At 37.2% G+C, this 267,259-nt stretch overlaps 5 protein-coding genes and 1 long non-coding RNA gene across 15 annotated transcripts; 3 read left to right on the top strand and 3 right to left on the bottom strand.

The window, feature by feature from the left end:
- Window positions 1-20,847: 20,847 nt before the first annotated feature.
- Window positions 20,848-43,997, top strand: LOC121389029. Of its 3 annotated transcripts, none has more exons than XM_041520626.1 (14): window positions 20,848-20,990; window positions 28,765-28,930; window positions 30,088-30,313; window positions 31,206-31,304; window positions 32,437-32,677; window positions 33,439-33,568; window positions 34,552-34,731; window positions 35,376-35,444; window positions 35,875-36,049; window positions 36,941-37,020; window positions 37,502-37,682; window positions 39,247-39,350; window positions 41,461-41,567; window positions 43,103-43,997. In XM_041520626.1, exons 3-14 carry the CDS (start codon window positions 30,110-30,112, stop codon window positions 43,165-43,167), a joined length of 1,635 nt encoding a protein of 544 aa, XP_041376560.1. In that variant the 5' UTR covers window positions 20,848-20,990; window positions 28,765-28,930; window positions 30,088-30,109; the 3' UTR covers window positions 43,168-43,997. The 3 variants fall into 3 exon arrangements, with proteins under 3 accessions (XP_041376560.1, XP_041376561.1, XP_041376559.1); XM_041520627.1 differs by lacking the exon at window positions 20,848-20,990 and adding an exon at window positions 28,609-28,643; XM_041520625.1 differs by lacking the exon at window positions 20,848-20,990 and having other exon boundaries at window positions 28,611-28,930.
- A 4,440-nt stretch (window positions 43,998-48,437) lies between these two features.
- LOC121388886 (guanine nucleotide exchange factor MSS4-like) lies at window positions 48,438-51,431 on the bottom strand. Its single transcript, XM_041520414.1, has 2 exons — window positions 51,214-51,431; window positions 48,438-49,154 (listed from the first exon to the last, which is right to left on the bottom strand). The coding sequence occupies exons 1-2, from the start codon at window positions 51,367-51,369 to the stop codon at window positions 48,915-48,917; spliced, it is 396 nt and encodes a 131-aa protein (XP_041376348.1). The 5' UTR covers window positions 51,370-51,431; the 3' UTR covers window positions 48,438-48,914.
- Window positions 51,432-51,503: 72 nt separating this feature from the next.
- LOC121388186 (PSME3-interacting protein-like) lies at window positions 51,504-64,403 on the top strand. Of its 4 annotated transcripts, none has more exons than XM_041519454.1 (7): window positions 51,504-51,530; window positions 52,560-52,729; window positions 55,406-55,498; window positions 57,030-57,151; window positions 59,335-59,471; window positions 60,544-60,587; window positions 64,157-64,403. In XM_041519454.1, exons 2-7 carry the CDS (start codon window positions 52,600-52,602, stop codon window positions 64,375-64,377), a joined length of 747 nt encoding a protein of 248 aa, XP_041375388.1. In that variant the 5' UTR covers window positions 51,504-51,530; window positions 52,560-52,599; the 3' UTR covers window positions 64,378-64,403. The 4 variants fall into 4 exon arrangements, with proteins under 4 accessions (XP_041375388.1, XP_041375387.1, XP_041375386.1 ...); XM_041519453.1 differs by having other exon boundaries at window positions 51,508-51,616; XM_041519452.1 differs by lacking the exon at window positions 51,504-51,530 and adding an exon at window positions 51,560-51,693.
- A 1,194-nt stretch (window positions 64,404-65,597) lies between these two features.
- Window positions 65,598-66,804, bottom strand: LOC121388187. The gene is made up of 2 exons (XR_005959945.1): window positions 66,091-66,804; window positions 65,598-65,993 (listed from the first exon to the last, which is right to left on the bottom strand). It is a non-coding gene; the product is annotated as an uncharacterized LOC121388187 (long non-coding RNA).
- Window positions 66,805-100,208: 33,404 nt separating this feature from the next.
- On the top strand, window positions 100,209-111,200 carry LOC121387976 (tRNA-specific adenosine deaminase 1-like). Of its 2 annotated transcripts, none has more exons than XM_041519162.1 (10): window positions 100,209-100,231; window positions 101,132-101,286; window positions 102,374-102,451; window positions 102,815-102,869; window positions 103,273-103,409; window positions 104,263-105,103; window positions 107,950-108,134; window positions 109,389-109,485; window positions 109,839-109,925; window positions 110,877-111,200. In XM_041519162.1, the coding sequence occupies exons 2-10, from the start codon at window positions 101,136-101,138 to the stop codon at window positions 111,022-111,024; spliced, it is 1,779 nt and encodes a 592-aa protein (XP_041375096.1). In that variant the 5' UTR covers window positions 100,209-100,231; window positions 101,132-101,135; the 3' UTR covers window positions 111,025-111,200. The 2 variants fall into 2 exon arrangements, with proteins under 2 accessions (XP_041375096.1, XP_041375095.1); XM_041519161.1 differs by having other exon boundaries at window positions 100,214-100,224.
- A 747-nt stretch (window positions 111,201-111,947) lies between these two features.
- LOC121388545 (FH1/FH2 domain-containing protein 3-like) lies at window positions 111,948-252,590 on the bottom strand. 4 transcript variants are annotated; one of them, XM_041519924.1, is made up of 29 exons: window positions 252,177-252,590; window positions 239,546-239,599; window positions 235,471-235,524; window positions 202,731-205,724; window positions 184,704-184,828; window positions 174,333-174,391; window positions 161,780-161,847; window positions 159,685-159,790; window positions 157,522-157,616; window positions 155,613-155,724; window positions 154,289-154,383; window positions 153,483-153,626; window positions 152,917-152,978; window positions 147,948-148,100; window positions 146,950-147,038; window positions 145,057-145,281; window positions 141,346-142,382; window positions 140,179-140,184; window positions 136,778-136,933; window positions 135,543-135,725; window positions 134,505-134,624; window positions 133,756-133,917; window positions 132,822-132,940; window positions 130,954-131,028; window positions 126,964-127,156; window positions 126,223-126,346; window positions 124,218-124,379; window positions 122,027-122,049; window positions 111,948-119,192 (listed from the first exon to the last, which is right to left on the bottom strand). In XM_041519924.1, exons 2-28 carry the CDS (start codon window positions 239,546-239,548, stop codon window positions 122,027-122,029), a joined length of 6,744 nt encoding a protein of 2,247 aa, XP_041375858.1. In that variant the 5' UTR covers window positions 239,549-239,599; window positions 252,177-252,590; the 3' UTR covers window positions 111,948-119,192. The 4 variants fall into 4 exon arrangements, with proteins under 4 accessions (XP_041375858.1, XP_041375856.1, XP_041375857.1 ...); XM_041519922.1 differs by lacking the exon at window positions 122,027-122,049; XM_041519923.1 differs by lacking the exons at window positions 122,027-122,049; window positions 140,179-140,184.
- Between the last annotated feature and the right edge of the window lie 14,669 nt (window positions 252,591-267,259).

Below are 267,259 nucleotides of genomic sequence, written 5' to 3'. Positions count from 1 at the left end.
AAGACTGAAAATACTTCAAGACCGACCGCTCATCTGAAGGTGTATAAGACTGAAAATACTTCAAGACAACACCACACAGCCGACCCATGTCTACACCGACCGCTCATGTGAAGGTATATAAGACTGAAAATACTTCAAGACAACACCACACAGCCGACCCATGTCTACACCGACCGCTCATGTGAAGGTATATAAGACTGAAAATACTTCAAGACCGACCGCTCATCTGAAGGTGTATAAGACTGAAAATACTTCAAGACAACACCACACAGCCGACCCATGTCTACACCGACCGCTCATGTGAAGGTATATAAGACTGAAAATACTTCAAGACAACACCACACAGCCGACCCATGTCTCATCTGAAGGTGTATAAGACTGAAAATACTTCAAGACAACACCACACAGCCGACCCATGTCTACACCGACCGCTCATTTGAAGGTGTATAACACTGAAAATACTTCAAGACAACACCACACAGCCGACCCATGTCTACACTGACCCATGTCTACACCGACCGCTCATCTGAAGGTGTATAACACTGAAAATACTTCAAGACAACACCACACAGCCGACCCATGTCTACACCGACCGCTCATTTGAAGGTGTATAACACTGAAAATACTTCAAGACAACATACTTCACACAGCCGACCCATGTCTACACCGACCGCTCATGTGAAGGTATATAAGACTGAAAATACTTCAAGACCGACCGCTCATCTGAAGGTGTATAACACTGAAAATACTTCAAGACAACACCACACAGCCGACCCATGTCTACACCGACCGCTCATTTGAAGGTGTATAACACTGAAAATACTTCAAGACAACACCACACAGCCGACCCATGTCTACACCGACCGCTCATTTGAAGGTGTATAACCGCTCATGTGAAGGTACTTAAACTGAAAATACTTCAAGACAACACCACACAGCCGACCCATGTCTACACCGACCGCTCATCTGAAGGTGTATAACACTGAAAATACTTCAAGACAACACCACACAGCCGACCCATGTCTACACCGACCGCTCATTTGAAGGTGTATAACACTGAAAATACTTCAAGACAACACCACACAGCCGACCCATGTCTACACTGACCCATGTCTACACCGACCGCTCATCTGAAGGTGTATAACACTGAAAATACTTCAAGACAACACCACACAGCCGACCCATGTCTACACCGACCGCTCATGTGAAGGTGTATAACACTGAAAATACTTCAAGACAACACCACACAGCCGACCCATGTCTACACCGACCGCTCATCTGAAGGTGTATAACACTGAAAATACTTCAAGACAACACCACACAGCCGACCCATGTCTACATCGACCGCTCATCTGAAGGTGTATAAGACTGAAAATACTTCAAGACAACACCACACAGCCGACCCATGTCTACACCGACCGCTCATCTGAAGGTGTATAACTTCAAGACAACACCACACAGCCGACCCATGTCTACACCGACCGCTCATCTGAAGGTGTATAACACTGAAAATACTTCAAGACAACACCACACAGCCGACCCATGTCTATACCGACCGCTCATCTGAAGGTGTATAACACTGAAAATACTTCAAGACAACACCACACAGCCGACCCATGTCTACACTGACCCATGTCTACACCGACCGCTCATCTGAAGGTGTATAACACTGAAAATACTTCAAGACAACACCACACAGCCGACCCATGTCTACACCGACCGCTCATCTGAAGGTGTATAAGACTGAAAATACTTCAAGACAACACCACACAGCCGACCCATGTCTAAGACCGACCGCTCATCAGTGAGATATGCTCACAAGACAAATACTCACAAGACAGTGGACATATACTCACAAGACTGGACACCTCACAAGACAACTCCAAGACAGTGGACATATACTCACAAGACAAATACTCACACCGACCGCTCATCTGAAGGTGTATAACTCACTGAAAATACTTCAAGACAACACCACACAGCCGACCCATGTCTTTTTTTGTGGTGTAGAATGTTTATAACAATGCACAAATTAAAAACAAATGTGTTCATAAACTAATAATACCATTGATGACCTTTGTAGTTTAGCACACTTCATGTTACACTTATTTCACACGCTTGTAAGCTAGACCTGCAAGCGTCAACGGCGACGATGTCTTCCCTCTGACCCAGCATCACTCCTAGAACCCATCGTCACCGAGGAGGGGGCAGTCACGGGAGGAGCAATGCCAAGACCCTTCTCCGTTCATGACACGGGTCTAGGGGAACGTCAACGTGTGTTTATCCAGGAGAGGAGCAGCTCAGTGTTATAGGCTAGTGCATGTCTGCCGTTTCTTCGTTCATGACACGGGTCTAGGGGAACGTCAACGTGTGTTTATCCAGGAGAGGAGCAGCTCGGTGTTATAGGCTAGTGCATGTGTGCCGTTTCTTCGTTCATGACACGGGTCTAGGGGAACGTCAACGTGTGTTTATCCAGGAGAGGAGCAGCTCAGTGTTATAGGCTAGATGTGTGCCGTTTCTTCGTTCATGACACGGGTCTAGGGGAACGTCAACGTGTGTTTATCCAGGAGAGCAGCAGCTCAGTGTTATAGGCTAGTGCATGTGTGCCGTTTCTTCGTTCATGACACGGGTCTAGGGGAACGTCAACGTGTGTTTATCCAGGAGAGCAGCAGCTCAGTGTTATAGGCTAGTGCATGTGTGCCGTTTCTTCGTTCATGACACGGGTCTAGGGGAACGTCAACGTGTGTTTATCCAGGAGAGGAGCAGCTCAGTGTTATAGGCTAGTGCATGTGTGCCGTTTCTTCGTTCATGACACGGGTCTAGGGGAACGTCAACGTGTGTTTATCCAGGAGAGGAGCAGCTCAGTGTTATAGGCTAGTGCATGTGTGCCGTTTCTTCGTTCATGACACGGGTCTAGGGGAACGTCAACGTGTGTTTATCCAGGAGAGGAGCAGCTCAGTGTTATAGGCTAGTGCATGTGTGCCGTTTCTTCGTTCATGACACGGGTCTAGGGGAACGTCAACGTGTGTTTATCCAGGAGAGGAGCAGCTCAGTGTTATAGGCTAGTGCATGTGTGCCGTTTCTTCATTCATGACACGGGTCTAGGGGAACGTCAACGTGTGTTTATCCAGGAGAGGAGCAGCTCAGTGTTATAGGCTAGTGCATGTGTGCCGTTTCTTCATTCATGACACGGGTCTAGGGGAACGTCAACGTGTGTTTATCCAGGAGAGGAGCAGCTCAGTGTTATAGGCTAGTGCATGTGTGCCGTTTCTTCGTTCATGACACGGGTCTAGGGGAACGTCAACGTGTGTTTATCCAGGAGAGGAGCAGCTCAGTGTTATAGGCTAGATGTGTGCCGTTTCTTCGTTCATGACACAGGTCTAGGGGAACGTCAACGTGTGTTTATCCAGGAGAGGAGCAGCTCAGTGTTATAGGCTAGTGCATGTGTGCCGTTTCTTCGTTCATGACACGGGTCTAGGGGAACGTCAACGTGTGTTTATCCAGGAGAGGAGCAGCTCAGTGTTATAGGCTAGTGCATGTGTGCCGTTTCTTCATTCATGACACGGGTCTAGGGGAACGTCAACGTGTGTTTATCCAGGAGAGGAGCAGCTCAGTGTTATAGGCTAGATGTGTGCCGTTTCTTCGTTCATGACACGGGTCTAGGGGAACGTCAACGTGTGTTTATCCAGGAGAGGAGCAGCTCAGTGTTATAGGCTAGTGCATGTGTGCCGTTTCTTCGTTCATGACACGGGTCTAGGGGAACGTCAACGTGTGTTTATCCAGGAGAGGAGCAGCTCAGTGTTATAGGCTAGTGCATGTGTGCCGTTTCTTCGTTCATGACACGGGTCTAGGGGAACGTCAACGTGTGTTTATCCAGGAGAGGAGCAGCTCAGTGTTATAGGCTAGTGCATGTGTGCCGTTTCTTCGTTCATGACACGGGTCTAGGGGAACGTCAACGTGTGTTTATCCAGGAGAGGAGCAGCTCAGTGTTATAGGCTAGTGCATGTGTGCCGTTTCTTCGTTCATGACACGGGTCTAGGGGAACGTCAACGTGTGTTTATCCAGGAGAGGAGCAGCTCGGTGTTATTGGCTAGTGCATGTGTGCCGTTTCTTCATTCATGACACGGGTCTAGGGGAACGTCAACGTGTGTTTATCCAGGAGAGGAGCAGCTCAGTGTTATAGGCTAGTGCATGTGTGCCGTTTCTTCGTTCATGACACGGGTCTAGGGGAACGTCAACGTGTGTTTATCCAGGAGAGGAGCAGCTCAGTGTTATAGGCTAGTGCATGTGTGCCGTTTCTTCATTCATGACACGGGTCTAGGGGAACGTCAACGTGTGTTTATCCAGGAGAGGAGCAGCTCAGTGTTATAGGCTAGTGCATGTGTGCCGTTTCTTCATTCATGACACGGGTCTAGGGGAACGTCAACGTGTGTTTATCCAGGAGAGGAGCAGCTCAGTGTTATAGGCTAGTGCATGTGTGCCGTTTCTTCGTTCATGACACGGGTCTAGGGGAATGTCAACGTGTGTTTATCCAGGAGAGGAGCAGCTCAGTGTTATAGGCTAGTGCATGTGTGCCGTTTCTTCGTTCATGACACGGGTCTAGGGGAACGTCAACGTGTGTTTATCCAGGAGAGGAGCAGCTCAGTGTTATAGGCTAGTGCATGTGTGCCGTTTCTTCGTTCATGACACGGGTCTAGGGGAACGTCAACGTGTGTTTATCCAGGAGAGGAGCAGCTCAGTGTTATAGGCTAGTGCATGTGTGCCGTTTCTTCGTTCATGACACGGGTCTAGGGGAACGTCAACGTGTGTTTATCCAGGAGAGGAGCAGCTCAGTGTTATAGGCTAGATGTGTGCTGTTTCTGATGTGATATCTTTCACTCCATAAATAAAGATTGTGAAAGAAATTATGAGCATTGGTCTTCTTTTCTTTTTTCTTTAGTGTTGTGAGGTTTTGTCTTGTGAGTGTGTGTCTGCGCACCAGTGGACGACTAATTTCCTGCAGGATTATTTTTAACATGAAAGTTGTAAATAAATTTCAAAGCAGATGCTAACGTCCTGCTCACATTTAAACTATTTAAAATAATAAAATTGGTGAATCCACTTCCTTCTCACGTTTTTTTTGTTTTTTGTTGTTTGTTTTTTTGGTTGACACAATGCAAATCCCTAAAAGCATACAATCATAGGCTTCTTTTCTTTTCTTTTTCTTTCTTTTTTTATGTGTGTGTGTGTGGGGGGGGGGGGGCATAATTTTTGCCCGAATTAAACGAAAATACTCGAGTATGGATAACGACGTTTACTCATACTCATATTTGCATTACTAGCAAACGGCAATGTAGGGTTTCAAACGAATCACTACGCATTTTTAGACGAATTACACCTCTAATATTGTGGGTAATAATGATGTAAATACACGGTGAAACGGTTTCAGGACAGCTCATTCTGTTTTAACGTCTCCATCGTTTTTGCCTCAATCTGAAATTTTCTCCAGCACTGGGGGAGGAGGTGGAGTGGGGGAGTTGACACCCCTGACCCCCCTCTCATTTTCGTACGCTTATGCATAAAATCATCCAAAGAAAACTTAAAGTTAGTTAAAGCAGTTGAACAGTAATTCGTTTTTGCCTTAATGCGAAAATTTTCTCCGGCACCTGGGGGGGGGGGGGGGGGGGAGAGAGTCGGGGGTAAGATAGTTGACACCCCTGATCTCTCTCTCCCCCCCCCCCCCCCATTTTCGTACGCTTATGCATAAAATCACCCAAAGAAAACTTGAACTTAGTTAAAGCAGTTGAACAGGAATTTATAGATATTTCCCTACGCATTCATGTCGTAGGGCTGGGCGGGTGGTAGCCCAGTGGTAAAGTGCTCGCCTGATGCGTGGTCGGTCTGGGATCGATCCCCGTCTGTGGGCCCACTGGGCTAGTTCTCGCTTCAGCCAGTGCACCACGACTGGTATATCAAAGGCTGTGGTATGTGCTATCCTGTCTGTGGGATGGTGCATATAAAAGATCCCTTGCTGCTAATCAAAAAGAGTAGTCCATGAAGTGACACCACTAGAGCACATTGATTTATTAATCATCGGCTATTGGATGTCAAACATTTGGTAATTTTGACATATAGTCTTAAGACAGGAAACCCGCTACATGTTTTCATTAGTAGCAAGGGATCTTCTATATGCACCATCCCACAGACAGGATAGCATATACCACGGAAGAATGTTTATAAACATGCACAAATTAGGGGGGGGGGGTGTTCTGCTATGCCATCACCACCACATCCAAGAACCCAAGCGATATCACGACCTAAAGTCTGAACCAAAATTGTTAAAAACTACGATAAATTGATCTCCTACCATTATTTTTCGTTAGATTTTACCCACATTTTGTCCAGACAGAAATTTTGACAAAAAAACATTACAATGACACAGGCTCGTCCATTCCATGCAGTGTCACAGTGCCCTGAAATCAACTGTCCTGCGACATGAAGGAAGGAAGGAAATGTTTCATTTATCGACGCACTCAACACATTTTATTTACGGTTATATGCCGTCAGACATATGGTTACGGATCACACAAATATTGAGAGAGGAAACCCGCTGTTGCCACTTCGTGGGCTACTCTTTTCGATTAACAGCAAGGGATCTTTTATATGCACCATCTCACAGACAGGATAGTACATACCACGGCCTTTGTTACACCAGTTGTAGTGCACTGGCTGGAACGAGAAATAGCCCAATGGGTCCACCGACGGGGATCGATCCTAGACCGACCGCGCATCAAGCGAACGCTTTACCACTGGGTTAGAAAAAAAGGAGACATTTCTTATGAATATTAGCAAATATATTAAAATTATTTTGTCTTAAAGGGACATTCCTGAGTTTGCTGCATTGTAAGATGTTTCCGACTAATAAAATATTTCTACGATTAAACTTGCATATTAAATACATTTTCTCGTTTAGAATATCAGTGTCTGTATATTCAATGTGTTTCTGGTCGTCTTAATATTTGTAAGAAGCCAAAACTGGATTTTGTCTTCAAATAATTTCGTACGTACAAAAAAAACAATATTTTAGGAAATAAGATGGAATTTAACCTAGTACAAATATTAGAAATCAGAAACAGCCACTAGTATTTTATGCATAAAAATATATTTAATTACAATCGTTAAAATGTATCTGTTAGTCGATAACATCTTAAAAAGTGCAGCAAAATCAGGAATGTCCCTTTAAGTCCTGTCTTGACCCGTAAGGATTCAAGTCTTGGCTTCGCATTTGAAACTTTTTGGTTTCATAACCAGCAAGAAGAAAATAATATTTTTCAAGCCACGTGTCAATCAATTTTTAAACTTCTCGTATCACAAATCGTTAAAAAAAAAAATGTTAATAATAAAAAAAATTAAACAGTATAAATAAATTCTATATGAGTCATAAATTAATCTGATAATATGCTACAGTTAATTTGGTGCAAATATGCAAATGACATAAACTGTTGTGTGAACCTCCAAAAGGCTGTGAAATACAGACCGTTGTGACGTAACACGACGGCACATGTCTCGCTGGCGCAACAGGTTGCATCCAACTCAAGGTGCACGAGCAAAGGCGCGCTGTTTATCCGACAACCGTGCTACCTTTTCATTTTAAAGAAATAGCGACCGCCAACAGAATTAGTCGATCAGTGTTTACACCTCGCCAACATATGCTGCGTGAAAATCTCAAAGGATTCCTCAATTTGTCGATAAATCACAGGAAGCTCGTTGTGTGTGTGCATAATAACGCGAAATATGGCCCATATCGTTTATTTAAAGCAATAACGAACAAATAAATCCGAGTTGAATGGGCGTATTCGGATTCGGTTTCGTGAAAAGACAACCGCCAACCGGTTGATTGGTTTTTATGCGGTGATTTATTTGTAGTTTTGTAAAAGAAAAACAAATATATAGGCGTAATTATTTACCAGTTCTTCATGGTATTTTTATAAGGGTAGTCATTAAAAAGGTAAACAGACACGCATTCTATACTGGGGTAAATATATCAGCATTTGTGACTTTATAAGTAAAATAGAAAATAATTGGTGAATTAAAAACACTGAAATGCATATTTGAATAACGTTTTATGATATTTTAAGTTTTTAAGTTTTTATGTTGCCAGATTGTTTTCTATTTTTTTTATTTTTTGAAAATTGTACATGAGTGTTGTATCTGACATTTAAACGTTTAAATTATATATGAGTAGGTTTTTTAGTAAATAGTTAATGCAGGCCATATTTCTATATTAAATTTTTAGATTGTTTTTAGTGGCAGTTTTGTAGAAAATATTACATGAGAACTATTGTTGAAATTTCAACTTTCACTGTGTTAAATGATGTCTCCAGTAATTTGCTACAAAAACGAATTCACATCGTTGTTGGTGTTGTTGTTGTTTGTTTTTGTTTTGTTTTGTTTGTTGTTGTAGTTTTGTTTTTGCTTGTTTTGTTTTTGTTTGTTGTTGGGGTTTTTTGTAGGTTTTTGTTTTGTTTTGTTTTGTTTTGTTTGCTTTGTGGGATTTTTGTCTTTTGGGTGGGTGAGTTGTTTTTGGTTATATTCGGTCCACGTTGGCGGCAAGTTACGTCTCAATCCCCCATCCACTCACCTCACCCCATTTAACACATGTGTTTCTCTCTACATGTATAATAGAATGACGCATCAGCTGCTACAGACGTTATGGTGATCAGAGACATTGGATATTTAAAGACACAGACATAAAAATGTTGTTAGTTGGGAAAGTCGGGATAGATTTAATAGCTTAACAGTTTTGCAGAAAGTGACACAAAAGTATTTTTCTATATTTAGTATCTTGTAGCCCTCTTGAAAACTTTTAACGTAAAATGTATATTGGAAACATTCACAAGAAAATATTTAAAGGTGCAAAAGGATGTACTTTCTGACACCAGATATTTCAAATTAGTTTTTTTTCTTTCTCTCTCTCTCTCTCTCTCTCTCTCTCTCTCTCTCTCTCTCTCTCTCTCTCTCTCTCTCTCTCTCTCTCTCTCTCTCTCTCTCTCTCTCTCTCTTTGTGTGTGTGAAATAAATGAAATACTTCAGCTAATTTTTAAAAATACAGCAAAATACATCACCACAGTTAAAATATGCATGCATGTGCTGTACAAGTTGTTAAAAATCTGCAAAGTCGACTTTTGATTTTGAGTCAAGTGGTAACTCGATTTTCTTTCGCGAACTCGTTTGATGCTGCGCATAGCGCCTGTTTCAATTTATCATCCGTTTGGCAAGCCAGATTATTTACACGTTACTGTTTCGATAGACATCTAGATGGCGCGAAATTACAGCCACACACGTACACTTGCGCGGTTAATAGTCGGGTAATTATCCGATACCGGAGTCGTCTTCCCTTTCTAACAAAACACCCCCAGGCCAGAGAGACGAGAACAAGTTTGCGGATTAGTTACCAGCGAACAGCGCGTGCGGCCAGCTCGCGCGGTGTCCAAACTTTTATTGGTTGATCTCGACGTGTTACTGTTGATGTATGAGTAACTCATGTCACAACTGGATTTTTCTTTAATTTTTCTTTTAACGTGCATTAACAGGCGCTTAGGTCGGGGGTTCGGGGGGGGGAGGGGGGAGGGAGGTTGAATAAACCCATCTCCCCCCACTGAGACTAAAACATTTTTTTTTTTTTTTTTTTTTTTTTTACAGTAAAATATTAGGCTATTCATTTAGGAGCCCCGGGGAAATGTAGACAAAATGGTCCGCTTGGTTTATATTGGAACTCCCAAACGCCCCCACCCCACGTCTTGAACACGCTACGCCCCTAATTAAAATACCAGGAATTATGGAAACTGGGTGAGGTACAGAGGGACTTTTAGGTTCTTAAATATTTTTTCAAATAAATATATATAGAGAAGATATTTCATGTTTTTTGTCAAATATGATTTATATCTCATTGGGTGAAGTTTGCAATCATATTTTACGAGTCGCGCTTGCGCGATGAGTGTGATACGATTGCATACTTCACGAGATGAGATATAAATCATATTTGACAAAAAACATGACATTTTCTATTTATTATATAATTTTTTGCAATTTACTTTTATTTTTAAAATGCCAGCAGCAAAATAGTACCGTCTCTCTTACAGTGAAAATAACACTTTCTGCAGTGACGATAACACATTTTAGAGTGAAATAGTGAAATGTTCACACTAAAATGTGTTATTGTCACTGAGTGACTGAAAACACTTTTATTTCACTGATATTTTAAGATATTTCACTAAATGTTATATAATAAAAAGAGATATGGACGTCACCAGGTGATTTTGAAGGTGTTCTCTTTTTATTAGATGGTTTAGTAAAGACTAACAAACATTATTTAAATGCCATTGGTTATTCCATAAATAATCACCAATAGTCGGTATTAATAAATCAATGTGTTCTGGCCATTTTTAGAAGTGGAAATTTGGGGTTAGTAAAAACTGGTAAATAGTTCATTGTATAGTAATTAATACCGTAACTTACCTATTTGAAATGCATTGTTAACCTAAAACGTTCGACAAGAATGAAATGCCTTTCGACCTTATTTATTATATACCATTATTTGGTACCAGGTAGCCGCTGATTAAAATAATGTGCTGATATATCGTTTATTTCAATCTATCCAATCCCAACTTCTAACAAAAAGCGCTGCGTGAGACCTATGTAAAGGTTTATGGTCTCACTAATGTGTCATGTATGTAATTATTAATCCTATTAGTAGTACTATTTCGGGAGCATGTGCAGCTTTATAAAAAGTCTATAATTGTTGTTGTTTTGTTTAGTTTTAGTTGTTGTTGTGGGGTTTTTTTTGGGGGGTAGGTTTTTTTATATCTGAGTTGTTGGTGTTAGTTTTGTTTTGCTTTGTTTGTTTGCGTTTGGGTTTGTTTGGGGGGGGATTTGTGGGTTGTTTGTTGTTGTTGTTGTTGCTTTGTTTTGTTTCCTTTTTGTATCTCTTTTTTTTTATTACTCATTGGCATATACGTAGGGTGGGGTGGGGGGGGGGGCAAGAGACCATACCCACCCACAATTTTCACAATTTATCGTACTAGATGGTATCCCCCACTCTACCTCCAGAATTATATATGAAGACTCGCGTACAAAATTCTACATCTTTGTATTAACCCCTGTACTATCATCCACCATCAGCCACACTTTACCACCCTCTGGTTCTCTAGTCGACCTCTGGAACCCATTCACTGGCGCTCGACAACACAAAGAATCATTATTTTATGATTTGCACAGTGGGGATTTGGTTAGTTAATGTGTATGCAGATTGTAAGACGAACGGTGCATCATTGTCCCAGATAGAATCTTAGAGTTACCCGCCTTGATCCATCACGAGCCATTATGCAAATGAGCTTACATAATTTATGGTCTTTAAACAGTGATACGTTACACTGCCACGGCGAGTGATAACATCTACAGTCCATTGCCGGCTTTAGGGGATCTGTGAATAAAGTGTAAATGTTCTCGAGGTTATTCGCTTCAAAAAAAAAGGAAAAAAGAATGTCTGCTTTGGAATAACATGCCTTTCTTTAAAAGTACACACACACACAAATATATATATATATATATATATATATATATATATATATATATATATATATATATATATATATATATATATACAGAGGCGTCGGAACTGGGCCGGCAGGGGCGGCGAACGCCGCCCCAATATTTGCCCCCCCCCCCCCCCCCCCCCCCAAAAACCTATAATTTTTGTTGGTGTGCAATGTAGTGATTACCGTGGTAATAAAACTTTAATTCGATCATGTAATTTCAGATGTAAAATATTGACTTTACCCGGCGCGAGAACAGTGCCATTTCTGGTGCGACATTTGGTGTGTCGAAAAATAAGCACGGCGGTAACGTTTAACCAGTCAACAACAACAAACATCGGGGAAATTCTCCGAATTTTCCTATGAAACATGTCACTGCCAAATCAACTTCGCGACTTTAATTTTCCTAAGGCTCTCATTTAGTAACTTGTATTGATGTGTAGTAGGACAATTATAATTTAAAAGCTAAACTGAGTTATGTCACTTAGCCCACGTTTTCATCATTTTATGAGGTGATTCAATACCCTGGCTTCATATAATAGCAACAACTGACTGTGCTCTGTTGTTTGTTTATTCTTTTGTAATACATACTAAAACAGTTTACACACATGTAAAATGGTATTTGCATTTTGCACACTTCCAAATATGTCAAAGAAATTGGTACCGATGGTGAGACCTCATACAAATCAGACAAACTTTTTCATTGTCATAAAATTATCAGTGAATTACCTACCAAAGTTGTCTCTTAAATGCAGCAGAAGGCATTAAATGGCATCTAGAATTCAAAAACAAATTGGGGGTGGAGGGCATGCCCCCGGATCCCCCTAGCACTCCCTCGATTTGCTCGGGTCGACATTCGCCTCCCTAATATTAATTTGCTTGTAAACTACGGCCACCACTACCATCATTAACACTACCACCACCACAACTATCATCATCATCATCACTATCGCAATCATCATCATCATCATCATCATCATAATTACTAGCAGCAGCAGCAACACCACAACTACTACCACACCACCACCACCATCACCACCACCACCACCACCACCATCATCATCATCGTGTCTGATAATCTATTTCAAAATGAACTATATGTACGTAATGTGTGATAGGCACTTGCAGCCATGACGAGGGTTTTTTTAATTATCGCTAGATCAATGCTCGCGTGCTTTATATTCATTTGTATTACAAACATTAGGACAGGTTTATGTAATTCTGGACAATTATCAAAGGCTACCGAAGTACAGACATCGAGTTACGCCGATGACTTGCAACAGGTGTTCTCAAAAACCAAACTAATGGCTTATGTAAAATGCATATTAATTACAATGATCACTAGCATAATTCAATAACACCTGCGCACTTGTTTGACTTTGTGTTCGCCTATTTCGAAAACAAACACAACATTGATTTTGTAATAAGTCTACTGCTTCATGCCAACAAGTCTTTTTATTGACGGGATAATTACATAATGAACTGTAAGGGTGCGTTTTTAAAATGCCGTTCGTCGTGTTATTCGTGATCAGTGCCAAACATTGTAATTCACTGATCTAAAGAACTTGTTAAAAGTTCCCTGTAATAAATTATGATGGTAAAGAATGAAAAATGGAAAGATTTGTCATTAAATACGTGGATTTTGTTTTCATTCGTTTTAATAAATAAGTTAAAAATAAATAAATAAATAAATAATAAATAAATGAACGAACGAACGAACGAACGAACGAACGAACGAACAAAACAAACAAACAAACAAACAAACAAACAAACAAATAAGTCAGTCAGTCAGTCAGTAAGTCAGTAAGTAAGTAAATAAATAAATAAATAAATAAATAAATAAATAAGTAAATACGTAAGTAAGTAAGTAAGTAAATAATTAAATGAAATTAATGTTTGGGAAGTAGGTAGACTTGTAGAATAACCATTCATGTACCAATGAAACTACTAAGCTGTGGGTGATCAGCGACATACATCTCTGATAATATTAAAGATGAGTTTTGTTATTTAGGTGTTCCTTTTAGATATAACAATAAATTTAGCTTTTTACTAAAACATTTAGCAGACCAATGTCGTAAAGCTTTTTTTAACCAGTATTCTAAATGTAAACCTTTGAGTGTAAACTGTAAAACAATGTTAGATGTTTTTGATAGTAGTAGTTTATGCTATTCATGTGAAGTGTGGGGATTTTGTAAAGGTAATGAGATGAAGAAATTATATTTGGACTTTTGTAAACGGCTATTATGTGTAAAGAAATCAACTTGTAATGTGATGGTTTATTTTGAATTGGGAAGAATTCCCATGGAATATATTCGCCTGTTTCGCATGATCAAATATTGGTTTAGATTGCTTTCGACAAGAAACAGTATTTTTAAAGAAGCATACACTGTACTATTCAACCTTGCAGAATCCAATGTTTTTAACGTTAATTGGGTATGTTTTAAAAAAAAATAAGCTTATGTCATTAGGTTCTGGTAATTTATGGGTAAGCCAACCATTTGTAAATGACAAATATTTTTTATCATTAATTAAAATTCGTGTTTTTGATCATGTTAAACAGTCTTTATTTAGTAAGATACATAATTCCCCTAAGTGTATTCTATATAAACATCTTGTAGATCGAGTGTGTGTTTACAATACTATTTGCAAAAATATATCCCGAAGCACAATAGCATTTTATTAACTAAGCATAGATTGTCTGCCCATCCTTTAGCGATAGAAACCGGAAGGTATAGAAATAGGTCAGATAGAATATGTAATTATTGTAATCTAAACAAAATTGAAGATGAATATCATATGCTACTAGAATGTCCCAAATATGACGGTCTTAGAAGAAGGATGGAAATGTTTTATTTAACGACGCACTCAACACATTTTATTTACGGTTATATGGTGTCGGACATATGGTTAAAGACCACACAGATAGAGAGAGGGGAAACCCGCTGTCGCCACTTCATGGGCTACTCTTTTCGATTAGCAGCAAGGGATCTTTTATATGCACTATCCCACAGACAGGATAACACATACCACGGCCTTTGATATACCTGTCGTGGTGCACTGGCTGGAGCGAGAAATAGCCCAATGGACACACTGACGGGGATCGATCCCAAACCGACCGCGCATCAAGCGAACGCTTTACCACTGGGCTACGTCCCGCACCGTCTTGGAATTTTTTTTATCAAATCTTTTTATTGGAAGAAACCTTCAACTCATAAAGTTGTACTATTATTAAGTATTAATAATATTAAAGTTTTAAACCAGCTTGCTACCTCTCTGAATGCAACAGCCTTTTTATTTATATTTGTGTGTGTATACTGGTGAGCTGTAAAGCTCAAAGTTAATAAAGAACTGATAATAGGTATTTCTGTTAGACCTGTTCAACGTTTTACAGTACTGAATTCAGGAAGACACGCACTTTGATTTCGACGTTATCATTTATCAGCTATGACCGGCCTCGGTGGCGTCGTGGCAGGCCATCGGTCTACAGGCTGGTAGGTACTGGGTTCGGATCCCAGTCGAGGCATGGGATTTTTAATCCAGATACCGACTCCAAACCCTGAGTGAGTGCTCCGCAAGGCTCAATGGGTAGGTGTAAACCACTTGCACCGACCAGTGATCCATAACTGGTTCAACAAAGGCCATGGTTTGTGCTATCCTGCCTGTGGGAAGCGCAAATAAAAGATCCCTTGCTGCTAATCGGAAGAGTAGCCCATGTAGTGGCGACAGCGGGTTTCCTCTCAAAATCTGTGTGGTCCTTAACCATATGTCTGACGCCATATAACCGTAAATAAAATGTGTTGAGTGCGTCGTTAAATAAAACATTTCTTTCTTTCTTTATCAGCTATGATGTAATAAAATTAAAATAAAAGTTACAGTTCAAAAATACTAAATAAAACGTAGAACCCATATTTTTATTTAGTTTGTAATGTAAATCTTTAAGAAAACAAACGTTCAGAACAAAGAGCGTCTTCAAGAGGTCGAACGTTCGCGAGCAATTTGGCTGGTACCATCGTCTTCTACTATATCACATTCATCTAATGTTAGGCGACCGCGATTACTCGTCCTCCAGTGCCAGTGTTATTGTTGTACAAATATGATGACACCCTTGTATCAGACGGTAACGTCGATTATGTATTAAAATGCAACAAGGTTGAACTTTCTCACGTTACAATAAATCACGGTATCGGATCTCAAATTTAAGCTGTAACGACAATGATAATAGAAACGTCGATTCAGTAAGAGTGTTTTAGTGGTTATTGCAGGGCCGTACCCTGATCAAAATCCGGGGTGGGTGGGTGGGGGCACTACGTTTTATAAACAAATGAAACACTATACAAATTAAACTCTGAGATGTGTATAATATTTTCTGGAGTAAAAAAAAAAACAAGAAAAAAGTGAGATTCTCGGGGAGAGGCAACTGCCCCCCCCCCCCCCCCCCCCCGAGGGTACGGCTCTGTTATTGTGTCAGTATTAAAAATGGGTCATATCATGTTCTTTACGCAGGTGGTGCAGCATATACAAGATCGCTGTTTGATCATCTATTCGTTCGTTCGTTCGCTCATTCCCCTGCGCGTGCTGTAACCTTACCGTGGTGTAGGGGTGTAACATTCTCTTTGAGAATGGCCAATACAGCACAAATTGAAATTTTGAGTAAAAGTCAGTATCTATCTGTGATATTTGTATTTTTGCATAGTTCTTTACACTGTTTTTATTTAAATCTTGAATTTTTATATTGAAGTTCATCACCTTATTTGTTTGCACTACCAGTCTGACACCCAATAGCCGATGTATTTTTCGTGCTGGGGTGTCGTTAAACATTCATTCGTTCATTCATTCATTCGTTCGCTCATTCATGCATTCTGTCAGGTATGTGTGCATCCGTCTGTTTGTGTGTGCATGCGTGTGATATTCGGGTTTTGTTTTCTTCTGTCTGCAGTGTTTTGGTAAACATGTCACTTGTAAATGGGAGAGATCTTACGTATTATACTGAACAAAAAATCAAACGTCAATATTACTTTTAGTTTTATTTTATTTTATTTTAAATTATTCAGATATTAAAATATTCGTGTTTCAGGAGCAGTATAAAACAGGAGGTAAAAGTTAATCTAATAGTCCCTGACCTTAGTTAGGCAGTGTAAACATTTTAATGTCAGTTGGGTTTATTTTCCACTGGTGAATTAAATATTAGACTTACTCACAATTTCTAGTTTAAAGGGACATACCCTAGTTTTTAAACACTAAGGCATATTTTTTACTATTAGAGCCGTTTTTTTGATAAATGAAATCATACTTTACTTACATTTTATTGTTTAGATTATCCATTTCCGTCCATTCGAAGTGTTTTTAATATCACAAAATGCATTTCTCATATTTTTAGTCTATTTTTAGAGGGTGTTTCACCATTTCAGTGAATGAATGAATGAATGAATGAATGAATGAATGAATGTTTAACGACACACCATTTCAAAGTCACAGACCAATGTTTCACTCAATTGTAACTTTATCCAAATGTGTTACAGGTTTGTAGATTAACTAAACTTAGTGTTGATTTTCACGGGTTGAAAATAGGGCCTGTTCCTTTAAATCAACACTTTGATCAAATCCATCATACACTGGACAACAAAAGAAACGCAAATATTAATTTAGGGGTTTTTTTCTCCATTTATTTAATATTATCCAGTCTGAATTCAAATCAGAATAAAGTGAAATCAGTTTATTCATAAATACATGAACAGTATAAATGAGTTGTCTATTAATATACAAACAAAATATAACAATGACAATATTCATAGTTTGTTAAAGTATAATTATGTATTATTTAAATATAATTTATTGAAGTAGGCCTATAAGTGTGTATGCGCGCGCGTGTGTGTGTGTAATATTCAGACATTAGTTTTCGCATTTTTTAAAGCTTCAAAATCCAGTATTTAATGTATTAATATAGGTTCCTTTTTTAAAGTTTCACCCCTCCCTAAAATGATTTTACATCCGCCGTTGGATATCGAATGTTTAAAAAATAATTCCCAGGCAACATGCTGTTCTGTTCAAACTTCAGATTGTAAATATTTAAATTTATTATTATAGTCGATAATATATGTTGGCAAACTTGTGCAAATTAAAAATTTTTTAAAGCAATAAAATTTCAAATCAAATCTTGAAGGATACATATGAAAGACCGAAACGCCGGAATATTGATCTCTTAAAATACTACTGCGGCACGTGCTCGTGGGTCTTTACAAATCGCTTCCAACAATGATCAAGAATTTTATATGCATTGGGCAGCAAACAGATGGCGAAAATTTAATCCTGCAGATTATTCATATAATAAAGGAATTATACATGTCACCAGACATGCTGCTTTCTTATTGAGTTTTCTCGACACGTGTATATCAAACGGTGCCTCTTGCAGCGACCAGCTTCGTCTGTTTACGACCGTACCCCACATGTTGCTGTGACACCTTCGATTCGAGGAATAACAAACACAACGAGTGGATGCGTAACGGGAATCCGGCACATAGTGCACTTTAAGCGGTACTACTAAAACAGGTATTTTCGCAGCTATTTACGATCCCTCCGGTGAGTTATGTCCCTTCACAGCTAGTGATCGACAACAGGTTTATCAAATGTTGCGGTTTATGATGGCGCTAGCGAACTCCACCAATACAATGCATTTACCATAGCAAAATCGCAAGCAAATCATTTAATTTACTAGTATAAAAAAAAAAAAAAAAAAAAAAAAAAAAATATATATATATATATATATATATATATATATATATATATACTTGTAAACTACAGCCACCACTACCATCATCATCACTACCATCACAACTATCATCATCATCATCACTACCGCAATATATATATATATATATTTTCGATTTTTTTAGAGAGCGGTCAATGGAATTGGGAGCGCGTTCAGTTGAGGCGAACAATTCGTAACGTTATGCCAGACCTGTAGTTGACAAGTTTGCTGTCGTGTGCAACTCATCTGTCTCTGACGGCCTTTTCTAGCTTCCGGCGGTCAACTTGCGAAATTGTGTGGATAATCTGATTTTATAAAACTTTAGAGGGGCTGGATTTAGTTCAGTCGGTTAAATGTTCCCTTGAGGTGTTTGCGTCGCAGCATCTAATCACCTCGGTGGATCCCTTCAACTGACTGGGGGTTTTCTCGTTCCAACCACAACTGGTCAACGGCCGTGGTATGTGCTTTCTTGTCTGTGGGAAAATGCATGTAAAAGATCCCTTGCTGCATTAGGAAAAAATGTAGCGGGTTTTCTCTGATGACTAGGTACCGGCCTCAGTGGCGTCGTTGTTAGGCCATCGGTCTACAGGCTGGTAGGTACTGGGTTCGGATCCCAGTCGAGGCATGGGATTTTTAATCCAGATACAGACTCTAAACCCTGAGTGAGTGCTCCGCAAGGCTCTAGTGTAAATCACTTGCACCGACCAGTGATCCATAACTTGTTCAACAAAGGCCATAGTTTGTGCTATCCTGCCTGCGGGAAGCGCAAATAAAAGATCCCTTGCTGCCTGTCGTAAAAGAGTAGCCTATGTGGCGACAGCGGGTTTCCTCTTAAAAACAGTGTCAGAATGACCGTATGTTTGACGTCCAATAGCCGATGATAAGATAAAAAGTCAATGTGCTCTAGTGGCGTCCTTAAATTAAACAAACTTTTGCTGATGACTAGGCCTACGTGTCAGAATTACAAAATGTTTGACATCCAATAGCCGATGATTAATTAATCAATATGCTAGTGGTGTCGTTAAACAAAAGAAACTTTAACTTTAATTACTTAATTTGATAAGACAGGAACCTAGTTATACTGAACGCAACCCTTTTTACAACGGCGAACACGTACTTTATACTTTTGACATTCCCGAGTCATTAAATATGCAAGTGGTATTGATCAACGTGCAGCTATTTGTGAGAGGTAAATGTGAAAATAGCGAACTGTGGTACTGTAACCTTGAGATAGCACATTGTAAAGCCACACTACAAATAACCAGTCCGTCTCAACGACAAATCCGTATTCCGATATCAAAATCGAATCTCTGCAAAAGACAGAGCCGAAAGGAAGTTAGGCAAAGTCGTGTTTGCTTCCATGACCCACGACCAGGTGCTGGTCCTTAGGAGGACTGCCATAGGAGATCCGTAACAGAATGTTTCATACTATACCTCTTGCACCACCCCTAGGAAACGTTTGTTGAAGTTTGTTTTGTTTAACGACACCAATAGAGCACATTGATTTATTAATCATCGGCTATTGGATGTCAAACATTTTAGTAATTTCGACATATAGTCTTGGAGAGAAAACCCGCTACATTTTTCCATTAGTAGCAAGGGATCTTTTATATGCACCATCCTACAGATATGATAGCACATACCACGGCCTTTGATATACCAGTCGTGGTGCATTGGCTGCAACGAGAAAAGCCCAATGGGCCCATAGACGGGGATCGATCCCAAACTGACCGCACATCAAGCGAGCACTTTACCAATGGGCTACATCCAATCTGATTAAAATCAGCTCCGCTATAGTACAGGCCAGTGGATCTGATTTTAATGAGATTGGGCTACGTCCCGCCCAGGAACGAGAAATAGCCCAATGGGCCCACCGACAGGCATCAATTCCAGACAGACCGTGCGTCAGGCGAGCGCTTTACCACTGGGGGACGTCCCGCCAGGAACGAGAAATAGCCCAATGGGCCCACCGACAGGCATCAATTCCAGACAGACCGTGCGTCAGGCGAGCGCTTTACCACTGGGGGACGTCCCGCCAGGAACGAGAAATAGCCCAATGGGCCCACCGACAGGCATCAATTCCAGACAGACCGTGCGTCAGGCGAGCGCTTTACCACTGGGGGACGTCCCGCCAGGAACGAGAAATAGCCCAATGGGCCCACCGACAGGCATCAATTCCAGACAGACCGTGCGTCAGGCGAGCGCTTTACCACTGGGGGACGTCCCGCCAGGAACGAGAAATAGCCCAATGGGCCCACCGACAGGCATCAATTCCAGACAGACCGTGCATCAGGCGAGCGCTTTACCACTGGGGGACGTCCCGCCAGGAACGAGAAATAGCCCAATGGGCCCACCGACAGGCATCAATTCCAGACAGACCGTGCATCAGGCGAGCGCTTTACCACTGGCGACGTCCCGCCCAGGAACGAGAAATAGCCCAATGGGCCCACCGACAGGCATCAATTCCAGACAGACCGTGCATCAGGCGAGCGCTTTACCACTGGCGACGTCCCGCCAGGAACGAGAAATAGCCCAATGGGCCCACCGACAGGCATCGATCCCAGACAGACCGTGCGTCAGGCGAGCGCTTTACCACTGGGGGACGTCCCGCCCCCGCCCGTAAGATGACTACCACGACCAGGACTAGCTTAGACATCAGGGGTTCGCGACAGGTGAGCATATCCTGCCCCACCGGTCTCACCCGTCATGAGCACAACCTACAGGGAATAATCAACACTGGTTATACTAATATTGTGGTGTGTACTACCCTGCAAATACAGACATCAACCAATACGCTAAACTTGATTGGGTTCTTTTATTTTCTTTCTGTTTTTAAACTCGGGTAATTCCAGACTTACCATCGAGAGAGGTTGCTAATTTTGTCAAGCGCTACCTTTGCATACGTGACATGTCTAAAATATTTTGTCTATAAAAGTTTTTTTGTTTTTTTTAAAATATTTATTGCCCCAGATATTTATATATTGCTAATGTCAGGGTTGGGGCACTGAAATCTATCTTACAATAGATACATAAATATAAAGTGCATTCAATCAAATTACTAGTTAATTGAAACAGTCAAATTTGGAGCACAAAATTAATGACAGAATAAATATATAACAAAAGAGAATTTAAACAGCTAGATAGAGAGAAAATAAGAAAAGAAAAATCCATGTTTCCAAATATAGAAAACAAACGTTATTGGCTTTTAGGTCACAAACAAAAACAGTATGTGTCTTATATTGGAGTTATTTTTAACTATTAAAGCCGCACACCCTAGATCCATCCAGCGAAAATAAATTATAATTTGGTTAATCTACCTGTAACACACTTAGATCACGTTTTTATCAAATGGAGTGAAAAAGCAGGTTTTATATCGATAAATACCATGTCCCAATAATTTTGAAAGTTTGTATTCTGATGTCACCGGTAGATGTCGCTCGAAGCACAACAATGCCTACGTCACGACAAATTTCACAGACTTGGGGTGCGTTCTTTTCACCTCTCCTGGACATGTTCCAACTGTTCTGTCCTGGTTGTATCCCCTCTCCAGATATCGTAGGACTTAGCAAAATTATTGGTTTTAAGGGTTTGTAACGTTTTGTATTGAGATACTTACTTGTCTGAACTTTATTGTTACTGAAAATGTTCACGAACTGTGAAGACAAATCTCACAAATGAACAACAACAAATCGGATGTTGATTGCGCGAACCGTGCATGTGACGGAATATGCTCTTAAATTTGTTTCGCCTGTGGCGATTTTAATTGTGTTAGAGGGCCGTGTGCAGTTCATTGCACGTAGCCCAGGTGGGCAACTTGTTACGTAATACTTCGCGCGATCGGGCATTCCAATATGCACTTAGTCCAGCTGTGGAGGCCATGTGGCGAGTAGTTACGTAATACCTCTGCGAGTGCGGTTTCGACGACCGTGATTTGGCGACGATGGCGTCAGTAAGTCTGACGATCAGAGAGAAATAATACCGCTTGGTCGCGGTGGAAATATCAGATGATAGGGGGAGGTACCGCCTTGTACCCCCAGGCGAATTCTGATTTTAATAATAAATAGCTAGTTTTTAGAGATATGGAGGAGAACCAGAAAAGGAAGGCTTCTCGGGAACGTTGTCCGTTTGGACTGGTAAATATTTTATTTCTGCTCTGTGTATAACCTTGATGTGATTGATGTGACTTTTAATATTTTAATACTGTATTATACCAATATTCTTTAGACAGTGTCTTCGGTCATCTGACGAAGTAAATCGTAGTCTTACTGTTCTATATTTTATACGAGTAGTTGGTAATATAAAGCTTAGCCAGTCATCCTAGAAGACCTAGGTAAACTGTAGGTTATTGTTTTTATTGTGATAGGTACCAGTATTAATTCTGTGTTACAAGGTTACTGAATGAGTAGTTAGGGTTAATTAAAAATTAACCAGTTAGGAATAGAGCTGTAATTCCTTTATTAATTAAGTTCCCCAAGAAGCGTTTCTCAATTATCACACGTTACTGAACGAGTAGTAAGGGTTAATTAAAAATTAACCAGTTAGGAATAGAGTGGTAATTCCTTTATTAATTAACTTATCCTGGAAGCGTCTCAATTATCACACGTGTGGGTGTTGTGTCACGGTGAAGTGATTCGCATATTGTGTAACTAGACACCTAGAGATTAACTAATTAAGTGATCAGTTCTGGGTTGTTATTATTGTTGTTATTAATTAACTACTACGGCTGTACATTTGTCAGCGTAGGTTAATACAGATTCCAAAGTGTATTGTGTTTTTGTTGTGTTTCTAGTGAACTAACGTGCTATAATAATATATACTTTATATAAGATCGTATCTCTGATCATACCTAGAGACGAGCCATACTAGGGTTTAACAGCCTGTTACAGAGAGATCTAATAGATATACAGTTAGGAGAGATATTTTGATAATCGTGTTTTATTCAGTTACGGGAATTATAGAATCCCCGTGACAGTGCACGAGAAAACAAACCGAACCAAAATGATAACGGTCACGTGGTATACCAACGTCTGTGACATTGAAATGGAAATATCCCGTCTAAAAATAGATTAGACCTTGTCTGCTCAACGGTTTTTTTCTCAAACGTGCGTCCGTTTTTCAGAAATACGAAAAATGCATTTTGTGGTATTACAAACACCAGGATTACCAGGATTACCAAAAAACACTTCAGGTGAATGGAAATGTATATTCTAAATAATAAACGGTAAGTAAATTGCAATTTTATTTGTGAAAAAAATGGGTTTAATAGCGAAAAACAACGCCGTAATGGTTAACAACTAGCCGTAACTAGGGTGTGTCCCTTTAAGGCTAAGTTTAATTTTCTAGACATCTTTGCCAAGGTGCCAAGTTTTCATCAAACTCTTTATGTGAACAGTTTTTATAGAGTATGTATTTCTCTATTTGTAGTTTATCTGTAATTACATTTTTAATTCCAGTTATATGAAGTATATTATTTTGAAGTTTTGTTCTACATAATATGATAATACATAATGATTTACATTGACAATAAGCCAATTCACAAATTAATGATTTGTATGTATGCTGCCGAATAAAACCATACTTTTATCAAGCTGAATATGTTTGTCTTTTTGCTGTAACCATTGTTCTATAGTTTTCCAATGTTCACTGACGTTAGGGCAATCATAAAACAAGTGTTGCAATGTTTCTGGTTGCGGATTACAAAAGTTACAAGTACTGGAAGCAATATACTTTATTTTATATAAAAACTAATTTGTTGGTATAATCCTATGTAAAAATTGGTACTGAAACCATAGTAGAGTTGGGTCTTTCAAAATCATGAATGGCAGACTATAATACTTTGCCCATTTTGAAGTAGGAAAACAGCATCCTTCACGAGAATATTTTAATTGTGATGGAGGAACTACAGTAGCATTATTCAGTACTTTTTCTCTACTTCCCGATTTGTTTTTCTCAAGAAGCTTTATTTTCGAAGCAAATACGGGATGTTTAGGCACTTCGTATGTTTGTTTATTTAAATTTGTTTTATTTCGTATAAATAATTTCATTGCACATATTAAAGACGCATATTCTAAAAAATTGATAGTATATTATATTTTGTATTAAAAGTGTTATAATCCATAAACTGCCCTGGGCTATCTCGTAAATCATATAAAAATATAACGCCTTTTTCAATGAAATTCTTATATAGTATAGTTTTTCTGTCTTTTAGTATATTACTATTATTCCAAATAGTCTATGAAAGGTTAGTGGTAGAGCACTTAGTTGAGATATGATGGGTTGGACCGTGGACCTATCGGATTCCCTACCTCCTCTATTGGCGGATCCAGGAGGGGGGGGGGGGGGGGGGGGGGGGGGGGGGGGGGGGGTCCCGTGACTTTCCATCCAGCCCGTTTAGAGTGCCTTCTTTAATGACTTTTTGTTTGTTTTTTAAATTCATAATATACAACACTAAATTGCCCTCAAAGCACGTCTCTGGGCATCTTTATGTACACTAAATTGCCCTCAAAGCACGTCTCTGGGCATCTTTATGTACACTAAATTACCTTGAAAGCACGTCTCTGAGCATCTTTATGTACACTAAATTGCCCTCAAAGCACGTCTCTGGGCATCTTTATGTACACTAAATTGCCCTCAAAGCACGTCTCTGGGCATCTTTATGTGCACTAAATTACCTTGAAAGCACGTCTCTGGGCATCTTTATGTACACTAAATTGCCCTGAAGGCACGTCTTTGGGCATCTTTTTTTTCAAAACATTTATGGGAGGATGCCATCAAACTCCCCCCCCCCCCCCCCCGCTAAAAAAAAAAAGAAGAAGAAAAAAAGATCTCGCTCCTTTTTGAGAGCTTGGATTATTTGTCGTAGACAAACTCAAGTTACCCTTTTTATAATTTTGTAACTCTCCACACTCCTTTTACAAAATCCTCGATCTGCCCCTGCTCTTCCCATTCTAACGAGTGTCCAGGATAGTTATTACAAATACCGTGGTATGTGATGTTCTGTCTATGGAAATATAAGAGGATATACCTTGCAGCTATTTCGCAAGAGAAGTCTATGTGGCGGCAGCGAGATTTCTTTCTCATGCTGAAGATCAAGAATGGAAATAACCAGAATGATTTTTGGCTAGACAATCAGCAACCGTAGTTTAAAACAAGAGTTGGTATCTTTAAAACAAATAGACTTTCCTTTTCTCTTTTTTTCTTCTAACTTTTGCGTCTGCGTCAGCCTTTTGAGTAGGTAGGATATATAAACACACACAGAAATTACCTCATGATTCACCCTTGAAATACATGTATTGTGAACAATCATCCTGGCATCATTTTAATGCAGATTTCTTGCGCCCAACCCACGTAGCCCAGTGGTAAAACGCTAGCTTGATGTGCGGTCGGTTTGGGATCGATCCTCGTCAGTGGGCCCATTGGACTATTTGCTCCACGACTGATACATCAAAGGTCGTGGTATATCCTATCCTGTCTATGGGATGGTGCATATAAAAGATCCCATGCTGCTAATCGAAAAGAGTAGCCCATGAAGTGGTGACATCGGTTTTCCTCCCTCAATATCTGTGTGGTCCTTAACCATATGTCCCAACGCCATATAACCGTAAATAAAATGTGTTGAGTGCGTCGTTAAATAAACCGTTTCCTTCCTTCCCTCAATAGCTGTGTGGTCCTTAATCATATGTCCGACGCTACATATAACCGTAAATAAAATGTGTTGAGTGCGTCGTTAAATAAAACATTTCCTTTCTGTCTTCAATCTTGCGCCCAAGGGCCCAGTGAGCAGTGTGATACCTCAGTCTTACTAGAATTTTTATTCTACTAGTGCTGTCCGCATCAACAGTATATTAGCTGACGCATTATTACTGCTATCATGCCATTTCCTAATAAGTATGATCAGTTAACACGAACCTCAGCATACCTTTATTGTACATTTGGGAAGTACGATAGATAATGAAATTATTCATGAGAATACAATTTTGTGTAAAGACGTTATAGGCCTAAATGAAGGAGGAGAAAAAGAAATGAGTAACATACTGCGCTTATTTATTTATTTATTTATTTATTTATTTATTATAATATTTAATATTTATTTATTTATTATATTTTGTTTTGTTGTTGTTGCATAAATGCTATATGCATTCTTTATGTCTGTTAATATCATTTGTTATTCCATAGATAAACTGGATGCTACATGTTTTAAGGGTAGCTTGTTTGGATTGGTTGTCACATTTTATCAAGTTACCACTATTTGTTGCGCCAATGGCGCATTCTGTGGGTTGTGCTAGTTTTTCCGTCAGATGCAATAATTAATTTCTATGAGAATGCCTGACATCAGGGGTTACGGAAAGGCATACACTGCTGGATTTCAATCATGTCAGGGTTAGTGTCTCTTACATAGATCATAAACATGATATTAACCCCCTAACGATGGATCAAATCCTGAAATTTGGGCAAAAACGATAGAGATATTCGGGCAAACTGTGCTAAACTCAGGCCTTTTTTAATGAGGCCTTTTTACCATGTATTTCCATCATTCTGGTCGTAAAATTAGTTGTAATTTATGTTAAAAAAAAAGTGTAGTGATTCATTTGTAACCCTATATAAACTTGTTTAGCAGCAATGCTAATACAGGAGAAAAACGTTGTTATCCACATTCGGGCAGCCTGCTTGTTCCCCTCCAAAACCAGCCTGCCCCCTACAAAATGGGAGCCAATACGCCTATGTATTAACCAATACATTATGCAAGTATATTTGTTTCGACATGGCAAGATGACTGGAACGGTGCGATTGCGAACAAGCTTCAGTGTGTCCTAGGAGAATGAAATGCTCTTGTGTCGTGCTGGTATCATACATTCTTGACGCATTCATTTATTCTGAACAATGATCATCCACCCCAGTGTGAGCAACTGTCGGGGTACACTGACGGTTCACCTCATTTTAGTGGAGTGCAGTCATCTTAAACTGGCGAGAAAAATACCATAGTACATATATTTGAAAAACGAAATGTGATGGAATCATTTCAATTCATTCCTTAAAGGAGGGGACAATTAAGGCATTTGGCCTGATATGCATATTCAACGATATATAATGCACATTATTGCTTAATATCAACAAGTATAATCGTATAGTTACAGTAATTAATAAAACGGTTAAATGTGACGGCTATTATATATAACGGGCGCAGCCATTTTGTACCATCCCAGTGAATACGCCCTCTGGCGAGCTGGTTGTTACGTAATACCTAACGTGTCACGTCAGGAATTAGTCTTCGAAATGAAGAAACAAAACATACCTGATTATTGCAAATGCATCGCAATGTTCTGTAATAATATCCATCCCAGTAAGCCAGGAACAATTATATATTATATTTCAATACAAAAAATAAACCACCATTGTCAAAGTGTTGAAATAACTGCATTGTGTTTTGTACATAAATTAATCCATGTACTGAAATAATAATCGGAGTGGGGTTTTTTTGGTTAATTGGTATTTTCTTTCCGTGACCTGTACCTGTGGTTCCTGACTGGCAGGTGTATATTTAGACGGTATTGTGTGATAACCGCACGAATATCCCTCAAATCGTAATGGACTTATCAGCCTTCCTGCTTTATTACTGTAAGGCATTCTGTAAAACCCTTTAAGTAGACTTTCCCATCTAAAATCACAAAACTGACCAATTACGTCGTCCCAAAGAAAAGAAAAGTATCACTTGGGTATCGTGAGTGGTCGTTTTTGCTGGAACGTACCCTACCAATAGGCCTAATAGCATGCATCTTTCCAACACATAAGGCTCTTGTTTGAGTTGACCCTACCTTTTAACTTATTTTGAACTTTTTACAAGATGTTGACTTTTATTCGAAATTTTAATATACTTACCTGTCATATATTTATATATACTCGAAATTTGAATATACTTATCTGTGATATATTTATATATACTCGAAATTTGAATATACTTATCTGTGATATATTTATATAAAGGCCTACTCGAAATTTTAATATACTTGTAGGCCTACTTGTTACATTGTTTTAATTTAATACTGGATTGTGTTTTATATATATATATTGATGATGATCATTCTTTCATTCATATGTTTAACATTGTTTGGTACCCGATATCATAAATATTGTTGTGCTGGTGTGTTGTTAAACATTCATTCATAATTATTTGGTCGATTATGGATTTTCCGGTACGATTCGGAGGCTTAGCCGAGCGGTTCCGAACATAAGTGTAGTCTTTTGAAGTTATTTTTAGCATTGCGCACAAGACGTCATTGTACTAAAAATAACTGCGGAAGTAAACAAACATCTGCCTCATTTTTCTGGTTTTTCACCGATTATTTTCTTTATATAGCAACACCGCCTTCTTTAGTTATTGTTAATTTGTGTTTTATGTTCTTGTTAATTCAAACTCACATTTTTTTCTGTTTCTTTGATTATTTTTAGATCTATACACCGCTCGGGTTGCATCCAGAAAACAAAAGTGGGCGGGGTTCTTGGAAACATGTCTGAACAAGTTGTTAATTTCGATAATCTACCATATATAAAGCAGCGGACATGACATGAATTCAGACAGACCAAGTCTTTGATCTACCCCGAACAGTGTGGCCAAGTAAGAGTGCTTCTTAATCTTAACACTGACTACTTGTAATTTATTTTTGTCAGATAGGCCTATGTCGATATCAAAGTACTACATGCAATACTAACACGAAAAAAACTATTAGTTGGTTCCTCATAATGTGAATGTTCTACTCCCATTTCAAATATTATTTTTTCAGACATAGTCACATACGGGTGGGTTTTTGTTATTTTTGCAGAACGTGATAAAACTCCTGAAATAAAAAGCTAAAACACACAGCATGAAAGCATGACGGGTGTGATCTAGATGGTAATCTGAGGCACAATTATCATCCTTGAAGGGGTTCCAACCCTCCACAGTGCAGTACCTACCCCAAAATTAGTGGGGTAGGTAATTCAATTAATGTATTATGTCAAGTTATATCGTAGAGAGGCGTTTACATAGGCCTAGAGCCTGTTTGCTGATCCATTTCATTTATTTCAAATGAATAAATATTGTTTTAAAAAAAAAGTAAAAACAAATTAGTGGGATGGTGGTACACAACGATTATTGGAACAGTAACAGCAAGTGTGTGTGTTCAGGAAAATATGCAGGGGGAGGGGGTGACTCAAGACTGTGTCGAGTAAAGTTTTTAGTAAGTTCTGGTCATGCTAACCCCGGAAAATGTATTTTAAAAAAGAAAATTTGTTTTGAGCAGGGGGTTTTGACACCCACCCCTTAACACCCTCTCTGCATGAACACCTACTCCAGGTAGACAAAACTTACACTTTTAAAACTTAATTTTCAGAACACCTTTTCGTAAAAAAAAAAAGCAGGCATGCAATTAAGACACCTCTTCCCCCCCCCCCCCCCCTCCCCCACATTAGGTATGGCCCTTCTTCCTTTTATTCACCTAATTTCTGTGATTACCAGTAACTGTTTATTTTCTACATATTAATACATATTTTAACTTCTGTGTGTTCACTGTCACCTGCTTTGGTTTTGCAAAACATTACATTGAAACACACACACACACACACACACACACACACACACACACACACACACACTCTCTCTCTCTCTCTCTCTCTCTCTCTCTCTCTCTCTCTCTCTCTCTCTCTCTCTTTCTCTCTCTCTCTCTCTCACTCACACACAATTAATTTAAGATGTTTAACATTTTAATTTTAATTCCATTTTTTTCTTTCTTGTAGTTTACTGTAACACAAACTTGCGATGTCTGCAGATTCTACAAAAAAGCCCAAATGCAAATACTGGGACAAGTGTTTTCGCAATAACCCCGCCCACAGAAAACAGTTTCTTCACCCGGAAGATGACACGGTTAAGGCTAAGGCCAGTAGCGATGAGGAGGAGGAGGAGGAGGAGTATGTCAAACCGACAGTGATGATGGGAGAATCGAGAGGGAAACTGTCAAAACAGGTAAATATACAGCTAGTTAGTATGATTTGTCTCCCCTTGACTGCTAAAACCATTTTGGGATATGGACCGGCCTTGGTGGTGTCGTGGTCTAAAACCATTTTGGGATATGGACCGGCCTCGGTGATGTGGTTAGGCCATCAGATGGTAGGTATAGGGTTCACTGGTACCGGCTCCCACCCAGAGCAATTTTTAACAACTCAATGGGTAGGTGCAAGACTACTATTCCCTCTTCTTTCTCACTAACCACTAACAACTAACCCACTGTCCTGGACAGACAGCCCAGATAGTTGAGGTGTGTGCCTAGGACAGCATGTTTGAACCTTAATTGGATATAAGCACGGAAATAATTTAAAAGAAAGAAAGAAAGGGATGGAGTTTTTTCGAGGAGTGTTCTGGGGTATTTTTTCCTTGCAATAATTATTTAATATCTGTCTCTAGAGCTAAACCACTTTTTTCATGGATCATTTGTGCTGAAGTTGGAAAATTTGTGATTCATTTTGTTTTTTAAAATTAATTAAGAGACAAGTGTATATTTCAAAATATACAATAATGTTAGGGTTTTTTTTTGGGGGGGGGGGGTTGGGGGGGAGGTGGTTGTTGTTGTTGTTTTGTTTAATTAACAACCTGGTATATTTTAAAATATAAAATTATTAAATATCTAACATATGTTAATTGTTTCACTGTATGAAAAATATATATGAAAATAATTTATCTCAATCTATAAATTATTCACCTTGATCTGTAATCCTGTTAGTGTTCTTTTCACTTTACACATTGACTTATTAACCCAAATTTTTCATAAATTATTTGAACTTTTTATTGTGACTGTGACCAAAATGGTGATACTTTATAATTTATAATTACAACATTGTGTATCTTAATGTCGTACCAGGCCAGTGATGAAGCCATGGACACTAGCAGTCCGACAAAAGCTGCGAAGAAAAACGCTGCCAAGAGAATGGCCCACGCAATGAGTCAGAGTGATGATGAGGTAATACACAGTGTAAATAAGTTAAAGTTTTTGTTTAATGACACCACTAGAGCACATTGATTAATTAATCATCAGCTATTAGATGTCAAACATTTGGTAATTTTGACATATAATCTTAGAGAAAAAACCTGGTATGTTTTTCCATAAGTAGCAAGGGATCTTTTATATGCACCATCCCACCATCCCACAGACAGGATAGCACATACCATAGCCTTTGATATACCAGTCGTGGTGCACTGGCTGGAATGAGAAATAACCTAATGGGCCCACCGATGGGAATCGATCCCAGACTGACTGCACATCAGATGAGCACTTTTATCACTGGGCTACGTGTCGCCCCTGAAAGAAACTAAAAAGCAAACACTGTAGGAATAGCCTGATGCACGATCGATCTATTTCTTGTTCCTGCCAGTGCTTCAAAACTGGTGCAACAAAGGTCGCTGTCAGTGTTCGAGATTAAAAAATTTGGGCAGTATCCCAGTTGGATAATAACATTTAAAAATGTGGCATCCTACCTGAGAATTTAGTATCCCACTTTAATGAAATTCATAAATAACATCATAACAAACTTGGACGACACTGTTTTCATTCCCAGTCTATTACAACGCCACTATTGCTTCAGTGTAGCATTATACTGGGTATAAGTTGGCGGAGATCTTGTTATGGCATAGCATTAGACTGTGTACGAACTCGAAAATACTGTTACTTAACTTCACCAGTAAATGACGACTTTCATTGTTTAGCGAAAAATAAAAACACAGGATTAAAAAAAAAAACATTATATGGTATCCCGGTGGGATACTGGGTTCTTCAAGTCTGGTATCCAAAATTAAATTCTGGTATCCCCGGGATATCGGGATACTGTTAATCTCGAACACTGGGTATGTGCTATCCTGTCTGTGGGATGGTGCATATAAAAGATCCCTTGCTGCTAATGAAAAAGAGTAGCCATGAAGTGGTGACAGCGGGTTTCCTCTCTCAATATCTGTGTCATCCGTAACCATATGTTCGATGCCATATAACCGTAAATAAAATGTGTTGAGTGCGTCGTTAAATAAAACATTTCCTTTCTTCCTTCCTTCCTTCCTTCCAGTAGGAATCAGTTCATTGAATTCTCATTCTCACCTTACAGGATGAAACCGACTCCTCACCAACCAAGAAGATTAAACCTGACCCGAAAGCTACTTCCACACCAGAGAAGAAACCTGCTAAAAACGATACGGATAAAACGACAGACAAATCGACAGATGATTCTAAAGGTGAAGGTAGCCGACCGAGGCGGATTAAATGCAAGTACTGGGACAAGTGTTTCCGTAAAGAAAAACAGCACATCAAAGAATTCTGTCACCCCGATGATTCGGACGCAGATGAAGGTAAGATATTTCATCACAACAGGGATCATTTGTATATATTTTTATTTTATATACTTTTCTTACACACCCGTTGGTGAGAACACCATGCATTATTTTCGGTTATATGGCGTCAGACATATGGTTAAGGACCACACAGATATTGAAGGAGGAAACCCGCTGTCGCCACTTTATGGTTACTCTTTTCGATTGGCAGCAAGGGATTTTTTATAAGCACCATCCCAGAAAGCATAGCACATACCACGGCCTTTGATGTACGGTACCAGTCGTGGTGCACTGGCTGGAGTGAGAAATAGCCCAATGTTGTTATTTTTGGTTACACATGGTTGTTAACATATGATTTTTGTTTGTCCTGCTTTATATGAATATAGATTTTAAAAAAATGGCTTGTGCCCCTCCTCCGCCCCCCCCCTCCCCCCAAACGAAAGCTTTGGTACCCTCAATATTAGAGATCGAGTCCCTCCATTCCAGATATTGTTCCTACAAATCTGAGCTGGACAGTGGGAAAATATAACTGCTTTCCTCCAAATGTTTGACATCCAATAGCCGATGATTAATAAATCAATGTGCTTTAGTGGTGTTGTTAAACAAAACAAACTTTAAAAAACGTTTTGCTCTAGTGATGTCATTAAACAAAATGAATTTTAAAGTCTATAAATTATGTCAGAAGTACTAAATGTTTGACATGCAACAGCTGACGAATGATTAATCAGTGTGCTCTAGTGGTGTCGTTAAATGACACAAACTTTAAACTGTGTTCCCAGCTGAAGATGCGGACTCACTGAAAACGAGGTCTCAGAGTAAGAAGCCGCTGAATGAGATGAAACCGGGAGACACAGTGAAGTTCGACGGGGGAGTAACCATCAAGAGAGAAGACGACAGTTATACTTGCTCGTAAGCTTTATTGTTATATCTGAAAAAAGTCTTTTTAATTCTGTTATATCTCAAATTTCAAATATACACGTTTTTATGGGTTTTCGGGGTGGGTTTTTTCTTAATGAAACATTTTACATTACAGTGGATTGTTGCCTTTGCTTATATAATTTTTATTATTAATAATATTATTTAATAATTTAATTTAACTGTAACATTATAACACTTTAACTTAAACTTAAGTTAAACTTTGTTTAATTTTTTATTATTATTATTTAAAAAATAAATAAAACTTATTTTATTTTTTAGTTATTTCTTTTTAAATTTATTTCTTTTCTTTTTTTCATGATCTAAGTGAATTTCATTTTTTTCAAATATATTTTCCAGGGGAGCATGACCAGAACCCCACTATAAACATCACTCACCAGTCTACCCTCACCGGCCATTTACCTTTCGACCGACCGTTCAAAATTGCGCCAAATTCCCTCGATCAAAATTTCGCACCCTTTTCTCTTTGGCATTTAACTACTCCATTAAAATTCCATAGCACCACCACCACCACCACCCGCCTGCTACCGATTTGATCGGGCTGCTGGTGCTCCCTTGCATCTGCCAGTGCAGGCGGTCCCTCCTCTCCCCTCCCCCCACCTTTCCTATCATGGACGGAGGAGCCGGCCAAGGCCGGCTCTTGTGCCCACGACAGGCATGCGCTACAACAGATTGTTCTGAATGTGCACGTAAAACCCTATGACATGACATACCCTCACCCAATCCTGAATGAACATGCACCTTTCTTATTATCCCCTACAACAATCTTACATATTCCCCAACCGCCCCAACCCATATCTTTGTTTATGAGCATAGGATAATTCTGTCTGGTTGATATACACTCACTATAAAGTTTGTATATATGTTATTTTTTAAAATGTCAGTTGCCGAGATCCTAGACTGGTGTCGTCTTCTAAATTATTATAGTTGACTAGAATGTGTTGTGTCTGTTGCAGGTGTAAAGGCTGGCATGCACAGAGAAACCCGTACAACAAACGGACATGTAAACACCTCAAGGATTATCTCGGGTCCGAGTTTGAGCGGTATCGGTGCGAACTCGACGAACCGAAACCCAACAGGTCTTTCAAATCTCACATCGCTGTCAGCTTACTGCTGGCTCACAAGTACGACGAGAAGTAAGTTTCTCAATGAGTAAAATATTTAAAAGTTTGTTTTGGTTAACGACACCACTAGAGCACATTGATTTATTAATCTCTTAAAGGGACATACCCTAGTTTTTAAACACTTAGAGCCATTTTTGATAACTGAAATCATACTTTACTTAAGATTTTTTATTGTTTAGATTATCCATTTCCATACATTCAAAGTATTTTGGTCATCCTGGTGTTTTTAATATCACAAAATGCATTTCTCATATTTTAAAAAACGCACGTGTGTCTGAGAAGTAACAGCTATTGAGTCGAGTTTTAGTCTATTTTTAGAGGGTATTTCACCATTTTAAAGTCATAGACACTTGTTTCACTCAGTTGTAACTTTATCCAAATGTGTTACAGGTTTGTAATGTTAACTTTCATAGGCTGAAACTAGTGTTTGTCCCTTTAATTGGCTGCTTAACACAGCTTTACATGTATACTTATTAGTATAAGAAAATAAGAGGTCACTGTTGTGATACATTTTTTTTTTTTAATTAACCTTTCCTTTTCTTTCCTTTTGCTAGTTTTTTTTTAATTACTCAAAATCATATCATTCTCCAAATGACAAATAACTGAAAACATATTACTTGAAGAAAGTAAGAGATTATTTTCTTTTTCTTCTACAGAGCTAATGACCCAACAGGCTGGTGGATTAGTGAAAAGTTGGATGGAGTGCGAGCGTTTTGGAATGGAAGGTTAGTTTGTTATTCTCTTGTGTCGGTGAATTCAGTGTCATAATCCACAACATGATTAATAACGGTCATAGCTATAACTTTCCTTTCGAGTAAGTTGGACAAAGATGTAAAATTTTGGAGAAAATAATCTGAATATTTTATAGTTAACCAATGATTACATTTTTAATCTCTTATTTTTTGTACTGTGACATCAACATTTAATGTATACATGCTATGAACTATAATAATCAAGATTTTAATATGTTGTTGACACAGTTTAGTGCTAAAGAAACCCATTATTTATTTGAGTTGATTTAATTTGCAAACTCTATAATTACCCATTCCAATGAGATCAACTTCAAGTTAATAAGGCACACAATTTGTACTACATTCAGTGATGTTGATTAAATTGACAAACTAGATTTTAACTGTTGATCTTTGTTATTCATAGATGTTTCTACTCTCGGCTTGGCAATGCTTTCATCGCGCCCGAATGGTTTACGAAAGACCTCCCAACAGATATGCACCTCGATGGAGAACTCTTTGGTGGAAGAGGACAGTTTCAGTCAACTGTGAGCATCGTGAAGACACCAGAGGATGAACGATGGAAGAAAATTAAATACGAGGTGTGTTGAAAATGTTACATTATTCCCAGTGGTAAAGCCCTCGCCTGATTCCTGTTGATAGGCCAACTGGGCTATTTCTCACTGACTAGTATATCAAAGGCTGTGGTATGTACTATCCTGTTTATGGATTGTGCATATAAAAGATCACTTGCTACTAACTGAAAAATATAGCTGGTTTCCTTTCTAAGACTATAGTCATAGTCAAAATTACCCAATATTTGACATCCAATATCTGATGATTAATAAATGAATGTGCTCTAGTGGAGTCGTTAAACAAAACAAACTTTTAACTAATATTTTAAAGTAACAGACCCTAGTTTTGATCCATAAAAATCGACACTAAGTTTGGGTAATATACAAACCTGCAACACATTTGGATAATGTTACATTGAGTGAAACAAGACTATGTGACGTTGAAACGGGGAATGCGAAATATCCTTAAAATATAGACTAGAGCTTGTCTCTATAACCACTACTTCTCAGAGGTACGTGCATTTCTGAAAATATGAAAAATCCATTCCATGGTATTGGAAAAATCAGGACGACCAAAAAGACTTTGGATGTATGGAACTGGATAATCTAAACGATAAAATTGAAGTAATATAATTTTTTTAGAAATATGTTCATTTGAGATGTAATAAAAGTCTTAAGTAACCTAAAGCAAAGTGACATATATGTTTATGAAAGTATAAATGTAATAAAAATAAGTAAGCCATTTGTGATTAAGTGTGTTGTTAAATAAAACACTTCTTTTTTTCTTTTTCCATTTGTGATTAACGTTAGTTTTGTTTCTTTTCTGGAGTTAACAGATGTGTGACAGAAGTAATGTAAAACCAGTAGGCCAGAATTGATCCCCTATAGTTCAGGAATCTCTCATCTTCTTTTCTTCAGGTCTTCGACAGCCCAAGTCTGGAAAAAGAACCATTTGAAAAGCGATACGAACAACTGAAGGATTATTCCGATAAACACAAGTAAGAAAGCTTTTTTTTATACAAAGTGTCTTTCATAGCCAGGGGTGGGATCTGACCCAGTCCATAGAGCGCTCACCTGATGTGCTGGTATCGCAGGATCAAACCCTCTCAGTGGATTTATTATCCGACTGGGTTTTTTTTCCATCCCAACCAGTGCCCCGCAACTGGTATATTAAAGGCTGTGATATGCGCTGTCCTGATTGTGGGGAAATGCATATAAAGGATTCCTTGCTGCTAATAGAAATTATAATCAAATGTTTGACATCAAATAGCCAATATGTCATTATCAATTTGCCAAAAAGCTAATTAAAAAAATTGTGTTGTTTGTAAGTGTATAGCTGTTTTTAAAATATCTCTGTTTAACTAAATGTCACTTGAATTTAGCTACAAAATTTCTGATCAAATTTGCCAAATTGCTGTTAATTTTTGGCATCCAGCTTGAACACTATATATTGACATTTTTCTGGGGGGTTTTCTATAGGCCAAAGTTTGCACATCTGTGTGAGCAAACCAAGTGCACCGGGAAAGCTCAACTTGATGCCGAGCTGAAGAAAATGATCAAGCTTGGCGGAGAGGGCTTGATGATCCGTCAACCCAAGTCGAAGTATGAGAGAACCAGATCTCGCACACTGCTCAAGATAAAGAAGTTTTATGATGCTGAGGTAAGAAATGCTGAGAAAATATTTATGTGTTAAATTGTTTTTGTCTCACTTTTACAAAGTAAAAAGGTTCACAAGACGTATATATTACTTAGTGGTATTGCCTCAGTGGAGGCCCCTGGTAGTATTGCCTCGGTGGAGGCCCCTGGTAGTATTGCCTCGGTGGAGGCCCCTGGTAGTATTGCCTCGGTGGAGGCCCCTGGTAGTATTGTCTCGCTGGAGGCCCCTGGTAGTATTGTCTCGCTGGAGGCCCCTGGTAGTATTGCCTCGGTGGAGGCCCCTGGTAGTGTTGCCTCGGTGGAGGTCCCTGGTAGTGTTGCCTCGGTGGAGGCCCCTGGTAGTATTGCCTCGGTGGAGGCAACTGCACATCAATTTTTGTGATCAGCTCAGTATTAAAGTTTTGGCATTTATCTCCATACAGGGGAAGGATTTAGCTCAGTTGGTCGAGTGTTCGCGTTGCAGGATCGAACCACCTTGGTGCACCCATTCAGCTTATTGGGGTTTTTCTCGTTCCAACCAGTGCACCACAACTGGACAAAGGCCGTGGTATGTGCTTTCCTGTCTGTGGGAAAGTGCATATAAAAGATCGCTTTCTGCATTAGGAAACAAATTAGCAGGTTTCCTCTGATGATTACGAGTCAGAATTACCAAATGTTTGACATCCAATAGCAGATGATTAATTAATCAATGTGCTCCAGTAGTGTCATTAAACGAAACAAACTCTTTTCGTTTTTTAGCTCCATTTCTCACAAACTACAAGTCCTACATCAAAGAAACTTGGTTTTTAAGGTAGACGACAGTCACTTTTTGCACCCTTGTTTCGTACACAATAAATAAAACATATCTTATTGTAATTTCACTTGAAATCCATATTTCACAAAAGGTACAATTTGTTAATCACAAGATTTTCTTCAAACACATTCAGGTGCATTAGTAATGTTCGAACAAAAATATTTCAATAGCAATTTTGCATTGGACTTTGCAGCGTTCTGAAAACGGAAACGTCATGTACTTGGTTTATGGTTATTGTAAGGAGATGCAAAGTGACTTCATTGGAAATTAGCTATATTATTATAATGTTTCGTCACATTAAAATAAAAACTGGTCTACAAACCTTGACCCCTGTCGAAATTTTATAACAAGCGGACAACGCTGTTTACAAGTCGGTATGTTTTTATTTTTCATAATTCTGCACAAAATATTAAGTTTTAAAAGATGAAAGAAATAAAAAGTACCTTTTGTCAAATATATCATATCAAAATATTACCATTGGATATGTTACTTACATTTATTGTACATAAAGCTAAAACAAGGGTCCGAAAAGTGACTGTCGTTGACCTTAGTTACATCTACAAATGTTCATCCAAAAGCATGATGAACCAAAAAAATTATTTATTAAAATAATTTATTAAAATGAAATTTTAATTGAATTCTTTTTCTTTTTTTTACATGCATGGAGATGAAGATCTAAGGATGCAACTATCAGTGATGCTGAATAAGATTATGATAGTTGATGTATACATCTAATTCTGCAGAATTCTTCTTTACCAGTGTTTTTCTATTTCAGGCCAGGGTCATAGGTCATGAGAAAGGCAAGGGTAAAAACCAGTTCTGTACAGGGGCTCTCAGGTGCAAGATGGCAAATGGAATGGAGTTTAAAGTCGGTTCAGGGTAAATATAATTTATAAAAAAATTCATTTGGAAGAAATATTGTGACAAGTATCAAACTGCTGACATTTTGAAAGTATAGACCTAATTGCAAATTTAGAATATTATTCCTTGATTAATGGTTTATCACCTCAAACAAAGATATATTTGTGCAACCGAATCCCACGCTAGGGAGTTGATCACCCAAACTAGGGAGTTGATCACCCAAACTAGGGAGTTGATCAGTTTACGGGTCAGACAGAATGTTTTACGGCAGATCCTTCAAATACATTGTATTCTTAATGGGACATTCCAGAGTTTGCTGCAATTTTTAAGATGTTATCAACTAACAGAGACTTTTTAACGATTCTAATTACCTATCAAATATATTTTTCTGCATAAAATATTAGTGGCTGTATATTAAACGTGTTTCTGATCGTTCTAATATTTGTACTAGGTTAAATTTCATTTCATTTCCTAGAAGATTTTTTTTTTTTCATACTAACAAAATTATTTGAAAACAAAATCTAGTTTGGGCTTCTTACAAATATTAAGACGACCAGAAACACATTGAATATACAGACACTGATATTCTAAACAAGAAAATATATTTAATATGTAAGTTTAATGGTAGAAATATTTGATCTTACAATGCAGCAAAACACAGGCATGTCCCTTTAAAGGCAGGGTATTCAAGAAGTGGGTTCATTACTTGCTACTATGTGATTGGTTTCTCGAACGTTTGTTTTGTTAGTACATATAATATACAAACAGCAACAATGGCAATAATTAAGAAAGTGGCCACAGCAAAAAGAATGCCATTAAAAAATTGTCTCTACAGCAGTTTTGCAGTTAAAGGGACATTCCTGAGTTTCCGACTAATAAAATATTTCTATGATTAAACTTATATATTAAATATAGTTTCTTGCTTAGAATATCAGTGTCTGTATATTGAATGCGTTTCTGATCGTCTTAATATTTGTAAGAAATCCAAGCTGGATTTTGTCTTCAAATAATTTCATACGTACGAAAAAATATATTTTAGGAAATAAAATGAAATTTAACCTAGTACAAATATTGGAACGATCAGAAACACGTTTAATATACAGCCACTAATATTTTATGCAGAAAAAATATATATTTGATATGTACATGTAATTACAGTCGTTAAAAAGTCTTTATTAGTCGATAACATCTTAAAAATTGCAGCAAACTCAGGAATGTCCCTTTAACATGCAAGAGAGAAGTTTACTTTGTCTGTATTGCAAAACGTTTAACAGATAATTAAAAAAAGTGACATTAATGAATAATTAATTAAGAAAAGTGACATAAATGAATAATAAAAAGCGACATAAAAAATTGAAAGTTCCACAAAAAACTAAATGTTGTGTACACTTGAAACTACCAAGGCAGTATCCACAGCATTGCCGCCTGATTGCTCCACTTTATTGCCAGGGTTAATATAGTGCTGTGTACACTTGAAACTACCACAGCATTGCCGACTGATTGCTCCACTTTATTGCCAGGGTTAATATAGTGTTGTGGACACTTGAAACTACCATGGCAGTATCCACAGCATTGCCGCCTGATTGCTCCACTTTATTGCCAGGGTTAATATAGTGCTGTGTACACTTGAAACTACCACAGCATTGCCGACTGATTGCTCCACTTTATTGCCAGGGTTAATATAGTGTTGTGGACACTTGAAACTACCATGGCAGTATCCACAGCATTGCCGCCTGATTGCTCCACTTTATTGCCAGGGTTAATATAGTGCACATGGAAATCAGGGTAATTAAAAATAAAAAATAAAAATTTGATCAGGACAGTGGGTTAGTTGTTAGTTGGTTAGTGGTTAGTGAGAGAGAACAGGGTGTAGTGGCCGTACACCTACCCATTGAGCCCTTAAGAACTTGCTCTGGGTTGGAGCCGGTACCAGGCTGCAAACGCTGTACTACCAGCCTGTAGTCCGATGGTTTAACCACTGCACCACCTCATAAGTGTAATTCCACCCCAATCTCCCACTAAATGTTTAACAAGTCAATTCGCATACATGTACACCAATGACTACAAAAGAGATGAACCAGTTATCTTTGTAAACCTGTAAAAATATGACAACTGATTACAATTGCAGACTGACTGATGCCAACAGACGGAAACCCCCGAAGATCGGATCAATCATAACCTACAAATTTCAAGAGTATACCAATGGAGGGCATCCTAGATTTCCAACATTTCTTGGTAAGTTCTTACATATATGCATTTCACATTTTAGCATTTACTATATTACTGGTATGTAATTTATAAAATATCTTCATAAGCTCTACATGCAGAAATGAATCCTCTGGATGAAAAGCTTGACACAAAACCCTCTTTATCATGAACATGCAAAGGTTTTCAGATTTTTTGTCCAGTGTAGCTTTCGTTTCTTTAAATGTAACTTTAAAATATATAGAAATGTAAGACAAATAGATTATATTATACATATAGAACAATAATTTGTAAACTTTTCAAGCAAGGAAGCAGGACATAGCCCATTGGTAAAGCACTCGCTTGGTTCGCAGTCAGTCTGGGATTGATCCCTGTCAGTGGGTCCATTGGGCTATTTCTCATTCCAGCCAATGCACCATGACTGGCATATCAAAGGCCATGGTATGTACTACCCTGTCTGTGGGATGGTGCATATAAAATATCCCTTGCTGCTAATCGGAAAGAGTAGCCCATGAAGTGGTGACAGCGGGTTTCCTCCTTCAGTATCTGTGTGGTCCTTAACCATATAAGCGTAAATAAATGTGTTGAGTGTGTCGTTAAATAAAACATTTCCTTCCTTCCTTTTAAAGCTTGCACTGCTCATGGGTTGGTGAAAGGGGACAGGATTTACCTCATTTGGTAGAGTTTTTGCATGAGGTGCTTGGGTCGAAGGATCGAAATCCCTCAGTGGACCAATTCTCCAACTGGGTTTTTCCCCATCCCAACCAGTGCCTCACAAATGATATGGTATGTGCTGTCCTGTCTGTGGGAGAGTGCATTAAAACCTTGCCTCTAATGGGGAAAATGAGACAAGTTTCCTCAGGAGACTACTGTATGTCAGAATTACCAAACGTTTGACATTCAAAAGCTGATGGTTAATAAATAATGTGGTCTAACGGTGTCATAAAACAACACATAACTTAGAATGAAAGATAAGTTGGTGTAGTTAGTCTTATAACTGAGATATGCACCCAGTGGACTAGCATTGGGATATGAACCCAGCACCTACTTGGGCCTCCACGAGTCCAAAATATTGGACTCTAGTACTCGAGGGTCAAACTCGACCCAGATCGGAGTACCCACCACTTACACTGGATGATAATAAGACTAAGGAATAAAGTAAAATAGCATCTTAATTCCATTGCTGAACATGGATGCCCAATCATGCCATTGTATGTATTGCATTCAACACATTCAACTTTTTTTTCCCTCTGTGTCTCATAGCCCTATAATGTAATTGGTGGGAAGCATAATATGGAGCACTACACAAGTACCTACAAGTGCTCATTAAACCCAATCGCTTAACCATTGCACCTGAATTTCTGTGGCTTCAGGTGAGGTCAGGTCATAGGGCTTAACATGCACATTCAGAGCAAGCTGTTGTAGCGCACGCCTGTCATGGGCACAGGTGTCAACTTACGCCGGCTCCTTCGTCCAGGACATTTTATGCAGACATTTATTGAATTAATTCCTTAAAAAAAAATAATCATCCCATTAATTAAAATAATTACTGGTTTATTTTCCAGGTATCAGAATAGATATGGATGAACCAAAAGATGCAGATGTACCGAAAAAACCATCCGACGACTAGATTTATATAGTCTAAATTGTGAGACCACCATCAGGAACATTTTCAGACTACAACATTCCAAACATGGGTGTAGCATGGTTATTTCAGGGAGGTGTAGAGAGAGGACAAACGTTCATAATGAAGCATTTCAGTGGATGAAGTTTCACTATGCAAATTTACTTAATATTTTCTGTACAAATTATCCAAAAATATGCACAATTGTCAGTATGTTTTGGCAGCTAATAGGCGAGGGCTGTTATGCACCTTAAAAACCAAAAACCTTACCTCATCTCATCTCATATGTTTTCATTTTAAGGATACTGCTTTTTAATAATTATTTATTATTATTATTATTTATTAATCAAGAATCACCATATTTAAACATTTAGAGTCGAATTTACGAAGCCTGTTTTTCTAAAATAGACTGTGTAAATTCAGCCATTAATGTTCGTTTTGTTTTTTCTGCTGCTGTTGTGTTTTTTGTTGGGGCGGATGGGGGTAATATATATTTTTTTTTTTAAAGAGTTTTTTTTTGATATATTAGGGTTTTCGGATAGGGTGAGCTCTAGTCCAGCTGTAGAAATGTGTTTTCTGTAACCTAACCTACTAAAACGATTGTCATAACTCATGTATTTCCTGTTCATACTTCTTTTTTCTTTTTCTTTTAAATAAATTGAATTAAAGTGTAAATGCCTAGTAACCAATTTATGCTTTATGTGCAATTTAAGTTACAGAAAACAAATATTTGACTAAAACCAACTGTCATAACAGTGATATAGTGAAGATAAATATAACGTTTGTTTTTGTTATAGTATTTATTCATTCATAGTGCTGAAAGTTTTATTGTTATATTTACAACCTTGATTAATTTTATTTTGGTTATTGACTATTGTTTACTATTTAAAACAATTATTTGTTTACTGTATTTATTAAATGTTGTTTTATCTAATTATCTAAATTATTTAATATATACTTTGTTACAAATTAATTGTTGTTATAATATTATAATAATATGTGATTTTTAAAGGATAAACACAATAAAACTGTGCGAATGTTTTTGGCCCAGTACAACAATAGGTAGATTTTATTTTTAAATAATTGTTCATTGGTATAAAATAATCATCAATTGTCTTTACAGTTTTGCATTTAGCTGTGTGATTCATTTTAAGAATATATAATTTTACATTTGTAATTTGTTGTTGTTAAATGGGAAGGGTGATATAGGGGATGTTCATTTGCTTCTACATTGTGATAGTCATTGTTAAACCTTGTCATAATTTACCATAAATGTGATTCTTTTTATAACTCTGTGATACACATTTTAAACTGTTATCATTTATATTAATTTTATACAACATGTACATTTTAATGTATATTTTTTTAGTATTCTGTATATACAATTGAATCCCGTTGGCTTGAACTCCGTCAGTGCTCGAGAAAGTGTTCGACCCATCGGGTAGGTCAACCGAACCATTCGGTCAACATCGGATATTTCCGTAACATCAGTTAGAAAGTTGAATTAGATACATATTATTGTGGTAACTGCAAACTTAAAAATGTCATCAAGGTGTTATATAGCAAAATATCAGAGTGAAAAGATTTATTACAAATTACTCAGATTGTGTGATGCAGAAGCCCTTGTCGGTATTAATTAAATTTGTGGTTGCTGAAGTGATGACAGCTGAGTAACTCTCCCATTGTTTCATTTAAAACTTGTCTGGTAGACCTGTTCAGACTAACGCTTCATGCCAAGGCCATTTTGTGCACTAATTGTTTGATTGGTATCATGGTTCATTGAACAGGTACCGTAACACTAGCTGTACTTGAAAGATCATTATGGATAGCCGCTTAACACACAACATGACAGGTATGGTAAAGAAAGGTTTGCATGGCTATTGTTGTGATTCTCCGATTCATCTATAGCTCGTTCCTAGAGGGACCGATAATTTAGTTAAGAGCGAAGGCTTATAGTCGACCCTGGACGTGTTCAACCCATCATCAGTTAATATAAGGGTTTACCGGGAAAAAAACTTGGGACTTCATTTTTGGTTTGAGCATTGCGGTGTGATCGACCCTTCTGAGGTCGAGCCAACGAGATTCTACTGTACATCTAATATATTATTTAATACACCATGTGAATATTCCTCTGTATGTGTGCGTGCATGTGAACTGGTAGTTAGTATGTAAAATGTTGAAATATCCCATGTACATGTAGTTTGGCTAGTACAGTGAAACAGAAAAAAATACATTTGTTATTTTTATTTCTGTATTCAAGCTCATCAACATGGCTGTGAAGTGTACAGAACCAGTCTATGTAGAGTAACTGCACATTATACTGTATTTACACCACATAGATGAAGAACACAATAAAACTAACCACAGAAATAAAGTGTTTGGTCTTCTTTTTCAGAAACATCATAAAATTCTATTTAAACTTTAAGTTTGTTTTGTTCCTAGTGTGTTTCTACATAATAATTGTGGTCTGTTTTAGAAATCATCAAAAAGGTTTGGCAATTTGTTTTCTAATCCCCCATAAAATAAATCATTCCATATTATTTCACAGGGGCGGATTATGGGGGGGGGGGTTCCCAGTTGCACGGAAACCCTCCCCCCGGCTAAAAACAAATCGACCCCACCAGTAGATCTAAACTGATGTCCACATAAAATTTATAATTTCAAATTATAAACATTTACATATTGTTTCGGACCCCCCCCCCCCCCCTTACCTAAAGCATAATCTGCCCGTTTCATGGGAGAATGTAGGGTTTCATGAGGAGTGAGCTGACCATATGCTAACTGTAATATTGGCACTACACATGAAGAAGGAAAAATCTTTGTTGAATGCAGTAGGATGTAGTACACTGCCTAAGTGGGGGATGGGGGGGGGGGGGGCTGGTGCAATATGACCCCCATGAGAATTTGTTTCAGCACTATCCATATGTTATCACTTAGAATACATAGGGATGTAACAAGGCCACTTCTGTTCGATTTTATTTCTGAACCATATTTGATGCTGTACAAAGATTTATTTCAGTTTGTGCGTGTAAATATCTTATAAAGGATGAGTCATCGTAAAATATTAAACATGTCGAATAGCATACAAGGGATGAATCGTCGTTTTGTACAGCTTCATATATGTTTAATGTCACTTTGTCTTAACAATTAACTGCTTCAGCTAACAACATTAATGGATTGCCAGAGGCGGATCTATGGGGACCCAGGGACCCGCCCCCCCCCCCTCCTAAATTTTGCGATAGTTATAATTTTATTATATATTAATTTTAATTTTTTTACGATCCCCCTCCAAACCTCCCCTAAAGTTCCCTTGGCATTCCACTTCATGTCACAGGGGCCCCCACTAAATGGATTTTCTGGATCCACCACTGATTGCTGCTGATGTTAAAATTGTATGCACTGTTTCAGACAGAAACAATATACAAATATACTGATATCCCCACAGATCTTCCATACATTGTTTAATAAGGAAGGAAGGAAATGTTTTATTTAACGACGCACTCAACACATTTTATTTAAGGTTATATGGCGTCAGGCATATGATTAAGGACCAAACAGATATTGAGAAAGGAAACCTGCTGTCGCCACTTCATGGGCTACTCTTTTCGATTAGCAGAAAGGAATCTTTTGGTTACTAGTCATTTCGTACCATCCATTTGTACCGTAGTTTATGGCCATTTCGTACCATAGTCATTTCGTACCATAGTGTTTTGGTCATTTCGTACCACAGTCATTTCGTACCATAGCCATTTCGTACCATAGTGTTTTGGTCATTTCGTACCACAGTCATTTTGTACCATAGTGTTTTGGTCATTTCGTACCACAGTCATTTTGTACAATAGCCATTTCGTACCATAGTGGTTTCGTACTCTGTATCTTATTTTTGTCATGGTATGCCACTTCTTATTTTTATTGTTGATGAATAAACGTTGACGTGTAAATATACCTTGTAAAGTGAGCAAAGGTTTAAATGAACATATGTATTATGCCACTGATGATCATCTCATATGATACGAGACTCCCCCCTACCCCCACCCCATCTTATATAGGCTTACGTCCTTAGCCCACTGTTGACAGATTCTCTGCCTATGCTTGCCGTATTGCTGTTGGATAAACAATCGTTATAATCAACAGTCATCTCAGTATCGATGTAGAATATCACTGTGTGGTCTAGTCTATGATTAAGTATAACAAAATATACACGATCTTGAAATCATTATAACTTTATTTCACATTTCATAACAAAACACAGCACTATACTCAAGCTACAGTTAAAACACTTTTGAAATCACTAGCGTTGCGGTGTCAGTTATCAGTGACATGCACCAATCTGGAACAGATTTTCAACAGGTGGCCGACGCTGATTTTCCCGTCACTATAAAGTGCCCAATTTTCGAAGAGCACCTTTTGTGTGACTCTGGCACCCTTCCTCTTTGTGGGTAATTAAGGTTTTTCTGAGATCAGCTTGTCTTAGAAGATCTGTATATGTTATTCTAACACAAAGTGCTAGTTGGTAATTAATATAATGATGGACGGAAACGTTTGAAGATAAAAGTAATATATCATCTTTTTCTTGTTATTTGTTTGTTTGTTTCTTTCTTAAGGGTGGGGATTCAATATAGCTGCATTAGCCTAATGTTTATTTTTTAAATCAGTAATTCAACATTTTACTATCAGTCAATTAAGCTGCACAATAAATGACAGGTACAAAATGACCAAACAGACATGGTATGAAATAACCATGGTATGAAATGACTATGGTACGAATTAACACAATAACTATGGTACGAAATGACCAGGGTATGAAATGACTTGGGTACGAAATGACTATGGTACGAAATGACTATGGTACGAATTGACTGGTTACCAATCTTTTATATGCACCATTCAACAGACAGGATAGTACATACCACGGCCTTTGTAGCACCAGTTTTGGACTGGCTGGAACAAGAAATAGCCCAATGGGTCCACCGACGGGGATCAATTCTAGACCAATCACGCAACAACCGAACGCTTTACCACTGGGCTATGTCCCTCTCCGGTTTAATAAGGAATAATCAAGCAATTAAGATTTTCCCCTATTTTAAACTAGTGGTCGAGATGTGGCCCGGTTGTAAAGCGCTTGCTTGATGTGCAGTTGGTCTGGGATCGATCACCATCAGTAGCTATTTCTCTCTCCAGCCAGTGCTCCATGACTAGTATATCAAAGGATGTGGTATCTGCTATCCTGTCTGTGGAATGGTGCATTAAAAAAAAGAGATCTTCCTACTAATGGAAAAATGTTGCAGGTTTTCTCTCAAAAGACTACATGTCACAATTACCAAATGTTTGACATCCCAATTAGCCGATGATCAATGAATCAATGTGCTCTAGTGGTGTTGTTAAATAAAACAAACTTGATGATTATGCTACCCCTCCCCCTCATTGAATGTGATTTAATGCAATTGGCCCCTTCTGCTACTGGTATGTTCTGCTACTTGTGCTACTTACATAGTTGGGTTTTGTTGATATGTGTATGTGTGCGTGAATGTGTGTGTGCGTGTATGCATTCATGTGTGTGTGTGTATACGTTCATGCATGTGTATGCACGTGTGTGTAAGTTTTAATATAAAATCTTACTAAACACAATTTTGGATCCCTTAAAAACTATAAAATGCTTTGTATTTCCATCCCTCTGTTATTTTACTTCATTTCAAACTAAAAGTCTGCTACCAATATTCCATTATTCGCCTACACGTACATCATATATAAAATCACTGATGTTTAACTCGGTCCAGGGCTATATAGAATCTCTTTTTGTTGGTGGAGTCATGCCAGCCGATTGGTCCAATTTCGCAGTCAGCACATATTAAGTACTTGATTGTTCCCACACTGTTCGTGAAGCCGACATTGTCGAACGTGAACATGTCTTCCACCATCCAATAGTCTCTCAGAGTCTCGCCCTCGTCTGGTTCACTTTCCACTCTCTTCTTGAACATGTGCGGCAAAACAAACTGAAATGTAGGAAAAATGTGTATGCATGAACTAAGCAGGTTGTACTTATTATTAGTACCAAAAAACAAAAAAGTGATGATTAGGATGGTCTCACATTATAGTTTGAGACATTACCAGGCATTATCTGATCAAGTCACCGAGTTATTAGCAGTATTGAGAAGACAAAGTCACAATAATATTCTGGATCTAATCAGATTTCAAAAAACGAAATCACACAAGTTCACCAGTCAAGACCCCGACTTGTTTAGTGTCATAGCTCACTTGGCACCTTGTCGCCATATGTCGGACAGTGTTTTTTTTACTTTAGCATCAGAGTCACTGTATCCTTGAGTAATCGTGAACTGGCCTATTGACAGGAAATGATTTCTGTGCATGCATACTGTAATGTACAATTGATTTGATGAAATAATGTTAAAAATTATCAAAATCAACCAACAAATGTTAATACTCATGCCAGTTTCTGTTGTGAAGAGATTAAATACATGTCTAATGTTGACATTCTTCAGATACACCCTTAAATTAGGCTATTGTTTTTTAAAGTGACGCATGTCGCACCGTGTGCTGTGACCAGTCAAGCATTGTTAATCCCCTGACACATTTTTCAGTAATGCTACCGGTACATTATATATTTCTGTCTAAAAGTTACATGTAGTGTCTTGCTTAAGTTTTCAAATCTTATCTGGAAAAAATATTATATGGCACATTTCTCAGAAGACTATGAACATCACAATTAAAAGTAAGTTATTAAAAGACTCTACTGATGTTAAACTAAGCAGGAAAGACTGCACATGAGCTACACAGGCAAAGGGCAAGATGACCCATCATTGTTGCAAGCTGACAAAGCAATGCGGCGAGTTGGTAATTTTTGTTGGGTGAGTTGATTACCGGTACACAGATTCAGATTGGTGGTAGTTGACCAACCACCATAAAGAGTTGGTAGGCAGCTAGTTTGAAGGGATGAAGAAAGTGTGGTTCTTTCTACATCCAAATATTGTTAGATATCCTATATATAGCTGGCATTCATAACTTGTGGCACCATGTTTCAACCATTTCTCAACCAAAATAGTGGAACAAATGGATACACAAACCAAAAATGTATAACCTACCATACTCCCTAAATCCCGATTGAAGTACTTGCATCATTATTAACAAAATAAATCTTCCAACTACAACATAAAGAATTTGCCCAACATTTTAAATTTGCTAAATAGAGGGAAGTTTCTCCTCCCATACTAGTGATGTTGCTTACCAATAATCGAATATAATAAATTAAAAATTGATTGGCTTGGCTCTCCCGATGTGATGATCAATTATAAAATCCAATAAATTGATTGTGTGTGAAAATGTTAACTACATGTGCTTGTACCTTCAGTTTAGATGATGGAATTAATTATAAATATGCTGGTGTTGGTGTTTACATGTACATAAAGAAAAAGGATACCGGTATTAAACTTAAGGTAAAATTAGCAAGATGTAGGGTTAATCCCATTGAACACAATAGTTAAAGTTTGTTTTTGTTTAACAACACCACTAGAGCACATTGATTTATTAATCATCGACTACTGGATGTCAAACATATGGTCATTATGACACTGTCATAGAGAGAAAACCCGCTACAATATTTCAATTAGTAGCAAGGGATCTTTTAAATTCATCATGCCACAGACAGGATAGCACATACCACAGCCTTTGATATACCAGTCGTGGTGCACTACCTGGAACGAGAAATAGCACAATGGGCCCACTGATGGGAATCGATCACAAACTGACCGTGCATCAAGTGAGCACTTTACCACAGGGCTACATCCCGCCCCTGAACACAATAGGTGTGTGATCATTACAATTCAAACCCTTATAAGGCTTATTAGGTTCATATAATGATATACTTCTAACTGATGTGTAATCCAAAGTTGACTGATTGGCACATGCAAACTGATTATAACCGATGACTGATGATGAAATTCCAACCGATTCTCAACACTATCCCCTACCCAATGTGACAGTGAGATTCACTGATCAATTGAGAAACCGAAATTGAGAAAGTAGCCATGGACTCACCTCAGTCTCAACCTTTTTCGCCTGGTTTATTGACAGCACTAAACTAGGACAATGTTGACAGTAAATGTTCGTCTTGTTTTTACCGTTTTCTAAAATACGATGATCGTCTGATGCCGCAACATCTTCTTTTTGTTGCTGATTCTCTGAATCTGCCATCGACTTTTATTTAATAAAACTAAATAGTAAAATCTTGGTAACACGGAAGTAATCTACGTAGAATTAGCAGTGCAATAAACTGGTACACGTTGTGACGGACTATTCTCATATTAATCTGATAGTGTTTGCGCAACGGAAGACAAATCTTGTCGAGTGAACTGGTTGTTATTTTGTTTTAAAGTTTTTTGTTTATTATATGCTGTTTTCTTTTTATGTAATTTATTTGTAAAAGGCCTATACTTGCATGGTAATGTCAATAATATACATCAGCTAGCTCATACGTATAGTGGTCGAGCATAACTGGTTTGCCACGACACCGTAAATGCAAGTGTATTATTATAGCCTCCCTAATTCCGGACATCGCCTATTTACGTTTTACAATTGACCATATGATTATAAGATTAGATACGTATGCTTAGAGAATACTAAACGAGAGCCTGTAAAAAAAACACCAGGAAAGAATTCCATCTTGCACTGTCACTAACCCTAACTATTTATGATAAGTATTTATACATGTGCCAGATAGTGAGCCTGGTAGCCCGAGTACTCTTGACTGTAAGAGAGCTAGACGGACATTTGTCGTTTTGAGACGGCCCATGGAAGATGGAATGGCTGAGTGGGCGATCATGTGACGCAACGTCATGATATAGGTCGGCGAACTTAGAATTCTGCTGAGAAATATGACATCAAACATAAGATTGTTGTGGTATTAGAGCGGAAATCTTTGACAACTTTTTGGTTGTCGGCAATTGCCAAAAAAATACATAGCTTGGTCTCTGACTGTAATAAGAGCATATTTATATCCAAATGTCCGTCTAGCTCTCTTACAGTCAGAGTACTCGGGCATGGAGCTGGGATGCAACCCATTTGTCACTTAATGCACGGCCAGTCTTTGGGCCTATTGGGCTATTTCTTGTTCCAGTCAGTGCACCACAACTGGTATATCAAAGGCCATTATATGTGATATCCTGTCTGTGTGGGATGGTGCATATAAAAGATCCCTTGCTACTATTGGAAAAAAGTAGTGGGTTTCGTCTCTAAGACTAAATGTAAAAATTACCAAATGTTTGACATCCAATAGACAATGATTAATAAATCAATGTGCTCTAGTGGTGTTGTTAACCAAAACAAACTTTAACTTGTGCCAGGTCAGCCTATTTATTAATATATTTTAGGTTTTTCTGTTTCAGACAAATTTACACAAGCAGTTTTCATTCATTGAACCATAAAATGAGTTTTGGTGGACAAAATGTTTCCAAGGTAACACTGAAGAACTTTGAAAGTCAGGGTGAAATTGATGAGAAAAAACGTCAGAGACAGGAGGAATGGGAGAAAGTGAGAAAGGCTGATGACCCTCTCGGTAAATATATCCATCAGTATTTCAACAGTGACGTCATTAATTTAAATCAGTTAGTTCTCTTTTGGGGCAGAATGTAATGCAGCACTTCATATTTAATAAAGCATTTACCTGATGCATCGTTTGTCTAGGATCAATCCCCATCAACCCATTGTGCTATTTCTCATTCCAGCCAGTATTCCACAACTGGTGTAACAAAGGCTGTAGTATACATGTGCTAGCTTGTCTGTGGGATGATGCATATAAAAGAACCCTTGCTGCTTAGAAGCAAAAAGATTAGACCATGAAGTGGATGAAGCAGATTTCCTCTCATAAATAGCTCTGTGGTCTTTAATCATATGTTCAAGCATATATCTAGTTTATATGTGCTGAGTGTGTCATTAAATAAAACATTTCCTTCGTTCATTCATTCATTCATTAATTCTTTATTCTCTTATCACTGTCCTTGCCAGAGACTGGACGTGGGATGGACGTGCCTGAACCTCTATTGGATATAGGCACATAAATAAAGTAACACTAACAGTGTTCTAAACTTAGTTTCTTGCTTGCAGTAGTAATATCACACTCAAATTCGTCCAGAAGTTTTCAATCTTATCTGGAATCAATAGAGGTTATTACCAGAGTGTTTTTCGGTATCGTCAATATCATATATTAGGAATAAAAATTGTATTATGCGAGCCTCTGTCGAGCATAATACATTATTTTTATTCCTAATATATGATATTGACGATACCGAAATACACGAGGGTAATAATCTCTTTATCATATAAGCTCAAGCTTAATACAACATGTTTTTGTAAACTGTACATGCAACTTTAATTCCAGTCCGCCATTACTAGATATTCAAATGACGTAAGAATATGTGGCGCGGTGTATTTTTGAATGGAAATGACATCAAACTCGAATGACGTCATTTTGGATGTCCTTACATCAAAATAAAGTTATGCCTAACGTTTTTTGTTTTCTGAACGCTGGACAGCTTTCAGTGTCAAATTGCCATTGAAATGTTTTTATTTGATGACTGTGAATGCAAACGTCAATCGTGGAGTGTCACCCTAGTACGTTTGCTTAAATGTCAATAAACCTAGTGCCGAGACCTGGACTAATTTACATCTATTGTCCGAACCAAATTGTTAACAACTACAAAAAATAACTCTCCTATCTTTAATTGCCGTTAGATTTCCTCCAAAGTTTGTCCAGACACAAATCGCAAAAAAAACACTACAAATATACAGATTCCACACACGAGACTGCAACGATGTCGCCGATATTGTGTTTGCTGAGACTGCATAGGGAAAAATACATGCAGTTTTCTGCGGTCTGCCATGTTGCTTGTTTATGGAATACTCTTCAAGAGGGGTGAAAGCCTCCAAAGTATGTGACACAATTAATCGATGATCTCTAGTGGTATCATTAAAATAATAATAATAATAATAATAAAAAATAATATGACGTCATCACGTTTGCTTTTATATCATAACCTGTTATGACGTTGTTAGATTAAGTCCTATCCTTTCACCCCTCTTGAAGAATATTCCATAAAAAGTCAAAATGGCAGCTGATACAAAATTACATGCTTTTTTCCCTATGCACTCTCAGCGAAGTCGATATAGGTGACATGGTTATCATCTGGTATGTGGAATCTGTGTCATTGTAATGGTTTTTTCAAGATTTGTGTCTGGACAAACTTTGGAGGAAATCTAACGGCAATTAAAGATAGGAGAGTAATTTTTCGTAGTTGTTAACAATTTGGTTCGGACAATAATTTGCAAAGTTATCAGATTCTTAAAGTATGTAATCTGAAAAATATCACATACTTTGATTGCACTGAAAATGTAAGATATTATATGATAAATCTGATTATTACATTCATAAAAACATTTTTGGGACATGCTAAATAGTTACGGTACATGAAGACACTATCTTGTACTTAGACCTATAGACATAGCCCAGTGGTAAAGCGCTTGCATGATGCACCGTCAGTCTAGAATTGATCCCTGTCGGTGGGCCCACTGGGCTATTTTTCGTTCCATCCAGTGTATTACAACTGGCATATCAAGGGCTGTAGTATGTGCTATCCTGTCTGTGGAATGGTGCATATAAATTATCCCTTGCTACTAATCGAAAAAATGTAGCAGGTTTCTTCTCTAAGACTATGTCAAAATTACCAAATGTTTGACATCTAATAGCTATTGATTCATAAATCAATGTGGTCTACTGGTGGTGTTAAATAAAACAAACTAACTTTCAGCCAGAAGTACCAGACAATATATTTACAGGACCATGTACAGAGAGAGAGAGAGACAGAGAGAGAGAGACAGAGACAGAGAGACAGAGACAGGCGAGAGAGAGAGAGAGAGAGAGAGAGTACACCTTTAACATGTTCCTGTACCATTAAGGTTTCAGGCATGTCCATCCCGGGCCCTGACTCTGTATAGCCAGCTGTCTGGTCTGGGACAGAATTGTACCTTCAAGTAATGTTTCAATCTTTAGACCAATCTAATTTCTTCCTACGGTTTGGTTTCACTGGATGGATTAGTCTGTTCTGGCGTCGTACATTTTAAACAGACCAGATCTGATTGGTAGCTTTACTTTTTTCACAGCCCTACATAGTGTTGTGATACATGTATGTGTAGGTCAAAAACAGATTTATTTTAAAATTTCTTTCTTTCTTTCTAGAATGTCCTGAGGAAGAAAAGCGATCCTTGTTCGAACAGCTTCAGGCCGCCAAAGACGCAAAGGAGCAAGAATATGAAGATGAACACAGATTGAGTTTGTATTTTCTTGTTAATTAAAGATTTGCTTCTTAACCGTAATTTTTGATAAAAACCACGTTGAGTGGGTACAAGTTTATAATTTTTACTCAAATATATTAACTTGAATGTTTTATAAATACATAAATTAAAGTTCATATTTGAATCGATAAGTATTATTTTCGTGAATTTTTTAAATTCTTATAATATTTTAGATCAGTTAAAGGGACACACCCTAGTTACGGCTATTTGTTAACCATTACGGCGTTGTTTTTCGCTATTAAACCCCATTTTTCACAAATAAAATTGCACTTTACTTACATTTTATTATTTAGAATACACATTTCCATTCACCTGAAGCGCTTTTTGGTAATCCTGATTTTTGTAAAACCACGAAATGCATTTTTTGCTTTAATGTTGATTAAAATCAGTCAAAAAAGCTGTCCAGGGTTTGTATCTATTATTCCCAATAACAGTGGCTTTCTGACCAGAATAATTTTTTTAAAAACGAACTACAATTCATATCCCAATATTTGGTGATTTTCGTTGTTGGTAAAATTATCAAATTTATTATCAAAATAGCTGTAACAATCAGCTATCGATTCCTGAAAATGATCACGATGTGCCATCATTGTTGTCAAGCGAAGATACTTGCCAAAAACCACTTTTTCATCTCAAAATTCTAAACTATTTTCAACTTAAAATTAAGAATCTAAAGACACAGGAAGCTGAGTTGTTTTCAGTTTCCTGTTAATAAATGGTTTCCGGTGAGTGTCGTGTGCAAAATGACTGGAAATATGAATTAGGGAATGCACTGTATACAGTGTACAGTATGTCAACTGGCATAACATCGGTCGTCTGTAGTAGTCAGAAGGTTAAGATAAAAACAATTTGTTACCATGTGCACACTTTCAAATTAACTTAAGTATGTAATTTTTCAAGGCCCATATTTTCAAAGCTATCTTAGCGCTTCAAAATCGCAAAACCATCATAAGCTATGATGTCACTATGGTGTGTGCTGTACTGACGTCATAGCCTATGATTGTTTTACAATTTCTCAGCATTAAGATAGCTTCAGAAATCTCTAGCCAAATTCTTAACTGATTTTAGCTTTTTTGGCACAAAATAATTTTCACAAAGTAAAACTGGATTTGGTCTGGAATGCTGAAAAGTGACCTTTATTTATTTTATAAATGTTTTTTATTATTATTATTTTTTTTTTTTTTTTTTTTTCCCAAAGTTTATTATCCCCCAAAACGAAATACAGTAATGCCAGGGTTACATTATTGTTATAGGATATACAATATATAAGAATACAAATAATATGTAATAAACATGTTAGATTTTCAAAGATAATTTCGGGGTTTATTTTAAATGTGTATCACATTCTTGTTATTAAAAAAACAACACTATTTAAACTACATGTTACAATAACAGATTTTAATTTTTATTTAAGTAAGAAAATTTACAACTCTGTAATATGTTAAGTCATGTTTCATTGGTTTTTTATTTTACTCAAACCATATATATTAATTTATTGTATGTTTCAGGAAATTCTGTTAAGGGTTTGGAAGAAGATGAAGTTGGTTTTCTGAACTTTGTTTCAAAGCGTCAAATGGAGATCGAGAAAGAGAGAAAAAGTGAAGAGGATAGTGTGCTGAGAGAAATGAGAATATCCTTCCATGTGATATTTAGATGATTCATCATGACACTCCTTTAATATGGAAAATATCAACCAAGTGTACATGTTAATTTATATTTCTCGAGTCTTTGCCGAGACAAATATCAATCAACTAGACAAGGTTGATATTTAACATATTAAAGAAACCTGTGTAGCAAATTCTATCATATAACACTTTTAAAATAACATTTTAATTTCATATTTAGTAAATCAATTCTAAAGTCGCTTTAGTGTAATATGGCATCACAATTGACACATATGTAGTTTGACGTCGCACGCTTTAACTTAATCTTGTTGAAATGTAACGCTCAGATGTACAGGTCTTGTTGGCTTGTAAACAAATGACCCATTGACAGCAAACCGGTTAATACACCAGCATATAAATGGGTTTATGATATGGATATTATGGGTAAGTTATAGGATAAATGTTTTTATTACCCATATGGTTAATAATATCTTGGTACATATCAAAGTGATACATCCCACTAGAACGCAAAGTGGTACATAACACTCCGACGTCACATGATGACATCATCGATTGGCACACTACGAACGTCAGCCGAGCGAGTTGTGCGATATAAATTAAGATCGACTATGGGTAATAAATAAGTGCATCGTTAAATAACACTTTTAAAATCTTTGTTTTTGTTTTATCTTGTAAGAATGGCATATTTCCTGTTCAGCATGAACAGAATAAAGAAAAAAACCCAGTAACCCAAACCATCAACTTATTTTTTGCAGTTACATTGTACACCTACCTAAGTTAAGTGAACTGTTTTGTGACGTAACTGCTAGTATACGTTTATGTATTTGTCTTATTTGGTCATCATAATTTGCCAATAGAAACAGTGGTTGCAGGATAAAATAATTAAACTATAGTCTGTTCCATTCTCCTGCTAAAAAAAAAAAGTACATAATTTCAGTTTGGTTTGACGTAAGAAGAAAAGTAAAAGAATTTTAGAAATAACAAAACAATACTATTTTTGTGTGCAATTTAGAAATCAACTGGCTCAGAAATAAATAACTTAGAGTAAATTCCAAAGTATGAAAAAAGGTCTTACCTGTGAGGAGGATTATAGTTACTACTCTACTACATTAAAGGGACACACTCTAGTTACGTTTATTTGTTAACCATTACGGCGTTGTTTTTCGCTATTAAACCCCATTTTTCAACAAATAAAATTGCACTTTACTTACATTTTATTATTTAGAATACACATTTCCATTCACCTGAAGTGCTTTTTGGTAATCCTGATGTTTGTAAAACCACGAAGTGCATTTTTTGCATTTTTTCACAAAACGTGTTGTCGAGAAAAAAACGTTAAGCAAGCGAGGTCCAATCTATTTTTAGAGGGGATATTTCCATTTCAATGTCACAGACGTTGGTATATCACGTGACCGTTATCATTTTGGTTCGGTTTGTTTTCTCGTGTACGGTTCGCGCAATCGACATCCGATTTGTTGTTCGTGAACATTTTCAGTAACAATAAAGTTCAGACAAGTAAGTGTCTCAATACAAAACGTTACAAACCCTTAAAACCAATAATTTTGCTAAGTCTTACGATATCTGGAGAGGGGATACAACCAGGACAGAACAGTTGGAACATGTCCAGGAGAGGTGAAACGAACACACCCCAAGTCTGAAATTTGTCGTGACGTAGGCATTGTTGTGCTTCGAGCGACATCTACTGGTGACATCAGAATACTAACTTTCAAAATTATTTCAAGCAATTGGGACATGGGGATTCCCATGGTATTTATCAATATAAAACCTGCTTTTTCACTCCATTTGATAAAAACGTGATCTAAGTGTGTTACAGGTTTGTAGATTAACCAAATTATAATTTATTTTCGCTGGATGGAACTAGGGTGTGTGGCTTTAAGTGCTAAAATCTGGGGCCTAATTCACTAAACTCTCGCAACTTTGTGATCTCGCAGTGCAGTGCTAAAAGACTTGCAAAGAGGATGCTTTGTTGTCTAGCAGAGCCTAAGAGACCTTTGTGAATTAGGCCGCAGGTTGGCCAGTCCTTGCATCAACTGCAATTTTATTTCATTGATATACTCAGTTGTCTCCCTTGACTTAGTTCCAGCATGCTATCTTATTTCGTTGACTTTGTTTAGCATGCTTTTTCTTTTTATTCATGTGTTGAGTTGTGTCCCTTGACTCAGTCTAGGAGGCTGCTGTTACCATAACATCCGCCGCGACTTCAAAACCTGACGTTAAAGAGAAATCTCCATCCAGACCATCATGCAGTGGGGCATCTCGGAAGTCCCAGCAGTCACTGCTGTGTGGGGCAGTCAAGAGGAAACGGTGTGTGTGGGTTAACGGTTTATTACACACCTATTCGATCTTATTACAGTGATAAAGACATTTTCAAATCGTGTGATAAATGTATCTTGACTGGAACTTTTTTATGGGGAATTATCGTGTTATTTTAACTGGAGTTGGCACCTGTTTTGTTACTTATGACGTTACATGATATGTTTTACAAATATTTAATTACATCATATATGATTTACAAATTACGTCACAGCTTTTTTTGAAACAGTTACAGACAGCTGCAGCAGAGTATGATTGTTAACTTTTGAGTAAATCAATGAAAGGAGTAAAATAATACATTTAAGAAAGTGTAGTTATGTTGTACCTTTTGACATTAAAAACCATTTTGTAAAAGTAATTATAGGATATTAAACAAGCTTTTATTTTGTATCATGTTTATGTCCTGAGTATTGGAGGTATGAACTGGACCAGAGTAGACCAGACACTAGATGATAATGAGATTAAGGAATGAAATAAAATAGCATTATGCATCTTAATGCCATTGTATTGCATTCCACACATTCTCATAGCCCTATAATGTAACTAGTGGCAAGCATATGGCAAAATGACGTAAAATATTTTAATTTTTTTAAAATTACAAATGAGAGTGCTCTTCCTTGTATGGGTACTCGAGTTCTGTGAACGGACTCGAGTATTGCTGCCGTGCCTGAGTACTCGTGGAGACGCTGGTCCCAAGTGAAATAATTTTCAATTGTCACGAGGGAGCTAGACTGATAGCTCCCCTAAAATTACATGGTCTCCCTTTTAAAACAAAAACAAACGGCGAAAATATATGTGAGTTGGGTAACAATACCCAATTTATTTAAAATATATGTGAGTTGGGTAACAATACCCAATTTATTTAAAATATATGTGAGTTGGGTAACAATACCCAATTTATTTAAAATATATGTGAGTTGGGTAACAATACCCAATTTATTTAAAATTTTGGGCTTATGTTTGTACACCAGCCATAATTTGGGAATGTATTTTATCATCTTACGTGTTATGTTTATTTATTATTATTTTCTTTATTTTTTTTATTATTATTCTTTTTTTTTAGGTCAGCTTCTCCAGACCGCAAACAAAAGGACAGGCCAAGTGAAGGTAGTTTGGGATTCTCGTTTTTATATCCTCACAGTGTGAACATTTTTAATACTGATACATATAACATACCCAGTGGATGATCCGGTTGGGTTTTGTGTTGTAGCTTTGGAGCTAATTCTGGAGGGGAGGGATTTAGCTCAGTCTATAGTTAAAGTTTGTTTTGGTTAACGACACTACTGGAGCACATTGATTAATTAATTATCGGCTATTGGATGTCAAACATTTGATAATTATGACACATAGTCATGAGAGGAAACCCACTTTATCAGCACTTATCGGCAAGCCTCGGATTTTGTACTTTATCAACTCGTGCTGATAAATTATGCTATCACAAGACACTCGGGGAATATCCTCTATACATTTTTTCTAATGCAGCAAGGTTTTTTTTATATGCACCTTCCCACAGACAGGAAAGCACATACCACTGCCTTTGACCAGTTGTGGGGCACTGGTTGGAACAAGAAAGAAAGAAAGAAATGTTTTATTTAACAACGCACTCAACACATTTTATTTACACTTATATGGTGTCAGACATATGATTAAGGACCACATAGATATTGAGAGAGGAAACCCGCTGTCACCACTTTACGGGCTACTCTTTTTGATTAGCAGCAAGGGATCTTTGATATGCACCATCCCACAAACAGGGTAGTATATACCACAGCCTTTGATATACCAGTCGTGGTGCACTGGCTGGAACGAGAAATAGCCCAGTGGGCCCACCGATGGGGATCGATCCCACACCGACCGCACATCGAGCGAGCGCTGTACCACTGGGCTACATCCCGCTCCTTGATTGGAACAAGAAAAAAAACCCCAATCATTTGAATGGATCCACCGAGGTGGTTCGATCCTGCTCGGTACATAGATCATTCACCTGATATGCTTGGATTGAATGAATGAATGTTTGTTTAACGACACCCCAGCACAAAAATACATATCGGCTATTGGGTGTCACAAATGGTAAGTATATGGAAATATTATTTATATATATTCACGTAAAACCAGTGTAAGGATGGATTGAATGATTGAAATTCAGACCCACCTGGATTTTTCCCGTCACAATCAATGGCCAACAAGTTGTGTATCAAAGGCTGTGGTATGTGCTGTCTTGTCTCTTGAAAAGAGCATTTAAAAGATTCCTTGCTACTACTGGAAAAATGTTGCAGGATTTCTCTGAAGACTACGTGTCGGAATTACCAAGTGTCTGACATCCAACAGCCGATGATTAATTAATCAATTTGCTCTAGTGGTGTTGTTAAATAAAACAAATATTTTTGTTGCTAATCTTGATCATATGCAAATGATGTCTATTACTAGTTTCCCATTGAGTGTGGTCTCAGTTTGGGAAGCCAATTTCTCGAAAGGCACATTGTGTTAAAGTCTAAATGCACAAAGTTAAATGAAAATGATAATTTATTTTAAACTTAATTTTATTATTTTCAAAAAGTGGTTTAAAGGGACAGTCCTGAATTTACAACCATTGTAAAATGTTTCCGACCAATAGAGCCTTTTTGATGACGTAACATACAGATTAAATACATTTTCTTATTTAGAATATCAGTGTCTGTATTTACAAGGTGTTTGTTGTTATCCTAATGCTTGTAGTAGCCCAGGCTGGATATTACCTCCCAATAATTTTGTACATATGAAAAAATATATATCACGAATTAAAGTAAAAACTGAGTGCTACAAACATTAGTATACAAAAGGAAACAGATTTGATATACAGACACTGGTATTGTGAACAAGAAAACGTATTGAGTATGAAATAGTAGTCACCAACAAGGCTCTGTTATCGCAAACATCTTACAATGGCTGCAAACTCAGGACAGTCCCTTTAATGATATATACTACTCAAAAGAATTTAAGGGTCAGACGATATTTTCGACATTATTTTCTGAATGTCAATTATATTAGCTAGACCATAATGTCACGCATGGTATTGTTCCATTTTGACGAAAGTGGGTCTAAGCAACCCATAAATGAAATAAAATCCACTGTCATTGACACTGTCGACTAGTTCTAATGGCGAAAACATGCTTACATTTGCACGTAAATTAGGGCGAAAGCGAAAGGTCTGCTAAGTGCCCATAACTTGCTTTTTCACAAAGCGCTTCATTTGCATGCTTTGCACGTGTATTCCATGTTCCCAATGCTGAATTTCCGTATAATTGGAGCTTGCATTCATGTATGGTGCACACTCCAAATTCGATAATGGTACGACTTCAACTGACTATCGAAGATCGAGGAAGGGCTATTGCTTGGCTTCAGGATGGCAATACGCAAAGAAATGTTGCTCTGAGACTTGGTGTCAGTCAGAGTGTCGTTGGCCGACTGTGGCAACGGTACCAAGCAACGAATTCTGTTCGAAATCATCCACGTTCGGGAAGACCCCGAAGCACTACAAATAGAGAGGATCGCTACATCACCAATATGGCTCTACGTCAACGCACAACCACTGCACGCCGATTACGTGACAATCTGCGGACTGCGACTGGAACTCGAGTGTCTGATCAAACCATACGCAATTGTCTGAGAGTCAATAATCTACGCTACCGTCGCCAGGCTGTTCGACCACCACTCCTACCACGTCACAGAACGGCCAGACGTCACTGGTGCACGCTTCATCTGCGGTGGCAACGTGTTCAGTGGGGTCAAGTGATGTTCACTGATGAGTCCAGGTTTAGTCTTCAGTTCAACGACGGTCGGGTTCGTGTCTACAGACATCCTGGGGAGTGCTTCGCTGACGTTAACGTTAGACAATGTCACCGGTTCGGTGGTGGCAGCGTCATGGTGTGGGGCGGCATCTCTATCCACCACAGGACCCCCCTCTATGTGGTGGATGGCAATCTGAATGGAATCCGCTATCTGAATGAGATTATCCGGCCGTTGGTTCTCCCAGGCCTTCAGCAGATTGGCGGCGGGGCAGTTCTGCAGGATGACAATGCCAGACCCCATGCGCCAGGGTGGTAACGAACTTTCTCAGACAACAAGGTATCGCCAGGATGGATTGGCCAGCATATTCGCCTGACTTGGCCCCAATAGAGAACGCCTGGGACGAATTAGGCAGGAGAGTTCGGGATAACCATGCCCCTCCGGCCAACCTTCATGATCTGGGTCAACTTCTTATGGCAGAGTGGCAGGCCATTCCCCAAGAGTTCTTCAGACGTCTGATCAACAGCATGAGGCAACGATGTGTCGAGTGTATTCGCACCAGGGGTGGATTCACACACTATTAAACGAATGTTCTAATGTGTAAAATCCATGTTTGACAACCTTCAACTTTGACAGCATGTCATGTGACTTTCTTGTATACAGTGACGTTTATTTGTGGTTTTTTGTAAATATGGAACAATAAATAAAAAGTTTGGTGTAGTTTACATCATCAATCTAATACACTCTGAAACTTATTTGGTTATAAATTTTTGACCCTTAAATTCTTTTGAGTAGTAATATATATATATATATATATATATATATATATATATATATATATATATATATATATATATATTTTTAAAATTAAAACTGCTATGTTTTTACCTCTCTTTTTGTTTTTTATTCAGAAGAAAAAGAAGAGAAAGAAGAAAGTGAAACCACAGAGTGTACCAATTCTAGCTCGTCGCAATCGAAAGGCGTAGCTCGGGTTATTGGCATCCTGCCAGGTATTGGCGAGTACTCGGGAGCCAGCTCAGACACCACGTCGAGCAGTGAATCAGATCTCGAAGACTTTTTCCCACAGAAAACTGTCATACGCAAAGTGCACGTTGTTGAGAGTAACCACTAGGACATAATAAACATGTTCTAAAAACATCTGCTGTGGCAAATATGTGATATCAATATGTGATCTGTCAGTTTCAGATGTATGGCCTGTTAGGTATGGTCTGTTAGTTACCCATATATGATCTGTCAGTTTCAGATGTATGGCCTGTTAGGTATGGTCTGTTAGTTACCCATATATGATCTGTCAGTTTCAGATGTATGGCCTGTTAGGTATGGTCTGTTAGTTACCCATATATGATCTGTCAGTTTCAGGTGTATGGCCTGTTAGGTATGGTCCATTGGTTACCCATATATGATCTGTCAGTTTCAGATGTATGACCTGTTAGGTATGGTCCTTTAGTTACCCATATATGATCTGTCAGTTTCAGATGTATGACCTGTTGGGTATGGTCCGTTAGTTACCCATATATGATCTGTCAGTTTCAGATGTATGGCCTGTTAGGTATGGTCTGTTAGTTACCTATATATGATCTGTCAGTTTCAGGTATATGACCTGTTAGGTATGGTCCGTTAGTTACCCATATATGATCTGTCAGTTTCAGGTGTATGACCTGTTAGGTATGGTCCATTACCCATATATGATCTGTCAGTTTCAGATGTATGACCTGTTAGTTGCCAAGTATACAACTGATACATGGTCAGTTAGTTACCAATATGTGGTACATAGTTATCAATATATGGCCTGTTCGATACCCATATATTATGATCTGTTGGTTACCAATGTTAAGAACTCGTATATTGCCTGTTTGTTACCAGTATTTGGTCCATTAGTTACCCATGTATTATGATCTGTTAGTTATCAATGTGTATGACCTGTTATATATCACTATATAAGTACATGACTTGTTACAGACTCGTATATGACCTGTAGGTTGACAAGTGTATGTCACTGTAGTTACAATATATGACCTGTTAGATATCACTATATAAGTATATGACTTGTTACAGACTCGTATATGATCTGTAGATTGACAAGTGTATGTCACTGTAGTTACAATATATGACCTCTTAGAAATCACTATATAAGTATATGACTTGTTACAGATCGTATATGATCTGTAGATTGACAAGTGTTTGGCCCTTTAGTTACAATATATGTCCTGTTAGATATCACTATATAAGTATATGACTTGTTACAGACTCGTATATGATCTGTAGATTGACAAGTGTTTGGCCCTTTAGTTACAATATATGACCTGTTAGATATCACTATATAAGTATATGACTTGTTACAGACTCGTATATGATCTGTAGATTGACAAGTGTTTGGCCCTTTAGTTACAATATATGACCTGTTAGATATCACTATATCAGTATATGACTTGTTACAGACTCGTATATGATCTGTAGATTGACAAGTGTTTGGCCCTTTAGTTACAATATATGTCCTGTTAGATATCACTATATAAGTATATGACTTGTTACAGACTCGTATATGATCTGTAGATTGACAAGTGTTTGGCCCTTTAGTTACAATATATGACCTGTTAGATATCACTATATAAGTATATGACTTGTTACAGACTCGTATATGATCTGTAGATTGACAAGTGTTTGGCCCTTTAGTTACAATATATGACCTGTTAGATATCACTATATAAGTATATGACTTGTTACAGACTCGTATATGATCTGTAGATTGACAAGTGTTTGGCCCTTTAGTTACAATATATGTCCTGTTAGATATCACTATATAAGTATATGACTTGTTACAGACTCGTATGTGATCTGTAGATTGACAAGTGTTTGGCCCTTTAGTTACAATGGATGGCCTGTTAGTTGTTAACATATTGATGTTTAATTTCCAATGTATGGCATGTTAATTACTAATACATGGCCTGCTAGTTACAACTGTATGACTTCATTAACATTTCAGTTCATTTCAAGTTATTTCCATGTTTATATCCAATTAAGGTTCAAGCACCCTGTCCTGAGCACACACCAGCTATTTGGGCTGTCTGTCCAGGGTAGTGGGTTTGTTAGTTGGTTAGTGAGAGAGAAGAGGGTGTAGTGGTCTTACACCTACCCAATGAGTCGTTAAAACTCGCTCTGGGTGGGAGCCAGTAACAGGCTGCGATAACCTGTACCTACCAGCCTTATATCCGATGACTTGACCACAACACCACCCTAGCAGGTTTCATTAATATTGTGTGGTTTGCTAGTTGCCATTCAACAGACTAGAATTTTCTAATAATGTTCTTGTTTACGACAATATGGCCTGTTACTTTTCAGCACATGGCCCATTACAAAAGTATTGTCTTCCGTTTGGTTACCAGTGTATTTGCTGACACTTGTTTATGACCACTCGATGCACGGTCAGTGTGGGATCGATCCCTGTCGGTGGGCCCATTTGGGCTATTTCTCGTTCCAGCCAGTGCACCATGACTGGTATATCAAAGGCTGTGGTATGTACTACCCTGTCTGTGGGATAGTGCATATAAAAGATCCCTTGCTGCTAATCGAAAAGAGTAGCCCTTGAAATGGCGACAGCGGGTTTCCTTTCATAATATCTGTGTAGTCCTTAACCATATGTCTGAGATGCCATATAATCTTAAATAAAATGTGTTGAGTACGTTGTTAAATAAAACATTTCTTTCTTTGTATGTCACTTTATCCTGCAACCACCGTTCCTATTGACCGATTAAAGCAAAGTCATAAACGTATACTAGCAGATTATCACTTTTCATGTCACCCATGTGATATCACATGCATAGCTACATTACAAAATCGCTCATTTGACCTCAAGGTCATCATACAATGTAGCTAAAATAACAGAAATAATAGCTTTTCCCCTTAATTTTTATGGACTGCGGGATAAAAATATTAACTAGTTATATATCACTATATAAGTACATGACTTGTTACAGACTCGTATATGACCTGTAGGTTGACAAGTGTATGTCACTGTAGTTACAATATATAACCTGTTAGATATCACTATATAAGTATATGACTTGTTACAGACTCGTATATCAACTGTAGATTGACAAGTGTTTGGCCCTTTAGTTACAATATATGACCTGTTAGATATCACTATATAAGTATATGACTTGTTACAGACTCGTATATGACCTGTAGATTGACAAGTGTTTGGCCCTTTAGTTACAATATATGACCTGTTAGATATCACTATATAAGTATATGACTTGTTACAGACTCGTATGTGATCTGTAGATTGACAAGTGTTTGGCCCTTTAGTTACAATATATGTCCTGTTAGATATCACTATATAAGTATATGACTTGTTACAGACTCGTATATGATCTGTAGATTGACAAGTGTTTGGCCCTTTAGTTACAATATATGACCTGTTAGATATCACTATATAAGTATATGACTTGTTACAGACTCGTATATGATCTGTAGATTGACAAGTGTTTGGCCCTTTAGTTACAATATATGTCCTGTTAGATATCACTATATAAGTATATGACTTGTTACAGACTCGTATATGATCTGTAGATTGACAAGTGTTTGGCCCTTTAGTTACAATATATGACCTCTTAGATATCACTATATAAGTATATGACTTGTTACAGACTCGTATATGATCTGTAGATTGACAAGTGTTTGGCCCTTTAGTTACAATATATGTCCTGTTAGATATCACTATATAAGTATATGACTTGTTACAGATCGTATATGATCTGTAGATTGACAAGTGTTTGGCCCTTTAGTTACAATGGATGGCCTGTTAGTTGTTAACATATTGATGTTTAATTTCCAATGTATGGCATGTTAATTACTAATACATGGCCTGCTAGTTACAACTGTATGACTTCATTAACATTTCAGTTCATTTCAAGTTATTTCCATGTTTATATCCAATTAAGGTTCAAGCACCCTGTCCTGGGCACACACCAGCTATCTGGGCTGTCTGTCCAGGGTAGTGGGTTTGTTAGTTGGTTAGTGAGAGTGAAGAGGGTGTAGTGGTCTTACACCTACCCAATGAGTCGTTAAAACTCGCTCTGGGTGGGAGCCAGTAACAGGCTGCGATAACCTGTACCTACCAGCCTTATATCCGATGGCTTGACCACAACACCACCCTAGCAGGTTTCATTAATATTGTGTGGTTTGCTAGTTGCCATTCAACAGACTAGAATTTTCTAATAATGTTCTTGTTTACGACAATATGGCCTGTTACTTTTCAGCACATGGCCCATTACAAAAGTATTGTCTTCCGTTTGGTTACCAGTGTATTTGCTGACACTTGTTTATGACCACTCGATGCACGGTCAGTGTGGGATCGATCCCTGTCGGTGGGCCCATTTGGGCTATTTCTCGTTCCAGCCAGTGCACCATGACTGGTATATCAAAGGCTGTGGTATGTACTACCCTGTCTGTGGGATAGTGCATATAAAAGATCCCTTGCTGCTAATCGAAAAGAGTAGCCCATGAAATGGCGACAGCGGGTTTCCTTTCATAATATCTGTGTAGTCCTTAACCATATGTCTGAGACGCCATATAATCTTAAATAAAATGTGTTGAGTACGTTGTTAAATAAAACATTTCTTTATTTGTATGTCACTTTATCCTGCAACCACCGTTCCTATTGACCGATTAAAGCAAAGTCATAAACGTATACTAGCAGATTATCACTTTTCATGTCACCCATGTGATATCACATGCATAGCTACATTACAAAATCGCTCATTTGACCTCAAGGTCATCATACAATGTAGCTAAAATAACAGAAATAATAGCTTTTCCCCTTAATTTTTATGGACTGCAGGATAAAAATATTAACTAGTTAATAAAGTAGAATATTGGCTTTATCCTGTTACGGCCGACATCTTATGTCATTAACTAGTTATTCTCTATACACACGACAGAGTCAAAGGATGTTTTGACAATGTTGTGAATGCTGCCATGATGTCTGTTATTCTTCAATAGATTATATTCCCATCAATTGGATGGTGTAGATGTTACGGTATAACTGTTTCTATAAAGAAGTCTGTTATATCTTCTTTTTTCCTTCTTTTTTTTAATCCCACTGCTTCCTTTCCTTTCTCTCCTGTGAATTCCATCTCATTTCTTCCTGATCTAGCAACTCCCATCTTTCAACTTCTTTTGCTGTCCACCTCCATATCCCAGTTCTTGTCTCTCGAACCACGACAGGTTGCTTTTGACTATCCGTGGCATATGCCTGCCATTTCCCATCAGCTTCACCTGTGGGCTTAGTCTGACCACTTCGGAAAGTGTTCAGTAGTTACTTTTTTTCAGTCCGGCATTATTAAGAGGCACTTGTAACCACCTATACTATACTTCCTTACTACCAGCAGTTGTGTGTTAGTGTTGCGGGTCGGTCTATAAGTTTTAATGGCATGATTTGCCAGATGTCTTTGAAATAGTTTTTACGGTTGGCCGGTTTTAATGTTGTGGAAATAACCTCGAGAAAAAATCTACAATGCTAATGTGTCAACCTGTTGGGTCATTGAGGTCATGTTTTGTTGATCTATGTCTTCAATGAAACGATGTACCGACGAACTGTGAATTCTTCAAATACTTCACTGGTTATGAATGTTTCGTAAAGAGTGGGAAAAGGCATACATTTTGTTTAATGATGCTTCAAAATATGTTCAAACTAGCAGCTCTTTTGTGTCAACATATCAAGGTTCTTTTGAGAGATTGAGGAGGGGGTCTTCGCCATTGTTCTTAACGTTAAATGGATATGATGTCATAGAAGACGATGGTTTTGGGGAAAAGGTGTGATTGAGGAGGGGGTCTTCGCCATTGTTCTTAACGTTAGATGGATATGATGTCATAGAAGACGATGGTGTTGGTGGGGGAGGTGTGATTGAGGAGGGGGTCTTCGCCATTGTTCTTAACGTTAGATGGATATGATGTCATAGAAGACTATGGTTTTGAGGAAAAGGTGTGATTGAGGAGGGGGTCTTCGCCATTGTTCTTAACGTTAGATGGATATGATGTGATAGAAGACGATGGTTTTGGGGGAAAGGTGTAATTGAGGAGGGGGTCTTCGCCATTGTTCTTAACGTTAGATGGATATGATGTCATAGAAGACGATGGTGTTGGTGGGGGAGGTGTAATTGAGGAGGGGGTCTTCGCCATTGTTCTTAACGTTAGATGGATATGATGTCATAGAAGACGATGGTACCAGCCAAATTGTTTGTGAGCTCTTGTCGTACTGAACACGAAAATGATTGCTCTGTGACCTAAATTGACTGAAAGCTCAAGCGCTGTAAAATAAACCATATTATAGGGACAGATCCTAGTTTTTAAACACTACAGCATATGTTTCACTATGAGAGCCGTTTATGATCACTGAAATCAAACATTACTTGTATTTTATTGTTTAGATTATCCGTTTTCGTAGAATCGAAGTGTTTTTGGTCATCCTGATGTTTCTAACATCACAAAATGCATTTATCATATTTTTAAAAAACGCACGTGCATCTGAGAAGTAGCGGTTATTGATTCGAGTTCTAGTCTATTTTAAAGTATATTTTCCGGTTTTAACATCAGACTCTTCTTTCACTCTGTTGTAACTTTATCCAACTGTGTTACAGGTTTGTAGATTAACTAAACTTAGTGTCCATTTTTACAAGTTGAAACTAGGGTCTGCACCTTTAACGTGCGTTGATCCAGTCGAGATTCATGCAAAACCTCTGACTTCATCAGTAATTGTCTAGGACTGAAAATAAGCTTTTGTTGGAAACTAGGTCTAAATTTCTTTTAAATCTAGTCTTCCTGTTTTTTCTTATTACTATTGTTATTTTTTGCATTATTATTCTTTTTTTAAAATTTATTTTACACTAAAAAAAAATACATCGTACATGTTTAAGTTTATATATCACTTTAGTTTAGGCTACTAAAGCGTATGCATTAAAGGGACATACGCTAGTTTTTAAACACCAAGGCATATTTTTCACTATTAGAGCCGTTTATGATCACAGAAATCAAACATTACTTATATTTTATTGTTTATATTATTCATTTCCATAAAAGCAAAGTGTTACTGGTCATCCTGGTGTTTCTAATATTACAAAAATTAATTTTTCTTATTTTAAAAAACGCACGTGCGTCTAACAAGTACCGGTTATGTTGTCGCGTTTTAGTCTATTTTTTTAATGTATTACAAGTTTGTAAATTAATCAAACTTAGTGTCCATTTTACGGGTCTAGGTGTAAAATATGCCTTAGTGTTTAAAAACTAGGGTATGTCCCTTTAAACAGAAGGGCCCTTCATTCTTTCACATCTATGAACAGTTAAGAAACCAGTCGAATGTAAGAGATCGAGGGCTGCGTTCAGCCAGACCGAGCGGAAACACGTCCGCCAGACTGGTTTGTGCGCTTCACAATAAACCAAATGATCACGTTGGAAACCAATAAAATAGTTCGCGAACGTCAGCGAAACGTTTGCTGGCTGAACTTTGGGGCGATTCCAGACTTAGACCGAACATAAATACGGAAATTGTGGAGTGTATCGGCACAGGCAGAGATTGTATCGTGATACGTATTATTTATACTGAATGGTAATATATCAGGATACTAACGCATGCCTATAGTTAATTACCCAACGTATTTTGTGTGTGAGTGGGCTGTCTGTGGAGTTTTTATAGAGAAAATAACATTTCATTTGTATGTTTATAGCCGGTGTTAATAAACTATTGCCTCTTCACCAACCATTCTCCCTTTCGAGTGATCATCAAGAGTATCTTTGATGAATGGGGATGAAAAGAAGTTGTGGTTGGATTATTTTTTTCAAGTCAGATTTTCTCAAGTTTTTATTTATTTTTTCTTCTTTTTTAAGGCTGCATTAATGTCACGTAGTTATTTTTGGCAGACATTTCGATCCTGTTTTGATCCTGTTTTGTCTAGACTCAACTTACAAAATGTTTGATCCCTTAAATCAGGTTAATGGTTAATATTTCGTAAACAGATCACTGGGGCGTCCATATTTTGTGTGCTGTTTCTAATTAACACTATATATATATATATATATATATGCGCGAAGATTGACGCCAAGGATCCTCGCTATTTCTCGTTTCATCCAGTGCTCTACAACTTCTCTATCAAAGGCCGTGGTATGTACTATTTTGTCTGTGCGATGATGCTTATAAAAAGATCCGTTGCTGCTAATCAAAAACATGGTCGGAGATCTTATTCAGTTGGTGATTGGGGGAGGGGGGGGGGGGTGGATACCGTTCATAAGCATTCGGAAGCGTAGTGGCTAGGTTGAAAAATGTGTTTATTTTGTTTAGCGACACGACTAGAGCGCATTGATTTATTAATTATGATCGGCTATTGGATGTCAAAGATTCGGATAATTTTTACGTATAATCTTAGAGAGGAAATTCGCTACATTTTGCCATTAGCCGTAAGGGATTGTGCACCATCCCACAGACAGGATGACACATACATATATCAGAGCATTGGCTGGAACGAGAAATAGCCCAATTGGCCCACCGACGGGGATCTATCCTAGATCTAAACCGACCGCGCGTCAAGCGAGCGCTTTACCACTGGACTGCCTCCAGACCCCCATCCACCCCCACCCACCCCCCGTAGTGGCTAGGTGCGCAGAATACGTTGGTACGTTTATATAGGTAACTATCATACCACTTCTTTCTCATTTCATTGTACCTTAATTACTGGGGGAGGGACGTAGCCCAGTGGTACCGTCGGTGGGCCCATTGGGCTATTTCTCGTTCCAGCCAGTGCACCACGACTGGTATATCAAAGGCCGTGGTATGTACTACCCTGTCTGTGGGCTGGTGCATATAAAAGATCTCTTGCTGGTAATCGAAAAGAGTAGCCCAAGAAGTGGCGACAGCGGGTTTCCTCTCTCATTATCTGTTTGGTCTTCAACCATATGTTTGACGCCATATAACCGTGCGTCGTTAAATAAAACATTTCTTTTTCTTTAATTACTGGGGTGGATGCAAGAGTTGTGTAGGTCAAGGTCAACAGATTTAACGTGCATGTTCAGAACTAGCTGATGTAGTGCACGTCTGTCATGGGCGCAAGTGTTCACATGTCCAGGACAGGGAAAGAGGTAGGGAGAAGGCGGGAGCGCCCGCACTGGCGGGTGCAGAGGAGTACTGACATCCCGACCGGGGTCGGTAGCAAGCGAGTTTTGTGTTTTGGCGTTATGGAATATGCAGTGTGTTCCCGTAGGAATTTTAAGGAGCCAATTTGAAAGATTACGCGTGAATTTCTCGTGGTGATTTTGACGCATAATTTGGAGCGGTTTGCCGAAAAGGAAATATTGACCGAATTTATTTTGAATGTTTGTATCTAATGAGTAGGCCGTTGTTGGAACCTTGTGTAGCGACGGGTGTAGTGTTTTAAAATGGCACCAGCAGTATTATTGGAGGGTGTGCCACGTTGAAACATTAGACTTGTATTTGAATTTACATTTATCATGCATTAAAATATATCACAATTTTTTCCTGAATCGCCAAAAGGACCGATATATTTCGTATACCCGCTAAACGAGGAACTTCGAAATTCGAGTGGTTGCACGCACCCCCAGCACCCTGCCCCTAGGTTCCGCGCCTGTGTAATAGTAACAAGTGAGTGTACAAAGTGTCACAAGTACAAAGTGTCTCGGTTTACACGAATCCTTTAGAAACACGTGTTTTAAATTGCCTACTCGATGATGTATGTGTATTTTTTGTTCTTTAAAGTCTAAAGTGTTATTGTTTTTTTTAAGAATATCTTGTTTCATCTGTTCGCATAAATTTCCAAACAGTTAGTTTTGTGTCAGGTTATTGCCGTATTTTACAATGTTAGCGGCGGATCTGGAGAGACAAAAGAGAAGGATCTAAACGTTCTTAAGTCGGCCAAGTGATGATGGAATATTATGTTTGCACTACTAAAGATATTGTTTGAATAAGGTATTGGTTTCATTTCTGGAGTATCAAAAATAAATTAATGCATATTGATATTACTATTGTGAAGAAGAAGACAATTTTTTAAAGGGTTTTTTTGTTGTTGTTTTTTTAAAGTAAAAACTAATCTTTCGTGTTTTAAGATTAACAGGGAAGTGTCTAACCAAATCCGTCTTATTACAAAGGTGGCGACCATTTTGAAGCAGAACAAAAGAAAGAAATGTTTTATTTAACGACGCACTCAACACATTTTATTTACGGTTATATGGTTAAGGACTACACAGATATTGAGAGCGGAAACCCGCTGTCGCCATTTCATGAGCTACTTTTTTTTTTTTTTCGATTAGCAGTAAAGGATCTTTTATATGCACCATCCCACAGACAGGGTAGTACATACCACCACGGCCTTTGATATACCAGTCGTGGTGCATTGGCTGGAACGAGAAATAGCCCAATGGGTCCACCGACGGGGATCGATCCCAGACTGACCGCGCATCGAGCGAGCGCTTTAACTGGGCTACGTCCCGTCCCTCCAGAACAGATACTTGTAGAGTTAAAGTTTTGGTGTTGAGAGGTAGGTGAACGAAAATAATCGATCGGGGGGGGGGGACGTAGTCGGGTGGTAATGTGCTCGCTTGATGCGCCGTCGGTCTAGGATCGATCCATGTCGGTGGTCCCGTTGGGCTATTTCTCGTTCCAGCCAGTGCACCACGACTGGTACACCAAAGGCCGTGGTATGTACTATCCTGTCTGTGGGATGGTGCTTATAAAAGATTCATTGCTAATAATGGGAAAATGTAGCGCGTTTCCTCTCTAAGACTACATTTCAAAATCATCCAATGTTTGACATCCAACAGCCGATGATAAATAAAATCAATATGCTCTAGTGGTGTCGATAAACAAAACAAACTTCTTTTCTTTTTTAGTTTTCGAGATACGTACCTTTTCTGTCGTATGAAATTATTTTTGAATTAAGAAAACCTAAAAAAATCCATTGATTTGTTTTTTAAATAATCATGTAGGGATGAAGTTGTAAGTTACGTGTAATTAAATGGTAACAAAATAGCTGTAGTAACAAGCAGTATTTTATATTACCTGGGTTTTTTTAAAAAGGTAACAAAATAGCTGTAGTAACAGACAATATTTTATATTGCCTGTTTAAAAAAAACAAAAAACTACTTTGGTCAGCTGCTTTAAATTACTAATCATGGAGAAGACAAAATACGTGACTGCTTTTTATAGGTGGACGTTTTCAGTAGGTTTGTGTGTATATATATATATATGTCGAAGGTGTGTATATATATATATATATAAATATATACAATGTACAATGTATATTTTAGTCACGATCTACTTATAGGTTAACGCGTTCTACTTCTCATAACGGTACCGAGTGCGGTTAACAGGTGTTGGATGAAAAACGACTATATTCCAGAGTTTTTTGGAGCGGAACTAATGTTATACACAGATACACGTCTAGGAAGTGCATAAAAAACGAAGGGGAAAAATATACTTATTAGCTTTCAGTCTGTTTTATGTATTGTGGATAGTGAAGGTTTCCAGTAACCGCGCGATGAAGGTCCAAATGGTGGGGGAGAGGAGTTTGTGGGGGGGGGGGGGGGGGGGGGGGTTGTATACCACATATAACTAGGGTTGGTCATTGGTTTTTAAAAGGTTTTTTCCTTCGACTTTAAAAAAAACTTCAAATCTTATTAGCATTCGAACAGTTTTATGTATTGTGAATGATAAAGATTGCCAATAACGGCGCAATGAAGGTCCAAATGGCGGGGGGAGGGAGGTTGTGTGTGTGTGGGGGGGGATGTATACCACATATATCTTGGACTGGTCATTGGTTTTTAAAAGGTTTTGCCCTTCGACTTTAAAAAAACGTAAAATTCTTAGCGTTCAGTCAGTTGTATGTATTGTGAATGTTAAAGGATTCCAGTGACGGCGCGATGGAGGTTCAAGTGGGGGTTAGGGGGTATACCACATATGTCTAGGGCTGGTCATTGGTTTTTAAAACATTTTGCTCTTCGACTAAAAAATATATATATATTAGCATTCGGATAAAGGATTCCAGTGACGGCTGGAGGTTCGGGGGTGGGGGGGGGATATATACCATATATGTCTAGAGTTGATCATCACTGACTTTGCCATTCGATTCCGTGGCGGATCCAGAAAATCCATTTAGGGAGGCCCCAATGACATGATGTGGAATGCCAATGGAACTTTGGGGGAGGTTTGGAGGGGATCGTAAAAAAAATGAAAATTAATATATAATAAAATCATAACTGTTTCAAAATTTAGGAGGGAGGGCCCCCGCTCCGCCTTTGCGACTCTTAACGAACTGGGCTCTTAACTTCATATCCACACACACACAGACACACACACTCCGTGTAGCCTTGGTTCATTTAGCACTGACCCATGATTTGTTCTCTCACTACCTCCGAGTTTTGAAATAGATACATTTGATTTGTTTTAGCCATTAAAATAGTAGATTAATCTTACATATAATATACTCCCTTAAAATAAGTTTATAATCAGCATGATATGAGATAGACGTTCGTTCTTGTCAGTTGTTACTAGTGTCAGACTGTCGACGGTCACGACGAAGTTGGCCAACTCGACTGGTTGTGCTCAGATTAACAACTAATGGTTTGGAATTGGAGGGAGGGTGCTACGTACGACATTATTATGAGCAAAAATCATATACTGAGCTAAGAACTGTGCTGGGATGACCAGAATAGCATGGAATACACATATATTCATATGAGCAAGAAAATATAATTTCTTTTGTCTTTTTAATTAACAAATATCTGAATTGACCTAACACATTTACAATGGATGCAAACTTGGAACAGCACTTTCTTTTAAATACACTGAAACTGGGAAATTACCCCCACTCCTTCAATAGTAAATATGCCGAGAGAAATAAATAAGGCAACAATTACTAATGTAAACTAACACTCACTCACTCACTCACACACTCTCACTCTCTCTCTCTCTCTCTCTCTCTCTCTCTCTCTCTCTCTCTCTCTCTCTCTCTCTCTCTCTCTCTCTCTCTCTCTCTCTCTCTCTCTCTCTCGTTAATGTTGGTGTGATCCCTTATTTCTTTCTATCAGTATAATTTCACCGTCACTGAGGTTTTCTGTTCGGGTGTTCTTATATTTCTGACAAGTCTTCCTTTGGGATGTATGTCAAACGTGTCGGTTCAGATGTAAATGATTTGTGTTCAGCACTTTGCTTAATTAGCTGAAAATTGCTAAATCAGGCCGAAGCTTTTTTCGGGTTACGGCGACCCCGTGCAAAAGGAAATCTTCAATTTTCCGTTACTTTAAACTTGTGATGTCTCTGTCTTTAATTAAATTATCAGTAGTTAAGTTCACAATTACCGGTCAACCTGTATGCTTAAACACTTAACAAAGTCGGAGAATTTCATGGGAAAAAAGAATGCTTGAGAAGAAATACATGGAATGTCTGTTTAATGACACCTCAGCACATTTTAAACTTGGGCTATCTGGTGCCTAACACACACACACGCACGCACGCACGCACACACACACACACACGCACACCGATATATAAAAAGAAAGATGTTTTATTTAACGACGCACGCACTCAACACATTTTATTTACGGTTATATGGCGTCAGACATGGTTAAGGACCACACAGATATTGAGAGAGAAACCCGCTGTTGCCGCTTCATGGGCTACTCTTTTCGACTAGCAGCAAGGGATCTTTTATATGCACCATCCCACAGATAGGATAGCACATACTACGACCTTTGATATACCAGTCGCGATGCACTATATGAAATAGCCCAATGGGCTCACCGAAGGGGATCGATCCTAGATCGACCGCACCGGGCTACGTCCCACCCATATTGAATAGTAATTGATTTAGTGTTTTACGTGCATGTTCGAAGTAAAAGTAAAGTAGAGCACATTGATTTTTTTATCTTATCATCAGCTATTGGACGTCAAACATATGGTCATTCTGACAGGCTTTTAACAGGAAACCCGCTGTCGCCGCATATGCTACTCTTTTACGACAGGTAGCAAGGGATCTTTTATTTGCGCTTCCCACAGGCAGGATAGCACAAACCATGGCCTTTGTTGAACCAGTTATGGATCACTGGTCGGTGCAAGTGGTTTACACCTACCCATTGAGCCTTGCGGAGCACTCACTCAGGGTTTGGAGTCAGTATCTGGATTAAAACCCCATGCCTCGACTGGGATCCGAACCCAGTGCCTACCAGCCTGTAGACCGATGGCCTAACCACAACGCCACCGAGGCCCGTACGTGCACGTTCAAAACAAGCTGTTGTAGCACTCGCCAACTCTTCCGTCCATGGCGGACCCATTGAAGAACAGCAAGATCTCTTTTATATGCGCTTTCCCCACAAACCGTACAGAAAAAGAAAACCCCACGACTATTGGTATTATATTAGTTGCAGGGCATTAGCTATAACAAGGAAAACATACTGTGGGGGAGGAGGAATCCGTGGATATTAAGACAGAAAATACCCTTACCCCCGGCTTGCAAAATAATCTTAATTGTGAAGTGGGTATTCTTTCATCTGCCATTTGTAGTTCTAAAGCTTCATTTGCATATGACCTACATATTGCATAACGCTGTCGTCTAGGCTGACGGAGAAAAAAAAGAAGAGTACAGGACAAGACTAAACATACTGTCCCCTATGTTTCAGTATGAAACAAGTTTTCGACATTGCATCTTTAAAAAGCAGACGTGAAAGCAGACGGGTCGTATTCCACAGCTTAGTCAAAAGCCACAAGGGATAACAACAACAAAAAATCCGTATCATATGTATGCAAAATATGTGTCTAAAGGTCGAGTAAAGGAATTCATTATTTCAGCTGTTGGAGAATTCTTCCTTGTGAAGTATGCCGCATTGAACTTTGGTCGCACCCCAACACCAACCAAGACAAACACGAATTTAAAATAACCACAGTTGGCACTCTCTTACATGCATGACATAAACCGGCTATGTTATGCATGTACAGCTGACGCGTCAATGATGTTAAAACTAATGATGGTGTAACTTACGTCGTACTTTTCCAGTAAGTATACTGAGGGATAGAAAGAAGGAAACACTTGGTAGTGTAGATCAAATTCCGTTTAATATTAGTTAAAGTTTATCTTGTTTAACGACACCACTAGAGCACATTGAAGGAAATGTTTTATTTAAAGATGCACTAAACACATTTTATTTACTGTTATATGGCGTCGGCTAGAGCACACTGATTAAGTAATCATCGTCTATTGGATGTCAAACATTTGGTATTCTGACTCGGATGAAACCTGCTAATGCAGCAAGGGATCTTTTATATGCACTTTCTCACAGACAGGAAAGCATATACATGCCTTTGACCAGTTGTGGTGCACTGGTTGAAACGAGAATAAACCTAATTAGCTGAATGGATACATCGAGGTGGTTCGATCCTGCGACACAAGCACCCCAAGCGAGCACTCAACCGACTGAGCTAAATCCCGCCCCTCAATTATTATTAGTTTGTTTTTGTTTAACGAGACCACTAGAGCAAATTGATTTATTAATCATCGGCTATTGGATGTCAAACATATGGTCATTTTGACAGTCATAGAGAGGAAACCCGCTATATTTTTCCATTAGTAGCAAGGGATCTTTTATATGCACCATCCCACAGATAGGATAGCACATACCACGGCCTTTCATATACCAGTCGTGGTGCACTGGCTGTGACGAGTATCAGTTTTTATTAGAGTCGTAATGTCTGTATGAAGTGCAAAGATGTAATGTGATATTTATTGTCAGTAGTGTGAGATTGAATGTCGGTAACACTATGGATGTGAGTTTCGATTGCGTAACTCTTTCTTGTTAGTGTTGGCAGAGGCTGATCGGGGGGTGGGGGTTCGCCCCCCCCCCTAAATTTTGTGATAGTTATATATTATTATATATTAATTTTCATTTTTACGATCCCCCTCCAAACCTCCCCCAAAGTTTCCTTGGCATTTCACCTCATGTCACCCACCCCCCCCCCCCCCCCCCCCCCCCCCCCCCCCAATGGATTTTCTGGATCCGCCACTGGTTGGTGTGATCTCTTATCACTTGCCATCAGTATAGACTAGTGTCGGTTGTGGACATAGTGACTAAGACATCAGTCTTTACGCTGGTAGTTGTTGGGGTCGCACCTCGGTACCGGCTCCCACCCAGATCAAGTTTTTACGGCAACACACATTTTAAGGCATCACACTTTTGTCGTGTTGTTACTTGTCGTAGCAGCTTAATATAGTCCGGTTTAGGAAAAAAGTTTCTTTGATGATTACATTTAGGTTGGCATCTGTCATATTTAAATAACCCATTGGTTTGAAGTTACTTGTAGTACAACTAATAATAACTGTGCAAGTGTATAGTGCAATTTGTATAACAGCAACACGAGGCGGTGCCCAGATATCACGGTTGTTAACTGAAAACGTTCGTGGTCGACCTATGTTGATTTTTTACATGGTACTTGTCAGTTGAGAGCACTCCCTAAAATTAGTACTCACATTCATGAGCCTCTCGACAGTGATCTATTTTTCACAGAATATATTCTGACCTAGAAATTGTATTGAACTGCATGGAGTAATTAATGGTGGTGTGTAACCTTAAACACTCATTGGGGTGGTTTAAAGGGACATACCCTAGTTTCAGCCCATGAAAATTAACACTAAGTTTAGTTAATCTACAAACCTGTAACACATTTGGATAAAATTACAACTGAGTGAAACATGAGTCTCTGGCTTTGAAATGGTGAAATACCCTCTAAAAATAGACTAAAACTCGACTCCATAACTGTTACTTCTCAGACGCACGTGCGTTTTTAAAAATATGAGAAATGCATTTTGTGATATTAAAACCAGCAGGATAACCAAAAACACTTCGAATGTACGAGAGTGGATCATCTAAGCAATAAAATCTAAGTAAAGTATGATTTTAGTTATCACAAAACGGCTCTAATAGTAAACAATATGCCTTAGTGTTTAAAAACTAGCGTATGTCCCTTTAAAGTCGCTACAACTAATTATCTCACTAGCCACTAACCCACTGTCCTGGACAGACAGCCCAGATAGCTGAGGTGTGTATGCCCAGGACAGCGTGCTTGAACCTTAATATAAGCACGAAAATAAATCGAAATGAAAAGATACTTGTGATTGTGAGTGTAACCAATTATTTCATTGGATCAGACTGTTGTTCATTGAAAGGATTTGCTATAAGAAATTATTTGACTGTATCCAACCATTCGATAAACAACTGTGGTGTTATATCTACGTAAAACGGTAATGATGTAACATTTTGCATGACGAGTCACATTTTTATTTACAAATCCAAAACATGCTATCAATATACATCAAAATAAATAAATTATGTACAAGACAGAAGAAACACTTGGGACAAAATCAGTAACAAACAGGTCATGACATACATGTTTGTATGAGCTTGTGTGCGTTTTGAAAATAAGAGTACGCGTAGAAACAAATACTCTGGCACGTGTGCGGGTAGGGGATCGGGGATCGAAATTTTCTTCTTTTTTCAATACATTTTCCGGACAGCATGATTGTAAACATGTTGAAAATTGAAAAGGACCCTTTACATGTACGTATTTTGTTTACAACTACATGTAACAACACCAATAGTAGTAATAATACTCAAATATATGAACATGTAATATATTTACAATACGTCACAGACCCTAGTTTTAACCCGTGAAAATGGACACTAATTTTGGTTAATCTACAAAGCTGTAACTCATCTCTCAGAATTACAACAGAGAGAGTTGGTGATGTTAAAACGAGCATATACCATCTAAAAAGAGACTAGTTCTCGTCTCCTTAACCGTTACTTTTCAGAGGTACGTGCGTTTCTTTACAGGCTCGTAGAATGGTGGACATTATTGGGGGGGGGGGGGGGCTAATTGAACGAGCGCCGAGTTATTTGAGGGGTCCGGAAGCATAAGGTTATTTGCCCGTTACTGTAACTCTCGCCGTTAATCTTGATCCGTTAGTCTCGCTACAACTTTTACATTCAGTCAAGATGTAAAGGTTATAAAAAATAAAAAATATTGGGGGGCGCCCCCATGCCCCCCCCCCCCCACCCCCGCCACGGGCCTGTTTTAGAATTATATATTTAAAAAAAATTGTATTTCGTGGAGTTAGAAACACCAGAATGACCAGAAACATTTTGGATTATGGAAATGGATAATCTAAAACAATAAAATACAAATAATATCTAATTTCATTTATAAAAAAAAACACCTAAAAAAACACACCAACATTGCTACGTCGTAGTGTTTAAAAACTAGGGTCTGTCACTTTAAGATTCAATTTCAACTTGTACAATAACTGATCTGTACCAACCAATACGTATATGTCGCCGTCGTTGACGTTGTTGACGTCATTACAGTGGTTTTCATGTTCGTGGTCCCTCGTAGTCCATGGAAACACATCACACACATACACTTGCTATATAACAAAAACAAAACCAGCCTTCTGAATAAGGACAAGTCAAAATATTGTTTTGAAAACATCGCGCCACACATAAATGTCGGAGTTAGGGTGGGGGTGGATTAGTTGAAAGTTCAATTAATAACGATCCCCTACCCACACCTTAGTTGCTTATATTTTCCGACGCCTGTGGCTATCTTTCTACGCCTGAGACTAGCTTCCGACGCCTGTGCCTAGCTTGTGACGCCTGTGCCTATCTTTCGACGCCTGTACCTGGTTTCCGACACCTGTGCCTCTTTAAATGTCAGTGCTACAGACAAATTACTGAATACCACACAACATTACAACAGGATAACTTGACAGTTTATTAACAAAGAAGGCACGATTCACCCATTCGCTTTTTAGACAATATCTAAGCGTACCCGTTTTAAAACTTGACACGTGAGCATTAAACCCCTCAGGTCTTTTTTTTTTTTTTTTTTATGGTTGTTTTATCTTCTTTTTTTCTTCTTTTTTTTTCTTCTTTTTTTTTTTTGGAGGGGGGGGGTAAGATAAGAAAAAGAAAATTAAAATGTGCTATTCCTTCTTAAAAAGCAAAAAGGAATCTTTTTATGTTTAAAAATATGAAAGAAGAGGAAAAAGAAGAAAAATGCATGATACAGTGAGATAGAGTAAAAATACAGAAATATACAGACGGAGAGAGAGAGAGAGAGAGAGAGAGAGAGAGAGAGAGAGAGAGAGAGAGAGAGAGAGAGAGAGAGAGAGAGAGAGAGAGAGAGAATTAAGAAGGAAACCTAGTTGCACTGTGAAGTAAAATAACAGAATGTCTTATCAGGTTTTAAACACCCAAAGGGCATATGATTGTCAGAGCAGCTGATGTATGCTTGCTACACCGAAACAACTAGTCAATTTAACAGCATGTTTTAACAGTTCGCGAAATAAACTTTATGATTAGGTCTAACCTCGAGTTTTATGACACTTAAATTACATTTCCAGAAATCTATGATTTTTTCCCCAACAGCGCGGGGTTGTTGGGGGTTTTCGTTTCTTTCTTTTTTCAAGTAAGTGTGATTTTATTCGTTATTATAGGGAAGGTTTTGAAATGTTTCTTCGCTATAAGGTTGTGTTTCGTCATGATAGTATATGGCTTTTTCACTACAATGTTTGGTTTAGTCCGTATAATTTAGGGTTTCAATAAAAGTTAATAATGTAAACCTTCGTCGCAATAATATATGGATTCATCGCATTAAAATAAGGGTCTTTGAAACTATGCAAGGTTTCTTTATAAATAATTTACGATTTCTTCATTCACTATGTTAATATGCTTCAACACAACAGTGCAGGGTTTTGCTGACTTTACACGTTATTTTTTACTGGTTTTACACGTGATTATACACGCATAAGTCCGAATCGTCGTGGCAAATAATGATGATCCAGCAATATGCGGTTTCATTCACAGATTTAACACATCCATGTTCCAGTAACATATGGTTATCCAATCCAGAACAAGTTTATAAACATCGTAAGAAGCAAGTTATCCAACCAAACACATTTTTTTTTCTTTATAACATCAACACTGGTTATTCAATCCAAAGGCAGATTAAATATATCCCCACCAGAGTCAGTTTAGAAATTCCAAAAACGTTTTCAAGCTAGTTAGTGCATGAGAAATACATTATAAGTTATCCAATCCAATTACAGTTTAGTAAACCTTCCCAATATAAATCTCGTTTAGAAACATAAGAATATATTTATCCAACCCAAATCCAATTTGGATTATCAAGGTCATTGAATAATTATCCAATCCAGAGCCACTTTATGAATATCGCAAATTCCACATCCAATCCAGAGCCAGTTTACAGAAGAAAACAAAATCGCTATTAAGTCCAGAGCCAGTTTAGTTAAACCTACTGCACATGGTCAAATATGTTTTGATATAGGTTGTTGCACACGTCCAGCATTAACAGAAAAACAATGTATAACAACAATGTGGGTGCTAAAGATTGGACATTTGCTTTAAAATCAACAGAAATTGAAAATTCAACCCAGAAATATTTTCCAGATTGTTTTTTTTTTTTAATTCTCTAATCTACAGTCTATTTAGAAGCATCATCAGTATATTTGTTATCCAATCAAGATAGTTTGTACGGTGCCATTAAGACAGCTGTCCAATCCAAAACCAGAAATTAGTTATCCAATCAAGATACAGCTTATTAAAGTCAACAGAAATTAGTTTATGAAATTCAGAAACCTTGTGTCCAGTTAAGAGATAGTACTTTAGAAAACATAATCAGAGTTATTAAATCTTGGGCTATCTTTTTTAAAAATCATCAGCAAAAAATAGTATCCAATCCAGGGCAGTTACGAAAAACAAGTTATCCAATCCAGGGGCAGTTACCAAAAACAAGTTATCCAATCCAGGGGCAGTTACCAAAAACAAGTTATCCAATCCAGGAGCAGTTACCAAAAACAAGTTATCCAATCTAGGGGCAGTTTAGAAAAACAAAAAAAGCCACACAAAAAGACTTTTTTTAACAATGAAGGTTATTGTTGCTACACACGTTGTCAAGCATCACCTGCACCTCCCATCTGAGAGCTGTCATGTGACTGTCCACCGAATTGTACACGTTGCGCACGGTCTGTTCTATAGACAACAGCCTCGCCATCATCTCGCGTAGCTGGTGCTCCTGTTCGTTAGACCCTGACTGAAGTTCCCGAATGTACTGCTCGTGCTTCTCCGTGACCTGCTTGAGCTCCCGAATCTCCCCCCTGCTTCTGATGACCAGGTCTCGCAGATTGTCCACGCGTCCGTCCATCTTGGTGTACTGGCCAGTGAAGTAGCTGGCGTACTGCGACCCGTACTGATCTGGCGTCTGTTCCCTCTGAAACCTCTCACCTTCCAGATTGTTAATCTTGTTATTCTGTGACGAAACTCTTGATCTCAGTTTTCGAAATCTGCCGCGAAGTCTGCCGATTGATTTCTCAAGCTGCTTCACCTTAACGTCAGATTTATTTTGAATCTGAGAAGATTTTTTCCTAAATAGTTCCAGCTCCTGAACTTTCATTTTAAGACTCTCAATGAAAACAACTTCTGGTTTTGCTTCGGTTGTCGTGTTCGACATCGGCTTTTTCTTAAATTTATGTATATTCACTCGCTTAATTTGTTTAACAACGATACGTGAACCTTTTTTAGTAATAGAGTCCTTTTTGCTTTCAGTAGTGTCCGTTTGGTTTACTGTGGGGGCCATTTTGGTCACTTTTGTGTCCGTTTCCTTACTTTTTGCGTCTGTTCCGTTCACTGTAGCATCCGTTTCATTGACCTTGATGTCTGTTTCATTGACCTTGATGTCAGTTTCATTGATCTTGATGTCTGTTTCATTGTTATACATAAAAACAGAAATACCAGTTTTGTTATTCAACCCTTCTGAAGAAATATCTATCGATTCGTCGTCATCCTTTGTCTTATTTCCAGTGATTTTGTCGCCGTTTTCGTCCTCTGTCTTGTCATACATATTGTTTTTACTAACATAAATCTCTGTCACTGCGACATCCCCACGTCGCGATGTCTTCTTCTGTTTAACAAAATGTTTATCTTTCTTTTCACTCCGATTTTTGACGCTTGGTACGGACGACGAATTACTCGAATCACTCAGCGGGATATCCAACTTATCAACCGGCCGCTGCGACGTTGACGAAATGCCGCTCGGCGTGACGGTAGTTTGGGGATGACGTTGTCCCAGAAGTGCCTCTAGTCTTGCCAGTCTCCGACTGTGGTCCTGTAACGTTATTCTTACCCTATACGCTTCTTCGATCATAGCGTTTTCAAACTCTTCTAAAGCCGGTAGTAAAATACTCAAGGCTTTTTCTTCCTTTAAGTCAATCGTTCTATGAACTAATGCTGAAAAGAGTCCCTTTAAATGATATGGTTGGCTGTTGTCTGAAAGAGACAGATAATTGTGAATGTCTTTGCGACTGAAGTGACGTCTACCGCTGCCACCACTGGATTTTGACACTTCAGCGCCAAGCACGGCCACATGTCCGCACTTACGAAACACGGAGGTAACGTCCAGAAACACGAGAGTAACAAACAAAAAGTTTACGGTCGACGCCGCGGTTCGTACCGCCATCGTGAGTGAGTTAATTGCGCCTACAGAGGCGACTTTTCCGCCGATAAAACGAAGCTACTCTATTGAGGAATTACGCCACAACGAACGAGCGACTTTAAACCGTCCTTTACTTACATTATTTTGGCGCTTCATGGCAATTCTCGAATTCCGAAATCGGGCCATTACCGTACCGTACAGTTTGCATTAATGTTTGCACACATGCCGTGAAAGTGTTTTCCTCCTTTGATTTATGGGATTATTTTTTCTCTCTCTTTCTCTCTCTCTCTCTCTGTCTCTCTTTCTTTGACATTGCTCTTGAGGTTTTCAAATATGTTAAAGTGATTTAAAAAAAAATAATAATATTTCTGAACGGCAGAACCCCCAAAGCTGTGCCATTTTCTATAGACACGGTGTTCCGCATGGGCAGTGTTTGTAAATGATTAACATGTGTATGTATATACACGTTGCAATCGTGGCGCTTGAAATGCCCTCTTTATGTTTTTTTATTATTATTTTCTCCTCAGGGGCACGATCTGGCTTCCTGGTCTCTCGACCTCGATGTTCCAGCCACTAACGGGATAATCCGAGGACACACAGATGGGAAATAAATAATGTGTTTGTTGTGTTATTTAAACACTGTATAGTCTAAATCAGGGGCGGAATGAATGAATGAATGAATGAATGTTTAACGACACCCCAGCACGAAAAATACATCGGCTATTGGGTGTCAAACTATGATAATTCAAATAAATAAAGTGATGATCAACATCAATATAAAAATTCAATGTTTAAACAAAAACAGTGTAAAGAACTGTGCCAAAAATACAAATACAAATATCACAGAATTTTACGGACACCGAATTTTACTCTGAACTTCCATTTGTGCTGTATTGGCCATTCTCAAAGAGAATGTTACACCCCTGCACCACGGTGAGGTTACAGCACGCGCAGGGGAAATCAGGGGCGGATACTAGATAGTTGCGAGAGGGGGCGGAAGAACTTGTGATGACTGAAATGTATGTACTAAATATTAGCAAATGATAATAAAGATCAAAAAAAGAAAAAAATTTTTTATTTAACGACGCACTCAACACATTTTATTTACGGTTATATGGCGTCAGACATATGGTTAAGGACCACACAGATTTTGAGAGGAAACCCGCTGTAGCTACTACATGGGCTACTCTTTCCGATTAGCAGCAATGGATCTTTTATTTGCGCTTCCAACAGGCAGGATAGCACAAACCATGGCCTTTGTTGAACCAGCTATGGATCACTGGACGGTGCAAGTGGTTTACACCTACCCATTGAGCCTTGCGGAGCACTCACTCAGGGTATAAAATAATAAAGATCAAGGGCTGATACGGGACAAATTTAGGTGGGGAATATCGGGAAAAGGGTCCATAGACCAACTTGTTCAAAGGAAAACCCAATGATTTTGTTGTTGTTTATAAAAAAAAAAAAAAAAAAAAAAAAAAAATTGAATATATTTGGGGGTATGGGTCCCTGGTCACCCTGGATCCGCCTGAAGAGACAGTGTGTGTTGCCAAAATGGGAGGGGGTGAGTGTGGCGTTTCCTAGTCTGACCCCTAGTCCGATCGTGTAAATTAGTGGTTCAGTTTGTGTGGTGTATGTTCTTCTGTGTCTGTGTGGGGTGGGTGGATGGGTGCGCACAAAATATATATTGCTGCTAATAATTAGCTGCGCTTGTAGCAGATGATATACTGGTACCCAATAGCTGTTAATTAAAAATAAATGGCATGGAGTATCGTTAAAAATCTCTTCCCTTTCCTGTGAAGTTAATTATGTTTAACAGTAATTTTTCTCAGTTGTCAGTACACATTACAGACGTCAGTATTTTAAACTGCAAACTGAAAACATATTTTAATGCAGGTGTTGGTTTGGTTTTTTTTTTTTTGGGGGGGGGGGGGGGGGGGTGTAGTGGGGTGGCGTTTTTGTTTTGCTTTGCTTTGCTTTGCTTTACTTTTGTTGTTTTTTCTCTTTGATATTATATGTCCGGTCGCTTTTAACATTATAAATTTACTCTTTATTGAATTCCACCTTTACTATTTTAAAGGTGCATTCTGAAAGCTTCAAGTGACACATTTCACTATTTACACATGGAAAAGCGTTCGCCTGATATGCTATTGGTCTAGGGTTGATTCCCGTTGATGAGCTCATTTGGGCTATTTCTCGTTCCAGCTAGTTCTCCACAACTTTGTAACAAAGGCATCCGTTTCTGCTAATCGAAAAGAGTAGCCCATGGATTGGCGGTAGCGGGTTTCCTCTCTAACTCTGTATGTCTTTAATCATATATCAGGCATCACATAACTGTAATTAAAATCTGTTCAGTGTGTCATTATACAAAGCATTTCTTTCTTTATTTCGATTTCACTTATAATGACTGTAGAATATCAAATTTGCAACGTGCTTCCATTGGGCGTAAACAGTGGTTTCGTCGAGAACCCATGGCTAAATATACACAGGAAATAGTCATCGCGTATCCATTTAAATAGCACCCGGTTCATTGTTAATATTAAAATTCAAACTGTCACGTCACATTAGTCGGGTTTTATTTATTTAAATAATAGGCTAGTAAATGAAATTATTTGGATTCATTTCTTTGCGGGCACATGATCGAACCACCTCGATGGATCCATTCAGCTGATTGGGGGGTTTTCTCGTTCCAACCAGTGCACCACAACAGGACAAAGGCCGTGATATGTCTTTTCCCGTCTGCATCAGAAAAAGAAATGTAGCGGGTTTCCTCTGATGACTGCGAGTCAGAATTACCAAATGTTTGACATCCAATAGCCGATGATTAATTAATCGATGTGCTCCAGTGGTGTCGTTAAACAAAACAAACAAACTTTCTTCGTGGGCATGTAATTCAAGATATAACCATTTTATTCTACAAGAAAAATAAATAAATAGTAGCAATAAATCAACTTTGAGACTTTTAATTCCATTAAATATATTATGAAACATTGTTAAATATATCTTGCTAAATATCTGGGTCGATTTGAGCTAGACAGATCAGAAAACCCCTCGTTAGACTGGTTTTTGCACTTCATAGTAAAAAGTAATGATTACAGCGGAAACCACTCCTGAACCGGTTTTTGTTCGGACCTGCACTTTTAAAAGGAAATCCCCCTCATTCCTTGTTTCTTCCGCTTTCACACTATTTTTCGAAAACACATTCTGGGAGTGACAGAGACAGTCCGTCGCATTCCTGGCTATTATATTTCGTTCTTAAAGTTAAAGTGCTATCCTGTTTGTGGGATGATGCATATAAAAGATCCCTTGTTACTAATCGAAAGAAGTAGCAGGTTTCCTCTCTGAGACTATAAAATTATGTCAGAATTATGAAATGTTTGACATCCAATAGCCGACGATTAATACATCAATCTGCTTTAGTGGTGTCGCTGAACAAAAATCAGACAGAGAGAGAGAGAGAGAGAGAGAGAGAGAGAGAGAGAGAGAGAGAGAGAGAGAGAGAGAGAGAGAGAGAGAGAGAGAGAGAGAGAGAGAGAGAGAGAAGAAGGGAGAGTGGGAGAAGAGAGGAGAGAGAGAGAGAGACACAGAGGAGAGTAGGAGAAGGCAAAAAGGGAGAGAAGACACAGAGAGACAGACAGAGAGACAGAAACAAATAATCGAGAAAGAGAGAACAAACGGAAAAAAAACAAAAACAAGAAGGAAAAACACATAAATTACACAAAACAGTCTCATATTATATCTCGCTCCGGAAAGTACAAATTTTTTTGACATGCTGTCTTGATAAAGATCTATACAGTATTGTATGTTGTTAAAATTTTAAAGTAGTTTTCGAGTGATTTTTTTTCCCGGGATGCCGCTAACGAATGCCGTTCGTTCACCCGCGTGTGTATACAATTGAGAAAGGGTTTCACTTTATCAGTAACACCGGTCTTAGAGGGGGCGGTCACCTGGCGACTGTTGTCCACTAACCAGAAACAAATGTAAAGAATGTTCATTTTCTCTCTCAATGAAAATGGATAAAGCTGAGATGGTACAATGTTACTTTGTTCATTCTAACTGATTTCGCCTTCATCCGGTGGTTTTTATTTATTTATTTTTGTATCGTTATGTTTATTTTTGTTGATATTTATTTTTTGTTATTTATTTTTTTTTTTTTTTAATTGTTATTTATTTATTGTTATTTTTTCTAATTGTTATTTATTTATTTTATTTATTTATTTAGTCATTTAGTTATTTATTTAGTTATTTATTGTTTGTTTGTTTGTTTGCTTGCTTGTTTGCTTGCTTGTTTGTTTGTTTGTTTGTTAGTTTGTGTTTCTTTATTTCTTTATTTTTATCCTACTTTAATTTTGTCTAGTTTAGTAATTTTTATTTTTTTTTAATTATTATTTGCAGAAAACCTTTCCTTTTTAATTTTTATTAATTTCCTAATCGGGTGTTTGATCTAATTACTCTTCATTTTAATTGTTACCCTACCAATGACGCATATGACAGAGCTCTACTGCAGTTGACCCAAAAGAAAGATATAATCTGACCTATTTGAATTTTGAAAGAATTATGGTATTGAAAAAAAAAGGATACTTTTCCATTTTTTCTTAAAGGACTATCCTCAGTTTGCAACCATTATAAGACATTTCCAAATAATAAATCTTTTTTGCACAACTAAAATTGCATCTTGGGATACAGTTTGTTGTTTATAAAATCAGTTTCTATATTATATCGAATGTCTTTATGGTCGTCCTAATGTGTGTAGTGGTTCAGATTTCATTTAAAGTCTATTTCAATTGTTTTTCGTACGTACGAAATTATTTATAGGTAAAATACAAATATTAGGATAACCAGAAATATATTCTATATACAATTTGACGACAAAAAAAGAAACTATATTTAACGTGTAATTTTAGTTGTTAAAATATCTCTGTTAGTCGAAAACATCTTACAATGGAAAACAAAAACAGGGTAGCCTCTTTACCAATGATTCTTAAAGGGACAGACCCTAGTTTCAACCCGTGAAAACAAAAACAGGGTAGCCTCTTTATCAATGATTCTTAAAGGGACAGACCCTAGTTTCAACCCGTGTGAAAACAAAAACAGGGTAGCCTCTTTACCAATGATTCTTAAAGGGACAGACCCTAGTTTCAACCCGTGAAAATTAACACTAAGTTTAGTTATCTACAAACCTGTAACACATTAGGATAAAGTTACAATTAAGTGAAACACGAGTCTGTGACTTTAAAATGGTGAAATACCCTCTAAAAATAGACTAAAACTCGACTCCATAACTGTTACTTCTCAGATGCACGTGCGTTTTTAAAATTATAATAAATGCATTTTGTGATATTAAAAACACCAGGATGACCAAAACCACTTCGAATGTATGGAAATTAATAATCTAAACCATGACATCTAAGTAAAAACGGCTATAATAGTCCAAAATATGCCTTAGTATTTAAAAACCAGGGTATGTCCCTTTAAAATTAAAGTTACAACCTGGCTGTCCATATGTTCTTTTCTTTTCCTTTTCAAGTTCTAATCTACCAGGTCTAGTGTATCTGTATTTCGCTAGTTACAGCTGCCCCCACCCCCACCCCCATGTCATACTTCATTCCACCCTTATTTGATAATTTGTGGAATGTCTTGCTAATTCCGGTGTAGATACACGCTAATTGTGTTCGGGGAGAGTTCCTTTTGAGAGAATACTTGGATAAAGTGACGCTCTGTCATGAACTTTGGTGTTACAGTAACTCGGTACAAGTCAACACTAATTTCACAAACAAAACAGCAATGTCCACATGCGCTCTCGTGCACGTGTAGCTTTGCTACACACCATACGGAGTTGTCTCTGTCCTTGAACACCGGCCTCGGTGGCGTCGTGGCAGGCCATCGGTCTACAGGCTGGTAGGTACTGGGTTCGGATCCCAGTCGAGGCATGGGATTTTTAATCCAGATACCGACTCCAAACCCTGAGTGAGTGCTCCGCAAGGCTCAATGGGTAGGGGTAAACCACTTGCACCGACCAGTGATCCATAACTGGTTCAACAAAGGCTATGGTTTGTGCTATCCTGTCTGTGGGAAGCGCAAATAAAAGATCCCTTGCTGCCTGTCGTAAAAAGAGTAGCCTGTGTGGCGACAGCGGGTTTCCTCTAAAACACAGTGTCAGAATGACCATATGTTTGACGTCCAATAGCCGATGATAAGATAAAAAAAGCAATGTGCTCCAGTGGCGTCGTTAAATAAAACAAACAAACTTCTTCTGTCCTTGAACAGTGAGCCAAGTTTATATACACGGTGATGGGTTGTTAAAGGTCTTGTTTTTCTTTAACGACACCACTGGAGCACATTAATTTATTAATCATCGGCTATTGGATGTCAAAACACTTGGTATTTCTTAAACTCAGTCTAAGAGGAAACCCGCTAAAAAAAAAATTGTTTAACGACACCACTAGAGCACATTGATTTATTTATCATCGGCTGTTGGATGTCAAAAATTTGGTAATTTTGACATATAGGTTTAGAGAGAAACCCGCTAAATTTTTCCATTGGTAGCAAGGGATCTTTTGTGTACACCACCCCACAAACAAGATAACTCGTATTACGGCCTTTGGTATACCAGTCGTGGTGCTCTGGCTGGAACTAGAGAAATATACCAATGGGTCCACCGACGGGGATCGATCTCAGAGGTGATGAATTGTAGCTCAATGGTAGAGCGCACGCAGGGTCGACCTTCGGTGGATTCGATGATGTTGTTCTTGTTGTTGGTTCTTTCTCGACCTATGCTCCACGACTGGTATCCGAAAGGTGGTATGCAGGTTCGTAGCTGATGGAGGGAGCGGATGCAAAGGGGCCTTCTCTAACTAGATCTAGATCAAGTGTTAAAATAATTGTATGTTGGACATCAAATAAGAGTAATTTAAAATGTGCTAAGGTAGGAAAGAAATGTTTTATTTAACGACGCACTTAACATATTTCATTTACGGTTATATGGCGTCGGACATATGGTTAAGGACCACACAGATATTGAGAGAAGAAACCCGCTGTCGCCACTTTATGGGCTACTCTTTTCGATTAGCAGCAAGGGATCTTTTATATGCATCATTCCACAGATATGATAGTACATACTACGTCCTTTGTTACACCAGTTGTGTTGCACTGGCTGGAACGAGAAATAGCTCAATGGGTTCACCGACGGGGATCGATCCTAGACCGACCGCGCATCAAGCAAACGCTTTACCACTGGGCTACGTCCCGCTCATGTGCTAAGGTGTCATTAAATCAAGTTCAAGATTGTTTTGTTTAACGACGACACTAGAGCATATTGATTTATTAATCTTCGTTTATTGGATGTGAAATATTTGATAATTTTGACACATATTGGGAACCAGTATTGAAAGTGAACCAAAATGTACCAGATCGAAACATTAGAAAGAAAGAAGGAAAGAAAGAAAAAATGTTTTATATAACGACGCACTCAACACATTTTATTTACGGTTATATGGCGTCAGACATATGGTTACGGACAACACAGATTTTGAGAGGAAACCCGCTACCCATTGAGCCTTGCGGAGCACTCACTCAGGGTTTGGAGTCGGTATCTGGATTAAAAATTCCATGCCTCGACTGGAATCCGAACCCAGTACCTACCAGCCTGTAGACCGATGGCCTAACCATGACGCCACCGAGGCCGGTCTGAAAGAAGGAAGGAAGGAAGGATTAAAGAAGGAAGGAAATGCTTTATTTAAATGACGCACTCAGCACATTTTAATTACAGTTACATGACATCAGCAATATGGTTAAGGACCACACAGTTAATGTGAGAGAGGAAACACTCTTACGCCACGTAATGGACGACTCTTTTTAGCTCCGCTATGACGTTCGTCAACGAAGCTTTCCTACTACTAATTTGTCCGGCGTCCGTCCGTCCATCAAGATATATGCATGTACGATTGTATGATGTGTATGTTTGTGTCTGTGTTTGCCTGCGTCTATGCTAAATTTTAGTGTTTCATTTGTTTATAAAAAGTAGTGACACACACACACACACACACACACACACCGGATTTTGATCAGGGTACGGCCCTGGGTGTGCTTGCGTGAATGTGTGAAACTTGTTGTTTTATTTGTTGCTGTTTTTTGTTGTTGTTTTTGATGTTTTTTTGTTGTTGTTTGTGTGTCTTTGTTGTTATTTTTGGGGGGAGGGGGTGGTAGCGGAAGGTTGTTTTTTAACAACAGTGTCAACCCCGCTGAAATACAGCCACTCCCCACATACCTTAGTGCATGTATCGGTATCTCGACTGACCTGTGACATCCAGTGCAAACATTTGTCCATCTTCGCACATCATCCTCGCTCTATCGAGTGAACGTCCTGCACTGCAAATACCACGCTTATCACTCTCCGCTACACCAAACGGACCGGTCCGCAAATACCGCCAAGGAAAAGCCTTTTGTTGCTGGTGTTTGCTGTACGTGTGACAGTAGACTCGTGATCTTGTTAGCTAATGTTCAAATTACTAACACCTTCATGTGTCCCTAAGTTTAATTAGGAGTGAAGTAGTTGTATCTTGCACCCACCCCATCCCACCCCACCCCCATCCATGTTAGCTAATGTTGTTCAAATTATTAAATACCCCGACGTGTCCCTATACGTTTTCTAGATGTTAATTAGAAGTGAATGAATGAATGAATGAATGTTTGTTTAACGACACCCCAGCACAAAAATACATATCGGCTATTGGGTGTAACAAATGGTAAGTATATGAACATATTTATATACACTCATGTAAAACCACAGTGTAAGGAGCTGTGAAATACGTGTAAATATATCTTGTATGGGGCGGGACGTAGTCTAGTGGTAAAGCGCGCGGTCGGTCTAGGATCGATCCCCGTCGGTGGGCCCATTGGGCTATTTCTCATTCCAGCCAGTGCACCACGACTGGTATATCAAAGGCTGTGGTATGTACAACCCTGTCTGTGGGATGGTGCATATAAAAGATCCCTTGCTGCTAATCGGAAAGAGTAGCCCATAAAGTGGCGACAGCTGGTTTCCTCTCTCAATTTGTGTGGTCCTTAACCATATGTCTGACGCCATATAACCGTAAATAAAAAATGTGTTGAGTGCGTCGTTAAATAAAACATGTCCTTCCTTCCTTGTGCATGTATCTTGTCCCCAATCCCACCCCGAATCAATAAGTTCCCGTATATAGCGATCCACATTGTTAGCTATGGATGAAGAGGTAATATATACTGTTCAAAACAACGTAGGGGAACCTGAAATATTAATGTTTTGACCACAGACATCCTAGTAAAGAACGTTCAGGTCTGTTTATCAACACACCAAAACGCATTCCATAGTTTGCACATGCATCACGCAGTTTCCCCGTACACGTGTGTGGGGTGTCATTCTCGATTTTGTCAATTTCCAGGAAGGTCCATTAATCATTGTGGAACATTATTTCTGTCAATCGTTTTCATTCTGTTGATCATAAATTGTTATTGTTTTGTTTTTAGTCATTTTTATTGTTTGAATTTGCGATTTACCGATAAAAAAACCCCGTCAACTTTCAAATTTCACTTCTAACCCCAATCGTCCTTCAAGATCTTTGGTGGTCATAAAACCTACTGTAATACTGAACTACCGGTTGTAATGTTTGCCCAATTAATTCACTATTATCATATAACCATTCCCCACAGCTAATATACCGTACAATTTTGGCAATTGTAAATTCTTATTAGAGTTCCACTAAATTTTTTTGAAGAGTATATATAGAGGAGGAGGACGGGATCTAGTTCAGTTAGTAACCTGAAATGCTTTGATCACAGGATCAAACCCCCACAGTGGACCCATTCTCTTACTGGGTTGTTTTTTCCCCGCCCCAACCAGAACCCCACAATTGGTATATCAAAGGTCGTGGTATGTATTGTCCTGTCTGTGGAGAAGTGCATATAAAAGATCCATTGCTACTAATGGAAAAATGTAGCTGCTTTCTTCTAACTCTATATTGTATATGTCAGTTATCAAATGTTTGATATCAAATAGCCGAAGATGAATAAAACAAACTTCAACTTGTTTTAACTGAAGTGGAGGTAATCAAAATAATATGCAGTCCTTCTAACCACACTCTCTACCCTATCTCCAACTCCACTCAGTTGCTTTCATGCAATAAACGATGCTTCAGCATTTTCGTTACATTTCGACACAATTTTTATTAGGTAAATACGGCACTGAAACATATATATATATATATATTCCGTTTTTGCCCCAATAAAGCCAATCTTCTCAAATTTATTTCCGTGGCGAAGGCCGACACGCGAGGTTAGCAGACGACTTCCCATTGCATAAGGCCCGACAGAGATTTCGACCGCCATTGGCGTCTGCCGAAGAATTTAAGGCAATTATCACAGAACCCCGCCGATTGTTGCCGGGTTAGCCGGATATCACCAAATTGAGCGTGAAACGAAAGCGTTGATAATTTCAAGTGGGGGAGCAAAATCTTCAAACTCCCTTCTACGTGATACACAGTTTCTTCTGCTGGGCTGATCGACTCTTTTCAAGTTTCGGTACACCGACAAGATGGCTCTAAGTATCGCGCTCGAGATTACTTCTTTGGTAATATTAGGAAGGTATTTAGCTCTGTTTTGAAGCACCAATCTGAGATTGCCAGATTCGGTGGCGTAATGCTCAGCACAGCGGGGTTAAAGATACACAGTTCTTTCAAAAATTAAAAAAAAAAATGTTTTTTTTTTTAATCTTTAATTTTTTTTTTTAACCCTACCTTCAGTTTCTCGAATTCTGCTTGCAACTCACAGTAAAATATGCATTTCTGTACGGCCTGGCCTGTGTGTTCTTGTTATCTTAATGTCTACAGAGGCTCGAGACATTGGATCTAGGTCAGTGGTTAGATCGCTCGTCTGATTGAATCACCTCGGTGGACCCATTCTCTGACTACATTTCAGCGATAAAGCGCTCGTCTGTTGCGCGATCTGTCTGGGATCGATCCCCGTTGGTGGACCCATTGGGCTATTTCTTGTTCCAGCCAGTGCACCACGACTGGTATATCAAAGCCCGTGGTATGTGTTATCATGTCTGTGGGATAGTGCATGTAAAAGATCCCTTGCTACTAATGGAAAAATGTAGCAGGTTTCCTTTCTAAGACTGTGTCAAAATTATCAAATGTTTGATATCCAATAGCCGATAATTAATATATCAATGTGTTCTAGGTGGTGTTGTTAAAGAAAACAAACTTTAAACTTTAACTGACAAGGTTTTGTTCCGTCCCAACCAGTGCTTCACGACTGGTATATCAAAAGCCGCGGTATGACATGGGCTATGCTGTCTGTGGAAAACTGCATTTTCGGGGCTCGAATTTTGGTTTAACCAATTTTCGGATATGTATAGGTCTAGAATATTTCCTTAGATTAAAATGTGGTTAATTTAAGGATTATTGTATTAGCAAACAACTAATGTTGTAGCCACTTTGTAAAAAATAAAGTACTTAACAGTTGGCTAGTTTGGCATGTACAGGAAGAGATTTAATTTTTATGCAGAAAATGTTTTGTCATTAAAACGTCTCTGTTATTCAGGCGCGGGAAGTAGTCCAGTGGTAAAGCGCTCGCCTGGTGCGCGGTCGGTCTAGGATCGATCCCGGTCGGTGGGCCCATTGGGCTATTTTTCGTTCTAGCCAGTGCACCACGACTGGTATATCAAAGGCCGTGGTATGTGCTATCATGTCTGTGGGATGGTGCATATAAAATACCTCTTGCTACTAGCGGGTTTCTCTCTAAGACTAAACGTCAAAATTCCCAAATGTTTGACATCCAGTAGCCGATGATTAAGGAATCAATGTGCTCTAGTGCTGTCGTTAAACAAAACAAACTGTTAGTTTAACTGCAACACTGATCAAGACTATCCCTTTAATATATATGACCGTTTAGCGAACGCTGGAATCTTGATCATATAGACATAAGCGTACGATACGGCCGGGGTGGGGGTGGGGGGACCTTAGGGGACAACTGCGTTCTAACCACACTATTGGATGTCAAACATTTGATAATTTTGACGCAGTCCTACAAAGAACCTGCTACATATGTTTACATGATCAAGAAGGGATATTTTGTATGCACGTTTCCACATGTAGGACAGCACATACCACCGTCTTTGATATACCAGTCGTGGGGCACTGTTTGGAAATGGAGGGGGGGGGGGGGCAATCAACGAATGGGACACCCGATGAGGATCGATCCTGTGATTTTAAACAGTACTGATATAATTCACTGAATAAATGAGAAAACAAAGACATTTGAGCAATTCATACGAATTAAGTTTTATATACATAATATTCAGAAAGGTGGTTAATGTAGACGTATTTATCACCACCACAATCATCATCATCATCATCATCATCATATGCCATGGGAGTGGGGGGTGGGAGACGTAGCCGTGTGGTTAGTTACTATACTATTGCATCACCTGAATTTACAAAGCCTATTGTTGTTTTACATGCGTGAAACCACATATATTTACAATTTAACAAACAAATATCGTAAATTCAGCTTTATGAATTTAACACCTATAATAATCACTGGTAATATACAATGTGCTGTGTAAATGGCATATACACTGTTCTTGTTCTGGAAATTCCGTTTTGATGTTTTTATCACTCATGCACCTTTTTTGTGGAAATAAAAAATGATTTTTTTCTGAGTAAAAAGAATCAACCTTTGAAACGAGTATAGGCCCTATCATCTGTTCAAGCACACTTGGCTTGGACTTACTTCCTGGGAGTTTTGAGGAAATATTTGTAACCCGAGATGAAGAAGTTGACGAGTTTTTACTTTAATATGTTTTATGCAGCCATCAAAACAGACCGGCCTCGGTGGCGTCGTGGCAGGCCATCGGTCTACAGGATGGTAGGTACTGGGTTCGGATCCCAGTCGAGGCATGGGATTTTTAATCCAGATACCGACTCCAGACCCTGAGTGAGTTCTCCGCAAGGCTCAGTGGGTAGGTGTAAACCACTTGCACCGACCAGTGATCCATAACTGGTTCAACAAAGGCCATGGTTTGTGCTATCCTGTCTGTGGGAAGCGCAAATAAAAGATCCCTTGCTGCTAATCGGAAGAGTAGCCCATGTAGTGGCGACAGCGGGTTTCCTCTCAAAATATGTGTGGTCCTTTAACCATATGTCTGACGCCATATAACCGTAAATAAAATGTGTTGAGTGCGTCGTTAAATAAAACACTTCTTTCTTTCTTTCCATCAAAACAGAGCTGCAAGTCGACTTCTTTGCCATGTAGAGAAAACATTGCTGCGACTGCGGATTGGCAGCCAATGGAGGGAGTTCCAACGGAAGAGAAGGAAGCGTAACAAATAATAAATAAGAGACTACCGTGGGACAGTCAATGTCGAAGAAGGTTTCTTGTGTGAACAATACTTATTAGTTTTATCTTTATTATTTATAATTACTTCAAATATTCATGTTTTGTTAATAGTATTTTGCTGATGTTATATGTGTATTTATTTGTTTTTAAATTTTGTAGTAATAATGAGATGGCACGCCAATTCTTTCCATTATTATTTTTAGTTTCAGATGAGATGAGTGGAATTTTGTAATCTCAGATTTGCATATCTGGCATCTGGTGCTGATAACTTGCATCTAGTACGATCTAAAGTCCGAACCAAATTGTTAACAACTACAATAAATTACTCTCTTACCGTTCAGTACCGTTTGATTTCTCCCAAATTTTGTCCAAACACAAATCGTGAAAAAAACACATTATAGTGACACAGATTCCACATACGAGATTGTAACAATGTCACTGATATCAACTTCGCTGAGGGGTATATCGATATGATGTAATCTAACAATGTCATAACATCTGCTAAGGTATAATAACGCACTCATCATGATGTCAAATTAATATTATGTCACATACTTTGGAGGCTTCCACCCCTCATGAAGAGTATTCCATAAATAAGGAAAATGGCAGACTGCAGAAAACTGCATGTATTTTGCCCTGTGCGATCTCAGCAAGGTCGATATCGGTGACATTGTTACAGTCTCGTATGTGAAATCGGTGTCACTGTAATTATTTTTTCATGATTTGTGTCTGGACAAAATTTTGGGGAAATCGAATGGTAATTAAAGGTAGGAGAGTAATTTATCATAGTTGTTAACAATTTGATGATGACCGCATGGAAAATCATCACATTTTGTTGTTTCGTTGTGAATGGGTCATTATGCTGCTTAGTAACTAGTCATGCTTTAAATGTTTAATTGACTTTTTCATGGACAAATTCTTGTATTTTATTTGGTTTCAGGGTCATGATGTCATGGCGAGATGATGATATGTTTGCTTCGAAAGTCTCCCATTCATGTCATGAGGCTTATGAGAAATTGAAAAAAAAGGGAGGGAAGTCGGCAGCTAAGAGAGAATGGAAGCTACTGGCATGCGTGGTAGCTACTTCTAATACAGGTAAGCAATTCAAAACACATTATTTATTAGTATATTACCTATTCACAGTACAATGAAAAGTGGAAAAATGCGAAATTCCACTATATACACTGACCATATTGTTTTGTTCAGGAAACTACATCGATGTATTCCATGTATTAAAAATCTGAATAATTAGAAATGTGTATCTCAGATACGGATCAGTTTTGTTTAATGAAGGTACCGTATATCTTCACCTATAAATCAAAATTTTTTCACCATAATTTTTTTTTCTAACTTGGGGGTCGACTTATAAGAGGATAAGAAAATTTCACCTAATTTTTTTACTGTTTTGGGGTTTATTTTACAAGTTTTATTGTTGAATTATGCCCTGTATTGATATGTTAGTTTGACAAAAATTTTTTTTTATAACCTATTATTTTTTTGCATTAGACCGTTTTGGGTTATGCGAAAAGGCATACAATCTCTCGCTAACAATCACATGCTAAGACAGCAGTCCGCTTAGTTAAAATAACAGCCATCATATTAATTAATTACCCTTGAAAAAAGTTGAACTGTACAGATCAGCTCACCATTTAGCTAGAATCAGAATGATCCAGTATTATGAATCACTCTGGTTATATATGAATTTATTTCTATTTTGTGGTGTAGATGAATGTAATACATTGGTCTGCTGAGAGTACTACTGCAGAATAATACCTGTATATACAGCTTGTGAGTCAACTTTGGAATACTGTAAATGCTCCTTTAACTTGCACTTCAAAAAAAAAAAAGAGTGCATCCACCACTAAAAAACCCCAACTGTGTTCAGTTTCTTCATGCTCCTTAAAATTCAAATTGGGTGTTTGTTTTGGATTTTTGCTCATTGATTTCTGCAGTCAGCAGCAGGTCATCTCTGTAATACAACTTTTATCCGATTGTTCTGAGTTATGGCCAGATATTCTATCTTATACTGTCATACATGATAGGTTGGACCACTTCGCATTATATACTGCGGCACCATTGAACAATGTCCAGTAGTTGATAAACCAACTGGAGTTTTAGTAACCATTCTTTAGGTACTAACTTTAAACAAATATATAATAATCTTAAAATGTTTTATTTTCAGAAACTGGGTATGAAATTGACGTCATCTCTTTAGGAACCGGCTCCAAGTGTATTGGCGAATCAAAACTCAGTAAAAATGGTACAAAGATTTGGTAACATAAAATGTGTATTTTACATGTAAATTTTATATAAAGGCCCGGTAGTCATTTCTTAAAAACAACAATATTCTTCAGTATTAAATGTTTAGCATATCAATTCATTAATGTCTGAAATAGTTTAACAATAATTTTGCTATCATAATGAAATTATGCAGAAACTAATGTAAAAAAACCAAACATTAATAATTATTCCATATAATGGCAAATTAACAGTAAACTAGTAGTAATTTTTTGTGAATCAAACATGACTATGAAATCATATCCTTTTTAAAAATTGATTTTGAGTAATTGATCAAGAGTGTGTTAAATATTGTAATTTTGAAATGTGTTTCTCTGTGTTGCAGGTGATGTTATTAATGACAGTCATGCTGAAGTGATGGCAAGAAGATCGTTTCTGTGGTACGTGGACCGGCAAAATTCTCAAACTGACTGATCTGATAGCACTGTTTGATTGTTGTTGACGGGAATATTACAAGAATCACATTCCTATAAAAGGGGCCTTGTCTGCTATTAAATATAACATTTGAAGTACTCAAACACACTCTCTCTCTGTGTCTCTTGTTCTCTCTCTCTCTCTCTCTCTCTCTCTCTCTCTCTCTCTCTCTCTCTCTCTCTCAACAACAAGTATCCATTGGGTTTGAACTACACTCAAGTACAAGTAATCTATAATGCACAAGTCCAAAAATCTTGATTGAGTCGCAAGTTTCTTGTTCTTTTTACTATGGTATGTTTGGACAACAGTAAATTCTGTAAACAGCATGTATGGTGTATTGTTTTCTCAACATTTTTTCTTTTATTTCAGTTACCTATATAAGCAACTTTTGCTGGTGCATGCTGGGAATGAGAGTCGAGTACTGAATGTTGCCAGGGAAACAGATGACTGGCATTGTTCTCTGAAGGATGGAGTTGATTTCCACTTCTTCTCCAGCCATACTCCTTGTATGTAGTTGTATTTTAATCTTTTAGAAACTTTATCCATTTTGGCATATTTCTTCAACAAATAATATAATTTCATATATTACAAGATTCAAAACATTTTCATACTATTTTCCTGTTAAAAGATACTTTAAAAAAAACCCCACCTAACAATGTTATTCACAAAAGTTGTATGATTTTTTATTTTAAAATCTGATTAATTTGGTTAGGATTTGTCCCATTGATGGAATTCATTTGGAATTCATCTGCTATATCTAAGATCATAGTATTTAATGTCCTATCTGAACACATGCATACAAATAACTGTAACCAATGGGAGTAGCAAAGAGGCAGTTTCCTGAAAATTATAAAAGGCCAAAAAATGCCACTTTAGTTTAGAGGTGCCATTTCTGTCTAAATATAGAAGATAATGTTACCTAAAAACATTTAATTACTATAAAGCCAAGTATTTGCTTAGGTTGAGAGTCAGAACGTAGCCCAGTGGTAAAGCACTCACTTGATGCACAGTCGGTTTGGGATCGATCCCTGTCGGTGGGCCCATTGGGCTATTTCTCGTTCCAGCCAGTGCACCACAACTGGTATAATCAAAGGCCATGGTATATGCTATCCTGTCTGTGGGATGGTGCACATAAAAGAACCCTTGCTACTAATAGAAAAATGTAGCGGGTTTCCTCTCTAAGACTATTTAAAAATTACCAAATGTTTGACATCCAGCCGATGATTAATAAATCAATGTGCTCTAGTCGTTTCTTTAAACAAAACTAACTTTTGTTTGGGTTGGGTATGGCTCCAAGGAGAGTTGAAAACATCTTGTTATAAAGTTTTAATGTTTTTTAATATTTTAAATTTCTTGAAGGTGGAGATGCTTCGATATTTCCTAAAGATGTAACTGACTGTAAAGCAGACAACAGTCACGGGACACAAAATTTGAAAAGACACATTGCTACAGATCTGTCGTTCACTGGTGATGAAAACTCAAAGCGGTTTTGTGACAGATCAGACACATGCCATGAAGAGCATTTGCAGAGTCCTGCATCAGAATGTCAGAAAATTCTTTCTGATTCACAGACAGACATCTCTTCACGATCTAATTATAAAAGTGAAGATGGCCAAGGCAGTTTTGTTACACCATATCAGAAATCAGAACGTTCAGTAACAAAAGATGCTGAAATCTTTCTTGATCAAGGAATTTCAGATGAAAAATCACTCACAAATATTTCTTTGAAACAAGATTCTGCTTCCGAAAATTTAGACCATATTTTAGAATCTATACCTTCCTGTATTGGTAAAGGAAAATATAATTTAGTTTCTGATATTTCTGGCAATACATGCAGGGTAAACAACAAATTCCGTGTCACGGATCAAACTTCAAATTCTGGTTTAATGAATAACGTGTGCACTGTAACTGAACATAAGAGTTGTGATGGGTCACATCAAACTGCTGAAAAGATGGGAAAAAAAGATATTTACAGAACCGGAGCTAAATGTGTTGCCGGGGGAGAACAGGACCCCCGGGGGTCGGGGACGGAGTACCACACTACAGGAGTTCTGCGGATCAAGCCTGGGCGAGGGGATCGTACCATCTCCATGTCGTGTAGTGACAAGATAGCAAGGTGGAATGTACTCGGGTGTCAAGGGGCACTACTCTCTCACTTCCTGTCAAGTCCAATTTACTTCCAGTCTTTTGTTACTGGCAGGTGAAGTATTATTTAATCTTGAATTTAAAGGTGCCTCATCAAAATAATTTAACATTTGCTTTGAAATATAAACATTTTATCTTTGGCTATATATAAACAAAAAAATTATATGCAAATAATTGATTTACTCGTAGGAAAATTATATTTTATTAAAGAAGTTTTACAGGTTGACTGATGGAATTGGGCATATTTAGTTGAGTCAACCACTCGGTAACGGTATGCCAGAAGAATATTGCCGATATGTTTGCAGTCTTTGTGCAATTTATTTCTATGATAGTCATATCAATCTACCGACACAAACTGCCAATCGGTTATGTAGGAATTCTTTATGTACTAAAATTAAAAGTCGCAAACTTACAACTCACCATAACATTATTATTATTATTATTATTTTTATTTTTTATTTCACCACCAAATATACAGCATACATAAAGCAAATAATAAACATACATATAAGAGAAGCATACATAAATAATAATAAAAAACATAAAAAACTCATGTTATAATAATGGTCTCCCATTTATATATACTAGTATATATCAATATATTTCATGTGGAAAAGAAAAAAGGTATATCCCGATGATCAACTTGTAATTAGTTATAAACTAAAAACATATACAATAATATATATTTTATACAATTAATTTTGTCCAAATATTCCATTTTTCCTCAAATTTAGTTGTCCTGTTATTTATTGTAGCAATATATTTATCTATATAATAATACATGTTCAGATTGTTCTGGAATCCAGTTAATGTTAGTTTTTGACTTTTGCATTTTGACTTATATATGTATTGTTTCGCAATTAGAAGTATTAAATTGACAATATTATCTTTTTTTAGAATAATTAGGATTGCCTAAAATAATTGTTTGTGCATTTATTTGGAGTCTAATTTGAGTTTTCAAGAATATCCAGTTGATAACAGTATTCCAGAATGCTTGAACATGTTTACATAACCAAAAAAGGTGCATTAAATCTTCACTAAACGTATGACAAAATTCACATTTATCTGATTTTTTAATACCATATATAACCAAATGCTTATTTGTTGTTAAAATAAATAAAAATATCTTGTATTGACAGTAACGGAGCCCTGTGTCGGTGGTTAGCTTGATAGGGATAAGATATACATTTTCCCACCATTTGTCACAGAGGTCAATATCAAAAATATGATTCCATTTTATTTGTGCGTTTATTTTGTATTTAGATGTGTGTTCATTTATGCACTCTTTGTAGAAATTTTTACAAACGTTTGTTTTAAGAAGTTCTTTCAAACAATTAGGTATTATTGGCATTTGTAATGTTACTAATTCTGTATATATAACCAATTTATAATATTTTTTGATTGCTAAAATCAAACTGTTGTAGACTGTAAATGGCGGTATGAGGTCATATTTCATACAAAATTCATCATATGTGAGCCATCTGGTATTATTAAACAGATCTTTTAAAAACAAAATTCTTTTATTTGCCCATGTCTTGTAATAAACACATTTATTACTGATTTTAATAAAAGAGTTATACCAAATTGGTAAGTTTAGTATGTTTGTTTTATCCGTTGTAGATTCACATTTTTCTAAAAATATTGACCATATAAATAATACATTTTTCCAAAACGGATTTGTGCATACCTCTGCTTTTGCCTTGCTGTAAGCTGACTCAAAAGTTAATAGTAATTCCGCTTTAGACTGTAAACAATTACTCAATAAACAGGCAATGTCTTGGTTTAGATATACACTTTTCATCCACGATATTTTTTGAGCATTACAAAATATTTTAACATCTATTACTCTTAAGCCACCATTTTGTTAATCTCAAATTAATGTTTTTCTAGCAATTTTATCAGGCTTTTTATTCCAAATAAACTGAAAGAAATAAGTTTATAATTTTTTAAAGAAAGCATCTGTTGGGTTTGGGAGTGAAGAAAATAGATAAACAAATTTTGATAAAGCCAGACTTTGATTACAGCAATTTTTCCTAATGCTGATAAAGAACGTTTTGACCATTGTTCGAGTAACTTATTAACTTCTTTTAGCTTTCTATTATATTTTGGACACATTTTTCTGTGATCATTACGATCTTTGCCTAATCTTATTATATTTGTTTTATCAATGTTTACTTTTAGACCTGATATATTTGTAAAATATTGTAGTATTTCCATAGATGCTGTAAGGTTTTTTTTCCACCAGTCAAGTAGTAATGTTGTGTCATCGGCAAACTGTGACATTTTAAATTCATTACCACATATCTCAATTCCTTTTATATTTTTGTTGTTTCTTACCAAGATCCCAAGAAATTCATGCATTTTATAATGTTTCAGACTTGGGTTTTTTACACAGAGCATGGCACCTCAGTAGTCAAATTGTAACTGCGATTGTCTAAGTATAATTCATCCAACTAAACAATGGGTTACCTACAGTAGGTAAAAATCATGTGAATTAAATTCTGGTTACCCAAGACAGGTCTTCGCATTTCACATTAATGATTGCATCTGGTACTGTGTCGGTAAAATCAAGGAATCGAAATTCCGTTTCCCATGATTGTAATACACATTTATTGAGTATGACTATTCAACAAAAATAATATAAACAGTTTTTGATGGGTTCCCATGATCACAAGGCACAGAACTGAAAAAGCATTTCCCGTAGTTTGAAATCCTATGGCCTGTAAGATTTTGAAATTGAGTTCCCTGTCACCATGGTTTTAGACTGCAACCAGCCAGAGCAGTTAAAACAAATTGCTTATGTTGCAGTAAGCAATATTTTAAAAACGTGTTTAATGTACGCCTACCCACTGTTACCTATATACGCTGGTTCTTGTCATATTTTCTTTGTATTGCATTTAGATGCCCATACAGTGAAAGTGCGATGAGGCGTGCTATCATAGACAGAATCTGTATGGTTCAGCAACTTCCATCTAGATACCAAGTCAACAGGCCACTCCTACTGCAGTCTGATTGGTTGTTTGATGATGGGAAAGAGGCTGTAGAGAAATATAATGCAGGACAGAAATCTCCTCCATCATCCACTGGTAAGAAATAACGTTGCAGGTAGAAGTGTGATAAATTGAATTCTTTATTGTACAAGTAGAAAGTTTACTTTAGGAAACAAAATGTTAATTCAGTATTAGCCAGTTAGGACTTTTCTGTGGAATGAATTATGGGTAGATTGATTGTGCAGATCTAAAGGTTACAGCGGACTAGCTCTGCATGAGCAAACAATTTCGCCAAATTGTCTATTAAACTTCAAAAATTGCAGAAATTAAGATATTTTCTAACAAAACATCAATTATTACATGAAAGTATTTCACCAAATTGTCTATTAAACTTTAAAAATTGCAGAAATTAAGATATTTTCTAACAAAACATCAATTATTACATGAAAGTATTTCACCAAATGAAATTTGCAATTGTCGAATTTGGCGAGTGCCAGAGCTAGCCCTGGTTACGGTCACTAATACTAAACTAAGAACAAATTGTTTTCGTAGTAGGTTTTGTTCCAACAAAAATAGAATTTTTTTTTTCGTATGTTAAGTCTCGGCCATTGATATGAGTGTATTTTAGATTGTTATGATAAAAATGTGTATTGGATTGGTTTTACGTCAAAGATAAAAGGTTTAATCCATTAAAGCTCAAACTTACTATAGTAAACCAGATTAATATTTTACCATGTTTTTGTTCTTTGTGAATACATACTTAGCACATGTTGGCAACATGTAAATTTCACAAACAACTGATATTGTCTTAAGCACACTCTGAACTGAAAAATGATGGGTGAATATAAATTTTGTGACTTGAGGTTGAGTGAAAATAATGCAAAATTTATCCACATTTTTTTTTTCATTTAGAGTAATTAAAAGAAACATGGAAATACAGCATATTATTAACAATGGATTATTATTGACTTTTATAAAACTAGTTAAATTTTATTTTTAAAATATGTTTTTTGTTTGTTAATGTTTTAAGACATATTGAATCACTAGAAGTTGGGTGGGATATTGTCACCCACCCTCATCCTACAAATACATCGGTCTATGTCAGTGGTGTAGCGTGAGTGGGGCCACCGGGGCGGTCGCAAAATTCTGGACTGGTGGAAGGGACTCGGGGAGTGCTAACAGTCCACTGGTTATGGGGCGCAATACTTGCCTTGCCCCGGGCGCTGGCAACCCACGCTACGCCAGTGGTCTATGCAACTGAATTAATAAGGAAATTTTCATTAGTTTAAAACTTTTTATATTATTCATACAAACTACAAGTACTACCATACACAGTTCTGGTATTTTCAGCTATTTCCTGGTACAAGGGTTGTCTACAGCATGAAGTGTCTGTACTAGGCAGAAAGCAAGGTGTCACGCAAAAAACAATCAACAAACCGGAGGCTAGGTAATAATAAAAAAAAAAAATTTTGTAATTATTAAATAATATTAAATATCTTTAAAAAAACCCCACAAAAAACCCAAACAATCCAAACAAACACCAAGAATATAAAAAAAGCCCATTTAAAAGCGGGTTGATTCCTGACCTTACGGTTATGCCTTGAGTAAAAAATATGAAAGGCAGTATTAGGGCTATTGAGTTTAGAGATCCAGTGTACATATTTATACAGCCAACAACAATTGTCTTTCTGATTATTTCCACTTTAAACACATACAAGCATCAGTTATCTTGTTTAATGTGTGAATTATAATAATCAGTGTAGTATTATGTATTTAAAATATTTTACAATTATTTTTCAGATGTCGTGTATGTAGTGCTGAACTTTTAAAGAAATTTGTCCAGGTTCTGGAAAAACTAGAAAGCACAAAAAGACCAGTGTGTTTTAGGTATATACAGACTTCAGTTTAAAATGTTTTATAATTTATGAAAGCTATTTTAAGGTTTATCAACACAATAGTCTTCTTCTTTTTTTTTTTAAATAATTAATAAATTGTAAACATATTTTGTACTTGGACAAATCTAAAAACAAAGATGTACATCATGTTTTATTTACCAACACATGTAACATTCAATATTACCACTGTCAAAGTAAAAGAACAACAATCAGTTTGTAGAAGTTTCTGTATGTAAGAGTTAAAGTTTGTTTTGTTTAACAACACCACTAGAGCACACTGATTTATTAATCATCGGCTGTTGGATGTTAAACATTTGGTAATTCCAACATATAGTGTAAGAGGAAACGTGCTACATTTTTCTATGTCCCACAGTCAGGATAGCACATACCACGGCCTTTGATATATCAGTCATGGTTCACTGGCTAGAACAAGAAATAGCCTAATGGGCCCACCTAGACCAACTGTGCATCAAGTGATTGCTTTATCATTGGGGTACTTCTGTATGAGAGAGTGCTAAACAGCAACATCTTGAAAGTGTTTAAACATTAATAAAACCAAGGCACTTTGGTAGCCTCTATAAAGCAAAATAATGTATTTGATAATTCTAATAAGATGTACATATTTAGTCTTCAAGGAAACCTCCATATTTCCATTAGCACAAGGAATCATTTTATATGCACTTTAACACAGAAATGACAGCACATATATGGCCTTTGGTATACTGTTTGTGGGAAAACTGGTTGGAATGGGAAAAACTCAATCAGAGAATGGGTTCACCAATCGGGGTTCGACCCTATGACCGTAGTACTTCAAACAAGCAATGCCAACTGAACTAGATCCGCCCTTGTTAACAATAAAACCATTTTAATGTTCAAGCTCAGTGTCTCCACACGGTAGAGTCCAAAAGATATTTTAATACAGTAGTAGACTTCTTTTTTCCAGAGATGTGTCCGATTTGTCAAATCTCACATACCATGAGTTGAAGGAGTCTGCGACAAACTACCAACATGCGTGGACGAGACTTCGGGAAGATGTGTTTAGCACATGGGTGAAGAAATCAAGAGACTTCATTCAGTTTACTGTCAAATAAAAACTGTGGAGCAATGATCTTTTGACTTTTGCCATCTTATGATTCACTCAATTATGAAAACCCTAGTTTTTAAACACTAAGGCATATTTTTCACTATTAGAGCCGTTTATGATCACTGAAATCAAACATTACTTATATTTCATTGTTTAGATTATCAATTTACGAAGTGTTTCTGGTCATCCTGGTGTTTTTAATACCACAAAATGCATTTTTCATATTTTTAAAACGCACGTGCGTCTGAGAAGTAACTGTTATGGAGTTGCGTTTTAGTTTATTTTTAAGGGTATTTCAACGTCACACACTTTTGTTTCCAAACTTGGTGTCCATTTTTTCAGGTTGAAACTAGGTGAAAATTATGCCTTAGCGTTTACAAACTAGGGTCTGTCCATTTAATATTATCATTCAATGAAATGGAAAAAATGACATCATTGTAGAAAATGGATCACAACCGAGATGAAAGAAACTGATTTCAAGATATTTTGGATAATATAAATCATGCATTTATAAGAATTGTTTTTCTTATTTTTCAAATTTATTGCTGTAAAACAATCAATAATTTAGTTGGCCGAGTCTTTTTATTGTCTAGAAGAAGAAAAATATTTTGTTTTGATCAGGGTGCACATGGCTCATGGAAATCAAGAAAATTACAAATATAATTTTTAAGGCCATGGGTTGGATCATGAAGTTCTGGGAAATAGAAATTGATTGATACTTATTTTTTCACAATAATCTTTTTAAAATTATAATGTTTGTTTTGTTTAACTGCAGTACTAAAACACATTGATTGTAAATCCTCTTCTATTTGATGTCAAACATTTGGTAATTCTGACAAAGTCTTCACAAGAAACCTGCAAAACAATTTCATTAATCACAATAGATCTTTTATACGCAAAGTTTACAACATAAAACAATCTGCAGGTTGATTTGTTTGAAAAGTTTTATTCAATCTATAAATCTGGTTTTAAGTTTGTATACCAAAATATGGCAACAATGTACACTGAGATGCTATGTTAATTTACAATGACGTTTTGTCTGTGAGACGAATTGTTGTTTTGATGTATATAATAAATAAATCACACACATCTATAAACCAGCTGATACATGAATGAGAAAACCAAACAAACACTTCCTCATGAAAGCTATGATGTCATAAAGAATGCCCCGTAATTGAATTAGTACTATTTGTTATAAATGAATATTAAACCAGTAATTAGTCAATAATTCAGCGAGTTTCTTTCCAAAACAAAAATGTGTTTTTGAGTGTAGTGTCAAGCTATCGGATTCTAAATTCAGTTGATTGAATATTTCTAAATCAAACTGATTCAACACTAAATCAAACAAACTGATTCAAAAATTCTAAATCAAACAGATTCCACATTTTCAGTCGAACTGATTCTACATTTGAAATCAAACCAATTCAACATTCTAAATGACACTGATTCAAAACTGATTCAGCTATCTGAAATAACTGATTCAATAGCCGAAAACAAATTGATTGAACATTTTAAACCAAGCTGATTAAAAATTCCAAATCAAACTGATTCAGCATTCTAAATCAAACTGGTTTATCATTAAGAAAAAAAACATTATTAAACCAAGGTCTGATGTGTGATACCCTGTCTAAAATATGGTGTGTGAATTAAAGTGGATGTAATTTACTAGTACCGGTAGTTGTCAAATGGGGCAATAACTGAATGAAATAATGCAAAGTAATACTTTGGTCATAGCATTTTGTTTATAGTAACTTTAACTGAAATAAGAAATAGCCTACACAAAGAAGACTAACAATTTTGTAACTGAATCTTAAGGGGTTCATTCTTATAAACAGTAATCTCGGTCATCAAGTAATACTTTCCTCTGCATACATATATTATATATCATACTGGCGTAGTATGAAACAAATATATATTTATTCTAACACAGATAATGAATAAATGAGGGGTTATCAGATCTCATTTTAAATGAAATTATTAAAAATATTTTAATAGAACCTAATCGAGATAAAATGGATTACAGAACTGGAAAATTTGTCAGTAGTCTAATACAGTCATGTAGTTTAAGTTTTAAAGTTTTCGTTTAAATATGTGACAGGTATATTAGTGTCAAGAAAGATAACTCTGCCAGTGTTTGTTTGGGTTTTTTTTTCTTCTGGTTTTTCTTTTTTTGGTCTGATAACCTCTTACTGATTCAGTCAGTTTCTGAACAAAGACACATACATGTGTATATATATGATTAACAGGACAAACAAAACTACTTTTACAAACTCGGATTAATATTAGTTATTAATGAGATCAAGTGACGAGCCAACAGGACTAGGTCTTGTGGTTGAAGGTCAAGGACATCTACACATGTACATGTAGTTGTATTCTTGGCCAGACTCGGTTTACAGTTTCTGTTGTTGGGAGACAAAAACCTTATGTGTAAACCACCAAATATACATTTAACTTATTATTGCTAGATTGTTTTAAAGCTTCAAAATATGTTAATGAATTGTCATAAATTTAATCATATAAATTTAATTTAATGCCTCTAAAAGGAATCTAAATATAGTTAACTTGAAAATGAAAAAATTAAATGCTGAGGAATGACCCACTGTTTTGTCATTGTAACACAAATTCATTTAGGCACATACTTTGTGTAAGGCACATAAATTCAGTGAGAAATTAATGTCAATTAATAATTTTTTTAAATTTAGTTTCTTTATTATAGTGTACAAATTAATATTCCTTAGTGCAATACTGTAATATAAAGTCAGACTGAATAAGCAAAGATGGTGCTAACAAAATAATTATGTTAACAATTAAATATTACAACCAATAAATTGACAACAAAATAAATTAATAAGCAACCAATCACTTGTCATTTAATTAACTGGCCAATCACATGACTAATAACTGGCCAATCATATCACTAATAACTGACCAATCACAGGCACTTCTGCAGCAGTATTCCACACATATTTGTTTGCTCTGGTGGAAATATATTAACTATACAAAGATGTTTCTTTAAGGCATGTTCTCACACTGCAACTTTTATTAACAATTTGTAGCTACAATTATCTTGCCAGTTCTATCCACAGTGATCAAAAGGGCCAAAGCTCTTCATTTCAGCTTCAATATTAATTTTTTTTTTTTTTTTTTTTTTTAAACAATTTTGTAGCGGTCAAATGCTGCAAGAGATTACTTAATTGAAAATAATAATTTCTTTTCCTATGACTATTTTCTCCTGACAAATAAATTTTCACAATACATACATGTATTATTACCAAAAGCTGAAATGTGAGAACAAACATTTAACAACAAATTATTTAGGCCATAATGAAATAAATGCTATATTTTCATCCAAATTGCTTTCAAAAACTGGCAGGAGTGAAATTTTATTTTTAATCTCATTTTTCCCCCCAGGATATTGGAAATACCACATGACGAGCAAAACATTTGTTATTTTTTTCCCAATATAAAAATAAATTAGGTGCAGGCCGTTTTATCCTTCAGAACAGGCAGGAATGAAAATCTAGTATTAATTTATTAAAGCCTTATTGACATGTACAGTTTCAACAAAATATAAATCTCCACTTCTGTCATTTGACTTGTGTATAGTTTTTCAAGCTAAAATGAAAGTGTTTCCTTGATTGTCCTTAAGTTAAATCTTAGTACATACATTCAAAATGATTGGTAATAGAAAACTTGTGACATACAAAATTTATCTCACTTGGGACATAAACTTGATATTTATCAAATGGATGCTTGTTAACAGAGACTATCCTGAGTTTGCTGTCATTGTAACATGTTTCCAATTAAAAGACCTTTCTAAATGACTAAAATTACATATAAAATATTTGTTTAGAATTTTATTCAGTATCTATATATTCAATGTGTTTCTGGTTGTCCTAATATTCCTAATTGCTCAAAATGAATTTTACCTCACAATAATTTCATTTGTATGAAAAAATATATATAGTATATGTATTAGTACATAACATGAACTTGAAGCTATTACAAACATTAGGCTGTTCAAAAACACAAAGAACACACATGTACTGACATGGCTCTGTTAATCGGTAATATCTCCATGACAGCTAATTCTCTTTAATACACTATTGTTAATGGACTACACTTTATTACCCATATTGATACATGTCAAGTGATAGTCCCACTAGAACACCAAGTGGGATGTCTCATGATGATGTCATCGATTGGCGCACTACAACCGTATAGGAACATCAACCAAACAAGTTGAGTGATATAAATTAAGATTGATTATGGGTATTATATAGGATATAAAACTCGCTACCATTTCATATCATGTTTATGTCCCTCGTGAAATAATTTGCATTATCACTCGCTAAAACTTGTGACAACTGAAAATTATTTCACTCGGAACATAAACATGATATGAAATGGAAGCTTGTTTAATATCCTATAAATATAATACTATAATAATATAAGTCTAATACCTTACATCTTGTGTCATAGGTTTTGGATTCCTATTTCATACCACTAGTGTTTTACCTAATTAGAACTATACACAAACCAAACAAAATAGGTTGTAAAAGAAATATTTTATCACAGTACTGTACATGTCACAAGACTACTAAAGCAAACTCGCCAATATTGCAGCATTCAACATGAGCACCAGTGAAAGCATTTTGAATGCTTTTGTGACTTTAAACTATCATGTTCACTGTAATGGCTAAGCCAAGCTACAAACGTACATGGACATAAATAAAAATAATAAAAATAAACAACTTGTAAGAATTATAAACAAAATTCTATACAAAAATACATTCAAGTAGCTATGTAATATATTACTAATTAGTTATCTGTCTTGCAATTCATTTTTTGCACAAATATTAAAAAAACACAATTAAATTTAAACAATAAATTTAAAAAAAGATATGAATAGAACGTTTTAAAACAGATTAATTTTAGAATTCTACATAACAGAGTTTATTTTATATTAATCTAGTTGTAGAAAACACAAGAAAACTTGGTATGAAAATTCTGTCATTTTAATTTGTTCGAGCAAGAAGATTTTTATAAATGTAAACAGTTGTAATAAAAATGATTCCTATATGATGACTAGATTGTTATGAACATGGCTGTGTACACAAACCAGAAACTTTGGTACGTAAATTCCAGTCAGAAGTATACTCACACTGAACTAAAAACATCCACCTACAGTCTGTGAAATCTGTATTTATAAACTAAAAGACTGCGGATATCCAGGCTCTGTGAACCATAATCAGCAAACGCTATAATAATGGTGACATTTATAGTCTGGTTCGATTGGGAAAAAAAGTTTAGAATTAAAAAAATAATAATGAATGCATGAGACATTGGGATGATTTTATGAAGCCTGGTGTTGTTGGTTTTTTGGGGGGTTTTTTAAATGTAGGTGTCTAAACATTGTAAATTTATTCCAGTGAGATCTGTTCTATGCCACTTTTGATTTAGTAAACTAGCCAGGAAGTGGCAGTCCTCTGTGGCAGTGCAGGAAGGCTGTAGTTTCCAGTAAAGGATCTCCATTGTGCAGAGATACAGTCGTTATTGCGGATAACAGTTCTGTCATTTAGATTTAAGCATTATAAAGTTGCATGTAATTATAAAAATCAAAAACGGGCTTCGTAAATTTGGCCTAGTTAGTCTTGTTCTTTTCTGGGACATCTTATGTGTTAAACTTTTTTACATGCCACTGTTGGTGTCATGGAGGTACCAAATAAGGATTAGTACTAAGAGTATGAAATGCGGATTGTCGGACGTATTCAAATATACATGTATCGAATTATACAAAATTTGAATTTTTTGAAAGTACACTATAATTCACCTCCCCATCCCTTAATTTCAGATATAACTGAACCACTCACAAGGCCAAACAATGATAAAACCTTAAACAAAACCTGCGAACAGTTTCATATAAAAATATATATTTTTTTTTTTTTGTGATTTGAATATTTTTTAGTCTTTCTGTGTTATAATAAATACATTTTTTGGCATCTAGTATTGCTTAATGGGTGTTTTTTTTCTGTTTCTGTCTTTAAATTTTGCTTGTACAATGTATCAGCTATATTATAATAAAAAAATTCAATGGATTTTGTTTTAATTTTTATTTAAAACAAATTGTTTTTCTCTTTATCTTTATTTATGAATTTTGCTTGTATCAGTTATGTTATTAAAAGAAAATTCAATAGATTTTGTTTTAATTTTTATAAGAAAAAAATAAAAATTTTCATTACCCTGTTCAACATTTTGAAACATCTTTTCTTTTGTCTTTTTTCAACTTTTTAAATATTAACTTTGTGAGTAGTTTTTATTATTCATCGTCAATATCATTGTTGTTTAGGGTTTTTTTTCATCTTTTTAAAAATATATATTGCACTCACCTATTTACAAAATTTATATTAATTATTTTCAGCATCTCTTCCCCATCCCCTTCCCTCTATTTAATATATGTCACATTGGTCCTTTGTATTAAAAACATCTTCAAACTTTTAGCTAAAAGTATCATGCACCATGAACATATTTCATATCAGTGAATCATGCCATTAATTTATTTGCCATGCCAGTAATTTGTAATTCAAATCTGAGTATTTTTACTTACAAAACAGGGCCACGTTCCATGAAGTGATCTTAGAACTAAGATCACCTTAGGAGCATATCTACTTATACACTTATATTGATCTTAGCGCTATAACAGCTTTGTGGAACAGGGCCCAAATCAACATGGCAAGGAAATAAAAGAAGAAAATAATGAAAGTTAAACTGTCAAAGACTAACTGGTTTACTTTGAATAGTGTAGACAATATGGCGATAACATTTATCTTCCTTTTTTTTATTAAAGAAAGTCGAACACGTTAAAGTTTACCATGTTAGAATGTGTTCAATCAATCAGTACAAGGAAAATGTCAAAATATCTTTGAGGAAAATGAACGGTTGAAGTGGATTTCACTAAAAGAGAACACAATAACTGTATTATTTTACAAATTGTTCACAACTAACCACTTGAAGGTAATAAATATATCACAATAAATGACAGATACCATATTACATCTAAAGGGTGATAAATATCACAAGTATTAAAGTGATAAACATAATATCACAACCAAAGGGGTGATAAAAATCATATCACCAGTAAAGTGAAACATGTATCACAACCAAAATGGTGATACAATATCATTCTCCTACATCATTATTAACCACAATACTGCTAGAATCGGTTGGATATTTTTTTTATTTATAGAATGTTTTTAAACAACCGTTTGGTATTCTGAACTTGAGATATGTGCATGGTGCATGATTCAGAACAAAGAAACCATTGATACATGAACAGATTCAACAACAAAATATTTAAAAAAATGAAATGTCATAGGTTTTGTATAATCTACCATAATCTACAAAAATAACAAAAAATATAAACAATAGGTAACATTCTATAATGCAAGAAAAACATAATGCAGGAGCAACTTCAGAGACGAATATCACAGACAAAAAAAACAAAAAAGCTGACAAAGAGTAAAATCTTTTATCCACTCTACATAAGAGGACTTGATACGAGTCATAAATTGTTCGTTTTAATTTTTTTTTCAAATTCATTTGTTAGAATGAGTAACAAAAAAAGTATTATCTGTATCACACGTTTGTCTTTTTCCATGACGACTATATTTCAATCGCTGTCAACTGGAACATAGAGACTTGAAAAAGATAAATAAAACCTAACTACAGTATTAAGACCATGTTACTGATGAGCTGAGAATTATTAATGTATGCTACAACACAATGGATGATTAGAACAAATGGTATATATATGACAACATGGACAATGTCCACAGAATATGCTAAAATAATTTGTTATGAGTTTTATATGAACAATGTAACAGAAAAAAAAAAAAAAAAAAAACAGAAATGGCTGGTTATCATTGTTTTATTTTTTTATAACATTTGTAGCTAAAAAAATAAAGATGCACCTGAAAACTTCAAAATCCTTTTCCAGTATCCAGTTTGTATTTTTAATCTTCCAGACTGTAAGAATTGTGGGACACTGTACCCTGAGTGAAAGACGAAGGCAGGGAGACATGACACGTAGGCTATGATGACATCATACATGGTCACCTGCACCAATCACTGTTTCAAGTTCGTTAAGGTCAAGGCCACCTTTTAGTGTTCTCCGCACTGAAAAATTATTTTAAAATATATGAATTTCAATTTTATCAGAACAAATTCATACACACATAAAAAACCAAAATATTCAGTCTATTTATTAAATTAAATATACACTGAAAAAGGATAGTAACGTTCGTATTGTTATAACATATTCTGCAAAACTATCTCCAACATAAATCTGTTTATCAAACAATTAAATAATACTATATACCGTACATGCAACCAAGAAGAGAAAGAAATTGACTATTTTGGAATTGAAGTTAACTGTTGACTTTCTCAATTTATTCAAACGAAACAGTAGAATGTGTGTCATTTGAGACCACAGAAATGTATATTTTATCTTATAATATTTAGATATACCAAACAGGTCCAGGGTATGTAGCTAACATTCGGTTTTAGACATCACTAATAATCATAATTCACAGGTATTTTACTCCAAAAGGTTCTTTATAACAATCAAATATTATGTAATTATTAAGTAAAAAACGTTATCTCCTAGCACATTTGTTTGATAGATCAATCATCTCATTTTTTTAATGCGAAATTCTTAATCATGACATTGTATAAATGAAAACATAATTTTCCGAAAATTAAATTTATTATTTTGCCTGTAGTGTATTCATTTTGTTGAAAATTTTATTAAATGTTTTTGTGATTTGTTATTTATAATCAGGCTTCTGCAACAGTTATTTGATCTTTTCTGAAGAAAAAAAAACCCTAACAAAATAAACAAATCTGTAAATAACACATCAGGGCTTCTAGGTTATGGTAGCCCCACTTCCATGGCTAGTGATATTCAATGTTGGGCTAGTAAATAACTGCTATTACCATGCCCGATGGCTAGTGGAAAAAAAAGAAGAGTCAAATGTTGCAGTTAAGTCTGTTTTGTAAATATGAATATCCTGACCCCACCCCAACCCCAATGTTAATGTTTTTAATCTCTATCTCCCTTTTTAGGTAACATATCTGATTATAACTATTATTTAGTAAAACTATATTAACTTAATGTAAAGTACGGCTAGTTAATTTTTAATCTTGGCTTGTAAATTTTAAAAATTACTGATCACATGGCTAGTGGATTTAAAAAAAAAGTTCTAGAATCACTGCACATGCATGCATTTCTAAGTAATTTTAATGTGTGGATTAACCAATGTGTCATCAATTCTGATTTATGCCAGTTGTGTTTCCATTCAGAAGTTTACTTCATTGTTCAATAACAATGTACGTTCAACTTTAGAAACGGTCACACAAACATTTCATTGCATCTAACAAATAAACGTGGCAACAAAACATGTATATTGCAAGATACAGTCTGAAAACTATTTACTGAAAAATAATTATCTCCAAACATTAACGCATGCTTCCAGAAATACATGAACAGGGAAGTTTCCAAAGGTGATGATGATAAGACGCAACAGTAACGTGAGCCTAGTTGTGTGAAATACACACACACACAGGTACACATGCACGCGCACATGTACACGTACACACATACCCATTCATTTGCGTGTGGTTGTCTGTTGACAACAAAGGGTGTCTTTGATGATTTGATAACAATTTAAAAATTATAATTTTATTTTAATGGAGTATGCCAGGTGAAAGAAAATAAACAGTATATTTAGATGAAGACCCTTTAAATCTGATTACGGTAGGTATCTTTATGCTGAATGATATATATATATATAATAACTACATTCAGACTGATTAGATGATATTGTAAATCTTAATCTGGTGAAATGACAAAAACCCACCAAATTATTAGTTAAATCAGTTAAAAACCTGGCTGAATGAAAAGATAAAAAAATATATTCAAACTGAGTAGTAACCTTGCTGGGAGTTAAAGCATCATTACTGTAATTTGTCATCACGGAAAAGTACTGCATCTTTTCAATATTATTGTTCATGTATTTCTGGTGCTAAAAGCAGCTGCAATGAATACAAGTCTTCAACAACAAACTGCTGACTGAACTCTAACTCAAGCCTACGAACTGAACAAACACGTAATGAACATGTAATGAGCAAGTAACAAATGTTGTAAACATTGCACTTTCTGTTTTTCAAATAAGGCAAGCATCTACTACATGAATTTTATTATTTGTTATCTGCATTATACTGATGAGAAAAACATGCATACTTCAGTAAACAATGAATATATAGTTTTTAGTGGTTATTACCGTTTCTTGTGTACAATAGTCTTTATTATAATCATACACCAGTAAAATAACAACATGTATGTGCATATTTTTCTGGTGAAAATATTAGTTCTTTTTCATTATTTTAAATATGAGCAACTTCTATACATTAATATATATATCAAAGACTAATACAGTAATCACTAATTTTTATGGCCATCTATGATCCTTCGTTTCAGAAGAAATATTATCACAAAATATTGTTAAAAAAACTAAATAAAACATATTTTTGGAATGTAATTATTACTTTTAATATGGAGATACACCATGATTTTAAACAAGTATTTAATAACAGAATATATCGTTAAAAATGTAAATATAAATAATGATATAAAAAATGGGAGATTCTGGATGACGTAAAAAAAAATTACTGTTAAATTTATGTATATGTTAATAATTAATACAGTAACTATGTTAAACTAGAACATGTAATATTATAAATAACAGACAAAATAACAACAGCCCCTGTATTGATACAAACCAAGTTATTAAACAAATAATAATAATGAATCAAATGGTATTTGGTATGAAGAATGACTAAGTGTTAGTTTTAATGAACATTTCTCTTTGTGAAACAGCAATCAATGTGTCACAAAACAAATAAGAGAACATTTTCAAACACATTCAACAGATCAGGCTTTGATTCTTTACCTAGTAATCACTATCCCAAAAAGCTGAAAATTATCAAATAAAACACATAAATTTGTGAAATACAAAAACTAGTATAAAAAATAATAATTAACAATTCCTTTTTTTTTTTCATCTCTGTAAGCAAGTATACGAACCACACCCACATTGTTATAAATTATTAATTCTCTAGTAACAAGGTAAAATTTTAAAAAATAAAATGATTCCAGTATGTTTACCCTCTGAAATTTGTACTCCTTATTGTTTTGGCAGGGGTGTGTGTGTGTGTGTTTTTGTAATACAGTCGGACCTCGTTACAATGGCCATGTTCGTCCCTGGGTCACTTTGTCATTATATCGAAATTGCCAGTGTATTGAATTGTTTTGAGTTATTTCCATTGCCAAAATAATGTAACAAAAAATACTAATTAATATTAACTGATGATTGAATAGCATTTAAATAATTAATGCATTGCAATTATTATTAAAAACAATAAATACACATACATACATTAAATATGTTTAAAAAAAAAAAAATTAAATATATTAAACAGGGCACATTCACCGTCAGTCTAATCATTGCTTGGTTAAAGACGTCATTTACAAAATATCATGAAAATAGAAGATTTTATTGTTCGAAGTTAATCCTTTAATTGGTTAACTAAAAACTTATTTGTAACAGCAATCCATGTCTACAGATTTAGCAGACATCGGTAGCTCATACAGCATGTGACACAGTCGACTCACTATGAGATTAAGGATTCTAAGTGGCTATGTGTGTACTGCCAACGTGCTACGGTATCTGTGATTATTTAATGTCATAAAGAGGTGTTTTCAGACGCCGGATGCATGTTTGTTCCTAATTTGCTCTGTCAGTGTCGGAAGGTGTGAATTCCGGTGTAATGAACAGAATAACACTGATGTACGTTTGTTCCCGACAATTTGTGGTCGGATAGTGTAAATGTCGTAGTAACGATGGTCGTTGTAACGAGGTCTGACTGTATATTAAGATTACAAACACCAGCTAAACCCAAATGTTTCAGTTGTAAGCTAATTTTTAATTGAAAATATTAATTTCATAAAAATAGTGGTCTTGTTAATTATTCATATTTGACATGAATATTAATTTTCAAAAGTTAATATACACACACCACCTAAACACCTTAACTCAAAATATTTCAAGCTGTTGCCCAATTATTACCCAAACATTTCCATAATAAAAAATAATAATTTAAGAAAGTTCACCCTTTGAAATTGATATTTCAAGCCTGAAATATGTCAACAAAATCATCGGGAAATGGTAAAAGTAATATTCCTTACATTTAACATAAAAACACAAGTACACAAGTACAACTAATACTTCAAACAAAGAAACATAAAAAGCTTTTTAAAAAATAATTTAATATTTCATTTCTAAGCATGTGTCAATAGGGAAAGAATTTAAAATGAAAAATGAACACATTTGAAATCATAAAAATTAATTGCTAAAGAGTGTAGTTATTTAACATAGGTAAAAGAACCATGCATTGTATTTAAATTTAAGTTCAATGGGTTTTTTGTTTTTGTTTTACTTAATTATGTGCAGTTTTCTTCATGAACCAAACAGGCCTTCAAAATACTTTTTTCATATTGCCAGCATGTTTATAATATGTATGTCACCTGAACAAACTGTAATCTACAATTTGAGTGCATTGAGTAAGTCTTTAAAAATAAAATACTTATCACTTTGATTATTTCTTAAATAAAAGAATAATACTGAAATATGGATACTAAAATTCAGGAAGTGATACTTGTTAAATAATTCAATGAGAATGTTACAAAATTAGCTTCGTAGTGCATTAAAAAAGATAAAATAAAATATAGATCACTATGAATAGTTAACTTATAATAAGTGGGGGTTTTTTTTTTTAATCTTGATGAAATACGGAAAATACAATCCAGCAAATGATACTAGTGAAATATTTTAAAAGAATATTACAAGATATACTGAAGAATTAAAGCAACAGAAGACGGAAGAAAAAATCAAATCTTAATGTGGGTTTTTTATGTGTAAAACAAGGAATTGTTATAGAAGAACAAAATTAAAGCTAAAGAATTTTTAGTTTTTTGTTCTGTGTTAAAAAAGGTAGTGTTATGGACACCTCTATCACCCGATAAACAGCACGACCGTGTTAGGTGTTGTAATATGTCTGAACGGAGGAGAGTTGTGTACGTACATGACTTCCTGTGATTGCGCGCCCGCTTGCGTTCGCGCGGTGTTCTCGAGGATGGGGCGGTTGCGGTGCGGACACACGCCTCGAGGATCTCGTCATCACCCGTATCGTACATGTCCGAGTCGGTCGTCACAGATGCTTTCGACGAACCAAGCGTCCGGGCATCTGTGGAAAAAAAATATTATAACGTAGCTGATAATTCTCTCTTTTTTATGAATACTTAGAGTCTGTCCCATCCACACGTACCCCCAAACAAAAACCCCTAATACAAATACTATAGTTACATATATAAAGAGTATAACGTTACTGTAACATATCTGACGCTATTGTTTGGGGATACCTGTGGTCCCATCCTCCTACAAAAATGGTTTTTGTAAATAATTTCAGTTTGGTTTGACGCAAGAAGAAAAGTAAAAATGTTTTGGAAATAAAAAGAAACCCCACTATTTCTGTGTGCAATTTAGGAAAACAATCAGCTCAGAAATAAATATCTTGTAGTAAATTTCAGACAATGAAAAAAAGCATTCTTTATGGAAAGGACTATAGAAGGAAAAGGTAAGCATGTGACTGGATGTTTATACCCAAAACTCAATGGGAGATTACCGATATATAGTCAACCATTTTTCTTTAAAAATAGGTGAAAAAAAAGAAAAAAAAGGATTAGATATTCATCTGTTGTAAGGTGTCAACAGTGTGGTATGTTCTTACTCTTAATGAAATAAACAACAATTTAGAGCAGAGAAAATGACAACTATCACTAGGAATCAATGTGTACCAAGTCCTAATCAAATGGCATTTCAGTAGTTTTTCATAAATGCACAAAAAACACACTGTGTGTATCACTGGTCAAATTTTACTTGACACAATGTTTAGACGTCATCTGCGATCTAAACATGCTAAAATAATATGATACTAGTAAAGAATTACCAAAATGTGTACTTGACACAATGTTTAGACGTCATCTGCGATCTAAACATGCTAAAATAATATGATACTAGTAAAGAATTACCAAAATGTGTACTTGACACAATGTTTAGACGTCATCTGCGATCTAAACATGCTAAAATAATATGATACTAGTAAAGAATTACCAAAATGTGTACTTGACACAATGTTTAGACGTCATCTGCGATCTAAACATGCTAAAATAATATACTAGTAAAGAATTACCAAAATGTGTACTTGACACAATGTTTAGACGTCATCTGCGATCTAAACATGCTAAAATAATATGATACTAGTAAAGAATTACCAAAATGTGTACTTGACACAATGTTTAGACGTCATCTGCGATCTAAACATGCTAAAATAATATGATACTAGTAAAGAATTACCAAAATGTGTACTTGAAGGGACATACCTGATTTTGCTGCACTTTTTAAGATGTCATCGACTAATAGAGACTTTTTAACGATTGTAATTAACGTGTTTCTGGTCGTTCTAATATTTGTAATAGGTTAAATTTCATTTTATTTCCTAATTATTAGTTTTTTCGTACATACGAGATTATTTGAAGATAAAATCCAGTTTGGGCTTCTTACAAATATTAAGTTGACCAGAAACACATTGAATATACAGACACTGATATTCTAAACAAGAAAATATATTTAACATGCAAGTTTAATCGTAGAACTATTTTATTAGTCGGAAACAACACCACTAGAGCACATCGATTTATTAATCATCGGCTATTGGATGACAAACATTTGGTAATTTTTTATATGTAGACTTAGAAAGGAAACCAGCAACATTTTTCCATTAGTAGAAAAGGATCTTTTATATGCACCATCCCAGACAGGATAGCACATACCACAGCCTTTGACATTCCAGTTGTGGTGCACTGCTGGAACGAGAAATAGCCCATTGTGCCCACCAACGGGCATCAATCCCAAACCATCCAGGCATCAAGTGAACACTTTAAAACTGGGCTACATTCTGGCCCTGTTTTACATAAATACTTTTGTAAACGGATAATACGGCTGTTTAAACAAAATGTGTCTAATCTCACCCAGTCGTTTTCTGTTTCTCTGTCCCGGCAGACCACGCTCGTCAGCACTAGCGTAACCATTCTTCAAGAGTTTCTGTAACGCGTCGTCCTTCTGACCGTCCTTCGTCTTGGCAAACTTCTCAGTCTTCAAGAACACACAATTACAATTATTTAAAATTTTTAACATAAAATCCAAATTGAAACATCTAAAAAAAACACAAACTCTTATGAAGATACTGCAAAAATTTGGGAATTGTTATCCCACTTAGTTTGTTTGGTTTGTTTGTTTGGCTTTTCTTTTCTTTTTTTTGGTTTTGTGGGTTTTTTTATGGGTTTTATAATTTAATCTTTTAGCAGAGCACTTAATTTTACATCCAGAAGTTTCTCTTTTCTTTTTTGTTTTGATACTGGTAAGGTTTTAAACATGATCAATGTTAAGTGTACTTTAACCACTGGTCACATATGCTTCTCTTTGCAAAATTAATCTAGGAAGAATATTTGAAACAGGATGGAAGATAATGAAATTTCTTGGAAATAATGGCAGACTGTTAGGTGGTTGGGAGTTTGTCATTCTTTTTTAATTAAATTTTCAAATTTGAGTGGTATGCAAGACAATTCCTTGGCATCCAGAACATAAAACTGCAATTTTAAATAACGATTTTGAAATTTAAAAATAATGATTTTGACTTCATTTAAAGTACATTTAAAAAAAAAGCTTTTTGCTTGAGTTGTTATCAGCCTGAAAGAGAGAGAACAGTGTACCTCCATGATGGTTTTCCCGCGCGTCTTCTTACGCTCTCTCTGATTGGCCTTTTTCTGTAGCTGCTGTATGACCTTGTCTCGCGTTGTGCGGTACTCAAGGGCGAACTCGCTGATCACCTTACAGAACTGGTTTATCTTCTGATCCCTAGCCATGTGCGGTGGAAAACCAAGGTATAACAACATCTTGTGATATCTGAAAACAACACAACAATTTGTGATATATGAAAACAACACAACAATTTGTAATATCTGAAAACAATAGAGCTTGTGACATTTGGAATTCACATAAACATTTGTGATATCTGAAAATAACAGATTTAATGATATATAAAAATAATAATATAATATCTAAAAATAACATAATTAACATCAGCTATACATATGGATGGAATCCCTGTTTAACTAACGATAAACCCAATCAATGCCACTTTATAAATTTGTATTTAGTTAAAATAAAATACATATAATCTTTATTACCTTTTAATCAGAAAAAGAAACACATATACATTTTAAAAATAGTATTTTAAATCTCTGCTGAAGATGTGTGCTACTGTAAATATTTGTGTTTACCTCATTATGACTCTCTGTGTATGACCTGTCTTAACATATTTAAATATTTTAGTTTACCTCGTTATGACTCTCTGTGTATGACCTGCAGTAACATATTTAAATATTTGTATTTACCTCATTATGACTCTCTGTGTATGACCTGTAGTAACATATTTCAATATTTGTATCGTTCTCTGTGTATGACCTGTTAATTTACATAAAATGACCTGTAGTAACATATTTCAATATTTGTATTTACCTCGTTATGACTCTTCTGTGTATGACCTGTAGTAACATATTTCAATATTTGTGTTTACTGGTTATGTGTATGACCTGTATTAACATATTTAAATATTTTAGTTTACCCTCTTTGTGTATGACCTGCAGTAACATAAAATATTTGTGTTTACCTCGTTATGACTCTTCTGTATATGACCTGTAGTAAACATATTTAAATATTTGTGTTTACCTGGTTATGACTCTTCTGTGTATGACCTGTAGTAACATATATTTACCACGTTGACTATCTGTGTATTTACCTCATTTTAGTTTACCTCGTTATGACTCTTCTGTGTATGACCTGTAGTAACATATTTAAATATTTGTATTTACCTCGTTATGACTCTCTGTAGTAACATATGTGTAGTTTACCTCGTTATGACTCTCTGTGTATACTGTACCTGTTATGACTCTCTGTGTATGACCTGTCTTAACATATTTAAATATTTTAGTTTACCTCGTTATGACTCTCTGTGTATGACCTGCAGTAACATATTTAAATATTTGTATTTACCTCATTATGACTCTCTGTGTATGACCTGTAGTAACATATTTCAATATTTGTGTTTACCTCGTTATGACTCTCTGTGTATGACCTGTAGTAACATATTTAAATATTTGTATTTACCTCGTTATGACTCTCTGTGTATGACCTGTAGTAACATATTTCAATATTTGTATTTACCTCGTTATGACTCTTCTGTGTATGACCTGTAGTAACATATTTCAATATTTGTGTTTACCTGGTTATGACTCTCTGTGTATGACCTGTAGTAACATATTTAAATATTTTAGTTTACCTCGTTATGACTCTCTGTGTATGACCTGTAGTAACATATTTAAATATTTGTATTTACCTCGTTATGACTCTTCTGTGTATGACCTGTAGTAACATATTTAAATATTTGTGTTTACCTCGTTATGACTCTCTGTGTATGACCTGTAGTAACATATTTAAATATTTGTATTTACCACGTTATGACTCTCTGTGTATGACCTGTAGTAACATATTTCAATATTTGTATTTACCTCGTTATGACTCTTCTGTGTATGACCTGTAGCAACATATTTCAATATTTGGGTTTACCTGGTTATGACTCTCTGTGTATGACCTGTAGTAACATATTTAAATATTTTAGTTTACCTCGTTATGACTCTCTGTGTATGACCTGTAGTAACATATTTAAATATTTTAGTTTACCTGGTTATGACTCTTCTGTGTATGACCTGCAGTAACATATTTCAATATTTGTGTTTACCTGGTTATGACTCTCTGTGTATGACCTGTAGTAACATATTTAAATATTTTAGTTTACCTCGTTATGACTCTCTGTGTATGATCTGTAGTAACATATTTCAATATTTGTATTTACCTCGTTATGACTCTTCTGTGTATGACCTGTAGTAACATATTTAAATATTTTAGTTTACCTCGTTATGACTCTCTGTGTATGACCTGTAGTAACATATTTAAATATTTTAGTTTACCTGGTTATGACTCTTCTGTGTATGACCTGTAGTAACATATTTCAATATTTGTGTTTACCTGGTTATGACTCTTCTGTGTATGACCTGTAGTAACATACTTAAATATTTGTATTTACCTCGTTATGACTCTTCTGTGTATGACCTGTAGTAACATATTTCAATATTTGTGTTTACCTGGTTATGACTCTTCTGTGTATGACCTGTAGTAACATATTTAAATATTTGTGTTTACCTCGTTATGACTCTCTGTGTATAACCTGTAGTAACATATTTAAATATTTGTGTTTACCTCGTTATGACTCTCTGTGTATGACCTGTAGTAACATATTTAAATATTTGTATTTACCTCGTTATGACTCTTCTGTGTATGACCTGTAGTAACATATTTAAATATTTTAGTTTACCTCGTTATGACTCTCTGTGTATGACCTGTAGTAACATATTTAAATATTTGTATTTACCTGGTTATGACTCTTCTGTGTATGACCTGTAGTAACATATTTCAATATTTTAGTTTACCTCGTTATGACTCTTCTGTGTATGACCTGTAGTAACATATTTCAATATTTTAGTTTACCTCGTTATGACTCTTCTGTGTATGACCTGCAGTAACATATTTAAATATTTGTGTTTACCTCGTTATGACTCTTCTGTATATGACCTGTAGTAACATATTTAAATATTTGTGTTTACCTGGTTATGACTCTTCTGTGTATGACCTGTAGTAACATATTTCAATATTTGTATTTACCACGTTATGACTCTCTGTGTATGACCTGTAGTAACATATTTCAATATTTTAGTTTACCTCGTTATGACTCTTCTGTGTATGACCTGCAGTAACATATTTAAATATTTGTGTTTACCTCGTTATGACTCTTCTGTGTATGACCTGCAGTAACATATTTAAATATTTGTGTTTACCTGGTTATGACTCTTCTGTGTATGACCTGCAGTAACATATTTCAATATTTTAGTTTACCTGGTTATGACTCTTCTGTGTATGACCTGCAGTAACATATTTCAATATTTTAGTTTACCTGGTTATGACTCTTCTGTGTATGACCTGTAGTAACATATTTAAATATTTTAGTTTACCTGGTTATGACTCTTCTGTGTATGACCTGTAGTAACATAAATATTTTAGTTTACCTGGTTATGACTCTTCTGTGTATGACTTGTAGTAACATACTTAAATATTTGTATTTACCTCGTTATGACTCTTCTGTGTATGACCTGTAGTAACATATTTAAATATTTTAGTTTACCTGGTTATGACTCTTCTGTGTATGACCTGTAGTAACATACTTAAATATTTGTGTTTACCTGGTTATGACTCTTCTGTGTATGACCTGTAGTAACATACTTAAATATTTGTGTTTACCTGGTTATGACTCTTCTGTGTATGACCTGTAGTAACATATTTAAATATTTTAGTTTACCTCATTATGGCTCTTCTGTGTATGACCTGTAGTAACATATTTAAATATTTTAGTTTACCTGGTTATGACACTTCTGTGTATGACCTGTAGTAACATATTTAAATATTTTAGTTTACCTGGTTATGACACTTCTGTGTATAACCTGTAGTAACATATTTAAATATTTTAGTTTACCTGGTTATGACACTTCTGTGTATGACCTGTAGTAACATATTTAAATATTTTAGTTTACCTGGTTATGACTCTTCTGTGTATGACCTGTAGTAACATAATCCTCTCCGCTGACTCTGACAGAAACAAAGACATTCTGAAAAACAAACAACACTGACACTTACAATCTTTACTCAGAAACAACACTGACACTTACAATCTTTACTCAGAAACAAAATTGACACTTACAATCTTTACTCAGAAACAAAACTGACACTTACAATCTTTACTCAGAAACAACACTGACACTTACAATCTTTACTCAGAAACAACACTGACACTTACAATCTTTACTCAGAAACAACACTGACACTTACAATCTTTACTCAGAAACAACACTGACACTTACAATCTTTACTCAGAAACAAAACTGACACTTACAATCTTTACTCAGAAACAACACTGGCACTTACAATCTTTACTCAGAAACAACACTGACACTTACAATCTTTACTCAGAAACAAAACTGACACTTACAATCTTTACTCAGAAATAACACTGACACTTACAATCTTTACTCAGAAACAAAACTGACACTTACAATCTTTACTCAGAAACAACACCAAGTTAAAGTTTGTTTTGTTTAACAAGACCACTAGAGCACATTGATTTATTAATCATCGGCTATTGGACATCAAACAGTTGATAATTCTGACATATATTGTCATTTTTCCATCAGAAGCAAGGGATCTTTTATATGCACTATCCCACAGACAGGATAGCACATAAGATAGCTTTTGATATACCAGTTGTGTACTGGCTGGAATGAGAAATAGTCCAACAGGCCCACCAACAGGATTGATCCTAGATTGACTGGACATTAGGCGAACACTTTACCACTGGGCTATGCCCCACCCCATGGCAGTAAGAGTTTAGACTGAATGATCAGAAAGGTTATGTACACTGCGTAAAGGTAATGTTATAGAAGATAAATACCATTTTATAATCAAATGTTTTCAATACAAAGATGTGTCTAACATGTATAAGAAAATCAGTGAAAATTTTGTTCGGGATCGCATCGCGATTCACTATGCAAGTTTCAGTTGATCGGAACACAATCTTAAACATTAAATAATAGCTTCTAATCAATTTTCAATCAATTAAAAAAGAAATAGTATTAAGTAACTGATAAATAATTTGTCATTGTTGTTTAAAAATTGAATGCAATAATTTTTTACTTTCATGCAAGAATGAACCAAAGAATCGCTTCACACAACTACTCACTACTGCTAACAATTCTGCAATCTGAGCCAACTTTTAGCAGAAAAAAAACCCTTGGTGATTTCACCCCCCGTTTATATTCAATAGTAGACAGAAAAACCTCTATTTAAGTGTGTGAATTATCAAGGAGGAATCAATAGTTGTGCACATAAAAATGTTTTTAAAGCTTGTGAGCACACGTGAACCAGTGAGGTAACATTTATCAATAAATGAAGAAACAACTCTTTCTGGTCCGCTAACAGAATATGTGTAAAATTAAAAATATTTTGATTAGTAATTTACATCATTTGTTTTTTTATCAAGAAAAAGTCTGTTTTCTCTAATACCAAATATAAGGGTCAGGAGACAAAAACTGCTTAACATGTAACAAGAATGGAGTGCGTGACTATTCGATACGTTTACATAGTACGTCAAAAGTGAGTTGTATTTAAAAACTTGTTTTGACAAATGAATGTCAGTAGATATTAATAACACACAGTAGTGTGTTATATACAGCACTGAAAGTAAATCATATTTTTTTTATTTTTTTTTTATTACAGGTGTTTACTTTATGTCTTTATGTGTGCGACTATTGAATACTCAGGATACTGATGCAATCTTGCCTGTCGATCCAGTAAGATGTTTTAATAAATTAAATTCAGACTGCAGTTGTTAGTCTGAAATACTCACTTTCCCCTCAAATCGGAGGAAGTTCCGTCATGTTTTATAATTGCACGTAAATAATCCCATGATGCCTTGCAGTCATCCTCCATTTTGTTTAATTTGACATTAAGTTCATCCCAATCAACCTGTCAAAAGAAGAAAGGATATCAGCATACCTTTTGTTTACTATTTTTAATATTGTGCACTATAACTCAAAATCGTGATCTTTTGGTGTACTGTTTTTGTCATGTATTATAAAAGATTATTGTGATCTTTTCATGTTCTGTTTTTAATACTGAATAATAAAATTGAACACAGTGGGGTTTTTTTTAATGGATGGTTTTTAATGTTGAATTCAATAATGTAATATTTTTAATGTATACTATAAAGGACAATGGTGGATTTTTTTGGTGTAGTTCTTAATGCCATGTACTACACTTCTTTAGGTTTTTAACGTTGTGCACTATACTTGAAAATGGTGATCTTTTGGTGTATTGATTTTAATGTTGTATACTATAGTTGAAAATGGTGATCTTTTGGTGTATTAGTCCTAGAATTCCCAGGGCTGCACAGGTTGCATTAACGATCATGTTGTACACATGCAGGCTGTGTGGCACTGTGCTTAAGTAACCTATTTGCACACACACACACACACACACACACACACACACACACACACACACACACAATGACTGACCCTTGAGCAGCAAGTGAGAGGTCCAATCTCCAACTAGAGATCTGTGCTGTCTGGGAACTGAATACTAGAGACCCCCCCCCCCCACCACACACACACACACACAAACACACACACACACACACACACACACAATGACTGACCCTTGAGCAGCAAGTGAGAGGTCCAATCTCCAACTAGAGATCCGTGCTATCTGGGAACTGAATACTAGAGACCCACTGCCCCCCCCCCCCCCCACCTCCCATGCACAGCGGCACACACACTGACCCTTGAGCAGCGAGTAAGAGTTCCAATCTCTGAGTAGAGATCTGTGCTGTCTGGGAACTGCTCGTGAATCATGGTACACAGGTGATACAGCAGTGAGTGTTTGTGAACTGTGTCCTTCACCTCTGGTATGCGAGACAGAAAGTCGATACTGAAAGCACGCGCCTGAAAATACACACAATAAAATACCTCTTTTAACATATATCAGTTATCGCATGTATCTTTGTGCTGAAATATATATTGACATTGCATCTTTACGGCCATTGGCTATCAAAAACCAAGAATTCCACACAATTAAATATCTTGTCTACCATAAAGGTTTCCTGAGCACTGTGATGAACATACATTGGTGTGCAACTATAAACCAAGATTTATTTATCTAGTACACCAAGTCAAATAAAAATGATGTGTTGCTCTTCATTTTTATTGATCATGTAAAAGTAACGATCTCTGCTTAGAAACAATCCTGTTCAAAAATTTATTCTGTCCCAGACCAGACCACTGGCTATCCAGAGGCCGGACCCGGGATGGACATGCCTGACACTCTAGTGGTATAGGGGTATGTTAAAAGGGTACTCTCTCTCTCAAAAATTTAAATGTATGCGATTCCCTGGGAGCCAATATTCGACTTGATGTCTCAAAACTAACACCATGTGTAACTCTACTCACAAATATACTTCATGGACCAAATCCATGATTTTTTTTTTTTTTTTTTTTTTTTTGCAAGAGTATGACAAATTGATCTGGCTTACCTTTGCTCCATTGAGAAAGTTGCCTATACCGAGAATAGCCGACAGGATGTATTTGAAAGTATTGTTCTTCTGCAAACTCTCGATTCCTTTCTTCAGATCCATCAGTGGCTCGGCCACCTCCTGTAAGTTTAGATAAAAAAATTAAAAAAATTTACAATGATATATAACTCTTCAAATTACTGGATTCAAAGGGATGTTTAGAAGCAAACACTTAAGTGTCAATGCACAATTATGAACTGAAATAGCTTTTTGTGTTTAAAATAATTTACAGTTGTGTTGTTTGCAGTCTGATAATCAATGTATATTGTACGATAAACAATGTATATAGTACGATAAACAGTCATCAATGTTTAGTACATCAACTTTTATTCTAGATGTAAGTAAAAATAAAAGCTGTTTTGAAAATGTAACAAAAGATCAAATTGGTAATGAAATATTTTTACTTTATAACATGTTATATTTATTTGTTGATTTGTATTATACAAAACAATCTTTCAATGATTGCTTTATATATATATATACTCTTCAAAAAAAGTAGGGGAACTTTAATAAGAATTTACAATTGCCAAAATTGTAAGGTATATTAGCTGTGGGGAATGGTTATATGATAATAGTGAATTAATTGAGCAAAGATTACAACCTGTAGGATTACAGTAGGTTTTATGACCACCAAAGATCTTGAAGGACGATTGGGGTCAGAAGTGAAATTTCAAATTCAAACAATAAAAATTACTAAAACCAAAACAATAACAACTGTATGATCAACAGAATGAAAAAGATTGACAGAAAAAATGTTCCACAATGACCTTCCTGGAAATTGTTAAAATCGAGAATGACACCCCACGAACGTGTTGATAAACACACCTGAACGTTCTTTACTAGGATGTCTGTGGTCAAAATGTATGTTTGGTCTAATAGTTGATATTAACATTAATATTTCAGGTTCCCCTATATTTTTTTGAAGAGTATATATACAGCCTTTTCAACTAATCCATTTTCTTAAACACTATACAATGATGTCCAAACAATCTGTGTTACCTGCTCCATGTTTTCGTAGTCGAGCTTGAAGAGCCACAGTTTGAGTCTCGCCATCAGCTCGCTAACTGATGACAGGGTTAAGAGAAACTGCTCCGCCGTGCCGAGAGGGATGTCGGGATTCGCCATCTGAGCGTCCAGGATCTGGGCTTTTTCATCTTCTGTTGGGATCATGGTTAAAATTTTCTGTAACAAAAATTTGAAATAATCAACATCAAACCCAGTATTAATAAGTTTTTTTTATATTTAATTTTTTTACAAAACGGAGAGAAAAACAAACCAAAAATGAGAAGCAACATTAAAAAACCCAGTATTTCAATTGTTCTCAATAGTAAATTCACACTGAAAAACACTATTAATATACACATACAAAGGTGTAAATGCATTGAAAAATATCAACTTTAAATTAGACCATTACAACTGCAAAAAACTAAATATCTGTCTCATTTGTCTAGTGGTTAAGCCATTAGATTTAAGACTGGTTTGCATCCCGGTACCAACTCCCACTCAAGACCATGTTTAACAACTCAGTGGGTTCTCACTAAGAACAAAAAAAGAAAGAAATGTTTTATTTAACGACGCACTCAACACATTTTATTTACGGTTATATGGCGTCAGACATATGGTTAAGGACCACACAGATTTTGAGAGGAAACCCGCTGTCGCCACTATATGGGCTACTTTTCCGATTAGCAGCAAGGGATCTTTTATTTGCGCTTCCCACAAGCAGGATAGCACAAACCATGGCCTTTGTTGAACCAGTTATGGATCACTGGTCGGTGCAAGTGGTTTACACCTACCCATTGAGCCTTGCGGAGCACTCACTCAGGGTTTGGAGTCGGTATTTGGATTAAAAATCCCATGCCTCGACTGGGATCCGAACCCAGTACCTACCAGCCTGTAGTCACTAAGAACAAACCACTAACCTACTATCCTGGACAGACAGCACAGATAGATGAGGTGTTTGCCCAGGAAAGCATGCTTTAACCTCAATTGGATATAAGCATGAAAATAAATATATATAAAAAAAGAAAATCATAAAATAGAACAACAAATTATTAGAACAAACCACTAACCCACTATCCTGGACAGACAGGCAAGATAGATGAGGTGTTTGCCCAGGAAAGCATGCTTTAACCTCAATTGGATGCAAGTATGAAAATAGATATATAAACAAAAACAAAATTATAAAACAATGGAAAAGCAAATTATTATAGATTACCAATGAAACAACTCACCTCAATCCCTTCTTTGTTGATAATGGAAACATCCATTTTCAAGATGGCTGCCTTTATTGTTCGAGGAGGTGGGAGTACGGTGAGACCAATGTTGATAGCGTTAGACCTCTTGGGGCCCAGCACAGTGATCTCCTTTTTACCTGTGTTGTCTTGTTTCTAAAGAACAATCGTGGAAAAGTGATTATTAGTTTACTGAAAACAAAACAAACGTTATTTACAGGCACTGAAGCAGGCACATAAACTTGGGATGAACTCAAACAAGGGTTTCTCAGAAGACAGGAAAATTGGGAATCTGGAAAAAAATATCTGTTATTGGAGTAACAGCTACGTGTAATGTGTGTATAAAATTCTTAAAAATTTAAAAGAATTGTTTCCAGTGAACCCACCTATGTTAAAAGTATATAAAAATAATCAACATTTCATCAGTAAAAAACCCAACATCTTTAGAAGAAGACTTAAAACCAAATGTTTGGTAAGAAATCACTGTTTTAGTTATGTTTATGTTCACAAACTGCTAATTGATTTCTCCTTTTATCACTAAAGATCGAAAGGCGTCCTAAGTCAAGAAGCGTCCTATTTTACGTGCGGCTTGTTTATTACGAATCTGCACACGTATGAACTTTGACAACACAATAATTCTGTACCAGGAAGTACTTGCTACCGATAAAGAAAGAAAAAAAGAGGAAAAAACATGACCATTATTTTAAATAGTAGCATCGATTAAAATCATGTGCTATATTAATACCTACCTGCATCTAAATAATCAGCACTTGTCAACATCGAAATAATCCTGTCGCTGTCATGTCTGCTTTCATCTTTGGGTCAGGTCACGTGACATACGTAATCTTTCAACAAAAACTAATTATCGGTTACTTACAACTTACATATAGGACGCTTTCCAATCCAGGCCTTGGAATGTATACATTCAACTATGGCATGTGTTTTATCTATCGACGGAATACACTGGTAAGGATATAAACATTTTATTCATTGATATTTGTAGTTAATTGAATAAGGTAATAGATCAAATAATCAAACTGATCGTGCGATTACATTGTAGCCATTTTCCCGTTAATAGGACGCTTCACGAACTACATGTAATACAGGCTGACACGTCAGGTTGTGTATGGAATGTTTGTGGTATACGACATACATGTATGAGCAGAACGATGAGCTGTTACTTCAGACAACAAATATTTAGATTTTAACACATCAACACAGACTACAACAGAAGCACACAATACCTGGTCTTGTACTCTATTGATGTGCCCACATCCTATTATCCCATGCCTCATTCTCTGACATGGCCAGTGGCTTGGCTTGGGACATCACACAATACCAGTCTAATACTATTCATCATTTTAGATGTGTAAGATGATAGTTGGGTGGGTGGATGAATGGGATGGATGGATGGATGGATGGATGGATGGATGGATGGACGGATGGATGGGTAGGTGGGTGGATAGATGAATGGAGGGAGGGGGGGGAGGGACTGATGGATGGTGCATGGATGGGTTGATGGGTGGATGGGAGGGGAGGGATAGGTGTATGGATGGTGGGTTTATTGGTAGATAAATACAAAACTAGGTTGTGTGCATCTGTCACATCTAACTTGAACTGGCTCAACAAATGAAAATAAACAATAAAGCAGGATGGCACAACAAAGAAAATAAAGCTTAGAGCAAGTTGTATTATTAAAGCTACATTCACAGGAAAACAAAAATATTAGTCTGTTATGATGTTCAATCTTTTAGTTAACCATCTTTTATTTTATTTTGTCAGAAACCAAATTTTAAACATGACCATTTATTACTTGCTTTATGACACATCTGATTCAGTTATTCAGTCTTTTGTTACACTGTGTTCACCATTTCATTATATTTGAATCATGTTTATTAAATTTGATTCACATTATTTTTTTAAATTTGAATCACTGTCGCATTACATTTGTTTTACTATTTCATTATATTAAATTTGTTTAAGTATACATTACAATGGATTCATTATACATTACATTTGATTCAGTATTCTATTCACAATAATTAGCTCTCTATTTTATTCTAAGAAAGTCTTTGACATAAAATACCAGTAACTGTAAGTGTACCTGCATTTCACCTGGGTAATACAATATATATATATTTATCCATCCTATAACTTACCCATGATATCCATGTCATAAACCCATGTGATAATTTAGTATATTAACCCAGTTAATAACAGCATGCAAATTTGCAAGGTCTCTAGATAATGTATTGCTGTAGATGGGTCATTTGCTTACAAGCCAACAAGACCTGTGTATCTGAGGGTAATGTTTTCAAAGATTTATTTAAAATGCATAATGTAACACTAATTTGTGTAAAATCGTGATGATGTCATATTACCAATGGCGGCGACTTTAGTACTGTGATTTACTAAACATTGATTTAAAATGCTGTTTTAGAAGTGTTGTAGGATAAATAGAATTCACTACTCAAAGCTTCGACAAATACTGATTAACATAGACTCGGTTGATATTGTCCATATTAAAAAATACATGTGACTAATCCTCTACGTAACCATTGAATTTTTATTTTATTAATTCAAATAGAGAAAAGGCAATAAGCACAATGAAAAAAAAAAAAAAACTTATAAAAAGGTAAAAAAAAAAAGTCTTGGGTGGACTAATTTAGACGGGAGGGTACAGCAAAACTTCTCCAATAATTTGGTTTCACATTTTAGCTGGATAAGAATATTATTGTAAATCAAAATGGACCAAATGTTTAATCAAAATGGAGATAAGCTGAGTTAGTTTGCATTAAAAGCAATTTAATTTTAAAAACAAAATTTAACACAAACCTCTCTTTAATAGAACAAAAAACCATCATGCCACCAATATTTAAACATTATTTATGCAACAACAACAGCGATTTCTAATTAACAATAAACACTTGTATAATCCAGACATTTAAAGAATCTGTAAGTATTCTTAGATTAAAATCACATATCTATAAGCTTTTAATAGAAACAGACATATATGTGGCTCTCAGGAAAGTCCAAGTCACTTGCATCTAGTGGCAGTTGGTTGTTTTTTGCTGTTGTTTTTTAAATCAGACACTATGTAGTTCTAGTTAATAAACAAACTTTCCTTTCCTTTCCAACATATAGAATATGTTGGTAAAGTGCCAAAAGACACATAAAATAATATTTAATATTTAATTTAAAAATATTTAGCACAACGAAAAGTAATTACAGATCAAAATCCACTTTTCTGAGAACCACAAAAGACTGAAAAATAACAAATATTAAAACTGAAAAACAACATTTAAATGTAAAAAATTTTTTAAAAAACATCTTACAACATACTTATTCCTGACTTCCTGACCACTATATTAAGTATATTATAATACATATTAAGCGCTTACCATCTCCTGTTAAAACAATGTTAACATGCATGTTAAGATTCGCAGCCAACGCACCAACGAACATATGAAAAGAAAAATACACATCTTCATTAGTTTTTACACATACACAAACTTTTATTTTTTTCTTCCAAAAGAAACATTGAACAGAACAGTCAAATATTTGCAATAAATGTATCAGTAAGTTAATAAAGAAAGAATACAAGTGAAATAGTGTGGTAATTTCCATCAAGATGTTGGCACAGTTTAGTCATGATATCGATGTCAACAAAAGATAGTTACTCAATTTAATTAGGCCTAAAAAAACATGTGTGTTTCAGGTTTAATTTCCATGTAGGCAGGAACTTTTTTTTTTTTTTTTTTTTTTTTTTTTTTTTTTAAATCGAATCAAACCGAGAAACCATAATCGGCTGAGGTGTTCCGAATCTAGTTAGTTTATTGCAAACAATGTGGGATCATGATCTAAAACAATAAAACAAAAAATTAAAAAATTTCAGGGACCTTACGTAAAATTATGGTAGGTCGAAAAACCGGAAACACACATTTTTGTTTTAGGCCTTATGGAAAACCCTAACATTAAAAAAAACAAAAAACAAAACAAAAACATTTGGTTCCTGTAATTCAATCCAACAAACTAATGAATTTTATTTTCTCTGAACTGACTCTCACATAAATTACCTTTATACAATTTGAAAATATGTTTTCCTAACTTGTACAATTTATAAATAAGGACGCCATCAAATAAAATATTTTATTGATGTAATTCAAACTATACTGTTAAAGATAAATATTACTAAACTTATTAGCATAATTTATAAGGTATGTAACTGCTTTTTCTTGTTAATATTGGTTGTTGCTTAACTTTGTATTAAATATTTAATGGACAGTTTTAAACAAATTATAATAAATGTGTTTCTTCCACATGCATAACATATGAATAATTATATTTTTTAATCAGACCCTCTGGATCAATTTATTTCCCTTTACTACGATGGTAACCACAACAACCTGCCATAAAGCAGAATGATGTGTTTTTCTCCTAAATAAATATAATTAATAAAAATAAGTCTCTGTTTAAAGCCACAGGGTAAAAGTCTCAACATTTTCGTCAACTAAATGTTGACATCATCAGGAGAAAACTGTAAACAAATCAACATGCATAAAACTTACCTTTTGTTTTATCTCGCTCGCCTGAGTTTCAAATAGATGTTCCAATTTCTCCACATCCAACTTCACTGGCACAAGCTGCTTCCAAACAGTTTCCCCTTTTGTTGCTGTGGGAACCGTGGCCTGCAGAGGGCGCCAGTGCAGACGAACAGTCTTTTTGCTTTTCGGCAAATTGGATCCAAGTGGCGGTGGCAAATTGGAATCCTCGCAAAACAGACCCTGACCGGAAGACATTCCAGGTGGGGGTGGAGGAGGTGGCAGGTCCCCGGGGGGTGGAGGGGGCAGAGGCACGCCGCCGAGAGGAGGCGGTGGGGGAGGGAAGCCAGAGAGTGGTGGGGGTGGGGGTAGGTCGCCGTTCATTATGGGCTTGGGTGTGAAGATGTCCTCGTCGTCGTCGTCCTTGAGGTCTGTGAAGTCCATGTCCTTGATCTTGAGTGTTCGTTTCATGCGACGCTGGATTCTGTCCCACTGCAGCTCACTCTCCGACTTCTTCACTTCCAGCTCCGGTATCGGCTCCGGCTTCACGCAGCTCGACGTCGACTTCTGCGACAGTCCTTCCTTAGCGCGACTGATCAGACCACTCGAATCGCCATGCCGCTGTGGCTGGGATGGCTGCTGCATTTTGATGGGCAGTTCGTCGCTGATCTGAGAAAAGCGGTTCTTCACACTCTGGACTCCGTCGCTACCATGCTCGCCGGGCAGTATTTTCTTACTGGGCAGGTTTGCGTTGTGATCCTCGGCTAGCTTTTCCTTGCGGTTGGCTATGCTCTCTCTGGATGAAGTCGTATTCGGGGCCGGGGCTGGTTCCGGTTCGGGCTCATTCTGTATAGAGTGTTTCATTTTGTACAGGAGCCACCTCTGGTTGCTCGACATGCCTTCAGTGTTTAGTTGGTCCTCGGCTGCATTTTTCTTAGAGTCATTGATAGCGTTTTTGTGTGCGTTCACAGCCGCATGATTCTGGTCATACCCGTCCTTGCTATTCTGAATATTTTTGGCTGATTCATGGAGCGGATGAGATCCTTTCGGAGTGTGATTATCATCTGTAAGACAGGCGCAGGACAATGTTAATAAGACAAAACCAAAAAAATCTTGAATTAAAAAAATTAAAAAATTAAAAATGGCTTAATCTTCAATGATGTTAAATGAAATTTGATAATTACAACAGGTGTTAATTATTTTCAAGTTTGTATATACATGCTTTTATGCATACATGCACATGCACACACACACGCACAAACACACACACACACACAAACACAGACAGACAGACAGACAGACAGACAGACATAAATAATAATAATTTAAAAATAATAATAATTGTCATGGAAGGCATGAACAACATGATTTTATTTACTATTTGTTCATCCTTGTTTATGGTATTTACACATAATGCTTATGTAATTACATATTAAGCATTAATTTCAAGCAAAGTACAGATTTATTTCTTATTTCATGGTATTGGGTAAGTAAAAGTTATTATCATTATCATTATTATTATTAACCTGAGAAAACTATTTCATGCACCTTTCCACTTGGTTCATAAAAAAACAGAATTCCTGTTATGCCAGATTTTGTTACCTATTATTATTGATGAAAGGAATATATTTTAAATTTAAAAGTATACTGATGGAAAGAAATAAAGGATCACACAGATAGCAACAAGAAATAATGACTGCATCAAAAATCAATTTATATTGTCCGAAGTTGACTGGGAACATATAGGCAGCACATTCAACACTACAGACATTCAATCCTGCATTATAACTTGGTATGAAATACAGACATTACTACGCTAGTTGTGAATTAAATTTGGTCTACAATTTGATGTGTTCCCTTATTTCTTTCCATCAGTATACAAGTTTCATTGTAAACTACAGTTACATTGTAAACTACAGTTACATTGTAAACTACAGTTACATTATTTAAAAATCAACTTTAGTAAGTGAAATATCAATTACTCTACTCATATGTAATACAGCTTGGATATATGTGTAGGTTATATATTATTATGAGAATATTATTCATCACAAATCAGAACTGTTACAGCAATTCAAATCCAGGTTAACATTGTATGAATACATGTATTAAATAATGCACACTGTTATAGTTATTTTGAAAACTGTTTTGGGATGCCACAAACAACAAAACAAAAATATCAAATGTGCAGAAATTAATAAATCATGAAACAAATGAAGCACCATAATTGTTTGTTTAATGCCCATAAAGGTGTGTACCTACCAGACAGTGTTAAACTCTTATTGTTAAGGTTGCAATCTCCTCTCCACATGCTATACTTCATCTTATATATCTTACTAATGCAAGGGGCAGGACGTAGTCCAGTGATAAAGGTGTGTACCTACCAGACAGTGTTAAACTCTTATTGTTAAGGTTGCAATCTCCTCTCCACATGCTATACTTCATCTTATATATCTTACTAATGCAAGGGGCAGGACGTAGTCCAGTGATAAAGGTGTGTACCTACCAGACAGTGTTAAACTCTTATTGTTAAGGTTGCAATCTCCTCTCCACATGCTATACTTCATCTTATATATCTTACTAATGCAAGGGGCAGGACGTAGTCCAGTGATAAAGGTGTGTACCTACCAGACAGTGTTAAACTCTTATTGTTAAGGTTGCAATCTCCTCTCCACATGCTATACTTCATCTTATATATCTTACTAATGCAAGGGGCAGGACGTAGTCCAGTGATAAAGGTGTGTACCTACCAGACAGTGTTAAACTCTTATTGTTAAGGCTGCAATCTGCTCTCCACGTGCTATACTTCATCTTATATATCTTACTAATGCAAGGGGCAGGACGTAGTCCAGTGATAAAGTGCCATTAAACAAAATAAACTTTCACTTTTAATGTTTGCTAATGCAAAATAAAAACACAACTATAGTTTTAATAAACTTGTGTGTTATTGCTATACTCAACTGTCTTCATACAATATATAACTCTTTTATATTGTATTTTAATATTATACAGTGAAAAAAATGTTCCCTTCCAAGCTATAAATTGTGGAATAATTAATCTTTATGTGTCCTATAGCCAAAGGCTATCAGACAATGATGGACAAGGCCAAAACAGTTGATGTGCATGGTTAAATAATACAAATATAACTATGATTGCAGCTATATATTTTTTAATATTTAAGATTGGAACTTCAAATTAAAAACTATGTTTTAAGATTTAAAAATACATTTGAGATAGAAGATATAAACTTTAAAATATGCTTGAGATGGCAGTTTTAAATTAAAAATATGCTTGAGATGGCAATTTTAAATTAAAAATATGCTTGAGATGGCAGTTTTAAATTTAAAATATGCTTGAGATGGCAATTTTAAATTTAAAATAAGCTTGAGATGGCAATTTTAAATTAAAAATATGCTTGAGATTTCAGTTATAAACTTTAAAATATGCTTGAGATGGCAATTTTAAAATGTAAAACTATATTTGAAATTTCAGTTTTACTTTTTAAATATTCTTGAGATCGCAGTATTAAATTTTATAAATATGCTTGAGATGGCAGTTTTAAAATGTCAAAATATACTTGAGATAGCAGTTTTAAAATGTCAAAATATATCTGAGATCACAGTTTTAAATTTTTTAAAAATATTCTTGAGATGGTAATTTAAAATGTTTAAACATATACTGAAACTTACAGCTTCAAATTTATAAACATATACTCGACACATTGGACTGTGTGCTTACCATGACAGTCGTAAAAAGTATGGGTATTTTGCGAAGAGGACGGCATGTGGTCGGAAGACAGGGGTTCGGTAACGTACGAGTTACTACTACTGGTGGAGGAGTCGCTAGCCGACATGTGGTCGCCGTCAAGGACATTGTGCATGCGCCGCAGCTCCTTGAGCTCCTTGATCTGAGAGCGCTGTCGCTGCCGACGCTCCTGGCGCTCGATGCGCAGACGAGGAACACCTGTCGACAAACATGCGGGTTAGTTAAAACACACACAACACAACAACACAAACACAGCAATAACTAACACATCAACAGGGAGCACTTTATCCTCAAAATGTTGACTGGCAACATTTGCTGTCAGTTTCAAACTTTGAAAATTGATTAGCAACTATAGTCTGTCCCATCCTCCTACTAAAATGGTTTTTTCTTGGTAAATGATTTCAGTTTGGTTTGACATAAAAAGAAAAGTAAAAATGTTTTGGAAATAATAAAAATACACTATTTTTGTGTGTGATTTAGAAAACATTCAGCTCAGAAATAAATAACTTGTAGTAAATTCCATAGTATGAAAAATGGCATTCCCCGTGGGACAGACTACAGTATTTAACATTACCGAATTGTGTAGTAATCTCTGAAATTTGCACAGCAAATCGCGACGCGATACTGAACAAAATATCCCTGATCAACACATAGCCAAACCAGGTCTACCAGACACCTATAGTAATCAACCAACTGTCTAAATAGGCCAGCTGAGTGTCCCAACAAATCGGTTAAAAACTACTAACAAAACTAACCTTTATGCTATAAAACTACCTGTACTAAGCAGTCATCTGCCTAAATAGGCCAGCTGAGTCTTCCCTAGATCAGTTAATATACCTAAACTTGACTTGTTTTAAGAAGCCACCTGTCTAAAGTGGCCAACTGGGTGCCTCTAAATCAATTAATTTACTTAAAATTAACCTGATTATACAGCCACCTGCATATAAAGGTCAGCAGTTTCCCTTAAACCAGTTAACAGACTTAAAACTGTCTTGTATTAAGCAGCCACCTGTTTTAAGAGACCAATATTACTGTTTCTAAATCAGTCAATGTATTACAAACTAACCTATATAAAGCAGCCACCTGTTTTAAGAGACCACTTATTATTTTTTGAATCAGTTAATATAGTAAACATTAACCTGTATAAAGCAGCCACCTGTCTTAATATGTCAGATGAATTCAACTAACTCAATTAAAATACTACAAAGTAACCTTTAGACTAAAAATTTTTACCTGTAAAAAGCAGCCACCTGAATTAAGAAGCCACTTTTGCAGCTTTAAATCGGCTGATAAACACAGGTTGTACTGATGCTATAAGTTTGGTTATTGTTTTTGTTATTGTGTAATATTTGTTATTGAATTAAAATAGCATTCAAACATGAGGATCGTTATCTAGCTTGGCATTCAGCTAAATGGACCTTTTGCACAAAATATAACAGCAGGGGTACTGGACTAGGGGTAAAACATTTCCCTAAGTTGAGTTCTTTGGTTTTTCCGTATGTCCAAAAGGATTGATGCAAGTCATACAATTTTTGAAATGCAATTGCAAACCGTGCACCAAAAAACATACAACAAAATGACTGTTAAATGGGGATTAGTTTAGCAAATTAAAATCTAAAATCACCCACACAAACACACAAAAAAGAGAGCTAAAAACCATGCCAAAATGGAAAACTTTGCTTAATTCTTGAAATTAGCATGTTTTATTAAAAAAATAATAATAATAATAAAAATTTTTAATTTTGTCAGGTTAAAACGAAAACCCTACTTTATTAATTTAGTACATTATTGAATTAAAAAAAGAGACATATATAAACTGTTTATATTTATTAACTTAGCCGAAATATAAATGTTTTTATTACTTACATTGATTTGCACTAGCGACATCTGCTGGTAGCGACCTTCGACCTTTCGAGACTGGAGGTTTTTCATTATCCTCAACCGGTCGAAATGAACTGAAAAACGAATCTACAGTCAGTATTTGAAACTCAAAACACATAAGTACAATTTTAGAATTTTCACAGGTGACTGACTGAATGAAAACCGAAGTTCAAGCCTTTGCATGCAAAAGAATTATGAAAACTGGATACATCATATGAATTTACAGGCAACAGTGTATTGTACAAAAATAGATTACAAAATTAAATATATTCTACAAAGTGTTTTATGTTTGTTTGTTGTTATATCTTCTGTTTTGTGTTGGGGGTTTTTGGGACGGTATTTTGAAGGCTCTTCTTTCTTTTGTTTATAATTAATCTGGGCCTGTGCTTAGAAAACTTTAGTGTAGACTCAAATCTTTATTGACATCACATGCATGCAATTCGAACGTGTTGCTATTAGTTTGAAGTTTCAATAATTTTTTTGTCAGATTTGAGTCGAGACTTTTGTAAGTTTTATAAACACATTATCTAATACACAAATTACCAAGCACATTCACAGATAAATGTGAATATAATTAATAATAATCAGGTTATAAATAATAATAAAAAATGTTTCAAAAATACAAAATTATAATTATATATCTCTTATTTTAAAATGTAACTAAGACTATACCACAACTATGTTTCGGTTCATGCAAGTATCAACCCAAAATATTATGTCGACACTGTATGACTGCAATCGGGGTCATAGGTTGTTTTTTTTGCTTAAATATTTTCGGTTCATCGAGATTAGAATGCAAAAAAGTAAGTACCTCTCGACCCATCAGATTGCAGTAAAGTGTATAGATGCAAAGAATATTTCATTACAATTATACTGTAAAAGAAAATATGGCCCAAAGAATGAATGAAGCTATAAAGATGTTAATAAATTTGTTTGGTTGCAGAAAACTTTTTTTTTTCCTTTTATGAAAATCGACCCCTCACTCTTTGGATTTCTGTTGCATAGGTTCTGGGTGTTTGTACTCTTCTTCAAAGGGAGGAAGAATTGGTGTGCTGATCGACTTGGCCATCTGCGGTAAACCCGCGAATCTGCGACTCTTACGAGCCTCATCTTCACTTCGCATTCGAGGAGTTTGTCTGGAAAAGAGAGGAAAATACGACCTTTAAGTGACCTTTCAAGAATATAAATTGATTAGAGTTTAGAAAGTGGACATAGTGACATTTTTTTTTTTTTTTAATTTTAATATCTGGTTTAGTGTACAGTTTGTCTATAAAAAATAACAGTGAAGTATAACATTGAAATGAACTTTATAAAAAATGTCATTTATCTAGTCTTGAGAGTGGGCATTGACTATTTAAAACATTTTGTTCAGATATTTGGTTTAGTACATGGAAATATTTATGAAATGAATTGTTTTATTTCACATGAAAAAGTATATTTTTATAGTCCAGTAGCCAAGTAGGCATTTTTTCCTTAACCTTGCAAAAATACCCCCAAAGCAGGTTATTGTTGATTTTGGTAGGGGAAGTCATGTAGAATCAGAATCTGAATAATGCCCAGCTGGCATCTTTGAGCGTTTTGAGTTTTTCAAGATGGCGTCCAAGATGGTGGCCGCCATAACCCAAAAGACTAAAACACACGTATGTTCGCAAGTTTATGTTGGATTTTCTGTTGTAATACATCTTTTTCAATGTTTTTATTGTCAATAAATCCATCTAGAGAGGTTACAGAGCAATTGGAGTCCACTTAGTGCCTCAAATGATAAATATTGGCAAAAGTATGTCCAAAATTGCCGCCACAATGAAGTGCAAAATAAACAAACATATATGCATTGGCCAATTTGAGCTCTGTTGTGTATAGTTTATTGTAATAGCTCTTTTTTAAAGTTCTTATGGTAGATACACCCATCTAGAGGAGTAACAGAAGAATTGGGCTGTATGTTTCATTATTGTTTCCTATTTTGTTAAAGGTAGTGGTGTTGAGAAGTTTGCAAACAGAGGACTACTCTGATGTGAAGTTATGCTGTGAACTAGCTCTAACTGGTTAATGTTTCCACTTCTTTTATTGCAGGATACATGCTATTCTAGGTGGAGGCTATATATCTATCTCTGAATGATGTAGTTGCTTTATTTCTTATGAGGAGCTGGGTGCAATTCTAACAGACATCCAACAGAAGCAACACAGCCAAGTTATGGGTAGACTGCTTTGTGCATCCCACTCTTATAATGATGGTCTTCATTCGGGCTGAATGAAAATCAGACTGGCCACTTCATTTGTGGGCTGTGAGTCAAATGGTTCTATACTTATTTGCATCAGTACACGTAAACTATGCAAGGTATGGTCTAGCTGTTCTACCTCAGGTCAAAAGGAATCCCTTCCAACAGAAGTACAGTCAATGTTTCTGCAGAGTCAGCACACAATTAGACATATTTGTGGGGCATCGAATTCAACCTGGTCTGTTCATAGAATCAACATTACGCTGTACGGACAAAGTCACGGTGGCCTGACAGGAATTACTTTGAATGACAATGCTACGTAGCGATGGGCTCTCAGCTTGCATTCCTGCAGCCAACTCATCCATGACCTGACAACTATGCGAGATGATTTGTCCATGTACCCGACCCATCATAAGGAGGAATCCAAGGCACGTATCCAGGCTGACACCTCTGATAGAAAGAGGTTGCGAGACAAACTAGACCAGTGCATTGATCCATTAGACCCAGCTAGTCATTCCCCCACCTTCTTCAACATTGTTTCTGGAAAACTGCCTGCTGCATCTGTGAATGTCCAGAATGCTGTACAAATTGGCAAGGACTGTATGCAAGCCTATGAGAACAAATTACCCCCATGGTTTCTATGATAAAATAAGTAGCCCTGTGGTCACCATGGCTACAACCAGGAAATGGATTAACTTGGGAGCAATCATGACTGTTGACACAGAAGTCATATTAAACAGAATGCTTGGAATTATAGGCTCAGGAGAGTCTGACTTGCGTGTTTTGTTCTCTCACGAGCTAGCACCATTTCCCACGTCACTGTTTTTAGATGATGGCAGCATGCGATTAGCCTCTTCAAAATCAAAACTTAAGAATTATCTTCAAGTTGAAGAGTCATCTCGCACAGGCAAAAAACCTGACTTGATAGTGCTTGATGGTTGTGCAATACTGTGGACCATCAATTGGCCGATATCTGGCATGCTCCTGAATCTGGTGAATGCCGTGGCGGCATATATATATGCTAGATTGATGAATTGTGATGTACATCTCATCTTCGACAGATACTTAGACTACAGCACAAAAGGGTGCACTCATTGTCGAAGAGCATCCGTTACTGCTGACCACCGTCACCATCTTATTTTGCAATCCCCGCTCCCATCGCAGTCCGTGTCTCTTACTGTCACCGACAACAAAGTGCAATTAATTGTTGTGATATCTGACAACTTGCCAGCACACTTTCAGAAGCATCTCTGCAACAATAAACTTATTATCACTGGTCCTAACACCATTACTGATGAAACTACCATTGGAGTATATATCAAGAGCCATGATATGGCTAACAGTCATGAGGAGACAGACGTCATCATTGTCAATCAAGTGATGTTGGCAGCCAGACAGGGTTACAAAACCATTCACATTGTATGTAACGATACAGATGTCCTTGTACTATTGGTACATTACTACAAAACACTGATCATTACCAGTGATTTACTTGTGGTGTCAACAAATTCTAAGACTAGGAATGTGGCTAATATTGGTACCACAGTAAGGAAGCATGAGGAAATCGTGCCACAGGTAATGCCCTCGCATGCATTGACTAGCTGCAACACCGTTAGCTCAATCTGTGGTGTCGGGGAAAGTAAAGGCAGTAAAGGCAGTAAGGCACTCCGAAACGGCCACGTGCCACCACCAATGGGTACTGACCAGATAGATATTGAGACCATAGTAAGTGTAGCCTGCTATGGAAGTAAGTGCAGCGGAACTATGTCTCAAATACAGTTCAATATCTGGCAATCTAAGACAGGAAGCAGCAAGGCCACATATTTCAAGCTGCCCTCTCTTCTACCTACTTCGAAAGCCTGTGGGCTCCATGTGAGACTGACACATCACCAGGCATGCATGGCGGGCTGCATTAGAATCAAATCCACCTGCACTAGATGCCGCGGACTATGGGTGGCTGGCTGACCATGACACTAAGACTCTTGCCTGTTGCGTTGCCCGCTGCGACTATGCCTGCACCAGCTCCGGTCTTAAGTCCATTATGTTGCACAGGTAGCACCAATAAGCCATGTTCTAACTGAAAGTGTTCATTGCATCGATCTGGAATGGCGTGCAGCGTTTTTTGCCAATTCTAACTCATTCCTACAGCAAACTGTGAAAATCCAATAAACAATAATACCCCAGCAGACGGTGACGAAGAGGAAAATGAAGATGGTGATGATGAATAGAAATCAGAACTGTACATGATAATATAAGGAATATAATGAACAGTGATTAAATGACAAGGTTAATTGTATGGTAGATGATAATGGGATATTTGAAGGAGGGGTTGGGCATTAGTTTGCAAACTGTCAGCAGATGTCTAAATCATAGCACAATGTTGTTATTGTTGTTGATAATGTTGTCATAAATATACTAAGCTGGTAAAATTATTATGATGAAAATGATACTAAATATCATACATGATTAAGGTCATACATTTAAGCTGGATTTTGATCAATTCCCTCTAGATGAGTTTATCCACCATAAGAACTTTGAAAAACAGCTATTACAATAAACTATACACAACAGAGCTAAAATTGGCCAATGCATATACGTTTGTTTATTTTGCGCTTCACTGTTGTGGCAATTTTGGACATACTTTTGCCAATATCTATCATTTGGGCACTAAGTGGACTCTCTAGATGGATTTATTGACTATAAAAACATTGAATAAGATGTATTACAATAGAAAATCCAGCTTAAACTTGTGAACATATGCATGTTTTAGTCTTTCGGGTTACGGCGGCTGCCATCTTGGACGACATCTTGAAAAACTCAAAATGCTCAAAGATGCTTGCTGGGCATCATTCAGATTCAGATTCTACACTACTTCCCCTACCAAAATCAACAATAACCTGCTTTGGGGGTATTTTTGCAAGGTACCCCCCACTGGTGAAAAAATATAACAGGGTTTTTTAAAAAATAAAAATGTAACAACCTCAGCAAGGGTAAGGGCTAAAGCAAATGGTCTGCTTTCAGAACTAAAACATACAGGTTTATACATATGGAGTTTCTGGTGGTGCAAAAACAAAATAGAAAAAGGGTACACTTGGTTCATATTCGAACCCCCTCAGGTCCAGATCACGCTACGCCCCTGCTCAGTCATTTACAACAACTAAGAAACCAGTAATAACACAAAATAAAGACAAAAATTAAGCAAAAGGTAGAGGTGTAACATGGTCTGGACCTGGGGGTGGTGTATGTGTGTGTGTCAAATATGAACCTAGCGGACCATTTTGTCTACTTTTCTGTGGACACTTAAATGAATAGCCTAATAATGCATTGTAAAATCATTGTGAATCAGTTCTAGTACACAGGTATTGCTATAAATTCTACAGTTGTGTAATACTTTATGATGGAAAGCAAGAGCTGCTCATGCACCCGATTATCAGAAAACATATTGCGTATTCTGAGTGGCAATCACCTCTTGCAATCTGTTCATTTCGAGCCTTGAATTTACAACATGGCCGAAACAGGCTTGTGTGTATAAGTGAGATTTTGGGGGGTCGAAAACCCTCCTTGCTTAGTGATTTTCTTCATTTTAATGTATTTTCTGGGAAACACCCCTAAAAACGTTGCTCGCCACAGTGTCAAACCCCCATCCCTGCACAATATCCTGTACATGCGCCTGCTTAAACAGGAAGAATTGCCACTGCTGTGGACAACAATAAATAAAGAGAATAATGATACCAACCTGATATGTTCCATTTGATCATCTGCCATTGATTCCTGGCCATCTTCATGTTTCAGACAAGCCTAGAAAATAAAAAAACCCAAAAAAACCCCTCTTACATTAAATGTGCTGGTGTCTGTTGGAGTTAACATAAAACTGGCTGTTAAACCAATCATGTTAAAAGTTCTTCATTCAAGGGCAGACAATCAGGACTGATCACGTCCAAAATCATGGTTTAAAAAAAAAAAGAAAAAAAAAGATTTCTATAGATTGAAAACTTCAGAAAAACCATAAAAGAAAGCAGTTTTGTTTGTGTTTTGGTTTGCAATTTTGTTATTATATAGCTTTTGATCACTTATATTACATGTATGCCAGCCCCATAAACTTAAATTTTAAATCAAGTGCAATAGTGCACGCCATTACTTTTGGCTGAAAAACTGACATATATGTAACCATATTTAGAAAATTTAAGAAATAAATTAATTACAAATCTTGTTTAAAAGATACATATATCATATTTTTCTTCCCTGTTATTCAATTCAAAACCACAATATTTTTGGTGTATATAAAAAAGAAAGACAACTCACATCGTAGTTCTGGAACTGAGTGAGAAGGTCAAGGTCAGCTCCTTTCCGGTTCATGTGTCTCTGTGAGATGTCATCCATCCCCAGCTCCTCCAGCGCGTCCGTGACATCATAGAATGTGTCCTGATCCGGGATTGCATTGATCAGCTGGGCAAACAGACAAGAAAACACTGAGATTACGCAACATCAATGTTCAAAAGAAGTGTGTTTTGTCTATTAATCATCGGCTATTGGACGTCAAACATTTGATAATTCTGATATATATAGTCTTAAGAGAGGTAACCCACTAAATGTAACGCACGTTGTGCAACAATTGCAGGAAATTGACGTGATATTGTAGGATTTTGGCGAATGCATGTGAAACTCGGGGAAAAGATTGGAGTAGTGATGGGTATTTAAAGCTGCAATGCTCACAATGATGCCTCGACATAGACGAGTTACAAGATGCCAAGACTAAGCCTGCCAAATCGAAACATTGCAATAGGCTGCCTGCAGTTAGATCTGGGATCGATCCCCATCAGTGGGCCCATTGAGCTATTTCTCTTTCTAGCCAGTGCACCACATCTGGTATATCAAAGGTCATGGTATGTTATCCTGTCTGTGGGATGGTGCATATAAAAGATTCCTTGTTGCTAATTGAAAAGAGTGGCCCATGAAGTGGCAACAGCGGGTTTCCTCTCTCAATATCTGTGTGGTCCTTAACTATATGTCCGACGCCATATAACTGAAAATAAAATATGTTGAGCTGTGTCGTTAAAAAAATATTTCCTACTCCCTATAATTCTAGATAACAAGAGTGGATGACTAACTTTGTTTATTATGGTCATGGTGTAGACTAGTAGTTCCGAGTCGGACCCCTCCTTCTCAGCCAGAATGTTCATCACGTTCGTCCACAGCTTCACACCTGCAGCACGACAAATATACCCAACATTAAGTTATGTACTGTTATTTAAAGAGTTCAATGTTTCTAAAACGTAATGTATGTCAATTTCCATAGTTTGGAGTTGGCAGTGAACGTATACTGATGTTTGTACAGCTCAACAAAATGACAATAAAATGTCTGTCAAATCTATGCCCATTCAGAGAGAGAGAGAGAGAGAGAGAGAGAGAGAGAGAGAGAGAGAGAGAGAGAGAGAGAGAGAGAGAGAGACAGATAGAGACAGAGACAGAGAGAGAGAGGGTACCTTTTAACATGCCCCTATACCATTAAGGTTTCGGGCATGTCCATCTCGGGCCCGGCCCCTGGATAGCCAGTGGTCTAGTCCGGGACAGAATACTAATGGTCAATTTAGAAATTTAAGTTGAATGGGGAAGTGGGATTTTAATAATAATAAATTGTATTTTGGAAAGCACAGTCTAAAAATAATAATTTAAATTCAAATTTAAAATAAACTGTGTTACTTTATATAACTGATTAAAATGTGCCCCTTGAAGATGATCTTAAAACCAGGCTTCGTGTGATACACACTTATGTATTGTTTTTTTCAAAAATGATATAACTGGATATATTGTTTTTGAAATAAACTCTTCATTTTTTTACCATAACATCAGATTCAGACTATTTTTGTGATATTAATTCAGTACAAATAACAGCAATGCAAACACTAAATGTACAGTGTACATATACACACATTTGCTTTGTAATAATGGTCTTAGCCCCCAAAAATGGACTATACAGACTGAGTGTACAAAACGTCTGTAAAGACTGAGTCCTCCTTATCTCACTTAAGACCATTAATATCTACTTTTTCACGATATAAAGATGGGATTAAAATGTTTTTGGAAACAGGAAATAGAAGATACTGGCAACTACATTTTACAGATTACACTATAGATTAATTACATCGCTTTAGGAAGACGCTCAGCATACCAGTCTGCTATGAATATTAACAGCTGTATTTTGAAAACGAAGTATAAAGAAAAAACCCCACAAAATTATCTGTATTTTAAGAGTACATGAGTTATGCTATTTGTAATTACGATTAATTGTTTTTCATTTGTTTATCTATCACAAATTTAGTATAAAATCATGTAGCGTGATTACACAATTCTGTACAACTTGCAACTGTTATACATTCACACACAAAAAGGAGGAATAATGTCTTATATAATTTCTCTACGCAGCCTCCTCACCTCTTCTCCTGTCGACCACTTCCACTGCCTTGATGACCTGCATGCAGTTGGTTTCCGTGTACTCAAGGAAAACCAGCAGCAGTTTGAGAGCCGTCTTCACCACCAGGCGACCCTGTCAATACACATTATTAATAAGAAGCATGTACGAAAACTGTATCAATGTACACACACACACACACACACACACATTAATATGGTTACATTATTGCCGCATAAATACTGAACATAAGTATTGAGAATCGGGCAGAATTTAACCATGATTTATAATCAGCTTGAACAAACCGATCGACTTCCGATTACATACTCGTGAGAATTATAATTTTATATTATGAAGTTTAGAAGGATTTGAATTATTAAGACTATGCACCTATTGTCATACATGTATGTCACCCAGGAAAGGCCCTACAAATTGCTAATTTCATTTAATATATTATGTTTTCTTTACATATGGTACACATGAAAATAAACCCAAACCCCCATCATAATTACATACATTTCATCATTCTAACTGTTGGAACAATTGCAGTTAACATTTATTGAAATACCAGTAATCGATTATGGATTTTTATAATAGACCATCACATCACTAAAGCCCAATCTATCAATTTTAGATTACAATCAGTCTCTGGAACATCACTACAGAATATATATATAGAATGGTGGTTGCTCATTTCACATAGTGTTTTATTGTTATGTCTCATTTTGTTTGGCACCGCTTCTTGTTTTTCAGAGATAAAACAAAAATATATTTTTTTTAAATCAAACAAGGACAGTAGTTGATTCAGTTAGTGCTACGATCTAAGAAGAATCTGGAGGTTGTTCATTCCTGTTTTTGTTTTTATATTATTGCCATAGAAATTATCATGAAATATGTAATGGTATCCACACACCCTTCTCTGATTGTGCCATAGTGAAATAGTGACAATAAATAAATAAAAAATTAAATCTTGGAATAATTGCCATTGGTTGAGTGGATAATTTTTGCTTTTTAAGTTATGTTCATTTGTTACAAAAGTTACTGGTTTACAATTGCAATAGGCAGCCTCAAAATTGTCATAAGTGCGAAATTTTTGCCTATGATTTTTTTTTGATTTTTTGATTTTTAATCCCACTGCCCCCTTTCCTTTCTCTCCTTTGAATTCCATCTCATTTCTTCCCGATCTGACAACTCCTCCTATCTTTCAATTTCTTTCGCTGTCCACCTCCACATCACAGTCCTTGTCTCTCCAATCACGACAGGTGCTGGTCTCTTGTGGCTATCCATGCCACACATCTGCCATTCCCCATCAGCTTTTAGCTGTGGGCTTAGTCTAACCACTTCAGGGAGTGTTCAGTAGTTACTTCTGGTATTGTTAAGAGGCACTTGTAACCACCTACTATGCACCCCTACTACTGGTGATCGTTAATTAGTGCCATGGGTCAGACCAGCTTTATTAGCAGCAGAGGACGAGGATGCCAGGTGGGTGCAGGGAAATACACAGAGACTGCACCTATGGAGGAAGATGAAACAGGTAGGCGATGGTGTGGACAGCTCAGAAGACACAGTCGGAGGAAACTGACAGAAAGGGTCGAAACAGATTAAAATCATGGGAGAAATTGGAAAGTTTTTTTATATTAAGATAATGATAATGACAGGCAGATGGTGATTGATACATGAGAAAGATGAATGAATGTGTGAGCCAGCTTTGACGGGATTTGAACCACTGTCGTCAGCTTGATTGTCCAGCAGCTTATCCACTAGACCACGGAGCTCACTTGAACATTGATTTTAATGAATCAGTTATGTGTACTTAAATAAGCAGGCATAACATTGAACACATCCGTGTGTTTCACTTTTAAAATATGCGTTACATAGGTTAACTATGACTGGTTTCACTTAAACTGAGCCAAGCGTATTAAAATGACGTACCTTCGAAGCGAGTAGTGTGTACAGCCACTGGACGGTGGCGTTGTGTCGGATCACTCCCTCCATCCCATCCACGTACAACATCACCTGTCCCAGGGCTAAACACACACACATTGTAAATCAGTCATTTTTAGAACACACCATATTCAAATCACATGTCCAAACATTAAATACACAAATACTGTAAATTACTCACTTTTAAAACAACCATATTCAAATTACCAGTCCCAACATTAAATACACACAGACTGTAAATTAGTGGCACACATATTGAAAATATTTCACTTTTAAAATAACCATATTTAAATTATCAGTCCCAACATTAAATACACAAATAATAAAAAAGTAGTCACTTTTAAAATAACCATATTCATATCACTAGCCCCAACTTTAAACACACAAACGTTTTTTTTTTAAAGTATATTGTATATTTTATAATTGTTTAATTTAAAGTAACTCCCTTTAATATTACCTTAAACTGTGTGACTGTAATAACTGGATTTATTAATTATTGCATTAATAGTGTTACTTTGAAAGTAATAAGAAAAAAACCCTGAATGTCCTAAAGGGACTTTTTAAGATGTTATGGACTAAAAGAGACTTTTTAACGAATGTAATTACCGGTACATATAAAACACATTTTTCTGCATAAAATATTAGTGGCTGTATAGTAAACGTGTTTCTGATCGTTCTAATATTTGTACTAGGTTAAATTTCATTTTAATTCCTAAAATAGTTTTTTTCATACATACAAAATTATTTCAAGACAAAATCCAGTTTGGGCTTCTTACAAATATTAAGATGACCAGAAACACATTGAATATACAGACACTGATATTACAAACAAGAAAATATATTTAATATGTAAGTTTAATCATAGAAATATTTTATTAGTTGGAAACATCTTACAATGCAACAAACTCAGGAATGTCTCTTTAACAGAAACATCTTACAATGCAGCAAACTCAGGAATGTCTCTTTAAGTTATTTATTGGGGTTTCTTTTATGAGTCTTTTTTTACGTTGTTTCCACTAGTTTAAACTATTGCAGGCATATCTGTAATGTGCACCTTTACACGTCACTCTTGTGGAACAAAGATGAATAATGAATTCATCATTTGAATGCACTGATATGTCCTTCGTAAGTTTTTTTTTTCCTTGGCAAGGAAGGACACTATTTTTGGACACTGACTCACACTTAAATGTTATATTCCTAACAACTTGCTAACACTAACTTCAATTTGTCAAAGTGGTTGTAACATCATAAATTATGAATCACATGCATACAAGAGTCACGTATTAGAAAGGGCAGCAAAGCTTGCACTACACAAGTTCAAAATGTGAAGCTTTGTCAAGTTTGACCCAAAAGGTCAACAGTTTGGGTATGTTAGACAGGGAAGAAAGGAAGACATATTTTATTTAACAACAACAACTCGTGGACTGTTTGTTTAACTTGTCCAGAATGCATGTCTTTTAAGTAAATCATTTATTTTTTTTGTTTTATTTTTCATTCTTTATGGTTGTAGTGGTTGAAGCTATTATTACATACCTATTTAATCTTACTATAGTGATAAAGACATTTTTAAACCGTGTGATAAATTTATTTTGTATTGCACATACGTGTGATCTGGACCTGAACTCTTAAATGGGGAATTCCTTTTTTATTTTTACTGCAGTTAGCGCCTTTATTTACTGACGTCATATATGATTTACAAATTACATCACATCGTATTTAAAACATTACGCAAGGCTGTCGTAGAGCATGATCTTAACGTTAAGCAAATCCATGAAAGGAGTTTTGATCATAGATTTAACAAAGTGGTGTTATGACGTTAAATTAAAAACATTTTTGTAAAACATAAAAGAAGGTATGTATTAAATACAGAACTTCACATATGTTGTTTTCGCTTCCTATTTATTGCACTCGTTTATTTTGTGAAAGAACATACCACTCGACTGCTACATGGTCTCATGGTATATATTTATTCTTGTTCCAAATAAACTCGTGCAATATATAGGAAGTGAAAACAACGTATGTGAAGTTCTGTATATTTATTGCACTGATAAACTGGTCACAAGTTTTACATTAATAACTTGCTTGCATGGATTTCATTATTTACAGTATATTACTACTCTATGTGTTATTATTGAAATAACGTCACCTCACCTCTAAGAATATAGTTCTGGTAGTTCTGGTCGGACTCAGACCCCACTTTGATGAGACAGTCCAGACCGTCATTGTTGACAAACTCATGGACCAGGTCCTTATCATCCTGTCACAAAAATAAAAACATGAGATTAGTCCATCAGGTAAATCACACCTGTAATCACAAACAAGCATTCGGAGAGTACTGATGAAGTCATACATGTCCCCTACCAGACCAAACAAGTTTTTGTAGTGCCTAAGTCCAAGGGCAATAACTCTTTAATGGAAGGAGAAGAAGGAAATGTTTTATTGAATGACGCACTCAACACATTTTTTATTTACGGTTATATGGCATCGGACATATGGTTAAGAACCACATATATAATGAGTGAGGAAACCTGCTGTCGCCACTTCATGGGCTACTCTTTTCGATTAGCAGCAAGAGTTCTTTTATATGCACCCTCCCATAGACAGGATAGCACATACCACAGCCTTTGATGTACCAGTCGTGGTGCACTGGCTGAAATGAGAAATAGCCCAACTGACGGGGATCGATCCCAAACCAACCAACTCTTTAATGAATAAATGTTTAATGACACCCCAGCACGAAAAATACATAAGCCAGTGGGTGTCAAACTAAGGTAATTTAACTCTTTAAAAAAGGGGTATAACCCCATGAAAGTTCATCTGTAACTCTAAAAGATGAAGATATACACAAAACATTTGCTCAGTTTGCCAATACACATGGGAAGAGTATTACTGGACTGGCACATACCAATGAAAGACGAATGAGTATTTTAAAACTATTACGGCAAAATTTTAAAATCTGAGTATTGAATGGAATAGCCATAAATTGAGAACTTTTGCTCATAATTATTTATGTTTAGTTTAAAAGAACTAAATGCATATAATTTAAAGACTAGGGACCTAATTCACTAAAGTCTCACAACTTTGTGATCTCACAGTGCAAGGCAAAAAGACTTGTAAAGAGGATGCTTTGTTGTCTAGCAGATCCTAAGAGACCTTTGTGAAATAGGCCCCTGGTGTAATACAGTTTCCCCACAAATGTGATTTGAATTTTTTATTTTTTTTTAATAACAATAATAAATTTTAAAATTTAAATCACTAAACCTTGAGGCTGATCAATAATCAGAAAATATTATATCAGGTTGATCTAATCTGCAACTGACAACGCAGGTTTAAACAATTATTTGACTGATCAGAGATGTCACCCTAATCAAGCACAAGTCATAGATTTGGGGGTTTTCAGCCCAAAATGCCCCAACTGGAAGTGACATTATAGGTCATTATTTACATTATTTAAAAAATACAATATCATAAATTTAGCTGAAAACCACTTTGGAAATATCAAAGTGAGAATTGTGATGACAAACGTGTGTTCAGAAAATTGGAGGGGGGACTCTAGACTTGCTAGCAAAGTTTTTAGAGGGTTTGGGTCATACCACCCCAGAAAATACATCAAAAAACAATTTGCTTGGAGCAGGGAAGAGAAGAGGGTTTGATCCCAAACCTTCTCCTCTGCACATGTGTCTGGATAATGTCTTGCTACACTTTAATTCAAAGGCATGAGTAGGAATAACACAATTCCGTTTTTTATTCAGTATATGAAGTATACAAAGTGAATGGGTTTTTCAATTTGAGTCCATTAGGTGCAGTCAATCCTATGAGGAGGCAGGATGTAGCCCAGTGGTAAAGTGGCGTTTCTCATTCCAACCAGTGCTCCACAACAGGTGTAACAAAGGACATGGTATGTACTATCCTGCCTGTGGGATGGTGCATTTAAAAGATCCCTTGCTGCTAATCGAAAAGAGTAGCCCATGAAGGGCGACAGCGGGTTTCCTTTCTCAATATCTGTGTGGTCCTTCACCATATGTCCGACGCCATGTAACTGTAAATAAAATGTGTTGAGTGCATCGTTAAATAAAACATTTCCTTCTTTCTTTCCATTAGGTGCAGTCAATCATGTGACCCCACAACAGAGTGGAATACTCCACCAATAAACTACAGCCTAATATCCTAAGAAGACTGGAAGTGTCTGTAAAAACAGGTTACTGTAGTTCAAAGAATCTACGTCAGCCGGTTTCCCTTCACTAACCTGGAAGATCTGCTTCAGTGAAAATAACGCTCGTCTTAGTTCTCGGCCAGTCGAAGTCAAAAGTTTTTCTGAAAAAGAAACAAATTATTATAACATCAATTTAGACAAAATAGTCAACCGTCACATGTTTTTAAGAAAAAATTATTTCAGACATTAAAGCATTAACACTACTTGAGAGAGAGAGAGAGAGAGAGAGAGAGAGAGAGAGAGAGAGAGAGAGAGAGAGAGAGAGAGAGAGACAGAGACAGAGACAGAGACAGAGACAGAGAGACATAGAGAGACAGATACAGAGAGAGACAGAGAGAGAGTACTTTTTAACATGCTGCTATACCATTAAGGTTCCGGGCATGTCCATCCCGTGCATACAACATTGTCTTTCTTTTTTGCATATATGTGTAAACCTGTACGTTCCTTTGAAATGCATTTTCTGCATTTCAAACTGATTGGAAAAGCTAGGTTGTGATGTTTTTAAATTATAATTTTATTACTATTATGAATTTTAATTTTTATAAAAAAAATGTTTGCAATTTCTTGTAGTTTAAACCAACAAGGAGACCTTCAATTTCTTAAGATTTAAAAAGGTATATTCTTTATTTTAACAAACTAATAAATTAATCTTTTTTTTTAATCTTTCAACAGCATTTCTTGTAATAAAAACACCAACAGACAGACACATTGTACGTGTCATTAAGTACAAGAGCTTCCCACTGGACTCATAAGTGTCTGATTTATGGGTTGAGATTTTGATATCACCATGAAATCTGACACCCAGCTACATCTACCTGACTTGTCTTGTCACCTGTAATAGATCAAAGCCTGCAACCTGTACCTCGCTTAACAGATCACCACGCAGATTTGTCGGTTTCACACAACTGATTGTATGATAATGGTACAATACCTGGTAATTATTATATTATCTACTACACCAATGAAACGCTTGATCAATACCGCGTTCAGCTTAAAGTCTTGACATTTAGATTTGTCACAGACCAACACATGCTGACTAACAACGGTTACAGTACTAAATGTATAAGACAATAAACTGTTCACACAGAAATTTCTAACAGTTAATTACTCATCAGCGATTGGATGTCAGACATTTGATAATTCTGAGTTTACAGGGACATACCCTAGTTTTTAAACACTAAGGCATATTTTTCACTATTAGAGCCATTTTTGATAACTGAAATCATACTTTACTTAGAGTTTATTGTTTAAATTATCCTTTTCCGTACATTCGAAGTGTTTTTGGTCATCCTGGTGTTTTTAATATCACATAATGCATTTCTCATATTTTTAAAAGCGCACATGCGTCTGAGAGAACAGTTATGGAGTCGAGTTTTAGTCTATTTTTAGAGGGTATTTTACCATTTCAAAGTCACAGACTCATGTTTCACTCAATTGTAACTTTATCCAAATGTGTTACAGGTTTGTAAATTAACTAAATTTAGTGTTAATTTTTATGGGCTGAAACTAGGTGTCTGTCTCTTTAATCGAAGAGACAAATCCACAGCATTTTCCCAGTCAGGTCAGATCAGGTCAGAGGGTTTTACGTCATGGGCAAAGGTGCCAGTAGTAGCTAGAGCTCTTTTATGTGTACTTTTGTATAGACAGGACAGCACAGATCGTGACCTTTGATAAACCTGTTGTGGGTCACTGGTCGGGACGGGGAACACCTGACAGTGATTTATGGGAGCACACTGACATGACCGTGCCAAGATATTCTTTAGATTCTGCCTGAGGGCAGGCTTAGATCAGATGACCCACTGAGTTTTTCTCCATACCAATTAATGTCCCATGACTGCCAGTCTGGCATATCAAAGGCCATGGTATATGCTGTCCCGTCTGTGAGAAAGTGCATATAAAAGATTCCTTGCACTACTAATGGTAAAGTTTTTTCTCATTCCAACCAGCGCACCACAGCTGGTGAAAGGTTGTGGTATGTGTGCTTTCCTGTCTGTGGATAAGTGCATATAAAAGATCCTTTGCAAGTTTCCTCTACTGACCATGTGTCAGAATTACAAAATGTCTGATATTCAGTAGCCAATGATTAATTGATCAATGTGCTCTAGTGGTTTCATTAAACAAAAAACAAAGTTTACTCATTGTAAAATGTAGGGACTTTTCACTAAAGACTACTGTATGTGTCAACTGTATCAAAGTTTGACATTCAGTAGCCAATGATTAACTGATCAATGTAATATAGTGGTGTGCTGAAACAAAGCAAATGTGAATGTGTCAGCAGTTTTGTCCTGCGAAATGAGTGCAAACATATGGATAAAAGTAACATTATTTAAAATAGTTTTGTTTCAATTTGGGGGTTTTCAAATAAAGAAGACTAACGCAGTATTAAAAATATTTGGAGTTTCAGCAAAAGGCAAAAGCTTCTTTCTTTTTGGTTTTTCTTGTCGTTTTTTTAAATACACAAATGTATATTAAATAATAAAACTAAAAAAACCTTGGAATGTTTAAATTAATTTAAATCAGAAATTGTTTCATACATGTAGCATTAAATGATAATGATCAGGAACTTATCGATTAACAGAATTAATGCTAGTGTACAACCAAGTTGTCTCCATAACTATAACTGTCAAACAATTGTCTATATATATATATAACCGTAGCTACAAAATTAGTACTTGCTGTTTTTGTGATCTGCAAGGATGATTGATTGACGAAAAGAACCACAAAGAATTTGGCAAATCTCTTTCTGTTGGCGTAGACTCAATCAATGGATTTCGTTTTTATACAAATAGCTGTGTTTATTTCAGACAGAGCCTCCTATTTATCACCAGTCTGTTTATCAATAAACACATCATGCAGAATTAACTTGTACCGCAGAGAGACGGAAATTTTCCTCAGTTACAAATCAGTTGACAGGTAAATCCACTTAATATGGATTCTTTTTCACATTTTATGTTTTTGAGAAGATCAGGTTTGGTATACCACTGCTGGAAACTGACAGAAAATGGCTCTAAAAATGCACAATATATACCTTCTGCTGATGAGTCTCACAAGCAACTTTCGCTTTCCATCTTTTAAAATTTTTTTAATACTATTCCAGAATTTATTCATGTTTATCTCAAGTTTTCTGCATCACTGTTTTAAAAGGGGCAGGAGTAAGGTAAAAGTTTGTTTTGTTTAACAACACCACTAGAGCTATTGGATGTCAAACATTTAGTAATTCAGACATAGTTTTAGAGACGAAACCCGCAACATTATTTCCATTAGTATAGTAGCAAGGGATCTTTTATATGCATCATCCCACAGACAGGATAGCACATACCACGGCTTTTGATATACCAGTCGTGGTGCACTGGCTGGGACGAGAAATAGCCCAATTGGGTTGGGTATTGATCCTAAACGGATCACGCATCAAGTGAGTGCTGTACCACTAGGCTACATCCCGCCCCATGTAAAGATTGCTTCCCACTCCTTTTCTGTTTCTTCTTTCAGCAATGTAAGGGGCAGGACGCAGCCCTGTGGTAAAGCACTCACTTGGTACACAGTCAGTGTGGGATCGATCCCCGTCGGTGGGCCTACTGGGCTATTTTTTTCGTCCCAACCAGTTCACCACGACTGGTATAACAAAGGCCATGGTATGTGCTATCCTGTCTGTGGGATGGTGCATATAAAAGATCCCTTGCTGCTAATAATGGGGAAAAGGTAGTGGCTTTCCTCTAGGTGTCAAAATGACCATATGTTTGACATCCAAAAGTTGATGTGTTCCAGTGATGTCGTTATTCAAAACAAACGTTTTCAGCAATGTAAATCATCACCAGTAAAAAGAAAGAAAGAAAGAAATGTTTTATTTAACGACGCACTCGACACATTTTATTTATGGTTATATGGCATCAGACATCTGGTTAAGGACCACACAGATTTTGAGAGGAAACCCACTGTTGCCACTTCATGGACTACTCTTTCCGATTAGCAGCAAGGGATCTTTTATTTGCACTTCCCAAAGGCAGGATAGCACAAACCATGGCCTTTGTTGAACCAGTTATGGAACACTGGTCGGTGCAAGTGGTTTACACCTACCCATTGAGCCTTGTGGAGCACTCACTCAGGGTTTGGAGTCGGTATCTGGATTAAAAATCACATGCCTCGATTGGGATCCGAACCCAGTACCTACCAGCCTGTAGACCGATGACCTAACCATGATGCCGGTCTTATCACCAGTACTCAATAGTCACAGATGATACATGTAATCTTCAAAGGAAAATAAGAGCTGGAGTGGTAACGCACTGTGGCTGTGGTGTGATGGACTGTGGGATCTACTGCTATTAATGGACTCTGGGGGGTTTTCCATCCTAATTAGTGGCCCACAGCTATTATTTGTTATTTCAGCCACATTGTACAATGACCTAGAGGTCAAATGAGCTATTTTGTAATGCAGCTATGCGTGTGACGTCATATGAGTGACGTCAAAAGTGATAATCTGCTAGTATATGTTTATGACTGTTTTAATCAGTCATCATAATCTGTCAATAGAAACAGTGGTTGCAGGATGAATAACAGATCCCTTGCTATTAACAGCAAAATGTAGTGGGTTTCTTCTCTTGGACTATATGTCAGAATTACCAAATGTTTGACACCCAAGAGCTGATGATTAATAAATCAATGTGCTCAAGTGGTACCGTTAAACAGAACACACAAACTTTTGTTTATCCACTAGCACATGACATGTATAATTACAACCAGTGCATAACTACCATACAGACACGGCTTTATATCTATTAACCTCAAAGCAAGAGAAATATACTGCTGCAGTTTGCCAGTTGCCGGCCCCCACGTACAATATATGTCATCCGTGACTGACTTGGCTTGCAGGCTAATGTCTGTTGACATGTCAACATGTCATACACATTCACTGACACTAAAAACCAGGCCAGCTGTCCCTATTTATATGGTTTATGTCCTGCTACAGAATAATTCCAATCAGCTCATGTTAAACCTAACACTGAATTAAGAGGTCATCTGTCGGTTTGGGGAAAAGTTCAAGCTATAATTAATGATTAATTTAATATACTAAAAAAAAAATTAATTAAGGTTTGCTAGATATTTTAATATATAATTATGATTAAAAAAATCCACATTTATTTTAATATATAATTATGATAAAAAAAAAATATTTTGGTTTTTTTTTTTACAAAGTATACAGAACTTGCATTACTGATCCAAAATTACTAAAAAAAACACATTTATAAATCATCTGTGATGAAAACTTGATGATATAACACTAATAAAAACTGATCGATAATTCTACTAGCTCTTAATTAATTTTATGGAGGAATCAATTTAATTTAGGGCATTATATATATACTGTAATGTCATATCTTGTCTCACAGAGGTACTATACTATCAAAGGTCGCTGCTTTGTATATATATATATATATATTTGTTTTTTTAAATTAAAAAAAAAAAGTAAGCAAATATAACCCACCCCAAAAACAAGTTTAAATGCAAAGATGCAGTTATACCAGGTTGAAATGTCAATTCCAGATAATGCAATCAGTGTTTCTGCCAGAAATATTTTTTGGGTATGGTGCTATGGAATTGAATGAAATCAGTCAACAGAGAGGGTATGGGGGGGGGGGGGGGGGGGGGCCTCCCCCAGAAAGAAAATGGGTTAAGTTTAGAGTTAGCACTGAGAAAATCATACAGTAATGATAAGAGAAATTAATTTTGTCAAAAGGTTTAACTTAAATGTTTTTGGGTGCCATATCCGTTTTATCCTCTGGCAACAACAACCCTGGCAATGCAATGTAAGCAAGAGAATATTGGATGAGGACAATGTTGGTGGTACCAGGGTGTTAAATTCCAGGGCACAAAGTACCTGAGTATCTAGGGAGTACAGGAGATTGCATTTTTCATGATGCAGGCGGGACGTAGCCCAGTGGTAAAGCACTTGCTTGATGCACGGTCGGTCTAGGATCGACTCCCATCGGAGAGCCCATTGGGCTATTTCTTGTTACAGCTATTGCACCATGACTGGTTTATCAAAGGCTGTGGTATGTGCTATCCTGTATCTGGGATGGTGCATATAAAAGATCCCTTGCTACTAATGGAAAAATGTAACGGGTTTCCTCTTTGAAACTATATGTCAAATTATCAAAGGTTTGACATCCAATAGCCGATGATTAATAAATCAATGTGCTCTAGTGGTGTCTTTATACAAAACAAACAAACTTTTTCATGATGCATGATTTTTTTTTTGTTATGTGTAAATATATGGAACATTGTTTTAAAATGCTCTCTGATCTTTGTGTTAAAATTCTTCAATGTGCTGCTCCTCATAGATATTATTTTTGCAGGATGTTTATTTGTTTAGCTTATATTTATTATTTCTTTTTATTTTTAATTTATTATTATTATTATTTCTTTTTTAATGAGAGGTGGATGTGGTCTGGGCCAAAATTATGTGTAGGGCAACTCCCCCCCCCCCCCCCCCCCACACACACACATATATACCCCCCCCCCCCCCCCCCCCCCCAAAAAAAAAAAAACCCAAAAAACAACCTATTTGTGCCCGGAGTACTGGGGAGGCTATATGCACCTTCTCTGTTTCACATAAATTAGATTTAAAGCTATTACAAATGTTAAGGCAACCAGATTTGCCAAAAGGGAAATTTAAGCATTTTAGTGGTAGAAAAAAGTCCATAGCCATAACTATTTTATACTGCCTAATAGTAATAATTTGCTCATGGTCAGTGCTTTTAAACAAAGGTCTGTTTCACGTCTTCGTTCCTCACCTGTGTCTGACCCGGCTACTGTCGCAGGAGAATTCAACTGTACCTGTACAATGCAGGTGTTAACGAGAAAATGGTTACCTGGACAATGCCTGCCCCTGTTTTTGACCCAGGCTGGGGTACCAAACACACTGGGAATGATGTAACAGATGTCAGTATTTATTGTTAAGTAAAGTCTATTCACTGAGCAGTGACCTTTGATATTATAGTACCTCTGTGAGACAAGACATCTGACATTACAGTATCTCTTTGATGTTTACGTGTGTGCTGCAGGTGTTATGTAATTCCTTCCAGACTTCGGTAGGACAAGTAATAGTAAATGCAAAACCTCAGAAATACTATGCTGACTTTCTTGATTCAAGATTTAAAGTTACACCAACCCATAAGCCACTGTATCATTTTGCTGCTATATATAGACCCATCTTCAAATAACAATTATTACTGCGTGATTAATAAAAATAACAAAGAACTTCAAAGGACTACTACCAGTAATCTAAAGTCTACACTGGTCAACTCAACCTATGCCATATAATATTAATCTTTTAATGAAGACCTATTTTCTAAACTGGACCATATTAATCTGCTATATTAACATTATTATTAAGTGATTTAATGTGTCCATGTACCACTATGGTTTCGAACACGCCTATCCTGTGTCCGGCCTCCGATAAGATCTTAACGTTCAAAGCGTAATTTTGGCCTTATAACTACTGCACACTAACTAGACCGGTACATCTATATATTACCAGCATAATACGTTAAATGAACCTCAATAAAGAATGGTTTCCTATCAGTGGTACACGTACATATGATCCTGTAAGCCAGTATAACAATGTGTGACAAAGGCGTCGCGCTACTGTTGGAATTTCCGTTTGTTCCTGAACCTTATCCCGGACTCGCACGAGGACAACAGATTGCTAATAACGCTTATTCAAGCAGAACCATTTCCAGTGGTATATGTTAAACATTCAATACGATTCAATTAGACACGCTTATTGAGTGAGAATGATATATTACGGAGGGAGGTTATGAGTGATCTGTGCTGTAATAATATCTCATTTCGGTGAAACAAGATGGATGGTCAGATGAAAGCAATGTTTAATGATGTTACAACATACTGACGAAAGAAACGGAAGGAATGTTTCATTAATTATGCTACAGCATATCTGAATTCAGACTATTTGGAAAAGAAAGATAGAAAATGAATTGACAATTTTAATGACACACTCAACACACATAACATCAAACATATAGTTAAAAACCAGACAGATAATCAGAGAAGAAACCTGGTTTTTTTAAAAATTAATAACAGGCAGGAATCTTTTATACTAATGATCTCACAGACAGGATAGTACATACCACAGCCTTTGTTATACTAGTTGTGGTTTATTATTTGGAATGAGAAATAGCCCAATGGCCCCATCAACAGGGTAAAACGTTCGCTTGATGTGCGGTCGGTCTAGGATCGATTCCTGGTCGGTGGATCCATTGGGCTATTTCTTGTTCCAGCCACTGCTCCACAACTGGAATAACCAAGGCTGTGGTATGTACTATCCTGTCTGTGGGATGGTGTATATAAAAGATCCCTTGCTGCTAATTGAAAAGAATAGCCCATGAAGGGGTGACAGTGGGTTTCCTCTCTCTATGTCTGTGTGGTCCTTAACCATATGTCTGACGCCATATAACTATAAATAAAATGTGTTGAGTTTGTTGTTAAATAAAACATTTTCTTCCTTTTATCCAAATATGGTTTCTGGTCAATAAAGTTCACAGTAATGTCAATGTTTGTGTAATACCATTATACCACGTAATAATAATTATATTCAATTATAATATAGTGTTCATCTACAAAGGTGTTGTATAAGACAGGTTTACTCTGTCACTGTTCCTGTTTTAAATTACTGGACTGTGGTCTAGAATGTCCCAAGTAATGTCTATATTTGTGTGTGCCAAATAATAATATGACTTCCCTTCATATGAGTAAACACACACACACTATCCGTGAAGAACAGGTTTTATAGGTTGCAAATCAAGACAGTAAACATCTTTTTGTAAATGTAAAATGAGCGTCCTTATTCTGGTCAATGTGTACATTAAAAGTAGTTTAAATCTATACACAAATACCTATAGGCCTGACAGGTATACTGGTACAAAGCAAACAAAACTACCAACGTTATAATTTACACCATTTAACAACTCTCAAGAAAACAAATAATAAAGGTTTCATTAAATGTAGATCAATCAGAAAAACATTGCTTTCCGTAACCCAACTAACACACAAAAATCAACTTAATATGAACTTTTTTCTCCCTTTTTTTTTTTTTTGGGGGGGGGGGGGGGGGGGGGGGGGGGGGGGGGATTGTTTTTTGTTTGTTTCGGAGGGGTTTTCTTTTGTTCTCTTAAATAACCCAATACCTATAAAAAAGAATTCTTTATATTTTAACTCTTGAATTTTTATACTGATGTTGATCATCACTTAATTTTCGCATTTACCTTCGATGTATTTTTCATGCCAGGGTGTCATTAAACATTCATTCATTCATTCTTTAATAATTTTCTATTATTACTTAATAAAATAATCAGTTTTTTCCCTGTTTCAGGGCTCATAGCCTTAAAGACCAAACAAATTCAAAGACTTTTACCTGCTATTTTCAAAGACTTTCAAAGACTTTTACACAGCGGTCAAAGACAATAGAATGCAATAAAAATACCAAATCAGGTTGGTTACTTTTGCTGTCCATGACAACAAATTTAGCTTTTTTACAAGCATCATGACAGATTAACCCTTGTAACTGATAAATATGAAGTGCATGCAGCTGTAAAAGATAACTTCATTGCTTTGGCTATGACTTGTGAGAATGTAAAGACTTTTATTACAATTTAAAGACTTTCAAAGACCTAAAAAAAAATAATTCAAATTCAAATATTGTTGAGGAATTTAAAGACCACTACAAACCCTGCAACTAGTGCTCCATAACTGGTACCAGCATACAATTTTAAAATGAAACAATATGTTGATAAAAATATCTGTTGCAAAATAATATTTTTAATACATGTATGGCCTTAAGAGAGGTGGGGATAGCAAAGAAAAAGAAAAAGAGAGTATAATTTGTACATGCTAGCTTGTTAAAAATTATAACAATGATAATAACTCCTAAGAACATATGGAAGGTAAGTCAAATTTATGTTGCCTTCAAGTAAGTCTTTCTTATTTGCCTGTACTCATTTCAAAACAGAAAATAATCAACTTTGATTGTCTGAAATATTTCATAAAGGAGACTGTGTATTTATTCAGGTGTTAAGTTTTTGGAACCATGACATAGAAGTCAAGTTGTGTGACAAATCTTGAGGATTCTTCTTGTTGGATAACAATGTGACCCTGTAGAACATGTTTAACAACTCCAAAGTGTGTGTTATCTGTAAACACAACTTCGACTGCCACTTAAAGATTACAAGTTACAGTTCTTCCTGTTTTAACTATATATATGTATGATTCAAAACATATACTGCTATGCAGGAATGCCATTGATTTCATTGTGCGAGGTTCACAATCATGTGTATATAGTGATGTTAAACGACACCACTAGAGCAAATTGATTTATTAATCATCGGCTATTGGATGTCAAACATTTGGTAATATGATTCATAGTCAACAGAAGAAACCCACTACATTTGCAGAATTGTTTTATCGACACCACTAGAGCACATTGCTAAATTAATCATTGGCTATTGGATGTCAAACATTTGATTATTGTGACACATAGTCATCAGAGAAAACCCACTACATTTTTCCTAATGCAACAGGGGATCTTTTATATGCACTTTCCCACAGACAGGAAAGCACGTACCTCGACCTTTCACCAGTTGTGGTGCACTGGTTGGAACGAGAAAAATCCCCAATCAGCTGAATGGATCCACTGAGATGGTTTGATCCTGCAACACAGGTACCTCATGCGAGCACTCAACCAACTGAGTTAAATTCCGCCCCTAAGGCTGCAGAATGCAACAAACTGTGTGGCCGTGTGAGGGGTTCAGAATGAACTGTTGGTATAAGGAGCTTACTATGCCTAAGAGATTAATCACTGAATCACATTATTAACTGTTATATACTTGGGGGTCATTTATATATATATAGCAAGTTCAACAATACACCTTAATCACTGTAATAATGTAATGATAAAATACGCTTTGGGGTCAGCTACACATAGCAGTCAAATCAAATTCAAATTCCTCATTTTTGGATACATAAAAACAAACAAACACTGCATAATATCAGACTAATAGGATCAATATTTGGAGTGGGAGAAGGCACAAAACATTAACCTCTGTTGGGGCATCATGGGGGGATGGGGGGGGGTGTGGGTGAATGGGGGAGAGCACAAGCCATATTTTTATCTTTATATACACATGTATTTTTGTCTATGAGTGGGAAGCACAGCCTCCTTCCTCACCCCCCAGTTTCTAATGGCCTGCAGATATGTACATTAGCAGTGTTTCTGTCAGAAAGAAAATTTTGGGTATGGCGCTATGGAATTTAATGCAGCCATAGTCAACAGGGTGTATGGGGGAGGGGGGGGGCCTCTCACAGAAAGAAAATGGGTTAAGTTCAGAGTTAGGGTTAAGAAAATCATACATTAATGATAAGAGTAATTAATTTTGTCAACTGTTTAACTTCAAAAAAAAAAAAAAAATCTGCAAACAAATTTGGTTATGGCGCCATACCCGTTTTACCCTCTGGCAGAAACCCTGATTAGGTATATTATTGTTACACAGTGGACTATTAAATTAGGCTGGACGCCTCCCGATCTAATTTGTGTAAGGTGGTCGTCTCCACAACAATGACTGATCTTCCCGAGGTGAAAACGTCACCTCATGTTTGGAATCAGTCTATTATTGTTGGGTTACTGTTGGTAATCAATCAGCCGTCTATTATCCACTGTACTCTGATAGAGAGAGAATTCACCCACGATCACGGATTAGTGGATTAATGTTCACAGGTGACAGACTGATGTAACACCTGACAATACTACAGGCCAGTGTGTGTGTTTTGATAGGTGCTTTGAGTTGGTCACCCAAGGTCACTCACCTAGGTTTGTCCAAATAACCTGGCAACCAGTGTATTTTATCAGCAACCAAAGCTAATTTTTGTTTTGTTTAATGACACCACTAGAGCAAATTGATTTATTAATCATCGGCTATTGGATGTCAAACATTTGGTAATTTCAACATATAACCTTAAGACAGGAAACCCGCTACATTGTTCCATAGTAGCAAGGAATCTTTTATATGCACCATCCCACAAACAGTATAGCACATACCCTGGCCTTTGATATACCAGTTGTTGCACACTGGCTGGAAGGAGAAATAGCCTAATGGGCCCACCGATGGGAATCGATTCTAGACCGACCGCACATCAAGTGAACACTTTACCACTGGCTTTATCACTGGGCTATGTTCTCCTGCCCCTCTCCCATCTCAATCAGTGACACACAACTGGTATTCCAAACACTGTGGTATGTGCTGTCATGTACATGGAAAAGTATATATAAAAGATCCTTTGCTGCTTAATACGAGTGTGTGTGTATCTCTCTATCTCTATCTCTCTGTCTTTTTCTCCCCCTCCCTCTGTCCCTCTCCCCCCTCTCTCTCTCTCTCTCTCTCTCTCTCTCTCTCTCTCTCTCTCTCTCTCTCTCTCTCTCTCTCTCTCTCTCTCTGTCTCTCTCTCTGTCCCACCATTACCCTACATCTACAGTTATAGATGCATAGATAATATATAAATATACACACACATCATATCTTACCTATGATAGCATGGACTCGTACTGTTAACTGGGTTCGTAATATCAGCGTATTTTTTCGTCTGCAAAAAAAATAAAATGGACAGGTTATAAATGGCTAACATATCATGCATGTAGATATTGCACATGTCATGTATAGAGTGTGTACAGAACACAAATAGACAGAGCAGACACTTGATCAAACACACCAAACCCCATGGGTGAGGTCATATCTCTGTGTATATCTCTGTATATAAGATGGTATTTTACTTATCACACCAGTAAAGATAAACTTTTTTCCTCTCTTTAAATTAGGAAATAAGTTTACCACCCACAGGTCTGTTTTATCATTTTCCTGACGTAATCAGCAAAGTATGGCTGGAGTAAAAATAGACAGGTTTTAAGAATCAAAGAGATGTATGCTGTGTTTAATATTTTCTTACACAGCGTTAATTTAATGCATGATCATGTTACATACGTATACATGTAGCAAATATAGACATGTAAAGCAAAAAATTAAAAAACTGGGATGGGGGGGGGGGGGGATATAAATATTTAGACATATATGTGGATGACATTAATGATGATGGAGATGATTAATACTGATTATTTTCATAAGGAGAGGGCAGGATCTAGCTCAGTCAGTAGAGTGATCGCCTGAGGTGCTGGAGTCGTAAGATCGAAACTCCTCAGTGGACCCATTTTCAGATTGGGGTTTTCTTATGCCAACCTGTGCCCCATGACTGGTACAAATGTATAACAAAGACCATGGTATGTGCTGTCTTGTCTGTGGGTAAGTGCATATAAATGATCCCTTGATGCTAATGGTAATCAGGGCTCGAAACAGCCTGTGGCCAGGTCGCCAAATGTCCCGTTTGGGCAACTTAAATATTTTTAAAATAATGGCATTAGTCGCCCAAATAATATTATGTGGGCGATCTACTTTAGAGCTATAACATATGAGCCTCTATTAATATTTGTATTCCACATTAAAATCATGCTCGTGGTTCGCTTACCATAATTTGCCAACATCCATTATTATTTTGGGGCCACCACATTTTTTGGCGAGTTTCGAGCCCTGGGTAATATGTAGCAGGTTTCCTCTAGGACTGTGCATAAAAAATTACCAAATGTTTGACATCTAATAGCCGATGATTAATAGTAATCAATGTGCTCTAGTGATGTCGTGGAACAAAACAAACTCACACGTTGGCACTAGAAAACAAATTGATCCACGATTCATCACACTCTACAACTGAACAACTCTAATAAATAAGTTAACCATCGACCACTGGCCTTGGGAGTACTGGGTTCACATCCCGATACCGGCTCCCACCCAGAACAATTTTTTGACAACTCACTGGTTAATGGTAAGGCCACTTCACCAACATCTCTCTGATTAACCACTAACAACTAACGTACTCGATAGACAGCCCTGATAGCTGAGGTGTGTGCCCAGCACAGCATACTTGAACCATAATTGGATATATAAGCTGCACAGGGCTAGCTCTGGCACTCACCAAATTTGCCACTTGCGGATTTTGAAAGCAGTTGGCGAATTTTATTTTAATTTGGCGAAATAATTTCATGTAATAATTGATATTTTGTTATAAATTAACTGGGTTTTTGGCCATTTTGGAAGTTTCATAGAAAATTTGGCAACATTTTCTGCTGACCCAGAGTTAGCCGTGAAACATGAAAATAAATTAAAACAAAATGCTCTTTTGACCTGTGTATGATACATACAGCATGTATTCATTCCTTATCTCAGAGCTAGGAAACAGCTACCAGCCCAAGATTACAAACCTTATCTCGATGCATATTTTACCAACATTAAATCACATATATTGCCTGCAATGACCACCTAGAGTTAGCCACAGAAAGAACCTGATTTACAATTTACAGTCCAAGAGCAGTAGGAGAGTTATTAAACAAGAACCCTCACACTGGGTTTTCACAGATCTGCCACTGTGACATCACAGTATCAATGGTGTCTGCTACTGTGACATCACAGTGAGGGTGGCGTCTGCTACTGTGACATCACAGTGAGGGTGGCGTCTGCTACTGTGACATCACAGTAAGGGTGGCATCTGCCCAGGAGTGCAAGGACCACCACATCCTGCTCCACTGGGTGAACCACTGTGGTGTCAGACCAAATATTTCCCTGAATTAAACTGTCATTCAAAAAATGGTTGGGGCTTTTTTGGTCATGATTTTGTACACATGAATGTAGTGCAATCACAGAGCACTCACTTGTCAAGTGATGGGTCATAGGATCAATGTCTACTAATGGAAACTAATATATTGTGGTTTTTTCAATACTAACTATTCATTCTTGAGTGGTATTTGTTGGCACAGTTTTGGGGAAAATGCCATTAATCAAGTCCTTGCAGCTAATGTGTGGTTGTCTTCTGTCATTCTTTATACCAAGTTTTTTTAGTTTTGTTTAATAACACCACTAGAGCACACTGAATTAATAATCATTACTGGCTTCGGTGGTCTTGTGGTTAAGGAAAGAAATGTTTTATTTAACGATGCACTCAACACATTTTAGTTACGGTTATATGGCGTCAGACATATGGTTAAGGACCACACAGATTTTGAGAGGAAACCCGCTGTCGCCACTACATGGGCTACTCTTTCCGATTAGCAGCAAGGGATCTTTTATTTGCACTTCCCACAGACAGGATAGCACAAACCATGGCCTTTGTTGAACCAGTTATGGATCACTGGTCGGTGCAAGTGGTTTACACCTACCCATTGAGCCTTGCGGAGCACTCACTCAAGGTTTGGAGTCGGTATCTGGATTAACAATCCTCATGCCTTGACTGGGATCCGAACCCAGTATCTACCAGCCTGTAGACCGATGGCCTGCCACGACGCCGGTTTGTGGTTAAGGCATCAAACATAAGGCTGGTAGGTACTGGCCGGGTTCTCAGCCCAGTACCGGCTCCCACCCAGAGCGCGTTTTAACGACTCAATGGCCCACCCAGAGAGAGTTTTAACGACTCAATGGCCCACCCAGAGCGCGTTTTAACGACTCAATGGCCCACCCAGAGCGAGTTTTAACGACTCAATGGCCCACCCAGAGCGAGTTTTAACGACTCAATGGCCAACCCAGAGCGAGTTTTAACGAATCTGGGTAGGTGTAAGACCACTAAACCCTCTTCTTTCTCACTAACAACTACTAACCCACACTCCTGGACAGACAGCCCAGATAGCTGAGGTGTGTGCCCAGGACAGCGTGCTTGAATCTTAATTGGATATAAGCACGAAGATAAGTTGAAATGAAAAATGAAAATAATCATTGGCTATTGGATGTCAAACATTGGAAATTGTGACTTGTAGTCAGTCTTCAGACAAAACTCGCTATAGTATTCCATTAGCAGTGCTCAAGGGATTTATTATATGTACTTTCCCACAAACAGGTCAGCACATACCATGGTCTTTCATATACCAGCCATGTGGCACTGGTTAGGACAAGACAAACCACAATCAGAGAACAACTCCAACCGAGGTTAGATCCTGTGACTAAATCACATTAGGCGAGCCTTCCTACTGACTGGGACGGGACATAGCCCAGTGGTAAAGCGCATTAGGCGAGTCTTCCTACCGACTGGGACGGGACATAGCCCAGTGGTAAAGCGCATGGGACGGGACATAGCCCAGTGGTAAAGCGCATTAGGCCAGCCTTCCTACCGACTGGGACGGGACATAGCCCAGTGGTAAAGCGCATTAGGCCAGCCTTCCTACCGACTGGGACGGGACATAGCCCAGTGGTAAAGCGCATTAGGTCAGCCTTCCTACCGACTGGGACGGGACATAGCCCAGTGGTAAAGTGCATTAGGCGAGTCTTCCTACCGACTGGGACGGGACATACATTTTTTGTAGCCCAGTGGTAAAGCGCATTAGGCCAGCCTTCCTACCGACTGGGACGGGACATAGCCCAGTGGTAAAGCGCATTAGGCCAGCCTTCCTACCGACTGGGACGGGACATAGCCCAGTGGTAAAGCGCATTAGGCCAGCCTTCCTACCGACTGGGACGGGACATAGCCCAGTGGTAAAGCGCATTAGGCCAGCCTTCCTACCGACTGGGACGGGACATAGCCCAGTGGTAAAGCGCATTAGGCCAGCCTTCCTACCGACTGGGACGGGACATAGCCCAGTGGTAAAGCGCATTAGGCCAGCCTTCCTACCGACTGGGACGGGACATAGCCCAGTGGTAAAGCGCATTAGGCCAGCCTTCCTACCGACTGGGACGGGACATAGCCCAGTGGTAAAGCGCATTAGGCCAGCCTTCCTACCGACTGGGACGGGACATAGCCCAGTGGTAAAGCGCATTAGGCCAGCCTTCCTACCGACTGGGACGGGACATAGCCCAGTGGTAAAGCGCATTAGGCCAGCCTTCCTACCGACTGGGACGGGACATAGCCCAGTGGTAAAGCGCATGGGACGGGACATAGCCCAGTGGTAAAGCGCATTAGGCCAGCCTTCCTACCGACTGGGACGGGACATAGCCCAGTGGTAAAGCGCATTAGGCCAGCCTTCCTACCGACTGGGACGGGACATAGCCCAGTGGTAAAGTGCATTAGGCGAGTCTTCCTACCGACTGGGACGGGACATACAGTTTTTTCCTACCGACTGGGACGGGACATAGCCCAGTGGTAGCCCAGTGGTAAAGCGCATTAGGCCAGCCTTCCTACCGACTGGGACGGGACGGGACATTTTTTGTAGCCCAGTGGTAAAGCGCATTAGGCCAGCCTTCCTACCGACTGGGACGGGACATAGCCCAGTGGTAAAGCGCATTAGGCCAGCCTTCCTACCGAATGGGACGGGACATAGCCCAGTGGTAAAGCGCATTAGGCCAGCCTTCCTACCGAATGGGACGGGACATAGCCCAGTGGTAAAGCGCATTAGGCCAGCCTTCCTACCGACTGGGACGGGACATAGCCCAGTGGTAAAGCGCATTAGGCCAGCCTTCCTACCGACTGGGACGGGACATAGCCCAGTGGTAAAGCGCATTAGGCCAGCCTTCCTACCGACTGGGACGGGACATAGCCCAGTGGTAAAGCGCATTAGGCCAGCCTTCCTACCGACTGGGACGGGACATAGCCCAGTGGTAAAGCGCATTAGGCCAGCCTTCCTACCGACTGGGACGGGACATAGCCCAGTGGTAAAGCGCATTAGGCCAGCCTTCCTACCGACTGGGACGGGACATAGCCCAGTGGTAAAGCGCATGGGACGGGACATAGCCCAGTGGTAAAGCGCATTAGGCGAGCTTTCCTACCGACTGGGACGGGACATAGCCCAGTGGTAAAGTGCATTAGGCGAGTCTTCCTACCGACTGGGACGGGACATACATTTTTTGTAGCCCAGTGGTAAAGCGCATTAGGCCAGCCTTCCTACCGACTGGGACGCCAGCCTTCCTACCGACTGGGACGGGACATAGCCCAGTGGTAAAGCGCATTAGGCCAGCCTTCCTACCGAATGGGACGGGACATAGCCCAGTGGTAAAGCGCATTAGGCCAGCCTTCCTACCGAATGGGACGGGACATAGCCCAGTGGTAAAGCGCATTAGGCCAGCCTTCCTACCGAATGGGACGGGACATAGCCCAGTGGTAAAGCGCATTAGGCCAGCCTTCCTACCGACTGGGACGGGACATAGCCCAGTGGTAAAGCGCATTAGGCCAGCCTTCCTACCGACTGGGACGGGACATAGCCCAGTGGTAAAGCGCATTAGGCCAGCCTTCCTACCGACTGGGACGGGACATAGCCCAGTGGTAAAGCGCATTAGGCCAGCCTTCCTACCGACTGGGACGGGACATAGCCCAGTGGTAAAGCGCATTAGGCCAGGCCTTCCTACCGACTGGGACGGGACATAGCCCAGTGGTAAAGCGCATTAGGCCAGCCTTCCTACCGACTGGGACGGGACATAGCCCAGTGGTAAAGCGCATGGGCCTTCCTACCGAATGGGACGGGACATAGCCCAGTGGTAAAGCGCATTAGGCCAGCCTTCCTACCGACTGGGACGGGACATAGCCCAGTGGTAAAGCGCATTAGGCCAGCCTTCCTACCGACTGGGACGGGACATAGCCCAGTGGTAAAGCGCATTAGGTCAGCCTTCCTACCGACTGGGACGGGACATAGCCCAGTGGTAAAGTGCATTAGGCGAGTCTTCCTACCGACTGGGACGGGACATAGCCCAGTGGTAAAGCGCATTAGGCCAGCCTTCCTACCGACTGGGACGGGACATAGCCCAGTGGTAAAGCGCATTAGGCCAGCCTTCCTACCGACTGGGACGGGACATAGCCCAGTGGTAAAGCGCATTAGGCCAGCCTTCCTACCGACTGGGACGGGACATAGCCCAGTGGTAAAGCGCATGGGACGGGACATAGCCCAGTGGTAAAGCGCATTAGGCGAGCTTTCCTACCGACTGGGACGGGACATAGCCCAGTGGTAAAGCGCATTAGCCGAGTCTTCCTACTGACTGGGATGGGACATAGCCCAGTGGTAAAGCGCATTAGCCGAGCTTTCCTACCGACTGGGACGGGACATAGCCCAGTGGTAAAGCGCATTAGGCGAGCTTTCCTACCGACTGGGACGGGACATAGCCCAGTGGTAAAGCGCATTAGGCGAGCATTCCTACCGACTGGGATGGGACATAGCCCAGTGGTAAAGCACTCGCCTAATCGATCCTTGCTGGTGGGCCCATTGGGCTATTTTCACTCCAACAAGTACACCAAACATTGGTATATCAAAGGCCATGGTATGTGCTATCCTGTCTGTGGGATGGTGCATATAAAAGATCCCTTGCTACTAATGAAAAAAATGTAGCAGGTTTCCTCTCAAAGACTATAATATTATGTCAGAATTACAAATGTCTGACATCAAACAGCCAATGATTAATAAATCAATGTGCTCTAGTGGTGTCGTTAAACAAACTATTTTATTCTTCCTACTGACAGAACTACAATGAAACTCCTCTAAACCGGACACCCTCAGGACCAAGTAAAACGTCTGGTTTTATGAGGTATCTGGGTTTTTAGTGAGGTTCTCTTCTGTACAGATATTTAAATTGGGGCTGTAAAAACATTTGGTTTGGGGGGGAATTCCGGTTTATTGAGGGTCCGGTTTATAGACGGTCCGGTTTTGAGAGGTGTCACTGTACATGTATATCCCACCCTCTTCACACCAAGTGACAAAATTAACATACTGTAGACAACCAGAAGACATTGACGAAAGAAGGTGCGTTTCTTTTTTCTTTTTCTTTTTTTCGGGGTGGGGTGGGGGGAGAGGATGTTGTCAGACAAACATTACTTTCAAAAGACTTTGATGTGATAATCTCCTTGTCCACAGTTCTCTATCATCAACTACAATATATTTATCACAACAGCAATCCTGAATATAAACACAAGTGAGAATGTGTTTCCTGCTTTCACTGCTGATAAACACCAGCTGGTCCTGACTCCTGGTGCTATAGGCACACATATACAGACAGTGAAGCCTTTATAATGGTTAAAGTTTAAAGTTTGGTTTGTTTAACCACACCACTAGAGCAAAATTTATTTATTAATTATCGGCTATTGAATGTCAAACATTTGGTCATTTTGACATATAGTCTTATAGAGGAAACCTGCTACATTTTTCCATCAGCAGCAAGGGATCTTTCATATGCACCATTCCACAAAGAGGATAGCACATACCACAGTCTTTAATATCTCGGTGGTGTCATGGTTAGGCCATCGGTCTACAGGCTGGTAGGTACTGGGTTCGGATCCCAGTCGAGGCATGGGATTTTTAATCTAGATACCGACTCCAAACCCTGAGTGAGTGATCTGCAAGGCTCAATGGGTAAGTGTAAACCACTTGCACTGACCAGTGATCCATAACTGGTTCAACAAAGGCCATGGTTTGTGTTATCCTGCCTGTGGGAAGCGCAAATAAAAGATCCCTTGCTGCTAATCGGAAAGAATAGCCCATGTAGTGGCGACAGCAGGTTTCCTCTCAAAATCTGTGTGGTCCTTAACCATATGTCTGACGCCATATAACCGTAAATAAAATGTGTTGAGTGCGTCGTTAAATAAAACATTTCTTTCTTTCTTTCTTTAATATACCAGTCATGGTGCAATGGCTGGAATGCGAAACAGCCATTATGGCCTTTATGTACGAGTTAAGACTGTGTGTTAATACAATACAAGTCAGTGTCACCTGACATTCAGATGTTATTAGAGATACACGAAACACAGACACAAATTACAGAAACGAAGAAAGAGACCGATCAAAAGTAATAAAGAAACACATAATATCTGATATCAAGTTTAATTCACTACTCGAATAGATAGGCCTGTATAAAACAGTCTAGATGTAATGTGGGACTAAATGTCAGTACTAAAAGATTGACTATCAGTAACATGGTTAACTTCCCGACACTTGAAGATGAATTTAAGGTTTTGGTTACAGTCAATAGTCCCTTAAAGGGACATATCCTAGTTTTTAAACACTAAGGCATATTTTTGACTGTTATAGCCGTTTTTGATAGCTGAAATCATACTTTACTTAGATTTTATGGTTTAGATTATCACTTTCCATACATTCGAAATGTTTTTGGTTATCCTGGTGTTTTTAATATCACAAAATATTTTTAAAAACACATGTGCGTCTGAGAAGTAAAAGTTATGGAGTCGAGCTTTAGTCTACTTTTCGAGGGTATTTCACCATTTCAAAGTCACAGACTCATGTTTCACTCAATTGTAACTGTATCCAAATTGTGTTACAGGTTTATAGATTAACTAAATTTGGTGTTAATTTTCACGGGTTGAAACTAGGGTCTGCATGTCCCTTTAATTCTTCCCATCAGTATACGTAGACATCTTATTACACTAAGTAAATAAATCGCTCAATGGATGAATAGATGGATGGAAAGGAATGTTGATGTAATGACACCACCACATGTAACTTGTCATTAGATTTAATTACTTGTCAGACATGTTTGCTACAGGCTATGAGGAAGATTTCCAACCACTGTGTATGCTGGATATAGACTGGTGGTTAAACCACTTAAACCTGAGGTGCACTGGACCAAAGGATCGAACCCCGTCGATGGTCATGGTGAATTTTTCCAATCCCAACCTGTGCTCTACAACTAGTATATCAAAGTGCATGGTGTGCAGTCATTGAATTGGAGGGGGGCGGGGAGGGGTAGGAATTTGCCAGATGGTTAAAGTTTGTTTTGTTTAACAACACCACTGGAGCACATTGATTAATTAATCATCGTCTACTGAATTTGCCAGAATAAAAAAAATTGATGTAACAGGGCTCGAACTTAACGACGGCACCGACTGCAATTGTCATCATTGAGATATAAATTGCCATAGGCCGGGAGCATCACCGATGGCACAAAAGTGCCTTCGGTAAAGCTCCCCAATAATGGCAAACTGTTTTCATCTGATGTACATTAGTTGCCAGTATATAACATTAGTACATTTAAAATATGTCTACATACAGCAAAATAGCCTTTCCGTATTATTATTTTGCTACAAAAGTCTTCTCTTTTTTCAGTTGCCATGGGCAGGCTTTAAATTGCCGTTGGTGGTCCATTTCACTAACTTCAATTTTGTTTGGGATTCCATCTTTCTGACCCAAAATGTGAAAAGCATGGGGAACCCTACTAATTTGGCAGTCTGGTATGTCCTGTCCTGTCTGCAAAAATACACATAAAGACACATCTAGATAGACCTTCTATCATTAGGAAATTGTAGAAATTTGTCAAAATACGGAAATTTATGATGACAGATCAGGGTCTGCTTGGAACCACTGTAGGTTCACAGCTTAAAATGGAGAGGATAAGAATATATGTTTAACAACACCTCAACACATTTTAAACTGTGGCACATAATACGGTTATTTCAACATTTTGGTCAATAAACAAAAGAGAGGAAACCTGCTGCAGCCACATCTATGGCTACATCTAACAATACAGTAGCAGGCAATCTTTTATATGCACTATCCCATAGATAGGATAGCACATACCACACACCTTTTGATGTACCAGTAATAGGGTTCTGGATGAGATGAGATGGAAAAAATGAGTTCACCAAAGGGGAATGATCCCGTAACCCATTTTACTTGTGGTGTTCTACACCCCACCCCAAAGCTGTATAAAATTATGTACATGTGTGTGTTGGTGTCTGAGATAACTTACTGGTCCTGGAACCCATTGTACTTGAGGTGTGCTACACCCCATCCCAAAGCTGTATAAAATGATGTACATGTGTGCGTTGGTGTCTGAGATAACTTACTGGTCCTGGAACCCATTGTACTTGAGGTGTGCTACACCCCACCCAAAAACTGTATAAAATGATGTACATGTGTGTGTTGGTGTCTGAGATAACTTACTGGTCCTGGAACCCTTCAAGCTCCTCTGCCTGTTCGTCGAGGGTGGCCTGGGTGTCGAGGTAAGTTCCGAAGTCGCCCTGAGATCCGCTGTGATACCGGTAGATCTGGAGAGCACAGTCCTCAAGCTGTTACAAGAAAAAACCCAGAACAAAACAGTCAGTTGATCCTCAATCTTTTCATTGATGAGTGTAAATATAGTAAGCAATTCTCGAGCTGTCATCAAAATAATCAAGGGGAAATAAACAATCAACAGTACCTCAGTTTTCACCGAGGATTACAAATATATATATATATACACATATGTGCAGAAATTAATTAAGCACTCCCTGAAATAATAATTATAGGACACTCTTTTACCCTTTAATGAAAATGCAAGTTTGATTTGATTTAATCACGGAAAGGCCTTCCATCAGAGATCTAGAGGATGTTCTTGCACCATTAGAGGTTTCATTGCATCAGCAGTGACAGCAGTTACCGGTTTCATTTCAATCACATGATTCATGAGGGAAATCAGAAGGATACAGGTTGCCATCCTTGCTACATGTGTATGCTGATTTTTTTTACTGAAGTTGTCTTTATGAGATTCCAGTGAACATTTTGTAACAGAAATTGTCAGTGATACTACCGTAATAAACCCAAACATAGAACCTTCGATTTCTATAGTAGAACCTTCGAGTTCTATAGTTATTGTGGCTCCCATGTTGCCTCGAACACAGTATTGTTAAAACTGGGTTATTAAAAGAAAGAAATGTTTTATTTAACGATGCACTCAACACATTTTATTTACGGTTATGTGGCATCAGACATATGGTTGAACTGGGTTATTAATGCAGGCATTCAATTTCAGGATTTTCTTTTTTATGATTCCACCAGAATCATAAACATGCTTTAATACAGATATTTTGGAATTCCATTTCGTAATCTTATGCTTCCTAACCAAAATCTGGGATTTGCTGAAGCACAGAATCTAGCAAAATTTGCAGCTTGCAATGCAATTAAAATATTGAACATTGCCATCATTATAAATTGGGGGTTTTGTTAGTCAATAAACTCAATGGCTTATCATTCAGATAACATTGATTTTTCCATCAGTTTTCAAACATCATGTTAAACAGCTATAGCAGAAAAAAAATGTGGGTGTGTTTAATTGAGTTCTTGTGTATATCAATTATGTAGTCAGATGTAGACATCTGCCAGATGTAGTCTGACAGCCGATGTTTGGGACTAGAAATAATGGCAATGTGATGAGATCGATGTGGTGTTTTATTTTTGTATGCTGATTTTTTTTACTGAAGTTGTCAATAAAACAAATAATACCAACAATACGGCATAAATTTCCTATTACAGTGAAACCTCTCAAAACCGGACCCTCTGTAAACTGGAATTCCCTCAAAACTGGACGTTTTTCATGGTCCCTTTTTAAATATCTGTGCAGAAGAGAACCTCTCTAAATCAGATACCTCTTAAACCAGACTGTCCGGTTTAGAGGAGTTTCACTGTAGTTTCAAAATAATGTGATTTCTCATATAATTAAATTTCTGTTAAATTCATTACATAATTTAACACCATCCAATTGGTCTCACCACAGTAATATCAATCTGTCTATTTCTTGATGATCGAACGCCATTAAAGAACATCATAGCTGATGACATCACTTTATATTGGTACTTTACATTGTGGAGAGTTATAGTTACAGAACCAAAAGAAGAATTCAAAAGAAAATGTTATCTTGTTTGTCTTTCTATTAATAAGTATGTTTTCAGTTTAACTATAAGGAATGTCTGTTATTCCTTTTAGGTTCATCTGGGGACGGGACGTATAGCCCAGTGGTAAAATGCTTGCTTGATGCGTGGTTGGTTTGGCCCCACTGGGCTATTTCTCGTTCTAGCCAGTGCACCACGACTGGTATATTAAAGGTCATGGAATATGCTTTCCTGTCTGTGGGAAAGTGCATATAAAAGATCCCTTACTGCATTAGGAAAAATGTAGCAGGTTTCCTCTGATGACTACGTGTCAGAATTACCAAATGTTTGACAATGATTAATTAATCAATGTGCTCCAGTGTCGTTAAACAAAACAAACTTTAACTTTTATGTGTTAACGGTTTTGCCAATTTGCAGTTTGTGCATGCTTATCTTTTGTTCCTACCCCGATGAACCTAAACAAAATAACAGACAATCCTGAAGTTCAGATTAATGGATAAGCCAGACGTCTTATGAATGAAACATACGTTGTCAGATTTGTCACGGGATTCAGGTAGGTTTATGAATGACCATATATGATCATATCAATGAAAAAGGCATAATATTTCATGTGGACCATCGTTCTGTTTGCGTGTTTGTTACGCAACTTTAAATTCACACAAACCATCAATTGGTTGTGTGGTAAAGCGATACATGTGTTCTAAAATTAAAAGTTACAAACTTCAAGATTGTCAGAACTTTATCTGATATGCAAATATAATTTATGCAACCCAACAATCGGCTAACTATAGCCCGTCCCACACAGAACGCCTTTTTTTCATGCTATGGAAATGACTACAAGTTATTTATTTATGAACAGATTGTTTTCTAAATTGAACACAAAAATAGTATTTCTTTGTTATTTCCAAAAGACTTTTACTTTTCGTCTTACGTCAAATAAAACTGACATTATTTACAAAAAAAGAAGAAACATTTTTGTACCTCAACCCTGACTGGCTTTCTGCCAGAAAATAATTTAAGGGTACATTATAAAAATAAAACAGAACTTAAGCATCCATATTAGGTGGTTATGGGTTTGATTTTTTAAAACTGACATTGCATTTCATTAACTTTATTAAATATCAAGAGCAGTTCTCTTTCAATAATCAATCAATTTTTTTTTTTAATGTATATATTAATTTTACCCTCCATACCCTCTGGCAAAAACCCTGCCTGATCAGGTTACCAAACATTTTGAAATATTGTTCCCTGAATACACTATTGTAAAATGGATATTTGTGTCATGTTTAAAACAAATTTGTATCTTTCTTTCAGTTAGTGAAGAAACAGCATATGATTGCAGTACTTGTCATAATCATCGAAATAAAAGAAATAAAAACATTATTTCTTTCTTCTGTTTTTTTCCCTTTTGTTTTTTTTGGGGGGACACTTCACAATTGTACACACTAGAGTGAAGTTTTCAGCATGTAAAATTATTATGTAAAACGTAAAACAGTAAATAATAATTGTTATGATATAATGGTCATAAAAATTCATGAGGCAGATATAAAACTTTAGTACAACTAAAGAACACTTTCAATTTTTTTATTTTTTTTCAATGAGCCAAAATGGTTAATTCTGTTTCATCAGATACTGATATCCCTGATTTCGTTTCTTTTTCCATGATTACATAAAACCATTCCCTATGGCTCCCCATCACACCCCTAAGACTAGTTCAAAGAGAGTAATTTTTAGGTCCCCTTAGCTTGTGAATTAAAAAAAAAATTTTTTTACTAAAGATTAAACACTAAAAATGTTTTAATAAATAGTATCAATGTTCAACATGGTAATATTTAAATGGCTTCCCATCAGTCTTCACCATGATTCAAATCAATGTGAGCTGAAGATCACTCTCCTGAAATGATGTCAGGTGAGCAATCACATGCAGTTTCATTTGAAATTCATTAAAAATAATCTATATTGTGTTGCAATCAATTTACAGCTCTCCTGAAACTTTCCAGTTCAGTGTGAACAGGAGTGGGAATGATCACTTCTCTCATTTTTTTTCTCAATGTCTGCCAAGTGTATTTTAGCTGAACCAAATAACCTACTTTCACTTAGCATTTATTTTTGCTGAATTGCAAAGCTGATGTAATATTCATTTTTCTCCTTTTATAGATAGCCAGGTGTCAAATGACCAAGATTTGTGTTTTTATTACGCAGACTGGATTATTAATTTATGACACAAGGCCCCATATTCATCCTATATCCCATTTCAGACTAACAACAACTGTATACATCTTAAACAATTTAGTCTTGAAAGATTCTGCCTTGGCACATTAATTTAAGCATGTTTAAATCACTCAGAACTCATTCATAATATAACTAATCATTCTTTAATGATTGCGAGGGTAAATAAGTTTTCAGCTGATATTTTGGTATTTGTCATCTGGGCTAATTCACATTACATCAGTTGTGTTCATTGGATGGAATCACTTGAATGGATCCACCAAGGTGGTTCAATCCTGCGATGCAAGCACCTCAGGCGAGCACTCAACCGACTGAGCTAAATCCTGCTCCTGTGTATTGTGGAAGACATGAAAACAACTCTTTAAGTCTCAGCACTTGTATCTATATTAATTTGAGGGGCGGGACATAGCCCAGTGGTAAAGCGCTCGCTTGATGCGCAATCGGTTTGGGATCGATCCCCATCGGTGGGCCCATTGGGCTATTTCTCATTCCAGCCAGTGCACTGGTATATCAAAGGCTGTGGTATGTACTATCCTGTCTGTGGGATGGTGCATATAAAAGATCTCTTGCTACTAATGAAAAAATGTAGCGGGTTTCCTCTCTATGATTGTCAAAAATGACTACATGTTTGACATCCAATAGCCGATGATTAATAAATCAATGTGCTCTAGTGGTGTCGATAAAAAAAAAAAAACTATATTAATTTGTTACGTAAGACATCAACTTAACTCTTTAGTCTCAGCACTTGTATCTATATATAAGATTTTTTGTTTTTGTATCTATATTAATTTGTTACGTAAGACATGAACACAACTCTTTAGTCTCAGCACTTGTATCTATATATAAGATTTTTTGTTTTTGTATCTATATTAATTTGTTACGTAAGACATGAACACAACTCTTTAGTCTCAGCACTTGTATCTATATATAAGATTTTTTGTTTTTGTATCTATATTAATTTGTTACGTAAGACATGAACACAACTCTTTAGTCTCAGCACTTGTATCTATATATAAGATTTTTTGTTTTTGTTTTTGTATCTATATTCAACTTTGTTATCTATAAGACAAGACACACAACTCTTTAGTCTCAGCACTTGTATCTATATATAAGATTTTTTTTTGTTTTTGTATCTATATTATTTGTTACGTAAGACATGAACACAACTCTTTAGTCTCAGCACTTGTATCTATATATAATTTTTTACGTTTTTGTATCTATATATAAGATTTTTTGTTTTTGTAACTATATTAATTTGTTACGTAAGACATGAACACAACTCTTTAGTCTCAGCACTTGTATCTATATTAATTTGTTACGTAAGACATGAACACAACTCTTTAGTCTCAGCACTTGTATCTATATATAAGATTTTTTGTTTTTGTATCTATATTAATTTGTTACGTAAGACATGAACACAACTCTTTAGTCTCAGCACTTGTATCTATATATAAGATTTTTAGTTTTTGTATCTATATTAATTTGTTACGTAAGACATGAACACAACTCTTTAGTCTCAGCACTTGTATCTATATTAATTTGTTACGTAAGACATGAACACAACTCTTTAGTCTCAGCACTTGTATCTATATATAAGATTTTTAGTTTTTGTATCTATATTAATTTGTTACGTAAGACATGAACACAACTCTTTAGTCTCAGCACTTGTATCTATATTAATTTGTTACGTAAGACATGAACACAACTCTTTAGTCTCAGCACTTGTATCTATATTAATTTGTTACGTAAGACATGATGACTCACTTCTGAAGCCTGTGATATTCAACAATGCAGGAATTCCCTGCTACGCGCATCTAACTTAATACATACAGGTAGCTCAATCTACGTACAGGTGACAGCGTGCAGCATGACTGGGGCACTAATCTGTCAAAGTCAGCCAGTAATCAGCATACATTATGTAACACATATATGCAGGGCTCGATATACCAGCTTGCTTGCAGGCGAAATTAGAAAATCACCAGCCAAAAACAAAAAAAATTAAAAATCAGAGGACATTTTCAAGAGACAGAGACAGACAAAGAAAGCGAGAGAGAGAGAGAGATAGATAGAGAGAGAGAGAGAGAGAGAGAGAGAGAGAGAGAGAGATATGTACAATGATCTGTTCCATGATTTAGCTTGTGATTCTGTTATATTTTAATTTTATAACACTGTAAATACATGTCAGATACAAGTTAGCCCATCTTCAAAACATTTTCATTTGCATCAACTTTTTTTTATTACAGGTATTATTTTTTTTTAAATTCATAATCATACAGCTAACACCATAACTTCATTTGCATAAACTTCATGTTGTCCAGTTTTTTAGCAATATGTACATGTAGGTTCATAACATTTTGTTTTAATTCTTTTCTCTATTATTATCCTTTTAAATTTATAATTTGTTGCATTTAAGATTTAATTTTTTTTGGTCGTTAATTTAGGGGATAACTTTAATATATGTTTTCCAATTTGCCCACATAGATCAGTGGTTTAACTGTCACAAATTTAGTGGGTTGTTTGGGGGGGGGGGGGGGGGGGGGGTTTTTTGCTTTTGTTTTTATCATAAAGACAAAACCATTAACATATTGAAGCTCATATTGTCCTTCCCAAGACAGAGTCCAAAAGATGTTTAGAATCACTATCAGGTTATTCCAAAGACAAAACACACTTAAATTCCCATTTTATTTTCAGGAGGACTGCCACTCTCAAGACTGGTTTGACAAATCTCAACCTGCACAAGACAGAGCTCACGATATTTGTGACTGCACGTACTCATGAACCACAGTCAAAACAGTGCTGATATATCTGGCCCCGTGCTTATAAACCTACTTTAATAAAGTCCAGACTTTAACATCATGGCAACGCCATTCAAATAGCATTACGTTAAAGTCTGCACTTTATTAAAGTCTAGACTTTAAATTTTATAAGCATGGGCCCAGGTGTTCATTATTTCACCCAACAGGTCACATGACTCAGACAGTTCATGACAGATATCTCTGTAATACAGATCGCTGCATGCTGGCTGCACTTGCTGCTATTTACACAGTAAACATGTTGCACACAGTGTACACCATTTGGCATTTGCTCAGCATCAAACAACCTGTGCTACAGATATATAATCACTGCCTAACCAGACTGGATAACGGTTCCCTTAGTGCAAATTAAAGGCATATTGTCACAGACCACTGACATATTACATGGTTAACAAAGTATTACTTACAAATATATATATTGGATCTGTCCCTAAATGTACTTTATTCAACCATCTATGTAACCACCATACTCCACTTATTAATGATATTTTGTAAAAAATAATTGAATTATGGCAATGGTCCATAATTCAAAAACTAACATTGCTGAGAGGGTTGACATGGATTTTACTCCTTCATGGTGTAGTTAAAGTGATGCAATAGCTAGATTTGGTATGTAAAAATTAATGTAATTTTGATTTTTTTAAATCAATTTTAGAGAAATAAGGTCCTTAAATCTGTGACAGTATGCCTTTAAGTCTCACTGTTGATGACATTAGATCAAAGTTTTCTATCAAAACCCATATACACATAGTGAACTTCCATTAAAAACAATAGTGATTTCTGCCCTATCCACATATGTATCCATGTACATATGTGTGAAAAATGCTTAAACATATCAACTATATAAATTTATATTTTGTAGCTCTAGAGCTTTAAAACCATCATTATTTAGTCAGCAGTCAAATTATTTATTTTGATTAACCAGTGATAGCCAGTGTACAAAACAATCTACAGCCACTTCCCATGATTATTTTTGGAACAGATCTGTCCCCCACCCCTAACTCAACACCCCCCCCCCCCCCCATGATGAATTTTTGGAGCATTAAGTATAATTGGGGTAATAAAATGTTCTTTAAATTAGCCACTTTTGAATAATTTACAAGGAAATACTGTACTTTGTATGTGCAAATTGGCTAAAACTAAATTATTTCCAGTGTAAACCCTCAAACATCTGTCTCCTACTCAGCCCTGTGATTATTTCCCAATTCGGAATATCTCGGTCTCCTAGTAACTCAGTCATATGATTATTATCTCGGTCTCCCAGTAACTCAGTCATATGATTATTTTCAAATTCGGAACATCTCGGTCTCCTAGTAACTCAGTCATATAATTATTTTCAAATTCGGAACATCTCGGTCTCCTAGTAACTCAGTCATATGATTATTTTCAAATTCGGAACATCTCGGTCTCCTATTAACTCAGTCATATGAGTATTTTCCAATTTGGAACATCTCAGTCTCCTAGTAACTCAACCATATGATTATTTTTGGACCATCTGTCTCCTACTCAACATTTTCAAATTTGGAACATCTCTGTCTCCTATTCAACCCTATGATTATTTTTAGAACATCTCTTTCCTACTCAACCATATGATTATTTTTAGAACATCTACATCTCCTACTCAACCCCATGATTATTTCTGGAACATCTCTTTCCTACTCAACCATATGATTATTTCTGGAACATCTCTTTCCTACTCAACCATATGATTATTTCTGGAACATCTGTCTCCTACTCAACCCCATGATTATTTCTATAACATCGGTCTCCTACTTAACCTTATTATATAATAATTTGTTTAACATCTCTTTCCTACTCAACCATATGATTATTTCTGGAACGTCTCTTTCCTACTCAACCCCATGATTATTTCTAGAACATCGGTCTCCTACATAACCTTATTATATAATAATTTGTTCAACATCTCTTTCCTACTCAACCATATGATTATTTCTGGAACATTTCTTTCCTACTCAACCATATGATTATTTCTGGAACTTCGGTCTCCTACTCAACCTCATGATTATTTCTAGAACATCGGTCTCCTCCTTAACCCTATTATATAATAATATGTTCAAAATCTCTTTCTTACTCAACCATATGATTATTTCTGGAACATCTCCATCTCCTACTCAACCCCATGATTATTTTTGGAACATCTCTGTCCTCTGCTCACCCTCATGATTATTTTATAACATGTCTCGCAGCCTGTTTTTAACAGGTGTTTGCTGACCTCACCATCTAGTTTATCAAGAATCCTTGGCCATAGATAGTTTTTACAGAGTATAATATATTAAGTGTATTCCCCCCTCTCTGGCAGTGTGGTTATCAGGTTTATATCCAGTGGATGTGATAGGGCAGATCACATTTCTACGGTTCAGTCTTATTGCATTAGAATGTCAGTCGTCAGATTCCAAGTCTCAAACTGTAGTGCAGGGTTAAATAAAGTTTCTAAAAAAAAAAAATCTGTTTAACAATATCACTAGAGCAGATTGATTGGTTTATTAATCATAAGTTATTGGATGTCATACATTTGGTAATTCTGACACATAGTCTTCAGAGGAAAGCTGCGTCATTTTTTAGTTAGCAGCAAGGGATCTTTTATATACAAATGTATATACACTTTCTAGGGATAGATCTGGCACTCACCAAATTCGCCAATTTTAAAAACAGCTGGTAAATTTATTTATTTATTTATTGGTGAATAAATTTCATGTAATAATTGTTATTTTATCAGAAAATAATTGGATTTTTGCAATTTTTGAAGTTTAAATGGATTATTTGGCAATATGTTTTGCTCACCCAGACTTTCTCAGACAGGACAGCACATACCACAGCCTTTGATATACCAGTCATGGGGACAGACAAAAAAATAATCAGAAAATGAGTTTACGAGGTTGGATCCTATGACCAAAGCATCTCAGAGGAGCACTCTACCAACTAAGCCATATATCCTGCTCAAGGATTAAATAAAATTGTCAGTGAACAGGAAAGGACTATTTGTTTAACAACACCTGGTTCAGAACATTAAACTATAGTTATATAGAGTTTAACATATATGGTTATTTAACTAGTCGAGAGAGAGAATTTAAATTAAAATCTGTTGCTGCCATACGTTACTCCTGCTGAAAAGCAGCAAGGCATCTTTTATATACTTTACCAGGGGACAATATTTCAAAATCTTAGGTAACCGGAAGTCAGTTCACGTTAGTTTTACTTAGGTAACCGATTGTTCGGTAACGTGAATATAGTTCTTGTAACCAATGAACTATGGTTCTGTGCTACATTGGTGGCTCAGATGTGTTTAAAAACATAAACTGATTTTCACTTTCATTACTAATATATGGTACTTTTAATTCTAGAATGTAATTGTTCACCATGTAACCGATTGGCGGTTCTCATGATTTTAAAGTTGCGTAACTGACATGCAAACAGAGGGGCAAGACGTAGTCCAGTCGCTTGATGCGTTGTCGGTTTAGGATCGATCCCCATCGGTGGCCCCACTGGGCTATTTCTCGTTCCAGCCAGTGCCCCACAACTGGTGTAACAAAGGTTGTGGTATGTACTATCCTGTCTGTGGGATGGTGCATATAAAAGGTCCCTTGCTGCTAATCGAAAAGAGTAGCTTATGAAGTGGCGACAGTGGGTTTCCTCTCTATATATATCTATGGTCCTTAACCATATGTCTAATGCCATATAACCGTATATAAAATGTGTTGAGTGCATTGTTAAATAAAACATTTCCTTCTTTCCTTCCGACACGCAAACAGAACAACAGTTCTCGTGAACTATTGTGCCCTGCTTTACCACAGAAAGGAGTTCATACCAACACCTTTGATGTACAAGTTGTGGGGCACTGGTTGAAATGAGAGAGAAAATATATATCTATTAAAGGAGGGGGGAGAGGTAATTTTATGACCTGTCACACCTCAGGCAAGCACTCTACTACTGAGCTATATGTTGCCCACTATTGAACAGTATTGTAAGGTTCTTGAAAGATGTCAAAATATTACATTCACAATGGATGTAGGCCTATACATAATACATTCAGTCTGTTTACAAAGAAGGGGAATTTTACGATTTAATAAGTTTTCAAGTTTTATGTCTTTTCACTGGTAAAAAGTATGGTAAGCATTATTGAAAAAAACATGTTTTTATTGCTAATGACTAAGCCTAAGGCTTTAATAAATTCTGTAAGTGTACACCTAAATGATATTAACTAATGTGACTGGATAAGAAAGAGAAATTAAAAAAAAACCCTAATAATAAAATTATAATAATTAATACAAAAAAAAACAAAAAAACTGCAAACAAAATATATATTCAATACAATACTTGGGAATTATAAAACAAATTTTGTTTACAGGCCTTGGTGACTTTATATATATGTTGGCCACAAGAAAAAGATAAAACATTATTTTCTTAGGTTAAGTAAAATTATGAATTAGAATTAAATAAAGTATAGGCTACACAATGTAACATGTATGTAAAAGGAACAGACATAAATAATCTAATGTGTCTAATGTTTGAAAGGTACAACAATTCTTGGAAAAAGTACATATAAATATTGACTTCAAATATTTATATTTTATCTATAGCACTTGAATAAACAAGACGTTTTCAATGTAATGTGGAATGTTTTTATTTTTGTTTATAAAAAGCATGGGTGCTCCGTAATCTTGTCATTTCCGGAAACACGTAACGAACGACACGCCCTGTCCACCACCCTATCCCAAACAAGGAAACAATAAACGGAAAATAAAGTCCTTCGTTTAAAAAAAAACCCACCATCCTTGCCTGATTACATAACGATACTTTTTTTTATTATTGTTTATACATTAAACATAATAATTAAAGAATAAAAATGAAGTCATAGCAAGTGCCTAAGTTTCAAGTGACAGCGATGGGGCTAACATTTTTAAAAATTACGTTGTGTATGTGGTCACCAAATTTAAAATGGAAGATATATAATCTGACAGTAAACCGAAAACATCAAATCACTTTTGAAAAAAAATATTATGAACTACGCAGAAGCAAAAATTAAAAATTTCTTGTGATAACATGACAATACTCGACATCGTTTGTTTACACCTGGTCGCTTCTTTGATGTTCAGAAATGCAATCCACGAAGACACTACAGGCACTCACCTTATGTGGGGCACAAAGAAGTTTGTGTACTCCAGCGAGTTGATTAATTAATGTAACGTTATCCAGGAATGTGTAGTTAGGAGGCCGAGTCGGTTCTGGATAGTTTGTGTTTGAAAACGGGTCCCGATCGTCCAAGTATTGAACCCGACAAGTGAATGTCGCCATCATGAAATCGATTTCCCTTCTGCCCTATGACCCGCAGTCACCTCTGACATTCGCATATTCTTGCGCCAAATTTCCACACTGTCATAACTGCACTGCGAACACTCCGTTTGAGGTGAAAAACCCAATACATAACAAGTTCTGTGTTTGTACCTAATTTAAGCATACCGCTCATATTACACGTCTTAATGATAAAAAGTATATCACAAGTAAGTTCAAAAGGAAGACGGTCCGTGTTCAGCAAAATCTATTTTGAGACGCTTGTCAGCTAACGCGGAAGTTCATTAAGATACTGTTAAAATGTGCCAGATTGAGTTGAATTTCTTTGACAATTAATTTGAAAACAAAGTAAGAAGTTAATGCGATTATGTCTACTGTCTACTAACTTGTTATCATGCCAAATTGTAAGTTAACTCCTGATTATATTGCCTCGAGATTATAGCATAGGCGTGGTGTTGTTTTTGTTTTTGTTTGGATTTTTTTTGGGGGGGGGGGGGGGGGCAGCGGATCCAGGGGTGTCCAGTGGTCCGGACCCCCCCCCCCCCCCTTTTGAAAACCGACCATAACCTTTAAGGGGAAATGTGATTATATTAACATATTAACTGTTCTGTGTAAAGGGAGAGATCAGTCATCACATTTGGACCCTCCCCCCTTTTCAGAAATCCTGCATCCGCCCCTGGGGGTTAGGGTGGTGGGGGGCTTGATTAATATTTTTATATGGTAAACTTGTTCTTTACATAATTTACTAAACTATTTTTTTTAATACGTTTGAGTTTTATACAATATTTAATTTTCGTTTAATTCGAGCAAAATCAGTCTGTCTCTGTGGGGTACTTTTTTTTCTTTTTTTTTCTTGGTATGAAAGTTGAAACTGCTTTACTCCAAGCAATCTCTCGAGCCTATCTATCCTACAGTCCTGTCCCCACAACACTGCTATATTAACTTTCGCGAAGTTAATTATTAAACTTAATATCTCTATACGTGAAGCTGTTTTAACCAACATGCGCGGGGATGGAACGTAGCGCGGTCGGTCTTGGATCGATCCCCGTTGGTGGGCCACTTGGGCTATATTTCTCGTTCCAGCTAGTGCACCATGACTGGTATATGAAAGACCGTGGTATGTACTACCCTGTCTGGAATGGCGCATATAAACGATCCGTTGCTACTAATGGAACAATCTAGCAGGTTTTCTCTCAGACTATAGGCCTATGTCAAAATAACCAAATGTTTGACATTTAATAGCCGATGATTAGTAAATCAATGTGCTCTAGTTGTGTCGTTAAATAAAACAAACTTTAACTTGAATTAACATTGCGATTGCTGACCAACACAAACATACTTTTTTTCTTTTTTTTTTTTTTTTTTTTTAGGATTATCATTTAACTGTCATTATCCTGCTGGTGAAACGTTCAAAGGGCTTTGACATTTATTGGGAAATGCCAGAAGGCTATTTAAGTCAGCACAGACGAGCAATTGTAAATAAACATCAAAGAAATTGGTGCTATCTGTTGTCAGTATATAATCCATAATAATATAATGTGTTTCAATTTTATACCGGTTTTGCATAACGTGTTAAAATTGAAAATTAAAAAGTGAAAAAAAATATAAAAGTCAGTATATGTTGACAAAACCACTCTAGCCTAATTGTTCGATAATCTACCCTTATATTTTTTTATATTTCACAGAGTTCATATTTGAAATTAAGATTTAAATTGTGGCTGGCCTCTGAAAAGAAATTTTTGTTTGTTCTTGTGTGTTTGGCGCTAAGAGTTCTTCCCCTTTAATAGTTCACTGAAGTGCTTTTTTGATTTAAGAAAACGTCTGGTGCGTTGAATGTGTATTTCATATATTGCTATTCGTCGTATAGTATTCAACAGGAGTAGCTTACAGGCGCGGATTCAGGCGGGGGCCCAAGCCCCCCCCCCCCTCCCCCTATTTTTGGTCAAACAATATATCAAAAATGCAAACTTATCCCGACCACCTGTCAAGAACGTTTAAATTATGTTTTCAAAAGCAATAACTGCTGTTGGGCCCCTATATTAAAAAAATTCTGGATCCGCGCCTGGTTTATGTGGCGGAAGCGGTTTATCTTGTTCAGTGTCTGTAACAAGTGTTAAATAACCACCTTAGACGCCATATTATTGTCGTTTAAAATTTGATGTGGTATTGTTAAATACATTTGTTCTTTTCTACTGGGGTGCTAAATACTAGTTTACTAGTATACATTTTTAATATCTTAATATTTATATATGCAGTTTTAGCTCTTATGCTGTATTTTATAAATTAAAATAAAATTAGTTTATAAAATCTCTAACCGTCACTAGGAAACACCAGAAACAAAATCGATAATTTAATAAATAATGTGTAATTTAACGTAAAAAATAAAGAAAGAAAGAACAATTAATTAATTAATTAATTAAATAAATAAATAAATAAATAAATAAATAAATAAAACAATAAAACTATTTTACACTGCTTAAAAGCCTTTAATGTACCGTACTTTGTACTTTGTAGTTGGCGTCGGTTTGATGGAGCTGGAAGTAGCGCAGTGGTAAAGCGTTCGCCTGATGCGCGGTCGATCTAGGATCGATCCCCGTCGGTTGACCCCTTGGGTTATTTCTCGTTCCAGCTAGTACACAACGATAGGTATATCAAACGCCGTGGTATGTGCTGTCCTGTCTGTGGGATGGTGCATGTAAAATATCCTTGCTACTAATGAATAAATGAAGCGGGTTTCCTCTCTAAGACTATATGTGAAAATTGCCAAATGTTTGACATCCAATAGTCCGATGACTAATAAATCAATGTGCTCGCGAGTTGTCGTTAAATAAAACAACCTGTAACTTTAGCGTCGGTGTGTGTGTATGTGTGTGTGTGTGTATGCTATGCGACTGTGCGTATTTCCGTCTTCACAACAGGTTCAGTATCACAATTTAGATGATCTAGGATATTAATAAACAAAACACCGCTTACCTTCCAGCTGGGATAGGAGGTTAATCTTACATGACGAAACATCGCTCACCAAATGAAGAGAAACAATCCCAGTTTGACATTTTAACTAAATTAGGCAAATTAGTTCACAGCCAATATAATAACGAGGACGTACCGCTAGTTCAAATGTCGCCATTGGCCATTTCAAAATGTCAACAGTGCAATATTAAGGTTTTACTGTGAATACGAAATTAATGAAAACATAATTTACTGCTTTAACAATAGGTGGTGTTAGTTTGAAGTACTAGTAATACAGCATTTGTCATTGTGAAAATGATAGTATTCATGTTTATAAGGTATATTATAAAATTTAAAGGAACAAAAAAATTATGAAATCCTTTACAATGTACATGTAATACAATATGAGTAACCTTGTCTGAAAATCATGTGAAAATCTGTCATAAATAAAAAGAAAGAAATGTTTTATTTAACGACGCACTTAACACATTTTATTTACGGTTATATGGCGTCAGACATATGGTTACGGACCACACAGATTTGAGTGGAACCCCGCTGTCGCCACTACATGGGCTACTCTTTCCGATTAGCAGCAAGGGATCTTTATTTGCGCTTCCCACAGGCAGGATAGCACAAACCATGGCCTTTGCAAGTGGTTTACACCTACCCACTGAGCCTTGCGGAGCACTCACTCAGGGTTTGGAGTCGGTATCTGGATTAAAAATCACATGCCTCGACTGGGATCCGAACCCAGTACCTACCAGCCTGTAGACCAATGGCCTAACCACGACGCCACCGAGGCCGGTCTGTCATAAATATTACATGTACATTGTAAGTATGTTTGAGGTTTGACATTTATATTGTTATAAAACTGAAAAACAGTAGTCATAATTTTCTTAATTTCATTATATATATATATATATATATATATATATATATATATATATATATATATATATATATATATATATATATATATATAATGAAATTATATATATATATATATTGAAATAATATATATTATTATTATTATTATTATTATATTATTATTATTATTATTATTATTATATATTATTTTATTACTACTATTTGTTTATTTATTTATTTATTTATTATTATTATTATTGTTTTTGTTTTTTGTTGTTGTTTTTTTGTGAAAGGAAAATAATGTATATATTATTGCAAATAGACGTTTGGCAAGTTTTTCAAAGCAGGAAAATATACATATTGAACATTAACAAGAATAGATTGGATTAATTAATTAATGTTCCAGTGGTTTGAGCTGTAATTTGTTATAGGATTGTTCATTAAGGAACAAACCCATTGGGAGTTTTCCTGTTCCAACCAGTACCCCCCCGACTGATATATTAAAGACCATAATATATGCTGTCATGTCTGTGAGGAAGTGCATATCAAAGACATTACTGGCGTAGGAAGCCCCCCTCCCCCACTTTTCATATATTTTACTTTATATTTGCTTTATAATAGTGTAAACGTGTGAATATAAAAGTGTGCCCCCCCCCCCCCCCCCCCCCCCCCCACACACACACACACTTTTTGGCACCTTCCTACGCCACTGGACATTAAGCTGCTAATCGACAAGAACTATTCGACTCCCTCGTTATATATCAGGTGTGAAACATATGGTAATTGCAACATTTGGTATCTCACCACAGAGGATATTCGTTCTGAATAGCAGCAAGGGATCTTTTACATGGAATCTTTTTTTATATCACGGATAGGACAGCAAAATGCCACAGCTTTGATCAATCAGATATGGCGCTCGGGTTGTAATGAGTATTAATCCAATAGGTGACCGATTATGTGACAATGTAGACATCGTCGTTTAAGGTGAGCTTTCGCTCTCGCTCCCCATCACTCTCCTGAGACTAGCTCAAGAAGAGTAATGTTTAGCTCCTCTTAGCATGTGAATTTATATGGTACATGTATCATCCGTTGAGTGCTCGCTTGAGGTGCTTGCGTCGCAGGATCGAACCACCTCAGTGGATCCATTCAACTGATTGGGTTTTTCTCGTTCCAACCAGTGCCCCCACAACTGGACAAAGGCCGTGGTATGTGCGCTCTTGTCTGTGGGAAAGTGCATATAAAAGATCCCTTTCTGCATTAGGAACAATGTAGCGGTTTTCCTCTGATGACTACGAGTCAGAATTACCAAATGTTTGATATCCAATAGCCGGTGATTAATTAATCAATGTTCTCCAGTTGTGTCGTTAAACAAAACAAACTTCTTTTTATATATGGTATCAATATGGTAATACTTTTAATGGCTCTCTATAGTCTAAGTTATAGGAGCAATTAATCATACCCCCCCCCACCCCCCACCCCCACCCCCCACGTGGGTTGTTTTTCATGAAGGGTCCTATTGCCTTGGAAATGGCAGTCCTCCTATACCGTGTTTAATGGGAATATACCGTCACTACCGTTCTTTGGACTCTATTGTGCAGAGATACGAACATGACTGGTAATCGTTTTATTGACAGTTCTATGCAACTTAACTTTATGATTATATATTACTAAATATTGTTACTAAATATAAATAAAAGTATGCGATGTTTGGTCGCTAATTTTGTGGAGGCGGTTTTCATATCTGTCACTTGTTACTTATAAATTAATGTTTTTCAAAGAGAATTATTATTTATTAGAGTAGTGTTTAGCGAAGAGAAATGGAGTAATTTATCCCCCTCCCTCCGAAAAATACGAAAAGTGTCCCTTTTAGTTTTAAAGCCTGTTCTATGGGGGAGGGTGTCTAGCTGGAAAAGATTCTATATTACAGTTCCTTGGTTCTTCATTTACTACTTATTTTATGACAGGTACGACCCTGTTTGCTAAGGCTAAAAGTAAAATTAATTTTTAAGATTTACCATCAAATGTTTCTGATTTTGATATCACGTTTAAGATTATTGCAATTAATTATTACTATTAGTTTAATACTTGTTCACATAATATACCAGAGTGCCTCACAAAACAATTAGCGAACAATCGTCAATTCTGTTGTATCTTACCTTTTTAACGTCCACTCCCAAGTGTTCTAGCATCTCATTGGCCGAGCTGTAACCTTTGAAGTTGGCGTCGTCATCGTCAGAACCTGGGACCTTGATGATTCGCGGCGTCGACGGTTTCTCACACAGCGTAAGGAAGTCGGAGATCGAAACTAGACCCTTCTTCCGCTGTAGAATGGCGGCCATCTGCTGGGCTGCCTGCGACGGTCTTCCTTTTGTCTGCTTCCCGGAGACGGAGAACGATTTCTCTGGTTGGATTCTGTCCTCATCAAGATCTATGAGTTTGTCGTCGTGAGACTTGGACTGCCTGAGTGCGTTTGCGCGGACTGAGTCTTTGTCCTTGGTGTCAAACGAGTAGCTGTTGGGCCTGCGCTTCCCGTGAGGGTCGTCATCAAAGGGAGACGGGGACGCGGGAGAAGGTTGGAGCGGGTAGTGCGGAGTCTTTGGAACCGGGGAGTCCATGATGTCGATGCTCCTAGGACGCTTCGTAGTCGCCTCCAACAGACTGTCGATGTCTTGAATCTTGGAGATGTACCCCGATTTCTGCCCTTTGTAGGCTTTGCCTTTTCCGTCAGGTTTGTTATTACCCAAGTTGGCTCTTTCCGATTCGGGACTCTGAGGAACTAAGTCCGGTAGCGTGCTTTGACTTGACGCTAGAGAATGCTGCGACATGGATGGCGTCATGTGCTGAAAATCTCCTTCTTCGAACGCAGAGCCCGTGCTCATTTTGGACAAGCTTTCGTTCGAGACGGCCAACTGGTTGGATCTCATCCTGTCGTATGGCGAGAGATACTGCTGCTCCACGGACGCCTGTCGCGCCAGCTGAGGATGTCGTCTGTCGTCCACCATGTCCTCGCGCGATCCGTGGCGGCTCGAGCGTCCAGACTTCCTGCCGCCGTAGCCGCGGTTTGGCGACTCCTCTCGATTGAAGCCGAACTGAGAGCCTGCGCTGTCGCTGGCGTGTCCGTGCCCGTGCGCGTGGACGCCGTCGTGTTCCCATTTCTCACGACGAGACTTTCTGTTATCGTCCAGAATACTCTCTCTGGAGCTGTCTCTCTTCATGCGGTTCTGGTCGAGCGAGGACTGTCTGTTGCCCATTCTGTTACGGTTGTTCGGAGAGCCGTCTCGGGAGAACCCCTGTGTGTCCGAGGAACTTCCTGATCGTTTTTTCTGGAACGATTCCCCCCGCCTGTGACAGTTACCCAGTCTGTCGTCGCTCTGTTCCACATACATCTCTGGGTCAGGACAAAACTCGGTGGACTTATTGAGATCTGATTTTCTGAAGTTTTTGTTCTGTATGTGGTCAAGTAGGTTCTCGTTTGATCCACTCCTTGAAGGATGTTTCTTCGTCCTTCTTTGGTGAACCGGAGACTGTTCCCTCGAATACTGAGACTCTGACTCGTCTCGCATGGATCGAATAGACTCTTGTCTGTTATAAGGAGCACGACCGCCGTCTGGACCCGGGACATATTCGTACGAGTTACTCCGGGTAACACCGCTGTCGGGCTCCACAGCAGCGTGTCGTCTTTTGTCGCTGGGGACTGCGTCTTTGACGTACGTGCTGCTTGTTGGTGACGGAAGGTTCTGCTTCCACTGGTTCACCTTCTCAATGCTTTCTCTGAGAGACAGGGTTTCAGGCGTGAGAGGAGGCTTCTCGTCCAGGAGTTCCTTACTAGAGTGCCTCTTTCGTCGAGGTTTGTCGTCTAGAATATCCTCGTGAGACGAGGATCTACTGTGGTGGGACCTCCTCTCTTGGCGGGACCGTCTGTCGTCTGCCGCGCTGCCCATATCGTCGCCATGACGAGAAGAATTCGGAGTGCTCGTTCTTGGCTCCCTGTGTCTGCTGTGCCTGCTGTGTCTGCTGCTGTGATCGTCGTCTTCGACTTTGGCGTCCTTGTCTTTGGTCCTTGAAGACTTGGACGGCGCGTCTTCGCCGTAGACGGCTTGACGCCACGATCGTTCCGAAGGAGGATCTTTGACATCGTCTCTGTAACTCCTCGAGCTGCTTTTTGAAGGAGTTGCACCTGTGTAGGACGTGCCAGGCAAATATTTGTCTCTGTATTTGTAGAAAGTTTCAGAATTTCCTCCATATCCACCACCACCACCACCGCCTCCTGTCGAAGTGCTGGTGGAGTGACGCAAACGTCGCGTGTTCTGTTGATCCATATTTGTCTGTGTGGCACAGTCAACAGACGACGGTCCCTGGGAACTCTTCAAGAATCTGCTGCTTCGCTTCACCTCCTTTGGAGGGCATTTGATTCGCCTGGTCTTGGCAATAGACCTTTCTTTAGATTTATCCCGCTGTGGTTTGTCCCCTTCAGGCATAGGAGACGTGCCTCTGCAGATTAAATACCTCGCGTTCGCAGTCTCCTTTTCTGCCTCAGGTGCACTGTCGTCAGAATCGGACAAGGATTTTTCTCTTGGTCTCCTCTTGGGCACGAACAGAGATTGTTTATCGTCTGACGCTTTGACCGTCGATGAATCGTACCCTTTCGAAGACTGTCTTTCGTATCTCTTCGGGGCAGGAGATGCATCAGAACCACTCTTATAGGACGATCCGTAGGTCGAATAAGGCGACGCGCTGCTGCTGTAGTCGTACCGAGAGGACCGCGTACTCACTGGAGACGCCTCCCTGCTCCCAGCGCCAAAACTCCTAGCCGAGGATCGATCCCACGAACCGTAGGACCTCGGGTTGCTTCCGCCGTAGTCGGACAAATAGCCGCTCCTGTTGGAGTAGCGATCGAGTGAGGAATACCTGTCTCTTCCGCCGACGCTTCTGTCGATGGAAGGGTAGCGGTTCTCGCTCCCGTGGGAGATGTATTTGGGGTCCGGAGTGGTGAATTTTTTCATTCGGTCCATCACAGAAAGTTGCGATACCGGTGGCTCGTAACTGTAGCTTCGATTGGGAGTTGAGTAAGATGAGCTTTTGTATCCGCCGTAGCCACTGCCGTATGAAGAACCGTAACTCTTTCCTTTTCCAGTACCCATGTCATATGACTGAAAATACACAAAAAGAGATGCACCTTAGTACTATAAAATATAGTTTCAAAAGTCAAAGTTAAAGTGACTTGACTTTTTAAATGTCTCTCAGTCCAACATAAAAACTATACCAATAAAAATCTTCTCACCGTTGTTGGGGATTTATTTACACTTTTTCTTTTTAGGATAAAAAACATTTCTTTAATCATTTGAGCATTATTTTTGCCCCCAGGGCCCAGTGATTAAAAATGTCTGTTTTGTGTTTGTTTTTGTTTAACGACACCACTAGAGCACATTCATTTATTAATCATCGGCTATTGGATCTCAAATATTTGGTAATTTTGACATAATAGTCTTAGAGATGAAACCCGCTCCATTAGTAGAAAGGGATATTTTATATGCACCATCTCACAGACAGGATAGCACATACCTCGGCCTTTGATATACCAGTCGTGGTGCACTGGCTGGAACTAGAAATAGCCGAATAGGCCCACCAACGAGGATCGATTCCAGACCGACTGCGCATCAAGCGAACGCTAATTAAATTGAGCTAAGTCCCGTCTCCTACATAAAAGACTACACTGAGTGTATTGAACCGGGTATCACGTATACATCAATCAGCAGAGAGTAGACAAAATACATTAATCTAACAGTCATCTGAGAGTGATCGATCCTGCGATCCACCGCACCTCAGACGGAATCAACCTATTAAATATATCCTGCTTTTTTAAAGATTGGAGGTGTACGAACGGTGATATAAGTGTTGTGTATTTGTTTTCAAATCGTATTACTGTTGTTGCAAGGAAGCGAAAATCCCTAAATATTTATTGAAAGTGCCATACATGTTTCTATAGCCTCTATTAGAAACTAGCGAGAAAAAGTAGGTAGAGTTATGTTCCCTAACCGCTCTCCAATTCCGGCGCATTCCGCTAACAGCAAGCATGGCCGATGACCACTCTTCAGCTGAGATTTACGCACTGCATATAATCTCTTTGTAGATTTTTAAATGAAGAGAATGTTTTGTTGTTGTTGTTGTTCCTGCTGCTGTTGCTGCTGCTGCCATTCAATTAGCAAATGAAACTATTTGCCATTTGGTTGTAATTTTGTATGGATATGTAGTTGTATTTTAAACAAAAATTAATATATATTTTTGTTAGAAAGCCGCAAAAATACAACTTTTATACTCGCTGTTGCCACATAAACTACTCCCGCCGACTAGCAACAAGGTAGCCCAGTGGTAAAACGCTCACCTGATGGGAGGGTCGATTCCCGTAGGTAGGCGCATTGGGCTATTTTTCGTTCCATCCAGTGCTCCACAACTGGTGTAACAAAGGGCGTGGTATGTACAGTCTATGGGATGTTGCATATAAAAAAATCCTTTGCTGCTAATTGGAACGAGTAGCACTCTGCTATTATCTATGTGGTCCTTAATATGTCCGACGTCATAATATTATAACTGTAATTTTAAAATGTGTGTTGTTAAATAAAACAATTAATTAATCAATGTGCTCTAGTGGTGTGGCTAAACAAAACAAACTTTAACTATAAATATAAAAAAAAAACCCATTCCTTCATTCATTTCAGAATGATCTTTGATGTACCAGTCATGGAGCATTGGTTGGGACGTGAAAATATAACCGATTGCGATCGATCTTAATGACGTGTCATATTACATCCAATGTACTTTACACCCGCCCCCTCAGTGTTGAAAGACATGTGCATAAACCTTTATGCCGAGTTTACACCGAGTGTGTACTAACACACGTTTAGTGGCGTAAACAAAACTCAGATTGGTGCTAGGTACAGTACTTAAGCGCTGGAGACTGTACTGGAATAACCACAAACAGCTGGGCGAAACATGTCAAGGGATGGGCGATTTCTAGAGCGTCCGACGCCTATGGGCAAGGGCAATGGCCTCTTCCCAAAAACAAAAACCAACCAACAACACACAAACAAACAAACAAACACAAATTTAAATGTCAGGTTTAGTTTAAAAAGCTGAGAGAACGTCTGAAGTAATACGTGTGTCCTATTGGGCACAAAACGTTTTCATGTCTCCAATGTTCAAGGGCCATAACCCTGTCAAAAATAGGTAACTCCCCATGGACGTCAAATTTGATCAGCAGCTCTATATTATGAAGAAGTTATGCACAAATACCATCTCAATATTTTCAGACATTGCACAAATGTCCCGGAAAATTATACTGGAAGAGACAGAGGGAGACAAACATATAGACCAACCTGGACATGCAAAGGACTAAAAATTCCCCTTTGCATAGCTAGTTTCTATTTCCTTTCTTGTGTTACTGATAACAGTCCCTACCCCCAACTACCCCCCCCCCCCCACACCCCCCACCCACCCCCCACCCCACCCATCCGGTATTTTAGGAGGTTTGGCCCCGGTTATCCAGCCAAGGATGAAACCACAGCGTCCTCCGGTATCTCAGATAGGTATGACCCTGGATAACCAGCCAACGATGAAAACACGACATCCCTTCGAAGACTTCGTCAAAGTTTTGCCAGCACGTCTTAAACAGAAGCGAGGAAATGTCAGGAGAAGAGTGATTAACGAACACCTTGTTATTTGGGTCTGGCGATCGTTTCGTTTGCGCAAACCATGACTTTTCGCGATCATAGACGAATTGTGCTCCTGCACGGAAATATGAACCGCGACGATAGTTGGCGTTTAGCCAGGCTGCACCGATCTGGAAGAGTTTACCAGATGCTGACAAACGAAAAATAAAAAGAAGAAGAGTCTTATTTAATAAGAATACCTACTTCAGTTATGAAGGTATATAGACGTATCTTTTAGGGGTTGAATGAGATGTAGTCTTGAATTCAAATCAAGATTATTATTGCTCTTGATTAGCGACAATATATCTTTTATATGCACTGTGCCAAAGACAGGGCAGCACATACAACGACCTTTGATTCATAACAACCTTGGGTTATTGGCTGGATTGGGGGAAACCCCAATGCTGGGCTCGGAATAGGAAGTAAAATATGGTCTGCTGTTATTTTTTTTAAATGGCAAGCCTGCAGAAAAATGGCCTGCAAAGAAAAAATATGGCCTGCTGGAAAGAAAGAAAGAAAGAAACGTATTATTTAAAGTGACATACCCTAGTTTTTAAACACTAAGGCATATTTTTGACTATTATGTCCGTTTTAGATAACTGAAATCATACTTTACTTAGATTTTATGGTTTAGATTATCAATATCCGTACATTCGAAGTGCTTTTGGTCATTCTTGTGTTTTTAATATCACAAAATGTATTTCTCATATTTTAAAAACGCATGTGCGTCTGAGAAGTAACAGTTATGGAGTCGAGGGTATTTTACCATTTCAAAGTCACAGACTCATGTTTCTCTCAAGTGTAACTTTATTCAAATGTGTTACAGGTTTGTAGATTAACTAAACTTAGTGTTAATTTTCACGCGTTGAAACTAGAGTCTGTCCCTTGAATGGGCTGCTGGAAATGTGACATGTGGTTTGGGACAGTGTGTGACAAACTAGGACTTCTGAGATGTATTTTAGAGTATTCTGGAATTAAAATGAATCTGGAGTTAAATAACAGATGAGAAAGAAAGAAAGAAGTGTTTTATTTAACGACGCACTCAACACATTTTATTTACGGTTATATGGCGTCAGACATATGGTTAAGGACCACACAGATTTTTTTAGAGGAAACCCGCTGTCGCCACATAGGCTACTCTTTTACGACAGGCAGCAAGGGATCTTTTATTTGCGCTTCCCACAGGCAGCAAGGGATCTTTTATTTGCGCTTCCCACAGGCAGGATAGCACAAACCATGGCCTTTGTTGAACCAGTTATGGATCACTGGTCGGTGCAAGTGGTTTACACCTACCCATTGAGCCTTGCGGAGCACTCACTCAGAGTTTGGAGTCGATATCTGGATTAAAAATCCCATGCCTCGACTGGGATCCGAACCCAGTACCTACCAGCCTGTAGACCGATGGCCTGCCACGACGCCACCGAGGCCGGTCAAATAACAGATGAGATAATCGTACGTAAATTTGTCTCTTGAAAAACGATTTTTGGTGGATTTAACAGGTGAATTTTCATTTCAACTGCTAGGGTTTTAAACTGCCTGCTTTCCGCTTTTAGCAGGCCGCTATTTTGAGCACTGCAATGGGTCGCTCCATTGATCCAACGAAAAACAAAATCGGTATCTGTAGTGATAGTTAAAGTTTGTTTTGTTTCACGATACCACTAGAGCACATTGATTTATTAATCATTGGCTATTGGATGTCAAACATTTGGTAATTTGGCATAGTGTCTTAGAGAGGAAACCCGCTAAATTTTTTCCATTAGTAGTAAGGGATTTTTATATGCACATACCACGGCCTTTAATATACCAGTTGTGGTGCACTGGCTGGAACAAGAAATTGCCCAATGGGCCCACCGACCGCGCATCAAGTGAGCGCTATAACACAGGGCTACGTCCCGCCCCCTATGAAGCGATAGTTTCAGTGGAATGTTTGAATCTGACGTGTAGGTGGGGCAGCCAATCGGATGTCTTTAAATCGATCTATCTAGTCATGTGGTATCGTAAATCTCATAAGTTCTTTCTCAAATATGTACCCAATCAAAACTACCAAAACGAAGAGATCGGAATCTTTCATTATCTCATAAGGCAAGCCTAAGTTGTTACACCGGGAATTATTACCGCACACAAAGCCATAGATTAATGCAGGTAAACTTCATTACTTTCCCGGTTAACAGAAAGATGTACCAAAACATGTTTTTAAAGTACCTTATTTATTCCACAAACAACAGCTGGTGGTGGCGGTGCCGTTAAAACGTTTATAACTAACTTTATCAGACTATCTCCAGTTTGTATTTATGAGTTAACCTTGCCGTTTTATGGCAAGATCGACAAGTGAATCTGCAGAGCGCAGAAAAGCAACTGTTAAAAGATAAGGCCGAAAGACGAATCGATCTCTTCTGTTGCGTGTTTCCTCCCGGCGAGGAGGGCCCACCGCGTTTGATGTTAACCAGTAGTGCCAGTGTGATAAACAGCATTATTAGCCAGTCCAGACATCAGTAAAAAGAAATAAGGTGGTGTGAGACCAACAGTCTTGCGATAAGCATTTTCAGGGAGATCTTCAACGCATCTTCAGTGCAACAGTACTTTTTATCAGGCGTGGATATTTGGGGGTCGAGGGAGTATGGACCTCCCCTTCTCATGATGAAGCTTATATATAACTTCCATTAAAGTAATTGCATGTAGACACACACACACACATCCCGCAAAAATATCCTGGATCCACGCCTGCTAATCCACGAGTAAAGGTTCAACCAAACTGACCCGCCTCTTCCACCCTCTTCCTTTAAGAATCTTTTTTCTTTTCTGCTATGAAAACATGTAGTCTAAAACTTTGCTATTTTGTTCTCCAGATGGAAATAGCGTTTTTGTCGTAATTTTTCTAAAGATGGTCGCCTAATTCACTAAACTCTCGTAACTTTGCGATCTCGCAGTGTAATGCTAAAAGACTTGCAAAGAGGATGCTTTGTTGTCTAGCAGAGCCCAAGAGATCTTTGTTAATTAGGCCCCCGGGGTCGCCTTTCGATTGATGGCTTACATGGAGTTGCCTATCGCTCGAGAATCCAGGGAACTTTGTGGTTTATGCTATATTAGGATCTAAACATTAAAAAATACAGAACAAATGACAAATTAAATTACAGTGCCGGATTCGTGTTCAGTGACAAAAATGGACCCAGAAAATGATAGGCACCAAAATTCGACCTGGATTTGCCCAAGCCTAATAAGATATGGCATGACACGGTACCTATTGGCAGTCCTCATATATCGCGCAGGAGGAATGAAACACCATGTTACAGATCTCCTAGGGGAGTGGCGGTCCTCCTAGGGACGAGCACGTGATAATGCATCGTGGAAGCAATCACGACTGCCTAAAACGCCCTTTCGACTCTGCCGTGTGCAGAGATACGGTTTTGACCACGGAATATGGTTTTGTCATTCAGATGTCATAAGATTTTCATGCCATCGTTTTTCGATCAATACTTTAGCAACCCCCTCACACCAGATACACCACACCAATGTCACAGTTCAGAAAATTTTATTTTAAATTCAAAAACCCTTTTAGAATCATTACGTAACCGGAAATGGATGTGTCTTGTCTTGAATTCGACATCCGAAATTCATTATTCAAACACATCCATGAATTTCCTCAAGGAAGCAGACCATACAAACCTGTAGCCAGAATAAACTCGTTTGACTTCTCTCTAGCTTTGATTTTATCAGATGGTCGTGGCTGGATATTTTACGATGTTTTCAAAAGCTTGAGTGAGTGGTATTAACTTTAAGAGGAGCAGAAGAATAATAAACACCGCTAGCCAAACACTGATCTTCGTTTAGTACAATCTGTAAGGTCTGAACTCTCAGATAATTAAACCCTTCACGTCCATTTTTTTTTTTTGCGTTTCTCAGATCTCGCGAGAATTTGGAAACTAGCTTCAACCAACTTCAATGGTATTAAAAAAGAGACGAGGAAAGAGAAAAAGAAGGAAGCAAGATGCCTCTAATGTATGATGTTTACTGATCTTAAAGGGACATTCCTGAGTTTGCTGCATTTTTAAGATGTTATCGATTAACAAAAACATTTTAACGATTATAATTACATATCAAATATATCGATCGTTCTAATATTTGTACTAGGTTAAATTTCATTTATTTCTCTTGTTTTTCGTACGTACAAAATTATTTGAAGACAAAATCCAGTTTGGGCTTCCTACAAATATTAGTACGACCAGAAACACATTGAATATACAGCCACTGATATTCTAAACAAGAAAATATATTTAATATGTAAGTTTAATCGTAGAACTATTTTATTAGTCGGAAACATCTTACAATGCAGCAAACTCAGGAATGTCCCTTTAATTTTAAAGTGACTATCGTTGTAACATGTTAACGAGTAAAACTACATATTAATTTCTTTTCTTGATGACATCAGTACCAGATTTTATATATCCAATGTGTTTCTGGTCGTCCTAACATTTATTGCAGATTATTTACTGCCTAATATTTGTTTTCTCGCTAATACAAAATTTTGTGGAGGTTAAATCCAGTTTGTGATATTGGAAACATGCTAAATATTAGGACAATAAGAAAGACAAATACTGGTATAACAAGAATATGCACTAGTCGTTAAAACGAATCTAATCGGAAATGTGTGTTAAATTGGCAACACTCAGGATAGTCTCATCAAAAGCTGACTTTTCATTACAGACATAACTTAATATGACTAAATACAATAAATAGAAATAGAACAGCCGAAAAGAACATATGGTGACCGATAAACGGAAGAACGGATCCCGCAGTCGCTCGGATCACGCGTTTCACCTCCAAGAAGAGTTGGTCATGTCGGGACACTTCAAAGACGCAGAAAATGTAGAAGTACGGTTCCCTGGCGACGGAATAGATTCCGCGAGGTAAATCACAACATCAACTAATAGGTTATTAACGGAAACCCAGCGGTGAGGGTTAATGAACGAGTCGCTTCGTGTTTATTTGAAGAAGAAAAACACCCAACCATTATAGAGTGAGAATAGATTGTTTCTCTAAATTACTTTAATTAGTGTAGTTGGGTCTTTCCACAAACGGGTCTCGTTTTTTTTTGTCCTGTTCGGAACACTTTATTTATTGGAAATTATGTTAAAACTAAAACAATGATTTAATTTTTAACTGAGTATTTATTCCTCTCATTTTTTCTCTCTCTTAATTTGGGGTTTGTTGTTTTTTGGGGGTTTTCTTCTTTCTTCCCCCACCCCTTTTTTTTTTTTTTTTTTTGATGAGGTTTTTTCTTTTTCTGTTATTTTTTTCTTTTTTTTTTTTTTTTTTTTTTTTTTTTGCGGGGGGGGGGGGCTTTTGTCGTTTTGTTGTTTTGCTTTGTTTTATTTGTTTGTTGGCTGGGTTGTGTGTGTGTGTGTTTGTGTGTGTGTGTGTGTGTGTGTGTGTGTGTGTGTGTGTGTGTGTGTGTGTGTGTGTGTGTGTTGTGTTTGTGTGAATGTTGTTTGTGTGTGTGTTGTGTGTTTTGTTTTTTTGTGTTTGTTTTTGGTTTATAATGTAGATACATAAGCTCGATTACAACTGAAAATAGCTTGTCAGCTGACATGAGAGGGGTTGATCGATCGTTCCTGTTAATGGAAAGATTAGTGATTATATTTTTGTTGAGTTTATTAAATGTAAATTGTTTTATGCTAGTCCATTCACTAACTAAATGGACAATGTATGTCTTTTAAATGACGATGTTATGTCGTTCACAGCCTCTCAGGTAGGCAAAGAATCAAAACAATTCACTTCCTGTATGAATGATAACAACTTCCGTGAGCAGTGATACCAGTTTTGTTTTTCACCATATTCACTAGTGACCGATATACATCACTATTATTCACATGGTCATTTTCGCATACTTCTTTGAACGTTATACAATGAATGTTAATATTGTCTGATTTCTCTTCATTAAAAGTACAGTTTTATTAATCATTATTAAATAGAGCCAACGATATTTCTACATAAACAAATTAGTTCTGGTGCTTGATACAATGAATGTTAATATTGTCTGATTTCTCTTCATTAAAAGTACAGTTTTATTAATCATTATTAAATAGAGCCAACGATATTTCTACATAAACAAATTAGTTCTGGTGCTTGATTCAAGGTTGTAAAGTTAGGGAAGTGCTGGTTAATGACCGGCAAGTGCCACATTGTGCGGTGAATGCCGGAACTGACGCCGCGCGTCCTACAAAAAAACAAAAAACACCTACCGTCTGGTGAAAATAATCTACAAAATGCCTAAAAAACGCTGACTTAGATCGTTCAGCTGACAGCTGTACTAATTGAACATAATGAGACAGATTTCTGTAAGTCTGACTTGAACGTTTTCTGCCAACTAGAATACACCGGATGCTATATAACTTCTGGGTTTGGTTTGACTAAAGCTAATTTCGGTAGCTAGCGTAGCCATGCGTCGCTACCCCCAATTACACCTCTGTTTCCCCGCTACCTTTTGTATGCGCCTGTTACCTAAAAACACGACTCAGAGATGGTGTGGGTGCCACCCTCCCCCTCCATAAATATCCTGGAACGCTAATGCCAATGAATGTTCGCTAGCAGACTTTTGTTAAAAAATGGAAGAAGTTCGGGTTTGTTGTTGTTTATGTTATTTGTGTTGTTTTGTTTGTCAATATTATATAATTGTTAAAGCAGAGCTGCCAAAAAGGGGGGATCCAAACATCCAAAGGAGGTTCGTTCACACCGCCAAACAAGCTCTGATGACGCGTAGCTCTGCGAAACAAGAGGGTTTTTTTTTTCTTCAAAACATTAAATGAATGTGTTGAAATTGGAGACCTTTGTGATATATAAGTATGTTCGAGCGGGGTATACCTCAATGCATGAGGTATTTCTGGTCAATGCAGACTTTTATGAAGACTTAACACTTAATTTAGTTGTAGTTCTTACAGTTTTTCTTTTTAACTTGGAATGTTAATTTCTAAACACCCGATTTGGTAATTTTGACATATAGTCTTAAAAAGGAAACTCGCTACATATTTCCATTAGTAGCAAAATGTGTTTTATATGTTCCATCTCACAGATAAGATAGCACATACTATGGCCTTTCATACATCAGCCGTAGTGCACTGGCTCGAACGAGAAATAGCCCAATGGGTCCACCGACGCGGATTGATCCTAGACCGACCGCGCATCAGACGACCGCTTTATCACTGGGCTACGTCCAGTTTGTTTTGTTTAACGACACAACAAGAGCACCTTGCTTAATTAATCGTTTGTTGTTGGATGCCAATCACTTGATCATTCTTAGAGGAAACCCGCTACAATTTCCCATTAGTATGTTTGTTTGTTTTGTTTAACGACACCACTGGAGCACATTAATTAATCATCGGCTATTGCATGTCAAACATTTGGTAATTCTGACTCGTAGTCATCAGAAGAAACCCGCTACATTTTTCCTAATGCAGCAAGGGATCTTTTATATGCACTTTCTCACAGACAGGAAAGCACATACCACGGCCGTTGCCCAGTTGTGGTGCACTGATTGGAACGAGAAAAACCCCAATCAGCTGAATGAATCCACCGAGGTGGTTCGATCATGCGACGCAAGCACCTCAAGCGAGCACTCAATCGACTGAGCTAAATCCCTACACCCCAATTTTCCATTAGCAGCAGGGGATCTTTTACATGCACTTTTTATAAACAGGACAGCACATATCACGGCCTTTGATATGCCAGTCGTTGCAAACTGGTTTGGACTCATACAATGTAAAGATGTACATTCTCTCTTTCTTTAAATTAAAAATTAAGGTCACATCACACGACACGAGTGTCTCGTACGAGAATAGCCAATTGTAACAAGACAAACATTACGATTGCATCGGTTGCTATGCAATCGGCTATTTTTGTACGAGCCACTCATATTGTGTAACATCGCCTTTAGGCTAAATATTGTTCAGGCCGAATCCCGACCGACCGTACCGCTTCCTACGACCTTGTTGGAACGACCCGGCACCACGACTGGTATATGAAAGGCCGTGGTGTGCGCTATCCTGTCTGGTGGATGGTGCATATAAAAGATCCCTTGCTACTAATGGAACAATGTAGCGGGTTTCCTTTCTAAGACTATATGTCACAATTACCAAATGTTCGACATCCAACAGCCGACTATTAATAAATCAATGTGCTCTAGTGGTATGGTTATACAAAACAAACTTTAACTTTGTTAGAACGACCTGGAAGACCTTGAAGTATTCTAAACAAGACACTGTAAGTCCAAGTCCAAGTGTAATATATTTTACATGCTCATATACCACTAGAGTTTCGAGCATGTCTGTCCCGGGTCCCGTCTCTGGATAGCCAGTGGCCCGACCCGGGACAGAAGACACTGTATGTGATATTTTATTTTGTTTATTGGATTAAATTACAATGGCGGCAGTATCAAGGCAGTTTCGTTTAGACCGGTTGATAAAACAGCACACATCGTAACTTTCACTACACTTCTGTCATTTCTACACAGATAACACAAACCACATCATCTTTCACCGGGCAGGAATAGTTCGGAAATGCCAATTATACAGCGAGTTTCCTTCGAGAAACATTCCAATTGAAAACACGTGATTTTAGAATTCGATACAGGGCGGGTCATATGGCACAAAAACATATCAGAATTAATATTTAGTTTAGCCACGTGTTCAAAGAATAATCAAACGAAGGTGTCAGGTAGAATAAGACTTTGATTCGCTTGATTGACAGCTGTCAGAAGATTTTGGTCCCGGACGTGCATCAGTGACATGTGTTTTGTATTCTTTTTAAGCAAATATTTTGCAAGCACAAATGGACGATTTCACTATAGGTGTGAGTTGATAGCAATATGTGGAAATTTAATATGCCATACGAACCTGTTTGTTACAGTAATTCAGATTGCTAACAGATACGATTACAAAAAAAATCGTTTCTAGCGAGATAAGGATTTTAAGACTATTTAAACATCTTGTTATACTACAACTTTATTCAAATATCATTTGAACTCTGCCATGTACAGAGATAAGAGCTTTAATGTAAGGTTTGTTGTTTTATTTAAGTAAAGTAAAGTTTGCATTGTTTAATCCAATCAGAGAAGGAAGGAAATGTTTTAACGACGCACTCAACACATTTTATTTACGGTTATATGGCGTCGGACATATGGTTAAGGACCACACAGATATTGAGAGAGGAAACCCGCTGTCGCCACTTTATGGGCTACTCTTTCCGATTAGCAGCAAGGGATCTTTTATATGCACCATCCCATAGACAGGGTAGCACATACCACGGCCTTTGATATACCATTCGTGGTGCACTGGCTAGAGCGAGAAATAGCCCAATGGGCCCACTGACGAGGATCGATCCCAAACCGACCGCGCATCAAGCGAGCGCTTTACCACTGGACTACGTCCCGCCCTTCCAATCAGAGAATGTGTCCACTGAGGAGGTTCGATCCTACGACACAAGCACCTCAGGCGAGCGCTCTACCTACTGAGCTAGATCACGCCCCGTCCTTTAATTAAAGTTAAAGTTTGTTTTGTTTAACGACACCACTAGAGCACATTTATTTATTAATCATCGGCTATTGGATGTCAAATATTTGGTATTTTTTACATATAGTCTTAGAGAGGAAACCCGCTACATGTTTTCATTAGTATCCAGGAATCTTTTATATGCACCATCCCACAAACAGGATAGCACATATCACGGCCTTTGATATACCAGTTGTGGTGCACTGGCTGGAACGAGAAATAGCCCAATGTGCCCACCGACGGGGATCGATCCTAGACCGGCCGCACATCAAGCGGACGCTTTACCACTGGGCTATGACCTTTTATTAACGCCATACTAATACATACATGTTTTTAATTATGATCTGCTTCTAAGAACCAAACATAAACAACATAACGCATGGTCTAGAAAATGGAAGAAAATCAAATCTGCTGGTGCCATAATGGCACATAAAGGTTATTTTCTTACTCTTCTAATGCTCTACTGTTCTACTGTTGATATTATTATTCTTGACTAACATTACCCATCGCAGCCAATCTAAAAGCTATAATTACACGATCGGATCCTGTGCGGCATACCCACTCATCACCCAGTCACAACATTTTACCAAATTTAAATTTCTTTCTGTCGAAACCAATGGCGTTACTTTGCGTATTCTATCTAATTGAACGACTTTTCAGTATCACCCGGAAGGAAGGAAATGTTTTATTTAACGACTCAACACATTTTATTTACGGTTATATGGCGTCAGACATATGGTTACGGTCCACACAGATATTGAGAGAGGAAAGCCGCTGTGGCCACTTGATGGGCTACTCTTTTCGAGAAGCAGCAAGTGATCTTTTATATGCACCATCCCACAGACAGGGTAGCACATACCACGGCTTTTGATATACCAGTCGTTGTGCACTGGCTGGAACGAGAAATAGCCCAATGGACCCACCAATGGGGGGTCGATCCCAGACCGACCACGCATCGAGCGAGCGCTCTACCACTGGGCTATATCCCGCCCGATATTACCCGGAAAGACCTGCACATCTTCGGCACTTGGCATTCCATTTATAATTTATTTTTCAAACTTATTTTGGAAGCACACCCCACCCCCAACCCTTTAAAATATCTGGGTCGACCTCTGGATTTTAAATATTGTTTATGCTTATTTTCTATTATGGTTTAATAATACTATCATGAGTATTTATTAGATTAGTGTTCAGTATTCGGTCTGGAAATATTTGATGGAAATGGCGAGCGAATATTATAATATTCGAATACCATTTCCGAATACCGAACACTAATAATTTCATGATATGTTTTTAATAGCATGAATTCCCCCGCCTGCTGGTGCTCTCTTGTACCTGCCAGTGCAGGCTGTCCCTTCTCCCACCGACCCCAACCCTTTCCTGTCCTGGACGGAGGAGCCGGTCGAGGCCGGCACCTCTGCCTATGACAGGCGTGCGCTAAAACAGTTTGCTCTGAATGTGCACATTAATCCCTATACCATACCATACCATACTATACCATACCATACCATAGTTTGAATTGTCAGATAATCAACCTTTAATAACCCCCAAAAATCAAGTTATGACAGAAAACAAATACAAATGATAATTCAGGAGTGAGTGGTAACCTAACTATATATTTTGACTTCTTGTCTAGTATCAATATCAAAACACTAAAACAGTATGACCGAAAACAAATACAGAAAACCACCAGATCAGTTGACATGGAGGTGGGGGGTGGGGGGGGGGGGGGGGGGGGGTGAGGGAGTTTCTCCAGAAAATGTAGCATTCTGACAATGTCTATTGAACCGATTCGGATGGGCACGGCGGAAGCAAGGAAACATTGAGGGGGCTGACCGAGATCGAGGGCGCAAAGCAAAGTTTCTAGGGGGTTCAGGAATATGCTCCGCGGTAAAATTTTGAAAACTAGATGTCCTGTAATGCAATTTCCTGCATTCTAGAATTAAAATTCATCTCTGCCTGAAGATTTACTACCAATAATATTTTTTATTCAGAATTATTGGGGGGGGGGGGGGGTGGCTAGAGCCCCTCACCACCACCCCCCACCCCCGCTTCGCCGTGCCTGCATCTACCTGTTTGAAGCGGTAACCTTAAATTTGATACACACAATATATTTATCCAGTATTTATTTTGATACGATAACGTCATCAAATATGCTTTGAAGTAAAATTCCGTTTTGAATAATGTTTTAAACTGGCCCCTAGAAGACTTTGTAATATTGGAAAACCAACTGCTGTATAAACCGATGACTGAATTTTTGTTTTGATTTTTTGTTTATATGATTAGAAATCGACATATTTATTAGATGTACCTTAGTGTAGATGTACCCTATTATTAAAAATATGTTTTATCAATTTTCGCCACCACATGACTTCATTACGAATACTTTAACTATTATGAAAATCTAGACATGCTTTGTGTTCGCGACTGTATGCACGTGACAAGACCTCTCTCAAAAATCACAGAAACCGCATTATACATCTCATTTAGAGTCATTTTGATTTTTTAAAAACCCAGATATTCGAATACCTTTCAAATATTTCGAATACTAAATTACCAAGCGAAAATTCGAATATTCGGACCAAATACTAGTATGTATCTATTTATTTATTTATTTAGCTGTCTGTATGTCTTTTTGTCTGTCTCTCTGTCTGTTTGTATGTCTATTTATTTATTTATTTTTATTCATTCATTCATTCATTTATTCATTCATTCATTCATTTTGTAATTCGAACTTCGTTTTAAGCTATTACTTTTTTTTGTTTTAATTTGTAACTCTGTTACTTTTCTGTGCGTTTCTGTTTTGAATCTCGAAATTCGGCTTTAGTTGTTAAAACTTTGGCATTTGTATCACACAGAATATTTGTGTGGTCCTTAACTATATTTCCAACGCGATATATAACCTTAACCAAAATGAGTTGAGGACGTCATTAAGTAAAACATTTCTCCCTACCTTCCTTTTTCCACACAAAATTAACTTTCGTGAGTGTTAACTGAATAGATTTTTAAAAATCTTCTTTTTTTTTTTTTCTTCTTTTTTCTTTGAGTTACAAGACAGGATAAGAAAAAAACCCATACGAAATGGAGAGGAAGAAACGTATTTTTTAATGTTACATTACTGAGTATCATTTACAGCATTTAACTGTATTTCTAACGGAGATAACACATTGGTTATTTGGGTGGTAACTTTAGATACTTTCTAATTCGCAAGTGCAGTTTAACGGGCATAAGGCTCTTGAACATAACTCTTTAAGTTGTAATAGGATTAAGATGGAAAATATAGCATGACTTTAAGTACAAGTACGTGTACTGAAGTGAGAATGAGAGGTAGGGCTAGGGTGTAAATGTACTAAATACCCTGCTCCCGAGAGAGAGAGAGAGAGAGAGAGAGAGAGAGAGAGAGAGAGAGAGAGAGAGAGAGAGAGAGAGAGAGAGAGAGAGAGAGAGAGAGAGAGGGGGAGAGAGAGAGAGAGAGAGAGAGAGGGAGAGAGAGAGAGAGAGAGAGAGAGAGAGAGAGAGAGAGAGAGAGAGAGAGAGAGAGAGAGAGAGAGAGAGAGAGAGAGAGAGAGAGAGATTATTTGTACTTCAAAAAGGATCAGAGAGGCACCCTCTTATTGTGAGATTCAATCAAGTACGTAAATTCGACTAATGATCACATGCACTGGGATGGGTTAGTAGTCAGTCGGTTTGTTTTTCAATACGCACCAATGACAATACCTGGCTTTATATGCATTATTAATTTTATTTAATAGACCTATAAAATACTCCCTCCCCCCCCCCCCCCCCCCCCCCCCCCCCCCCCCCCTTGGATCTATTTCTACTGGTCATTTCTAGAGCAACTTTCACGTTTCTAAGTTTTTATTAGCCCAAAAAAAATTTTCAGAACAATTGTTATTCGCAAGTTTGTTGGTACAAATGGGTGCTGCTTACCTGGTACCAACAACGGACTATTAAGTTTCAGTGCAGACGCATTAATTCAGGAGAAAATAATCGGCAAGGTGAAAGACGGAATATATTCTAAAGTCAGAACAGCAGGTAACATGGTAACACATTTCTCAGCTGGGAACCAGAAAGAACAAAAAGAAACGCTCGAAACGCAACACGCAAGAAAACTTACCTAGTCGAATACATAGCGTGCAAACCCCAAGACCAGGCATCGAAAAGTGTATCAGTGACTGTTTTTACCTCAAGTACCTTCTCTACCGAAAATGCGTCAAAAGAAATACAGCCAGCCTCGCTTTCATTAGCGCAGATACCGAAATAAAGACCCAATGAATCACGGTAGAACAAACTTGCGAAAACAAACCTCTATCACCTTGATATACGAAAACGGCCAAAAGAAATACCACTGGGGATAGTTGCTTATTTTTTCTGGTCTTCTTTGCGGCGAATACCGGTAATTCTACACATTTGCAAATAATAACAAGTGGTTGCTGGGTGTATCGAACCCACCACCTTCCCGGCTCTCTTGTTATCGTAGATAGTAATAAATTAACTTCCTGGGGCTTTTTTTTCTTCTAAGGCTGTCATTAAATTTTGTTTGTTGACTTTTTTGTTTGTCTGTTTGTTTGTTTGGTGTTTGCTTTGTTTGCTTGTTTGTTTATTTGTTTGTCTGTTTGTCTGTCTGTTTGTTCGTCTGTTTGTCTGTTTGTCTGTCTGTCTGTTTGTTTGTTTTGGTCTGCAGATTTGATTTCTTAAAGCAATTTTGGACTTGACCATGAAGACTTCACGGAAGTATTAAAATGGTTTTATATCTAATGTGCTGATGTAGCTTTGAACTACTTTAAACAATACTCGCAGATATATCATAGCTCCTGGTAGAAGGCTGGTGGGGATTTATAAAATGTTTTCATAATATTATAACAACAGATTAAAATTGTCATACAGTAACAGCATTGAGCGTTGACATGATGTTATTGTCGGGGGGTGGGTGGGGGGGGTTACAACAAACCCTCCCACACATATACGTAAACAAACACATAAACATTTGCAAACGGAGAGAGAGAGAGAGAGAGAGAGAGAGAGAGAGAGAGAGAGAGAGAGAGAGAGAGAGAGAGAGAGAGAGAGAGAGAGAGAGAGAGAGAGAGAGAGAGAGAGAGAGAGAGAGAGAGAGAGAGAGAACAGACAGAGAGAGAGATATAGTTGTATTAGCTTTGTTTTACATATATATATATATATATATATATATATATATATATATATATATATATATATATATATATATTTATCATATAATATCTTACATTTTCAGTGCAATCAAAGTATGTGATATTTTTCAGATCACATACTTTAAGAATTTGATAACTTTGCAAATTAGATGTAAATTAGTCGAGGTCTCGGCACTAGGTTTATTGACATTTAAGCAAACGTACTTGGGTGACACTCCATGATTGACGTATGCATTCATAGTCATCAAATAAAAACATTTCAATGGCAATTTGACACTGAAAGCTGTCCAGCGTTCAGAAAACAAAACACGTTAGGCATAACTTTATTTTGATGTAAGGACATCCAAAATGACGTCATCCGAGCTTGACGTCATTTCCATTCAAAAAATACACCGCGCCACATATTCGTACGTCATTTGAATATCCAGTAATGGCGGACTGGAATTAAAGTTCCGTGTACAGTTTACAAAAACACGTTGTATTAAGCTTGAGCTTATATGATAAAGAGATTATTACCCTCGTGTATTTCGGTATCGTCAATATCATATATTAGGAATAAAAATAATGTATTATGCTCGCCAGAGGCTCGCATAATACAATTTTTATTCCTAATATATGATATTGACGATACCGAAAAACACTCTTGTAATAACATATATATATATATATATATATATATATATATATATATATATATATATATATATATATATATATATATATATATATATATATATATATACATATATCATGGGCGTACATAGGATTTTGAAAAGGGGGGTTCCAAAATAGATTGCAGAGATATTGGGCATATATTTCTATGTTGAGTAAATATAATAATGTCAGATATCAATGTCAGATATATTAAATTATAAAGACAAGCGATTTCGGGGGGGGGGGGGGGGGGGGGTCAGTCGAACCCATCGAATCCCCCCCCCCCCATGTACGCCCATGTATATATATATATATATATATATATATATATATATATATATATATATATATATATATATATATATATATATATAGTTGTATTAGCTTTGTAAAACAGAGTTTGGATTCTATAGTGTTGTTCTAAAATGCATTTCATATTGTGCAATAACCTCAATTTATTATATTAAATGCAAGACATTATTTGGGTACGTAATCTGAACCGTCTACAGAATGCAGACATCAGTACATCGAACTTGCTTAAGTCGATACTGTAGTTTAATGACACTCTGTTGCATTTTATTTATTTATTTTGTAACCAGAAAATGTTTCAGCTTATATATCTGCAAAACAAATAACTTTCAATGTTGTATGAATTGTGTTATTGGTCTGCGGCAGGGTTTTGTATTTGTAGCATCAGCATCTTCTTCGACGCATTATGCTGGACGTGTGTTTCGGTTAACTCGATTGGTATCAACGACCAACACCACGGCGTTATGTGGGTATGTCATGCCATGTGCTAACAAGATGCTGGCAGAAAGGTCAGGCTAACATGATATAGGATGAAAGGTCCAATTCTGAGATCACCAACACCAACGCAACGAAGACCACAATAGAACACCATACATATCTCAGTTTTCAATTGTATCCGTAATTAAAAATGCAAAACAAACTTGTCACCAATTTTAAGACAATGTTACAGTTTGTTTCAGTTACAACCCCAGGACTCTCCCTGAATCAAAAATTACTGTACCCCAAAAATTTGCCAAATGGGATTTTTATTAGCCATAAGAAAATGTTTTACCCAAAATTGTTTTACCCAATACTGTATAGAGTATTTATATATGATTATGAAAATGCATCTTTTTCGACTAATTATGTACAAACTGGAATAAATCTGTACGACAAAACCGTATTCCCTGTTCAAAATCAAAGACACCGATTGGGGTAGGGGCAGTTAATATATTACTTTAATATATTACCGGGAAACCCCTCATCATCATCATCACCACAACCACAATCGCCGAGAAGAATCAAAAGGAAAATAAAGTAAATCTTTAGCCACTTGCCAATAATTATATTCCTCCAAAGTCAAAATATACTGGTTATTGCCTGTTGCAGATGTATACGCGTAGATAAATACAATTTACGGGTAAATAAGAGTTATAGCCTGTTGCAAAAGTCTCATGCATAGGTATATAAATTATGATTGGTTACGGCCTGTTACGAATACCATACTTCTGTGCTGTTCTGTGACTAGGTTTACCCATACCTTTTCTCAGACGTTTTGATTTATAAATTAAAGGGTGCCAGTGTCTATTGAATGACGTAACGTTTTTGTTCTTTTGGTCTACAGAGAGGCGCCTCGATTCTTCTTGTCTACAGAATACGTTTCACCGCCACGACTTGCCAGACTCAAGTTTATTTCTTTCAACTAATACTACTCGTGTAACATGGTTGCAGATTGTAGTCATTGAGATACAAATTATCTTTGATAAAGAAAGAAAGAAAGAAAGAAAGACAGACAGACAAAAAACCCCAAAAAAACTTAAAACATAACAACAAATAAACAAACAAAAATAATCACCACCACCACCACCACCATCACTAGCACCACAACCCTCCCCTGCTCCCCAAACCCCCACAACAACAACAAACAAACAAAACAAACAAACAAAAAAACACCCACCACCACCCTCCCCCCCCCCCCCCCCCCCCCAAAAAAAAAACCTAGAAAAAACACCCAAATCAACATGAAATAAATGTTATATATTTTACACTGCGTAATAACTAGGGCTAGATCCTTCAAGATGTTGCTGCAGATGGGAGTTCCCGTTAACTAACTACAGAAAACTGTCAGGTACAACAAACAACCAGGAACCACCATTTCTCTTTACTGCTAAATGGTGCCACATGGTTTCCAAAAAAATTTACAACCCCCATAATTTGGTGGTAGTCGTTAAAAGATGAAGCTGTTACGGTTGCAGTAAATAGCGCAACGAACGTCAACTTATATCGTTTTATCACTTTCCCGTCACCCTGATTATATTATGTGCATTCAAATTCTTAATTATAATATTTTTTTTTTTATCTGTCTGGTCCCTGTCCGTCTGTCCATCCGCCAGTTTATGTCTTATAGTATATTATTATTATTATTATTTTTTTTTTTTTTTTTTTTTGGGGGGGGGGGGGGGGTAAAATTGTATCATCCATCTGCTAAAGGTATAAGGTCCCAGACAACACATGGATTATAAACGATTCAAAAAGATTAACAAGGACAGGCAATTTGTTGCATTCTACTTTCAACATTAGTCATTATTTATGTTTATCCCACACCAACCCGTAACTCCAATTCTAAACTTCTCTCCAACAGCTCCAGCCAGTGCACCACGACTGGCACATTAAAGGTCGTGGTATGTGCTATCCTGTCTATGGGATGATGCATATAAAAGATCTCTTGTCATTTATTTATTTAATTATATTTTTACAATGTACCTCATATGCCGTTGAATTACGGCCAGAGTGTAAATAAAGTTCAGTTCAGTTTAGTTCACCTGCTAATCGAAAATAGTAAGCCATGAATTGTCGACAGCGGGTTTCCTCCCTCAATATCTGTGTGGTCCTTAACCATACGTCTGATGCCATAAAACCGTAGATAAAATGTGTTGCGTGCGTCGTTAAATACAAATTTCTTTCTTTCCTTCTTCTCTCCAAGTGAAGTATAATGGTGGTGGAGACTTGACAGAAGTGATACCAGCAAACACCCAGAGGATTTCAAATCGCCCGTCCGTCGGTGCACTTGTCTTTGGTAGTCTATATATCCTCTCAAGGGCGGGAGAGATTGTATGGGGTGCGATCAAGGGTCATACAATCGATTACCCTCATTGCACCCGTTTTTGTTTGGGGTTTTTCTACGTCCAAACCAGTTTATAAGGCCTGGTATATCAAATACCGTGGTAGTTACTGTCCTGTGTGCAAATAAAAGATCCCTTATTGCATTTTGGTAGACGTAGTAGTAGATTTTCTCTGATCCTCTAAAAATATATGTTATACTGTCTGTGGAATGGCGCATATAAAAGATCTCTTGCTACTAATGGAAAACTGAAGCGTGTTTTCTTTCTAAGACTATATTTCAAAATCACCAAATGTTTGACATCCAATAGCCGATGATTAATAAATCAATGTGCTCTAGTGGTGTCGTTAAACAAAACAAACTTTAACTTTGATAATACTGACATATAGTTTTCAGATCTCTTTACTACTGGGCTACTTCCCGCTCGGAATTATCAAATATTTGACATCCAATAGCCGATGATCAGTACAACAATGTGCTCTAGTGGTGTCGTTAAACAAAAGAAACTTTAACTTTGATAATACTGACATATAGTTTTCAGATCTCTTTACTACTGGGCTACTTCCCGCTCGGAATTATCAAATATTTGACATCCAATAGCCTATGATCAGTACAACAATGTGCTCTAGTGGTGTCGTTAAACAAAACAAACTTTAACTTTGATAATACTGACATATAGTTTTCAGATCTCTTTACTACTGGGCTACTTCCCGCTCGGAATTATTGATTATTTGACATCCAATAGCCGATGATCAGTACAGCAATGTGCTCTAGTGGAGTTGTTAGACAAAACAAACTTTGTCTTTAGTTCATCATCTATGTTGATGTCTCGTTAACAATACATTCCTTTCCGTTCTGTCCATCCACCCAGTCAAACCAAAAGGGCGGGGGAGGAGGAGGGGGGGGGTGACCGAAATACTATTCTCGTGTACATGTTTATTATTGTACCAACGCGCTGACAGGTTATACAGCTGTGGGTTTGGCATTGAAGCTTTATGTTTTGAAACTTGAGCCAGCCTGCTTCATAGATTTACATAAACTTAGCAGCGCCGCCTGGCACGTGCACTGGTCGCGGTGCACGCCCACCTGGACTGTGTCTGATATTGACAAGGCAGGTGCGAAACAAAAAAGGTGCGCCGTAAAACAAGACAAGCCGAAATGGTCGACGTTATCCCGCTATTTTCATGGACGTTAAGTTCCGTTCAATCAGTGAAAGTAATTGTTATTAGTTCGGTTTCACCAGGCATACGTTCAGCGAGGGAACGTTTCGCAAACGTTCGCGAACTATTTAATTGGTGCCCGACGTCGCCATTTGGCTTACAGTGAAACGCATAAACTAGTTTAGCGGACGTTTTTTTCTTCACGGTCTGACTGAACGCAGCACTGAGCTGCTTTAGCCACACTGAGATGAAAAAACCCAAACAGTCTGCTAGACTGGTTTGTGCGCTTCACTGTAAACTAAATGGGCACATCGTGAACCAATCAAGTAGTTAGCGAAAATTAGCGAAACGTTTCTTGACTGAACTTGGGGAAGCTCTAAGTTCAGCCAGTCGGTTTTCGCTAACGTTTGCGAACTATTTCGACTGGTTCTCGAAGTGGTCGTTAGGTTTAAATTGAAGAGCATAAACCAGTCTGGCGGACGTGTGAGCTACGTTCAGCCAGATCGAACAGAAAAACGTACGCTAAACTGGTTTATGCGCTTCACGGTGAACCAAATAGCCATGTCGGGAACCAGTCAAATAGTTCGCGAACGTCAGCGAAATGTTTTCTGGTTTTTGTCTAGCTCGGTCTGGCTGTACTCGGACCAGACAAAGTGGCATACCGAAGGTGGCAGTAATTTAAATTAACTATCAGAAGTCCACCATTACATCTATAGTAATATGTCAAAACAATGTGGTTTGTTTTTATGTTCAGCACGTACCAAGACGTAAACACCAATACTTAGCCGTTAAGTTAATACTCGTGTGTTAAGTGTATTCCATTCAGCTTGTGAACTTTTCTTTGGTATATGAGACCACCTCAAACAATGTTGGATTTACAAGATTCCACTCGCTGGGTTATATGTGTACATGGTAATATGCGGATACGGTGTGTGTGGGGTGGGGGGTGGGGGGTGGGGGGGGGGAGTGCATATTGTGCGCACGCACAGTTCTCATTGACATGCACAACATACCATTTTTGATGTACTTCAATGTGTACTGGAGGTCGCGCGTGAACCTTCGGTGGATGTAAGCTCGAGTTGATTGATTGATTGATTGATTGATTGATGTACAGGAGCGAGTGTACAAATTTTAGCAGGGGTGGGGGTCTAGACTGGCGAGCGACGTTTATGGGGAGTCAAATCATGTTCCCTCGAAAAAATATAATTAAAAAATGAGAAGAGAATTTGCTGGAGCGAGAGTATATAATGTACTGAGGTGTCGTTAAACAAACATTCCTTTCCTTTCTGTCCAAATTGCTAAACCGTGCGTAGTTCTGGCTCTGGGTGCATGACTCTTTCAGAGAGTTAACTTAAATTTTATTGTTCTATATGCCAAGTCTTGAGAAAAAAATTGGGTAACACTTCCAGGTCAAGTACGTTTTCTCAGGAGAGCCCATTTATGGTTTTCGGTTCGCCGCCAAAAGGCCAAAATGACGATACTGGAGTTTTATGCAATAAATAATTATTTGACACCCATATATGATTTATTTTGATTTATTTCAATTGTGTGGATGTTACTTACTATGTTTTAGTATTATTCATTGCCATAAACCTGGATTGGAAATACAAAATAACCATATTTTACATAATTTTCCTCGGAAATCATTTTCGATTTGAAAGTAACTCAAAGTCTAATGGCTTCTCAGTCGACCAATACTGTAAGCAGAGTTCCACAAATTGGCCAATGGTTTCTTCATTAAGTGCTCAGAGCAATACAGTTTACATTTTGATATCTCGGGTTTCTGGATGATGCCCATGGGACACATTGTATTCCTACCCCCTAAAATACACACTTTTAGGGCATTTCGTCAAATAGTAGTAGTTCAGTGGTAGAGAATTCAGATCAGTAAAAAGTTTGTTTGTTTTGTTTAACGACACCACCAGAGCACATTGATGTATTAATCATCGGCAATTGGATGTCAAACATTTGGTAATTTTGACATATAGTCAGAGAGAAAACTACGTGTTTCCATTAGTAACAAGGGATCTTTTATATGCAACATCCCATAAACAGGATAACACATACCACGGCCTTTGATATACCTGTTGTGAGAGTTCACATCAGATATGATAGGTTGTAGGATCGATCTTCCTTATGGATATACCCTTTGGTGGTATCTTACTTTCAACCAGTGCTCTATCAAAAGCCGTCGTATGTACATGCGCCATCCTGTCTGCGGAGAATACATCACAATTACAACATGTTAATAGGTACTAGGTCATTGATTAAAGGTGCTATGTCAAAGTTGCAATAATGGCGGTTCCCGCTAAATATATTTATTATTTTTTTGCTTTCAAATATAAAGTTTATGCCTATAAAAATTACAATTAAATTATTCCATTTACTAGTAGAATTTTTTTTTTTTTTTTTTGGGGGGGGGAGGGGGGGGGGGGTTGGTGTGGATCTTGAGGATGTGTCACATGCATTAACCAGTGACGTTACTGTTTTATGCGTACACATTCAACACACTAAGTTTACCCAGAATTATTTGTGGTCAACTGATAAAAAAAAGTGGGGGAAATGCTATATTTAGCCACAAATTATTCGGGGAAACCCCCTCTTGCCGTCCAGTGCAATACTTTTTAAAATTATTATCCTAAAGTTAATTATGGAAAGATTATGTCTGATATCGATTAACGTGTCGTTATTTATTACAAATAAATGTGAAAATACGAAATACTGTAGTTTAAACATTGACATAGGACCTTTAAACAGTGTGCTGAGGTTGCGTTAAACAAACACTCCTTTCCTTCCACAGATTTTATCTTATCTTTTCCAATTACTTATGACCGATTTTACCCAAGGCCTGGCGATTACAGAGCCAGAAATGTTCAGGTAATGTGTGTGTTGTTGTTGCTTTTTCTCTGGACATTATTTCTTCTGTCTAGATAAAATGCATAAACCGGTACAACAATTTCTCTCTTCGAGCGTAAAATTACTGCTGTAGTAAACAAAACAAAATTTATTTACGACTACTGCGCAGCAAAAATATAGTTCAAATCTATCATTTATAACTCAGCAATTAAATCATGCTGAAGACAAACTAGTTCATTTTCGTTGCTAGTGAAAACCAAAAATAAAACAAAATAATAATAAATTATCGCCACATCTTCAGATAAGACGATAGAAATGGTGTTAACATTTTGATGCGCGTCTTGGGCTAAACATCTTTCCTTCGCATTTAGTCGCCTAAGTAATAAATCAACGTTTTTCAAATCACTTTTTGGTGATCAAGTGGATCCGCCTTTGTGACTAACCTCCCCAAAATGGCCGCCCGTGACTCATCCACTATTAACGTATGAAAACCATATGAATTCCTTCCTACGCAAGTTCGAGGAAGACGAATCACCACATAAGCATAAAAGACGGTTCTCTGTACAACACTTTACAGGAATTTAGAAACGCAGAAGAACAAGAAGTATAGTCGTTTTTGTTATATCCGATTTAGATGTTCGATATATACATGGTTCGTTATATCTGTTGTGTATCTTTCTTTGGACTATTGTGATGATGTCAGAATTGGACAGTTTCAGACATGTCATCACATAGCATTTTGTGACAACTCACATTATTTAAATAAATAAGGATTAAAATTTCGTTTTGAAAATGAAGTTCATAACAATTGCTTTTATAGACCGATTTCATAGTAACGTCACCGATTGATTCTACTTGATACAAAGATACGACTTGCTTATACTCGATTGTAGATTAACCACCCCTCTAAAACGTACACCTTATATAATAATCAACTGTCGTCTGCTGTCAGTAAAGTATGCCATATATAGCCCTGAACACCTTGTTTAACAACCACCTGTCTATAAAAAACACCTTACATTCTATCTGTCTGTACAGTACCCCTTATATAACAACCATCTGTCTATAAAGAATATCTTGTGTAACAGTCACCTGTCTACAAAGACCACCTTGCATAATAATCACCTGTGTATAAAACACTATAACAACCACCTGTCTAAAAAGAACACCTTATATAACAACCACCAGTCATTTAATACACCTTGTATAACAACAACCTGTCTATAAGGAACAATTATATAACAATCACCTGTTTGTAAAGTACGTCAGATATAGCAAAGAACACCTTGTATAACAACCACCTTTGTATAAACAACATCTTGTATAATAACCACCTTTAATAAAGAAAACCTTGCACATATAAATAGCAATCGGTTGTGTATATAACACTGGATAGCAACCACCTGTTAAAAAGTACACCTTGTGTAAAAACCGCCTGTCTATAAAACACCTTGTTATAATAACCGCCTTCCTATAAATAGCACCTTGTATAACAACCACCTTTTCTAACAGGCACTTAAATCACAAATTTTTTGTGTGTGAGTGTATGTTTTTCCTTCTTAAAACAGCATCTGTTTATAAAGGACATATTTCGTAAGGGTGGTCTGTATTTGTAGGTTTTACTGTATTACGCACACACATTCTTTAAAAAAAACTGACTGTATTTTCGACTTGGCAGCGGAATCAGTAACCTTCACCTGTATCAATAAGAATGATTGTCGGTATCTCGTGTGTATCCGAATAGAACTTTATTTCGGTCCGCTGTGGCGCGAAGTGTCCTATGGTATTAACTTCAAGACCCAGCCCACTTTACGTCTGACGTGGCAGCTGCTTTCTTAAAAACTCCAAACTCCATTCACTAAAGGGTTCTAACGTCACTGTTATCTGCCAATCAGAACTCTCTATTTTTCAAAAGTGACAAGACTTCAGGGAGGGAAACAAAACGAAATTATATTGGCTACTATACATGTAGGCTAAATGATTAACTCCAAAATTATGTGTTGTTGTTTTTGTTGTTGTTCAATGTCTTTATCTTTAATGCTTCTGAACGACAAAACCGTAATACGTGATCAAGACCGTATATCTGCACAACACAGAGTAGAATGGGCATTTGGTAAAATGGTGGTTGAGTCCATGAATGTATATCTGGTGTTTTTCCTATAGGGGGACAGTCACTCCCGAGGAGATTTTTTACTGGAGATTTCATTCCTCTTGCACCGCCACAAAGAGAACTGCCATTTCAGACTAGTTTGTTAAATCAAAACTAGCACAGGGAAGAGTTGTTTCATGGACTCCAATAAAATACGATTTTAAAAACAACAACCCAAAAACCCCACCTTTTGCTCTTGAACGAATAATTCCAATTTCGATTAGTTCTTACACACAAGTTATTAATTCATTGTATAGCTATTTATGCGAAACAGCCAAGAATCAGTCTGAATTATTAATATTATTATTACAGATAAACTTAATATATTTGTTATACGATTGTAAGAAAAAAGAAAAAACGAAAGAAAAAACGAAAACATCCAACCACAGCAATTGTCAATCTAATTAAAATTAGCTCCACTATTACATGTGGATCTAACAGCAGCCCGTTGGAGCTCATGTCCAGTTGACCTTTCATTCGACCAATCAAAACCTTACTTGCAAAATTATGCCAGTGATTTGAAAAGAATTTAAAAACATTCGGGATTATGCCGAGAGTGTACGAAATGATTCGGGTGAATTACTAAGTATTGCGGAAACTAATTTCAATATAACATTTTATATAAAATTCGTTTCAAGACGGAAAAAAACCTGTGATGGTGTAGCCATAAAATCTGTTTATACTAGTATACAATCCAGAGTTTATTACTGCACTTTTCCCCCTCTTTGTTCAATGTTGAAATAGACTAACAAATTCGCCTATTGCATAAATAGTCTCGAATTATATTTTTAGAATTCGTATGCTCCCGAATAACGTTATAAAAGACAAAGTATAATTGGTCGATATTTAAATTGTTATTTATAGATGAAATGTCACCTGGACATGGGAGTCCACGCAATGCTGTTAGATCTACTGGTGAGATCAGTAGAGCTAATTTTAATCTATTTTGAAAGAGACTAACAGCAATAGGTTTTATCTTCAGAAAACTATGTTAAAATCATACAAAGTTGCCGATGTACATAAAGTATATCTAACGATCTGAGCTGAGCTTTGGCTTATGCAGTTTGAGACTTCTAAAAGCAGTCCTGATAAATAAAAAAAAGTCCTAGAGACGAAATTTGATGAATATATCGTCCTATGGAGTGGCAGTCATCCTAGAGACAAAATATGAAAATGTTCTGTTGAAGGACAATCCTACTAGTGAGGAAAATAGGATGGAAATATCGTTCTGGTGGGTGGCAGTCCTCGTAAAGACGAAACGATGAACATATCGTCTTGTGGGGTGGCAGTCCTCCTAGAACAGAATATGAAAATATCGTTCTGTTGAAGGGCGGTCCTTCTAGTGAGGAAAATAGGATGGAAATAGTGTTCTGGTGAGTGGCAGTCCTAAATAGGATGAACATATCGTCCTGCGGAGTGGCAGTCCTCCTAGAGACGAAACACTTGACAGACATTCATGGGAGAAATTGTTACCTTTCGGCTTTGTGTTGTTGTGAGACGAGTGTGACGGTGCTAATGGTGTTATTGTATTGGGGCCCCGTTCCACAAAGCGATCTTAGCGCAAAGATCGCCTTAAGTACATACGGTAGTTGTGCCCTGAAGGTGATCTTGGCGTTAAGACTGTGTCGTGGATCGGGGCCCATATTTACCGAACTACTTTTGCACATAATATGATTCGCTTAGCGTTACGCAACCTTCCGACAAACAACACGACAGACGCTATCCATACAGAACTATGTTTGTTAAGAAGTTGAACCCATGGTAGGCGTGCATGAACCTTGATCGGTATGCACGTTGACCAAAACTGTTTGGTCTAGGACTGAACTATACAGGTCTCACTACACAGATGTCATCTGACATTGAAACCCATGTTAAATTGCCCAACTTCAAATGAAGATTGCTAATGAAACGGGTTCTCGTTGGCACTAACAACATACACGAATGCAAACATACATTATATAAGTATTTATTTTCACAACATTTCCGTCTCAGTGTTTTGCTATACAACCGCATATGGCTGTAGTACCGGTCCGAACAGGTGGTTCATTAACCGATTCACCCTGGCTGTCTCTTGCACTATACACCCATGTCCCAAAACGTCAATGCACAATATTACAAAATAACATGGGCAAAACACAACCAGAAGGCTTACCTTTAAACATACTTATTGTTTTAATTCTTTCCCAATTCCTAGAAGTGAATATGTGAACCATAACGTGTCACACATAGGAACTATAGTGGACCGTGATAATTTCAATGAAGTCTCACCCGGAAGTGAACTGTTTAGTGAGACCACAATATTACTACTCTTTGTTGCCACCAGGGATAGTCGGCTTTAGTGTCCATATGAAATAAATATGTATCAAGCGAAATAACACTATGTTTGAAAAAGTAAATATTACAGCAAATACACATTTACAATGTCTTTTTGGTGAAAGTAAACATTAACCTTTCGTGTACTTCATTTTATAAAATGTAATTAAAATCAGCAAGGCTAGAGATAGATAACCGGAAACGGAAGTGTGTATACATACCGTGCCATAGGTTTTACCGCTGCTCATACTTCCGTAACCCCGGTCGTACGAAGGCTGGAAGACAAACAGAAATAATAATAATAATAATAATAATAATAATAATAATGGTGATGTCATGGCCATAGCCATGGTTATGATGATGATGATGATGATGATGATGATGATGAAAATGAAGAAGAAGAAGAAAGGACAATGAGGATGAAGAATAGAAAAAGAAGAAGATAAGAAGTAGAAGTATTTTAAAGGTAGACAGTCATCTCGATGAAATTTACAGTTTCTTAACTTAAGACTGGTTTCGATAAACTATGTAACATGTCAAATCAGACGGATGTGTGTCAATATCGAAGACTTATTATCATTGCGAACATTAAGCATTTGCTCGTTTTTAGATAAAAATAGAAAATATATTTACTACCAGACGAATTTGTATGTGTTTATTTACAAAGTACTAAATTATAGATGACCAGGTCTGGTGCTTATAAAACTATTACAGTCTAGACTCGAGACTCTAATAGAGTCTGTGACACTAATGTCATGACAACGCCATACAAATTGTAGACGTCTGGACTCTAAAAGTTTTATAAGCACGGGCCCAGGTGGGGGAAAAATTACTACACTGAATAAATAAAGAAAGGCGAATATTAATATTAGTTTTCCTTAAATTTATTTAAATTTTTCATTAGTTTTTGTGTCTACTAAAATTATCTTGTGAAGATTTAGGCGTTTCTTTTGTTGTTCTGTATATCTGAAGCAAAAGTCATAAGTTTCAGACGGAAATAACACACACTGTTATAAGAGGAATGGGTACCTTTAATAATACTTTTTGCTGTAATGGGTTTTTCTGGTAGGTGGAGATTCGTTCAATTAATTATTTGGCTACTGAACGTAAAATATAACTGTTCAGGACAGATGTCGGCAAGCCCTCTCAGAAGTTAAGTAACAAGGGGCATACCCACTTTTTAAAACACCAGCATGTAGAAAACGCAACGATAATCGAATCAGATTCACAATCTTGAATTAGTTAAATTTAATCACTGCCAAACTAAAATATAAACCAGTGCGAGAGAGAGAGAGAGAGAGAGAGAGAGAGAGAGAGAGAGAGAGAGAGAGAGAGAGAGAGAGAGAGAGAGAGAGAGAGAGAGAGAGAGAGAGAGAGAGAGAGAGGAAGATACAGAGGAAGAAAGAGCGACAAAGAGAGAGAGAGACGGATAGATAGATAGATAACAGTCAGACAGACAGGAAGGCAAACAGAGAGATACTAAGAGAAAGATAACAGCTATTATGGAATGGTGAGACATATATAGAAATATATATATATATATATAGAGAGAGAGAGAGAGAGAGAGAGAGAGAGAGAGAGAGAGAGAGAGAGAGAGACAGACAGAGACAGACAGACAGACAGACAGGGAGATATAGAAGGGAGAGTCCGAGACACATAGACTAGACACGAAGTAAGCAATATGTAAACAGTACATTCATGAACATGTGAAAATATTATGTTGGTGTCAATGTCATGCCATAAATGATAAACACTCGACAGCTGATCCATGCAAGTAAACCCACTATCTACTAGTAAGTGAAAGACGTTCTGTCTGTTTGTGCAGAATATCAGATAACTCGTGTACATCACACCAGCTAGTTGAAGTGTGATTACTCACAGATACAGTGTTCACCAAAGATAATGTCACTTATTGCATGCTACAGTTGTCACTTTAATAACGTTACCGATATCACCTGACGAACATGTTACAGTTGTCACTTAAAAAACATGTTATGTTACATGCACCCGAAAACAACATGTTACATGTATTACAATTATTACTCGAAGAACATGTTGAGGTTCTTATTTGAAAACAAAAATCAATGTGTTCTAGTGGTGTCGTTAAACAAAACAAAAAACAAAACAAATAAAAACAAACTTTATATGGAAAAAAACACTAAACTAAATTGCCATTGTCACTTGAATAACATTTTAAAATTATCATTTGAAGAATATTTTATCAACATCTTATAGTTATACTAGTATATACTAGACAGTACTTAAAGTACATGCTACAGTTGTTATATGAAGAATGTGTTTTAATTATTACAGTTATACTAGAAGATATTACAGTTAACACTTGAAATGTGACAATTTTCACTTCAAGAATATTAGTTATCTCATAAAGAAAGTGTTACAGGTATTATTCAAGAAATTATACTTTTTACCTGGGCTTGTTTCATTTATGTTAGAACGTATTTCAATTATCACTTGAAACATGTTACAGTTATTACTTAAAGAACATGTTAAATGTGTCACAGATTAGAGTTATCAGTTGTATAATAGTCAGTACAACATGTTACCGATGCCACTTGAAAACATGTAGCTTGTCATTTGAACATGTTACAGCTAACAGTTGTATAACATGAAGGTGGTCACTTCAACTGTCGTTTGAAAACATGTTGCACTTGTCATTTGAAGAACATTTTACAGTTGTAACCTGAAGAACATGTTATAGTTAGTGGTAATTCTAACATGTTACAATGATCTTTGAAAACATGTCAGAGTTATCAGTTGTACAACATGTTAGTGGTAATTCAAACATGTTACAATTTTCATTGAAAACATGACAGAATTATCAGTTGTACAATACGTTAGTGATAATTCGAACATCTTAGAATGGCCATTGAAAACATGTTAGAGTTATCAGTTGTACAATACGTTAGTGGCCATTTGAACATGTTACAATTGTCATTGAAAACATGTCAGAGTTACCAGTTGCACAACATGTTAGTGGTTATTCAAACATGTTACAATTGCCATTGAAAACATGTCAGAGTTATCAGTTGTACAACATGTTAGTGATAATTTGAACATTTTATAGTTGCCACTTGAATAACATGTTATATTACATATACTCAAAGAACAAGTTACATTCATTACAATTAGCACCAAACGTACATGCTACAGTTACCACTTGAAAAACATTTCACGCTTGTCAACTGAAGACAATAAATACCGTAATGGTCATTTGAGGAACATACCATTACAGTTCAAACTTGAAGAACATGTTAGTGCATAGTGTAGTTATTAGTAGCAGACGATGTTAGTTATTAATTAAGGAACATGTTACAGTCACCACCTGGAGAACATGTTAGTGCATAGTGTAGTTATTAGTAGCAGACAATGTTAGTTATTAATTAAGGAACATGTTACAGTCACCACCTGGAGAACATGTTGGTAATAATATAAATGGCATAGCAAATACTAGTTTTTGAACATAGTTGCAAATTTCTGAATAAGCAAAACAGTTAACCGAATAGTAATGACAAGAATATTTCACTGCTAATGCACCCTGCTTCCATGCATATTTGTAACGAGCGAGACGTTTGAAGAAAATTGCGATAAAATCTCACTTAGGAAATGATTATTGTGAATAGAGCTTGTTGAGAAGCCGTAATTTGTACAGGAACTAACAGAAAATGATTATGTACTCATGTATTTGTGTGCGCGCACGACTGTACATTGTATATTGATGGTATATCGATGTGTGTGTGTGTCTGTGTGTGTGTGTGTGTGTGTGTGTGTGTGTGTGTGTGAGAGAGAGAGAGAGAGAGAGAGAGAGAGAGAGAGAGAGAGCGAGAGAGAGAAAGATAGTAAGAAAATAGTAAGTTTTAATGTGTATATCTGACCTGTATATGTGAGTATGTGTGTGTTGTTTGTTGTTGTTGTAATTTTTTTTTTTTTTTGTGCTGGTGGTAGTGGCGTTTGTGTGTGTGTGTGGGGGGGGGGAGGATCGTTGTTTTTTGTGTGTTGTTGTTTTGTTTTGCTTGGGGGTGGGGGTTTGTTGGTTCTTTTTCTTTATTTGTTGTTTTTTATGTTTCATCTCTAGAACGCTAATCATAAATAATTATTAGATTATTTTACAATCAACCTCTGTAAAATACGTTTCTCCTTCTTTTTTTTCTTCTCTTTAATACGTTCCGTAAAAAGCCGTATTTAAATGCACATTAAGCACTATACTAGTTTGAACCATAAAGTGTTAAATGTTATCCTTCGAAAGATGCAGTTAATTGTTCGAGTCAGATAAATTACCATTTTGTTGTAAATACTGGACGCGTCCAACTAGAGTGTTGTTTCTCAATTCACCTGAAAACGTGAGTACATTTGTAGAAAACGAAGAGAAATAGATTATAATATTAATATTAAATCTTAAGTACAAAATACAATAATGTTGTAAAAAGAAACTAATTGAAATTACGCCACAGAATGCTAGTATATATATAATGTCTGTGCGTTTGTATTACAATCGTGCATTTCATGTTAAAATAACAAAGGAGTTATTTGTCGCGGGAATGAAATGTAATACAAACACTATTAACTTCAGGTGTTTGGGTTTTTTAACCAACACTGATGCGCGGTCGGTCTAGGATCGATCCCCATCGGTGGACCCATTGGGCTATTTCTCGTTCCAGAGAGTGTTCCACAACTGGTATAACAAAGGCCGTGGTATGTACTATTCTGTCTGTGGGATGGTGCATACAAAAGATCCCTTGCTGCTAAAAGAGTAACCCATAAATTGGCGACAGCGGGTTTCCTCTGTCAATATATGTGTGGTCCTTAACCATATGTCTGACGCCATATAACCGTAAATAAAATGTATTGAGTGCGTCGTTAAATAAAACATTTTCTTCCTTCCTTCCTTATTAACCAACATGTCAAGTTGTCAACCGAAAATATTTAAGAGGTTGCAAGTCTTGTATTCGCTATTTTTGCATTTATTTGTGATAAATAGCTACACACTAATCGATCACACGCATAATAACAAATAACAAATAAATCGGAAGTATATAATATGTATTATCTCGCCTTCATGTAAAATTCTTTAATCCCATTGGTTGTTTGCCGTTGGACAAATCCCTTATACCCCTGTGGGCGGAGCCAAATTCTCTTATACCCCGTCTGTAATTTCCAACAGTTTCCAGCCACCCCAGTTAATGCTAAAGCAATAATTAGATTATAAATAACATTGATAATCAAACAAGTATACATAATTAGTTTTATTTTTACTATAAAATACACTATTTCAATACTTTTAAAAGCTGCAATGTTGAACTCGGCTACCTAATTACGGTCGTGGTGTTATTGTATTAATGCGCGATTAGCAACAGTTGGGGGGTTTTGGGGGTTTTTTTTAGTATTTTTATTTTTTTACTACATACATTTCTGATAAAAAAAAGTGTTTTTTGGGTGGGGTTTTTTTATTAATATCTGTTTCAGACAATTTCGTATTACAAACATTTGAAGTTAAAAACTCGTTTATCGATGGAACTATTTTTCGTCACTGGCAAGTGGTTTCGTTCGCGTCCGCGTGGTACGGCTCCGTTAATAAATTGTTAACAATTATTGTTTGGCGTTATTTTGATTATTTGGCTATATGGTTTAACATGTCGGCAAGATAAATTCGTTGTAGAAGCATCTCTCGGGGTATATGGCTTTTTATGTACCCCTCGTGATACTTCTACAACATAATGTGCACACATACCGCGCAAACATAGTCGCGTTCAGTGTAACTAAATTCATGTCACGTCGTAATTAACAAACCTTAGCAAATTGGCAAATATACAAAACCTGGCAAGTCAACTGTCAGAAATTATACAAGGTTTTCGGGCAGAAGAGTGTGTTTTGTTTAACGACACCACTAGAGCACATTGATTTATTAATCATCGACTATTGAATGTCAAACATTTGTAATTTGGACATAGTCTTAGAGAGGAAACCCGTTACATTTTTCCATTAGTAGCAAGGAATATTTTATATACATCATCCCACAGACAGGATAGCACATACCACGGCCTTTAATATACCAGTCGTGGTACACTTGCTGGATTGACAAATAACACAATGGTCCCGCCGACGGGACGGGATCGATCCCAGACCAATCACGCATCACGCGAGCGCTTTACCGCTGGGCTACATCCCTCCCCGATAATTTGCTTTATTGTACACTGGGACTTTTTAATTAGAAAAAAAAAAATGCATTGTAAACAAAAATGTGTATCAAAAATATTAAAATATTTTTTTTTTCTCCGTTTTTAGAATGTTGCATCTTCCGTAATATAATGAAGCAATTGTCAGTGTGTGATAGATGTCACTACCTGTATGTAGATGTCACTAAGTTTAAAATAAATTCATGTTACACGGGCCACAGAACCATCAGTTTCAGGTTAACTTTTACGTCATAGAGCAATCAATTTCGATCGTGCTTATTAACGCTGTGGAGACCTGGGCCCCGTTCCACGAAGCGATCGTAACAGTAAAATCATCTTAAATTCATTAGGTAGTTATGCATTTAAGGTGATCTTGCAGCTAAGATCGCTTCGTGGAACGTGGCCCTGGTCTTTACCTAGAAGCAGCCAATTGTATGTCTTTAAATCGATAATATAGATGTGTTATTGACATGTACTATCACAAATAACATATGATGTACTCACCAACGAATGTTTAATAAACCAATACCTTGTGATTCTTTCTTGTTTTATCATTATGCCCCCACTCTGTCACACTCATAGTTGTTTTAGCCTAGGCACTGCCCCGTGTTATTAAGTTTGTTTTGTTTAACGACACCACTGGAACACATTGATTAATTAATCATCGGCTATTTGATGTCAAACATTTGGTAATTATGACACTTAGTCATCAGAGGAAACCTGTTACATTTTTCTATTGGCAGCAAGGTATCTTTTCTTTTATAGGCACTTTCCTACAGACAGGAAAGCACATACCACGGCCATGTGTCTTCATTTTTAAAATGTGTATATAGCTATTTTGAATTATGTTTCTCCTGTTGTTATCTTGTCAATGTAAATACCAATATAATTAAAATTAGCTCCACTATTACATGTGAATCTAACAGCAGCCCGTTGGAGCTCATGTCCAGTTGACCTTTCATTCGACCAAACAAAACCTTACTTGCAAAATCATCTCATGATTAGAAAATAATTTGAAAACATTCGGGATTATGTCGAGGGTATACGAAATGATTCGGGTGAATGACTAAGTATGCCGGAAACTAATTTCAATATAATTTTATAAGAAATTCGTTTCAAGACGAAAAAAACTGTGATAGTATAGCCATAAAATCTGTTTATACTCTAGTATACAATCCAGAGTTTATTATTGCACTTTTCCCCGTTTTTTAATGTTGAAATAGACCAACAAGTTCGCCTATTGCATAAATAGTCTCGCCCGATATCTTTAGAATTTGTATGCTCCCGAATAACGCTATAAAAGGCGAAGTTTAATTGGTCGATATTTAAATTGTTATTTATAGATGAAATGTCACCTGTACATGGGAGTCCACGCAATGCTGTTAGATCTACTGGTAGACCAGTAGAGTTAATTTTAATCAGATTGTGTAAAATACACACTGTACGATAATTCGTCATATGCTGTCGTTTGACGGCCTGAGTGTACTGAAATAAAGTTTCGGAGTTTCAAAGCCTCGGTGGCGTCGTGGCAGGCCATCGGTCTACATGCTGGTAGGTACTGGGTTCGGATCCCAGTCGAGGCATGATATTTTTAATCCAGATACCGACTCCAAACCCTGAGTGAGTGCTCCGCAAGGCTCAATGGGTAGGTGTAAACCACTTGCACCGACCAGTGATCCATAACTGGTTCAACAAAGGCCATGGTTTGTGCTATCCTGCCTGTGGGAAGTGCAAATAAAAGATCCCTTGCTGCTAATCGGAAGAGTAGCCAATGTAGTGGCGACAGCGGGTTTCCTCTCAAAATCTGTGTGGTCCTTAACCATATGTCTGACGCCATATAACCGTAAATAAAATGTGTTGAATGCGTCGTTAAATAAAACATTTCTTCTTTGACCAGTTGTGGTGCACTGGTTGTAACGAGAGAAAACAAAAATCAGTTGAATGGATCCAGCTAGATGGTTCGATGCTACGACGTAGGCACCTCAGGCGAGCACTCAACCAACTGAGCTAAATCCCGCCCACTGCCCCGTGTTATATGAAAGATGAACTAATTGAGAAATATTGCTGATGTACAGAAAAACGATGGAAGCAAGGGGCTCGGTGAGTCTGTTCCCAGTATAGCAGAACGGCCTACAGAGTTTGGCAGCGCTCTCTCTCCCACTCTCGCTCTTTCTCGCATAGTTTGGTTCCGCGCCAGGTACAACAAGAACATGTGGGCCGTGAAGAGAGTAGGGTCATCGGTACACTCCAACCAGCAAGCAGATTCGTAACACGGCCGACAGATGGCGCCATTGGGTCTTAGACCACAGTTAGTTACTTCTGCACGAACATATGATTCTGTGTTGGAATCTGTAGTTATTAGTGTCTACCATATAACAGCGTAATTGGTCTTAAGAGTTTGTTGGCAGTAGTGTGAGATATGAGTGGTGTGTCTGTTCGTGTGGGTACAGGGGGTGGAGTGATTATTACATAGTAATGCACTGACGTAGAAGTAAATCATTTAACGGAGTGGGGAGCAGAGAGATGTCTGCCTAAACGTCCCTGTTGATAGACCCTATTTAACAAATAGCAGTAGCAACTATTTTTGTTACTGCTGGGAGGGTTTTATATGTAAAAAAAATATGAAAATAAATGATGTTCTATCAGGATTGCATTCTTCATGTTCTTTTGAAAAAAGGAAGGAAGGAAATATTTTATTTAACCACGCACTCAACACATTTTATTTACGTTTATATGGCGTTGGACCACACAGAAAGAGGAAACCCGCTTCATGGGCTACTCTTTTCGATTGACAGCAAGGAATATGTTATATACACCATCTCACAGACAGGATAACACATACCACGGCCTTTGATATACCAGTCGTGGTGCACTGGCTGGGACAAGAAATAGCCCCGACGGGGATCGATCCCAGACCAATTTCGCATCAAGCGAACTCTTTACCGCTGGGCTACATCCCACCCCTTGAAAAAAGGATTACACAGACCTAAATACAGTTAAAATAAAATAACAGTTAAAAACAAAGGGCGATAATAAACAAAGCTCATAGTTCGTCAGAGGTAACGGGGTCTACCCCCCCCCCCCCCCACACACACACACCACCCCTTACTACTTTCTTCAGCATGAAAGGAAATATGAATTCAAAGAGTACCCCTATTTTTAGGTCAAGTTATGTTATTAAAGGAATTTCAGTACGAAGCAGTTCATATTTATTTTGCTTCACCAATTCAATCTACATTTAAAAGATAATTTCCTGTCTCTATATAATAAACTACAGGTGTGTTAGACATAATGTAACGGGTAGGTGGAGGTGAGATCATGCCGATCTTTTATTATTTTTTATTATTATTATTATTATTATTATTATTATAGCTGTTGTTGTTATTATTATTATTATTATTATTGATAGCGGTGAGTCGTAAACTACACAGGGCATAATTCCATGTAATTTTAATCATAAATTCTCTCGGTGCATTCCGTGACATATTAAATCAGCTGTTGTCTGATTTTAAAACTGCGATGTGATTACGTATTTCCTCTTCTCCAGCTTCGACAGCCTTGACCTCAAGTCGAAGAACACAACGCTAAAAAAAAACCAATCTTTAACTGGATAATCAGTCTAAGCGAAGAACAAGGCAATGACAAGTATTCGTACTTTGGTTAGGTTTTTTGTTGGGTTTTTTTTTGTGTGAGCAATACATAGACATAACCTCATACCAGTTGTTCTGCCACGTTATTTGCACGAGTTTATAGAACGCGAGAATGTTATACCTCGAGACGGCAGTCTTAACAACAATTTGAATATTAAATTTCTCATTGTTGCTTTGAACATCATTTTAGTTACTGAGAAGAGAATAATTTAATTCCAAAAGGAAGATTTATATCACTGACCAAAAAAGCCACACATAAAAATACCCCCCCCCCCCCCCCCCAAAAAAAAAACCCCACAAAAAAAACAAAAAAACAACAACAACAACAAAAACAACAAACAACAAACAAAAAAATAACCACTCTAAAATCAAATTGTTAACAATAATGAACCAATGATTGTAATTTAAGGGGGTCTCTCTGTATGCCAGTTTTGGTAAAGCATAGTCTTGTATACCATAAATATTTTATCAGGGTTTTTTTGCGCGAAAAGTTTCCAAGTTATATTGCCAAAATAGTTGTAGGGTATAATTAGAAAAAGCTAAAGAAATCTAATAGGACTATGTTTCTAACACAACTTCGAGATGGCCACAGATCATAAACCGGAAATATATCCGCGCTCTTTGACTGTGATTATTTCATGGCAGACAGCTTTAAAATGACAATTGTTGGACTGAAATTGATAGGGGAGAGCATGTAGTTTTCAAGCATGTGTATCTTGTTGACATCGAAGACGTTTCTGTGGTACTTCCGGCTCATGCAAATGTAGTGCTTTTTTGTGTACAATAGGTGTACTCCGGACAGGTTTAGTGGGTGTGTTTGTTTAAACCAATATCCTGGGAGAAAGAGCTGGACAACAGACGGTTATCCTTTTTCAGAGTATGTTGGCCCTAGACAGGCAAATGTGCATAAATCCATGGGCCTACTGATATTAATAAAAACCACTTACGCTATATAAAAATATATAGTGTAAATAATTGTGGACTGCGGCCAGATCAACCTACAAATCTATTCATGATAAAAAAAAAAAAAACGTGCAGTTTGTTCAACGGCGTAAGGGAAACAACTCTGTTTATTAACTCCCGATGTAGGTCAAAATATATGATGTTAACACGGGTCATTTCTCGGTGAGTGGCATGGTACCAACAGACTTGCAGGCTGAGATTCTTGAAGTATCTCTTTTGATTGGTCGAGTATCAAATTACCGTTTGCATGTGTAAATTGGCAGTTAAGCAGCTGGGGGCTGGTTAATACTGGTCATCTCGGGCCAGCGGGTGCAGGGCGTGTGTTCTGTATGACCTGGTAGGAGAAAATTAGTGGCAATATAAGATATATCGCAGTTTTTATGAAACAGGGGCGGATCATAAACTTTCTAAGGGTGGGGGGGGGGTAGAAACTTCTAAAAAGGGCAATTTGTGTCTGTTGAAGCCGAGTTTTCAAGGAAAGCAAGATCAGTAGGGGTTTAGTGAATTGAAATGCTCCATGTAAATTTTTGAAATAAAGATGCTCAGAAATATATATGTTTTATTTAACAACGCACTCAACACATTTTATTTACGGTTATATGGAGTCGGACATATGGTTAAGGACCACACAGATATTGAGAGAGGAAACCCGCTGTCGCCATCTTCATGGGCTACTCTTTTTCGATTAGCAGCAAGGGATCTTTTATATGCACCGGCCCACAGACAGGATAGTACATACCACGACCTTTGATATACCAGTCGTGGTGCACTGGCTGGAACGAGAAATAGCACAATGCGAGCGAGCGAACGCCTTTCCACTGGACTACGTCCTGCCCCTAGAAATGTTCGGAGACCCGTTTTAGTGTCGCATATTCTGAATGATGAATTTTGAAGAAAAAAAATCATTTAAAAGGGCATTTCAAACGAGCGGAGGAGGGGTCACGAGACACTTGTGACCCTTTTCTGGATCCGCCAATGTGAAACACAGATATGTTACTTCTTTTATTTATTCATTTATTTATTTATTATTATTATTATTATTATTATTATTATTATTATTATTATTATTATTATTATTATTATTATTATTATTATTATTATTACATTATTATTATTATTATTTATTTATTTATTTATTTATTTATTTTCATTTGTTTGCAGTTGGCTAGTTTCATTTATTAACTTTTATTTTTAACAACTTGCTGTCAAAATACCGAACACAAAGAAAATGTTCGGTTTTGTTTGTTTGCGGCTTTTCTTTCTTTCTTTCTTTCTTTCTTTCTTTCCCCTTTCTTTATTTCGAAAACAATCAATGAACCCACTCTTTGCTTATTTTTGACCCACCCTAACAAGTTCCTTGTGACTGTAATATCAAATGCCGTGGGAAAGTACATAAACAATTATTTCAAAGTCAAATTAAAATATAAAACACTGATTAGACAGAAAGTGGATCTGAAATGTATCACGTCTGTTTGGATCTGACAAAAGCCAACGACGTATATATCTCCTGATGACATTTTGTCTGTGCATGCGAACTGACCAATCAAACTTCACTTTGATTAACTACCATGGAGACGGGATTCGATATAGCGTTATTGCTTTTTTCCTGCTGGTAGTAAACAGTGATCACGCCTATTATTTTTATTTTTTAAAACAAAAAGAAGAAACAAGAAAATAAACAAAATAAAACAAAAAACAAAACAAAAATTACATTGACAGGAGAGGAGAGGAGATAAAATATATATGGTATATATGCGTAGTTGCGTTGGTATGTGTGTGCATCTCTCAGTGTAATTGGTTTCAGAATTGGTTTCGAACAGCACAAGTGTAACACTGATAACGGCATTACACAGTAAACAGATCCATCATCGACAGTTATTCCACTGATTCCCCAAACACACCGCTCGAGTGTGCTCTTTGACGACTGACAATGTTAATTTAGATAAGTACACCGACGTTCAAAGACCGGAAATGCCTCTTCACTGATAATATTTTCTAACAGACCCAATATCGTTTACAAACAGACGTCATAGCGACACCAATATGCAATTTCTATCTAATAATAAACTATTAATCCGGAAACCGTGGTCTTGTCTGCTACAATATATTAGCTCATGTTTATAAAACTGGCCTTTAAAAGCAGGTGGTTGTTTTTAATACTTTTTTACGAAACAGAGCAGGTAGATGTTTTCTACAGGATGTGAGTATAAAAAAAGAAATATTGATAGTGCAGATAGCAGGGTTTTTTTTATAGGATGTGAGTAAAAAAAAAATCTAAAAATAAAAAAGAAGAATATGAAGAAAGAAATTCAGATTATCACGTTTTGCAAAACCTACGAAATATATATATTTTAATAATAAAAATACATGAATAAAGAAAAAGAACAAACAACTGGTATATATATATATATATAATAAGAATATTTTATGGTCCTCGAGAGGTGGGGAAGAGTACATCCCATCTGTCTCGGTTCCTATAACACAGTTTTATTGGACTCCAGCTGATTCATCTTATTAATGGTTTTTGTCATTCTTTTTGGTTATGGATTTACAATAAACCTACCATAGATGTTTATTGGGGTTTTTTAATCCTACTTTTGTTTGTTTTTTTTTGTTTTTTTTGTTGTTTTTTTTTTTTTTGGGGGGGGGGGGGGTCTTTCTTTTCATTGTTCGTTTTTGCCGGTATTAGAAAGTTTTGTGTGTATACATAACATTTTGGCTTTCGCGGGTGTCTAAAGATACGTTCTGATCCAGGACATCATGGCCTGTTAATCAAGCCATCGACATTCCATTTGGAAATGTCAGCAGGTTAGAGCGCATCAGACAAAGAACAGACAGGATCGGTTACATAAACCAATTCCTAGATGTACGCTTTCGAACCACATTGTAAATAGACAGGGAAAGCAAAATCAATCAAATTGTGTCAAAAATAAATGTTTAATTCAAAAAATAAAAAGGTAAAGATATTTAAGAAACAAATGTTAAAGTTATTATACATTGAAATATAGCATCCATCAACCAATAATAATTAAAGGTTATTTGTATGCCTGCCGGGCGGAACATAGCTCAGTGGTACAACGCTCGCCTGATGCGCGATCGATCTAGTATCGGTTCCCGTCATTGGGCCCATTTGGCTATTTTTCGTTCCAGCCAGTGCTCCACAACTGGTGTAACAAAGGCCGTGGTATGTACTATCCTGTCTGTGGATGGTATATATAACACATCTCTTGCTGCTAATCAAAAAGTGTAGCCGATGAGGTGGCGACAGCGGGTTTCCTCTCTCAACATCAGTGTGGTGCTTATTAAACATATGTCTATATAACCGTAAATAACATGTGTTGAGTGCGTCGTTATATAAAACAGTTCCTTCCTTCTTCCTTGTATGCCTGTCTGTCTGTCTGTGCGTGTCTGGCTCTGTCTTTCGGTCTGTCTGTCTGTCTGTCTGTCTTTCTATCTATATGTATGTATGTATGTCTGCCTGCCTGCCTGCCTGCCTGCCTGCCTGCCTGCCTGCCTGCCTCCCTGCCTCCCTATCTACAACCCTCTCCCCGTCTACCTATATATATATATATATATACCTTCCTATTTATATGTCTGTATGTCTGCCTGCCGGCCGGGCTGCCTACATACCTGTCTGTCTGTCTGTCTATTTATTTATTATTAATGTATTTGTTATTAATATCACCAGATGTTACCGTAGTCATTTCATTTTAATTCTTACAGTAAAATTAATTTCAAAACAGTATTCCAATCTAAATATATAATAATAAAAAAGTTAATATATGTGTTGCTGTTGTTTAATTAATATACTTTTGTTTTCATACAAATACGCTAAATTATTTACTTTTATCTGTAGGTAATGAAAAATATTGCCCACACACACATACACCCCCCCCACCCCCCACCCACCACCACCACACACACACATAATAATTTCCGAAAGAACCATAACCCGACTAAATGTTAATGGAACAACGGTGTTGACGTCACTATGAAATATATAACAGACTAATGCAAACTACAGTCGCTGCCCAAACACTTGCGTGTGCCAAAACTTTCAACATTATGCGTTTGGCACGGAAGAGAAATACCTTGTATATTTTACGAACGCAAAACAACTTTTCAACGACCTGCTTTCTGTTTTTATTGTTCATCTTTCTGTATCCATATGTAATAAAGTACAGCCTATCAGTGAAAAACATGAAAAAATAGATTGTTACGATTTATATAGTTATTTGTGTCCACAAGAAGCCGCAAGTACATGCTTTCTGTAACACAGAAAGCTATTCGAGATAAAAGATGGTGGAATTGAAACCACCGTATCAATATCCTCCTTATGTCATTACCCCCCCCCCCCCCCCCCCCCCCAAACAACAACAATAATAAACACCTCGATTCATTACTCTTGTAACTTATTCTTGTCCTAAATACGATTTTTATGAGAAACAAAATCAGGTAAAATTACCATGTTAATCGTTTGTCTGTCTGTTCGCCAGCCTGTCTGTTGGTTATTATCTTTGTCCTTCTGTCTCTCTGTCTGTCTGTGCGTTTCGTTTATAAATATGCTTATAAAAATCAGATGGTGATGACTAGGGTTTAGCTTATTTTTTAAAATACAAATTTTCGCGACTTTAATACATAATAGCTAAATAATTTTAGTAAACTGTAACTTGCTAGGAGACCAGCTTTAGGTAAATTAGGTGATGACACAGGGTGCCAACATTTTAAAGGAAAATTATGTTTGCTTAACAATATCTCAACTTATTTTTTAATCTCCGGGCACTATGGTATATGCAAGACAAGACAAGACAAGAAAGTTCGCCACATTGGTTACTTCTACCAAATATTTCCCACGGATAAGAGAACACATTCCACAGTCTTTAATAAATCAGTATCGGGGCACTGCTTGGGGTGAGAAAAATAAACTAATAAAAGGCAAGTGTGTATGCTGATGGTGATCAATTATTCTCCCCGTCATATCCAAGGATGGAGTGATCCAACATTGAGATACATGTCTTGGATAATAATGAAGTTAATTTTTAATACTAGCGGCATACCTATAAATCCAAGAGTGCCAAACAGAGAAATCCGGACTTTTACTTTTAGTGGATGCGATGTTGGTGCGTTTAACACAACAGAAGAAGCAAATATTTTTAACAAGAAGTACACAATTTTTATACAAAATAGTGGAGTTTGTTAAACAATTCAGATAGCTGGATAATATGGTTAAAACATTAAACAATTTACAAAGTCTGCGCTCATATTACACGCAGTTTGAGTCTCGACTCAAAATATATTCAAGACTCGGTTCGTTTTATAATATGAAAACCATTAACACATTCAGTCATATCTTTGCGCAATAAAGAGTCTAAATGACGTTTTATAATATGAAAACTATTAACACATTCAGTCATATCTCTGCGCAATACAGTCTAAATGACGTTTCATAATATGAAAACTATTAACACATTCAGTCATATCTCTGCGCAATACAGTCTAAATGACGTTTCATAATATGAAAACTATTAACACATTCAGTCATATCTCTGCGCAATACAGTCTAAATGACGTTTCATAATATGAAAACCATCAACACATCCAGTCATATCTCTGCGCAATACAGAGTCTAAATGACGTTTTAAGAAGGTCGTGACATAATACCTTCACAAATCGCTGCCACGGAATTAGAAATACAAGCTGAAGATTGCCCTCAGATCTTTTAGATAGAGATAAGAAAAAAGCAGACGTGAACACCATGAAAAACAGGGCTGTTGTTATTAGTCATCTTTTAGGGTGGAAAGGTAAACAGCAGCAAGGTTTGGGTACCAAGGATTCGATCAGTATCAAGCAGGATATGGGAAACATTTTAATGATGAAGTATTATGGTTGAGAGAACACTAAAAGGCGTGCCATGGGCCTCTCTATCTTCCTACAATAGCTACACAAGTGACATGATGTATTGGTGTACTGGGAACACTGCCACAAGCTTGACCTATTTGTAGCTATTTATCTTCTGGAGGAGAACCATACAAGAAAACATCGAAATTACCTGTTATCCTGTCGTCAGCTACACATGCCTACAAACACAGTATTTACACTCAAGCAAGACGGAGAACAACTTACGGATAATAAAGAACCCAGATCTCTGGAGTGAGACCGCCTGTACTGGTACATTTTTCTTTCCCCTCACAAATGGTCCACTGGTTCAGAAATAATTGTCATTTATATTGACAGCCACCTTTTGTTCAGAAAGAATACGGTTCTTTACATCGTTCTCGTGATAGCCATAGTAACAGCAGCAGCAACAGCAGCAGTGGTAGAAGCAGCAGCGGCAGCACGTTCGAAATACATCCTCCTTCCTCCACCTGTAAATGTCGTCTGCTTTTGATGATCTCACGCGCGCTTTCTTTCACTGAAGCAGAAGTCTTCAAGACACTATAGCAACTCCTATCTCTACAACACTTTGGTCCCAAAATGGATCAAGAAAGTATCATATTTCTGTGATAACTCACTACCGCTCTTGTCTTAGCGGCAGATTTCTTTTAATTTTGGGATATGTCGAAAAACATTTATCTTATCAGATTATAAAAAAGGGAATATATATCCACAAAGTTTTATAGTTGGTAAGAAAGAGTGTTGATCGGCATGAGCCAGCCTGTTTCCTTGGTTCCACTGGCGCTTGATTTGATTACCTGCCGTTATTTCCATTCACTGGGGCACTTTGCTCCCCATGGTAACAGCATGGCTATCTCGCTGTCTGAGGATGAGCGAGAGGTAACCATAAACTTGAACAGATAATGCAGGCGGCTTTGCGTTTCCCGCGTGCAGGGTTATATCATTCTGGCGCGCGCGCCCATCGCGTGCACCGAAACAGCTGGCAGACTCCAGCAGACGATTCACCAATCCTGGCATTCAAAATTCCACAGCAGTCGTATATGCCAGACATAATGTCTTGTATCTACGAATTACATGTGGCAGGTATATCTTTTTAACAAGAAAGTTGAATTACATTTGATCTACATTGTTATATGTAATAACGCCGATAGAACACGGGTATGCAGTAAACACAGCCATGTTAAATAAAGTGCTGGCAGGAAATCGTTAAAGGTACATCAACGTAAATGAATTAGCCTCTCTTCCATTTATTTATGATGGTTATTGTACGCTTAATGAACTAGTAAACCAGTCTGGTATGATTAAAGCTGTATCAACATTGTAACGAGGTTAGTTTCAAAAGCGGGATACTTTTAAACAAGCATCATTTCTATTTTATACCTTTTTTTTTTTTTGGTTGATAATACAGATCTTTATCAAAGTTTATTATATACATGGCCATGAAATATATAGATCTACAGAAACCATAAAAGTGATATCCAGTGAAAAGTCATATTTTCACTGTATTTTAGCTACAGTGAAAATACAGAAATCGTATTTACCTTTTTGTAAAAGTTCATGATTAAATTATCTCCCTTTGTTTCGTTTCTTCGTATTTAAGTTTGATGATTGCCAATGCATCTGTAACGAGCTACTCTCGGCTTACTAATGTCTAAAACTATACGTAGCTCCCTATCTTTATCATTTGGCTGACCGTTCAAAATTGCGCCTAAATTCCTTCATCAAAAGTGTGCGCCCATTATCTGGCTTAATCCTACAGGACATTCTAAATTCCATAACACCATACCACCCTCCGCCTGTTATCGGCTATTGTCGGACCGCTGGTGTTCCCTTTCACGGGCGACCCCTCCAACCCACCCACCCCTTTCCTGTCCTGGACGGAGGAATCGGCCGAGGCCGGCACCTGTGCCCTGGACGGGCGTGCGCTACAACAGCTTGTTATGAATGCGCACGTTAAACACTGACCTGACCTGACCTAATGCATCTGAAGGTATTTGAAAAAACCCCGTAATTTAAACAACTACCTATAGAAAGGGATAATAAAGTGCATTTATGATAAAATATCTAACACGAATTGAATACGAAGCAAAATAATGATGACACAATGTACTGTCAATGAGTGGAAAGTAAGAATTCAATGGCGTTTAATTCGTTTTGTGGGTTTGTTGGTGTTCTTGTTGCTTTGTGTGGGGTTTTTTGGGTTGTTTTATTTTTTTTTTGAGGGGGGGGGGGGGGGGGGGGTTGGAGGATCACTTTGTCAGGTATGTTTGTACAGCCGTATTATTAAATAAATGTTACTTTAATAATTAAATAAAGATAATTTTTATTCAAATTTCTGTTAAAAAGTCTATGGTCAAGTAAATGTTCTGGAAAAGTTCCATCGTAAGAAATATATCATGGCGTTACGTGTTTTCGATAGGATAAGCGAAAGATATTAACAAAATGCGAAAGATAATGTCCAAAATTAGGAAAGATGTATATAATAAATAGACCATTTCATGGTGTTTTTTCCGAATACGATTTGTATGTCAAATAGTGATGTGTGAAAACTATATTCGTGAAAATATGGTTTTCACACATCACGAGTTGACATAAACATCGTATTGGAAAACACCCATGAAATCACAGGTATCTTTAAACAATGACATTGGATATCTTATACTTACGTTATATAATAAAGAGTATAAAAATACATACATACATACATACATACATACATACATATATATATATATATATATATATATATACTAAAAGAAGAAACGCAAAAACCACGCAGTTTGCCGCATATATATATATATATATGTCTCTCTCTCTCCATCTCTCTGTGTGTGTGTGTGTGTGTGTGTGTGTGTGTGTGTGTGTGTGTGTGTGTGTACTATATATTGTATTTGGGGTTTCTGTTTGGGGGTACCTGTGCATGAAATAGCCTCTATATATTCCATTTTTTGTATTATTTAATATGTTATGTTTCAGGTAACCAAACCAACCCAAATGTTTTTTCAAATACTTTAAATGATGTGTTACAGTGAAACTTAAGTTTAAACAAAATGATTAGTTTTAACATGCGAAGTATATAACAGTAACTAAACCGTAAATGACCCTTTTTAAAGATATTCTATCTACTCCTAAAAAAAATATATTTTTTGTATTATTTACCTTAAAACCCCCACACATCCACGTGTGTTACAGTTACAAACAGCTAGTAACAATGCGAAATATATAACAGTAAACCTAAACCGTAAATGACTTTTTAAAATTCTATCTACCCTAAAAAAAACACCGTAAAAACCCCACACATCCACGTTTTACATGTTACTTGAAAAACACTGCTATATTTGTTTTCTTTTTCAACTAAATAATGATTAATTCTATCCATTGTATTGATTTTCTCATGCAAATACATGTTTATTTAAAGCTTTTAAAACTTTTTATCTTGTGCACACTATAAAATGTGGGTGTTTTTTTGGGTAACACATACTTGTTAACACATGTACGTTTGTTTGTTAACAATTTAAAGACATTCGACTGGCTGCTCTTAGGTGATGACCAGGTCACCAATGTCATACATCCAATGAAAAAACAGCACGATCGAAATCGATTACACTGTAACGTATAGTTAATCTGGCTATATAAAGTATTGCTTTCGCTCGTTAGATACATTTTAAAACAACTCGTTGTAAGATAAATGATATCTAACGGCCACTCATATAGTATTCTCTATATAAGAAAGAAACTGTATTTTGTCATACTTATTCAGGTTCACATAGATGTGATATTTGGAATGTAAAATCAAGCTGTTTTGTGATACATATGGAATCTGCAGTGCACGTGAGTGTGATGAAACGACACGTCATTGTGACGTAGACCGACAGGTGTCTTCGTATAAACAAATAAAACACCAGTTCCCACGAGCGCCAATTGTATAAATAGTTACTCGTTTATTTCTGCCAGTCTCCATTCACTAACAGCGTTTGGAATACGTAACGTGTGGGTTTTGAACCCATGCCCATCGGTGACAATTATTTTAGATAGTTTAAGTCATCAAACATAAATACTTATAATGTTAGGGGGAGAAGTTGCAAGTATGTTATTATTTTTTTTAAACTCGGGCTCCTCTTAAAGGCATTTCGTAACATTTTGTTTAGTATTTCATTTTTATTGCGCTGTCGGTCTAGGGTCGATTTCCGTCGGTTATTTCTTGTTCCAGCCAGTCCACCCATGATCAAAAGCTGTGGTATGTAATGAATGTAGGGTTTTCCTCTCTAAGACTATATGTCAGAATTACCAAATGTATTGGGGGGGGGGGGGGGGGGTGATTCAGCTCAGTCGGTTGAGGGCTGGCTCGCTTGAGGTGCTTGTGTCGCAAGATCGAACCACATCGGTGGATCTATTCAACTGATTGGGTTTTTCTCGTTACAACTGGTCAAAGGCCGTGGTATGTGCTTTCCTGTCTATGGGAAAGTGCATATAAAAGATCCCTAGCTGTATTAGGAAAAATGTAGCGGGTTTCTTCTGATGACTGCGAGTCAGAATGACCAAATGTTTGACATCCAATAGCCGGTGATTAATAAATCAATGTGCTCTAGTGGTGTCGTCAAACAAAAGAAACTTTAACTTTCTATCATGTTAATACCGAGGTGGGCAAAAGTGGGGCTCCGACGACCCTGGTGTTAAACGTGTTTTACAAAGTAAAATTACAAACATGGTTTATTTCTAAGAATAGTTTACCAAAACAAAACGCCTTTACTATTTACTTTATAACTTCTAATGCAGCAAGGGATTTTTTATATGCACTTTCCCACAGATAGGAAAGCACATACCACGGTCTTTGACCAGTTGTGTGACCGGCCTCGGTGGCTTCGTGGTTAGGTCATCGGTCTACAGGCTGGTAGGTACTGGGTTCGGATCCCAGTCGAGGCATGGGATTTTTAATCCAGATACCGACTCCAAACCCCGAGTGAGTGCTCCGCAAGGCTCAATGGGTAGGTGTAAACCACTTGCACCGACCAGTGATCCATAACTGGTTCAAGAAAGGCTATGGTTTGTGCTATCCTGCCTGTGGGAAGCGTAAATAAAACACAGCACCTACTAGCCTTAAGTCCCATGACTTAACCACTACACCACCGAGACCGATCTACAGAAATCACATAGCACCGTTTTTGATACAGTAACCATACATAATTGACCAATGGGTGACAACCGCAAGGACTTTTATCATAAGGTTAAAGGCACCTCGGACATACGCTGTAACCAATAAGCTACAACCAGTGTTTTGTGGAATTTCTTGCGACAACAGACCAGTGCTACGTGTTGGCGTTTAGTTGTGTTAACATCTAACCTTTACAGATGTTACCAAGAAGACTTGCAGTGTTCAAACACAGGAATCCGCCGATACATGCCGTATCTTCACACTTCTGACAGTAACACGATATATATGGGAGAATAGGTCTAGTGCCTTTAGTATTTAATACCAGAGAGAGAGAGAGAGAGAGAGAGAGAGAGAGAGAGAGAGAGAGAGAGAGAGAGAGAGAGAGAGAGAGAGAGAGAGAGAGAGAGAGAGAGAGAGAGAGAGAGAGAGAGAGAGCGAGGGAGGGAGGGAGGGAGAGAGAGAGAGAGAGAGGGGGGAGACAGAGGGAATGGGGGAGAGAGAGAGGAGAGAGTAAGGGAGGGGGGAGAGAGAGAGAGAGAGGAGAGAGAGGCAGACAGAGAGAAAGAGGGGAAGGGTAGAGAGGCAAACACAGTCAGTGAGAGAGGGGGAGGAAGGGAGGGACAGAGGCAAACAATGAGAGATAGATCAGGGTAGGAATAGAAAGAGGGAAGGGTGGAGGGAGAGGCAGAGAGAGTAAAAGTCATTGATATATGCCACATTTTGCCACTTTTGACAGCGATATACTGAGTAGAAAACCTTAAAGGCATTTTCCAGAGTTCAGCAGAGATCAAAGAAATTTCTCTAAGTGTTTTGCACGCCTTCTTGCCTTCATCTGAATGGACAAGGAAATGATTTCTAAAACACAAGTTATGATCAGTAAGTGTTTAACAAATACCGCCACTTTGCAGACAATCTACCTGTGTGATGTCAGGTGTCCTAATTAGAGAGGTACTGACTCCACCATGAGAACAGAAAGTGGTTCCGTCCTTCACAGAGAGTGGTTCCGTCCTTCACACTCACTATAAGTGTCTTAAAGGTTTCCACATGTTTAACCAGGTTTCGTGTATTCAAATTATTTCATTCTATTCCCCCATCTCCCTCTTCCCCTTTCTCTCTTCTCATTTCTTTCTTTCTTTTTTTTTTTCTTTCCTTTTTTGTCCCTCACTCTCTTCCATTCCTCCATTTGTCTCCTTTAGTTTATTTCTCTTATTTCATCTATCTCCCTTTTTTCCTCCTCTCTCCATCCCACTCTCTCTCTCTCTCTCTCTCTCTCTCTCTCTCTCTCCTCTCTCTCTCTCTCTCTCTCTCTCTCTCTCTCTCTCTCTCTCTCTCTGTATATATATTTAATATATATTAAGCGAGAGACAGAGGCAAATACAGAAAAGGAAAAACCTAAGAAACAAGAATCTATGTATCTTTATCTCTCTATCTCTCTATCTCACTCAATATCTCTTTCTCTATTTTAATACTAGTAAAAAGTTTATTTGGGACGGGGTATAAAAATGTGGTCTCTATACTTTACTCGTTTTTATTTCAGATGTGTTATTTATTGTTTTATTTTTTTTCAGTTATTATTATTTTTATTTATTTATTTAAACAATTAAAGGGACACACCCTAGTTACGGCTAGTTGTTAACCATTACGGCGTTGTTTTTCGCTATTAAACCCATTTTTTCACAAATAAAATTGCACTTTACTTACCGTTTATTATTTAGAATATACATTTCCATTCACCTGAAGTGTTTTTTGGTAATCCTGGTTTTTGTAATGCCACAAAATGCATTTTTCGTATTTCATAAATCGCACGCACGTCTGAGAAAAAAACGTTGAGCAGACAAGGTCTAATCAATTTTTAGAGGGGATATTTCCATTTCAATGTCACAGACGTTGGTATATCACGTGACCGTTATCATTTTGGTTCGGTTTGTTTTCTCGTGCCGGTTCGCGCAATCAACATCCGATTTGTTGTTGTTCATTTGTGAGATTTTTCTTCACAGTTCGTGAACATTTTCAGTAACAATAAAGTTCAGACAAGTAAGTGTCTCAATACAAAACGTTACAAACCCTTGAAACCAATAATTTTGCTAAGTCTTACGATATCTGGAGAGGGGATACAACCAGGACAGAACAGTTGGAACATGTCCAGGAGAGGTGAATGAAACGCACCTCAAGTCTGTAAAACTTGTCGTGACGTAAGCATTGTTGTGCTTCGGCGACATCTACCGGTGACATCAGAATACTAACTTTCAAAATTATTTCAAGCAATTGGGACATGGGGATTCCCATGGTATTTATCGATATAAAACCTGCTTTTTCACTCCATTTGATAAAAACGTGATCTAAGTGTGTTACAGGTTTGTAGATTAACCAAATTATAATTTATTTTCGCTGGATCGAACTAGGGTGTGCGGCTTTAATGTATTTTTCCAATAATGTTATTACAGCTTAAACCGCGTCTTTTAAAACAAAACACTTTGACATTTTAATATCAAATGTCAAGTTAACGAACGACTGTTTTGTTTCATTACCCGACGATTGCGAATTACCCCTTTAATGCGACTCCATCTTGTCTGCTTTTAGAAACGTTCGAAAAAAAATTGAAAGCAAGATTAAAACTTGTCATTGTTATCTTTCGGAGTGATAAAAGGGCTGTTTGCTTTTAAAATAGAACATCTGAGACCAATGGTATCGTGAGTTTCAGCTAATAGACTGTCACGGATCAACGTAACACCGCTGGTTACCTTTAACCGTGATAACCAACAAGATAACATGCTACTGTTTATATTTTGGCTTGGTTCGCTAGTTTACATAAACATTGTATCACATGACATCGCTTATATATTATTTTAACATCGGGGAGTTTTGTCGGTTTTTTATTCTACACTATAACATAAATAAATAGTTACGTTTATTTTGCTTAACGACACATCTAGAGTGCATTGATTATTAATCATCGGCTTCTGAATGTAAAACATTTGATAATTATTGTGACATAGTCTTAGCTACTTTTGTTTTCTTCTTCGCAGCAGGGGATTGTTTATATGGACTTTCTCACATGCAGAACAGGATATACCACGGCCTTTGATATAGCAGTCGTGGCGCAGTGGTTTTGGGAGGGGGGGGGGTGTGGATGTAAAGATGTACATTCTCTGTTTCAATATTATTATTTCAGGCTTGGTCATTCTTTTCTTTTTAACCAACCTCACTCGGTTCCTTCATAGCTTGTCTTCCTCCCTCCCCCTCTCCTCTTTTCTCTTTTCCCTCTTCTATCTCTCTCACAATACCGCTCTCTCATTCTCTCTCTCTCTCTCTCTCTCTCTCTCTCTCTCTCTCTCTCTCTCTCTCTCTCTCTCTCTCTCTCTCTCTCTCTCTCTCTCTCTCTCTCTCTCTCTCTCTCTTTCATTTCCCCCGTCTCTTTGCATTATTTGTTTCTGTATCTTAACTACTTAATAGCACGGTTTGCCTGGAACATTTTTTACATAGACGATATATTTTTGTAACATTGTCGGGGTTTTTTCCACACTGTTAAACCTTCTTTTAATTAGTGCTATGTTATACCTATCACGAGTACCGCCATGTGTTTAGTGATTTTACAGTCGGCCGCACCGGGACTATTTGACGTTTGAGGATGAGCTCAGTTTTGTGGCTGTTGTGAGTGAATCCTATTTATTTAGGGTCGGGACGTAGCCCAGTGGTAAAGAGCTCGGTCGGTCTAGGATCGATCCCCGCCAGTGGGCTCATTGGGATATTTCTCGATCCACCCAGTGCACCACGACTGGTACATCAAAGGCTGTGGTATGTGCTATCCTGTCTATTGGATAGTGCATATAAACGATCCCTTGCTGCTAATCGAAAAGAGTAGCCCATGAAGTGGCGATAGCGGGTTTCCTCCCTCAATATCTATGTGGTCCTTAACCATATGTCCGACGCCATATAACCGTAAATAAAATATGTTGTGTGCGTTGTTAAATAAACCATTTCTTTCCTTCCTATTTATTTGAGCTCCAACCTGCAGCAGATGGCCTAACGCAAACAATTCTTTTTTTAATTCTAATTGTAAATTTAGTTAATTCTAATTGTAAATTCCATAGCCTTATTACCCACCAACCAGGGTTTCTGCCAGAAAGAAATATTTGGCTATAGCGCTATGGAATTGAATATTTACAATATGTGTGCTGCCTGCACCTGCTGTCCCCCAGAAAGAAAATGGATTAGATTTAGGGTTAGGGTTAAGTAATGATAAGAGTAATTAATTTTGTCAAAAGTTTAACTTAAAAATAATATCCGCAGAAATTTTAGGTATGGCGCCATACCCGTTTTACCCTCTGGCAGAAATCTTGTCAACCTCCCAATCTTGGACACATCCACCGGGCAATTTCAAAGAATGTGCCCAACAGTCGTTCTTGAGCACATCAACAACTCCAAGAGCAAACAAAAAACCGTTTAAAACGAAGTAGCATAAACCATCTTGCCAGACAGCTTGGACACACAAGATATCCTACTAAGGACATCTGAAGAACGGGAACCGTTGATAGATGTAGAGGATTGGACAACATCATTAAAAGACATAGCCATGTTCCAGGAATCACCAGGAAGGGAGAACAGTCAGATGCCTCCTAAAGTCTCTCACACGGGAAATGCTTCAAGGCAAGTACAACACCTCACAGTGGACCCATGTCTAAACAGATGGCTCAGCTGAAGAGGCAGTAAAGAATGCTGGTAGTGGTGTCCACGTAAGATTTCCTGATGGACGAGTAACTTCCAGATCATACCCAGCAGGAAAACAGTCAACAAACTTCAGAGCAGAAACAAATGCCCTTCTTCAAGCCACCAGAATCATCACTTTGAAGAATCCACTTCCATCACATGTTGTGTTCCTGACAGATTACAAATCCCTCAGTCAGAGCATACAGTCACCTGAAGAAACCTAGTAATAACAGTTCAACAGGGACTGGCTGACCTTTCTCTACACATGTTGTGTTCCTGACAGATTGCAAATCCCTCAGTCAGAGCATACATTCACCTGAAGAAACCTAGTAATAACAGTTCAACAGGGACTGGCTGACCTTTCTCTACACATGTTGTGTTCCTGACATATTACAAATCCCTCAGTCAGAGCATACAGTCACCTGAAGAAACCTAGTAATAGCAGTTCAACAGGGACTGGCTGACCTTTCTCTACACATGCAAGTCGTGCTTGAACCTTCAGTGGATGTAAGCACGAGTCAAATGGTTGCTTGATCAATAGGTGGTTGTCTGAAGACCACCCAAAGCCCTTTGGAAAGTTAAAGTTTGTTTTGTTCAACAACACCACTAGAGCATATTGGAGTTTTTTTTATCATCGGCTATTAGATGTGAAACATTTGGTAATTTTGACATATAGTCTTAGAGAGGAAACCTGCAACATATTTTCATTAGTAGCAAGAGATCTTTTATATGCGCCATCCCACAGACAGGATAGCACATACCACAGAATTTGATATACCAGTCGTCGTCCACTGATTGGAACAAGAAATACCAAACCCCAATGTCTTGGGAACCTTTGCTGGGAAACTTGGTGAATGTGCCCAAAACAGGCGTGCTTGAACCTTCGGTGATTGTAAGCACGTGTCAAAAGGCTGATTGATTGGTTGACTAAAACAACGTAACGAATAGTTAATTAAACAAAGTGTTCTACTGGTGTCGTTAAATAATTTAAGGTTTTAAATTACCTATGTTTTTTTCAAATGTGCCTACGTGAAATTTATTTCTAAGTTTCACAATGGCTTACAAATTCGTTCAGCATACCCCGACCCCAAAGTTTTCAAATCTTACCTGGAAACGAGTAAATGTTTATGTTCATGATCAGTCGAAGAGTTCTAAATGGACAATCATCTTACAGTTTACTAGGATTTATTTCTGAACATTACAAACCCCCCAGTATCGTCTGCATTCTCGCTTGTATTAAAGGGGCGTATTGTAAGTCTTATAATAATATAATAGAATATAATTTTTACAGCTAATAGAAAAATGAAGCGAATTTCCTGTAAGTATGTCAGAAGAATCAAATGTTCGACATCCAATAGTCGATGATTAGTAAATATATGTCAAACTCATCCAAACACTGTTATGAGTTTTGCATATAACATAGGGACAACCAAAAGCACACCTGATATACAGAAATGCATATGTTATATAAAACAAAGAAAACCTACATAAAAGTACATACGTTTTAAACGTTTGTTCCATACAGTCTTGTAACAAGAACATGGACTTTTCATAAACAAATTATAATGAGTATTTATTTCACAATATTATAACTTATAAGATGGCATGATTCGAAAGTTTAAACTATATTTTAATGATTGTCACCCAGAGAATTTTTTAAAATCTGAAACACAAAACAGTTATCGTAGTTTAGGCCGTATCTCTACTCATTACGGAGATAAGAGAAATAAACTAAAGGAGAGAAATGGAGGAATGGAAGAGAGTGAGGGACAAAGAAGGAAAGAAAAAAGAAAGAAAGAAAGAAATGAGAAGAGAGAAAGGGGGAGAGGGAGATGGGGGAATAGATTGCATACTCTTGTGAATTACTCCATTTGTCTCCTTTCGCGAAAAGCTTAGCATATCCCGCTGTACTAGTGGGATCCGCTATTAGTACAACTTATAATTGTCAGATTCATTTTTTTTCTTTACTACTGTTATGAAAGAAAAAAATGTATCAAATCAAAATAAAATGTTTCACTAGAAATCATTACACCAAGGGGTGCGTCGTTTCGGGAAATAGCCTCTAAATGTGTACCACGAAACGTTTTGAAAGTTTTCAGTAGTCCTTGAATGTTATGACGTTGGTTATAATAGGCATATATTATGAGCACGCTCTGATGTATATACGAAGATGCGAAATGGAGACACCAAAATCTATTGCATACGGAATATTCTACCATGACTTTGAAAAATACTCGATTCTGATTGGCCAGTTACCTTAAATCCTAGGTGATTAATCACGGAGAACCACCTAATATTTAATTAGGCCGCTTTACTCGCGTATGAATACAACGCGGTATTTACAAACATGTCAGCCGAACAAAGGGGCACCTTTGACATCGGTACGCTTCAAGAAGTTTTTGATATAAATCCAGACTGGTTTGAAGAAGAAATGTATGTAGAGTTGCGAAAACAAGAGAAGAATGAAAGTAACTACACAAACTAATACTGTAGCCTAGCAGACGATCGAATTTTGTTACAAAATGAAAAAGAAAATGACAGAATATCATGCGTTTATCTTCTTACAATACTGAATCTTCCACCGCACAAAAGCGTCACTATTCTGCTATTTTACAAAATGGTGCGCGCAATACATTTACAACAGCCTCAGCTTCAGTTTTCAATCTTTTGAATATCTCACAAAATATAAGGGCTGGGATGTCTGGATTTTTTTCAAATTGAGAACAGTAATGGTGTGATAAATGATTATTTTCAGAATTAAGACTGCATTAAACGTTGCAGTTTGGTTGAGTTTTGGGAGGGGTGTGGGGGTGATTTATTAAATTTCAAACAAACGTGTTATTTATTCTTATTTATGGATTTTCCTTTACATATGTTAATAAAGTAGACAAGATTAAATAATTTGTTCCAAGTTCTACGGTCGTACGTATTTATTATGTTTTTATACTGTCAACAGGTGTTGACATTTCAACATTATCCACATAAGCAAAGTGGAACTATCCTGCCTGTTCACTCCTATTCCCTCCGCATATTAAAAATAGTTCTAACTTTGAATGCATTTTTATCATGGTAGAATGGAGATAAACATACTCTGATTTCATTTTCGAGGTAGGTTATCGTGGATTTAACACCACTAAATATTACATTTAAAACCTCACGCTAACGCGTTCGGTTTTAAATGACGTTTAGCGATGTTAAATCCACGATAACCTACCTCGAAAATTAACTCAGAGTATGCCTATCTCCTAATTGCTCAACACGAAGGATCTACTATATTAGAAAGCCGAAGTAATCAACGTGAAGGCCAGTGTCAATTTGAATCTATTTGTAAAGACAAAGGTATTAAACAGATTTTGTTCTTTTTCAAGTTTCTGGGGTGGGATTTAGCTCAGTCGGTTGAGCGCTCGCCTGATGTGCTTGCGTCGCAGGATCGAACCACCTCGGTGGATTCATTCACCTGATTGGGTTTTTCTCGTTCCAATCAGTGCACCACAACTGGTCAAAGAAAGAAATGTTTTATTGAACGACGCACTCAACACATTTTATTTATGATTATATGGCGTCAGACATATGGTTAAGGACCACACAGATTTTGAGAGGCAACCCGCTGTCGCCACAAGATGGGCTACTCTTTCCGATTAGCAGCAAGGGATCTTTTATTTGCGCTTCCCACAGGCAGGATAGCACAAACCATGGCCTTTGTTGAACCAATTATGGATCACTGGTCGGTGCAAGTGGTTTACACCCACCCATTGAGCCTTGCGGAGCACTCACTCAGGGTTTGGAGTCGGTATCTTGATTACAAATCCCATGCCTCGACTGGGATCCGAACCCATTACCTATAAGCCTGTAGACCGATGGCCTAACCACGACGCCACCGAGGCCGGTCACACAACTGGTCAAAGACCGTGGTATGTGGTTTCCTATCTGTGGGAAAGTGCATATAAAAGATCCCTTGCTGCATTAGAAAAATATAGCGGGTTTCCTCTGATAACTACGAGTCGGAATTACCAAATGTTTGACATCCAATAGCCGATGAAGAATTAATCAATGTGCTCTAGTGGTGTCGTTAAACAAAACAAACTTTAACAAACTGTTTTTGAAGTTTCCGTTATTTCTAACACTGTAGGCTAAAGGTGTGGCTTTAAAAAAAAAAAAAAATATTATTCACTTACAGACATCGCAACACGTGCGATCTATTTCCACCATTTTTTTTTTTCGTGTTTGGAGGAAGAACTGATACAGGCTAATATTAATGGAAATTCTCGCTGAGAGTCGTCAGAGAATTGATGTGTGGAGATAATTAAACAAGTTTAATGGACAAAAAAAGTACATTGATCAAAATTTCAGATGCCGTTCAGCGCAGATCACTCCGCCCACCCTTACCTCACCAGTGTGCCTTCTTTTTAACCACAGCTTCTTCGGTTTACATTTGGTCCACACTTTAAAGGTAATTCGCCCTCAAAATAATTTAAGCAACAATATGGTGAAAACTGTACTATCTCGCCTTCTAGATTGCGTCCCCAACGTGAGAGCATGAATATGGCGAAAGCTCCATTATCTCTGATCTAGAACATACAAAACAAGCAGGTGAGGAATGGATGATGAAAACAAAACTGGATGATCTACAGTCATCTGACATGGTGACCTCAAAGGTGTTTCGCCCTCAAGATACTTTGAGCAATATTGCTGTTAAAACATACCGAAAAACAAAAGAAAAGCGAACATTTTGTTCTTAAATTTTATGCCAAATTTAATTAAGTAACTAGACTGTCAAAATTGGCCGAAAATGTTCACCAAAAAAAGAGATAACTTTAATAGATACAACTGGATAATTTAAACTGAATTAAAGAAAAGTAAATTGATATTCTCGTTTCTTTTGTTGTGCAGTATATTAGTATATGCATATACATACATCGGCCTGCTTGTGCTCCCTTGCAAATACCAGCGCGGACGAGCCCCTCTCCCACCCACCCCGAACTTTTACCTACTCTGGACGGAGGAGTCGGCAAAAGTCAATACCTGTGCTACAACAGCTTGTTCTGAATGTGCACGTTAAAACCTATGACCTGACCTGACATGCAAACCGTTGTTGCTAAATTTTTGGCGCTTGTACTGGCGCGCACTGTAAAAGTGGCAGTCCTCCTAGACACGAGTTGGAATCATATATCGTGGTCAAGGTCATCTCTCCTCTGTAGACAAAGTGCCTGACAGCGAGTCATTTCATTGATACTCATTTCCGTTCTTATATCCAATTTATGTTCAAGCACGCTATTCTGGGCACACACACCTCAGCTATCTGGACAGTCTGCCCAAAGCTAGTGATTCGTGATTAGTGAGAGATACGTCGGTGTAGTGGTCTTACAACTACCCAATGAGTCGTTAAACTCGCTCTGGGTGGGAACCGGTACCGGGCTGCGAACCCAGTACCTACTAGCCTTTAAGTCTGATG

Source organism: Gigantopelta aegis, chromosome 14 (genome assembly GCF_016097555.1).
Source record: "Gigantopelta aegis isolate Gae_Host chromosome 14, Gae_host_genome, whole genome shotgun sequence".
In the NCBI taxonomy this organism is placed as follows: Eukaryota; Metazoa; Mollusca; class Gastropoda; order Neomphalida; family Peltospiridae; genus Gigantopelta; species Gigantopelta aegis.
The sequence above is the reverse complement of the archived record's forward strand: the minus strand, read 5'-3'. Positions and strand labels throughout refer to the sequence as shown.

What these genes read in the sequence shown, in the direction of transcription:
- LOC121388186 (XM_041519454.1), top strand. Translation starts at nt 52,600, where the DNA reads ATGAGTTTTGGTGGACAAAATGTTTCCAAGGTAACACTGAAGAACTTT. An exon ending in AAAGGCTGATGACCCTCTCG is followed by an intron (nt 52,730 to 55,405) that starts GTAAATATATCC and finishes CTTTCTTTCTAG; the next exon opens with AATGTCCTGAGGAAGAAAAG. An exon ending in TGAAGATGAACACAGATTGA is followed by an intron (nt 55,499 to 57,029) that starts GTTTGTATTTTC and finishes TGTATGTTTCAG; the next exon opens with GAAATTCTGTTAAGGGTTTG.
- LOC121387976 (XM_041519162.1), top strand. Translation starts at nt 101,136, where the DNA reads ATGATGTCATGGCGAGATGATGATATGTTTGCTTCGAAAGTCTCCCAT. An exon ending in GGTAGCTACTTCTAATACAG is followed by an intron (nt 101,287 to 102,373) that starts GTAAGCAATTCA and finishes TTTTATTTTCAG; the next exon opens with AAACTGGGTATGAAATTGAC. An exon ending in ATCAAAACTCAGTAAAAATG is followed by an intron (nt 102,452 to 102,814) that starts GTACAAAGATTT and finishes TCTGTGTTGCAG; the next exon opens with GTGATGTTATTAATGACAGT.
- LOC121388545 (XM_041519922.1), bottom strand. An exon ending in CCAGAACTATATTCTTAGAG is followed by an intron (nt 157,617 to 159,684) that starts GTGAGGTGACGT and finishes GTGTGTGTTTAG; the next exon opens with CCCTGGGACAGGTGATGTTG. An exon ending in TCCTCCGATTTGAGGGGAAA is followed by an intron (nt 131,029 to 132,821) that starts GTGAGTATTTCA and finishes TTTGTTTTTCAG; the next exon opens with AATGTCTTTGTTTCTGTCAG.
- LOC121389029 (XM_041520626.1), top strand. Translation starts at nt 30,110, where the DNA reads ATGTCTGCAGATTCTACAAAAAAGCCCAAATGCAAATACTGGGACAAG. An exon ending in GGAAGAAAATTAAATACGAG is followed by an intron (nt 36,050 to 36,940) that starts GTGTGTTGAAAA and finishes TCTTTTCTTCAG; the next exon opens with GTCTTCGACAGCCCAAGTCT. An exon ending in AGAAGTTTTATGATGCTGAG is followed by an intron (nt 37,683 to 39,246) that starts GTAAGAAATGCT and finishes TTTCTATTTCAG; the next exon opens with GCCAGGGTCATAGGTCATGA.
- LOC121388886 (XM_041520414.1), bottom strand. Translation starts at nt 51,369, where the DNA reads ATGGCAGATTCAGAGAATCAGCAACAAAAAGAAGATGTTGCGGCATCA. An exon ending in CGAAAAAGGTTGAGACTGAG is followed by an intron (nt 49,155 to 51,213) that starts GTGAGTCCATGG and finishes CCTACATTTCAG; the next exon opens with TTTGTTTTGCCGCACATGTT.